Here is a 229,197-nt window from a genome sequence, read left to right as displayed (position 1 = left end):
CCTGCTCTGTCGAGGATTCAAAAGAAATACAGTCCACCCCAGATTAAGATCCTTTGTTCCTCTGCGCCGATCCTCCTCCAGATTCTGTGGTTATTTTAGCAGCTAAAAAAACACCATTCTACTTCTCAGTCTTCGCCATTTCCTCCTAATAAAGGAAAGCAAGAAGCTGGACTAGACAGGCCACAAAGTCTGCAACCCTAATACAGCATTAATGAAGGCAGCCAGTGCTATGGCTCGCTTGGACAAATATGACAGCCGTCTGGGACTCCAACATTTTGTTGAACATCTTACCAAGATTTCATGGAGATGGTCAACAAGGGCGCAATGGTCTCCAATCAAAGAAGTGCAGCAGCAGATTCTTCCCTCTTAGCTGCACATGAATATTGTCACAAAGTGACCTTACGAAGACACTCATGGCTTCGCTTAACATTGCTAAAACCGGAGTCTATGCAATGGTTCCAGAATCTGCTATTCTCAAATTCCACTCTTTTTGGAAGTAACACCAGTATGAAAATGGAAATGGAAACCCTTGAAGTGGTGGGTCTGGAGAGAGCAGAGAAAATCGTTCAGACCCTACCAAGGCCGTTTTTACCATCAGAGGGTTCAAACCCCTCATTGGTACTCAGGGTAATTTCAGAGACAAAACTAAAGACCCTACCAGGAACTACAAAAGAAGACAAGAGGTCACTCGAACCAGCAACCTGCTCAAGGTAGTAAACAAACAGCAACAACGAAACCACGGGTCCTAATTCCCCCTCTTCCTTTACCCACTCCAGTAGGGGGAAGCTTTTTCTCATTACCTGGCAGAGTGGCAAAACATTGCGCAAAGAAGCCCGAGTCCTGAAAATTTTGCAAAATGGTTATCTCCTGGTTAACTAGCCTACCACCGTCCATACCTCAAACTGTCCAATTGCCATCTCCCATTGCTACAGTCAGAAGCCAACATCCTCTTACAAAAGAAGGCGGTGGAAGCCGTTCCTCACAAACAATGGGGCAAAGGCATTTACTCCAGGTACTTCCGGATGAAAAAGAAAGACGAGAACTAATGCAGCCCCATACTCTACCTTAAAGTAGCCAACTGAATTTGGCGAGAAAAGTTCAAAATGCTGGCTTTACATCAAATCTATCCCTAACTCCACCAGGAAGATTGACTTTGCTCCATCGACCTTCAAGACACATACTTTCATATTCCCATCACCAGAAAAGTTGTTGCGGTTTATTGTGGGGCAGGACAATTACCAGTACAGAGTACTTCCATTTGGCCTAAAGTCAGCGCCCAGAACATTCTCAAAGTGCGTGCCAGTTGTGGCTGCCCATCTCAGGATGCACCTAATCTTCACCTCCCCCATATCTGACAATTCGCTCATGAAGGCGTCAACTTCTCAAAAAGCCCAGTGTCATTTCAACTAGACCTGCGTCGTCCTACAATGATTGGGTCTCCATGTAAACCATAACAACTCCACTTACACTCCTGTTCAGACTTTACATTACTTGGGAGCCTCCATGAATACCATTGAGGCAAAAGTGTCTTTTGGGGGAGGAACACATCAGTCCTTCAGAAGTGTAACTCTCTCATGAAGGTGTCTCATCCAACAGTGACAGCAGTGTCCTCTCTTGGTTTTATGGCCTCCTGCATCTTCCTCACTCCAAATGCTCAACTCCACATGCAGCCTCTCCAAAAATGCCTCGAGGAGCAGTGGGACCAGCTGACAGGCAGTTGGGAGAACAAGATCAAGCTGTCTCCTCATGCCAAACAGTCCCTGAAATGGTGGTGCTCTCAATACAATCTCCAGAATGGGATGCAGTTCCACCAACAGGTCACCTCTCAAACCATAGCGATGGATGCATTCTTACTAGGCTAGGGAGCTCACATGGATCACCTCCGGATTCAAGGCACGTGGTCTCGGAGAGATGACCTAAAACATGAATCTCCCTGAGCACAGCGCAGTTCAGATAATGCTCAAGGCCTTTCACCCGTCAGTCACGGCCCGGACCCTGCTTGTTCAGACAGACAATACAACTATCATGTTCTTCGTCCACAAGCAGAGGTGTACGAGGTCCAGGCCCTTGTCACGAGGCACAGGCACTTTGGAAATGGCTCTTAGCCAGGAACTTCAACCTCACAGCAAGTGTCCAAATGATTAGGCAGATGCTCTCAGCAGAGTTCTGGAAGAAAATCACAAATGGGTCTTCCATGACGACATCGTACAAAACATCTTTCAACTTTGGGGCACTCCAACCATTGACTTGTTCGCCACCGCAGAAAACAATGCTGCGACTTCGCCTCAAGGTACTTTCAACCAGGGACACTTCAGAATGCCCTACGTATTGACTGGTCTAACAAATTTATTTCCGCCAATTCCCCCGATGCCAGCAGTCCCCATCAAGCTGTCCAACTTGCGAGCCAATATGATTCTCATAGCTCCAGAGTGGCCACGTCAATGAAGGTTAATGAACCTGCTTCACAGGTCAGAGCTTCTGCATCTCAATCTGCCATGCAGACCAGATCCTCTAACAAAATTGTGAGGCCAGATGGTTGACCCCAATCTCTACTCCTCTACTGGTTGCATGGCTCTTGAGCTAGTGCAATATGGACAAATAAACCTGCCACAAGACTACATGGAGATTCTCGAGGAGGCTAAACGGCCTTCTGCCTGTTCTGCATATAGCTTCAAGTGGAAGAGATTTTGAATTTGGTGTTCCTCCAAGAACGTGGACCCTAGAACCTGCCAAGATGTCATTCTTCCATACCTGCTACACTTGGCTAAATCTGGCTTTCAATTCTCTTCCATTAAAGTACACCTAACAGCTCTTACTGCTTACAGAAAATGTCCTTCACAAACCTCATTTTTCAAAGTCCCTGTAAAAAAAAAAAAGGATTTTCTAGAAGGGTTGAAAAGGGGTTTTCCCCTGTTAGGTGGCCTTCACCTCCCTGGGAGCTTATTGTAGTCCTTTCTCGACTGATGTAGGAACATTTTGAACCAATTCACAAGGTTTCCCTGCAGCATCTTTCTTGGAAAATGGCTTTCCTAGTAATGATACCTTCAGCCCGCAGGGTTAGCTAGATCCGGGCACTATGCTGTCAAACCATACACAGTGGTTATGAGAATTCCTCTGAAGTTCCTTGCTTGGATTTCCATATCAAACAGACCATCTCCTTACCAACATTCTTTCAGAATCCTTCTACTCCAGCCAAGAGGTCGTTTCATTCCCTGGATGTGAGAAGAGTTTTGAAATTCTACATCGATAACATACGTGACATCTGAAGATCAACTTAACTATTTTTCAACTGAGTCAGTACAGGGTTAACCACATCTAAACAGTCCATCCCCCAGTGGATAGTTTCCTGTGTCCTACTGTGCTATCAAAAAGCTAAACCGGTAGACCTAAAGCTCACTCCACAAGAGGTAAAACAGCTACTGTGGCTTTAATGAGAAATGTCCCCATAGCGGATATTTGCAAAGCAGCCACATAGAGATCTGTTCACACATTCACCAAAAACTACAGCTGGAACTCGGATTCTAGAGCAGATGCTCAAGTAGGTCAGGCCTTACTCAGAAATTTGTTTGCTTAAATTGGGATATCCATCTCATTCCTCCGTATTCTCCACTGCTTTGACTATCAATGGAGATCCCCTATGAGAAAAGGAAGTTTCTTACCTGTAACTCCAGTTCTCTTGTAGGGGTATCTCCACTGAAGTTATAAGCAGCCCACCCTCTTTGTTGGAGTGGACAGAGGTACATATAGCCCATACATACATTCTACTATCTCATCAAAAAAACTGAAGCAACTGTCACCTGAACATGATAGGATTTTGGTGGCCTCAGAGTCCTTTAGGGGCACCGTTTCCTATTTAACTAATATAATGACAGCCTATGGTGCTACACTGCCCTACTTTACTTCATCCCTCTACTACTTCAAAAAAGGGTTTGTAAAAACCTTTATGCTGTTTTACCAAAACAGCATGACATTATATACATATTTAATTCTCCTGGCCCCTTTTTGGATTCTAAGATGAAGATTCGGGCCATTGTATCCTACTCCTATTGGCTGCATTTGTATTTGCCCTCAAGTGACAATGCAGGCCTACCCTAAGAAAGGCGAACATTGCACTTAAGAAGCTATATTTTGAAGAAATGCTCCGGGATCACAGCATGTGTGAAAAACTATTCAGTGCTTGTTACTCTGATGGAGAGTTCCCAATGAGAGAACTGGAGTTCCTGGTAAAACAACTGCTCCTTCTCACCTTTAAATCATGCTTTTATGTTAAGGTTGTGAAAAAGATTGATTCTCTGATCTACCTCGAGTCCTCTGTTTGCTCATCTTGATGTTGTGGCACAAAATGATTACAGAGCAGTTGAAATGTCAGCCACCTGGGAATAAAGGACAACCTGGCTAACAGAGTTTAGGTGACAACTGACTGGTGATGTTTAAAGTGAAGGGTGCCTCAGGTTGGTGATGTGCTTTCTGCGAGGATAAAATAGTCCAGGTAATGCAGAAATAGGGAGGTCCAGACATTGGTGATATGTTCCACTGTGAAAATGAACTAGTCCAGATTAAGGAGGAATGGAAGTTCGAGACATCTTCTGAGATTATGCTTTGACTTTATGGAATAGGAGTTGTGTAAAATGTGCACCCTGTTGCATGGTGTGGTGTTTCTTTCTGAAATGTTCTATTTAGTACACATTAACATCCACCTACAATTCACATCTGCATGGCTGACCTTCCTTCCTAGCTCTCAAGGGAGACATTTTATTTTGAATTGTAGTCTGAGAAACTCTTAGCATGTGTAGTGGTATGCTCTGCGTACTACTGCCATCTGGTGTTGGGCTTGGATTGGATGTTGCAATTTGTTTCTTAAAAAAAAAAAAAAAAGAAACTTAAAGTCTAGGTATGTGCTGTGACTCCTCCAGTAGTCCACAGTACACATGTGCACAGCCTACACTTTAGATATTTTTTTTTTCCTCTGCTATTGGGTTTGGATGTGTTCAGCAATTACTCTGAGCAGCTCTACCTTCGCAGCCCTTCAGGGGTAACTGCTTCACTTTTTTAAGAGGCATGACTTGAAAATCAATAACTATAATCAATGGCTGTTTGTTTCTGTCGGGAGATCATTCTAATTTTACTGACTTTCAGTGTCTGGCAACTAGTGCTCAGGTCTTTGAATTGGTTGATTCTCCTGCACGTCCTGAGGAGGATGTCGCAAAGAATGCAGACAGATAGGTGGAGATTGAATGCACACCCTTGCAATTTTGCCCAAAGAGTTATAGAATTACCACCCTTACTGGGAGGAAATTGCCTCAGACCAATAAGTAATTGCATTAGTTCAACAGGGCCACTGCTTATAATTCTACACCATACCGACAGATCCTCAGACAAGACCACCTCACTCTCTTAAAAGGAGGGGTTCAAATGCTCCTCCTTAAAAGTGCCATACAGCTCATGTTCTGACCCTAGTATGGTGTAAAGGCATGTTTGTGTCACGTGCAGATGCAGATACACATGCTCTGCATACTCCCATTAACTAGTGTAGGGCTCAGGCGTGTGCAACTTGATTTTCTGTGAAGAAGTCTTTCGAGTCCAGAGGAATTATGACTACTATTAATGGAAATGTGTATTAGCATCAGCTCCATTGGTAGATTGTTTATCTGGTAAAGACTTCTATCTGCAGATTCCTTACCTTTAAATTCTCCCTAGGCGTCAGACTGGATCCAGAAGATTTTTCGGGAACAGTACCCATGCCTGTCGGTAGGTGGTGGTCGATGGGCTCTGTCGGTCGTATGCATCGTCAACACCGGAAGTGACATCTCTGTGCCTATATAGGCACCATCGAGGCGGACTGGCATCAGTTCTTTTCTTTCTGTGCCCACCAGTGTTTAATCGAGGGAAAAGTTACCCCTCCGTCAGTTTTTAAATGGACTATTTCGAGTTTGTCAACAATTTTTGATGTTTTACCTCCTCGTGTTTTGAGCCTGCCATCACGGAAGATGGGTTTTAAGCCTGTAGAGCCTGTCACCGGTCAGTGTCGGTGACAGAGCCACACCTAGTCTGTCTTTTTGGAGTGACCACAACCCAAATTCGTACTTTGATTACTGGGCCATGGATCCAAAGGCTTTGAGGAGCAGATGGTGGCCTGGCATGCGATTCTCGCAGGTCGGGGTCCCAGACTAGGGGAAGGTCCCTGGAGGTCATCTTTGTCCCATTACAAATCCTCAGGACGATCAGGTAAGTGGAGGCACAAAAAGAAGTTGAAGCGGTCTTTGACTTCTCGTCTGTCTGGCGATGTGGAAATCCCTGACTCTGCCAGAGAGTCCCCTGCCCAACTTAAGGAGTTCTTTGAGGCCATGCGCCTCATCTTTGGGTAGTTCGACCCCCGACGGCTTCAGCCACAGCATTGATGAGGCCCCAAGGATCCAGTCCTGGATATGTACTGGTGCCAGTCATACTGTCTTAATCTTTCCTGGTGCCAGTGCCAATGCTCTTGGCACCTACTGATGGCACTATCCCCAACACAGAGCTGGATGGGTGGTGTTTGATGCCAGCAGGAGCCTTGTCTCTAAGATCCGAGCCTGAGCCCTATTCCATTGGGCTAGGCCTTGCGGAAGACTGGGAGGTGTCGCTGGACCCTTTAGAATACCAGCCCTATGATGAAGAAATGGACCAGCATGAGGATCTGGGTGAAGCCAGTGGACTGGATACCTCTCCAGATACTGGTATGCTTTCTCCTCCTCCCACGACAACGGAGGTGGGAGCAACTAAAGCAATGGTGGTGTGTAAGGCAGTTGAGGTATTAGACCTTCAGCTACACTTAGTGGCAGTCAAGACTAATCTCTTGACAGAAGTGCTGCAACCAGGAGTCTCCACATCTGAACCCCTGCTCCCTTTCAATGATGTCCTCACAGATGTCCTATTGGTTCAAACCCAGCACAGGGCTTCCTGTGACTAGGGCTGCCCACTGCCATCCTCCTGTCCCAGGGGGCCCAACCTTCCTCACGCAATACTCTACCACTGAGAGCTTGGTGGTCCAAGCCTCAACTTCTCACTGCGCTTCCCTATGGCTACCCTGGATATGGACTCAAAGAGACTGGATTCATTTGGGGGGGGAAAGATGTTTTCTTTTGCCAGCCTGGTCCTGAAGTCCGTTAACATTGCACGCCAAGGATATCTGCCTTTTCATGGAATGTCCATGCTTGCCGTATGGACATACCATTCAAGGGTGCCTGTCTCTCTGGAGACCAGGCAGATTCAGCTCTCTCGAGCGCTTCAAGGACTCTCTGGCTATGACCAGGTCTTTGAGCCTGGCAGCAGCCCTCAGTCCCCTCAATCTGTCTTTCTCTCCTTTTGTGACTATCAAAGGGGCTTCCAGCTGTGCCAATTTCCGCCCAGTCACTCTGACGTGCATGCTTCCCAGCCTCTGCATTGATGAGGGCGCTGTACCAAAAGACCTTGTGGGTTAGGTATCTGCCACTGCCCCCTCCTCCCCACACCCCCCCCAACCGCAGCAGTGTTCAAAACCTCCTAGTCTGCCCCCTTTTCTTCCATGGGCACCTAGTTGCGGCAGGATCCGCCATCACCCACCCACCCCACTGGCAGTCCATAACATCGGACAGGTGGGTTTTGCAGATTGTCCAAAGGGGCTACTCCCGCCCCTTCATAACTACCCCTCTCCCCATGCCACCATCTCACTTCTAACTGATGGATGATCATTTGTGTCTTTTCCCTGCAAGGATGTCGTGGCTCTCTTGGCCAAGGGAGCTAGAGGGAGGTTTAGGGTGCCAGAAGTAGGCTTTGGTTGTTATTCAAACTGCTTTCTGGTTTACAAAAGGACAAAGGTCTTTGCCCTATTTTAGATCTATGAGCCCTCAATCTCTTCATCAAGAAGGAGAATTTCAAAATGCTTACTTTGGCTCGGGTCTTGCCTGCCCTGGATGCAGGAGACTGGATGGTAGCGTCAGACTTCCAGGACACTTAGTTCCACATTTGTGTCCTGCCTGCCCAAAGACGTTACCTGTAGTTTACGGTAGGCCTTAAGCACTTTCAGTTCACTGTGCTTCCCTTTGATCTGAGCAGCGCCCCTTGGGTGTTCACCAAGGTGATGTCGGTGGTTGCACCTCATCTGCAGAGATCAGGGTGCCAGTCTTCCCCTATCTCGACGACTGGCTGTTGAAGACGGGCTCCCCCCAGGCTTTTGTCTCCCACCTCCAGACAATGGTAGACCTCCGGCATTCGCTGGGGTTCACTATCAACTTGGCGAAGTCACACCGGTTTCTCTCTCAGATGCTCAGTTTCATCTGAGCTGTTCTGGATATGGTGCAGTTTCAGGCTTATTCTCCTGATCGGAAAACCCTTGATTTTCAGGCTATGATACTGATGTTTCATCCTCTATTCTGCATTTCATTGAGACTGACTCTGAGATTGTTGCCACTCATGGCTTCTTGCATCCTGCTGGTGACACATGCCAGATGGTATATGTGGGCTCTGCAGTGGGACCTGAAGTTTCAATGGGCTCAACAACAAGGGAATCTCTCCGACATGCTCATATCTTGGAGGGAACTGAAAGATCTGAAGCTAACGAACCCTGAGTGGGTTTGGGATAGACACTTCTTCCTTTCCCAACCAGATCTGACAGTAGTAACAGATGCGTCGTGCCTGGGATGGGGCAGCCATCTGGGAGAGGTGGAGATCAGAGGACTCTGGTCTCTGGCGGAATCTGGACTCTACATCAATCTGCTGTAGCTGCAGGCTATCAGACTGGCATTGAAAGCCCTTCTACCCTCCATCAAGGAAAGGCTACTGCAGGTGCTCACTGACAGCACCACCGCCCTGTCCTATTGCAACATACGGCAGGTGGGGTTGGGGATCCTTTGTCAGGAAGCTCTGCGTCTCTGGACATGGTTAGAACAGCAGGGCATATCCCTGGTGGTGCAGCACCTGGCAGGCTCTGAACCCCAGGGCTGACAACTCAGCTGAAGATGCCTAACCGATCATGACTAGCGTCTCGACCCACAGGTGGCACAAGGTCTCTTTTAGCAGTGGGGAGAACCATGGGTAGATCTGTTTGCTTCCATCAAACTGTTTAGCAGTTTTGTGCTCTGAGGTTTCCAAAGCAGCTTTCACTCGGAGACGCTTTTCGTCTCAAGTGGAACTCAGGCCTTCTGTACGCCTTTCCACCCATACCATTTCTCTTTAGAATTCCCGAGAAGATAAGGAACTTTCGGGCTCAAGTCATCCTTGTTGCTCTGGACTCCACATGGAGAGTCTGGTAACCCGAACTGTTGAGCATGTCCATTGATCTTCTGATCAGAGCGCCCCTTCGGAGGATCTTTGCCTGTTTGGTCCTCGAGGGTTTCCTTGTTTGAAATTGGTTCACAGACCCACCTCCAGGGATGGTATTGCTTGTGTTTCTATTCAAATTTAAGGAATCTGCAGCTAGAAGTCTCGGTCAGATGAGCAAGTTAGTTACCTTTGGTAACAACTTATCTAGCAGAGACTATTTAGCTGCAGATTCCTTACTGATCCACCCTGATCTGCGAAAGGATTTCTCAGGACAGGAATTAACCTTTCAGGGTGCTCGTTTTGACACAGCAGTGATTGGTGTTCTTCATGGTTTCTGGCATGGAAACTGGCACCAGTGTGCCTTGGTGGTGCTTGTATAGGTACTGCTTTGTCACTTGTGGCGCAGACGGATGTGGAACCGTTCAACACCACCTGCTGGCGTGGAGAGGTACTACTCATAAAAAAATCCTCCTGATCCAGTCTGACACCTGGGGATAATTCAAAGGGAAGGAATCTGCAGATGGATATAGTCTCTACCAGCTGAGGCTTTACTGAAGGTAAGTACTTGATCTCATCCTCCGTGTTGGTTCGGATGGGTCTCCACTGAGCTCTGGGTCGATGCCTGGCTGTAGTTATTGGGCCAGCTTGGTTTTTCCCGATCCACTGATTTAATAAACAGTGCCCAGTACTCCCTTCCATATCATTAGTTTTTTGTCTGGATTTATCTACTCAGCACCCCTCCTGGTGACCTCGCCCTTCAGGGATACTTCCTTGTTGTCTTCTCTGAGAAAATTTGACTTGTGATGAAAGGATTCCATTCCGGTACTGCCCATTGTGTCAAGCTAAACGCCCCTGTACAGACCATCACCAGCTTTGCAACCCCTGCCTGTCCAAGAGAACGACAAGGTGTCCTATCTGCCTGCCTCAACTTTTGCTGAAAGAAAACTGTGTTATCCTCACTACTGATGCCTAGCTCGACAACCCATGGTGCAGCGGCAGGAAGACAACACTCCCAACCTATTCAGGGATCAGCACGTTGAGGAGCCACAGCCGGGGACTTCCATTGAGGAGCCTCTTGTCTTCAATCCCAACCCGGAGTCCGAGACTGAGGAACGGCAGGTCTTCCAGTCCAAGACAATGAGTGTGAGTAAGACGTCCATCCCCCCTCCCTGTCGCCGAGGTAGAGGACCACTCTTAATTGAGTCTGGCATCAAGCCCTGAATCCCAACATCAGGCTTCTGATTCACCACTACCCGAGGACCATTGTCCACACGGAAAACAAGTTTCAGGTCCGATGCTGAGCCAACTACCAGCACTGATGATCCGGCTTCTGGTACCAATGAACCCTTTATCACCGGCATCGAAGTTGCCCTCCAGGCCATCTTCAGCTCTGAAGTGTCCATTGGAGCCCAGTTCCTCGGTGCGGACGAGCCAGAAATCTCCATCTTCCTCAACATCTGAGGACCAGGAGCAGCCCATCCTGGAGAGCCTTCAGCATTAGCTTGATACCTGACAGTAGCAGATCCTCATCCACCCAAAGACTGGAAGAATCCTCACTGAGCCTCTGCCAAAGCCTCAAGCCCCCATCCCTCAAAAAAGGAAATTGAGTTTTGAGAAGGCTTTTGGCTCAGAGTCCAAGCCTCCCACCAAGAACAAGAGGGACTGGGGGCACTTGCCCCATTCCTACTAGATTCTGTCCTGTACCTCCCTCTTCTCCTCTATTATCGCCCCTCCTAGCATTATCTAAGCTACAAAGGGCCACTGTGTCTGAGTCACTAGAGGGTTCCCCACGCCCCATTGTGGGGGATAGACCACATTACCTGCTTGACCTCTATGATGCTTAATATGATCCTATTGCACAGGATGACCCATGGGACGATTATGATGTCGACCCACCTGGAGATACTGACCCTGATCTGTACCGAGCCAAACCAGTCCCTCCAGATAACACTACCTCAGACCTTGAGGTTTTGCATCTGGCTGCTGCCTTTCACAAGGTGGAGTTGTGGAGATGCTGTCCTCCATCCAGCACTCACTACAATTCCATCCTACCAAAAAACGCTCCAGAGGTATTTCAGGAGACCGTCAAAGCCAGGGTGATCACCCCTACAGTGGAAAAAAAATAAAATACAAGCCCTCACACTCAAACCCTTGCATACATCAAGGGCCAGCTCCCTCCAGACTCCCTGAAGGCCCTAACAGCTTATAAATGTGTAAATGCCCAGGGCAATGAGGACTCACTCCCTACCAGATACGGAGAGAAGGAGGAAGATAAATGCGGTGGGTAAGCAAACTGTTGTTCAGTCTGCAACCCATTGAAGCATCACCAACTCTTTTGGCCTGTACTCCATTTTCAGTGCAGTACATTGGGATGAAATGGAGGAGCTTCTCGAATAACTCCTAGACCAGTACAAAAAGTGGGCTCATGAGTTAGTTTCTTAGGGGAATCTGAGATCCAACACCGCCATTTGGTGTGCCTTTAAAGCTGCTGACACAGGCCCTCTGTATAAATTCTGGTGTCCTCATTTGCAGCAATGCCCGACAGTGTGTGAGGTAGAGCAGCATGTGCTCAACCTGCCCTTTGAGAGGGAGCACCTCTTTGTCACACATGTTGACCAGATGCTGGGGAAAAAAAAGAAAAAAAACAAGGACACTGATACTACGAAGGCTATAGGTGCTCTCTAAAAGCCTTTACCTGGGGTTCATTTTGGAGGTCCCAGTACCGAGGAGGGGCCAAGCCCACCTCGTCCAAAGCCACCACCTCCTTTCAGAGGTTGCAGCAACCACAGACACTTTCACTGGAAACTCCAGAGGAGGTTATCATAGGTAGAACAGCTCTTGAGGTAGAGAGAAAGGCTGAATGGCTAACAGCTGCCTCTGCCAAGCAGTGACTCATTTTCCACTCCCCTCATTCACAACACACCTGTTGGAGGGAAAACTTCAGGGATTTCTAGCACAGTAGCAGGAAATCACCTCAGACCAGTGGGTCCTCTCCACCATAGAGCAGGATTACTGCATAGAACTCACTGCAACCTCACCAAAGATCAGTCACCACAAACACACTATCTCCCCAGAACATCAGCGCCTCCTCCAAGAAGTGAAGGTGCTCATTCAAACGGTGGCATAGAGCCTGTGCCACTTCTCCAGCACGGCAGCGGAGTGTACTCCCAGGTGAAAAGAAAGGAAAGATCAGTACGCCCTACACTGAACCTCAGGCCCCTCAACTAATACATCCCTTTAGAGCACTTCCACATGGTCACGCTTCAGGATATCATGCCTCTACTGCAGCAAGGTGACTTCCATGACTGCGCTCTACTTGAAAGATACCTACTTAAACATTCCTTTCCACAATGCACATCAATGGTACCACATGGGCAGCATTCTTGGTTAAAACTGCTTCTGCTAGAAAAGGGGTTTCTAGTTGGCTAGGGCAGGCACCTAAGCCTTGATAGAGGGCCCCCTGCCCACTATTGTCTAAAGGCTGCCGGGGTACTCCACTGCACTTATCTGCGTCCATAATCCCAGCCTAGGCAGAGGCCCACAGCAACAAGAATAACTAGCGCTTTCATCACACACCCTCTGATTAAAACAGTGCTCCTCTCGTGCTGTGTGAGACTTCTGGCAAAGGGCGCACACAGTGCTCAGCAGATGCTGGAGAAGAGAAAACTGGAGGGCTCACCATGCGCTTGCTTCAAGCCAGAGCCAACTCATTGGGGGGGGGGGGGGGGGGGGATTGGAAATCCTCTCTGGGTCCCCCTAGACTCCAGCTTCCAAATAAACAGATAGGGGAAGCAGCCCATCAGCCCCTGGGGAACACTGGGGGGGTCACCATGCAGGATGGAGTCAGGCAGACAAAGCCAGGACCAAGGTCCGATGAACAAAAGTGACAGTCCTTGGTGACCAAGGATGCCACAGGCTAGCACATGAACCCCAAGGGTGGTTCCTGGCAAGTACTTCCAGCACCTGGTGTCCATTTCACAGAGTGTAGGACTTCTCACTACCATCCCAAACATGGCCACGCTACTCCTCATAGAGCAGAAAATACCACTTGGACATTAGCAAGGGCAGTCCTGATGCAAATCTATGAGAGGGGCAGCACTCACAACAGTGAGAAACCAAATAGGTTATTTGTCACTACCAGGACATGCCATACAATAAAGGCAGGTGAGATACATTTTACCTAGACAGCACCCTGTCCATAGGGCTACCTAGGGCCTACCTTAGGGGTGACCTACATACAGTAAAAGGGGAGTTCCAGGCCTGGCAAGTAACTTTGGATGCCAAGCCAATGTGGCAGTAAACTTTGCATGCAGGCCTTGCACTGGCAGGCCTAAGACAGGTTTGAAAGGCTACTTCTGTGGGTGGTGCAAGCTGTGCTGCAGGTCCACTAGTAGCAGGTAATGTACAGGCCTGGGGATATGGGATACCACTGTACAATGGACTTACAGGTAAGTTAAATGTGCCAATCCTACCAAGTTATAAAGGGAGAGCACATGCACTTTAGCACTGATCAGCAGTAATAAAGTGCCCAGTGCCAAAAGAAAAAGGGTCAGAAAAACAGAAGGAAGAAGGCAAAAAGTTTGGGGATGACCCTGCAAAAAGGGCCAAGTCGAACAGCTACCCTTCGGGGGTCATCACAGCCCCAAGGGTATTCACAAAATGTCTTTCCATGGTAGCCATTCATCTCAGAACCAGCATTCACATGTTGCCTTACTGGGATGGCTGTCTGATCAAGAATGCAAATGAACAACAGTGCCTGGGCCATACTCGGGCCAACCTAGACATACTGCCCTATCTAGGGTTGACCATCAACAAAATGAGGGTGCACATGCAGGCCCTTCAGATTAACCCCTTTTCAGGGGGCAGTCCTCAACCAAGCTCTGGAAAAGTATACCCCAGCCAAGCAAGGGTCCTCACTTTTCAGTCGGTACTGCCTCTTTTTCAGCTAGATCGCCAACTAATGGAAAGTACGGTTATTCACCTCCAAGGCATGATGGCCTCCTGTATTGCCATAGTTCCTCATGCCCAGTTACACATGTGCCCATTTCAGGAGGGCCTGGCTGCACAGTGATCCCAAGCAGAGGGTCACTGGGAGGATCTAGTATTGTTTGGGGCCAGCACCCATTACTGTCTGCAGTGGTGGAACAGCTACTCCTATTGCAAGACCGGCCCTTTCTCGACTAAGTACTGCAGGTGGCCATCACAACGAAAAGTTTGTCTGGATTTACACATTGGAAGACATTTATTAGAATTTATACGCTGAGCAGTATGATAGTTTGCTCTATATGGTGTTTCTGTAATGCCTTAAAGTATACCTTTTCCCACTGCATTGAAATAGGGTCATGCAGTGGATGAATATTCTTCCACAGTAGTTCTTGAAAACTGACTTCTGTGTTGCTGTGCCCAGTTAATGACCTGTAAGGGAACTGAGGCACAGCAGGGTTAGACATTTTCCCGGGATCACATATGTCCGCTAAGTTATGTCTCCAAGTCCCACTCACCAAAAACCCTGCTTGCTGTACGACTCCTGCACTTGCCTCCACTGCCCTTTGCACATGAGCTCAGGCATAAGTCAACATTTACTCAGGCACTTTCTGAACTGGCTGTGCCACAGCACTACGGACAGTGTAGAGATGCCTGCAGAGGAGCACCTTTAAGATGAGATGGGATGAGGAAAGCTTATGAATATGTGCTTGCTCTGATGAAACAGCGAATACAAAGTAATTTGTATGAATTAATATCCGCCGCTGGTATTTACTCAGGCTCCCTTCCAAGACATCAGATTTTGCCCACCAAGTCACCTCAGACAAGGACCAGCCATCCACAAATCGGCCTTGGTCCTAGTGCTATATGAACGGTATATTCTAGCCCAAACTGCCAGACTAGCATAGCAACGCAGTCAGATTTCTGCCCCTTTGGTTTTATCAAAACAGTGCGACTTGAGTCCTATGACACAGTGAGCACTGCATCCCATCTGGGTGTACCAGTTGCACTTAGGCTGGTTCCCTGGGGGGAAGGTGATAATCAGAATCTTTGAATTAATACTACGTGAATATGCCACGTGATTCAAGCTGTACAACGCTCACGAGGCCTAGATAGGCTGAAACAGGTTATGGTTGCTCGTGTTTCTGTGTGGAGGTGAATTGGCCTGACATTTTGGGTCGGACCTGCCCGAACAGGACAAATACTGATTTTCATATGGCAGGTCTCGGTCTAGACTGGCATCGTGGGTGCTTAATATTGAACTAAAATGTTTCAGAGTGACCGCCATTGGCCAAGATTAGACAAAGCATTATTTCCACTACTTTGTCCCTTGTACAGATGAAACTGCCCCTTCGCAAATAAACCAGTACATGGGCTTTTTTTGTCAATATTTATGGGCGCACTGGGCATTTGGGGCTGTGCCTGAGAATATGGGGTTTATACCTGAGGATTTTACTCTGTTTGACAAGTGGGATTTTTATATGTATCTGAAAATGTATCTAACATCGTTTGTGCAATGGCTTTGGAGGGTGCGCTTCAAGAGTTGATGGTTGTGCCTGGATATATGGCGACTGTGCATTTGAGGCAGTAGTTGGGCATTTCAAGTTGGCTTTGGCCATAACATGTTTACCTTTGATATGACTGCACCTGTGTATGTGATAGCAGATTATCTGGCATAGCACAACTGAACTCTTGGCATCTCGTGCAGAATTACAGTTTATTTGTGGGTAGTAATGAAAATAATTAACTGCTCTAGTATCAATTTAGTAATCCCGCAAATACCGCAGATTTACTTCAGTAGTTTCATTTTCTCAGATGTTGTCAATGTTGATATCTTTGACACTGACAACATTGACATCTTTGAACCTGTAATGTCATCAAGGTCAAAGGCCTGATGGTAGCATTCCTGTGATGTCATTAGAGTGTCAATAGGCGTGCAGTGTCCCTTCTACCCCCCAAGCTCATTTGGTGAATTTATTTCCTTGAGCCTTGACTAGATATTCACCATCGCTCAGTTGAAATTTTCTAGGATACGCTCAGACATCTATCCGACTATTAGAGGCTGCCCTTTTCGGGAAAGAATCTGTACCCTCAGACTGGTTTCTGCAAATATGATTTTTTTAAAGAGAAACATGTATTTGAGGTTTGCTCTCCATCTTTTTATTGGCAGACCTACAATAAAGGAGGCTCTACCTTAGTAAACACAAGAAAAGAATCTTTCATGTGCTTGGATTTAGACGGAAGTTGGCATTACTATTTATGTATGTCAGAAGTGGCTCTTAGAAACATGTGATTTTCATTTCATACATCTTTTGTGAATAACTAGGTTCAGAGACCACACGACCCAAATGAAGTGATTAGGCTATTAATCACTTCGCTCAAATTAACTTCCTGGAGCTCCAGAACAAACAATAACATGGAGAAACCACACTTAAGAACTTCTCACTTCGTGCCAGCAATGGAATCCTGTTTGTTGTTTTTGTTATCTGCAATGTTGGACCAGTAGATCTTGAGGAAATGTGAAAAAAATATTCTGACTAACTTCTAACTGTGGATTCCTCACCTTGTGAATATTCCCAGGCACCAGACTGGTTACGAAAACTAAAAAAAAAGCAGTACTCTGTTGTGCTAATAGATGGCACTGTAGAAAACCACAACTACTTCCTTCCAGTGCGGAGGTGACTAGCAGAGCTGCATTTAAGTGACACTCATACACACTGACATCAGTTCCTTTCTTTCCACACCTTCAGACGCGGAGCCAGAGCTCTGCTTCTGTTCTTCATACCTTGAAGAAATGTTGTGTTTTTTTTTGTTTTTTTTTTTATTCTCTTGCATTTTTTCTTTAAACTTTGTTTTATTGTTCTTTTATTTTTTCCTTTTGCTCAAAGGAGAACAAGCACAAAGATTAAAACAGCACAACATCACGGTATCATCAGAGATAGTACAAAGTGGTAGGTTCATCCACACTACGTATTGACATTATTATCTTCTGTCAAGCATTGCAGCAGGTCGAGCCCGTACCTGTTTCACACTCTGAGGTCAGTCTAGTCCTTTAGCGTGTGTTAAGACTAGGTTCGGTTCCGGGGTAATGTCATGTACAGTATCTATTATTTCACATTGTGTTGCTGGCATCAGTCTCAGTTATGAATAAAGCCACAAACAATAAACATAAAAAATAAAACATAGCGCCTAAAGAGTAGCTCCCTGTGAAGGTGTATGGTAGTGTCGATTTCGGGATGGGGGTTCCCAGTGGATGGAGCCGCTGATTCTGAGTCATATGGTCTCTAGCAGCAGGGGGAGCGCGAACCATTTAGGAAGGGCATGGGGTCAGCAGTTTCGTTCTGCCTTGGTCCTCGTCATAGCAATATGCTACCATCCTATTCTACACTTCCACTTCTGTTGGTGCCTGCGTGGGCCTATATCGGCACAGTGCCCGCTGGTGCCACCCCCTCCCCTGTGTTCCCTGCCCTCAGAGGTAAAGTGGCTCCCAATCAAACTGCCTGCAACCTGTTCCCCGTTGCCTGTACGCTCTCCCGGTCCTGCGGCTTCCATGTCTGCGATATTTCTGACCATAGGGGGGGCGGGGGGGCAATGAGGTGCACTTGCACTCCGCGTGCCTCCTCCCTCTTCAACTCACTCAGCTCTGCCCATGCCCCCATCTCTTTACATCTTGCTTCCAGCCAATCAGGGTCTGGCCTATAGGGGACTTCCAGGTTATAGCTATTCTGCGTCTAGCAAGGACCAAGGCTAAATCCAAGAATCTATTACCAACCTCCCCAGTAACCAGTCTGGGAAATAGGCCCAACAGACACAGAGCAGGGCTCGGCTTTAGAGGCAGGTCCACAACTCCCCACCCCCAACCCTCCACAGTACTCCAGGTCTGGTTCCAGAACTGCTGCACCCTGGGGCATTCCCACGTCATGTGGTCAAAGTCTAGGTCCTCTGAATTACATCTGGGGCACCCCCTTGGTCCCTGCCATAAATTGCTCTAAGTCTATGTGGGGTTAGGTATGTTCTATGGACATAATTATATTGAGTGTATTTGAACCGGGTGTTGCTTGATACCTTGTGGGGGGGGGAGGCCAGTGCTTTCTGCCATTCCGTGTCTTCAACCTTCCTTCCCAGCATCACCTCCTATTTGGTTCTTAGCGGCTGCAGTGTCTTCTGAGTCACCTTGTTGAAGGCTATATAGAGCCAGGTGACCAAATGAGTACCCTTTCCTATTGTCAGCAAGAGCTGAAGGAGTTTGTGCGCATCCAGCTCTGCGTTCACAGTATCCCATAAGCTTCTTACAGCACCAGTTAGCACTCTGTGGGTAAGAAACTACCCGAGGGGTACTCTGGTCTCCGCAGCAAGGTCTTTGAATGGGATTAGTATGCCATTCTGAAAGCAGTCTCCCACTGACCTCACTCCTGCCTCCTTCCAAGATCGCCCTTGTCGTGCCGTAAAGGAGTTGGTTGGGGCCCCAAGGGGTAAGTGCGTCAAGGGAAGCTCTGGGGTGTATGGCACCTTCACATCCATGCACTTCAGGCTCCGGCGCCAACAGGCCAGGGATGTTGTTAGGAGGACATGCTGGGCCAGTAGGGGCACCTTGGGGTCGAGCATCTTGACCAATAACAGGTCCTTGCTAATCCTCACATGGAATGTCTCTAGGTCTAGGCAGCTCCCGCAAGCCATTTTGCAGCTGACAAGCCAGGTAGTATAACTCGAAATCAGGCACTTCGAGCCCTCCTTCGCCGGGAGGTCAGCAGAGTGTGGAGAGGGTGGTCCGCTGTCTGCCCCTGTCGCATAGGAGTTCCCTAAGAAGGGTGTCAAAATTCCTGAACCAGCGGGTTGATATGTTTACTGGAAGATTAATAAAGAAGTATAATAGGTGCTGTAGCATAATCATTTCGGATAGTGACATTTGTGCGTTCTTGGGGATTCTGAGGGAGCACCAGAATGTGACACAGGAATGCAGGGATCGGAGCGCCCCTCCCAGGTTTCCATCGCTAAGGTCTTGGAATATTTTTATCCCCAGATATTTGAACATACAGAGAGATCAGGGGATGTCAGAGGGACAAGTGGGGGGAGGCTTGTCGTACCCGCATGCAGTGGGAACAGGTTTTTTTCCTATTCATTTTAAGGCCTGAGGGGCCTGCAAATTCCTCAAGTATGTTTAAAGCCCATGGGATCCCAGTTGTGCTGTCTCGCACATAAATTAAGAGGTCATCTGCATACAATTAAATAATGTGATTCGAGGTGCCCCATTGCACTCTTTTGTCCCTTCTCTGCATACGGAATTGAGTTGCTAAGGGCAAACAGCAGGAGGGAGAGGGTACAACCCTGTCTGGTTCCTCGGAATATTCTGTAGGCGTTCGATATGTTCCTACCCGTCTTAACTCTTGCAATCAGGGAGCTATATAATAGCTACACCCATTTCACCCAGTGCTCACCCAGTCCCATTCTGATCATCACTGCCCTCAAGTAATCTCATCTCAGAGAGTCAAATGCTCTCTCCAAATCAATGGAGATCAGCATAGCCTTGGGGTGTTGCATGTCGTGTGGGAATTGTAACAATGAGTACAGGCACCTTAGGTTCAGGGAGGCATTATGCGTGGGTATGAAACCGTTTTGATCTTGTATGAGGTGGGAAACGTGGGAGAGTAGTCGATTGGACATGACTACTCAATATCTAAAGTCACAGTTCAGCATGGATAATGAACGGAAGTCGGTCACCAGGGCCTCCTTGGCCTTGGGCAGGGGGGGATCACCAGCGCTTCCTTCATTGTCGTTGGAAGGATACCTTTTTCATACACCTCCGAGTATAGTTGAACCAGTTGGGGCACCAGGATCTCTGTGTATGTCTTATAGAACTCCATAGGGAGTCCATCTGTATCCGGCGTTTTGCCTGCTGCCAATTGTTTAATGGCAGTCTTAACCTCCTTTAGTGTTATTGGATTACCCAGGGGGCCCCTGTCTGCCTGCTCGAGTGTTGGCAGTGGCAAGCTCTGCAAGTGGCCAATGGCAGTCCATCTACGGGCTGTCTATTTAGGGAATTATAGTAGCTTTAAATGCATCATTTATACCTTCAGGGGAATATATACATATCCCGTCTGCCGTGTGGAGACTTGTGATCGGGATATCCACATTCCTAGGGTGCACCAACCAGACTAGCATTCTACCAGATCTACCCTCCTCCTCATGGGCTGAAGCCAGGTATCTCTGGTAGCTATGGCAGCTCAGCTTTGCTAACGTCTCGTTATATGCCTCACGTGCACAGGTTAGATGCTGTTGTGCCCCCCCCTGGCTTGCGCCTATGTCATTACTTCAGTCATGTATTTCCTGCTCTAAGCAATCCAGATCTCTCTCTAGGCTTCGTTGGATCCCTACTGATTGGCCCCTACAGTGTCCCCACCGTCAGGGTCTCTCATTCAACGCTTCGGGCAAAGGAGGACCCCTTATTAGCGGTAATGTATTAAATTAAGTCTGTAGGGAGTCTCTATAAGTCACGTCTTCTAACACCAGAGGCTGTAGTCTCCACGTAGGGACTGGGGGTCTATCCCTTGTGCACCGTCATGTAAGTAACAGTGGGCTATGGTCAGACAGGGTTCACCCTAGGTATTTAGTGTGCGCAATCTTGGGGCAGAGTGTCTTAGTGCACACCACTCGGTCTATTCTGGTACGTAGGCGGTGCAGGCCCGAATAATCTGAGTAGTCTCTGTCTTGTGGGTGCTGAGTCCGCCAGATATCTTCCGCTGCTTAATCGGTTGCCCAGTCATTCAGTCCCTTTGCCGCCTTGTGGGCCACAGCCCCAGGTAATGGAGGGTGAGAGTGGTCTAGGTCTGTGTCTAGGGTACAGTTACCTCCCACCAGTAGTTGTCCCCCCGATAGCCTAGCACATCGGCCTGAGAGGGTGTGTAAAGAACGGGATCTGGTCCTGGTTGGGTGCATAAATGTATCTCAGGGTAATATGTCTCCCGTGTAACCTCCCCTCCACCAATACATAAAGGCCATCCCGATCGATGTCGGTGGATGTGACCTCGAAAGGAACTCCAGCCCTCACCCATATCAGAGCGCCCCGTACAAATGTGGTTGTGTGTATCTGCCCTCTCCATCTTCGTCGCAGCCAATTGGGTCGTCAGTTCCTGGTGTGACGGTTGTAGGTCCGTGAGCGTGGTCTCAGTGTTCCGGACCCTGTCGACAAGTTTCAGGAGATCTGCCCTCAATAAGCCCAAATCGATAGATACCTGGCCTATCTCGCGCTGGAGAGTTATTTAGTGTCCTTGATGGCCCCAGCATTTTGTCCAGGGTGGCTTGTATTGGGGGGGGAGGGGGGAACAAAGTCCAACTTGTCCGGTTGTGCCATTCCACTTGTCCGCTACTGACCTCGCAACTGGGCTCTGCGTCTGCCCTTAGTAGTCATCTGCAATTCAAACCAGGAGTCTTCAGGTGAGGGACCCAGTACATTGAACTCTCAGGTGTCTTTGAGCCCCCTAGGTCCTTGACTGCAGCCGGAGCCCACATGGCGCGTAGCAGGGTGAAGCGCTCATACCGCTGATGGTCCACCAAGAAGGGACGCAGTCCAGACCCTAGTCCCAGCCACAAGAGAACCCCCATTCACCGATTGGGGCAGAGGGCAGGGTCAGGGCAATCACCAGCTGCCTCACACACCAATTCCAGGAGGATGGCAACTAGCAAAAGGCAGCACTTTAATTGGTGGCTATCTCCTATCACCCTGCAGCGATGCAAGATGGGGCATCCTGGGGGGCCCCCCACTGCCGCAATCGCTCACTCCACACCATTCCTGGCGGGAACTTCAACTTTGGGCCCCCACCTACCTCTACTCAGCGGACACTCCCCCTCGCTCTGGGGGGGGATCAGGCAGTTTGTCACCTTGGCACCACTGCGGGTCCACGGGGCACTCTTGTGTGCCGGGCCGCCAGAGTGCTCTCAGCTGCGTCACTTCACGTGGACGTTCAGCTAGCGGCCCGAGGCGACAGGAGGCAGTCCTGTACACCGCCTGTTGCAGGCCTCCTTGGTCGTTGCTCCTCCACTAGGTCAGCGTGCCAGTTACACTCAGAAGGGGGACAGGCCCAGCTCCTCACCTCTGGTCGCGCCCCCGTCCAGTGCAGTCCACACTATGAGCCATTCACCCAGCTCCAGTCGATGTGCAGGTTAGACCCGCCGGCTCCTTTCAGTATGCATCTTCCGGGCCCCAGCTTTCAGGTCCCCACCTCAGCGCCTCTGCGCCAGACCAGCATGGCAGCCGCCCTTGCAGTCCGGGGCCTCCCAGCGACCCCTCCGGCATTCAATTAATTGCAGCCAGCGATCCACTTCTCAGTGGTCTAGGACCAAACAAGGCACACACCCCGTCTCCCCACCTCCTCTTGGACTTCTCAGGGCATATTCCAGGCCCGATGGGGTGGTTGTTGCAGGATATTCATCGGGCTGGCACAGAGTGTTCGATTCAGGCGTCCGCCATTTTGGCCACGCCCCCTTATATTCTCTTGCATGTAAGGGAACATATACCCTAAGACTACAAGGTTTTATACCTTTTAGGGACTGTCGCAGTCAGACGTTTGAGACAGATACCCATGAGGTGTGCCTCTGGCATTTGGGTTCAGCGCACGACTCAAAGGCCTGCAACCCAGATCAATCCAAAAGACATCTGAGAACATGAAGCAAAGCTCTACGTGGTAAAACACTTCCTGACTCCATGCAGTGTTGTGTAGCCATTTTAGTTACAGCTCCATGCACGTTATTTTAACACACTAGGCCGCTGTGCACTTTAACCTAGATATGTTTTATTCAGCTTCACATTATTATTATAACAATAACCATTTTTTTGCTCTTGTTTTATTTTCATCTATCGAACTGTTTTGCCTAGGCCAACACTGTTCTCAAACAAGACATTCTTGATCACGCTGTGCTTCATTCAAGGCTACAGTTCGGTACATTGCCGGTGAACATGGTAGAAGTTTAGTCTCCAACATTTGAAGAAAATACACATCCTTACGTAGAGACATTTTCTCAGAACATCAGCTGTGTTATTATATAAACACATCCTTGTCCCTTACACGTTAGAGGGAGATTCCAGCCAGGGAACCACAACTGTATGCTGATTGCTGAATGCTTCGCTACAGATGCTAACGCAAACCACAGGCCTTTGCTCAGGTATAGGGGTTGATGTCTTCCCAGGGGAACCTGAAAGGCAGAACTAGAGCTTAACATGCTATGCTCAAATTACAATCTAGATAGGAAATAGTCCATCGATCATAGTGACAATATGATAGCGTTGTTTTTATGCTTCACTCTTCTCGTCACAATTTTAATATTGTCATGTTGTGTTGTCCTGGTTATTGCAGTTCACACTTTGCTATCTAAGATGCTGTCGTTTTATTAAACTCATTATTGAAACATATACTGCCTCTGTTTGTCGTTTATATATGAGACTGAATTATAAATGAGAGAACCGGATGCGACCTGAGTGACCACGACTTCCCTGAGAAGCCTAGTATGTCATGCGCTCGGCTTCCTAATCATCACTACCCTTTGGTAGAGATGAGGCACTGCTAGTTAGCCGAAGCAAAACCCGGATTAGAGCGACAGGCGTCACCCGCAGTGGGTTAGACTCAGTCTCCCACACCGCCGACGATTCTACTGCTCAAAATCCAGTAGTCTCATTGGAATAATGAGAGCCAACGGGACAGCAGATCCCACTACATTTTGAAGTTGAGAGAGTGGACTCACTCCTGCTCCCAGGGTCGTTTCCACAGCACATCTTCATGAGTGAAGCCTTTGGGCAAGTCCATAAAGGAACATAGGAAAGTGCCAGCAAAGGTCACCCCCTTCCTGCCACTCTATCTCCAGAGAGGGAGGCATGGTGATATGGTCACACCAGATCTCGCTCACGGTCCAGCAAGGAGCCAACTGCAATCTTAGTCCTAATGCACCCTGAGTTCCATTGGTGATTTGCAGCACATTGAAACCCTTAGAAAGGCCATGCTGTACATCTTCAGCACACTTCTGGCTTCCTCTAGCAGACCTGTGGGCCCATAAGGTCCGCAGCTGCATCCATTTGAGCTACAGCTAGCAGATCCATTCTTGGTGTAGTCTGTGCCTCTTTTTCCAGCATTGGGTTTGTGCGAGTTCGGGTATGGCACCAAAATCTGCATCGGTCCCTTGGATACCAACACCCATCATTCCTCTGGTCAGGGAATCCAAACATACAGAAACTTTTGGGAAAAGGCTGTGTTGATCAGCCAGCCTTTTAATCAGTTAGCGCCAGTTGTCTACACCATGCACTCTGAGACATGGTTGGTGAGATCTTACCAATGGTTCCAGAAGACTTATGTGCTTCTTTGGTCCACACCATTCAGGATAGCCAGGATGCAGGTAAGTTTAGCATCTGATCATGCCAAGACACCACTGATTGTCTAGGAAGTACTACTGGGACAAGCATGGTGCTTTGGCACCACACGTGGATGAGATCCACAGGCTTCTCTGTGTACATCCAGGCATCCCTAATTGGCATGTCTTTTAATGGTTCTCACCTGTTCTGGTGTTGGAGTGCTTTAAAGAAAACAGAGGCAAGCGCAGTCTTTGGACCTTTTGCCAACTGCCCCCTAGCAGTTTTGCCCTTTTCGGGTAAATGCCAGAGGCTTGGTGTGTCTGCAATGTCAAGCTCTGCCTCCCAGTCCTTTCAAGATCATAGCCCTCAGGAGCATTTACCCTGTATAAGGTAGGTGCAACCACTACCTTCAGGGGAGGCAGAGGATTGCATCTAAAAGATGGGTCCTTCAAACTGTCCAATGCAGCTGTACCATGCCATTGCTTTTGACCCACCGCACCTGATACCTAAATCAGAGCAGCTTTCTTAGGATCATCTATCAGTTTTGGGTGAGGAGGTGCAGGCTTTTTTTTGGCAAAAGGAGCCATAGAGGACGTACCACCCTCATAAGTGGGGGCTTGATGTTATTCCCAATGCTTCTTTGTGCAGAGAATGGAAGGAGGTCTTTGTCCCGTTTTGGATTTTTGCCCTCTCAAAGCCTTCCTGCAAAAAGGACAAATTCAAGATAATCAAACTGGCTCAGATTCTACCTGCTGTGGAGATTGGACTGGCAGAACACCTGATTCCACATCCCTGTCATGCACACTCACAGGCACTATCTGCGATTCAAGGTGGGCCACGAGCACTTCCGGTTTACAAAGCTCCCTTTCGGCCTCTCCTGTGCCGCTCAGGTGTTCACAAGGGTAATGGTGGTGATTGCTGCCCATCTTTGGAGGTTCAGGGTACCAGTCTTTCCTTACCTCATGAGTGGCTATTGAAGGTGGGCTCACCCCAACCAGTTGTGGACCACCTGCAGAGGACAGCAAACCTCCTGACATCACCGGAGTTCCCAGTCAATCTGCCAAAGTTGCACCAGACTTCTTCTCAGAGGCTTCCTTTCAATGGAGCTCTCCTAGATACAATGAGCTTTTAGGCCTTTTCACTAGATCAACGAATACAGGACATTAGAGCTGCAATATTGATGCTTCAGCATGTGTCCTAGGTTTCCATGAGGATTGCTCTGAGGCCTCTTGGCTTACTGGCCTCCTGTATCTTGCTCGCCACCCATGCCAGAAGGCACATTCAAGCTCAACAGTGAGATCTGAAGTCTCAGTGTGCTCAGCACTAGGGGAACCTATCTGACTCCTTTCAGGTTTTGGAGGAGACTGCAGAAGTTCTGTAGTGGTGGCTGTTCAACTGCAAATGGAGCAGCGGCACACCCCTGTCCCCAAACATCCAGAGATGACAGTGGTGACTGATGCATCACTACTGGGTGGGGGGGGGCTATTAGGGAAAGTTAAAGATCAAGGGACCCTAGTCTCTGGGAGAGACTCACTTCCACATCAATTTGCTTGGTGTTGAAGGCCTGCCTGCAAACTAACAAAAGGAGGTTCTCATTGACAACACCACTATGTAGTACTGCAACAAGCATGCCAGGATGTGGTCCTAGGTCCTGTGCCAGGAGGCTTTGCTCTTTGCCCCTAGAACTGTCTGAGCCGTTAGGGCATCTCCCTGGTAGTGAACACCTGGCAGGATCTTAAAACACTAGGGTAGATGAGCTCAGCCGGTAGGACACAGCAGATCACAAATGGCAACTGCATCTGGAGGTCGGGCAGAGCATTTTAAAAGCCCTGATTTGATCTCTTTGCCATCGCCAAGAATGTGCAGTGTCAACACTTTTGTGTGTTGGCATTCCGAAGGCTGTCTCTCAGAGACTCATTCCATCTACAGAAGAGAACGGGGCTCCTGTTTGCATTCTCAACACTATCTCTCCTGCCCAGAGTTCTCAGGAAGATCAAGAACAACAAGGAGGCCTAATTCATCTTGATAGCTTTGTATTTGACCAGGAAAGTATGGTAACCAAAGGTCTGGGCCTGAGCATCTATCCTCTAATCAGGCTGCTGCTTTGTGAGGATTTCTGCTACAGCAGCAGGGCAGTCTCAGACCTGGGCCTGAACAATCTGCACCTCAGTATGTGGAGTCTGAGCACCAGAAGTTGATATCATTTGATCACCCTTTGGAAGTTGGTTATGTAATTCTGACAGCCGGGAGTTCTTCCAGAACCGGTTTTGCACTAGTTAAGGATCATCAGCCAGGCATAGCATTTTTCCAGTGACATTTTTCATGTGACGTCTGGGCATACCCGTCCCACTTAGGACGATCCAAAAAAGTAATGCATGGAATGCTTAAATTAATCTCAGCCACAGGTAATCACTTTGGTCGCATGCCAAGCCATCATTATTTTGCAAACAATGCCACTCGAACAAAGATATAGCTGGCTGATGAGCCTTAATAAGGGGAAAATCAGTCCTGGGTTGCTTGTGTTCCTGTTCAGGGAGGACCTGGCCTGGCAATTCAGTCTGGACTATTCCCATTGGAGCAGGGTCAAGAATAATTTACATACTCAGCCACGTATAAGACAATCAACAATAATACGCCTGACAACCTAGGCCGGCTGAGAGAGAGGTGGCACAAGGATGTGGGGGAATGTGAAGATAAAGATTGGGAGGCAACACGGATGCACCCATGCAAAGTGGCCATTAAATCACGTTTGGGCTTGATACAGTTTAAAATGCTGCACAAGGTATATATGATTGCAACAATCTTCACAAAATGGGAAGGGCACTGACACCAGAGTGTTGGCGTTGTGAGGCAGATTCCTGGGCCTTTATTCACAAACTTAAGGGAATGCCCACACATACGAAGTTACTGGACCACAATTCTTAAGTAGCTTTTGGCCATCTTAGGAGTTTCACTCACGATGGAAACCCAATTTACTTTGCTGGGGATCCCAAGTGACATAGACATCCCGCGCTTCGAATTCCTTTTCTGTTCACTAGCCCCGGTGGTGGCCAAGACAGACATAGCTAAATATTGGGGAGAGAAAGAAGTGCCTCATTACGGGAACGGCAGTGGGGAATGGACTGCTATATGGTGGCAGAAAAGGTGACATACCACAGTAGGGGCTCTCCCTGAAAGTTCCAAAAGATGTGGGGTTGGTTAAGAACCTACCATGGGTTAGATTTATTGGGAGAGATGATGTTAAAGTCCCCAACCAGACCCCACTGCCAGAGATGAGGGGAAATCGCTTGATCTGCCTTATTATCTATTTAAATGTTCCTCATATACAAGGTGCCCAAATGTCCTGCAAAGATCTGGTATCTCTGTGTGTTACTGATTGATGTATATACTGATCTGGTGGTTAAAGCCTTAATATACAACCATATTATTACTATTGATATTAATGCTTCTAAGAAAACGTCAATAAAAATATTTAAAAAAAATAATAATTTACATACGGCTGGAGACAAACTGAGGTGGCATGGTGGGTGAAAAATAAAGGATTGGGATGACGCTCCAAGCAGTTGCCAGTGGCTGAGATTAATTCCATCCATCACTTTGTTTTTGATGCTCTAAGTGTGATGGGTATGCCGAGACGTAGGTCCTGTGCTCACTGTGCCACTGAAACTAAGATATACCTGGCTGACAAGCCCTAATAAGGGTTGCTTATCTTCCTGTTAAAGACGGACGTGGCCTGGCAGTTTGGGCAGGACTGTTCACACTGGAGAAGGGTCAAGACTGATTTATATACTTCATCCACAGTGAGATTCATCCAAAATCCCTGTGCCATGATTTTAACTTCTCAGAATCTATGGATTAAACTATTGGATGTCAGAAAACAGCACACACTGGAGAAGAGGCTTGTGCTTCCACCTAGTAAGAAAACTGTCTCACACTACTATGCCTGTTCACCTGGGATCCAGCCATGTGGAGGTTAGTCTCACTGACTCCACCAAAGTGGTGCTAATTACCCTGTGGCTGCAAGACAGTTTTTTATCTCCCATTATCAGCCTTGTTTCAACTAGACTCTGTTATCATAGTGGAGAGAGGAAACAAAAAGCACCTTTGTGGAAAAAACTCAACAGCTCCAGAATACATTTTTTTCTAGCTTACGGGTCAAGAATTTTCAATTCTATTAATGACACAGAAGCGAGGATTATGCTTTCTCTTTCTTTATGGAGAGAACACAGCAGCCAATAAACGTTTAGATAAATCAAAAACTACAAAACCCACCATTTCCAGTATTCCATTCGGACCAATCCCTGGTCAACCGCCCATATAAATGTCGTTGTGCCTTAAATCTTTCCTCTTTCTTTGCAACAACATAGCAAACAACTTGAAGAATCAAAACTTGAATCCAACCAGAAACTCCTTGTATGGCTCCAACCGACCACAATCCAAAGTGTTGATCATTGAAACATCAAATCCTTAGACATTCTTGTTATCCAAACCTAATAAATAAAAAACAGATTGGTAGTGCCATATACAGACAGTCTAAAAAGAGGGGAAAATCTTGTTAAATACAGATATCAATTATGCATCACCAATTTTGATACATTATAAATAAACTAAATATTAAACATATTAGTTAAATACATATCACAAAGGGTGGGATAATCCTCGCCTCTGTGTCATTAATAGAATTGAAAATTCTTGACCGGTAAAATAGATTTTTTAAAAAATTCTATGTCAGGACCATAGGCTTCGGATTATGCTAGTTCAAAGTAGATACACCACAACAGAAGCTACATCTACAACAGTCTTATGGTAAAACACTTTAAATGTAGTATCAGAAGACCAGTTAGCCGCATTCATTATGTCTTCCACGTGGGAACCAACTCCAAAGGTCTTAGAGGCCATAGCCCCTGTCACGGAATGAGACCCAAAAGGGGAGACATCAATTCCAGCTTCATTCAACAACCATTTGACCCATCTAGCTAAAGTGGCTGAGGATACTGGGGAAAAAGTTACCTGTAAGGAAATAAGTAATTGACCTCGAACAGCCCTGCGAAATTCTCAAGTACAATCTTCATATGCCTTTATACATTGAACAACACATAACTAAGGATGATGTGGAAAAGCTGAAAAAGATATACATTTTGAAACAGTCTTAGTATGCCTTGAAATGGAAAAGAAAACCCCTGAAGGAGTAAATACTCTACCTGCTAAATCAAGTGCTCTTACATCTGAAACCCTTCTGCATGTAATAAGACATACTAAAATCGTAAGTTTAGCTGACAATTGTTTACGTAATAAATCTTCATTACATGGCCTTTTTTTTTTTTTTTTTTATGAAAAAGAAGTACGATGTCAACATCCTATAGCACTGAATATTTAGGCTGATGGGGATTAACCATCCTGATGCCCCTTAAAAGCTTGCAAACTAAGGGGTGTTCACCCACTGGTTTGCCATCAACATGAGGCTGTCCCGCTGAAAGCGCTGATCTGAAATTATTGATCATCCTATAGGCTAACCCCTGCGTAGTTAACTCTAATAGGAAATTAATAATCATGCTAATGTGGGCCCCCAGGGGATCAATACTCCGTTCACTGCACCAACCCACCCATTGCTTCCAGGAAGCTTCATACTTTCTATGAGAGGAAGGTGCCCAGGACTGGGACAAAAAGAAGGTAGCCTCTCTCGAAACATTTGGCATTTGCCACTGTCCCCTGAAAGTTCCCATGCCATAAGGGACAACAGGCCCTGCAGTACTAGAGGATGAGGGAGGAGTCCCGGATCCAGAAGTAATAAGGGGAAAGGTGGCAGACGGATCGGACACGCACAAGACAGTATCATTGCCACCGGGAACCAAGATTGAGTTCTCCACAGAGGTGTTAGCAAAATGATCTCTGCCCCTGTCTCCGAACCTGAGAGAGTACTCTGAATCATGGAGAAGGGTGGGGGAAGGCATACGATAGAGAGGTCGTCCAGACCTGAAGGAAAGCATCTGTCGCGAGTGCTAACGGATCCGGCATCCAGCTGTAAAACAGAGGGAGCTGCAAATTGAGGCGAGACTCAAAAAGGTCTATCGCACACTGGTGCAGCTCCAATTGATGCCGTCCCTCAAAAACCGAGAGTTCCAGTCCGCTATCACATTGGATCGCCCCAGAATGTATTCTGCCATCACTGAAATCTGATGATGAAGGCAAAAGTGTCAAAACTCCTTGACAATCTCTGCCTGTATTCAGGACCTGGTTCCGTCTAAACGATTGATATAGCGCACGGCCAAGATGTTATCCATATGTAACAGTATGCAACAACTGGCTTTGTGGGGAGATTGACAGTGAATTGCAAAAGCTGCCGCCAGAAGTTCCAAACAATTGATGTGGAGAGTTCATTTGGAGACCACCTGCCCCCCGTCTCTACTGTCCCACATCGTTCACCCAAGCCCCATTGACTGGCATCCGATTCTATTACTATCTTTGCCCTTTCGTTCCCAGCATCCATGTGCTCCAACCACCAGAAAATTTCTGCTCGAGCCTCCTCTGTCAAAGAAATCTGCTCCACATAACCGAGACCCTTGAGTAGATGCAAAATCTTTAGTCATTGAAGGGCTCTGTAATGTAAGGGGCTTGGAAATATTGCTTGAATAGATTAAGCTAGAAGGCCTACCTACCTCGCTGGAGTCCTCAAGAATATATTCGGAGTGGAAGGGGCTCTCCGTAGCTCTTTCTTGATCATAGCTTCGCAAGAGGATGTCGCAACTGTGCCTTGACAGAATCGACCTGGAAGCCTAAGAATTCTATACATTGGGAGTGGATGATGATGGATTTGTCTGAATGTATCAGAAACCCCACATTCTGCAATATTTGGATAGTCCAATTTAGATGGACAAGAACTAACTCTCTTGTTTGCGCCATAATTAGAATGTCGTCTAGATAAAAAATTAGACATACACCCCTTTCTCGAAGAAATTGGACTACCGGGCGTAGGAACTTGGTGAAACACCAAGGAGCTGAAGACAGACCGAAGGGAAGGACTGCGAATTCGAACCATAGGTTTCGCCAACAAAACTGCAGGAATCTACGATGTGGCTCGAAAATCGGCCTTGTCAAATAAGCGTCTTTGAGATCCAGGCGGACCAGCCAATTCCCTTCTAACAACAGATCTCTTAAAAGATGAATGCCTTCCACCTTTAAATGGCGATTGATTATGAAGGAATTGAATTCCCTTAGATTGAGAACCAACCAATACCCTCCTCCTTTCCTTTGCACGAGAAAGATTGTGCTAAAGAATCCTGAAGGGTGCTATTCTGTGGATACTATTGCGTGTTTCTGAAGTAGCAAGGCCACTTCAACATCTATGAATTGCTCTCTACTTGGGAAAAACGTAGCGGAGAAGGAATGACTGTCTGGGAGGGGAGTAAAACTCTGACTGATAACCCATCACAGTTTGAAGGATCCATGGATCCTGAGATATCTGTCTCCAAGCTTGTAAATGTTCTCTTAGTCTGCCCCCCAAATGAATTTCGGAAAAGGGCATTATTCTCACCTGTTGCTGCCAAGTCAGGTGGGAGGGGTAGAAACCGGAAGAGGCTTGATAGGAACCACGGCCTCTGTGTGCATAAGTGGCAGAGGCCTGATAAGATCTACGGCCTGGCGCTCGGCCTCTATAGCGTCCGGCCCTGAGAAAAAGGCCACCACTGAACATCTTCTTCATAGAGTACTAAGCCTTGTCCAGGGCGGAAAAGGTGGATACATACTTCCCAAGCTCCTTAACAATTTTATCTCGAAAATTCACCAGAGAACTGGGTTCGGAAGAAGCTAACTCTACCAGCTTGGAGTCTATCCTCATCAAGAAGGAATTACGTCGCTCCGTGGACATGGCGCAGTTGGCATTACCGAGGCAAACGGCTCTTTGCGCCCACTCCAGAACTGCCTCAGGATCTAAAGGTGAATTATTTACGTTGCCCTGAACTGCCAACTCAAGGATTTTTGTGAGAGGACCAGAAGTATCCAGAAGCTTATCTTGACAGCATCTCCAGGCTCGGTCTAATAATTTTTAAGGATTATGAATCTCTTAAGAAACGTGGCCTTACTAGGATCTAATTCTGGTGTATCTGCCACCTTGCCCAACAATGAAGGACGGGGGCACTTGGAACAGAGTGTTGCATACATCCTTGTCAAATCCTTTTCGTAACCTGTCTTGGGTGTAGTGCGTCACTTTCACAGAGGGGATCCACTCAGTGGACCTCAGGTGAATAATACTCTTCGGATCAAAAAATAGGTTCCTCTGAACCGATGTCTCATCAGAAGAATGATGTGATTTACGTTTCCTCTTACCTGACATTTTGGGTTCATCTCGAGACCTCTCCGAATCAGGGGTGTGAGCAGCGGAAGACTGAGAGTCCTCTTGACCCAGTACATCTTGAGAGTGTAATCCACTAGGGATCTCATATATATCCTGCTCATATTCATGGTCCCTAAGGACCGAAGAAGCCATCTGAGATAAGATCTCGGCTGAGAATTTAGGTCCCCCAGAACCCTTCTGGGTCCGACTCATATCTCCAGTCATAGTATCGGGCACTCTAGCACAAGAGGGTCCACTCATCAATTCTCTCTGTCCAAAACTCACCAAAGGTTGCGTAAAGGGCTTTAAAACTTTAATAAGGGCTTGATTGACAGAGTCCTGTACGTGGTGACCCAGGGCCTGTACCAATCTTTCCTCCATCTGATTATCATAGGGCTCCTCGGCTTCTTGCTGATAAAAATCATCCTCTTCTGCATAATGAGCCATCTCAAATATGCATAGTAAAGAAGGAGTTCAATAAAGGGGGGAAGGGGCCCCAGCGAGTATCGCAAATGGAGAAAAAACTCGAATGAACAGGAAAGAAAACACTCAAAATGGCCCAATAAGAAGTGGAGGGAGCACCTGCCAAACTTCCCTAAGGCAGAGCCTTTTGATCGTAATTACCGCCCCGTCAGGCGTTCTTTATGGGAATATGCTATTTCCTTGACAAACGCTGCACCGCCGAAGAGATCCAATGAGAAAAACTGCGGAACTCGTCAGCGCGAGCGCGCATCGTGGAAATAGAGAGAGGACTAGCCTCTCTGGAAAACAATACCAGCACTTCCTCGGCTATAAAAGAGCCGCGGTTAACCCGCCTGAGGTCAGGGAAAGCCCAGACGGGATCCCCAAGCTCGGTTGGCGTCTCTGTCGCCTCCGCGCTCACTGCACGCAAGCGACCCAAACGAAATAAAATTATACAGAGTGTGAGCGCGGACGGCGAAAACCTCCAAATTGGAGTTCACAAGTGCTGTTCACCCCTGCTCCCGCTCCACGGCCATGCACGCATTAAGAATTCTCACAAAACAAAAACAGTTATATAAAAAGAACAAGACAATCACTTAACTATGGCTGCAGCAGCAAAGAAAGAGGAAGGACTTAAGGCACAAGGACATTTATATGGGCTGTTGACCAGGGATTGGTCGGAATGGACTACTGGAAATGTTGGGTTTTGTAGTTTTTGATTTATCTAAATGTTTATTGGCTGCTGTGTTCTTTCAGTAAAGAAAGAGAAAGCATAATCGGAAACCTCCTGTCCTGACACAGAATTTCAATTGTTTCATAAAATTGAGCACGCTTCTTGTCTGGTCACTGAGAACCCCTGGTACCATTACGCTGAAGGATTAAACCAGTCTATTGACTAGGTGTGGTGCATGGAGCATATTGTTCCTTGCTGGCGTCTGCCTCCTACCTTGGAATGATTCAGATGACATTGGCTCAATTTGATCTGGGCAGCTCAATTGGGGATTCCAATTGAGAACCGTTTGTGGGCTGTGTTACAGTTTCATAATAATCTGGTATTCGTATCTTCCGACATCCTTCAGCCCCTGTATTTGAGTCAAAGCAGGTTAGAGTAGACGCCACCTGCATCTTCTCGCCATCAAAGCAACCAGCCTCAACGGAGCACGGCTACTAGGAGAGAAACAAGTCAAACTTGACTTGCCAAAATTGCCATCGGGCCCGTAAAATCCATAACTAAAGGGTATCTCACATAAGATCAACACTGGGAGCAATATAAACAAGCACCCTTAAATTTCCTAAGGCTTTGTGGATCATAGTACCTCGCTGGAAGGTCATCCTCTAGGAGAAGCAGTAAAATAAACAGTGGAAAATGAGAACATCTAGGAGAGAGGTAAGGAAAATAAAATAACTATCACTATCTCATGCATTTTACATTTGTAATTCATCATCTAATGCCGATATGTAAATGCTACGTGGCTGAATGCAATGCCAAAAAACAAAACGACTGGCAGTTTAGACTTGGTGATAGCTAGAACATGAGAAATGGTCAGGCTTTTTATTTTTTATTTTAAAGCAAAACCTCTTGGGATGAATGTTTGATGGGTAGTGGAGGCTGACTAGAATGTGTTATGAAGTGGATTTGAGAACTGAGACCAGACTAGTGAATCTGGCTATTTTAATCTGGAATATTTAAATTTAAACTTTAGCATGGTGATGGAGAGATTAGTGACTGGTTTAGAAAGAAGCTGGATGTTTGTAGTCATGTTTAACAAGGCATGTTCAGAGTGTAAATGACTTATTGCAGAGGGAAGTGAAATCTGCGAGGAGACCAGGATTTCCATGAGTGTGTCAGGGTCATGTGTATACTAATGAGTAATCCAAAAGTTGATCTAGAACTGTTAGTTTTCTAAATTAGGGTTTAGGTGCTTGAGAACAATGCAGAGTGGCAGATGGAAGGAGAGAATGTAGCCTATTGTTAACGTCCCCGAAGAAAGAGATCTAAGATCACCAGGAGGGTTATAGATGGCTCCCATATAGTTGTATGACAGAATTTGATGCAGTATCCTGCTGTACGGATTAGCCCGCCCTCCCAAAGTGAGTTTCTGTGGAAACTGCAGCATCTAGTTGAGGCCTTGTATGCACAACAAAAGTTGGGCAGAAGAAGCACAAAGGCCAAAGACAATAGTTAGTAATTCCATGAAAGCCGAACTGACAAATTTAAAATACGGTGACCGCGTAAATCTAAAGTTCTCTAAAAGGCCCCGGCAGAAGTCAACCACCAGACAAACAAATACATTTCCATGGACAGGGCTAAACGAACTCTGGCAGGAAAATGTGGTCGGGCAGGACAAGGAGAGCCCCTGGTCCAGGCAAGAAGAGCGCAAAAAGAGAATAAGAACTCCAAGACAAACTGCCCTGGTATGTTTAGAGGATGAAGGGAAAATAGAAACGGTGACAAAAAAACTGAAATTAACATCAGGGAGGGACACAGAGCTACAGATGTGGACAAAAGGTGATGGCTATGGAATAACATATTTTCTTTTAAAAAGACAAACCCTGAGAGGTCAACCGCTATCGACAGAGAGAGCTCAGCAAGACCCCATTGGGGCCCAATTTACACACAGTAAACCAAGCTTAGGTCAAGGATAAAAGGATCCTTCTATCCAGCTCAAATGCAAATGTATGTCCATTGTGGAACAGGCTCAAGTGCACAATGCCAGCCAACCAGCTTTAGTGTCCCTCCTAAACCTCTCCGCCCTAAGTTATTGGAAGCAATCAAACCTTTTGTGCGAACACAGCGCAGGGGGAAGGGAGCAGCAGGATCAATTATTAATGATTGGAGGAAACCATCCCAGTCGCTAGTGATGCACAAAGTGAAGATGTAAACGTAGCAATCAATTGTTCCTCCTCAGTAGCAATAGGGAAGGAGACGAGGCATGATATCATGGTCAGTTCGAGCCTGCTTCGGAGTTCAAGTACAGGTCCCAACGAGAGATGTATTAACAAGGGTAACTTCCTCATAAGTCCAATCAACTTGGTGCCACCCCCAGTGGACACCAACGAACTGGAAGGCGCTAAAAAGAACACAATTGAGACCATGAGAGCCAGCGAAATAGAGCTAATAGTAATGGCCAAGGTTCAAAAAGGCAGTAGGGCAAAAAACCTGTTGAAGGTAGCCCAGGAGACAGATGCTGTTATTACAGGTCAGAATCGGGTAGTATGGATAGGCCACAGCGAGGCCCTGGAAAGCACTTGGTCCCTGCTTCTACATACAATGGAGGCTATCTCAATGGCTATCCTATTCCGAGCAGATAAACAGGAAATTCAGGTTGACCGGAATAAACAAAAAATTACAAACACAGAATGAGCTTATTTTGAGAGCTCAAGCACAAAACTACATGCAACAAGCTCTCTGTCAATGCGCCACATTCCTGGACATAATGCAGGCACTTCCAACGATACTTAATGACATTTTACAGGAGGTAAAAATGCAATCAACCAGAACTGAGAGGAAATCTGAAGTCGCAGAACTAGAAGAGAAGGACAAAAATATGGTCCCACTGAGTACCTATCATCCCAAACGTGTAATAACGGAATGGGGGTTACTAGAGAAAGCATTAATAACTCAGAGCTCCTGGGATTAGCAGGAAACATCAACGAGGCCTGCCTGAAGGGCACGAACACAGAGCAAGAAAGCATAGAACGGTCCGAAGCAGAATGTAAGTCAAGTAAACCGAGCTTAACCAAAAGGGAATGGAAAAGATACAGCCAGGTTCTTCAGAACAGTACTCAGAAGCTGGCTGGCTAACATAAGGAAACACTTACCAACATACTTACCGATGAAAGAAACAAAGTGACCAACCAAAAGGAGGCAAGAAATCAAACCCCCAAAAAAGTTGATCAAAAGGAGGGAAAGACTCAACCCCCAGGAAAAAGTGGAAAAATTGGAAACATTCTGGACCTAAAAGAGAACATACAGTTAGAGTATGTAATTGGCAACAAGGTAAGCAAGAATATACCGTTACAACAAAGCAGGGGCAATGATGAAGCCCTGCCTGGGCTGCAATTTAACCCTGAAGTGCCACTATTACAGCAGGCCATTTTTCCCTCAGGAGACCAGAAAAGCTAGAGAAGCCTCCAACAAACATTCAGGGATAATGCCCCAGGAGGAAGCCCGGGAAGAACAAACAAGGAAAATCAAGGGTCAATTCTGAAACTAGTAAAAGAAATACAGGCATTGGAACACATCACATCCGCACATCTACTAGCAATTGAACTTAATCCTCATCCACTGCAAAGGAACAGAGAGGCAACATTTAACTACCTGGGTTTAGTACGAAGTAGTACGACAGGTGCTGGACAAACGGGAAACATTCACTGAATAGTGGTTCAATCTACAACAGGCAGAGCTAGCACGATACCCAGGTCCTTTACTGCCTAACCCGAAGTGTAGTACAGCTCTAAGAGGAGCAAGGGGAGCAGAAATCCTGCTAAGTAACTTGCAAAAATTAATAATCACGTAATCCCCGGCCAGCAGATGCCGCAGTCAGGCCCAGTTAGGTGCAGCAGCAGAACTAAATCAGGAGTGGGATTGGATTCCTAAAGCCTTAGGTCTAAATCGCTCATGATGTTGACAAGACATTGAGAAAGTGTGATAACTTCATCATTTGCTCTTGGAACGTTCATGGCTTTGGGAAGATGCCGCAGGATACTGATACAATGGAGTTTTTTCAAAAGTTTGACCTACTGTTATTACAGGAAACCTGGAGTTTAAACCCAACACCAATAGTTGGTTATATCGAATGGCACATACCGGGCGAAACAAAATTAAAGTATGGACACCCAAAGGGGGTCTATCCACATACATTTCAATCAGTTATCAGTGGTTGCACGAAAGGATTGAATCAGGGGTTAATTACATGTGGTCAAGCTTGAGAGCAAAAGGCTGAAGTTTGAAGCAACAGTAATTTTAACTATAAATGTTTACATACATCCATGGAAAGGAAACAAGAAAAGATGCCAACTCTGATAACCTTGATAAAGTCTTTGCAGAAACTATTGCAGCATGCAAACTTCATCTCACAAGATTTTAATACAAACTTTAGTGAAAGAGCAAAGATCATGGTCATCAATTAAACCTGCAAACATTAGAATGTTTAGGAAACAACTGGAGGAAAGTGGCTTAATGCTTCTGAATGACAACATAAAAGAGGATGTCCTGGCAGCAGTGACCTTCATGTGCAGCAGAACTAGATAAACAATCTAGTATACAGTAATAAGTGAAGATATAAGCTCCCAGGTGAACTCCTTTCAAATTCTCCCACGTCCAGAAAGTGACCACTTTCCTCAAATGCTCTGCTTAGACAGTAGCTATCCTAAAATAAGTATAGCAAACAATTTAGTATCAAAACCAGCAGCTTAGAATTTCAAGAGGCCAAAATGTTACGGAGGGGATGGGATCAGGTAACGCCAGTGATTCACCTCCACGCAGGAAAGCAAGATGCACATAACAAAGGGGAAACCTCATTACGACTCTTCAGACAAAATTTCCATCTAAACCCATATAGTACGAGTTAATGGAAGAAAAAACTGTTGCAGGGGGTGTGAGTAGGGAACCCTGCTATACCAAAGGGCGGGATATGAAGAAACTAATAGTTAAAGAAATGAGAAGATTAGCTGTGGAAGTAAAGAACTGGAAGAAACCAGATAATTTGCAGCTGAAAACCATGAGGTCATTATACCATAAAGAATGCTGGAAGGCCAAAAAGCGACACAATGAGGAAATCTAGAATATGCTCCTATGGTATAGCAAACACCCAAATAGCAATGAATTTTGGGGCAAGATAAATAAATTGGTCGAGGGGCAGGTTCGACATCAAAATGCAGGGATTTCAGAGGAAAACTGGAAAGGGCATAGCAGAGAATTGTATGCCCAGCCTGCTAACTGTAGTAAGAACACAGGTCAGCGAAATCGTAAGCCATCGACGTTAGAGGCCAGCAGGGGAGTATTAATGATACACAGCAAGGAGGTTTAAATTCACCCTCGGAGTCGGGGAACATCAGAAGCCTACTAATCTAACTCAATCACTCAATCAATCAATCAAATTTATTAAGCGCGATACTCACCCGGTAGGGTATCAAGGTGGGAGGAGGGGGTTATTGCTCAAAAAGCCAAGTTTTGAGGTGCTTTCTGAAAGTTAGGAGGTCCTGGGTCTTGCGTAGGTTGGTGGGGAGGGAGTTCCAGGTCTTGGCGGCGAGGTGGGAGAAGGATCTGCTGCCAGAGGTGATGCTTTGGATGCAGGGGACTGTCGCGAGGGCGAGGTCGGCAGAGCGGAGTTGTCGAGTTGGGTTGTGGAAGTTGATTCGTTCATTGAGGTAGGCCGGTCCAGTGTCGTGGAGAGCTTTGTGAGCGTGGATTAGGATTTTGAAGATGATCCTTTTGTTGATGTGCAGCCAATGTAGGGATCTGAGGTGGGCGGAGATATGTTTGTGGCGAGGGAGGTTGAGGTTGAGCCCTGCGGCTGCGTTCTGGATGCGCTGGAGTTTTCTCTGAAGTTTGGCAGTGGTCCCTGAGTAGAGGGCGTTGCCATAGTCCAATCTGCTGCTTATGAGGGCGTGGGTGACCGTTCTTTTTGTTTCTAGTGGAATCCATTTGAAAGTCCTGCGTAGCATGCGGAGGGTGTTGAAGCAGGAGGATGATAATGGCGTTGATTTGCTGAGTCATGGATAGAGAGGAGTCCAGTATGATGCTGAGGATGGGTGCGTGGGTGGTGGGTGTTCGGGGAGGTCCTAGGATGGTGAGCCACCATGAGTCGTTCCATGCTGTCTTGTTGGGACCGAAGATGATCGCATTTTTTTCTGAGTTTAATTTGAGGTGTCTTGCTTTCATCCAGTTGGCGATGGAGAGGAGTCCGGCGTGTAGGTTATTCTTGGCGGTGGATGGGTTCCTCGTGAGGGAGATAATGGGCTGGGTGTCGTGAGCGTATGAAATGATGTTGAGGCCGTGGGGGCGGATGATGCTGGCGAGCGGAGCCATGTAGATATTGAAAAGGGTGGGGCTGAGGGAGGATCCTTGGGGGACCCCACAGATGGTCTTGGTGGCAGTAGACCGGAAAGGAGGGAGGCGGACTCTTTGGGTTCTTTCGGAGAGAACAGAGGTGAGCCAGTCCAGGGCTTTGTGGCGAATTCCGGCATTGAAGAGGCGTGTGCAAAGGGTTTGGTGGCATTCGGTGTCGAAAGCTGCAGAGAGGTCTAGGAGGTTGAGGGTGACGGTTTCGCCAATCTGGTCCTGATGTCGCCTGTGCAGGCGATGAGGGCGGTCTCGGTGCTGTGTTTTTTGCGGAATCCAGACTGGGAGATGTTGATTATGTTGTTTTCCTCCAGGAAGTGAGACAGTTGATTGTTAACTATCTTCTCTATGTCCTCCACGGGGAAGGGGAGTAGAGAGATAGGACGGTAGTTTGTGAGGTCTTCAGGGTCTGCTTTGGGTTTTTTGAGTAGAGCGCTGACTTCGGCTTGTTTCCAAATATCCAGGAAGGTTGACGTCTCGAAGGAGCTGTTGATAACAGCCCGGAGCTGGGGAGCGATGGTTTCGTTGGCTTTGTTGAGGATGTGGTGGGGGCATGGGTCTGTAGGGGAGTCTGAGTGGATAGCGCACATGGTTTTGCAGGTTCTTCATCGTTGTTGGGGGTCCAGGAGTTAAGTACGTTGGTGTGGCAGGGTGCTGTGAAGTTGGTTGTGTCGATGGTGGTGATGGTGGGAGACACTGATGTGAAGCTTTCGTGTATGTCTACGATCTTGCAGTGGAAGTAGTTGGAGAGGGAGTTGCAGAGGTCTTGGGAGTGTGGAGGGTCGGTGGCGCAGGATCTGGGTTTAGTGAGTCCTTTAATGATGGCAAAAAGTTCCTTGCTGTTGTACTCGTTGTCGTCTATGCGTTCTTTGTAGAAGGATCGTTTGGTGGTCCGGATGAGGTGGTGATGTTTGCGCATGGCTGATTTGAGTTAGGAGAAGTTGCTCACTGAAGATTCTTGGTGCCAGGCTTTCTCAATTTTCCGGCATCCTCGTTTGGAAGATTGAAGTTCTGCGGTGAACCAAGGGGCTGTCTTGTTGGTGCGGGTGTTGTAGGGTTTTTTGAGTGGGGCGAGGGAGTCTGCACATGCTTCTAGCCATCGAGTGAGATTGAGGGTGGCGGTGTTGGGGTCGTTGGTATTGGGAGGTGGGGCTTGGGCGAGGTTGGAGATCAGTTGTTCCTTGGAGATCTTGTTCCACTTGTGGTAGGGTATCGGATGTTGTTGGTAGTGGGTGGTGGGCTTCAGGAAGGAAAAGTGGACACAGTGGTGGTCAGTCCAGTGGAGTTTGGTGGTGTGAGTAAAGGTGATGTGGTTGTTGGAGAAAAAAATGGCATCTAGCGTGTGGCCGGCTGAGTGGGTGGGTGAGATGACTAGTTGCTTGAGGCCGAGGTTTGCGAGGTTGTCCAGCAGGGCAGTGGAGTTGCAGTCATTGGTGCTCTCCAGGTGAAAGTTTAGGTCACCGAGGAGTAGGTAGTTTGTGGCAGCGAGTTCGTGGGAGCTGATAACGTTGGCGATAGTGTCACAGAATGGGGGGCGGGGTCAGGGTGGTCTGTAAATGAGGTTAACTCTTAGGGTGGTGTTGGCATTGATGCGTACCTGAAAGTGCAGGTGCTCTGCGGTGTCTAGGGTGTTGTTGGTGTTGGTGGATATTTTGATGGAGTTTTTGTGTATTATGGCGAGGCTTGTTGATACGGTCTCTACGGGTGATTTTGTATCCTTCTGGGATGGCTATGGCTATGGCTATGGCGATGTCGGGTTCTGATGAGGAGTTCATCCATGTTTCAGTGAGGAAGGCGATGTCGGGAGTGTTTGTCGTTAGTAGGTCCCAGAGCTCAATGGTGTGCTTGTGGATGGAGTGGGTGTTGAGGAGGATGCAGGTGAGGTGATTGGGGTGTTTGGTGTTGTTGTGGTGCTTGTTGGAGTGAATGCAGGAGAAGTGGCATGAGCAGCATGTGAAAGGTCCATGGGTGTGTCTGGGATTGGCCAGGGCGCAGGTGGTGTGCCGGCCGTGGTTGAGAGCAAGGAGCTCTGTGGAGGAGGAGTAGTGGTGTTTGGGGGAGACTGAGGAGCGTGGACTAGGGGGATGGGCGCTGGGCGTGGTCCAGGCGCGGACGGGCGCAGAAGGGCTTGCCTCTGGTGCGCCAGCTGCACGGCTGCCATTAAGAAGGGGAGGTGGGTGGGAGGAGCAGCTGGAAGGTGGGAGGATGTGGCCAATAGTGGCGTGATGGGGGCGGGCCGCGTGGGACGCAGCGGCAGGGACAAGGAAACCGGCAAAAGCCGGATTAGAAAATAGGCAAAAACACAGCATCAAAAAAACGAAGCGGGCAGAAAAAGAGCACAAATACAGTGAACAACAGTGCAAAAAACGAAATGCAAAGTACAAAAAACGAAATACAAAATACAGAGCACGCTAGATATGCCTACCACGAGGAACCGGGGATGAGGCGCAGGTGGGTGTCTGCTGGTGAAGGAGGGCTTCGAACTTCCTTCAAGCAGTAAGGCAGCAGTACAGGCTGGTCAGGGGCACGGAGGCAGGCTGTTGGAGTTGTCGGCCGTGTCTAGTGTATTCCTGGCCCTAAGGCAGGTCAGGGGTCACCCCAAAGCCAAAAGCGACCCAAAGGGACTAGGGCCAATCATAAAGAAATTGAAGTTAGAAGGAGCAGCCTGTCTGAACGGACTGTGTTTTTTTGGGCCAAGTACCTAGTTCCCCTTTTCAATCAGTTTTGCCTGAGGAATGTCATACCACCATCATGGAGGGTAAACATATTCCATCCAATTTACAAAAAGGTAGTCTTTCTTCACTAAGTAATTACAGGTTAATAGCGCTGATGGATGTGGAAGCCAAACTATACACATCCTGCATCCTACAATGCCTGCCAGCTTGGGCTAATAGGAAAAGTCATATTCCAAATTAACAGATGGGGTTTCGGCCAGGTATGGGAACAACAACTTATTTATTGGGACTCACCATCCTGACCGAAAAGGCCTTAGGTAGTAAAACACGCTTTGCTTCATTGACCCAAAATCAGCCTTTGATCATGTACTTCGCAACCAACTCTGAGCCAGGCTGGAAGACCGGGGCATATGTTAAATGTGATAACAGCTCTCTACATTGATACTTGGGCACAGGTCAAACTAGGAGATGGTAGTAGGGTCACTTCAAGAATTTACACTATGAACAGCCAAAGACAGGGGTGTGTTCTGGCACCGTGCTTGTTCAAATTATACTTGGCCGACCGAAACAACTATGAGTCAAGTGAACTGCCATCCACCAATCTTTGAAGCAGAAAAAATAGCGTGCTAACAGTATGCAGATGATACAGTGGTATTCAGCCAAACGCTCATCGGCCTGCAGAGATCCATCCAATGTGCTAGCCACCTATATTGAGCATCAAGGACTGAAGCTGAATCTAGATAAAACAAAAGTAGTGCGCTAGGTGGAATTCAAGTTTAAGTCATTCTCCTGGGAAATGAGAGGAAGGCAGGTGGAGGAAGTCCACGATTACAAGTACCTGGGCATCCACATAGGGCATCTGCTCTCCTTCAATAAACATCTAGCCACATTGCAAGCAAAAGCTCATTCATTAACCTTTGCATTTAAACTCTTGAAAAAGAAAAGGAACTGTCCCTCATATGGTCACCTACTGAAGGTAATGGAAGCACAATGTATTCCAACAGTGGCATGTGGTCTGGATATTTTGCACAGTAAGGAAGCAGATTTCCTAAATCAGCTTCAATCAAATGTTTACAAATTGCTCTTCACCTTGCCCAAATCAACCTCTTCTGCTCAAGTGCGGCTTGAATTTGGGCTATAAAATCAAAAGCTACAAAAAAGAACATTTTTATTAAATTGGGCCATAAACTCCAGTCAACTGAGAGTAGGGCCCTGAAAAATGTATGCTGGCGAGAGATAGTGGCACAAACAAGGGATAAACAAGCAAATTCTTGGGGTGAATATTTCAATAAGGCCCTAGAAGAATTAAGCCTTCAGGACATATGGGACAGCAACATTGAAAAAGCAGGTTTTGGTTCGAAAAACAAACTCTTCAGTTAAACACCTCTCATTTGTACAAGACAAGAATCTCCTTGCAAAGAGGTGGCAAACCTGGACAGTGATCAATTCATATAGCAGGCTAAAACCACAGGTGTACATGTCTGACCTATTTTTCTGCTGTATTAAAAAGATCCTTTAAGCTGTACCGATTCGTGCACTGGGAGATTAAATAACTCACCCCAACATGGAAGGCTAGTCATACAGATTTAGGCTGTCGGCTATGCGGATATAAAATATAATCGATATTGCATATTCTATGTACATGCCCAGCAGTTTCGGAAGCCAGGAAGAATCTACTCAAAACCATATATCGGAAACTCCATATCTGCTCTTGTAGGCAAGTGGTCACTACGTGGCTGTGTGGAGACTCGATTATCCTGGCTTGCTTAGGCACTACATTTTTAGACCTGGTGAAGAAACTATTAAGCATTACCTAGATCATCCCTGGAAAGGAATAAGAACAAGACCCCACACTTCCAGTATAACATCAAGGCACCCCAGAGGCCAAGTTGAATGCGCAAAACTGTGAATCATAGTCTGGTAGTGCCTACAGTGTTTGCACAGCCGAATGACATATTAGGCTCACACAAAGTTAGAGTTGCCTACTATCAGAAATATCTGGGGACTGGCGATTATTGCACTGTTGTGTTTCATGCAGTAGGGCTAAAGTTATACAGAGATCAAGATCAACAAGGAAGTACGACAGGTTTTATATACATGCATTTATGGTTAATTTTGCACAAAGTCAAGCCCTCAAGAGATTAGATAGTATTTAGAAAGTGTTAGTTTTATGGATAGGTAGACCCTTAGGCGCGGAAAGCTGAGGGGGTACATTGTGATTTTATTTCCATGCAATGGTGTTAATTAACTAAATCAATAAAAATTTAACTTTATCTTGACAGACTTTGATGCAAGGTTTCTGTGATGGGTGAAAATTGAGGGGTCCAAGAGAGAAAGTCACAATTGTCTGTTAAAGTATTCTTTTATTATACATGGAACTTGCATTCTTTGTACAGAATGAAAAAGGGAAGTTGAAGGATTGATAGTTTTAGTGTTGGGTGGATAATTAACTATGCAAAGGAGATTACGTTTCTTAGGATTGATTTATTATGTAAACATTAATTACATGGTATACATTCAGTCATTATTATGTTCCCCAGAACCATCTGGGCCCAGTACATACTCACCCTGATGTTGATTATTTAGACCTAGCTTGCAATCTGGAAAGCGTTTACAAGCTGTAATAAAAGTAGGGTGCCTCTGATTCCCTTGTTGTTTATAATCAGTGTTTTAGTAATTAGCATGCCAATTACTTTATGAAGTTTAACAGGTGTGGCAGGCAGAGCTGATGGTTTGCCCACTGCATAGCTAGTTCAGTGAGTTTGTTAACTGGAGTTGGAGACCCATGTTATCCATCTATTGACCTGTCTGGGTCAGAGTTCTGTTTTACATTGTATGTGTTGTAATCACAATAACACCTAACTAAATGGCAGAGCTGTGCTTTATTTATATGTGTGTGATAGGTTCCGTCTATTGTGATGTATGCTTTGTGTGACAGAAAAACATACAAGACAACCAATTAGCATGCAGCTAATCAAGATCTTGAGTGAATGAAACTTGGAAATAAAGATAAAATATTTTCCTTCTGTTTTCAATAACCAAACCTACACCAATATGGATTATGTTTACTAGTGGAAGCTTGTCCCCCATTTGCCCAAAACACATGAATTGTCAACATGTCCCTGTGAATACTGAAGTAGCACTGAGATCCAGGAAACAGTTGTCCAGAATTTGGAGGAGTAGATCTTCAGAGAGGCTTGCCTGGGCATGTGGATCAGTTGATCTCCAAGGAGCAGCATCCCAGGATATGGAGTAGTAGTGTTTCTTTACTAAAAGACTCTGTACATCGTATGAGTGGGGAATACAAGATCACAGAATGGAAAGTGGGAATTGTCCATTCTCCTACTGCCTTTCTTTATAAAACATCAGTGCAAAAACCGGTTTTAGTAGATTATAAACATGTAAGAAAAATTAACACAATACAATAAATATTGGAATCCAGCACAGGAAGGCACTCTGTGAAGTGGAGTAAAACTTCATTATGAAATGAAAAACATAGCATTGACTCCTGTGGGTACTGTTCAAACTGAAAGCATAATTGATCCGTAGCTCAACTTCCTTCCCTTCACAGTCTGTAAACTGAATGCCTACTCACCCACACACAGGTGGTGAAGCCAGATCAAGGGCACCTTTCAAGGCGCCTTCAAATCCAAATAGAAATGTATTCATTAAGATATTATTTTACCATTTTTGTTCCCACAACTAAAATGTATCCTGCTTTAGTGGTATTATGGCGAGCTTCCAGTCTGTTGCACTTTAGCACCTTAATGACTCAGCTAAAGAACCTTATGCTGAGATCAACTTGTGAATTCTGCATTAGTTTCAGCCATTTCGAACTGTTTGATGGAAAAAAAACACCTTTTAAGCGATTTTAAAATAAGCATTGGCAACAGATGAAATAGTTCAACTTAACCACACATAGTTGTCATTTCTCGTATGACTTTACCTATGGCTGTGTAGTGTATAACATTGTTTTTGCTTGTTATGTTTATGTTTCTGTCACTATAACTAAATGGAATACTTATAAGTGTGCTATGTTCTGTGGAGCATTGAGCTGGTTGCTAGGTGGGAGGCAGTTTCCCTGACTCATCACTAAAGCAGTTCTGGCCGTGGGTCCCTCCTTTTGGACTACTGCAATAAAGGCTTACAAGTATTTTCTACTTCTGCCTACTGTGTCAGTCATTTTGCCAGACCCCAATACTACATTGGTACCAGGAGTCGGGTCAACGATTTTCATGATCTTCAAAACTTACCTGCTCAAGCTGTTGACCTGTTGGACCCACAGGCAGCACATTTGATTTCCTAAGGACTTTTTTCTACTGATTCTTGTCAGGTGTGTCGCGCCCTGCCCCTTTTTGTTTTTGACACTTTCTCTGGTTTTGTTTCTCGGAATCGGCTGCACACCCATCACACCATTTGAATCTTTCCTCTCTGCAACCCACCTTGTTTGCTGTAGCCCAGCAACAACTCTTCTACTACAGTTCTGTGCATTTGGCAGACTGAAAGCACGAGGCTGCTTGGTTACCGGTGTCTTGCTCCAGTCACACATTCACCTCTGCGTTCGCCTGCCTCACATTCAAGAGATGCTAGCCAACATAGGAGAAGCCAGGTACTTTTCTACTATTGACTTACACTCTGCCTACCATTAGATAGCCTTAATTACTGCCTTTCACCTGCACAACAATTGATTTCCTGAGCTCTTTCTACTACTGCTTCTTCTCAGGTGTGTTGGGCCCTGCGCCCTTTTGTTGTTGACATTTTCTCTGGTTTCGCCATTTGCGCGTTCCTCACTCATTTGGGGCCATATTTATACTTTTTGACGCAAAACTGCGCTAACGCAGTTTTGCGTCCAAAAATTTAGCGCCGTCTAACGCCATTCTGTCCTGCTCCAGTCATACATGCACCTCTGCACTCGCCTGGCTGTGGGAGCTCAAGGTTGCACTCTGAAGCAGTATCTCGCTCCAGCCGGGCACGTACCAAAAGAAGCGTACGCTCTGACGTGCGCTTCCTGGCAACTTGAAGAGCATTCTTGCATCATATGCACAACGGCCATCATTAAATGGTCAGAGTCCATTGAATTTACCAATTTCTCGGAATTGGCTGCACACCCATCACACCATTTGAATCTTCCCTCTCTGCAACCCACCTTGTTTGCTGTAGCCCAGCAACAACTCTTCTGCTACAGTTCTGTGCATTTGGCAGACTGTGGAAGCACGAGGCTGCTTGGTTACCGGTGTCTTGCTCCAGTCACACATTCCCCTCTGCATTCGCCTGCCTGTGGGAGCTCGAGGCTGCACTCTGCAGTGATATCTCACTCCCACTGGGTGCAGATTCTGGGTTCCCCCATTACAGTTTTGTCAGATAACACTTTCCATTCTTTATGGCCTTCTAGTGTTGAACTGGAAGCCCCAGATATATGTCCAAAAACATTTGGGGACAAAGATATCAATTTACTAGTTTTTTTCCATCCTGTAATAAGCATTCTAGGAAGAAGAATTTGCACCAAGGTTTATGTGGCTGTTAAAGGAGAAATATTTGGTGGGTTGGATGGATCTAGCCAGATTAGGTATTTATTTAAAGCATGGCCACAAAACCCTATTGTTTTTTGTGAAATGCCCCTTTTTTCAACTGAAACTGATTTTGACATTTTGCCCAATATGTTTTCTAAATTTCGTAAAGTTTTTAAGGATAAAATAGGAACCATTCAGGGATTTGAACATAAAATAAGATTAGAAAGCCATGCCACCCCTGTGGTTCACAAAGGGAGACCTGTTCCTATCAGTGTTCGCTCTGAACTCAAGAACATTCTACACAAACGTACAGAAGAAGGCATAATAAATTACTCCTACTGATTCCTCAGAATGGGTTTCACTCATTGTCCTTGTATCAAAGAAATCTGGAGGAAATACGACTCTGTGTGGATTTGAGGTCACTCAATAACAACATACTAATTGATTGCCACACATTCAAGAGATGCTAGCCAACATAGGAGAAGCCAGGTACTTTTCTACTATTGACTTACACTCTGCCTACCATCAGATAGACTTAATTACTGCCTTTCACCTGCACAATTGATTTCCTGAGCTCTTTCTACTACTGCTTCTTCTCAGGTGTGTTGGGCCCAGCGCCCTTTTGTTGCTGACATTTTCTCTGGTTTCGCCATTTGCGTGTTCCTCACTCATTTAGTTTCTGGGAATCGGCTGCACGCCCATCGCGCCATTTGAATCTTCTCTCCATGTGACTCACCTTGTTTGCTGTTGCCCAGCAACAACTCTTCGGCTCCAGTTCTGTGCGTTCGGCAGACTGTGGGAGCACGAGGTTGCTTGGTTACCAGTGTCCTTCTCCAGTCACACATGCACCTCTGCACTCGCCTGGCTGTGGGAGCTCAAGGTTGCACTCTGAAGCAGTATCTCGCTCCAGCCGGGCATGTACCAAAAGAAGCGTACGCTCTGACGTGCGCTTCCTGGCAACTTGAAGAGCATTCTTGCATCATATGCACGACGCCATTATTAAATGGTCAGAGTCCATTGAATTTACCAAATACTGCTTTCTTTGCATGGCAGCCATTTTAAATGGTCATACTCTTCTGAATTGACCAAATATTGCTTCTTTTTACCATTTTAGTATGCTGATACACTCTCAGGCTGAATATTCAACTTTTACGGTTTGACAGAAATGAACAATTGATTATTCCAAATTTAACCTTGTTGTGTTTTTTAAATATTATTTTTACTCTTGTTTTACCCTGGTGTGTTTTGAACTATCGTAAATTCCACATTTAGACATGGCCACTGCACAAAATGTTCTTCATCCTCCTCCATTGTTACAAAAAACAGGTAAACCTGAAATTAAATGGAAACAGTGGATTAGAATTTTTGAAAATTATTTATCTGCTATTGATGGTCTTGATTATACTCCCTCTAGGAAATCTGCTTTGCTATTTAATTTGTTGGAATTTGCTGGCCAGAATATTTTTGAAAATCTTCCCCATCGTACCCTCTTCTAGTGGTGATACTGTATGGAACATGTACATGGAGGCCAGAGAGAGACTTAAAAAACAGTTCTCTGAAGAGGCTAGGGTGCTTTTAGAAAGGCACAGCTTTTTCAAACGTAAACAAGCTTGTGATGAATCAGTCAAAGCGTACATTGCAGTTTTACATGTTTTAGCTTTGTCTTGTGAGTTTGAAAACTCTGTTGATATTTATATCAGAGACCAATTTGTGTTTAACTGTTAGTCAAAAAAATGCAAGAAAGACTCCTCACTTGCAGGAATCCATCCCTTACTTCAACTGAGATAATACATTTCCACCCAGAAAAAATATGGACTCAGGACTGTAGCATTTACAACCGGTTCTTTAATGTTGTTGAATGCTTCACTGGTTTCCGAATCCCAAACAAATTTGGCACCTTCTTTTAGCAAGTTCCTTAATGGTTGGAGGTACAGTCTTGTATGAAATGGGCATAGTATTCGCAGGGACCTAAAAAGAATCTTAAGGCAGCCCTATCATTTGGTGGAGGTGCCTTAGGGATGGCGTCAATGTGACAAAACATGGGTTTGATGCCATTAGCAGTTATGCTGTGACCTAGATAATCAATTTGTTGGACTAAAAATTTACATTTCTCTGGTTTGACGGTAAGCAATTTTTGAAAATTGTAGCATAATTCAGTAAACAGCATTGAGTTTCATTGTAGTTTATTCATCTATGAAAGCATGCCAACACTAGTGTCTGCCTGTCCTCCACCCTGGTTAGCTCCAACTGCCCCCAACTCCCAATTCTTCATATTCTCCCCATTCCATTCTTTCAACTACAAACATTCCACTAACTCTACATTCTAAATAAGAACATTACATAACACATCTTCCCCCTTTGGAAAATATACAATCAGTAAAACATAAGGAAGAAAAGGAATACAAAGTAAACTAATTTACAATACAATTCCTAACTTACAATGTACTCCTTTAAATGCAAAGGTTTCTTAATCATTCTCCCTAATTTGCTCCTGTAGGTTACATTCCTTCCAAGATTGTCCGGATGGTCCTTGGGCACTTCCACTTCTTGTGCTGGGGTGTTATAATTGTCCATAACATCTTCTGACACAGATTCAGTTCCCAGGATGATCGGAGCTCCAGAGGAAGTGTCTTCATCAACAGAGTCTAGCCACAAATAATTCTTTATAGGTACCGTAGAAGTATTCCCATTCGCCTCAATAGCATCACCCGTTAATTTCGCACAACGACTCATATGCCACACACGCCCATCACTTAATTTGGCAGAGTTTTTGTAAACTTCAAGAACTGTTTTGGGCTCTGAAAACTTAGTATCACCTTTCTTAATTTTACCTGGTAGTTTAACTCTAACAACATCACCTTTCTTCAATCCAACGTTTTTTGCCCCTTTTTTTTTTTAAATCCACATAGGTTTTATACAACTCCTGTGCTTTCTGAATATTCTCCTTAATTTCAGCAGGTGACCATTCTTTTACTCTAGATTTGCTTAACCAACCCTGATTATCCTTTGTAAATGGAATTCTACCCCTCATGACTGTAAATGGAGTGTGGCCTGTTACTGTCGGGGTGGTTCTGTACATCCAGATCATTTTTATTTTTTTTATTTACAAAAGTAGGAAAGAGGTCTCTAAAAAAAAAAAAAAAAGTACATCCAATATGGCCGCCAAAAAGACACCTCCAAGAGTTCTAGTGTCCAAGATAACGTAGAACTTAGTACACGCCCTGATCACACAACCGAGACCACAGTGAGTACGAAGGAGCGAGCGGGTGAAGTTCACGAAGGTAAAGCGGACACTAGGGCTTCTTGCCTAGTTATTTCTGCAGAGCTTTGTTGTGGACTTGAGCGCTTATAGAAGACCTCGCGCCCCTCTTTTATTGCCTGGGCCCAAGTGTTGTCTGATCGCGTGTGCGGCGGTACGAACGGTGGGAGCCGCGCACTCCTTTATCAAACACCTCGTGCCCTTCACCGTAGCTTGGGGGATAGCGCTGTATGAGCGCGAGTGCAGCGATGCGCGCTCACTTCAGCACCACGCGCTCCTCTACACAGCCGCAGCGCACAAGAGCAACAGTTGATGCCTCGTAGCGTTGAAACAGCACAGCACTGGTCGGCTCGTCCAACAAACAAAAATGTAAAAAAATAACTTGAGGTGCAGCGCAGCAGTAAAAGCGGGCTATGCTGCTGACTATTCTGCTTTTGGGACTCCCATTTACAGAAAGCGGGAGGTGTTGGCGTGCTACTCACTCCATGTGTCCGAAAAGACGGAGAAGAATGAGCGAGGGTTCCAGTCTTCCAATGTAGTTGAAGCCTTCGTCGCCAAATTCTTGTAGCATAATTCCGTAAACAGCATTGAGTTTCATTGTAGTTTATTCATCTATGAAAGCACGCCAACATCAGTGTCTGCCTGTCCTCCACCCTGGTTAGCTCCAACTGCCCCCAACTCCCAATTCTTCTCATTCTCCCCATTCCATTCTTTCAACTACAAACATTCCACTAACTCTACATTCTAAATAAGAACAACATTACATAACACAAATATCTGCCTATTACTCTCCATCACATTCCACCACACGTTTCACCCCTTTTGAATTGTTAAGAGGGAAAAAGTGTAGATCAAACGTTATCCCTAGTTGGTTGATCAGCCTCAAACTAAGGAAAACAACCGATTTTTAGAGAAGAGAGTGCAAATAAAACAGGAAAAACAGAAAGAGTATTATGATACCTCCAAAACTACTTCAGGGACAGAATTCATTATAGACAACTCAGTTCTCATTAGGAAACCTTTCAAAGTGAAAAAAAGAAGAATCTGTTTTCCCTTCTCCTTTTAAGACTGTGCTTGTGGGAAGGAATGTTGTATTATTACAGTGAAAGGGTTGGAGGAACAAAATCAGACTGGGTACCCATTACTAATTCTCAATTGAAGATTTGTACTGCTCCTGATGAAAACTCGTCTTTTATGGGGCTCATACTATCAAAAATGTTGACATGTCACAAGTACTGATAAAGAAATATCATCAGGTGGTCCTAGAACATGGGATGTTGGTTATTCTCACATAACCAGTTTGATAATATGCTTGTGTCAGATAACTAAACTTTCACCCATGTGCAGGAACCAGCAACTACTAAGAGGATTTCCAAGTTACAAGTACTGTGCGTAACACAACGGCTTTCGCTTGCGCGTCTTTGTAGAATGATACACGATGAAATACAGAAGTAATCCTTCGCAGACGAGGTTAAGTTGTTCTCCAAGAAAGAGGTTTATTAAGGATCCACGGCAGGCATTTACATGACTGAACAGGATGAAGGTCAATCAGCAACTGCCCACAACCAGGAATCCAGAACCTCAGAAGAAAGGTTCTACTAATGTAACGGTGTGGAACTAACTAATTTAAATAACAATAAATAAGTGGAGAATGAACCAGGTAAGAACAAATATTCATAGGTAAATCAAATAAACGAGACACATAATAAGCACAGGCAAATACAAGTAAAACCAAGATACATATGCTACATCATCTTCCTCCTCCCAAAACGAAAGAAAACAAATAAGCACAGGCAAATACAAGTAAAACCAAGATACATATGCTCAAAATACAAATGCTAATAAAAACAATAATCATTGTATTTTGAAGGAAGTTTAACAATCCTATGACTGCGTGTACACAATAGTTCTGAAGCTGGGTCAATCGACGAGGAAAGGTCAGGAACATCCGCTCTTTCCGGATGATAGGGAATGGAGGATTGACCCCTGGAATTACTTTGCCTGAGGTTGGACATTTTATCTTCACTATTGGTAGGTCTGTCAATAAATGTGGCACTAGAACTGGTCTCCTCCTCACGTCCGGCATAAACCTGTTTGAAAATGTCAGCTTGTGAAGAAGAAATTGGATTCATAGAGTTTTTATTCCACCACCCCTTACCTTCGAGTAATACAGCAGATTTAGAAACTCTTAAAACCTTTACAGGTAAGGAATATGCCGAAACTCCCTTGGGTACTTTACAAGGCTTCTTAATCAGGACCCAGTCATTCACATTAACAATCACCTCACTCACATTTTTACGAGAATCATAATCGCGTTTTTGAACGAATTGTTTCTCAGAGACTTTCTGTTTCAACTCTTTAACATCCACCTTCACGTCCTTATGAGGGGGGGGGCCATCCATGAAGGTGTTAACTTAGATCTAGATTCCCTCCCTCTGAGCAACACGAAGGGCGAAAAACCAGTAGTGGAATGGGGCGTATTGAGATATGCCCACAATTTTTCATTTAAAAATTCTTTCACATTGCAGTTGGTAGCAACGGCCGTTTGAATCCCTTCTTTGAGAATACGATTAGCTCTCTCCACCAGTCCATTGGAAGAAAGACTGTACAGAGCTACACATGAATGTTTAACATTGAACTTGAACAAGAAGTTTTCTATCTTACTGGAAATGAATTGAACCCCATTGTCAGTAACAATGTTGGACGGTGGGCCTTCTAAATAAAACAGAGATGACCGAAATGAAATAACAGATTCCGTGTCAGTATGTTCCACAAAGTCGTAATATATCCATTTTGAAAAGTAATCAATGGCAACAATCATGTACCTCATGTTTCTAGGCAGGATGGTAAAAGGGCCAGAGAAATCTACAGCAATACTTTCCCAAGCACCATTGGGAACCGGAATATTATGCAATGGTTTAACGTGGCACTTCCAATGTTTGTCAGAAACCACACAAAAGGTACACTGATCTACAAAATCCGACACTTGTTTATCGAGGCATGGCCACCAGTATTTTTCTTTTAACCTTCTGCAAGTGGCTGATATGCCTAGGTGTCCTTCATGAGCAGCCTTTATAAACAAGGGCCTTAAATCAAAGGGAGGAATGTAAAGAGGACCTCTCATGCACACACCGTTCTCACTCGATAACTCAGCAGCTAGTTGACGATAAGTGTTGAGCTCCCCGCAGAATTTCTGATTTTTGGGCAAACCATGAATAATATGAAACATCACTTCTGAGAGAACTGAATCGCTTGACATCGCAGAAATCCAATCTTGCTCTGAAAATAAACCTTCAGAAGTTGAAACTACATCCAACGCACCAATCTCACACTCTGTATCCTCCTGTTCAGTATCAAGTTAGAGGTAAAGGCAATCCGCCCTAACATTTTTCCCTCCAGGAAGATATTTCACATCTAGATTGAATTCTTGTAACTTGGACAACAGTCTTACCAACCTTGAAGAGGCTTTACCTAATCCATTCCCATCCATCAAAAATACCAGTGGCTTGTGATCCGTGTAGAGAGTACAGGCCATACCCCAAATATAGGTCTTAAACTTATGTACTGCCCAGACACAGGCTAAGGCCTCTCTCTCAATGGTGCTGTAATTGACTTCAGTATCTGAGAGGGATCTTGACGCAAATGCAATTGTGTGTTCACGACCATCCACCCATTGGCCAAATACCGCCCCCAAACCTTTCATGCTAGCATCCACCGCTACAAAAGATTTAGCAGATGGTATAAATGGCTTCAAGGCCGGAGCAGACAATACGAGTTCTTTAATGGCGTTAAATGCCCCCATCACTTGTTCATCCCATTCAAACTTACTACCCTTCTTCAACAGATTTCTAAGGGGTTGTACTATCATCGCACAACCGTCAACAAACTAGAGTAATATTCGTATAGGCCAAAAAATGAACGAAGCTCATCTTTGTTTGATGGGCAGGGCGCATTAAAGATGGCATCCAGGTTTCCTTGTTTGGGCTTAATGCCATCAGCAGAAATAGAATGACCTAAGTACTCTACACTCTGGGCCAAAAATTTACATTTCTCCTTTTTAATTGTGATACCATAGTCTCTGAGAATAGAAAACACTTTGTCTAGCAAAATAGAATGTTCTTCCATGTCTTTAGTGTGGATTAAAATGTCGTCCTGAAAGGCACATACATTGTCAAAATCACCAAATAAAGAATCCATTAATTTCTGGAAAACGCTCGCCACAGAGGCTAGTCCGAAAGGAAGTCTGAGATACTTGTATGCCCCAAAAGGAGTCACGAAAGTAGTAAGTTCTTGAGAATCTACACTAAGAGCAATCTGATGATATGCAGAGTGCAAGTCAATGGTGGAGAAAAATTTTGAAGTGCCCAAAATAGCAATCATCTCTTGTATACGAGGAAGAGGATGGCAATCAACAATTATGTTTTTATTAGGTGATCTTAGGTCCACACATAACCTCAAGTCCCCATTTTTTTTTTTTTTTTTAGTAAGAACAATGGGCGAAACCCATTCAGAAGAGTCTGGGGGGGGTTATAATACCGTCAACAACCAGTTTATCCAAAAGATCTTTGAGTTGCCCTTTTACAGTGATAGGAATGGGTCTTACTTTATGGGCCACAGGAATAACTCCATTTTTTAGTCTGATGCAGTGTTCAAAACCTTTCACTACACCAATTTCATCAGCAAACACTTCAGGGTATTTCATTGTAAAAGATTCTGAGATGTTGGTAGCAGGTAAGCTAATTTTTGACACTTCTAGGGGCATTTCTCCTAAGACTATGGGATTGTTAAAACCAGGACGTAGTATAATGCCTAGCTTCGCAAGATCTTTCCACCCTATTATATCTCTGCCATCCACTGCTACGTAAATTTTGGTCACTGTGCTCCTGCCCAAAATAGATAAAGTAGATGAAAAATACCCTAAAAGTTCAATGTCACGGTCCCCAAAGGCTTTGGGACTAATGTCAGCATCAAACAAAACCTTAAAAGAGGGCCAGAACCTGCGGTAAGTAATCTCTGCAATAATGGTGATGGGTGAACCGGAATCAGCCATGACAGAAATTTCAACAGAATCGATGATTGCCTGACATACAGGGCCCTTGATATTTCTAACTGTGGTAACATCCACTGTTAGAACAACATTAGAAAAGTTAGTAGTACAGTCATTCACGCCATCATCCGCCTGTTCACTTTTGGAGTACACATTACTAACTCTCACGCTATTGCTAGTGGGTTTGTAAGTACGGTTAGGCTGCCTGCAAACAACCTGAAAGTGGCCAAGTTTCTGACATTTCAAGCATTCCTTGCCCAATGCTGGGCACAACTGGCTGTTACTCAAGTGATTGCGTGAACCACAGCGGTATACTTTTGTTCAATTTTGTGTTTCTTTCCTTAATATAATTGACCTCAGAGTCTCCTAACAGTTGATTGACTCCTAGACCTTCTATGTGTCCAGACACCACTTTAGAGGTAACAATTGATCTCTCAACAGCTTTAGCTATGTCTAATGTTTCCTCTAAAGTAGGGTTATGACATGCTAACAAAGGTTCTTGAATTTTTTTGGAATAACAATGGAACAATACTGATCCCTAATATGCATGTCTACTTGAGCACCAAAATCACATCTCGCAGCTAACACACGTAAATTAGCCACAAACTCCTCCACTGACTCATCCACAGATTGCTTGTGCATAGCAAAATTGAATCTTTCCAATAATACATTGTACTCATCTGAGAACTGCTTCCCAATCCTCTCTTTTGCTTCAATATAAACATTCCACATTACATTATCACCACCGCTTCCATCAGGTGGAGAAATTATAGGCAGGTTGTCAAATACACGCTGCCCGGCCACACCTAAGTGATTAAACAGTAGGGCTAACTTCCTTGAGGGAGAAAAGTCATTGGCATCAATTGCTACTAAGTAATTTTCAAAAATTCTAATCCATTCTCTCCACTTAATGTCCGGTTTACCAGTTTTGACTAAAAAAAGGTGGAGGTTGTACTACCAGGTTATTAGAAGCCATGAAGAGATAACAAAATTAGTTTTGAAAATATAGATTAAGTGTATTTGTCCTGTTGATGACATGTCAATGTTCCTAATAAAAGGTTGATTAAAAGTAGAGGAAACACTGTGTCCGTTTAAAGCAACCTTCTTTGATGCCCTTTTCTTTTTTTTTCTTTTTTTTATAATTACAGTGCATGTGACTTAACAGTTTGACTTCTTTCGCAAGCGTAGAAATGCACACACGCGTCCGTAAAAATTTGACTCTCAACTCTTTCTTTTAATAGTGCAGCTGAACGCAAACGCGTCTGTCTCCTAGGCAACTACTTAACAGTAACAGGGTACACTGTTCCATGTATCTAGGGGGACATTTAAGAGTTCAGGAGCAAGAGCCCTCACACACCCAGATGGATGTCATGCTTCATCATCAGGAAGCTCCTCGTCAGACCGGCGGTGCAATATCTGACGGGCTCCCCTTGCTGGGGCTCTTTACCGGAGATCTTTTTGGTGGCTGCCGTAACAATAGTAAAGGTCAGACACTTGTTAAAGCAAAAGAGTAGATAGAATTAAAATTGATTAGCATCCCCAAAAGGAAAATTTGACTTTAATCAGTATATCAAGGGGTTGCGATCAAGATTAAAAACAAAGAGAAAAGTGGATAATGAGGTCAATGCTCAACCACTTAGAAATGCCTGGCGATCTGGGAAATTATCACCGGACCCCTAGGGTCTGGTCAACATGTTTCGCGTAGTGTGGTCGTAAAAGATCCGTTAACGCTTCATCAGGACCTATAATCAACTGAACTTCTCCTGGCTGTATTGAGAAATCAAAGAAAATCTATCTATTAAGTGTATAGAAATAGGTAATAGTCACTTACACTTGTAAGAACTGTCTCGTCAAAAAAATGGAATCAAAAAAGGTCGCCCGTCCCTCTTCAAGTCGGGGGCCCCTTAGGGAATGGCACGGTCCAGCCAGTCACATATTTGGACGTGGCGCTAACAGTTAAAGTAACCTACCCGCGGCGTGCTTTCCCTGTAATACGATCGCAACCCCGCGATATACTGATTAAAGTCAAATTTTCCTTTTGGGGATGCTAATCAATTTTAATTCTATCTACTCTCCTGCATTAACGAATGTCTGACCTTTACTATTGTTACGGCAGCCACCAAAAAGATCTCCGGTAAAGAGCCCCCGCAAGGGGAGCCCGTCAGATATTGCACCGCCGGTCTGACGAGGAGCTTCCCGATGACGAAGCATGACATTCATCTGGGTGTGTGAGGGCTCTTGCTCCTGAACTCTTAAATGTCCCCCTAGATACATGGAACAGTGTACCCTGTTACTGTTAATTAGTCTTACTGGGAGAACGTACACTGGACCTTTAACCTCCCAATCCCTTTCTTTGTTGATATCCTAGGCAACTACGTCACTAACAGTGCGCGTTCTGAGTTCCTTCAGCACAGGACGGCTGTCAGAGCTCGAGACACACAGCGCGCGGTGACTCGAAACACAACAAGTCTTAACAGCACAAGGAAAGGTAAGCGCCAAAATTGAACAACAAAGTACAAGGAGTGCGATGCGCACACGTTACCAGTGCGAATATTTGGCTATGTGCCGGTCGGTGGATCCCTCGAGAAGGTATAGGCTCCGAAATAAAACTGCTCCGTAGTTTTTTTCTTAAACGCGATGTATCTTCAAATCTTCTTCCAGCCCCACTCCTGGTACCAAAATATGTAGAATGATACACGATGAAACACAGAAGTAATCCTTCGCAGCCGAGGTTAAGTTGTTCTCCAAGAAAGAGGTTTATTAAGGATCCACGGCAGGCATTCACATAACTGAACAGGATGAAGGTCAATCAGCAACTGCCCACAACCAGGAATCCAGAACCTCAGAAGAAAGGTTCTACTAACGTAACAGTGTGGAACTAACTAATTTAAATAACAATAAATAAGTGGAGAATGAACCAGGTAAGAACAAATAAGCGTAGGTAAATCAAATAAACGAGACACATAATAAGCACAGGCAAATACAAGTAAAACCAAGATACATATGCTACAGTCTTCCCTACAACATAGCGTGCGTGGCTTAAGGCTTGCAGGAAGAAGAAGCAAGGGGAAGAAAAAGAAAATTGTGCCCCTACTCCTCACCGACCGCCGACAAACTGTACGACTGTATCCGAAAAAAAATGCATCTAGATGATATGCATCATCTTCCTCCTCATGCTCCGCCAGCACTTTTGGGATGAAGCGATGGAATTGAGTGACGCCGCCAAATTGAAGTGGCCACACTCCAACGACACCAATAAGGATGCAGATTGTAGTATTTCATTCCTCTCTATTTAGGATACAAGCTAACAGGAAACAGGTCCAAAGACGACCACAGCGAGGCCCAACTGACATGAATAGGCTCCACACGTCATAGACGTAATAGAATCTACTCATGTCATAATGCCTCAACACTCTACATCTACCTAAGCACACACAACAGCACTTTCTAAATAGCCTCTTACCCTGCACATGGATCTCAACTCCTGCCTCCCAACTAAGTCATAACGTTCTAGCCGGTGTTCTAACCGGTGAGAGGGGGCTCTGCACTGGTGGCTGATCCAGTCCAGGACCGGTCTCGGCGTCATCCTGCCGCCCGCATCCGCTGCTCTGTCGTCCTCATCCACCTTCCCGCCTGCCCTTGCTGCTCCGATGCTTCTCATCCCACTCGTCCATTTATGCCCTAGTAGCGAGTGCGGGCGGGAGGACGCCGCAGAGGAGAGCCTTCTGGGTGAGAGGGGGGCTTCTGCATTGGTGGTGGATCCAGTCCATGACCCTGCCACTGCCTCATCCTCCCGCCCACACCAGCTACGCTACAAAAATGAAGAAAATGCCTACTGCGGTTGCGCACAATGATACGCTGCGCACACGAGACAGTAAGTAGTTCACAAAGACTGGGGTGATGACGAAAATGCATACTGGATACATAATGCGTACGATGGTGCGCCTGCGCAGACGAGTCGATATGCCTTAGACGGGGAGCAGCTGAGACCGACGGAACACCGGAAGTGTTCATAATACTGTCACATGACATTTGTCAAAAGATCAACAACCGAAGGCGAGTTTAGGCTGCATTCATGGAAGGTCCGTGTAAGTTTTAGTTTTCATTGCTTGAACGGAAAGCGATTATTGTTTGCACATTTTTTTGTTGTTGGTGTAAAACGATCCTATTCCAAACTCATAGGGTCTATCCAACTTAAGTAAATCCTGCCCTTACCCAGCAGCTATTAGTCAGTCCGATTTGTACAAACGATACGTGATATAAGGTCGCTATATGACTCCATCGCTTTGGAGGGCCAGTTCGTTTACTGCTATTGGGTGAAATAAGCGAGTCAACGAGTCGGTATATCGCTATTGACCGATAGGAACAGCTTTTAAAAAAAAACAAATTTAGTACGGAATTTATTACTAAATAATCCAAGTCACTGTAGAATAAACACGTAAATAAGTAGTTTCCGAGCTTCACTTGAGTAACTCACACAGCAAGCTTTTTTCCGTCTCTGATTTGTAGACTTCTTTATTCAATTAGAATGCGCGACTACAGGTCTCAGAATGCAACGTAAAATACTGAACTGGGTGAAGTACCCTGGCGCTCTAGTGTACTAGACACATTGGTGTCACACCTGTAGGGACATTGATACCGTATCAATATCCCTGTAGATCGCCTATAGGGATATTGATAAACAGCTGAGGCAAGGACAGGCCTTACATGCCAGTTAGCTCCCTGGAGGTCAACACGTATCATATTAGGCCATACCAGCCCCATCCCATTCCTCCTCCTTACTCGATCCCACGTGTCAGGTTTATCTAATTGACTTCCGAGTAAGTAGTGGACCAAGAGGACTCCTTATACATTTAGACATATAGTGTACCGCAACCAGAACTGACTATCCCCTTTAAATTCTCAACCTCCGGTCCTCTTTAATCCTAACATATCAACTGCTTATATTCAATTTAGTTGCAAAAAAATAGCTTTGTAGATGATGCTCATTTTTTTTACTATGGTTTTACAAATGTCTAAATGTTGTGATCAATTACCATCACCTGTTGCTTTTATCCTATTATTGTAATGTGTTTATTAACTGTGCAAATAATGATTCATATTAACTACTTATATTCATTGCCGGGGGCAGTAAAATAATTTAATAACACCATGTAACTGCTCAACACTACCCAACAGCGACCAGCTAGGCTGATGTTGCCATTTCTGTACGACAGTACGCACAGATGAAATCACGGGGCCACTTTACATTCAGACGGTTACACTTCAACCCCTGCAAGTGTCAGACAAGCTTAGAATGTTAGCACACTTGATAACAAACCATACGTGTTCTCTTGATTCTAGTTGATACCCTAATCCGGTGTTATAATTGCAGGTTTGAACTCCCGATGCTTAACTATTTTTGACTGAATGCCGCGACCACGCCCAGTTAGTTAATTATTATGGTAGTGGTTTGGTGAGTCTATAGGTTATTGTGTTTCTTGACCTAAACTGCGCCCCAGGGCAGCAGTAGGCGGGGTGGAAACTGGAAGATCTAAATTACTATTGTAACTCCAGTCCTAGAACAGTTAGGAAAAGAGCAACTTTCCTCAAAATATTCCAGGAGGCTTATTTATTATTCCAGCTACAGTCCTGGAATGTTGTGGGAAAGTTGTAAATTCCCCAGGTATTTTTAGGTATGGTGAAAAGTAGTCATTTTTAATGACAGAATGTGCTGTTCTGAGGGCTCAGCTCACGGGGGGAAAAAAACAGAACACCGTTATTTCGGGAGGGTGTTAAGGATTCCAGTACAGAGAGATGTGTTTAACATTTTCAGTGCATGGGAAGGGTTCTGGTATTATCTATGGCAAGAGATATGCCTGTAAATGGATGGACGTCCTGAGCACCGTGCATAGGCGGACCTACAGCCCGGATTAAGTAAAATGTATCGTAATATCTAATGTCATCTGTTAGAGTGACATTATAAAATATGGTTTTGAGAGAGCCTGAGTGTCCCTTCCTGCTCTTCGGAGGACAAAGCTGCCTGAGGCAATTCACAGTGGAGAATCTTTCCAGTCTCTGCTGTGCCGGTTTGGAGTATTCGAGAGAGTGGCTAGCGAAGGCATCCTCTTCAGAGTGTAGCGTTTGCTTGCTTTGCTTTTCTGACAGTAGAGTTAGACAGTTGAACTAGATCTTCAGAGTTAGGCTGATGACAGACCATTTGAGAGTTGGAGTATTTTTTTTTTATTTCAGAACTACAGCTTGTTTACCCACCCTTAACCCTGTATAGGCTAGTTTTGCACCCTTACCTTTGATTTTATTTTTTCTGATTTTCTGTCTGGAAAAGTGCACATTGTTTTTATTGGTCTAAAAGCTGGACGCAGAGAAGATGGCTCTCCCACATTGAACCATCAAAGGTATAGGGATGTTCCGAAGACCAGTTAGCTGAACTGTGGTCCATACATCAGCCTCTCTGAATAGAGTTTTTTTCTTCATTTGCAGCAGAAGCAAGTATGTAGTTCAAGTGCAACCTCAAAGGAGTTTTCCATATTTTTATCCTCAGTTTAGGTACTATTAACTTGAACTATCCATTAGCTAGGTATTAGGTATTTGACCCGGACAGAGGAATAGTTACTTATATTGTTTCTAATATGTGTTAGCAATGTTTATTTCATTCTAAATAAATTAATGTCATGTGGACCCAATGTAGTATTTGAAAATTCTTCTTGCTTTCCCTTAATGCTCAAACAACAGAGAGGAGGTATTTTTTTCATAGATGCTGTTGTGTGGTGTTCCTACTTACTTATTGGAGTTATCCAACGACAGTTCAGGAGTTTGTGGATGTTTCTTTATTGAGGAGGGAATGTTTGTTCCTTTACATATTTTCCATTCCGTAGTAGCAAAAGTGGGACACATGGGGTAGAAAAATGACAAGCCCACCATCAAAAGATGGGCTACTTTCAAAGTATGGACATGCAAAAAAGTTGGTCAATAGGTCTCTCCTGCTTGAATGTTAGGATGAATCTCCAGATATTTAGTTGAGTCCATCCATTCAGCCTAATTTTTGCTCAATCTTCTAATATGCCTTCAGCCCTTCTAAATTATCCCCTTGCCAATCCATTGTAAATCAGAAGGACTTCCACCTATTCCCCACCACACTCCCCCACACCTTTCAGAATACACAAAGTTTCCTTTCAGTATAGTATACAAGGCCATCCATAACTTAACATTATTGGCCACTCAAGGGGGGCGTGGCCGGAAAGATGGCAGATTGGAAGCACTAGACGAGTGCTCTCGGCCCCGGCATCTTACTCCTTGATCATCCTGCTGCCGCCGGCCCCCGCGGACCCAGCAGAATGGCTGGTGGAGGCTTTGAGGTGGGGGTGTAGAGTGCAGAGAACATCGCCGCGATCATGCTGTGGGGAGCGCCTGTGGAGTGCGGCTGACCCCAAGATGGCAGCTGCGCGAACGGCAATTGACTGGGCTGACGGATCCTGAGCGCCACACCCATTCAGAGGCACCCGAGAGAGTGTGCGCCCAGCCAGAGATCTCCTGCAGCGAGAAGCTGACACGGTTTCTAGACTGCGCCCCCTGACATAGAGCGAGCAGTGCTGGCGGTGGGCTCCCGGGCTGGTAAGCCCACATTTGAGGCCTAGAGACAGTAGGTGAGCAGCTTGGCAGCGGCAAAGATGCCCCTGGCGTGAGACCGGCCCTGTACCGGATAGTGCGACAAGGAGAGTGGGGACATGCCTGCCTTGTCGATTGTCTGCGGAGGACAGCGCCTTGGCCGTGGGATTCTGGTGACTGTGGAGTCCCCCAGAGGTTCAGGGGCAGTTTAGGTAATATGAATGCGCTTTCCTGACTGTGACCCCCCTGGCTGGATAAACCCTTGTTGATCGCCCCATTGGGAGCGGGACTGGCCAGCTGAGACACCAGCAGTCTGAGACACATAGACCACCAGTTACTGAGCTGCTGCCAGCATTTTACACCCCAGTACCGGTGAATTTGATAGTGGCTGTCACTTCACACACCATGTACAACGTGGGCAAGGACAGGTCAAGCATGGGAGCGCAGCAAACCCGGATGGACCAATACATGGCCCAGAAAGCAGGAGGCAGTCTGCAAAAAGATTCCCCAGGTCCAGCGGAAACGGGAGCTGAGCCCACTGGAGCACAAATCCTGGCTGCCATTGAGGCTTCTGGTCAAGCGATGCAAACACAAATTGAGGCCATAGTGGTCAATGTCAATTTATTGAGAGCTGACCTGAGGGTAGTGGCAGAACGCTCGGTGGCTACTGAGAAACAGGTAACATGTATACATTCTGATATGGATGCGCTAAAAGCCTCAGTGGCCACCTTCGAAGTTAAAGCACGCAAATTGGAAGCAAGAGTCGAAGATGCGGAAGATTGGGCAAGAAGATTAACCTCCGCATTGTGGGCTTCACCAAGGCATGGAAGGGGCGAACGTCGAGACCTTTTTAGAGGACTGGATTCACAAAATGCTGCCTACCGTCCCCTTATCATCTGTGTTCATAGTGGAGCGTTGGTCCCGCCACTGCAAATGGGAGCCCCTCCACGAACGATTATAGCCAAGAATCTCAACTATAGGGACCGTGACGTTATCTTACAGGAGGTACGCAAACATGGATACTCTACCTATGAGAATCACACCATTCGCTTTTTTCCCGACTACACCAGAGCGGTGCAACTCCAAAGACAATCATATGCAGGTGTTAAGTGAAAATTGAAAGAACTGGGTTACACCTATATACTGCTGTATCTCGGCCAAGTTGAAGTTTCTTAATGCGGGCTGCACCCATTTCTTTCAGTCTCCTGAAGCAGTTTGGGATTGGTTGGAACGGAGCGATGGGACAGGAACCCTGGAATCCCCACACGGGGAAAGCAGCAGTAGAAATCGAGGAGCGGCGGAGGTGCAGACCACTACACGCAGAAATAACAGGAGCACAAATGTGTATAGCTGAATGGTCTCATAAGTCTGGAGCCTTTCTGGTTTTTTAATTACTTTTATTTGTCTATGTTGTTTTTCTTGTCAACAGCAACTTGATTGAAAATGTTTGAGCCTTTATAAAGGTGGAATGCTTCACAAAGCACGTGTTGGTTGTTACATGATTAGGATATAATTGTACAGGAACTTATGATTTAAATAATTTAATTTTTTTGAGAATGGTGTATTGAAATGTTCGAAAAATGAAGATGACCTTTAATAAGCTACATGTTCTTTGAATGTAGTTGTGATGTTTGTGATGTGCATTGGATACAAGATAGTATTTATAAAACAGCGTATGCATTTTGTACTCCCTTCCACCCGAGAGTTTGTGTGAGGTGATCATGTTCTAACCAGAAGCATACCAGGTTAAGCGTGGGTTGTAGCCCCGCAGGGCTCCTTTTCATTTCAAATTACCCATTGTAGTATTTATCTAATCTGCTCAGTTAAAAAGAGGCAAATTATTAGAAGTGTTTATTTGCTGTTATGTAACATTATCTTGTTTTGAAAACTGCATTTTCATGGAAACTACCAAATAGCAAGTAGAATAATAATAGAAAAGGACAGAAGAGTATTTATGTTGTGTATGAATTTAAATACTGCAACACAGTCAAGAATAGTTCTCAGTTGCTGCATTTGATCTAAACAACCATATTCTTCTCACCTATAGGAAAAGGGCATGTATCTGACAGCTCCTGGGTTTACAGCCTCTCATTTTCATGCTTTATAAGATGCCACTTTTTAGGTCTTAGCTATAGGCAGTTTTATCTGTGTCACAAACTAGCTGTTTCAGTATATTACATATGCTTAGAGTGGGCTTTTGGTCAGCATCTTGCATATGATTGGATGGCTTTATTGTCTATCTCAAATCTCAGCTCATGATTGAACAGACTTCTCCCCTATTCTTGTGTTTGTCCTTCCTGGAGCATTTCAGTTTTATAGTTTAGAGTTGTAGCCTTCTACTGCTGACTGAAGAAGACTCCTTTTGTGGTCTGGCCTGTCAGTGCAGCTGTCGCAAGCCATAATGTGATCAACCTAAAAAAGAAGCTTTCTGGAGTACTACTGAGAGAGGGGTTTTGGCCCCACCCACATATTGGTAGTCAGGAGTACTTGTTTTCATTGGGCAGAAATTGTGTGTATTTTCAAAGGAAAAAAGTGCTTTCCCACAACACAGCTATGAATATTTTGTTTGTTTATCCAACAGCCTGAACTGGCAGCAGTATGGAGGCAAGATTTTGAACTTTAGGGGGCACACAGACGGAATGATAATGCCATTAAATTATCTTGATAGGTAATTTACCGTGAGTTTCTTTCTGTGGCAGCTGCACAAATGTGTGGAATGCAGTCCTAAGAAATGTATTTCAGTTCTAGAACCATTCCTTTCCAAACTTAACTTTAGACTTGAGAGTGCAGTTTTGTATTTGAGAGCAGTATGGGATGCCCAGGGTTACACTAATTTACATTGACTTTTTGGTCTGGTTTGATAGTGCAACAGTCTTTTACCTTATATGTCCAATAAAAAGAGCTTTCAGAGTACTACTGAAAGAGGGTCTTGAGCTCCACCCACATGTTGGTTCTCCTGAGAACAGTATTTGATTGGGCAGAATTTGAGTGCTTCCACTGAAAAGACTGCCTGTTTTTAGGGCGAACCTGGGCAGCGCACATGCGCTTTCTTGGAGACATGCTGTATTCATAGTATGGGCTCACATCCCGCCCATCGTTGTTGATTTGTTTGTGTGCTGTTAAAAAAAAAAAACTTGCAAATGTATGTAGCTAATATGAAGTTGTTGTTCCTCCTTTTGTTGTTTTGTTTACTCCTACAGAGTAGTGTCCTAGTATGTGTCTTCTTGCACTTTTGCATATTTAAGTTGGGGTGCAGACTTTTTTTTTTTTTTAGTTGCTTTCCGATCAGCCTGTGTTTTCGGAATGTTTCATTTTGTTCCTTTTTATTTTCCATGCGCATGTTGTTTTGTTTACAATCTAAGTTTGAGTTTGTACCGAAAAACAAACAGTCAACGTGAACTTTTCAAAGTGGATTATAAATTATGCTTATTTGAAAAAAAGTCACTTTTTGGGGTTAACAAGGCTTTCGCTTGTTATGGGGCACTACATTTTTTGTTAGTTTCAGTGCCTCTAAAATAGCCTTGGGATCGATGGACTTGCCCTCTCTTTCCGGCTTACTTGTGCAAGCAGACCCGTGCACGGCTGGCTTTAGCTGGGCCAGTGCGGGAGCTACTGCGTAGAACTAACAAGGGCAGAGACTTCCAAAAGGGAACAGAGACTTCGGGTTTGGGCATCGTTACTCCCAGTGATAGACTGAATGAAGCCAGGCGCACACAGTGCGTCACCATGACACTGCTGAGGTAAGAAGATCCCATAATAACTTGAATTTACTTCATGTTTTTTTGTTTGTTAATCTCACATGCGTCGTTATGTACCTAGGAAAAGCATGCTGCAGCATGCCTAATTTTTGTCTCCTACAACCTTTTTTCTCTATGTTGTTGGTTGTTGTTTGTTAATCTCATATGCGTCGTGCTAGATGAGCGCCCTCCCCACGCAGTCCCCCTCATGCCTTTCTAAAAGGCACAAAGACTGAACAGACATTGGCCGATTGTGGCCACGCAAGGGCGCATGGAAGAGGAGGGGCTTCATTGTGTAAACAGGAGAAACATGCTGCAGCATGCCTAATGTTTGTCTCCTACAACCTTTCTTCTCTGTTGTCACTTGTAGTCTTTGGGCATCAGTGGAGAAATGCGCAGAGTCTAAATTAAAAAAGCACTTATGATTGACTTTCTCACAAGGCTTAGTATTTTATTAGTCAGTTTAAACCTCAACATGTCTTGAACCTGGATCTGATATTTCGGGATATTTTAGATGGCTGCACTCATAACTACTTTTCACCAAGCACAAGGAGTGCTCCTTCAAAATCCCTGTGATTTGCATCACTGAGTGGGCCGGATGCAAGGACTTATTTGATGTTCTCCGAGACCCCTGCTCCCTAAAACATAGTATTTTGAAGGTAATTAGGGAGTTGGTATGCTTAAATCTCAAAGGCTGTATTTGTTGGATTTTATTGCACGCCTACTTTGTCCTTGGTTGCTTTGAGTCACATGATCCCATGTTCACTGTACAATAGAGTAGCTACTTTGTTTGTCGGATCTTTTTAAACATATTAGGTATTGCTCAAGAAAATATTTCTTTCCTTCAGAACTGTTAGTTGATGAATCCTAAAGCAGTGTTTCTTAGTCATTTTTGTTTTAGGCACAGAAAGATTAAATGATGTGCTCAGAATTTACAGTATGTTGAGCTAAGGCAGAGTTTCAAACCTGGTTCCTCAGTTCCAACATTGACAGCTTTGGCCGTTGCGCCACATTTTCTTTCAAGGATAGATTGTCATTGCACTGTGTTAAAGCATGTAAGCAGGAATTTTGTTAAATAGAATCTCACATATTGCTGAAGTAGGTGAAAGGTTTGGTGTTGGTGATCTGCCTGCACAAGTTGTGGAGATGCAAGGTATGCACTACAATAATCCTTGTTGGACTCTCTTAACATATATCATATTTTGCTTTGCCACCTGTAATGTTGTATTTTTGATGCTCTCCCTGTGGAAATCTTACGCTCAGTACAGTAGGCTTGATTTGATTATAGTGACAATCTCAAGTTAAAGGCTATATATAGCCTGATTGTTTATTTTGAAATGTGGGCTGTATACCTGAAATATTGTTTGTGAAAAGCATATATTAAAGTCAATAGGCATTTAAGGGTGAACTTTCAGGTACATTTTTGTTTTTTTTTGTTTACATGCAATCTTATAGATTAGTTTAGTTTATAGATTTGTAGAGCGCATGGCTACCCGGGGGCATCCCAGCGCTAAACAGTTGACAAGGGTTTTGGTGTTAGTTATGCCCTCTGACAAACCATGAGTATAGAAGATTTGCACTGTGAGAATCCTTGCTAAGCCCTGTTTTCCAACATTAATTTTGTATACATTTGCAATTTTTTGACTTTATCCCTGATAGCTGCCTTGTGGGAAACCTTATGCTTAAGTAAGTAGGCCTGTGCTGGTTCTGTTGAAAATCCAGTGATAGCAGCAATAGGCTTGATTGGTGTGTTTGAAATATTATGCCAGATTCCGTAGGCCTGGCCTGTTTATTATGAAAACATATGACAAAGGCAGTAAACCAAGTTAGTTTATAGCAAAAAGCATAAGTTAACGTCTGTAGGCCTCTAACAGTGGATTGTTATCATATGATGTTACAGGCTGTAGAAGGGGACATGGTTAGATGCAATCTTACAGGTTATCATAGTAGAGAAGGGTATTGGTCTTTGTTACCCTATCTGACAAACCCTGGTAGTAGATTTTCACTGTGATGATTCTTGTTAGGCCCTATTGAGCGGGGTTGTAAATTGTTTTGCTAACTGTAATTTTGTACATATTTTTAATTTTATAAATGTATGCCTGATGGTTGTCAGCTCTTGCGCCCTTTATTAGGCATGCTTTGTATACATTGTCAAGGCATTCGTAAAGGCTAGAGGCCTTATTGGTTCACTGGGAAAAGTTATGTAACATTCCTTAGGTGTGATCTCTTTATGATGAAATGTTATGACATAGTAAGTAGGCCTTATTTACTAATTGTGAAAAAGATGTGTTAAGGGCAATTACCTTTTAAGAGTGGATTGTTCTTACACTGTGCTACACCTTATTTTCTTACAAGAAATCCTGCAGATTACCATTATAGGCAAGGTTTATTTTGGAGTTGATGTCCCACCTGAACAAACCATTGAGTAGACGATTTGCACTATGGAAATCTTTATTAGCTGAATTAGTAGGTTTTTAAAATTGTTTTGACAGCTATATTTTACAGATTTGTATATTTTTTTTCGGTATGCCTGATGGTTGCCTTGTGGGAAGGCGTATGGTCAACACAGTAGGTCTGAGGTGGGTATGGTGACCAACCAGTGACAAAGGTTACAATCTTGATTGTTTATAATAAAATGTTATGATAAAGGCATTAGGTATACCTAAATCTAAGTTAAAGTAAATAGGCATTTAAGGGTAACTTTCAAATAGTCTATTACATAGTCCCATCCTCAGTTTTCTTTCTTTATATGTAATACATATATACTCCAAGAAGACTCGCCAGTATGTCTGATGTATGTTTTCAAATGTAAAATCTTTAATTATTCTATTTGATGGATCCTTATAACATGCACAACAGGCAACACGTTTTGTTCTTTCAAAGATGGCACTTCCTCATGGCACAAAAATATTTAATCGGAAAATCCTGTCTTGAAAATATTTTTGTGCATAATCATGCTGTTCTGGTCTTTTATCGACCAAAGGAGTCACTTGTGCAATAGTGTTAGCAGAATCCATAGTTAGAAGGAAACCAATCTCCTTGTATGCAATGAATCCTTGTTTGGCCATCATAGGAACACAGTTTGCTTTACTAACTGTAATTTTATATACTATGTAATTTTATGACTGAATGCCTAATGATTGCCTGGGCAGAAAGATCCTGCTTAACATAGTTGGTTATGGTGACAAGCCAATGATAGCAGCCAGAAGTATGATTGTTTCAGTAGGAAAAATATTTCTGATGCCATAGGTCTAATCTGTTTAGTATAAAAAGTTTTGAAAAACACCGTAGGCCAGGCATATTTATTGTGAAAAGCACACTTTAAAGTCAATAGACAGTTAAGGGTGAGTTGTTATTCCCTGTATTATTAAACTTTATGGATAGATATTTTGTTACCTGAAATGTCACAAATTACCTTTAAAGGGAAGGATTTGGGTGTTGGTCAAAGCCTCTAACAATCCCTAGAGGTAGAAGATTCAATATTTCTTGATAGAATTTCTGCTCAGCTATATGCCATGATCTTTCTATAATATAGATCAAATACCATATACTTCCATATATGTGAATATATATCCATGTAGATACATAGAGGGCCCTTGGGTCTGTTGTGTTCTGCTTTTTGTGCGTCTGAGTATCATTTACACACTGCTTCCATCAATGACAGCATAATGCATGGGATAATATGTTTTGTTTGGTTTTGTTTTGTTAATGAGAGCCCAGCAGCTTCAAAGTGCTACTGGGTAACTTGCTAACATTTTCACACTACTGCATGGTGTTTTTTTCATTTTGTATTTTTTTACTTTCAGTTTACCGGTCTGGAATGGCCATCAGCTAATTTGGAATGGTAATTAGAAATGGCTGCTTGGGTATCACAGCACACTTAAAAGTGTATGTTACAGTGTTGCTTCCACATATGTATGCATTGTTGCCCACCTTTGAATAGCTTCACGCATAAGCATGCATCATGACCATACATGATTCATGACGTTTGTACATAAATGTGTATGTATCGGTGGCCATCTTGGAATGGCTCTTCTTTGTTAGGAATCTATTCCAATATGGCGCCTATGCATGCATATACAATGTGTTGCATATTTTCGTATTAACAGAGACACACTGTCAGCTATTTTTGAATGAGTACTGCATATAAGTAGTGGCAAAGTTACTAGGCCAGCCTTTTTTCTGCCGAGATCTACTGCCTTTCCCAAATCTTTTTATTGCTTGAAAGACAAACAGAATAATTGTGTTCTTGAATCAAAGGATATAAAGTGCACATTTTCCTAATTGGCCCTTAAAACCTAAGCAAGTTGGAATATTCAGTAATATAACAAATATTTTGTCTGTTGCTTTGCCACACTGCATGGGACATCTTGCTCTTCAAGCCACACGTATGTAGACTGTTTGGACAAGAATATCCCATGTGTGTCTTCGGGCATGTCCCCCCCTGCTCTATGAACCCAACAACGAATATATCTGGTAGCCTGACTTTTATTTTGGCCCTTGTCTCACACTAATCTAAGCTTGTTCGCAGAGTTCGGGACCTGTTCATGACTATGAGAGGTCCTGGAGGGGATCATCAAGCTTTCCCTCTGTAGTGACAGTGGGCTTCGCATAGTCATGGTGGCAGTGTTTCATAGTTAAAAGAAAATCAATAGTTTGACCAGACGTTTTTATCTGAGTCACTCAAAACGCGGCCTAGTGTCCCACCTCTGTAAAGTTCCGCTTTTGTGGTAATACTCCGACCTTGTGCTGACATTTGTCTGTGTGTTAAGCGTGTTTTTGTGTATAGCAATTGGTACACTTTCCTTGCGTTTGCGAGGAAGAGTAATGGAGGTTGTGTGGCTCATTCTTAGTACTTCTGTCTGATTGAAATGCTTTATTTCTGACAAAAACAAAGACTGAGATGGACATCAACTTTATTGTGTTTATTGTTGAATGCTTAGATCGAGCACAAACACGCTGCCTCTCTGAGAATCATGTGAGTGCTCATCCTCACAACCCAGATAATATAATGTGGGATGACTTGTTCTTAGTCTGTTTGCAGAGCTATAGTACCATGGGCTTTGGACATCCGTGGCTAATTACCTCAGCCCCCCGGTTGAGGCCTAGTCACACTCCACCGAATGGGCTCAGACAAATACCCTGTACACACCCCTATTCATTTCTCCTCAGACATTGCTTGTCCTCCATTCAAAGTAGTGTTGGACCAATATATGTCAGTCCACAAAAAGATTCATTGATTATTGAAGCTTTAAATTCTAAAGTTGTTTGAGAATTCCTGTAGCCCTGGTCAATTAAGTCTCCTGTGCTTTTATTATTTATTTCTTTTACTCTGTGTATTTTGACATTTGTAATGAGTTCTGTTTTCTTTTAGGAATTTGGAGAAGGTGATCCTGACTGGTCTTATGTACCATGAATGCTATTGTTGCTCTATGTCACTTCTGTGAGCTACATGGACCTCGTACACTCTTTTGCACAGAGGCTTTGCATTCACCTCTGCCTCAAGGTGCTGGCAGCAGCGACAGCCCTGGACAGGGCGAACCGGGAGAAGATGAGGAAGGCGGCATCCAGATGAGCAGCAGAATTCGCTCCAACAGTCCGGCAGATGGTGTGAGCGCAGATTCTAGCAGCCCAGGGCCCAAAAAGTCAGACATGTGTGAAGTAAGTATACTTACATTATTGAACTTGCATATGTATTCAGAATCGTGATGCAGGATGGCCCTCGGTAATTTTAAATTGAGAATTTTAACATACCTCTGAAAGCAAATTTATAATGTGGGTACATTAAATAAAAAAATTATCTTGGCAGTGCACATGGGTCAGTGTTGACACAGTTGATTCATGACATGGTAACAGTAGACCATCAGCAGACCAGTTTATTGGTCCTCTTCAGTTTTGTCACAAAAGTTTACATATACACATACATACATTTAAGTAGACAAGCATATCGTTACTGCTAATAAAATGTAACATTTCTGGCAGCTGTTTGACTTGTCTTTTCAGTGTTCTCCTACAATGAAACCTAGGTTTTATTCTTCACTTTTGCATGTAAAGTCTTTTCCCTCGTTGGCCAGCCTACGCTATCTCTGCTTCTTGAACAGTAGAGAAGAATAAGCTTCTCAGGTTATTTTTCACCCTGTAACATTGCATGCAGTGCCCGTTCTCTATAGGTGTTCTCTTCTGTTTGTGCCAACGTATGTTGATTTACAGTTTGCACCATTAAGCTTGAATCTGATAAGCACTGTCTGTGTTTGGTTCTTATGACACAGTCATGTCAGTTTGTTGGGCTTTAGTTTCTTATAACAGTCCAGCTTTGTGTCTATGTCTAGCTGTCTTTACAAGTGGTCTGTGCTTGATTTATTTAGTATTTAAAATCTGGATTCCTGTGCGTTGGGGTAGTGATGTCTTACTTGCCCTATGGTGTATCTCTTTATTTCTAAAAACTGTGCCTGATATCCTTTAAGCCTGCCTTGGCTCGCCTATTAAACATTCATTACAGGGGAGAACTACTGGCACCCAGTAAGGCAGGTTTCTATTGAGCAGCTAGTGGGGCCTACGTCCTTTTACCATCCCACGGGCTCTGGAGCACTGCTAGACGGGAAACATCCTGAACAACTAGGTCTAAACCACTACTTGCCTGAACCACTACTGCTAAACAACTAAAAAGTCTCTACAACTAAGTACTGAACAACTACTGTCTGAACAACTACTGTGTCTGAATTACAATTGCCTGAACAACTAATTTTAAGGTAAGGTTTTCCTTTTGATTTTTATGGTTTATTAGTTGTTTAGAATATATATATATATTAGTTGTTCAGGCAATTGTTATTCAGACACAGTAGTTGTTCAGACAGTAGTTGTTCAGTACTTAGTTGTAGAGACTTTTTAGTTGTTTAGCAGTAGTGGTTTAGGCCATAGTTGTTTAGAACCTAGTTGTTCTGTCACATATTCCTGCTAGACTGCCACAACTACTGCTGTGTAAGTATGGTGGGACACTACAGTACTGATAATAGGATATATGTTGTCAGTGTTACCCCGGAGAGGTGTTCGGTGTCCGTGGGGCCTTTATAAGGTGATGCACACTTGCACAGAGCAGATTGGACCAATGGTGTCAGTCTCCCTGAGGATGTCTCCTAGCTTGAGAGGCAGGGCAATGGCTAGAGAAGTGCTGGCATCTGAAAATCATGGCCTAGGTGAGACCTAGAAAACAGAGGTTGGCGGTACTGCTGGAGCTACAGATCCTTGAGCTAGGATCGAGGCTGGGAGGGGATAAGCTGGATGGGCCTTGTTGACCCAAGGTTGGCTGGCACGTACCTTTCGATCACCAAAGGTTGGAAGGCCCACTGAGATCGACAAGTTGGATCACCTGTCCTGCCCACGGACTACACTTCCCGCTTGTGTATATTTTGGGGCACTTTTGGATTTTCAGTTTCTGCAGCACTGCGGGTGAGTAAAGAGGTAAGGAGAACTTTCTCAAAATAAATGGGACCACTACAAAAACAGCAAAAAGGGATATAGCACAGGAGGCGATGGAAGGACTCCAATTATATGTAGTAATGCTGGCCATCCAGCACCCTGATCTGGGTTACAAGATCGCCACAGTTGGTATTCTGTGAGAAGTGTAGAGGAAAAGCTGGAGAATATGTCAAGCAGGATGATGACTGTTGCACTCACAATGGAGTCTGTGGAGTGCAGGGAGTTTGAGAATGAGGTACGAAAGGCTTGATCCTTCAATGAGAAGGCCACTTCAGCCTTGTTACATCTGGAAAAGCAGATTCAATAACTTGCAGCGGTGCACAGCTGCATGTTCTGGGTTACCCACCAGAGTTGCCTTCTGAATCTTTGCAAACCACATTGGGAGGTGAGTTTACATACTTATAGGGTATCACACTTAAGCAAGTGAATGCAGTGGCAAAAAGGGCATGTAGGTTCATACCAAACGTGAAGAAACAAAGTTTTGGCTCTGTTGGTACTGGAATCATGGTGTTGAGCACTGTGGAGTGGAGGAATCGTTTTTGTTTAAGAAGCCATCAGGAATACATAAGTGACACCTCAAACAGGTCAGGCAGTATCTGATGCAATTTAGAAGCATGGGGCTCCCTTCAAGGGCTGGAGGTCTGCTGATGGAAGTGGGATCCTCCCCGCCCAAACACTGAATGGCATACAGGTGACACAGAGTTGGGAGGCCCCTCACCCGCAGCTAAGAGAGGGGCTACCTGTGGGTGCTTAGTGTGCTTGTTGAAGGTCTAAACATCACTACCACTGAGATACATTTTTTTCTCTCAGAAACAGAGGTTGGTGTGGACTAATGAATTGGTGCCTCCATCTTGAAGGACAAAGGGACACTGGGGTTGGGAACAGTAGCCAAGTGTAGAAGTTAGACAGGGTCCTATAGGCCACACTTGGTAACAAGCAGGAACACAGTCAGTGCCATAAAAATGACATAAAAATTATCTTTGTGTTGTCAATCACTGAAAATCGAAAGTAGGCTCTGTGAAGAGGTTGCCACACCAAAGCGCAATCTGCAGAATTGGGGGCCCCCCTTACATGCCATACATAATTCTAGGAAACTGAGGTTGAGTCCCAGGAGCAGGACTGGCAATAATGTATATCATGGCTAAAGATAAAGGAGGAATAGTAACCACACTCCAATCAACAGATCCCCAAACCTCTCAACACTCATGGAAAATATTTGTTGATGAAATCTCTGAAGGGGAACTAATGTAGAGATCCTGTAGGCTATTTATGACAGGTTCACTGTAGGGTAGACATGAGTCTGCTGCTGTGCTACATTCCAAAAGTCTCCGTGAGAGGCAGCAAAGCAGAAGAAAGAGTGTCTATTCTGGTAGACACTGACAAAGATCTCAAGTCTGTGGCTTAGTTGGGTGGCCAAATGGAGTTTTTGGAAGGCCAGTGGGAATTCAAGAAGATGTAATAGTCAAGTGGTGGGATTTCCCGATAGTATGAAGGGATATGTATGTGTTTTAGTGAAACTTGATGGAAATATGGTTCCAGAAACTGAAAGATCTCTCCACGTCCTTCATAATGGAAAGAGGGCATAGGGTTCTTTGATGGGGACCTCTCCTGAGGCCCTGCCTAGAGCAGTTATAGGTACATCTTGGAGCTTCACTGATCGCAGTGCTGGTTTACATGTAGTACAAAGAGGCAATGCAGAAGTTTAAAGTTACCTGAGTTACCCCTGGGCAGTCAAGCCCTGCATTTGATGTAGTGGCAAAAAAACTGTTTGACCGTAAATATATGATGGAATTTCTTCTAATGGCAATTTCAGAGGAAAGCAAGCCAGTAAAAGGGGATGGACACTGAAAATGGTAGCAGGCAGACCATGATTGGCCCTACTGCGCCAGGGTAGAGAGAATTGGGCCAGATTAAAAGTGTCGGAAAACAATAGTGTTTGGAGGGTCTTAGCTCAGAAAAGCTTTCAAGAGGAAGTGTTTTTCACAGGAGACCAGATGGATAGTATATGATGTAGGGGTGGAGAAGAAGTCCATTAAGTGGAGCCTCTTAAATGGGATGCATTTCCTGGAATGCCTCCTAATCTATAGGGTGAGCCATCTTGGGGAGGGCTTGGTTTAGGCCTGCGGGTGGTGGAGGTGGAATCGGACAGCAGTAGCTATTTCACATCACAGATGACTGGCAATTGAAGGCTCCTATTAGTGGGTGTGGGAGATATGTGAAACAGTTGATTAGGGAAAAGGGGGAGATCTTGCTTATGTTATTGCTGACAGTTGCAGTAAGAGTATGATGGAGGATATACTAGGTTCCTTTAATGCTGTTAAGCAAAGGCATTGCTGCTCAGGGCGTTGAGATGGATTTGCCAGCTGGAAATCCAACTATGGCATCGTACAGGTGTCAGTGTTAAAGGGATTTAGGCATTTCGAAAGTTGGTGATGTTTGAGAGGTGGTCAACCTTAAATCAATTGAAATTCTACACACCTTACAATAAGATAGAGAGGATTTAACTTCTCCCCTGGACTTTATACTGCTGGAGGCTAAGGTTACATAGCACATCTCAAATATATCCGCTATCTGACTGTAAACACACTGGACAAGTGTGTAGCGTGTAGTAAGTGAGGGAGAGAAGTATTGGACCACAGGAAGACTGGTAGTGGGCAGAAGCTAGTTGGTTCAGTATGTCTGAGGTTGATTTATATCATATTCCTCAATGGATTCAATTATCCTCAAACAAACTTTGGAAAATGGGGGAACTACTTGTTGTGGGGTGGGTTATGGGGATTGGTTTCACGTCGTCTGTAAATGCTGAACGATTCTTAACTTTTGGTACAGGTAGAGGTATAGAGTCCTGGCTGAACCCGTTGATATCTCTCAAACGGTGTGCTAATAGGGTATAATAGTGGAGTGGAATTGCTACTTTAGGCGCACACCCAGGTGGGGCTGGGCTGCCTCATTGTTAAGAGGGATATATTAAGGAATTTGAAGCCAGCGAGTGCTTCTGCACATGCAAACTGGGTGAGTTATATGGACGTCTGTGTGATTGCTATGAATGAGGTCTGCCGACATAAAGGGTTCCTGAAGAAACACAAGGTTTGAGGACCCTGATCGAACTACTTCACCCTGTATACAAATTAAAACAGATGTGAGGGAATACATGTGGGCATGCCTGGATTGCATGACTGGCTGCCTTACATGGATTTCTCTGTGATTGCTGTGAATTAGGTCTGCCAGCATATATACGGTGCCTGAAGAAACACTGAAAGGTTTGGGTCTCCTGATCGAACTACTTTAGCTTGGATACAAAAAGAAACAGGTGTGGGGGAATACATGTGGACATGCCTGGATTGCCTAACTGTACATTTTACCTGGGACTTTAGTGTGGTACTGTCAAATTTATATATGAACCTGTGAGATGGACTTTGCCATATTCAAAATTAGTAACAGTTGTTTATAAACAAGCACTTACAGCAGTGTAGATGGGTTCTGTGATAAGATTAAAAGAGTAGCAGTGTCCCAATTACTAAAGAACCATACACTGGAAGTTGCGCTTTTACTGTAGACAGTCTTTGCAGGACAATCTATGATATGTTGAAAGTAACAGGGTAGGAAAAAAGATGGTTCTAAAGGAGGTTAAGAGAGTTGCAGTTCTCCTTAGAAAACCGTTCTTTTTGCAGCATAGCAGTGTGTTTCGAGACCCAAGAGTGAGATAGCCTGTTTTATTTTATGAGGAGTACATGTTCGAGATAAACAAACAGTGCACTCCCACCTCCCTTATCCATGGATCCAATTGAAGAGTCAGAACTTACTGCTAATGGGGAAAGGATGGGTTTTAATGAAGCTTTGAATCAAGCTAAGAAAAAGCCTGGGTAATGAGATATGGTAGGAGGGCAGTTACGAATGTCATAGCCTTCAGAAAAGTAGTTGGTCTTGTGGACACACTGCTCTGAGACCTGATTGCTAAATGTCAAATATTTCTCTCTGGAACACCCATACTCTATTATGTTATCGTGCCATGGATGGATAAGTTAAGTTTTCGTTCTGCCAAAGGGCATCGCTGACTATTCTTAGTATGGATTAAGAGCAGAACAGCTCAACAGGGTCTTGCTGCTAGTCCCAGAATTTCACAAATAGTTAGGAGCCATGACTGAGGAATACTTTACAGTCAGTGAAGGCTAGGTCGATAAAAAGGACCAGTTGTAAGAGGTTTACAAGGTAATCGTATGGAGAAAGCTATGCCTTTCTTAAAGCTAAAGGCAGCTATGTTAAAAGAACAAAAGTGAATACAGAGTGTAGGAGGCTGGCATGGTTTGTAGTGGGTACCTAAGGTACTTACACCTTATACCAGGTCCAGTTATCCCTTATTAGTGAAATGTAGGCAGTGTTCTAGCAGCTTTGGCTGTCTAGAGGTAGCAGAAGCAGAGCAGCTTAGGCTGAACTAGAAGACATGCAAAGCTCCTGCAATACCATTATAGTTACACAGTACTTATACACAATAAAAGACATGCGTGGTGGAGGAGATGTCCCACGTCTAGAAGTTGGATGCAGGCTGTTTGTGTCACTGGATTAGTCCAACAAGCCTAGGTTCAAGCAAGGTCGCAGTTTGCGTCAAAATGGCGCTGCCTGGACCCAGGAGGGACCTGGGGGCCTCAACTCGGACTGATGAGGCAGAGGGGGCTCCCAAAACTGGAGAGAGCCCACAGATGGCTAGTCAGCACCCACAGGAGTCCCAGGACACGGGGACAAAGAAGATGCAAATTGCGGTTGGTGCAACACAACAAAAGAAGGTCCTACGCCGCCGGAGAACAACTCAGCGAGTTGTGCGTCGCAGGATGGAGTGCTGGGCTTCACTGTGCATGAAGGATTTTTGGAAGAAGTGCACAGAAGCCCAAGGAGCTAGAGATGACGCATGGCAGAGGGGTAATGTCGTAAACCGGGAAGGCAAGTTCTTACCTCCTCCAAATTTGGACAGCTGGACCTTAGGACAGTCTGGGTCGTGGTGGTCCACCACCTGTGTTCCATGGAGCACGCTCAACATCAGCAGAGAAGTCCCAGAGAACCGGTTGTCGTCTTGGAAGGTGTCTGCAGGAGCAGGGAAGTGACTCTGCCACTTCACTGGAGATTCCGTCTGTTCTTCTGGTGCATGGTGAAGACAGGGAGTCCTCAGAGTGTGGACACCGTGGAAACTGTTGCAAATGCTAGCTGGAGCTGAAGTTGCAGGTTACAGGAGTCGTCCTGGATACTTTGTTGCAGTTACATCGGTTCCTGGAGCAGTCTGCGGTTGATCCCACGATCAGAAGCTGAAGCAGAGGATGCAGAGGGTTCCTGGAGGGGTCTTGCAAGCTGAATCTAAAGAGGAACCCACAGGAGAGACCCCAAATAACCCTGAGAGGGGGATTGGCTACCTACCCAGGTGTGCACCTATCAGGAGGGGTCTCTGACGACACCTGCTGGCACTGGCCACTCGGAGATCTCCAGAGTGTCCCCACACCTTGGAAAACAAGATGGCTAATGCCAGGGACACACTGGAGGAGCTCTGGGCACCACCCCTGGGGTGGTGATGGACAGGGGAGTGGTCACTCCCCTTTCCTTTGTCCAGTTTCGCCCCAGAGCAGGGACTGGGGGTCCCTGAACCGGTGTAGACTGGCTTATGCAAGGAGGGCACCATCTGTGCCCTTCAAAGCATTTCCAGAGGTTCTGGGAGGCTACCCCTTCCAAGCCTGTAACACCTATTTCCAAAGGGAGAGGGTGTAACACCCTCCTCCCAAAGGAAATGCATTGTTCTGCCTTCCTGGGACTGAGCTGCTCAGACCCCAGGAGGGCAGAACCCTGTCTGTGAGGTGGCAGCAGCTGTAGCTGCAGTACAAGCCTCAGAGAGCTGGTGTGGCAGTATTGGGGGTCCATGGTGGAGCCCCCAGAATGCATTGGTTTTGGCCCTCCAATACCATATTTGGAATGGGGGGAGCAATCCCTTGATCTTAAAAACCTTACATGGCCATATTTGGAGTTACCATTGTGAAGCTACATATAGGTATTGACCTATATGTAGTGCACGTGCGTAATGATATCCCCGCACTCACAATGGCCCTGGACAGCGTGGGGGCACCTTTACTAGTGCAAGGGTGCCCTCACACTTAGTAACTTTGCATCTAGCCTTCAGTAAATGAAGGCTTAGAAATATAGGTGACTTATAAGTTACTTAAGTGCAGTGAAAATGGTTGTGAAATGGTGTATGCACTATTTCATGCAGGCTGCAGTGGCAGTCCTGAAGAAGGGTTTGTCTGAGCTCCTTATGGGTGGCAAAAGAAATGCTGCAGCCCATAAGGATCTCCTGGAACCCCAATGCCCTGGGTACCTAGGTAGCATATACTAGGGACTTATAAGGGGGGTCCAGTGTGCCAATTGGAATTGGAATATGAAATCACTAAACTATAGTCACTAATTTGGAAGCAGAGAGAGCATAAGCACTGGATTTCTGGTTAGCAGAACTTCAGTGACACAGTTAAGCACTACTGACAACACACACATTAGGCCACAAACTATGAGCACTGGGGTCCTGACCAGCAGGATCCCAGTGAGACAGTCAAAACATACTGACAAACAGGCAGAAATTGGGGGTAACATGCCAAGAAAGATGGTACTTTCCTACACAGAGGAGCTGGAATTCAATGAAGGTGTGCATCTGTGGAGAAGATTCTCCAGTACAAAGGACTGCTACACCTTTCAACAGTAAGTAATAACTCTTGAATCCATATTGGCTTAAGCATTGCAACTGGCTGGTGCAGGCACATATGTATGAGTACAAGAGGCAAGACAAGAAATCTCACGACCTGTCAGGCCATAAAGAACAAGGGACTACAGTTTACTTTCAGGATGTGCTGACACAGGAGGACTAAATCATCGTACATAGAGACCCTGAGCAATAATGTTGTTGGATGCTGATAACGCTTTTGACTTTATAGAGCATTTTTTCTCTTTGGCATTTTCAGAAAAAATAGACTTGACCCTCGTTTTATATTCTGGGCAGTCTGTTGTTCTTATCACAAGCATCCAGCGCAATAGTGAAATCTTGCTTTGTGGAACCAAACAGGTCTGTATCCCCACTCCTGTTCTCCCAGACATCGAAGCCCTTGGGTTTAATGCAATGAGATCTAGTACTGAAAAAATAGGAATGGCAATAGGGCTCTGTTGCTAAAATATGGTTTTGGGTGACTGATAGGTAGGTTAGGGCAGGAGTGCTCCCTCTTAGTGCCCAAATATTTGCATAATAAGTTGCCTGCAGATGCTTGTGCAGTTCATGTCTAGGTGCAACTAAAAGGTTCACTACAATGCAGGTTTAATAAACAGCCCCCCCCCCCAGTATCTTGGAATGGAACCTCCTCAGTATGTGTGATATCGAAAACAATATTAATGATCCATAAGTGTAAATGGGACTAAACTTGTTTTTAATCATCCTGTGGCAAAAAGTAGATACATTCATTAGCAGAAGTCTTTTGCCAGTACATAGGTTAATCATCACCTTTTCCAGATATATTGGTTAGTTGCTATAATTGTTCAGATACATAAGTTAATAGCCAGTCTGACTCCTTTCCCATCTTATGCATTCGGCTTATTTCGAGATTGAGTAATTTATTTTAAATCATGTGACGTTGTTATATATATGTTTATTTGGACGGACAATGTTGCAGCCCCAGGATGTCCATTGCAGTCGATCTATATTAGTTTGCTACAATATTGTTCTAGTCAAATGATATTCTGAACTATCTGGGGCCAAACTCACAGGATTTGGACTGAAATGGCAGTGGTATAATTATAGAAGATGCTATACAAAGTGGCCTTGTGGTATTGGGGATGATTGTGAATGGGGAACCCAATCCAGTCCCATCAGATTTATCAAGCGCGGCTTATCACTTGGGTTGGTATCCAGGCACTGAGTGTCAAGCTGCTTGAGGTGGGATCAGTTGAACAGCCAGGACTAGAGTGCCTTTCGGAATTGTGGAAGATTGGTAACGGTTACGGTGTTGCAGGGGGAGGATCTTTCAGGATTTTGCTGGGAGGTAGGTAAAGGAGCGTCCTACACTGTTGCTTTGGCGAATACGGGAAATGTGAGCGAGGGAGAGAGAAGTGGAGCAAAGGGAGGGCTGGTGGAAGGCGAGGAGGTGGTTGATGTGGGCTGGTCCTTGGTTGTGCAGGGCCTTGTAGACATGGGCCAAGGCAAGCAGTAGCTACTCCACATTGATCAGTATGGGAGGTGTAATTTCAAGAAATATTACTGGGCAGCACATTTGATGGAATTCCTGCACGTTAAATGCAGTAGATGAATCTTGGTAAAAGTTAAGTGTTCATGGAGGAAGGGACCTTTATATTTATTGTATGGGGAAGGCATATGCAGAACCCCTATGGCTAAAAAGATGGTTGTCTTGGCCGCGGGCTCCTGTCATACTTGTGCAGTAGACACAGGAGAGAATGGGAGTGGCCATTGCTCCTCTATAATGAAGTGTTTTCTTTACTGACAACACCACTGACATGTAACAAAAACGGCTTGGTTTCACCTCTTTGGTATAACATATGTGCCATGGCTCCCAAAAAAGGGATGGCAATCCATATTGAGAGCCAAATAGCCAACCCACAAACCCCGACAAAAGACGTGCCCGCCTACTTCCAAGCAGACCGAAAGCAATAAAGAGCACTCAACAGACTCTAACATGCACATCACGCTGCTGCTGGCGAGCGTCATTGGAGCGGAGTCTTGGCCACCTCTTCAATTCAAAACCTGATCAGGAAAGAAGGCAGAAAAGGGTCCAATCTCGATATAGGTTCCCTCGAGTCTCGGTCAAACCCACGCTATTCCTATATAAAAGGCCTCCTCCTCTCAGTCCTTAGGAAGCAGAGGATGTGACTGGCCATAGCATGACTGAAACCTTCTCTGCGGCAGGTAAATGGGACTTGAAGGAAACTACTAAACAGTGGAACTGGGAGGTCTTGGAGAATAAGGTGAAGCAGAACCCTTGTGTAGCCCTACCCTGACTGAATCCATTCCTGATTTTGTTTTGGCTTATACATAGCCCATTTCTATTCGTATTTGTCCCTGTTATTGCTTTATTGCCATCTGGTGTTTTCTTGTGATGGCCATTGGCTTTCAGGAAGACATTCTGTTCTCATGCTCAGCCCTGAGTGAGTGTGGTTTTAGTGCCTTGCATATCGACCTTCGCCGTGACTCTCAGCTGCAATCAAAGAACCATTAAGATTGTCAAGTTATCTTTCTTACCCTTTTGCCTCTTTCCTCCTAACCGGGACCTTCTACAGTAGACACTCGACAACATTCACATGCATATTGAAGTGGAGGGTGGCACTGTAGTTACAGGCAGACATCTCCCTTTCCTCAGGCAGTTGAGAAGGAAACTAGTGAAAACGTCTTTGCCAGTACTTGACACCCATCTGAAACGTTTGTTTCTCTGGAATATGTGACAGAACAACTAGGTCCTAAACAACTATAGCCTAAACCACTACTGCTAAACAACGAAACAGTCTCTACAACTAAGTACTGAACAACTACTGTCTAAAGAACAATTGTGTCTGAATAACAATTGCCTGAACAACTAATTTTGATATATATTCTAAACAACTAATAAACCATAAAAACCAAAAAGAAAACCTTACCTTAAAATTAGTTGTTCAGGCAATTGTTATTCAGGCACAATTGTTGTTTAGACAGTAGTTGTTCAGTAATTACTAGTAGAGACTTTTTAGTTGTTTAGCAGTAGTGGTTCAGGCAAGTAGTGGTTTAGACCTAGTTGTTCAGGATGTTTCCCGTTTCTCTGGGCAGCTGAGAGAAATATGACAAGGAATTGATAAAGAGATGCTGATTCCACCGAAGTGTCCAGAGAGTTGACGCCAGCATTTTAAACTTCTAGAAGCCCCATTCAGACCTCGAGAGTGTCAGGCAGAGATCACTTTTGGTGCAAAGGAACTGCTGCTGGTTTGCAGAGATCATGGATTCTCATGAGAACCAGTGGATGCTCTAATATACACTGCCTAAACTATGTCCACTGCACACTTGGAGTAGGCTGGGTGAGACAGAGGACCCAAACTGGAGGAGAACAGATACATTCTTCCCAGGAGGACTAGGAGCAATGAACGGCACAACGGGGACTTGCCAACAGTGCAGTCTGCCATCTAGAGTGCAGCCCACAGGTCTACAATGTGTGATAAAAGGATTTCTTCCAGCCTGAAAAAGAAAAGAAGAAAGTTGCAAACAAATCTGAGGGGGCAGACTTTACAATTGGTGACAATCAGAGGCGCAGAAATGAGTAATTGGAACACTTTACAATATTTCAAAAGATTAAACTAGTAGAAAAAGTATTCTGCAGTTTACACTCACCTGTCAAAAATGGAACAGTGTCAGAATAAGAAGTTTCTTTGAAAAACATGGGTTAGAGGTGCCCCAGAAGGACACAGGTAGTGCAGCACCTAAGAGATAGGCTGAGGATAGTGGCCTGGTTTGGGAGATAGTTCTGGCTTTAGTCAGCTGAGTGTATGTACTGCAAACATGAGGCCAGCTAGGCACATCTTGGTTCTGGAATTCCCAGCATATAAGCCCATGAGGCCTCAGTGCAGAAGTCACTAAGGCATTAATTATGGAGCACCTAAGCCCCCTACCCATACTTGGTGATGACAACAGTGGCATGTTTGTGAGTTAAGCCTGTATCCACACCACCAGGAAAACTGCCTCGCCAGAGGATACAAATTGAAATACTAACATTATGGCTCTTATGGGCTTGACCTGTCTGATTTTATTCTGCGAAATATAGCTTTCAATAACGAGAATCTGCAGGCATAGTGTAGGAAAGTACCATCTTGCCTGGCATGTTACCCCCATTTTTCACTGTATATATGTTGTTTTAGTTGTATGTGTCACTGGGACCCTGGTAACCCAGGGCCCCAGTGCTCATAAGTGTGCCTGTATGTGTTACCTGTGTAGTGACTAACTGTCTCACTGAGGCTCTGCTAATCAGAACCTCAGTGGTTATGCTCTCTCATTTCTTTCCAAATTGTCACTGACAGGCTAGTGACCATTTTTACCAATTTACATTGGCTTACTGGAACACCCTTATAATCCCCTAGTATATGGTACTGAGGTACCCAGGGTATTGGGGTTCCAGGAGATCCCTATGGGCTGCAGCATTTCTTTTGCCACCCATAGGGAGCTCTGACAATTCTTACACAGGCCTGCCACTGCAGCCTAAGTGAAATAACGTCCACGTTATTTCACAGCCATTTTACACTGCACTTAAGTAACTTATAAGTCACCTATATGTCTAACCTTTACCTGGTAAAGTTTAGGTGCAAAGTTACTTAGTGTGAGGGCACCCTGGCACTAGCCAAGGTGCCCCCACATTGTTCAGAGCCAATTCACTGAACTTTGTGAGTACGGGGACACCATTACACGCGTGCACTACATATAGGTCACTACCTATATGTAGCTTCACCATGGTAACTCCGAATATGGCCATGTAACATGTCTATGATCATGGAATTGCCCCCTCTATGCCCCCTCTATGCATTGTTGGTACAATTCCATAATCCCAGTGGTCTGTAGCACAGACCCTGGTACTGCCAGACTGCCCTTCCTGGGGTTTCTCTGCAGCTGCTGCTGCTGCCAACCCCTCAGACAGGCATCTGCCCTCCTGGGGTCCAGCCAGGCCTGGCCCAGGATGGCAGAACAAAGAACTTCCTCTGAGAGAGGGTGTGACACCCTCTCCCTTTGGAAAATGGTGTGAAGGCAGGAGAGGAGTAGCCTCCCCCAGCCTCTGGAAATGCTTTGTTGGGCACAGAGGTGCCCAATTCTGCATAAGCCAGTCTACACCGGTTCAGGGACCCCTTAGCCCCTGCTCTGGCGCGAAACTGGACAAAGGAAAGGGGAGTGACCACTCCCCTGACCTGCACCTCCCCTGGGAGGTGTCCAGAGCTCCTCCAGTGTGCTCCAGACCTCTGCCATCTTGGAAACAGAGGTGCTGCTGGCACACTGGACTGCTCTGAGTGGCCAGTGCCACCAGGTGACGTCAGAGACTCCTTGTGATAGGCTCCTTCAGGTGTTAGTAGCCTTTCCTCTCTCCTAGGTAGCCAAACCCTCTTTTCTGGCTATTTAGGGTCTCTGTCTCTGGGGAAACTTTAGATAACGAATGCATGAGCTCAGCCGAGTTCCTCTGCATCTCCCTCTTCACCTTCTGATAAGGAATCGACCGCTGACCGCGCTGGAAGCCTGCAAACCTGCAACATAGTAGCAAAGACGACTACTGCAACTCTGTAACGCTGATCCTGCCGCCTTCTCGACTGTTTTCCTGCTTGTGCATGCTGTGGGGGTAGTCTGCCTCCTCTCTGCACCAGAAGCTCCGAAGAAATCTCCCGTGGGTCGACGGAATCTTCCCCCTGCAACCGCAGGCACCAAAAAGCTGCATCTCCGGTCCCTTGGGTCTCCTCTCAGCACGACGAACGAGGTCCCTCGAATCCAGCGACACCGTCCAAGTGACCCCCACAGTCCAGTGACTCTTCAGCCCAAGTTTGGTGGAGGTAAGTCCTTGCCTCACCTCGCTGGGCTGCATTGCTGGGAACCGCGACTTTGCAAGCTTCTCCGGCCCCTGTGCACTTCCGGCGGAAATCCTTCGTGCACAGCCAAGCCTGGGTCCACGGCACTCTAACCTGCATTGCACGACTTTCTAAGTTGGTCTCCGGCGACGTGGGACTCCTTTGTGCAACTTCGGCGAGCACCGTTTCACGCATCCTCGTAGTGCCTGTTTCTGGCACTTCTCCGGGTGCTACCTGCTTCAGTGAGGGCTCCTTGTCTTGCTCGACGTCCCCTCTCTCTGCAGGTCCAATTTGCGACCTCCTGGTCCCTCCTGGGCCCCAGCAGCGTCCAAAAACGCCAAACGCACGATTTGCGTGTAGCAAGGCTTGTTGGCGTCCATCCGGCGGGAAAACACTTCTGCACGACTCTCCAAGGCGTGGGGGATCCATCCTCCAAAGGGGAAGTCTCTAGCCCTTGTCGTTCCTGCAGTATTCACAGTTCTTCAGCCTAGTAAGAGCTTCTTTGCACCAACCGCTGGCATTTCTTGGGCATCTGCCCATCTCCGAGCTGCTTGTGACTTTTGGACTTGGTCCCCTTGTTCCACAGGTACCTTCAGACAGGAATCCATCGTTGTTGCATTGCTGATTTGTGTTTTCCTTGCATTCTCCCTCTAACACGACTATTTTGTCCTTAGGGGAACTTTGGTGCACTTTGCACTCACTTTTCAGGGTCTTGGGGAGGGTTATTTTTCTAACTCTCACTATTTTCTAATAGTCCCAGCGACCCTCTACAAGGTCACATAGGTTTGGGGTCCATTCGTGGTTCACATTCCACTTTTGGAGTATATGGTTTGTGTTGCCCCTATCCCTATGTTTCCCCATTGCATTCTATTGTAATTATACATTGTTTGCACTGTTTTCTAAGACTATACTGCATATTTTTGCTATTGTGTATATATATCTTGTGTATATTTCCTATCCTCTTACTGAGGGTACACTCTAAGATACTTTGGCATATTGTCATAAAAATAAAGTACCTTTATTTTTAGTATAACTGTGTATTGTGTTTTCTTATGATATTGTGCATATGACACTAAGTGGTACTGTAGTAGCTTCACACGTCTCCTAGTTCAGCCTGAGCTGCTTTGCTAAGCTACCATTATCTATCAGCCTAAGCTGCTAGACACCCTATACACTAATAAGGGATAACTGGGCCTGGTGCAAGGTGCAAGTACCCCTTGGTACTCACTACAAGCCAGTCCAGCCTCCTACATTGGTTGTGCAGTGGTGGGATAAGTGCTTTGAGACTACTTACCACTCTTGTCATTGTACTTTTCATAAGAGAAAAATATACAAAACAAGGTCAGTGTATATACACATAGCCAAAAAGTTTAGCATTTCCTCTTTTCACTCTTTTCTAAGTGCTGAAAAGTACTTCTAAACTTTCAAAAAGTTCTTAAAAGTTTAAAAAGTTTTTTTCTGTCTTTCCAAAAAGTTCTGAAAACTTTTTTCTCTTTGTCTATCACTTTAACTCTCTCTAAAAAATGTCTGGCACAGGCCAAAAAGTTGAACTGTCCAAACTTGCATATGATCACCTTAGCTGGAAAGGAGCAAGGAGTCTCTGCATAGAGAGAGGTTTGAGTGTAGGGAAGAATCCTTCTTTAGAACTGTTAATTAATATGCTTAGAGTACAGGATAAGGCCATAAGTGCCCAATCTGTAGAAAAAGTAGCTAATGGTTCTCAATCTGATCCAGGGACTCCCCCAGGAAAAGGTTCAGGAAAGAAACTTCTCAGCCTGCCCATTACTAGACAGTCTAGCATAGTTGGTACAGAGGTTGAATCACATCATACTGATGATGTGCTCTCACATTATACTGGTAGCCAAGCTGTTAGGGTGCCCTCTGTAAGGGACAGGTCTCCTTCTGTTCATTCCCATCATACCTCTGTATCTAGAAATGTCCCTCCCACCCACCCTGATGACAGATTGTTGGAAAGGGAGCTCAATAGATTGAGAGTGGAGCAAACCAGACTGAAGCTCAAGAAGCAACAGCTGGATTTGGATAGACAGTCTTTAGAAATAGAGAGGGAAAGACAGAAAATGGGTTTAGATACCCATGGTGGCAGCAGCAGTATTCCCCATAGTCATCCTGCAAAAGAGCATGATTCCAGGAATCTGCATAAGATAGTTCCCCCTTACAAGGAGGGGGATGACATTAACAAGTGGTTTGCTGCACTTGAGAGGGCCTGTGCTGTACAGGATGTCCCTCAAAGGCAGTGGGCTGCTATCCTATGGCTATCATTTACTGGAAAAGGTAGGGATAGGCTCCTTACTGTAAAAGAAAATGATGCTAACAATTTCCAAGTTCTTAAGAATGCACTCCTGGATGGTTATGGCTTAACCACTGAACAGTACAGGATCAAGTTCAGAGATACCAAAAAGGAGTCTTCACAAGACTGGGTTGATTTCATTGACCAGGCAGTGAAGGCCTTGGAGGGGTGGTTACATGGCAGTAAAGTTACTGATTATGACAGCCTGTATAACTTAATCCTGAGAGAGCATATTCTTAATAATTGTGTGTCTGATTTGTTGCACCAGTACTTGGTGGACTCTGATCTGACCTCTCCCCAAGAATTGGGAAAGAAGGCAGACAAATGGGTCAGAACAAGAGTGAACAGAAAAGTTCATACAGGGGGTGACAAAGATGGCAACAAAAAGAAGGATGGTAAGTCTTCTGACAAGGGTGGGGACAAATCTAAAAATGAGTCTTCATCAGGCCCACAAAAACACTCTGGTGGGGGTGGTGGGCCCAAACCCTCCTCTAATCAGAACAAGGAAAAGAAACCATGGTGCTATTTATGTAAGATAAAAGGCCATTGGACAACAGATCCCAGTTGTCCAAAGAAAGGCACCACAGCTCCTACCACTACAACCCCTACTGCTACACCTAGTGTCCCTACTAATAGCAGTGGTGGTGGGAGCAAACCTACTAATAGCCAATCCAAGGGAGTAGCTGGGCTCACTTTTGGTAATTTAGTTGGGGTTGGTCTGATTAGGGAGACCACAGAGGCTACTTTAGTCTCTGAAGGGGCTATTGACTTAGCCACTTTGGTTGCTTGCCCCCATAACTTGGAGAAGTACAAGCAACTAACCCTAATAAATGGTGTTGAGGTCCAGGCCTACAGGGACACAGGTGCCAGTGTCACAATGGTGATTGAGAAACTGGTGCACCCTGAACAACACATACTTGGACACCAGTACCAAGTAACCGATGCTCACAACATAACACAAAGCCACCCCATGGCTGTTGTAAATCTCAACTGGGGGGGGGGTATCTGGTCCAAAGAAAGTTGTGGTAGCTTCAGATTTACCTGTAGACTGTCTATTAGGGAACGATTTGGAGACATCAGCTTGGTCAGATGTGGAGTTGGAGGCCCATGCAGCAATGCTGGGCATCCCAGGGCATATTTTTGCTTTGACAAGGGCTCAGGCCAAAAAGCAAAAAGGACAGGGAAGCTTGGATCCTGGAACAATGGACCAAGTGCTCCCTAAAGCTAGGGCTAGTAGAAGCAAACCACTTCCTACTATCCCTCCCTCTACAGTGGATTCTAATTCTGAGGAAGAAGAATTCCCTCCCTGTGCAGAACCTACACCAGAGGAGCTGGAAGCAGACACTGCTGAGCTTTTGGGTGAAGGGGGGCCTGCCAGAGAGGAGCTGAGTGTGGCACAGCAAACCTGTCCCACATTAGAGGGTCTCAGACAGCAAGCTGTCAAACAGGCTAATGGGGATGTCAGTGACTCACACAGAGTTTACTGGGAGGACAACCTCTTGTACACTGAGCATAGGGATCCTAAACCTGGAGCTGCCAGGAGATTAGTGATTCCTCAGGAGTACAGAAAGTTCCTCCTAACACTGGCACATGACATTCCCTTAGCTGGGCACCTGGGTCAAATGAAAACTTGGGACAGATTGGTACCACTGTTTCATTGGCCTAGGATGTCTGAGGACACAAAAGAATTTTGTAAGTCCTGTGAAACCTGTCAAGCCAGTGGCAAGACAGGTGGCACTCCAAAGGCACCCCTTATCCCACTGCCTGTGGTTGGGGTTCCCTTTGAAAGGGTAGGGGTTGACATAGTTGGCCCCCTTGACCCTCCTACTGCTTCAGGCAATAGGTTTATCTTAGTGGTAGTGGACCATGCCACAAGGTATCCTGAAGCAATTCCTTTAAGGACCACTACAGCTCCTGCAGTGGCAAAGGCCCTCCTGGGAATATTTTCCAGGGTGGGCTTCCCAAAGGAAGTAGTATCAGACAGAGGAAGCAATTTCATGTCTGCATACTTAAAGGCCATGTGGAAGGAGTGTGGTGTAACTTACAAGTTCACAACACCCTATCATCCACAAACAAATGGACTGGTGGAGAGATTTAATAAAACTCTCAAAGGCATGATTATGGGACTCCCTGAAAAACTCTGCAGGAGATGGGATATCCTTCTACCATGCCTCCTTTTTGCCTACAGGGAGGTACCCCAGAAAGGAGTGGGCTTCAGCCCCTTTGAACTTCTTTTTGGACACCCTGTTAGGGGTCCACTCACACTTGTAAAGGAGGGTTGGGAACAACCTTTAAAAGCTCCTAAGCAGGATATTGTGGACTATGTACTTGGCCTCAGATCAAGGATGGCTGAGTACATGAAAAAGGCCAGTAAAAACCTTCAGGCCAGCCAAGAGCTCCAGAAGCAATGGCATGATCAGAAGGCTGTTTTGGTTCAGTACCAACCAGGGCAGAAAGTGTGGGTCTTGGAGCCTGTGGCCCCAAGAGCACTCCAAGATAAATGGAGTGGTCCACACACAATTGTTGAAAAGAAGGGTGAAGTCACCTACTTGGTTGACTTAGGCACTGCCAGGAGTCCCCTTAGGGTGCTCCATGTCAACCGCCTGAAACCCTACTATGACAGGGCTGATCTCACCCTGCTCATGGCAACAGATGAGGGACAGGAAGAAGACAGTGATCCTCTACCTGATCTCTTCTCTTCCACAGAACAAGATGCTCTTGTGGAAGGGGTAGTTTTGGCTGATTGTCTTACTGCTGAGCAGAAAGATAATTGCATAAATCTCCTAGGACAATTTTCAGAACTCTTCTCCATTGTGCCAGGCACCACTTCTTGGTGTGAGCACACTATAGATACTGGAGACAGTTTACCTGTCAAAAGTAAGATCTATAGGCAGCCTGACCATGTCAGGGACTGCATAAAGCAAGAAGTTCAGAAGATGTTGGAACTAGGAGTGGTTGAGCACTCTGACAGTCCATGGGCTTCTCCTGTGGTACTGGTACCAAAACCCAATTCTAAAGATGGAAAGAAGGAAATGAGGTTTTGTGTAGACTATAGAGGTCTCAACTTGGTAACCAAAACAGATGCTCACCCTATACCCAGGGCAGATGAGCTAATAGATACACTGGCATCTGCCAAGTATCTAAGCACTTTTGATTTGACTGCAGGGTATTGGCAGATCAAAATGTCAGAAGATGCTAAACCTAAGACTGCATTTTCTACCATTGGAGGACATTACCAGTTTACTGTAATGCCTTTTGGTTTGAAAAATGCACCTGCCACTTTTCAGAGGTTGGTGAACACAGTCCTGCAAGGGCTGGAAGCTTTCAGTGCAGCATATTTGGATGATATAGCTGTCTTTAGCTCCAGCTGGGATGATCACCTGGTCCACCTTTGGAAAGTTTTGGAGGCCCTGCAAAAGGCAGGCCTCACTATCAAGGCTTCAAAGTGCCAGATAGGGCAGGGTAAGGTGGTTTATCTGGGACACCTTGTTGGTGGGGAACAGATTGCACCACTTCAGGGGAAAATCCAAACTATTATTGATTGGATTCCCCCTACCACTCAGACTCAGGTGAGAGCCTTCCTAGGCCTCACTGGGTATTACAGGAGGTTCATTAAGAACTATGGCTCCATTGCAGCCCCTCTTAATGACCTCACATCCAAGAAAATGCCTAAAAAGGTATTATGGACAGCAAACTGTCAGAAAGCTTTTGAGGAGCTGAAGCAGGCCATGTGCTCTGCACCTGTCCTGAAAAGCCCTTGTTACTCTAAAAAATTCTATGTCCAAACTGATGCATCAGAATTAGGAGTAGGGGCAGTCCTATCACAACTTAATTCTGAGGGCCAGGATCAACCTGTTGCTTTTATTAGTAGAAGGTTGACCCCTAGAGAAAAGCGTTGGTCTGCCATTGAGAGGGAGGCCTTTGCTGTGGTCTGGGCTCTGAAGAAGTTGAGGCCATACCTGTTTGGCACTCACTTCATTGTTCAGACAGACCACAAACCTCTACTTTGGCTAAAACAAATGAAAGGTGAAAATCCTAAATTGTTGAGGTGGTCCATATCCCTACAGGGAATGGACTATACAGTGGAACATAGACCTGGGAGTAGCCACTCCAATGCAGATGGACTCTCCAGATATTTCCACTTAGACAATGAAGACTCATCAGGTAATGGCTAGTCTTATTGTCCTTCGTTTGGGGGGGGGTTGTGTAGGAAAGTACCATCTTGCCTGGCATGTTACCCCCATTTTTCACTGTATATATGTTGTTTTAGTTGTATGTGTCACTGGGACCCTGGTAACCCAGGGCCCCAGTGCTCATAAGTGTGCCTGTATGTGTTACCTGTGTAGTGACTAACTGTCTCACTGAGGCTCTGCTAATCAGAACCTCAGTGGTTATGCTCTCTCATTTCTTTCCAAATTGTCACTGACAGGCTAGTGACCATTTTTACCAATTTACATTGGCTTACTGGAACACCCTTATAATCCCCTAGTATATGGTACTGAGGTACCCAGGGTATTGGGGTTCCAGGAGATCCCTATGGGCTGCAGCATTTCTTTTGCCACCCATAGGGAGCTCTGACAATTCTTACACAGGCCTGCCACTGCAGCCTAAGTGAAATAACGTCCACGTTATTTCACAGCCATTTTACACTGCACTTAAGTAACTTATAAGTCACCTATATGTCTAACCTTTACCTGGTAAAGGTTAGGTGCAAAGTTACTTAGTGTGAGGGCACCCTGGCACTAGCCAAGGTGCCCCCACATTGTTCAGAGCCAATTCACTGAACTTTGTGAGTACGGGGACACCATTACACGCGTGCACTACATATAGGTCACTACCTATATGTAGCTTCACCATGGTAACTCCGAATATGGCCATGTAACATGTCTATGATCATGGAATTGCCCCCTCTATGCCATCCTGGCATTGTTGGTACAATTCCATAATCCCAGTGGTCTGTAGCACAGACCCTGGTACTGCCAGACTGCCCTTCCTGGGGTTTCTCTGCAGCTGCTGCTGCTGCCAACCCCTCAGACAGGCATCTGCCCTCCTGGGGTCCAGCCAGGCCTGGCCCAGGATGGCAGAACAAAGAACTTCCTCTGAGAGAGGGTGTGACACCCTCTCCCTTTGGAAAATGGTGTGAAGGCAGGAGAGGAGTAGCCTCCCCCAGCCTCTGGAAATGCTTTGTTGGGCACAGAGGTGCCCAATTCTGCATAAGCCAGTCTACACCGGTTCAGGGACCCCTTAGCCCCTGCTCTGGCGCGAAACTGGACAAAGGAAAGGGGAGTGACCACTCCCCTGACCTGCACCTCCCCTGGGAGGTGTCCAGAGCTCCTCCAGTGTGCTCCAGACCTCTGCCATCTTGGAAACAGAGGTGCTGCTGGCACACTGGACTGCTCTGAGTGGCCAGTGCCACCAGGTGACGTCAGAGACTCCTTGTGATAGGCTCCTTCAGGTGTTAGTAGCCTTTCCTCTCTCCTAGGTAGCCAAACCCTCTTTTCTGGCTATTTAGGGTCTCTGTCTCTGGGGAAACTTTAGATAACGAATGCATGAGCTCAGCCGAGTTCCTCTGCATCTCCCTCTTCACCTTCTGATAAGGAATCGACCGCTGACCGCGCTGGAAGCCTGCAAACCTGCAACATAGTAGCAAAGACGACTACTGCAACTCTGTAACGCTGATCCTGCCGCCTTCTCGACTGTTTTCCTGCTTGTGCATGCTGTGGGGGTAGTCTGCCTCCTCTCTGCACCAGAAGCTCCGAAGAAATCTCCCGTGGGTCGACGGAATCTTCCCCCTGCAACCGCAGGCACCAAAAAGCTGCATCTCCGGTCCCTTGGGTCTCCTCTCAGCACGACGAACGAGGTCCCTCGAATCCAGCGACACCGTCCAAGTGACCCCCACAGTCCAGTGACTCTTCAGCCCAAGTTTGGTGGAGGTAAGTCCTTGCCTCACCTCGCTGGGCTGCATTGCTGGGAACCGCGACTTTGCAAGCTTCTCCGGCCCCTGTGCACTTCCGGCGGAAATCCTTCGTGCACAGCCAAGCCTGGGTCCACGGCACTCTAACCTGCATTGCACGACTTTCTAAGTTGGTCTCCGGCGACGTGGGACTCCTTTGTGCAACTTCGGCGAGCACCGTTTCACGCATCCTCGTAGTGCCTGTTTCTGGCACTTCTCCGGGTGCTACCTGCTTCAGTGAGGGCTCCTTGTCTTGCTCGACGTCCCCTCTCTCTGCAGGTCCAATTTGCGACCTCCTGGTCCCTCCTGGGCCCCAGCAGCGTCCAAAAACGCCAAACGCACGATTTGCGTGTAGCAAGGCTTGTTGGCGTCCATCCGGCGGGAAAACACTTCTGCACGACTCTCCAAGGCGTGGGGGATCCATCCTCCAAAGGGGAAGTCTCTAGCCCTTGTCGTTCCTGCAGTATTCACAGTTCTTCAGCCTAGTAAGAGCTTCTTTGCACCAACCGCTGGCATTTCTTGGGCATCTGCCCATCTCCGAGCTGCTTGTGACTTTTGGACTTGGTCCCCTTGTTCCACAGGTACCTTCAGACAGGAATCCATCGTTGTTGCATTGCTGATTTGTGTTTTCCTTGCATTCTCCCTCTAACACGACTATTTTGTCCTTAGGGGAACTTTGGTGCACTTTGCACTCACTTTTCAGGGTCTTGGGGAGGGTTATTTTTCTAACTCTCACTATTTTCTAATAGTCCCAGCGACCCTCTACAAGGTCACATAGGTTTGGGGTCCATTCGTGGTTCACATTCCACTTTTGGAGTATATGGTTTGTGTTGCCCCTATCCCTATGTTTCCCCATTGCATCCTATTGTAATTATACATTGTTTGCACTGTTTTCTAAGACTATACTGCATATTTTTGCTATTGTGTATATATATCTTGTGTATATTTCCTATCCTCTTACTGAGGGTACACTCTAAGATACTTTGGCATATTGTCATAAAAATAAAGTACCTTTATTTTTAGTATAACTGTGTATTGTGTTTTCTTATGATATTGTGCATATGACACTAAGTGGTACTGTAGTAGCTTCACACGTCTCCTAGTTCAGCCTGAGCTGCTTTGCTAAGCTACCATTATCTATCAGCCTAAGCTGCTAGACACCCTATACACTAATAAGGGATAACTGGGCCTGGTGCAAGGTGCAAGTACCCCTTGGTACTCACTACAAGCCAGTCCAGCCTCCTACACATAGTTAAAGCTGAATCTCCTTTTCCCTAACCTTAGTCTGACAACACAGTCTCAGTGGAAAGAACTACCGATTGTGCAACATGAACATTTTATCTGAAGTGCCCATCTCTTCTATTACCTGGCATCCTTGAACTTGGTGAGAAGTGACAAGCCTTTTATGTTTTGTCCAAGACAGAGGTAGCACGTTCGTTTTTGGAAGAGGGAAGAAAAGCAGCAGTCTATGCTAACATGAAGGAGTGAGGTGTTCTTCCTTGCTGCAAGAGGGGGTAGATAGTGCTGACCAATTTCTTCCAGTGGCCAAAGTTTCTTTTGGGAGGTTCTTGGTGTCCAGGGTTGGCTATGAAATTATCTTTGAGGAAATGTGGGACTCTTTGTAAAGTGCCTCCTGTGCCCCGCCTTTAAGCTCTGTTCCATTTCCCTTCTTCCCCTTTTCATTTCCCCTACTTCCTAATGCACCCCTGCTCTATATCACGTATTTTCCCACTTAAATCATCTCCTCGTGTTCCATAGGAAGCTCTATACAGATAGGTTATTGTTTGCAGTTTGTTATTCTGATACAATGCTAGGCAGTTATCCTTTTTTTTTTAAAGACCAAATTTTAATTGTTGAGTTGGTTACGTGAATTTGCTAGAGATGCTTTTGAAAATGACTGGAAGTGTATTTAATGTATTTATTCCATTCAATTTCAGGATGTAGATAAAAATGATTGCAACCAAAATGGTTGGGGAATTCTGGGTTAGAATACATAGCTTGTTTGTGAATTGAAGGGCTAAATATATTATTTGAACCAAAACTGATTGTTTTGGATATTGTGTCAGGCAGCCATAAGCTTTGGTTTTAAGCTTTACTCCTAGTAGCATTTATGGAAGTGGAAAGCTGAATTCTGACTCCCAAAGTTACAGAAGAAGAATGGTATGGATTAATGTCTGAACCCGATGAAAGTGATACATCAGAATAAGGACTGCCCATGGAAATTCATCAGGTTGTGCAGATCGTGAGTGGAAGAGCTTTAATTGTCTGGGACAGGGGTGTTGAGGGAATGGTGAATGAGGTGGCTGCCATAAGATCTATTCTAGTGGGGATATGTGGGAAGAACATTTGCTGGTACAAAAGTTAATCTATTTGGTGGTTCGCACAACCTAAGTGGGTTTAATGGTCCATTTTCTAACATGCATGGTAGAGAAATGTACATTTCCGATGTGGCTCTCGGAAGTGTTATCTGTCTCTCTCTTTCTTTCTGTCCTCCACTGTTTAGTTGTGTAATACATTGTTTAATATCACGAAAATATAATAAAATAAAAAATATATAAAGTGAACACCAACAGTCTGACTATAGTTTTATATTTCACACACAAGAAGCTTAATGCCCCAAATCGTCCATCCACTCACATTATGTGCATATATTTCTGCTACAATAGTCTACCAGTTGGTAGAGCCACACATAGTTAGTCGCCATTCATGGAGGAACATTTCGGCATAATAAGAAAATGAGACATGAAGTGCCTTCCATTGGTGCACAACCCTCAATGTTTAGCTGGCTACACAATTGGTGTGCCTGGTTCTCTGAGGGCTTGCTTCACATCAGCAAATCTCTTTAACCTACTACAGAGATGGGCTAAAAACAGTATATACAAAGATTTACAACCCTGCGTGCAGTATTATTACTTTTTGTCCCTTTTTGCTAGCTTTTACATTTTGAAAAGGGACATTTTAGGAGTAAGTGAACCACATTTGTCGCACAATTTTATTTCACTGTTTTGAAAATAAAAGCAAAAGTTTTAAGTGTTTTATTTCTTCCATTTTTGAGAAACCAATCAGCAGATAGATATGGAATAAATAAATAAATATGAACAAATAAATAAATATTTGTTTAAAAAATAAATAAATAAATAGCTAAATATGGAACATCATATAGATGCATTTTACTTTTTTATACATAAAATAATGTCACCTTTAATGTGCACTATATTTTGTGGGACAAATGAGCAGGCCATTTCTGCTAATTGAATGTGAACCTAAGCCTTTTTCACATACATTGCAGCTATTTTGTCAACTCAGTCACTTGCCATTCAACATGCTTAGGCTGCATCTCAAGTCAGTAAGGAAGATAAAATTATTTTTTGATTTAAACTAAAGGATTGTGTGAATGTCATAGTAGATAGTGGTTTCTGCCTTCTTTGTGACCAAAAACGTTCTCAATTCTTTTCTACCTCAGGGCTGTCGATCACTGGCAATAGGACACCCTGGTTACATCAGCCATGATAAAGAGACCTCCATAAAATACGTCAGTCATCAGCAGCCGAACCATCCGCAGCTCTTCACCATTGTGCGGCAGGCCTGTGTCAGGAGCCTGAGTTGTGAGGTATGAAGCATTTTCTACCATAATGTATCATTTTAATTGTGAATATCTGTTCAATTGTGAATGCTAGTGGACAGTTGGCTAGTACACTATTCAATTATGTGCAGTTTCAATATGCTAAGCTTATCTTTGATTTATTCTGTTCTTGACAACCCTATGTTTTGTATAGTGCTCAATTATACTATTCAATAATGATTTCCTTTAATGAAAGAACAACGCTCTAGTTGTAACACCACCTATTTCGACACAGCACTTGCAAAATGGGATTCCATTCATTTTAGGTTTTAGCTCTTTCGTTTTACATGCTTTGGTGGAAGTGTTGAAAACACTTTAGGTCTCTCTCACCAGACAGCTTTTAGCTGTCAATAGGCAAAAGCCTATTTTGAAACATACCAAAAAAATGACCCATTACTTGTCATTTGTTGGCTTTATTGTCAATCTCATTTGCTTGCTTCTTATTCGATGACTTGCCTTCTGCTTTTGTTTGTACTACCATTGAGCATAGCCTCTTTGCGGTTCTTTTGAGTGGTTAGCTTATATTCTTCCACTGCTCAAATTTTGGAAACTACCTTTTTCTTTTTCATTAAGCATTCCATGAATGCTTGTCTTCTTGCTTTCTCACGTGCTGCATATACGTCAAATACCTGCCTCCGTTGCTTTCCCTTCTCCCTTACCACCTCATTTATTGACACCCTATCTCTTGCCATCCCTGAAGTAAATGTTTTATTTTTTTTGTTTGTTTACTTTTATTTGGAGGCCTAGAAGCTACTGGGCTGCTCTGCATTCTGAAAAGTGCATATGGGTACCTCAGTTACTCCACCCACTCCCCGTTGTTCTCACCCACACACATTTTTGTTCGGTCATCCCTTGAAGTCATTTTAATATTTTGTTTTCTATTATAATTTCTTTAATAATCTGCTGCCATTTGCTGCTTGACTACATCACTTTTTGAAAAGTGCTTTAGTGCAAATAAAACTACAGTTTTTAGGCCTCTGCCTTTTGAGACATGTTATATACTTTGTGGGCTTCAGGCCACCCATAGGCTTCCCATTTGCTGGCTCCATCGTTGCTCTCATAGTCTTTCTTTCCATTTGTCTTTGGCATGCATCCATCATGCCTCTTCCTGTGTTTAGCCCTCCTTGAGAGTATAGACCTGGTACTAATATCCATCCCCAGCTCCCATTTTAGGACCTGTTATCTGAAGTACTTACTTCTTTAATTTGGAATACTTGAAACGAACGCTTGTGGTTTACCGAGCTCTGCTGTAAACAGGTCTGTAAATCTTGTTCTTATCTTGTCACAAATGCTGCTGCTCCTGTGAGTCGATATGTGCGATACAATGCTGAGCTTGAGGGCACTTTGTGCACACCCTACTGCTCCGTCCATAGTCCTTAAAACACTTTTCCTCCACACCGTATTATTGTATTATTATGCTGTGGCTTTAACAGTTGCTATCCAACAGGCACGCACTGGTTTCGATCTCGGTTATAATACCCTTTACCATGTGATCTGGTAAGAGGCGAATGCTGAAAAGAAACTGAAACTTTGACACTTGCTCAAAAACAGCTCCAGTGGAACCATTTATCGAGATCAGTCTTGAGGCGGACTGATTTATAGAAGTCTGTATAATGTTCAGTGCACTTTATGCGACAACCGTTTAACTCACTAAGCCACCCTGCTGGCAGTATAACAGTAATGACCAGAACCCACAGATTACAGCTTTGTCCCTGGAATCTGGGATCACCGTTCTAGTCACGGTCTAAGGATGGTGAGTTTTCAGTCACTCCGAGCTCTGTTGTAAACAGGGCTGTAAATCTTGTCCTTATCTCAACACAAATGCTGCTGCTCCTGGGAGTTGATATGTGCGATACAATACTGAGGTCGGGGGGAATGTGCGCGTGCCCTACTGCTCTGCCCATAGCACTTAAATCGCTCTCCCCCTAAATGTTTCTTGTTTTATAGGGTGCTGTCTGAGTTCCATAAACAACTTTTTCTTACTGTGTCAGCATCCTATATAGACAACACGTTAGGGTTTTTTTCTATTTATTTTTTATTTAGGACAGTGCCCCCTTATATCAAATATATAAGCCCACTGACTTTCATCATATCACTTGTATAGTATAGTGCTACATGTTTGCGACTTTGTCCTGTATCTCTTTTGTCATGGTTAATAGAGTGTTTTGTTTGAGAGGAACACAAATGGACAGTTGATTTTTAAAACCTGCCCTCCTTGGTTGTCATCAGTGTGCAGTGTAATGTCGCCCTGACATATTGGTGGTTTGCATTGCATGTTCAGGAGAAGGCAACATGCATATAATTTTGAGTAAATGTCCGTTTGTCATCGCACGCAGTTTGTGCGTTGTGGCGTATGTTTGTTGTGAATATTTTTTAAGGGGTCTCTCTGCTGACTGCTGGGGAGGGTTGTTTCCAGCTGCCATTTGCACCCAGCACGGGCTGCCTCTCCATCAAGCCTGAAGTTATCACGTACTCCAGGCCCAAAGCCCCCTCCCCCTTTGAGCCAGGCCATTTGTTTTTTTAATTATTCAGAAGGACCTGCCATTTTTCACCCCGATTTCCAAGTTTACATTTCAATGATGAGATAACACAGATCCCTTTGTGTATGTGTATGCCCCCAGGGAGTCAAACTGCTTAAAAAAAAATAATAAAAAAAAGTTATGTATTTACTGTGTGCTTTTTGTGTTTGGGTGGGAAGGTGGTTGTAATTCTGTGACAGTAATTACATACCAAAAATCGTTTTTATTGCGGTGTGAACGCTGTTGTGTGCTATTCAAAATCTGCAGAAGCTGTTTGGTTTCAGATCCCAACCGCAATTTCTGTGGGCATTTATTTGTTTAGTGGCTTCTCAAACTTTGCTATACTTAATCATAGAATAGTTATGTTTGCATGTTCCTATGACGTAGGGTTGAGGGCACACCTACCAAGCGTCGTGGTTCAGTCCAAAGCTACAACATTCAAATAAATGCATTCTGGGAATCTTAGTCTTGGTGAGCTTCCGTCCATCAAATGAAACATTATGTCCTGCTAACTTGCAGTTATTCAGCAGTCATAAAAAAGTGCTGTTTCTGCCCAGCTCAGCAGTACTCACTCCAAACTTCTCAACAGAATAAAAGGTTATGTTCCACTAACTTATGGGGGAGCACAGATCTCCGCAGCAGTTACACAACCCACTAAACTACTAGGTGAGTTTTAGAAATGGGGTCTTTGGTTAGCAGTCAGGTTACCCCCTGTCCAAGCAAGGACCCTCTCTCTAGTCAGGGTAAGTCACACACAATCCAAATTATCCTGTGCCCACCCTCTGGTAGCTTGGCTCTGAGCAGTCAGGCTTAACTTGGAAGGCAATGTTTAAAGTATTTGTGCAATAAATCATGCAATAACCCAGTATAAACACCACAAAAATACACCATACAGGTTTAGAAAAATATAGAATATTTATCTGATTAAATGCAGGTCAAAACGATCAATATTTGATAAGTACACGTTGAAATATCACTATAGGAAATTATAAAAAGAGTCTTAAGTTCTTAAAAAGCAATAAGTGTCTCTTGCAAGCACAGAGTACCTGGTTAGCGTCTAAATTATCTGCAAGGGGCCGCAGAGGAGGAGATGCGTGAAAAACAGGGAGGTGTGCGTCGGCTTCTCCGGGTGCACACAGACAATGCCTCGATGTTTTTCCACGCAGTAAAGGCTTTGTGTCGATTTCCGGCGCAGGCTTGGATCCTCTTCGGGTTGCAGGGTATTTGGACGCCCCAGGGATGAGGCAGAGAAATCCTGGGCATGTAGGACTAAGTCACGAGAGCTGCGTCGATCTGGTGGGCGATGCAGGGAGATTTCTGTTGCACAGCAGGCGCTGCGTCGATTTCTCTTAGCAGGAAGTCTGGCGTTTCCCAGTCCGAAGGGTGGAAGGCTTACATTTAGTAAATGCCACTACTAAACATGGCTAAAAGACAATAACATTTACAACGCCAATAGCTCTGAGATTGCCTTGTGTGTTTTGCAAGTTTCAAATAATTACTTACATATCCACAGTGCTATCTGTCATAGGCTGTGACCTCGTAGCACTAAAAATACACATGCTGCTATGCAACATTGCTAAAAGACATTGACATTGCCAATACCTCAGGGATTGCTGAAACCTGTTTGGCTTTGCCAGTGCTTGTTTAATTTACTGCCCTAAATGGTGTCTGCATCTTAGATCGGCAAATTTAAAAAAACAGAAAAGAGAATTATGCCACATCATTTCATAGATAAATATATGTGGTGAGGTGCACACATATGGGCACCTACAAATGTCGCAGTCAGCAGCAGTGGCCTTGTCATCACACTTTTGTTTCCTGACAGTGCAGCATGGCATTAGCAAAAAAAGCATTACAAGCTAATAGGTCAACAAGTAGAGACCTTTCTGCATTGCCAATGTGTATTATGTATTGTGACGTTTCTCTTGCTGCATTAATCAAAACCCATATTATGTTCCTATGTACAATTGCATGAATAAGAGAAAGACTGTTGTGTTCAGCTTTAGTCTGGTGTTATTTTTGTGCTGTTTGCCTTGTTGTAATCACTTTCTCTTTTTCAAAGGTGTGTCCTGGACGAGAAGGACCAATCTTTTTTGGCGATGAGCAGCATGGGTTTGTCTTTAGTCACACCTTCTTTATTAAGGATAGCTTGGCCCGTGGCTTCCAGCGCTGGTACAGCATCATAGTCATCATGATGGACAGGATCTACCTCATTAATTCCTGGCCCTTCCTTCTGGCAAAGATCCGAGGCATTCTGGATGAGCTGCAGGGGAAAGCTCTGAAGGTTGGTGAACACTGGAATAGCCAGGAAGGGAAGAAGAATCAGCCGGACTCCAGGGCATTATCGTAGGTGGCATCAAACGGTCCCCATAGTGCACCAGTGATGTTATTAAGGTTTAGCGAGCATAGGAAAGGTTTTCATTGGTCCCATTCTTCATATTATGAGCATCCCTCTAATTTAGTGCCTCCACCTACTTATCTCACAACTCAAAATCCATACATCCCTCATTTTGCTTGAATTTCAAACCTTTCTTCTGACAACATCAGAGAACTTCTGTAAAAAAGATAGATTTTTCATGTGTTATGGCATGTGCGACCTGACACCACCAGTTGGAAATGCTTTCTCATAGTTTTCACATTTTAAAGATGGTAAATGCTTTTAATGAACATACACTGAAGTTTAAGACAGCTGGCAGCATTATAAGCATATATACGGTGCAACAAACTAGTAAATTGTACTTTTTAAGTTTCAATTGGTTTTAATTTAAACCTCCTTGCAGATTTAGTTCTATCCCCTAAGATTTCAGATAAAGGATTCCTCAGAGTATGATATCATGTGCTGACAAGGTAGCTTAGTACAATGATCAAAATGTGAGGCACTACCAATGCGAGTCAGAGCTCATGCTGTCATGTGTTGGAAAATGTCCAAGAATAAATATCCCAAAAAAATGAGAGACACACCAATTTAGTTTTTTTTTAAATCCCTCTGTGTATGAGAAGTCAAGGGAAAGTTTCTTTGCGGGTTCACTCAGCCTTTCATCCTTCTGAGGTCGATAAGTAGCATTGAGTTGGGTAACAATAATCATCTGTTATTCAGCACCAAGATACCCTTCTGGGTGAACGTACATTTTACAAATACACGTTATATTAATATAGCCTCTTTTTTCTTTTACTTAGGTTTTTGAAGCTGAGCAGTTTGGCTGTCCACAGCGGCCTCTGAGGATTAACACAGCTTTCACACCTTTTCTGCATCAGAGAAATGGAAATGCTGCAAGGTCGCTGACATCACTGACCAATGATGAGAACCTTTGGGCCTGCTTGCATACCTCATTTGCCTGGTAACTTTTGCCTCCAGCTTGTATCGAATCTTACCCTATACACATCCCACACTTTGGGATGATTTATTTAGTTAATTGTTTTATACAGGTCAAAATTTCTCTATCTTCGAGGAAATGACTAATGTACTTGTCATAATCTCTGTGCATGCCACTGTTGCCGTGATCTTTTCTCTTGAATACCGTAGTCATCATGAGTATCAGCATGAGGTGTTCATAAAACTAGCAATATTTAAAGTAAAAGGGAAAAATAACCTACAACGAAAAGTCAATAGATAAACATACTAGATAAAATACATAATTATTATAAACAATACTTATAGAATATATTTTACTCCCAAACAAATATAAAAGTATATTCTAGTGCATAAATTGGATACTGAATGACTTATCAAGGACCAACATTCCCTTATTATGTTATCCCACTATCTCATTCAGTTGCCCACAAACAGAACAGTTACTAAAAGCTCAGTGATAAATTAGCTTATCAACAGTAACCTTCACTTACGTGACTGTGCTCTAAATACAAATTTTCCTTACAAAACTGCATAATAAAATTTTCAGTTTAAAAAAAATAAATATATATGGCATCATTCCTTGATCTCATCTTAAAACCTTTTAGCACAGGTTACTTTATTACTGTAACATAACAGTGAGATTGTGCATCTCATTCTCACATTGACCCAAATTACATAACTAACAGTGGCGGCTGCCACAGATATCAAGGGGTGGACTGGGGGTGCGGGGGAGGGTGACGGGGCCGACTGGAAGGGAGGGAAGGAGGGGAATACATTTAAAAAAAACAAAAAAAAAACTTCCCGTTCGTTGCCGCCGTCCTCTCCTGCCACCTTGTTTCATGTTCTGGTGTCCCAGCATTTGCTGGGACACCAGAAGAGGCTCCCCAGCAATCCTGGTGCTGCTTACATGCTAAACATAGCATGTAAGCAGCATCAGGATTGGTTTAAGCAGCAGTGACTGCCACTCAGGCACAACCCTGGGGCATGTGCACGTTCTCCAAGACGGTTGTGACCACAGCCGGGCTAGAGAAACCTAAGTGCACGTGTGTTTGAACAGCCGTCTTAGGCCGTCCAAACACACATGCGCAGTTAGTGCACCCGAGGCCCAGCCCCGCCCCTCCCTGCACCTAATGGCTGAGGCAGAAGCCGAAAAATAAAACGAATTTCAAATATTATTTAATTTTCTGCTGCTGGCTCTTCCAGTGGAGTGACACTGTTCCGCCATTGCGGATTAGCCGCCCCTGATAACTAATACTTCTAATTGTCCGGACATCACATAGACATAAAGCTAAATAAACAATGAAGGGACAAAATTTAATATAAAGATTCCTCATATGTGGCAATATCATTTGTCACAAACCTTTCTCTCTTCCCTGATTAGTCTTGTGAGAAAGCTAGTTTGGATTTAAGGAGGTCCTAAATTTAACATTCATGTCTTCACATAGCTTTATATTCCATAATCGTGATTTGATAGTTGTTTAATTGCCTAACTTAAATTACTCAGTCGAACCAAACTTCACTCAGCCCTCATCTAGTAAAATGTTATATACATGGCCTACGTAATGGAGTGTTAAAGCATCCTCACAGTTTTAATGCTCATTTAAGCTATGACCATATAAGGAAATGTGAGTGTATGTCCGTAGTGTGGCTCAAAACAATATTTAAGGCACTGTGAATAATATGTGCACACCTACCTGCATCTGCAGCACAGTTAGGGTGGTGGATTTAAAGAATAGTTATAGTTAAAGAACTATTAACTAATATTCACCCTAGGGCCTCTAACCTTTCAAAGTATTTAATAAAATCATCCTGTGTCCCATATCTACTAATATAAGCACTGTCAATAATATTTGTCATACCTAATTCCATGGACAGCATATTTATGGGAGTAGATTACGGAAGATTACACCAACCTAAACAAGCTACTTTTTTGGAAGCGACAAAGAGTGCAAATTTGAGTCACCATAAATGTCAGAATCATAAAGTGCCTAAGCCTCCATCATTGGCGTTTAGGCTTCAAGTGGGACAGTTAACGGGTTCTTACCTAAATTTTAGGTAGGTCTGCAATAACATTCAAAGGTGTAGTACCAGAATATCAAGGACTAAATGTCATGCTATACAAATATTATAGAGCAAATTTAGATAGGCTAAATATCGATATGGTAGGTATAGGTTTACCTATATTGAACTCCACATCTGCACATTATGACCAGTAAAGTTATATTTACCAATAGATATTTACCTCCTCGATATTTTGGTTGTCGATACTTTTCCTACTATATATGTGTGGCACAGTATTTCTTTAGTTGGTAATGTGATACACAGCCCATGGCAATTATTCGATAAAGTCTTCACACTCTTCATTAATGGAGTCTCCCATTTACCATTTGTGCTAAATCTAAGCCCCAAGTAATTTTAGGAACCTTTTTTAATTAGAATTACATGTGCATATTAAAATGAATCCGACTTCACCAATGAGGGTGAAGGAAGTTCCATTAGTACTCTCCAGTGCCAATTCAGTGCTGGTTTGACCTCAGCCACGGGTGTGCGCGATTCAGCTCAAGGCTGCACCCCTTCAGTTACCACCTCCACAAGGAAGAACACACACTATGAATTCCCTTTTCAGACAATGAATATAACCTGGGTGACAATTTTGCTCATCCCTTGCAGGATGATCCTACAAATACTTACAGGAGACTAGTGGTCTCAATACCTCCTTGGAAATGGCCCTGCTCTCACTCCTGGAATGGCCACAGAGGAATCCGCTTCCTATGTCATCATTTTACATAGGGCAGCCGAAGTACTCGACCTCCAGCTCCCTACCTTGGACGTTAAAACCAATGTATTGTCAGAAGTCCTCCAACTGGGGCAGACATCATCCGAGCCCCTTCTTCCATTTAATGAAGTACTGATGGATACCGTATTGGAGGCTTTGGCCAAATTTAGTTCTGGCCACCCAGTCAATTGCCAAATTAACATAGGCCATCGTCTTGCTCCAGGTGACCCTGTTTTCTCTTGCAGGACCTCTCCTCTGAATGAATGGTGATGCTGTCCCCCACAAACAGGTCTAACCCCAAAACCTTCCCTACCACTCCCTCCAGCCGGGGATCTAAGCAGGGGAAAATGTTTGGGAAACAAATATTTTTCTCTACCAGTTTGGCACTCCAATCAGTTAATGCCAGCTGCTTGCTGGGACGCTATTCCCACGGCCTTTGGGACTTCCTGGTGCAAATCCTCACTGGTGTACCCAAGGATCTCTGATCTGTTCTCACTCAGGTGATTCTAGACGGTTGTTTTGCAGCCAGGCTTATGATACGTTGCAATGCGCCACCATGCATGGCTGCTATCAACTGGGTTCTCAAGCGATATCCAGTTGATGGACATGCCTCTCCTATTTGGGGACAAAGCTGATTCAGCTCTAGAGCATTTTAAAAAGAGCATGGCTAATGCATGCTCTCTGTGCCTGTCTATCCTACTTCGCCAGCTCCTTTGCGGATTTGGCCAAGGTGCCCCATACCAGCAGCCTGTCCAGCCACAACAGGGAACCCAGCAGTTTCGCAGTCAAGGCCATGATGCCCCTGCAACCAAGGTCATCGTGCTGCACAGTCTACCATTCCCCTTGCTGCCCTACCTGCCAAACCTCTTTAGCGTGTCCTTACAGGAGAACAGCCACCCAGTGGGAGGGCAGACTCCATTGATTCTTCCCAGGTTGGCTCTCAATAACAATGGACAAGTGGGCCCTGCGGTCATTCGCAGGGGCTGCGCCTTCCCCTTCTTTTCTTCCCTAGTGATTCTTCCAGTGTCAGTCCAGGCAGGAAGTTCAAGCCCTTCTGGCCAAAGGGGCTGTCAAGAGGGTGCCAGCTCCAGAAGTAGGATGTGGTTGTTATTCCAGCTACTTTCTGGTGCCAATGAAGATGGAATCCTGTGAGGTATTTTAGACCTCCGCACTGTCAACACCTTCCTTCAGAAGGAGAAATTCAAAATGCTCACCTTAGCCCAGGTCTTATCTGCCCTCTACCGTGGAGACTGGATGGTGCGTTGGTCCTATTCCCATACTCCTGTCCTTCAGGCCCACTGGAGATATCTGCGGTTTGTAGTGGGACAGAAGCATTTTCAGTTTCTGGTGCTCCTCTTTAGGCTCACCAGGGCCCCTGTGGTGTTTACGAAAGTGAGGGTGGTGGTGGTGGCAGCACACCTTTTGAGGTCAGGAGTGCCAGCCTTCCCCTAACTTAACGACTGGTTGTTGAAGGTGGGCTTGCCCCAGGCAGTCATCAGCCAGCTCCAGACTACAGAATACCTCCTTCATCCTTGCCAAAGTCACACCTGACTCTTTCCCAGACACTCCTTTTCATTGGAGCCATTCTGGACATGGTTCGGTTTCATGCCTCCCCCCAGGAAAGAGCGTCCAGGACTTTCAGGCTATGGTCCCAATCTTTCAGTCTCAGTCTTAGATGTAATTGAGGTTGACTCTGAGGTTACGGGGGGTGCTGGCATCCTGCTGGTCTAGCATCCAAATGGCATATGCGTGCTCTGCAGTGGGATCTGAAGTCCCAGTGGGCCCAGCATCAAGGGAATGTCTCTGACCAAATTCAGATTTCTGAGCAGGCTGCAAACGATCTGCAGTGGTGGTGAGCCCCGATTGGCCCAGCGGCAGACCCCTACCCCATCCAGAACTGTCAGTGGGGACCGATGCATTGTTTCTGGGTTGGGGAAGTCATCTGGGAGAGCAGGAGATCAGAGGCTTCTGGTCTCCGGTGAAGCCCCAGCTCCGCATCAACCGCCTGAGCTGAGTGCCATCCATTTGGCAAGGAAAGCCTTCCTCCAGTCAATCAAGGGGAGGTAGGTTCAGGTGCTTACTGACACCATCACTGTCATGTATTGCCACAAACAGGGCGGAGTGGGATCTCTGTTCCTATACCAAGGAGCGCTGTGCCTCTGGAAATGTCTGGACTGTTGGGGAATTGTCCTGATGGTGAACGCTCTTTGAACCCCAGGGTGGATAAACTCAGCCATCAGCGCCTGGCTGATCATAAGTGTTGATTGCACCTAGAGCTGGGCCAAGGCCTTTTCTACGAGTGGGGAAGGTCTTGGCTCAATCAATCTATTTGCCACTGCCAAGATCGCGCTTCTGCATGTTGGAGTTTCCAAGGTGTACCTTCCTCAGAGATGCGTTCCTTCTCAAGTAGAACTCTGGATTCCTGTATGCCTTTCCGCCAGTACTACTCCTGCCCTGAGTTCTCAAGAAGGCCAGGACCAACTGGGACCATGTCATTCTAGTGGCTCTGGATTGAGTAGGAGAGTATGGTATCTAGAACTCCTGTACTTGAGCCTATGTCCTCCGCTCAGGTTGCCCTTCCGGGTAGACCTGCTGTCACTGTAACACAGCAAGGTTCCCACACTCAGGCCTGCGCAATCACCACCTTCATGCTTGGAGACTAAGTGGCGGCAGCTCCACACCTTCGACTTCCACCAAAGGAGGTTCACATCATCTTGGTGTCACTCAACGGAAACTGTATACACCTGTTGTTAGTGTGAATTTGCTATGGCACACTCCTAATTGACCCCCTCCTGCCAAGTTATGCCCGGCAAAGCTTTGCTTATCTTTTGGCCCTTTCAGCCTTCTTACAGTTGCCAGATCAACCCTCCTTGTTTAAGTCACCAGTGGTGATGCGATTTTTGAAATGACAATGTGTTTCTCCCTTATTCTTTTGTAATGCCACAATTTGACCTTAATCTGGTCATCACTTATTTGGTGTGCACTTCGTATCTGCTCCTTACTGCTCCTCACATCGGCATTGCATGTTAGTAAACTTCAGGCTCTTTGTGTTAATCCACCATACACTACCTTCTTCTCAGACAAACTGGTACTGCAAACCCAAGAATCCGTACTACCAAAAGTTGTAACTCCATTCCACGTCGGACAAACTATCACCCTGCTGGCATTCTATGCTCCACCTCACCCTCTGAGGAGGGGAGGCTCCATTGTTTGCATCCTAAAAGAATGCTCAGCTTTTACATTGATTGTACCAAGGAACACTGGGTGGATGATCAGCTTATTGTGGGGTTCTCTAGAGTGAAAAAAGGCAAGGCATTGCTGAAAAGGACCATCTGCCACTGGCTAGTAACCTGCATTAAGATTTGCTACGCATTAGCCAAAAAGCAGCCTCCAGAAAATGGTATGTTCATTCTTTGTCTAGACAGTCAGGTTTGCCGGGAGGGGCATGTTGCCTGCTCATTCCTGCTGGACTTTCTAGTTTGAGTCCTTTCACAGACCCAAATCCAAAAAAGCACTGCTGTGGTATGTTTTCAAAAGGTTAGGAATATGCATCTAGAACCCTGGTTTGACTATCACCTCTTTGTGGGGTTCTCTAAACCGAAAACAAAGGCAAGGCAGTGCAGTTGAGGATGATCTGCCACTGGATAGTACTCTGCATTAGGATCTGCTATGTATTAGCCCAAAAGGAGCCTCCAGAAGACTGCATGTTCATTCTACCAGGGTCAAAGCTGTTACCACTGCATTAAGCTGCGGAGTCTGTGCTCTGGACATATGCCAGGGAGCTACTTGGGCATCTAAAGCACTATTGTCTAGAGCGTCTGGTTTGCCATGAGGGGCATGTTGCCTGCTCAGTCCTGCAGGACTTTCTGGTTTGAGTCATTTCATAGACTCATCTCCAAATAAGTACTGCTTTGGTATGTATTCAAGGAATACACAGCTAGTCTCCACCAGAAAAAGGATTACCTAAGGTAAGTAACTTGCTCAATTGAAATATTAACAAGGTAAAGTTATTCCAGTGACCTAATAGTAATAGAGAAAGGATAAGTGAAAAACATATGTAGGAATGTCGGGACCACCAATATTAGTGTGGGTGGACCAGTAGGACAGTCACATCATCGTTAACACAAGGGAAAGAAAACAGGGGTTAGTAGTAGAAAATCCCACTGTGGAAGAGATGTTAAGAAATATCATAGAGGTATTTGAAGGGAGGATAGATAGGCTTAGATAATATGTGCACAGAAGGTGTGCTAAATGAATGAGTACACCCACTGAAGTACAAATCAAGAAGGACACCCTTCGGAGAAGATGTCAGAAAAATGTAGGAAGACATGGTCAAGGTTGTTGTTGTGACTGAACCAGTAGTCAGCTCAGTGGGTTTCGCCTGTAGTAATCACTTAAAAGGCTGATAGGAATTTGCTTAACAGTTTGGTGGACACCTTTACCTTACTCAAAATGGGAAATTACGTTGATGCTAAATGATGCCAGGCACTTTTTTAGTTAGATCTTAGAAACTCATACCACCAAATTATGCTACATCCTGAGAAATCGCTGATGGCCTTTGGTACAATGGAGTGTGTTCATCAATTTAATTGTCTGTCCCTTGGTTCTTGCTTCAACAGTAGGCATCTTCTACTGTAAGATGGCAGATGTGTTTTTGTTAAGTTCGGGGCCTGGTTGTGTTTTTCCGGGATGACAGTCTTGTTTTTAGTAAGACTGTGAGTAATATACCTTTGTCTTGAAGCAAGTTCTAAAGAAGTTGTCTCAGGATTGATACTGCAAAAAACATGTCGTTTTCTTCAAAACAAGATTAAATATTTAGGGTACAGCATTTTTGCTGAGGATGCCAGATCAAAAAGGGATTTAGTAAGAGAGATAACGGATGCCCCAAAACCATGTGATAAAAATGAGATTCGGTCACTCATGGATTTAGTACAATACTATGCCAAATTTGAAAAGACTTTCTGTAAGACTCAAATCCATGAGGGTATTTGTTACATAAGAGGAAGTCATTCAATTGGCCTGAGGAGCAGAAAAGAAGCACTTGAAAATGTGAGTTGAGAGGTAGTTATTGCAACAATTCTTTCATCTTTTGATATAAAGAAAAAACACCATTATTGTAATGGATGCAAGTGTGGTAGAAGTAAGAGTGGTGTTATTGTAGGTGCAAAATGGTTCAGAAAAAACAGTATCTTTGTGCCACATGTTGTTCTTTCACAATTTCTGAGTTATTACTCAGTCATTGAACGAGAGGTTGTTGCATGGGCTATTGATTTCTCCTGAATCTACATGTTGGATTTGAGCCTAGTGATGCACATAGATCACAAACATTGCAACCTGAGGCAACAAATAATATTTTAACATGATTAACTAGATTGGTAGCCTGACTCCAGGGCCACACGTTTTGTGTAGAATACATTCCATGGTGGAATAATAAGTAGACCGACTGCCTTTCTCACCTGATTCTGCCTGATGTTGATTATGGAGGAGATGTGACCACATAAGGAGTTGTAGCATGTGTGAAGGTTGTGTTGTAAGTGTGTGTTATGGCTCTATCTAAGGATGAATGGAGAGTGGCACAGGATAGTAACACAAAAGGATGATGGACGGAGTGTTGAAGCTTTTCAAACACTCACCCCCAGTCACAGATGTGGGTTTAATCCATCGTTCTTTTGCTCACCATGCCACCACAGTTTGCACCCAGCCATATGCATATCTGTCTTGACCCTGTTCCCCATGGGAACAGTCCAGCCCGAACTGCCAAGCCAGGTCCTCCCTGGACCGGAACCAAGCATCCTAGGACCGGTTTCATGGTATCACCCTTCATCAGCTATGCTAGCTTAAATCCAGTGGCACAGTGAGCAAGGGGCCCACGTCTGGGCATACCCTTCCCACTTAGGGCAACTTTAGCAACACAAAAGGATGATGGACGAAGTGTTGAAACTTTTCAAACACTCACCCCCAGTCAAAGATCTGGGTTTAATCCACTGGTCTTTTGCCCACCATGCCACCCCAGTTTGGACCCAGCCATATGCAAATCAGTCTTGACCCTGTTCCCCATGGGAACAGTCCAGCCCGAACTGCCAAGCCAGGTCCTCCCTGGACCAGAAACAAGCATCCTATGACCGGTTTCAGGGTATCACCCTTTATCAGCTAGGCTAGCTTGAATCCAGTGGCACAGTGAAAAGTTTCAACACTCCGTCCATCATTTTATTTGGTTTTGTGATGTTGAGTGGCACAGAATAACATTTTAGAAGACTTATCAAATGTATTGAGAAAGGGAGTACACAGAGAAAGTCGAATCATTGTTGGTGCAAAACTGTATTAGTGCTTTCTGTATTGACAGTTGAGGGTGAAGGTCTGTTGATGCGGGGTGAGAGACTTCTTTCACCTAGCAACTTAAGGACGTGAGAGTGCGAACTTGGTCATGAGGGACAAGTAGGACAAACCTTGCCAATCAGGTGGGTGAAAGAATACGTTTTGTGGCCAGGGAGTTATCAACAAGCGACTAAGGGCCTAATCATGAGTTTGGTGGCCTCCCCACGGGACCGCCAAGTTCACAGACAGTGCACATTCCAACGGTGCTGAGTAGGGGGCCCCTGCACTGCCCATGCATGGGCCACGCTGTAGCCCCCAGCACTGGTTTACTGCCAGATTTTCCATGGCCTTTGCACTGCCTTTGGTAAGTGGGGTTATAATCAGCCAGGCAGTGCTGAGTCCAACCCTGACTACCGTCATCACATTAGGAATGGTGATCCTGGCGGGGACAGCAGTCTTTAGGCGGGTCCGTCCGCCAGGATCGTAATGTAGCATTTGAACCGCCTGGAGTGCGGCAGCCTGACCGTCACTGCGAGTGTTGAGAACCTCGTATTGAGGGTCTAAATGTGGTGGTGGAGTATTCACTATACCACAGTTCCAGGGAACCATTGATGAGATACTGTTTTGATTTCATGGGACCCATTAACTGTTTACCACACAATTTACGGTTTGCTTAGTTCTTGGTTGAAATCCATACCAGATAGTTAGAAGTTGAGTTCATAAGTGAAATAACTAAAAGAAGAATAAGGGTTCACAGAAAGATATTAGCAAGGGAAGAAATTCATGGAATAGAAAGTATCCATTTATCTAAGAGATGGCTTTAGTATGGATGGTGTCACAGACGTGGATAATGACAAAGGGTGCAAAAGTGCCATGATAATGACAAATAAGGAATTTGTGAGTGGGTTAAGAATGGAAGTGCAGAGTGAAATCCCTGAGAGGTCTTGAGATGGAAGGGTTTTTTGTTGGATGCAGCTGATGAGAGACATGCAAGAACAGAAAGCTATGGATGGGCAAGGCGAGCGAACCATGGAGCAGGAGTCAGAAAAATACCTGTTTGATCAACCACTGTGTAGTAACATTCTTTTTTTTTCTTTGCTGTTTTCTTGTTTGATAGGTCTACTCAAGAAATTACATTGTATCTAGGAATGCATTATGTTCTTAATATTTTCAGTTATTTACTATGTGAAAATATATGCATTGTGTTAATTATAAAAGGAGAAGGGATTTTCTATAAACTTCATATACCCTCACCGACCCCTCCCCTTGAGATTTGCGGCGGCCACCGCTGCACATAGGCATTGCTGCGCGTTCTCTAGTGTGTCGTATTCACGCCTGCACAATTTGTGTGGCAAGAAAAGTGCAGTTATCAATTTTTTTGTTGTTGCTGCTTTTAATATGGAGAGTGATGACTCCTGACGTGCACGTGCCAAGCTCTGCCTGGCTGCCGGCTGCTAGCTTCCTCCAGGGCCTCTACCGACCCTTGTTCCAGGTAAGTGCGGCCTGGAATAGTCATAAGAGTTAGCAGGGATGTAGGTGTGAGCGATTTCTCGGGTTCTCTTACTCCTTGCCCGGCAGTCTGCTGCAAAGCGGCCCGCTCACCAAGGGTTGTGAGCACCTACCTGAATCATTGGATATATTTGGGTGTGCAAATGGGCGCCTGGGGGGTCCTAATTCCATGTTCTGATTCATAGACCTGAGATAATCAGATTTTTACCATCACAAATTGCTCTCCTCGAGAAGAAAATTTCGGAGTTTGGCAGATTTGTTGCTATGACTGCACAGCGTCTCCTCCGCCCCCTGCTCTTCTGCCGAGCTCACATTTTGCTCAGTGACGTCTCAGTAGTGCTTTGAGTGTGCAAGTTACAATCCTTGTAATAAAACTGAGAGGGACACATACCTGCTGCAGAAATATGCATCTCATTTGCATGGTTCCAATCCCAGTGAGAACTTTGTGCAATAATATATTTATTTATTTTGGGTCATGCTAACCTAAAAGCCATAGGTGTCTATCTGAGTGAGATACCTCAGTGGGTTTATGTGTCTACTGTAGAGATCAATGAGGCGTTTGCAGGGAACAGGCTTAACTCTCCCGCAGATACGCCACCAGTTTAATGTGTCCGCCTCAAAAATGTGTTTGTAACCTGCACACAGACTGCAATCTCTGTGTGACTGCTCAGAAAGGAACTCATCTATTAAAGGATTGTGGGCACACCCTTCAGCCCACAGCTCCTGCTGAGGTGGCTAAGGTGGTTATGCACTTGCTAAATAATCTTTGTTTAACCAGCAGGTTGCAATCCCTACAGTGTCTGCTAAGCTTTGACCCTTCAGAGGGTGGGTGATTCGAGTCCCCCGGATTTTGGGAATACTAGTTACTAATGACTGAAGCCCAAAATCTGTTTAGGGTGTGTGCCCTACAAAACTAGTAACACATACAGGTTAGTAAGCCACAAAGCGGTTTATGAGCCTGTTTCAAAGAGCAGCCCGTGCACTACGGATGACACACCCTTTCACTTACTGTAAATTGATTCAAGTTGTACTGTGACACATACTAGTACAGGGGAAGACATAAGAACAGGCTGCTGCCTCTGAAAGATTAGGGGAGATAGCGCAGAGGCAGATATGTGTTTCCATCAGCTTTTCATCCATCAACACAAATGCTGATGCAGACACACACATGCGCACACACAAAAGAGTGAAAGTAACATCACATCAGCAGTATGTCCATACTTAGGGCAACATGCAGCTCACAGCCATAATCCGGAAACGTGCATCGGTAGCGTGAGAAGTATGCTCCCATTTAATCTCGGATGATCATGCTTTGTTTCTTGTGTACACAGAACAATGTTCCTAGCTCTGCAACCCACACAAGTCACACAGACGTAGCTGCATCGGAATCATGCAGCCCTCTGTGACAACCCCCCTCTCGCCGTCCCCGCATCAGCAGCATTAACGTGTCGGAGGTTTGAAGAAAACACAGTGGATTCAATTCACAGCACCTTTTGAAAAGTCTGTCCTACTCCTGAACATTTTCTCTACAGTTGGGAGGAAATGATCAACTTTTATAAGACATACTAAAATCCGAAAGCACTGGAAATCCAGGCCATTCGGATTCTCATCCTCGTCCGCACTTAAAGCAGAATGCCTACAGCATGGCGGAAAAGTGCACATTTCTGTTTTTTTCCTTTGCAAAAAGTTCTCACTGTGGTAAACCCCACTTACCCTACAATACCTCGGGAAAAACGGTTACCCTCAAACCCCTGCCACACTTATTTTACAAGGCTTTCCTGGATCGCCATGTAGAATGCCTCTGAATGCCCTCAGAACTACATCTATGAGTGTCTGATGCATTTTGTGTTTGCAGTCCCTCTGGCCCACCTTCCCTTTCCCCGCTGCTACCTCTGAACCTAAAACAGGAGAGAATCCCCTTACACAGAGCTCTGCAGTAAGAGGTGGGTGCACACATGTTAACTGCACTACCCCTTCTCCGAACAACGACCACACTCCTGGCAAGGGCACGAAACCAGCATCACACTTCTACAGCAAGCACACTACCTCTCTTGGCAAAAACACAGATCACACTCCTGCCAAAGGACCATCAAACTTCTGTCAAAGGCATAACTCTTGTATGAAACCGGCAGAGAATATACAGATATGAGGTTCCATGCTATTGGTTTTGACAAGGTTGGTTTCAGTCCTTGGAACCTTATAAACTGCCAGTGCGAACATTTTGGTTTTGCCAATACATTTTGCCGATATTCTGCTACATCGGTAAAAAAAAAAAAAATGGAAAGAAAAAGCTAGGATGTTTATTTACGCATACGTCATGATACTGCGACGTCCCAGCACAATGATGTATGTACTCATGTACGTCACCATTCATGACTGTGCGTGTGGCATGATGTGGCCACCATTTTCTTTATTTACCGTTCAACAGTGTCTTTTTAAGTGCTCTCGTGGATGGAACTTTTGTTTTACAGCTGAGAGTAGTTTGACTTTTAAGGGCCTTGTTTGTAATATCATTGTTATAGACCTGCTACCCCTGAACATGTGTAATACACTACCCCCTCTAGGGGCTAAGTATATGGTTACACAGCATTATTTAATGCCATTTTATTTTTTTGTGGTTATGCTCTCGGGGGGTTAACTATATAGCTATATGACCTTGTTTCTTATAAATGCTACTTTCATTGTGGTGTCCTCCAGGGACTGTTCTGAGCATTACAGTCATAGCAACATATAAAAATATTTGCGGCACACGGGAACTTGCCCATAATGCTTTGCAGAGCATTACATTGACAAAACATTTTTTGCTTATAACTCAGCTTGTGGTGGTTCTAGGACAATCGAACCACCGCCAAAACGTGCAGCACAACATGCTCTTTCTATCTGCATCAATTCTGGGACCCTACACTATGTTAGTGGGGACTCCAAAATAATTTTCTCCTGCTTTTTTCATGGTGTTATGCCCTTTAGGGGCTAACCATATGATCACATGACCATGTTTCTTAGATATGAAATTATTGTTATGGTGTTTTATGCATTATAGTTTAATGCCAAAAGTTTATATCTAATAAATGTTTATATGATAATTGTATATGTTTTAATAATTACAATTATGACCATGATTCAGGCCAACTTAACATCTTTATTACACTATGACTGATTGAACAGTCTTGATATGTTTGGGTGACCCTTCCAGTTTATTTCTCCTCTGTGTCTGTCTTGTGTCTGTTTTGGGAGAATTGTGTTAGCCAGCCAGTAACTCTGATGGTGGGGTGGTGATAGCGGTATTTTTTATTTTTGCTTCATATAGAGGAAGAAGGTCAATGGAAGTGCTTTAGTTATATGCAGAGCCACTAAAATTATATGGCAGGAAAAAATGAAATTACGAGGCAGGGTTGACCACTTTATGTGGCAAGAAAAGTCCAGTTATTTATTTACAATGCCAATGGCTCTAATTCAACAAAATGCGCTACCTATTGCATTGCAAATGCTTGTTTACAATGTGTTTACATTAGTTTCCACAGTTTTTCTTTTTAAACACTTTTAAAGACCCGGATTAATTATTTGTTGTGTTTTTAAAAGGCTGTTGAAAGCATGTGGGTGCAGGCTCACAGAGAAGTTGCTGGAGGGTGCACCGACAGAGGACACATTGGTTCAGAAGGAAAAGATGGCAGGTAAGCTACTGGCCAAATAGCCAAAATACTCTTTGAACTGCCTCCTGAAATTCAGTGATTTGCTTCCACTGGTCCATGCATATGTCTGCAGGCCAGAGAGCACTCATCTCAGCCACATTGTTAAGGGTCAAAGATATGACCGTTTGAGTGAACAATACTGGTGGAAAATCATGCAAGGGAGAAAAATGTTTTGCATTTTGTACCAGTCAAAAATCAATAATATTAATTTTGCCAAATATAAAAAGTAAATAATGGGGATTCCTATAATTGGCTCTGATTTAGTGATGAAGAAAATAAAATCCTGCTTATGGATGGTGTCTGCCCTTCTCCCTTAGCTTTAACGTAGTCTAAAATATTAGGATGCCCACCAAACGGAATTCTTAAAGCTTGTACCAAGGAAGTAGTCTCTGATGATGCTTCAACTGTCACTCTTCAATACAACAAGCATGCCAAATCTACTTTCCGGTGCCTTTGTATACTAAATGTGGTCCAGCTGTTGCTCTGCCTTTATCAGACACTCTCTTAAAAACTTGCCCTAGTGATTTCCTCCCTTGGATACTGCTACCACTGAAAACCCTACCACCTCAACACATTTTTCTCAAATCTCGAATATGTTCAACTCTATGCAGCCTTCTTTTTGTTCATTTTGAAATAACAGGACTACATCACTTCCGATCTTGCACTCCCTGTGTGATCTCAAATCACTAAAAATTGAACATTCACAGTTCTCCATCCTTCACGGCCAATTACCAAAAATCCTCACAAAACTGTTCGCCCCAAAGGATACAACCGGAACCCTTAGGTCTGCTAATATGCACCTAACTAACCAAATACAAGGGATTTGGTAGTCAGCTATTTGATGTTCTGGGCTCCTTCCTGTATATGTAAATATAAAACCTGAATGTAGCTTTGCCAAGTTCAGAACACCCTGAAAGACCAGTGTGTCCTCTCTTGCATTTTTACTATCCCTTTTCAAAACATTGCTCCGCAGTCGGTCATCATGGCCCTGGCTTGCTAGATGCCTAAGCTTTATATGCCTCCTTCACTTGCCTTTCAAAACTCAAAACTCTGTTCTTTTAAGGCTGTGCCATTTTCTATAATATTTTATGAGAGGAGGCCTCGAAATATCCTACTGTTATGTGACAAAAACACAAATTTCTAAGTCCCCATGTATGCAAAGTAGCATCCCAGCATCTGGAAATCTTTTCTATAAAACTATTACAAAGTGGTCTAAGGCTACCAGAGGTTGGTTAGTGTGCCTTACAAAAAGACATAAGTAATTACAGTGGAATTGATTAAATATGGAGTTGAAAACCTACTGTTCTTTAGCTACCTGTAAATGAGACCACTCAATAATGATTACCCTCCACACTCTAGAGTGGTTTCTAAAAGATGGCTCAGAAGTTAAACAGTCATGGCGTTTTGTTAGATGTACTTATGTAGCACAGGTTTTGCCATTAGTATGGCCTTGCTGTGTTGAGTGTGGTACCTTCTCGCCCTGATTTAAGGATTCCATCACAGACTGGAGTGTGAGCTGCAACATCAGTAGTACATTTGTGGTGTATTGCCTATTGCTGTTAGGTACCTACAAATATGCTGCCACTTTAAGAGCTATGTGGTATGGCATATGCATGTCTATCACATCCTCCAATATTAAATGAAGTAGAACCGGTGGTCTGGGTTTATCACCTAATGTTTGTCTTTAGTGACACATGCTCCCTGCCCATCATAAAAGCATGAAGCACCACATGAAGTTCGGAAATACTTTAAAGACTTACATTTTCTAGATCTGCTTTTGCCTGTCTTGTACGCTAGTGTGTGAACTCGATCTTTAGGTAGCGCTTTATAAATCACCATAAATGATTATATTGTTTACAATAGTTATATTTAAACAAGAGATAGGGCCCTAGATAATGAAGCTAGATGGGTGCTGAGTGAGGTCTTGCTAACGCATTTAGGTACCGTTGCAATTGTTTGACCTGCATGTTGCCCAGCAAGTTGTGCTGGTAGTGAGTTAACTTTAGTCAGTGGTGATGTTTGTGGTCTTTGATATCTATCTAATTACCTATTTGGTGCATGTGTAATGTCTGTTAGGTGTTCTGTGTAACATGTTCTGTTGTTGATTGGTCTGCGGTGTATCAGGTCAGGCGTACGCTAGGATGAGCTTTGCTGGATGTGCGTGAGGTTGTGTATCTAATGCGTTGTAGTGGATGTCTTCCTGTGTGTTGTTTTGTAGCAGTCGCTGCTGCTTTGAGCACATTAATACCCAACTGTATTTCACATTTCTGTTGTGTTGGATGTTTGTAAATTATTCCTTCCAGTGTGCTCTGTCGGATGCTGGGTTGTAGTTAAGTGTTTGGGGCGCACGGTAATGATCACCTACATAGCATATGCGTGTTGGATGTGTTTGATTTGTTCTGTACAGCGTGTTCTGTTAGATGTTGATTGGGCTTATGGGAACGTGTAAATAGTGATATGCTCACAATTCTAGGTGAAAGCACAAATAGCAGTAATTTAATTCAGCAACAGATAAGTGAGAGGGTGTGTTACTGGCCCATTCACCTGAGGAAAGGCATGATGAGATGATGGCTGACTTCATAAACTAGGACACTCTGCCGTGGCCAATTGTCTTTGTAAAGTGTGGTTCGGATCAGGAGATACCGTTTTGTCTCAGATTGTCAAGCCTCTGCATCCAACTCAGGAGGCGAGCCATCTATTTTCCGATCGGAGGACATAGCCTGCTACCTCTGGAGGGTGTGGGGCTTTTGAGTTGCTCACCGGCGAGGGATGACTTGAGTTCGTAAGGGTAAAGGGAGGTGGGTAGGCGGCGGCAGCTTCTTTTTTGTTTTGACATTACTCTACCTCTCCGGTGTGCAGGTTCCCAACAGGCCCAACGAATTTGCTAACATCTCTTCCTAAAAAGTGGGTGTCCGGGAGTAAATTATTCCAGCCAGAAGTCTAACATGATAATGTGCCTGTGGTAATGCAAGGCATCTAAATCAGTAACCAGCATCACTGCAACCACTGTGAAAGTATAGCGCTGAATCAGCTTCACAGCAGGAACTGGTGTTTTAAGCACCTTTTTGATTTTTGTACAAGAATCTAAAACCTTTTACCGCCTTAAAATATCCACGGAACAAACTTATGGTCAGATGTTTAAGTGTAATGCAAGAACACATATTAGCATAGTAGTCGACTGCCTGGTATTGTTTTTGTATGAGAGGAATCAAGAATCACCATATTGTAAACAACATCACAAAGAAGTACACAGTGCTTTGGTTCCAGGACTGCAACAAGTGCTGCGAGTAACGACTGATTACCTGAGCCATGTGACTTACAGTTCACGGACCTGCAGAATATAAATGCAGTCAAATTAAAAAGGGTGGGGACACAGGCAAACACTTTTAGCAATAAAGAGGAGCTCTGGGTTGTCTCTAAAATGCTAAGAGGCGAGTGATATTGGTAAGCCAAACAAGATGTTCACGTAATCACATTTCATATTTGTACTTAGTACGCCTATACCCATGGAAGTAATTTCCAGGGCGACCCCTGGCATTGCCTTTGCGACCCCTAGCTTCAGAGGTGGCAAAGTCAGTGCCAGGAACACACTGGCAGCTTAATTGTGCTCCCCTCTCTTTTTCTTCTGTCATTTCTTATTACACTAATCGTGAATTATAACACATTATTCACTAATAGACTACTAAAAATGTGGTACGGTTAGCTGGAATATGCCCTTCCACGGCAGTTGAGGTACATAAACAAGTGTATGTTGTGTGCGTGGTTGCTGGTGAGAGGTTGTTTATGTGAGAGTGTGTGTAAGTGTCTATGTGTGTGTGTGAGTGAAAGTGGAGGTCAAAGGGCATGTGATGTCACTTCCGCTACCCCTGGCATTTTGGTTAATTGATGTTCATGACTATACTATACTGTTTCAGAAGCCAGCAGGCTATTAAATTCCCTTAAACATCCACCCCATCTGGGCCTTGCACCACCTTCTCACTTTGGAATGGCACCCACAGCACCACTTCTACCGACCAGGCATGGACCCTTGTCCAGAACCAACAGAAGGGGACTGAGACCACGGGTCGCATCGAGGTTTCAGGTGATTGTTAAGACCACGAGGAGAAGGCAGAGAGACCCTGGAATCGGGTATTGTTAAATATCCTGCCACCTGATGTTGTGCTGCTGTCATAAGACGAGGGATGAGCCATCTTGGAACTCAGGGCCATTAACCAGCGACCCCAGGTGAGTGAATCCTGTGGCTCGGCGTGATGGCTTCCTCCTCACTTCATAGAATACACTGCCCTGGTCTTCCAAGTCAGAGAGACGAAATCCCTCTAAACAGTGTGAGCTAAATGAGTGGTGGCTTCATTATTATACATATTTACTGTAAAAAATGTGAATTAGGTGAAGATGAATCAAAATGAACAAACTACAATAATCAGTGTTCCAACAATATCAGTTGTTTGTCCAGAGCCGTGACACCACAGTACAGAAATGGATACCATTGCAATTATTATTAATAGATAAAGGTGAGATTATTGCTGACACTTTTGATCCATGGACCTTCGCTAGTTGAACATAACACAAAGACCTACAAGATGTTCTACTCTTGCTTGAATAAGGGTCCTTGGACGGTTTCAGTAGCCTTTCCTTAGACGGATTATGTAAGTCAGAGCAGTTGCTTTGCTGACACAACTCTGCTGTCCCTAGTAACTCTATTATTTTATCAAATGCATTGCGTCAGAAAAAGGTGACCGTTCAGCCCTTTAACCACTGCCGAGTTGACAAAACCTTTGCGCCCTCAGTGAGGCACTGTAAGTATTTTACACAATATTTATTGAAAAATCTGAGTGCACAGCGTGCTGATAACAGTAACACATGAAGCTAAAATAGCTTCAGCTTAAAGTACACTTCTTGTACGGATATCAGAATTGATGCTACTTGAATTAGATGAGTGGCAAAGGTGCTCAGAGTTGCAAGCAGAATACAGTTTCTGCCTCTAGTGGTCTTTAAATTAGCCCCCCGGGCTTCACCTCCTCTCGGGCTAGGGTTTTGGAAGCCAGCACCGCCTCTCTTGATCTGTACTAGTTCCAGTTGTTCTAGCTGACAAGCACATGCACTGATCGACTACTGGTTCCTGCTCCCCTTCCCGTCATGCACCTGTGCTCCCTTGACCTGCAGGGCCAATGGAATACACTCACGGCTAGGAGGCAGCTTTCTTTCGCTGACAGAGGCTAGGTTCTGTAGCATCCCACCCGTGCCTTTCCCTCGATACAAAGCTTACTTCCCCATATCCTTGAACAAGCTCTTTATACCTGGTTATCCTGCAGATGTGGGACGGTGCATGCTCTGGTGCCTATAGCATGACAACAAAGCTTCTCCCAGAGTTTCTGAAGGGGTTTGGAGTCTCCTGTTTTCTCCAGGTCAGACTGAAGAATGTGGAGATAAGGTACAAGATGGCCCATGCTTGCACGCGCATCCTCTGTTCCACTTGCTACAAATCAAAACCCTGCTCGGCGTCTTAACTTGCACATTTTTGCAGTTTGTTACAGGCAAGTGACCTTTTGAATTTGAATAAAACTGATGATTTGCACTCCATAAAAGTGCAACAGGTACTGGAAAGGATAGTAACGAGAGGAGTATAAGGAAAACAAGGACCATGACTTACACTTGGCTTTGGCAAACATACTCTGAACTGCAGTCATAACAAATGAACAAATTAAGTGCAAGTCTACAAAAATATCGATCAAACTGCATCATAGAGTCTGTAAAACAGTAATGATCGTGAGTCTCTTTGGTCAGTTTTGTCAACCATACCAAAAACGAATCATACATGTCTCCTTGTGTACAATAGCAAGTCATCTAATTTCTAGATGGAAAAAAATGAGACAGGTGTGTTTTTTGTAACTTATACACGTATTGATTAAACTGGAAAGCATACCTGGAATATAGAGATTGCCCACCTTAGAAACTCATTACGTATGTGCCTCAAACACATGCTTACGTGCTGTTTGTGATGCTGGGCTGCAAGCTCAGCGGCACCTCCGCTAGACATTAGAGGAGATTTTTCTTTACAGACAGACAAAGTAGAGATGGCAATGTATGTATACTCTTTATAAAACACACGGCCATCGTCTTAATACTAGCCCGGTCATATAGTGTTTGCCTATGTGCATGACAAGGTTTCCTGCACCCAGCTTGTTCCTGCAATCTTCAAATGCAGCATTGCAGGTTCAGACGTAATGTTATGTAGCATGGAACTATAGACTATCTGGCTGTGTACAGCAAGAACAGCAAATGCATACCTATAGATGTGGTAGGCAATAAAGGTCTTAACTGATGTACCCAGGTCACCAAATCAGAAGTGCTTTGTTTCCCTACCTTAGGCTCTTCACTTCCACTCATGCACCTGCAGTCTCTAAAGCTAAGTTTAGTGTCGCGGAACACATTACTAAGATGAGTATTTTTATTTATTTTTATATACAAATGAACCGAACATTTTTTCCTTTTCTTTTTTTACCAAAATCTAAAAGTGACATTGCAAATTGGCAGTTCACAAACATTTTACAGTATATTTCGAAAGTGGGCAAAATGACAACGTAAGCTTCTGTTCAGCGGCACTTTGGCTCCAAGCCTCGGGACTGAACGTGCGATCCGAGGTAGCACAGCTCATGCAGCAGACTCTCCGTTCATCTTTCTGTGAAGCTAGGATCCCCGAGCACCTAGCTGTGCCACGTTTTTGCTGTCTCGTGGTTGGAATGTGACACTACCCAACATTTCTAGGGGGCAGTTTTCTAAGAAACATCAAGGCTTTCATATGTGTGAAATACTCTTATTTCGTTAAAGGAAGTTAGAAAATGACTATTCTTGACTGTACATTCTGTATTTACCACACATTTGTCCCTTGTGCTAGGAAATCCTAGGACATTAACAAATTATAATCAGTTTCCCCTTGGAGGAGGAGACCATCATTGAAGAACTTCCTTTAAGTCTGCAGTTGGTGACTTTCAACCATCAGAGAAATATAGCAGGTCTCTACTACACCGAAGGGAACTCGGTCAGCCGTGTTGTGGAGGTTGCACAGGAAAAAATTTAAGAAGCACAATAACCCCAGTCAAGATAGAAATACGTTGTAAGAAAGAGATGTCAGAGACATTAGTTGTCAGTGAAGCATTTCAACCTTAAATACAAGAAGATAATGTATTCCTTTTCCAATTAGTTCACATTCATTGAATCCTAAAACCTCTAGGGCAGTGGTTCCCAACCTGTAGTCCGGGGACCCCTCTGGGTCTGTGAAGCCTCCACATGGGGTCCGTGGCTTCTTAGAAAATTAATATTAATAAAGTGTACATAGATAAAGTGGCTAAATGTGCAATTCAACATTTAAAACGTACTGTAAACGTCAAGGAATTGGAGGCTAAAAATGAAAGTAGTATCCTCAGATTGATTGTGCAAGTGCCTCAAACAATATAGTATCGACAACGTGTGGCTTCAGTTGAATTTAGAAAAGCTCCAACCTCCCTATTAAAATAAACATTTGTATTTTTTTATTTTGTTTTCAAACTAAATAACATGTTTTATTATTTGTGTATGTATTTGATGGACTGTTTCTTTATTTTTTTTGTATTGTCTTGCGGTTCAAATCATCAACAATATTTAGGTCTGGGTCCCTGGCTTTCAGTAATGACTCAGTGGTGGGTCCCAGGATTCCAATGATAATTTGGGGGGGGTCCCTGGGTTCCAGTAATGATAAAGTGTGAGTCCCCAGAAGTCAAAAGGTTGGTATCCACTGCTCTAGGGATAATCTGTCAAAATCCTAAAATTTAAGTTTATTCCTCACCTCAAGATGCTTCTGTATTTAATCTCAGTCAAAAAACCATCCGGTGGAAAAGAATTAATGCACAACAACAACTCGTAGAATGTATCCAACAACAAGAATGTCAGGGACCCCAGTGATAGAGACGGTGATAATAGCTCCCCAGAAATAATCAGCAGTAAAACACCATCCAGAGAGATTTATCTGCCAAATAAAATACTACTAGATCTACACCACAGCTGAGGACGGATATTCAAGGTCAATGAAGATGCATCAATAGCTGACTACAGATAAAGTTTTGGGGCCCTCTTGGGGTATGTCATACGCCTTTTGGAGGGCCACTGGGAAAGCAGAAGCTACTGGACCTCAATTGTGAGAGCATCTGTTGTCCCAGGTCCATCCTGCTATGGCTCACAAACTGGGCCATGGTCAACCCCATCAGCACTTGACTCTGAGTGGTAGCAACGATAAGCAGTCACAACAGGCATAGGCTTCCAAGGGAAATAGTATGTTAGAATGTTATTGTAAGTATGCCACAGTGGAATACTGTACACTCAATATTTCCATGGTACAAGTTAGTGTCCTGCGCGCTGTGGTTTTTCTGAGCTACTATCTTCTATTGCCCCCCACCTGCCTTTCTCCTCCTCTGTGGTCTGTGCAGCTTTTCCCTAAGATTAAATCAATAGGGCTATTATCGCTCAGATATAGACTAACCCTGTTTTGTAAATTATACTTTCGGGTGGCTAGTTGGGTTCATCTAATGCTGCTGCTCCTTCCTGCTTCTGGGTGGGATAACGTGTCAACCAGCACCTCTTTCTGGGTCTCATTGTTGGCTGCAGGTACTTGCCAAGGTAGACATGTCCTCAGTGATGCTGCTGCTGCATGTCTCTGATGACTGGCTGGCAATTGCAAAGCTTCATTGGTGGTCCCTATAAAAGATTGGATTACAGATTAAACAGCTGGACATATGCTCTTGTCAATGCAGCCCGCTTGAGCAGATCTCCTGGCATTGTGGCTACGCACTTGATGATCTCCGAATATCGATGTGGCCACGCACAGCTCAATCTCTGACTGCAATGTGGCCATGTACTACTGATCTCCTCTGGACAGCAAGTCACCACACTGGCCTAACCTCTGGGCAGTGCGACTTAGTTCAGGCCATGTTTCTTAGGTACTACAGCTTAGTCCAGGCCACGCTTCTTCTGGTACTATGAAAAAGTACTGGCCAGGCTGGGCACGGATCACAGCCCGAAAAGGATTGGGCAATCTTCAGGTCGAATTTTCATGGTCCCAGGAATCGCTGTTGGAGAAACTGTAACCCCTCAACATGGAGGGTCACAGCTCTTTCTATATCCTCCTTTACTTGAAGCCCTACCAGATCAGAGGTCACATTGCACCTCTGTTCTACTAGACAGTTCCTGTTTCTGCCGGGTTGCCAGGCTTCGTCCCTCCCTTTGCAGGCAGGCTGACCTTTAGACACTTCTGATCAGGAATACAGTTCTTCCAGCAAAGAGTAAACTCTGGTAATGTCCTCTCACCTCTGGGAAACTGGCCTTCAGGCAGACACCAACTTTGGTTGCATAGCAGCCCTTTGAGTATTTTGTGGAACACTCCTTTCCTTGGTTGTAGAGAACTTGGAAATAGACTATCAAGTGAAGTCTCACTTTCATAGAGTAAAAGCAAACAGGAGACGTGTTTGCTTCAGTTTTCTAGCAAGTTGCTCCTCAAACAGAGTCTTTGTGTAGAATTATGCTTCTCATTCCAGGGTTGTTTTTAGCTTGGAGCAAAATCACAAGGGGTGTGAACTTTCAGTACTGGTCTGTTATCAGTCAAACTGAAAGAAAGACCAGAGAAAGACACGTCAAGGTCTCTCCTAAGGGTTCAACACCACCTTGCACAACAGAAGCTGCAGTCTCACACTTCACCCTAGCCAATACCCACCAAATGGCAGTGCTTCAGGAAGGCTGGATAGCAGCACCTGGCTCTTGTAAAATGCCTAATTGAATTCCTAAAGCAGCCCTGTCTCCTTTTCTCTCATTGCTTGTGTCTAGGCCCCCCGCCAGCTTCAGGGATTTCAGCAACACACGTCCACAGTCTGGGAGAAACACCTGAGCTCCATCTTGTCCAAAGTCAAATCCAAAATGGACCCCCTGGCCCTCCATTTGTGTGCTCGCTCACACACACACACACACGATGTACATGTACCACACAGACTACATATACACATACACTTGAGAAATTACCGCTTGGATTGGCACAGATAAAATGGTCTGGTCACAACAGTGTTTTGACAAAACAAGGTGCTCCACCATTGCTCTATAGTAATGGTAACTATATATGTGTGTATATATATATATATATATATATATAAATATATATATATATATAATATTATATATATATATATATAACATATATATAACATAACATATATATATATATATATATATATATATAATGGTAACTCTATAGTAACGGATATTAGTTCAATGAGGATGCACCATTCCTGCTCACAGGACAGGTTCAGGATCTTCCTCAAAACAAGACACAGACCTAGGACTCTAATCACACTGTACATTATTGAGACTACAGGGCCAAAAGCAAAACCCAGTATACTAGATACAGGCAGACACCCACTCTAAGCAGCGGAGCACAACCGTACATCATGAAGGGGACATTCCTCGCCTAACAGGGTACATACTCGCCCACAATAGCATAGAGTTCACCAGATTTCACTACCTCAGTAGATAACATCTTGACATAGTGGAGGTCCTTGCCAAGGGGTATAGTTTTATGTTTTTATTTCTTCATTAGACTGCAGTGACCTTTGTGTAAAAAGTAGCATGCATAATAAAAAAAAATAAGGAAGATGGAGCTATGCAGTAGTATACAGGTATGATTTGTGCTCTCTTGTTTACTGTTAATTGAATATGTTTTATAATGAATGAATGGGCATCCTCATGATTGGTAAAGTGTCTTGTGATGAACAGGTGTACAGTGAGCCACTGTTCTGTGATATTTACTCATATATATATATATATATTTGTAAGTATGAATGTGTAGGCTTGTGTGTATATCTGTATATGTATGTTTGTTCACTGTGCAAACCACTGAAACTCACCAGTTATGGTTTACGGAGAACGCCATAACTTGCACCACCAATCATGTTTTGGTCTTTTGGTCAGTAATTTTATACTGTGCCGTTTTGAAATGAGTGTTTTGTTTTGTGTTTGCTGTACAGAGGGCAATGTAAGTTATGGCACGCGTTGCATAGAGTACCTTGTAAGTTTCAGTGGTTTTGGATGTTTGAACCAGAACCACTGGTTGTTTTTCAGTGAACTTCATGTTTCGTAACTCACTTAATTTCAACCCGGCTGCGCCAGGCCAGGATTTTGGCCTCCAGACATTCCACCCACAAGGGTTACACCATTAGCATCTGTAATGTCTGGTGAAGGAGGTGCACTTGTTTCAAATCAAACAAGCAAGATTGAGTCCAGAGGTTTCAAAAGAAGAAATGCATGTCCTCCCTATATTTGTGCTGTGGATTTTAGGTCAGTTCTGGACCTGAACGATTGCAAGTACTTCTATGCTCAAGTCCACCCAAAGTCATCATGGTGCTTAAGCTCCAAATAGACACAGAGGGCGAGAGGTAAGTGGCCAAATGAGGCACCGGAACAGAGAAGGCCCTTCTTTCTAAACAAGTTCTCCTGTGGCGAGTGACCGTTATTTTAAACAGAGCTCCTGTTTTGAAAAGATCTGAGTGCAGAAATACACGTTCTGTACGTTAGCGGTACAGGAACTGGGCATATGTCACATACACACGAGATGCACATTTTGCCATCATAGCCACACAAAAATACTACACCAAGAATTCTTAGATTGTTTTGTCAGTCAGGAATGTTTTTGGTTCAATGTGCAACCATTGGATCTTCTCAGATGTGCAAGTGTCAGAAGAAACCATATCCTTGAACATTTATATCTGGAAGACCGCCTCTGGAAGTCAGTTCAAAGAACCTCGTTTACAGGACTTCCATCCAGCAATAGCAGTCACATGGAAACTAAACTTCCACCTGAATTAGGACAAGTTGAAAAGCATGATGGTCCAAAAGGTCTGTGACTTGAGAGCAGGGGTGAATATAATGCAAGCAACTGTATCATGTTATCAGTAAAGAGCAATAATATGGTTAGAGTCATGGTTTCTCAATGTAAGGCCATAGTCGAGTCTCAATAGCTGTGATCTACATCACTGCAGCTGGGCACTTAAGCACCAAGGAAAACCTAGTTATACTCAGTGGCCAATGCAATAATATAGCTGCTTAAACAACCATTTTGCAACATCTGGATGTAAGGAATTGTTGGGTGACACGCTCTATCTTATAATACTGGCTAGATGTAAATGATAGACCGTGTCACGCAACACCTCCTGCCAACGGAAGTGCAGTTGTACCAACTTACCACAGTTCTGAGTGGGTAAAAAGGACAGGGTGTGCCGGACAAAACTTCAGTTTACTGACACAGTGAAAGTTCATGTTACGGACATAAAATGAACTGTTGGGGAGACAGATATTTACGCCGGTTTCCTACACCCTTTCTCCAAAGAGAGAACACACACGCAATCTGAGCTGGTGTCACTGATGGTTTTATTAGTAACTGTTCTAGTGAAGAGTCTATGCAAAAGTATACAACAGATATGAAAAGAAGCGTGGCGATTAGAAGTGAACGGAGAGTAAATAATATAAAAGAAGGTAGCATAGTATAGGAATTCCCATCAGTATTGCCAAATTGGGTTATTTCCCACACAAACGGGTGATATTTTTCCCCATTGTGCGTGAGGAAAAAAAATCAACTGTTGTGGAGCCTTTTTGGGCTTATTTGAGCCCTGTAGCAGGACTTTTTTATGCTGAGACGACGCTCCCTTATTTTATCCACAGTATTGCAATCAAAGGACTCATGCATTGACTCACTGAGCAACTGCAAGCTGATAGGTGCATGACCGCACTGCATGGTGCCCCTGTCTCAGTCACTGCTCTGCTTTACTCAAATGGCCTGTCCTCTAGCCCCTCATTCTTTACAACCCCTCTCCCATACCCTCACGCAGGCCCTTGTGGCTGAGTGGCTAAAGGCATGCTTGTCATTTTTGATTTTCTCTGTCTGTGATCAACTGCAGCTTGTCACTGGCTCGGCCACTACTCCGAAAGGGCCTCTATTGAGAGGACCTCAACTCAGTCTGGACCCACCACTGGCTCTGCTGCCTGTGTGTGTTCGGTGCACATTACAGGTGGTCGCTGCTGGTCAAACCAAGCCAGATTGTGCTCAACCCTTGCACCCGCCCTTACGGCAGCCACAACCCACCACCGCCTATCACTCATGACTTAACTGGGTCGTGATTCCACCGAACAGTGCTTATTTTGTAAAAATAAATAAGTGGCAGGGCCCACGGCAGGAGACTATGGCAGCTTGCGCCACCCCTTGCCCCTGCAAGCACTGCAAGTGACAGTACTAACACAACTACTAACCATTGCATTTCTATAAGAGTGACATTTCAGACTGTTTCGGGGCACCAGTGGTATTAGTCGTTTTTAATGTATATGTAATTAACAATTGTTGTTCCCATATCTTAATTAGACAAACAGCGCCACCATGTGGCAGACTGTCATAATTGCCTGCGAGGACAATTAAGTGCTGGTGTCTTGCACTGGAAACCATTGGCTCAAATTAAGCACTGCACCTGACCCACCAATGGTATCAGCACGAAGGTGCCGCAAAGCAGCGTTGTCCAAAGGGGGCCACCTGTGAGGCACCACACTTTCCTACTTCAGTTTCCTGGGTTGGCTTACTTGATTGTTCTCAAAGACGCTGCATTCTGCTATATCTCAAAGAATTAAAGGTATCCTCTTCATAAAGTAGAAAAGAGTTAACATGCCTGCTAAAATGCACAACATGTAGTAGGCAGATCACTTATTTCTGTTTAATGTGGATAGCTCAGCGGGTTACTTCTTTTGCCACACAGATCGTTTTGTTGCTTACAGATTATAAATTACAACTCAAGACAGCACAGTGTGCTGTGAACCGGTATCAAGGAATTGCGTGCAGTCTGCAAGACATAGGTTTAGAACATCATTGTTTTTTTCTCAGTCAGTTGCTATAAAGGATTCCTTTGAGGAGTAGTAAAGTCTTATCAGTACAGACAACTGCATTACATTTTAAAATCTAACTTTTCGTTTCTTCAGATCAAGCACACAACCTATAATGCATGCCAATATGGGTGATATATTTGCCGCACATTGATTCACACTTTTGTATGATTCATTGTCTTTGTGTCTGATATGAAGCGTCCATAACGTAGAGATGACTAGTGCTATGAAATACATTAAATGTAAAAATAGATTTGTTAGTGCTATTTAAATCGGTGTTAATGTAAATACTCCAATCTATACATCTGAAATTCTCACAGTGCCAGCAAATCTATTCCAAACGAGTTGAACAAAGTCAAAAATCTGCCTCTAAATCATTGTTTCTCTTAAACCCAAGGGTGACGTGGCGGGTCTGGGGCGCATTGACCCACCTCATACACTGTCCCTTAGAGACTCATGGTTAAAAATACTATCTTCCCCTGCCAGATATTACGTAGGAGGATTGTGGCAGGGCCCCTCCATGCTGTTCATAGTCTAGGAGGTAGGAGAGACAATGGCAAAGTCTGGCATAGTCTCCTAGCGCCCTCCTGCCCCATGGCTTATCCCCTCCTGCTCCATTCCCTGTATCCTCCTTACCTCTGCCTTGTACCCTCCTTACCCCATACCTTAAGGTTTCCTATTTCGACTGGCCCTACCCTCTCACCATTTTGCCTGTACCCTCCTGACCTTTGGCTTACATCTTTCTGCCCCCACTTTCCATACTCTCCTGCCTCATGGTTTGCACCCTCCTGCCCTGTGCCTTGCACCCGCCTCCCAATCGCTTAGACCTTCCTGCTCCATAGCTTATACACTCCTGCCCCATGGCTTGCACTCTCCTTCTATACAAGAAAAGAGAATGAGCTACAACTAATGCTCACTGTTGTCTACAATGTAAAACAACCCAACAATCAAGATAACAGAAATATGAAAAAATGATATTTATTACATATGTATGTACAACAACATGAAAAAACGCAATAATCAAAGTTAGATATAAAAATATTTACATATTCACAAAGAAGGACACAAAACACTCATATATAATGAATAGACAGAGACAAAATGTTAAACACGACACGACACAACAGATAATAGAAACATAACATTAACAAAAGAAAATCCAAATTGTCCAAGATACAATAAGATATAAATTGAGTATACACTTTCTCTTTCTAAAGCCTTAGTAATATTTGTACTAATAACATGTTATAACTCCAAACAAAGTAGCGTCTCCACCTAATTCATGACGAGAAATTAAGTACTTGGATCTTAAGGTTCATAAACCATTATAACAACTGTAGGAACTATCCTTCTGCTTGGTCTTTCCTGTCCTATCCTGTGGCTTACTTCCTCTTGCTCTGTGCTTTAAACCCCTCCTACCCTACCGCCTCTCCCCTCCTGGTCAATGGTCAGCACCATCCTGCCCACCCCCTCCTGTCATCCTGCCCTGTGGACTGTACCCTGCTTTCCCTTGGCCTGCATCCTCCAGCTCCACTGCTCCCACCCTCCTATCACTGGTCTGCACACTCCTACTTTATTGCCCTACCCAGCTGTCCAATATCCAGTATAGGGTGACCATCCATTTTCCATTTTGCAGGTTGTGTCCTTTTCCTGAGCTGGATTTACATTTAATGGCGGCGTGTACTCCAGTTTCAGCAGTATAATACGAGGCTTGCATGAAGTACTTTTGTTGGAACTGTATGAATGGCACTTTTCACTACGAGGAAAGGGGACCCCGTGTCTGTTTTTAGCTTGTCAAAGCGTTAAACATAAAAGAATTAACCTATGAGATCAAATGATTAAAAGATGCCTATAAAGTGGCAAAAGTGGACAATGTAAAACAAGGATCATGAAAACAGCCCTGGATTCCTTACTCGACCAAATTGTGAGATCTTAGGCATAATATGTTATTTCTCTATGCCTCATTTTCCTTCATCAGGTTGGAGAGCACTTGCAAATATGATTATAATTATTTCAGAAATGCTTCCTGAAATCTGTTTTTGCAGAATTTTAGAATTGCAACTTTGGACTGATTTTAACTGATAATGTTCTTCATTGGACTGAATTTGAGTTTTCACTTGGACAGCTTGGACTTGGGACAAATCTCAAAATCTGGCATCACTGATTCCCATCTTACTGAATACTGTCTATGTATCATTTGTGCGCAAAGCTCCCTCATCGTGAGAGGCGCATCACATTTGAAAGCGAAGGGGCAGTTAACAGTTGCGCACAAGCATACGTTTATTTATTATAATGGAATGTTGTCTAAGTTAGCTTCTTTGGTGAAGATACAACGTTCCCTGGAAGCCAAAATACACATCTGTCCTTGAGACAGCCAATTATGATTTTTTATAGTAATTCTAACAGTAGTCCTGAGAATATGCCCCCCCCCGATTAGTGCGGTAATGTGAGGAAAAACCTGTGTAATTTGTGTATAATTTTATATATGATGGTCCACCTAGTTCAGTAATAAATTAGTTACAATAATACAGTAACTAAACACACTATGAGAACAAAGATGCTTACAACATATTGTCATACAATAAAAAGAATGAATGCAGAAAAATAATCATCAATTGCAAATAAGAACCTACATATTAGTCCCTTAAGCCAGTGGTTCCCAACCTGTGGTCCGGGGACCCCTGGGGGTCCACGAAGCCGCGTAAGGAGGTCCGTGACTGCTTAGAAAATTAAGTATTATTAACAGATTAGGTCCCCAACTTTCAGTAATGACTCAGTGGAGGGGTCCCTGGATTCCAATAATTATTCAGTGGGGGTCCCTGAGTTCCAGTAATGATAAAGTGGGGGACCACAGAAGTCAAAAGGTTGGGAACTACTGCCTTAAGCTATAGAAGAATGGTAGAAGGGGTGCAGAATAAAGCGCTATCCTACTAAAATTGTGCAAAGACGCAGGTGTTTCTGGAGGGTTTTCAGACATAAAACGCTGGTGGCTGCTAACTTGTTAACTTGAGTTTTCAAAGAAGGATGACTATCAATTGTAATTGTTTTTATATAGTGCTTACTACTCCTTACGAGGCGTCAAAGCACTTTTCGGTGAGTAGCCGGCACTACCAAGGGCCGGCTCCATGGCGGTGCCTCCAGAGCAGCTGCACCTGGTGCTGAGCTCTGAAGTGAATGTGTTTAGTAATAACCTAAGGGTTTGAAATCACCTGCTGCAAAGTTCCTCATGTGTCCAGCAGTTTTCAGGCAGCAATAAAAATGTCAAGATAACGCTGGCGATTAATGTCCTGCTGAAGAGCGATTGGGATTTTGTTTAGTGGCAATTTTGACGCATTGTAAAATAGTACAGTGGGTAATATGCCTGCTCAAATAACGTGTACAATGCAGATTGCAGCACTGTATCTTATTTGGCTACCTCAGTGGGTTACTACTTTTGTCACAAAGATGCTTTTGTTACTTGCAGTTCAAAAATTACAATACCAATATAGCACAGTGATTTATGAACTGCCTTCAAAGAGCTGTACGGAAAGTGCATTATGTAGGTTAGAATGTTGTTTTTTAAGGTTGAAGCTGGTTTGCTAACGACATCTTGGGGACATTTGGAAAACTTCCCTGGGAAGGTATTCCGCCCATTGCTTACAATTGGCTTTGAGTTTTGTAACTCGCATGTGCTTGCTTTCCATTTTCTTGTCTTTTTTTTTTAGGCTGTCCATTTTGAGTTTGTCCCTTTCATGGCCCATACCCTATTTGCTGTTTTCTTCCATCAATACTCACGTTCTGTAAGCAGGTCTTTAAATCGTGTTCTTATCTTGTCACATTTGCTGTGCAGTCAAAGACTGAGGTCAAATATCAGGCTCTGTCTTCTGAGGGAGCTTGGTGTTTACTTTTCTGACTTCAAAGTGAGAGGATTTATGGGACAAGCATACTGTTTACGTAGATGTGCTCGAGGAAGGGTGTTGGTGTACAATGTTATTTTATTTCTATCACACAACAACATTTAAGTTTCTGTTATTGAACTGTTCAGATATTTCATAATATATCGGAACTGGGAAAGCACAAATGAAGCACATATTTTGGTAATTCTGAAGTGTGGCGGCAACAAATAGTTTATTACAACCAAAGCAAATCAGTACACTAGGTGGTGACATTTTCACACAAGATAGTTTATGCGTTATATACTTTTATCAATACAAGTGTATGCTTGTGCAAATGTGATGGTTCTTTCAATTGAAGATGTGTTATCTGTAATGGCAGTGAGCTACCATACTGTGCATGCTCCACTTTACTCTGTGCCACTCCATGCCACTGCACTATACTGTGCAGCACTCCACACTACGACGCTCCACTCTATGCCACACTGCATCACTGCACTCTACTCTGCACCACTCCTCTCTACACCACTTCACTCTATGCCTCTCTACACCACTCTACTCTGTGCCAATGCACTCTACCGCACTCTGCAATACTGCACTTTTTGCCACTGCACTCTAGACCACTCTAGTCTAAGACCCTCCACTCTAATCTGCACCACTCCACTCTAATCTGCACCACTCCACTCTATGCCACTCCATTTTGCAAAACTGCACTCTATGCCACTTCACTCTACATTGTGCCACTCTACGCCAGTGCACTCTGGCAATCCACTCTATGCACTCTACTCTACTATGCACCACGCTACTCTACACCACTTTACTCTACCCCACTGTACTCTGCTGCTCCACTTTACCCTGCACTACTCCACTCTATCATGCATCACTCCATGCCATTTCACTCTACTCTGGCACCTTCTACTCTGCAACGCTCCACTCTGCACTCTGAACTCCACTGTAGTCTATGCTCCTCCACTCCACTGTGCCACCCTTTTCTGTATCACTCTACGCCAATGCACTCTACTCCACTTTACCCAGAACCAATGCACTCTGTGCCACTGCGGTGTACTCCCATCTACTCTGCACCAATGCACACTATGCCACTGTACTCTACTCTGCAACACTTTATGCCCCTCTACTCTACACCATTGTACTCTACATCACTCCACTTTATGCTGCACCACTCTGCCACTGCACTCTACACCACTCTATTATACACCATCCACTCTGCCCCACTCTATGCCACTCTACTCTGCAAGACTTCACTCTATGCCACTGTACTCTACTCTCCACAACTCAACTATATGGCACTCTGCGCCACTCTCCTCTCCATCACTCCACTCTTTGCCATGCACTCTACATCACTGAACTTTATTCCTCTGCACTGTACCCTGCACCATTTCGCTCTACTCTGAAATAATCTACTCTGGCACTACACTCTTCACCACTCCGCTCTGCACCACTCAACTGGGTGCCACTGAAATCTATACTGCGCCACGCCACTATGCCACTCTACTCTGCACCACCCTGCTGTACGCCACTGCACTCTACACCAGTGCACACTACTTTTTACTCAAACCCATCACGCTCTGTGTACTGCACTCTGGATGAATCTGCTTTTCACCACTATACTTACGCCACTTCACTCTAGGCCACACTACTACACTCTACAACACTACACTCCACTCTACAAAACTACAATACTCCACTCTACAAAACTACAATACTCCACTCTATAATGCCCTAATCCATCAAACCTTTACTCCACTCAATGACACTATACTTCACTCTTTGGCACTCCACGCTACAAACTCTATTGCTTCACTCTACAACACTTTATGTCTCTCCATTCTATAACACTCTGCTCTACTTAGACACTCTACAACACCACTCCACTCTGTGATGCTCTAAGCAACTCCCTCCATGCCATTCCATGCCACTTTACTCCACTCTATTCTACATCGTGCTACTCTACTCCTGCCACTCAACGCTATGCCACTCTGTGACACTTCACTTTATATACTCCACTCTACGGCATTCTGCTCCACTCTTCGGAACTCCATTCTGCAATTCTCTACTCCAGTCTATACCTTTTTCACTTTACTACACTGCTTCACTCAATGTTACTTCACTCCATGACATTGTACTCCACTTTATCTACTCCACTCTCATACTCTACTCCACTCATCTTTACAACACTCTACTCCCCCCATGACACTCTGCAACTCCACTGCACTCCATGACATTCCACTCTATTACACAACAATCCACTTTACAACACTCCACTCCACGCCACTTCCCTGTGCACTGCTACTGTTTAGCCATGCTGTTGGACAACATGACTAAAACATATTGGCAAAGCCAATTGCTCTTGCATAGGCAAGACCTACTAGCTCTCCTGGGCTTGTTTTCCCCAGTCTTACATTATCCTAATGTTGTTCAAAAGAGTTCGTGGGGAGAAATACATTTGTCTTAGTAAAGACACCTCTAGCTACTGTGGTACGTTTTAAATCCTAAGTTTATGCTTCTCCAGACCAAACGCAGTTAAATATATACTTCCTACAAGTATGAATGACATATGATTCCTATCCCTGCTAATCCTCATTGTCTCACGTAACATTTCCTATAGACTGACATAAACGTATAATTGTCTCTGTATAATGTGTATGATGTAAAGTGCTCTCACACCCTACACTGGTAGGTTAGTGCTATAAAACAAATTAAATGTATGTGAGGGAGGGGCTTTGGAGCAAATCCATGGTGAAGATCGTAATTTGAGTAGGGTCGAGAAAAGATTAGTGCACCTGGGACTACCAGCACTAAAGCCGCCCCCTTCAGTGCCCATGGTAGCTGGCAACCAAGTTTCGGATCTTAGAGAGGTATTTACAGCCAGAATAATCTTTTTCTGTGTTTAATTTGAGTGAATTTCAATTCATCCACTCGACAAACTCAGTTAGACAATTCTAAAAATAGTCTTTAGTGGTGGCTGTCTCGGTCAAACTGAATAAGAATGTGTGAATTATTGACGTAACATTAAACCTAGAAAGCGAAGGATTTGATCATGTTAACCAGCGGGTTACTTAGATAGTACAATAGAGTAGCCAGCAATATTACATAGATAGTACAATGTACTGGACTCGGAGCAGAACATTGAAGGCCTTCATATAAGAGTCCCTTTTTTTCCTGCTAAATGGTTAAGTCAGATAAGCACATACTTGCAGCCAGCCCAGGGAACAGCAACAGTCCCTAACTTGAATATCCTGCAAGATGCTGCAGTAGAATGGATTGGAGCTGACAGCTTATCCAAAGTTTAGACGGCCTTGACCCTCATTCAGTGTGATTCACAGAACGTAGCGGACCATGGTGAGCATAGACTCCATTCTATGAGCTAGGCAAAATTGCAGATGGCCAGAGATGGAGAAGAAAGTAATGCTGTTTGAAGGAATAAAGGTTTTGATTGAACATGCTTTCCATTTTTTGGGCTGGAATGGAGAGTGCGGAGATTGGCGAATAAACATAAAAAAAAAACAGATTCAGAATCAGATGGAGTTTTTTTAGTAGGCGACTTACTTTGGCCAGCTTGGAAACAGAAGACACTGTGACCGAATCAGTGCAACAATGAGGGTGGCAATATTTGCTGTTTTTATGGGATATGGATCTAAAGGATAACATGTATAATTATGAAAAATGTATTAAATGTAAAGGTGATAGCAAGGGGCTGAAAATCCTCCCAGGTTTGTCTGGAGGGAGCAAAGCGAACCTGCCAAGCTGGAAAGGACACAAAGGAGTCCCTTAGGTTTTACGTTTTGGTAAAGGAATTGGAGCAAAAATGGAAATGGCTGTTGAGTCACATGAAAGAATGTTTAACTTTGGAAGTCTTCATGGGATGAGCTAGAGAGAGAGGTGTTACCATTATACATTGGTTCTGCTCTGGAAGTCTTCTTAATGACTGCCTTTTTGATGTCTCAGGTTTTAAAATAAAGAGCTTTCTGGCCGAGTGTGATTTTTTTAATGACTAATCCAGGCTTTCTTTGCTTTGGAGGTGCCCTTTGTGTTCCATGGCACGTGAGGACAAGTGCATAATTGTACCAATGGTTCCAGGTTAGCCATTGTGCTAAAGGCAGCTGAGATACAGATATGAGAGCGCAAAAGACTTCATAATCCAAGAGGAAGATTGGATGCAAGTTCAGCAGGAACAGAAGAACCCCATAGAAAGATATCATTTGTGGCACCTGCAAACAGAGCAGTCAAGAGACTGCACCAATTCATTGAACTCCTTGGGAATTCCAAAATAGAAAACTGTTGGGCCTGGCCTTTTTCGCAGGGTCATGCGCAAACCTTTTGCCTCCTTCCTCCTATTTTTTCTGACCTGTTTTTATTGGCTTTAGGACTCTGGGCACTTTACTACTGCAAACCAGTGCTAAAGGGCATGTGCTTTCTGTCTGTCTAAATTGTATTGGTGATTGGTTTATTCATGACTGGCATATTTGATTTACCAGTAAGTCCCTAGTAAAGGGCATCAGAGGTGCCCTGGGCCTGTAAATCAAATGCTACTAGTGTGCCTGCCGCACTGAATGTGCCACCCACTTGAGTAGCCCTGTAAGAATGTCTCAGACCCGCCACTAGGGTGTCTGTGTGGGCAGTTTGGAACTGCCAGTTCGGCCTGGCAAGTATACCCACTTGCCAGGCCCAACCTTCTCTTTTACTACATATACGTAGCCCCTAAGGTAGGCCCTAGGCAGCCCCATGGGCAGGGTGCAGTGTATTTAAAAAGTAGGACATATACTAGTGTGTTTTACACATCCTGATAGTGAAATACTGCTAAATTTATTTTTCACTATTGCTAAGTTAACATGGGGATTGCCTTGAAATATCTTTTAAGTATAATTACCCATTGGGAGCAGACAGAGAGATGGAGTTTGGGTCTCTGAACTCCCAACGTAAAAATACATCTTTTAGTGAAGGTGGTTTTTAAATTGCGTGTTTGAAAATGCCACTTTTAGAAAGTGGGCGTTTTCTTGCTTAACCATACTGTGCCTCTGCCAGCCTGCTGGAATACACGCCTGAGTCTGGATGACAGTTGGGCTGTTTGTGAATTTACTGTAGATAGTAACACAAAGAGAGCTGAGGTGTGCCCTGCATATCCTAATGCGTCTTCCTTGGCTAGGGAGGTGGGAGGAGCTGGCACGTGCCTTTAAAAAGGGCTGTGTCTGTCTTTCACAATACAGTCTCCAACCCCCAGAGTGTGTCTGGGACCAGGGCAGGAAAGGCAGGGTCTTGTGCACTATTTCAAAGGCAGAAATGAGTATAAGTATTGGACTGCTGACCCCACAATTTCAGAACACTTCTGGATCAAGAGGAGACTCTGCCAAGGAGAAGAGCTGTGAGGAGGAGTACTGCCCCTTTGCTGTGTGTGCTTTGCTGAGTTGGCACTTCTGCTTTGGAGAGGACAAAGACTGGACTTCTCTGTGTATCCTGCTTGTGAAGTTTCTCCAAGGGCTTGCACTGAGCTTGCCTCCTGTTAAGAAGTCTCAGGGACATCAAAGACTTTGCCTGCCAGCCTCTGGGTTCTCTTGCTGAGGACCGTAACTCGCCAGGTGGTGCCCACTCCAGTTCCTGGGCCACTGGGAGTGACACCTGGCCTAAGAGTCAAGAAGAACCAGGCACATCGACTCCGGATGGCTCCAGAACCTGCGCCACCGCCAGACTCTGCGCTGCTGCCTGCATCCAAAGCCACGGTCCCGGCTGAAGTGCAACGACCATGACCGGCGCCGCAGAAGTGGTGCCGCTGGCCCGAAGCTGCAGAGGCCTACGAAATCTGTGACATCATGAGCCCCCAGTACCGTGTCACCATCGTCCGAGACACCCGACTCCACCATGGCGCCAGTGACCCCATGGTGTGACTGCAACCCTGAGAGGTTGTCCCCATTGTGTCTTGACCCGCCGGCTTCGTCGACCCTGCCGGATCGTAAGGAACTGACGCCTCGCCACCAATACCGCATTACCTCCCCTGCAACCGTAAGGAACCGACACCTCAGTAGCAGTAAAGGAACCAACGCCGTATTGGCTCTAGCGACTCCTTACATCCTCAGCTCCATGCAACGTCTCTGTTTCATCATTATCAAAGGTACTGTACCTGGGGTCCGTGCGACTCCATGACCGGTGCCGCACTGCCTCACAAGTCTCATCGGACTGTTGGGAACAACTCCGTCAACGACGTTGTTATAGCCCCAGTTGGAGCTATTGTATTTCAAAGCGCTTCATTGGGAGATTTAATCCTTAAAAATGTGTATCTTTGCTTTTTGTTAGTTTGGTCTTGTTTTACTTAGATAAATATTGGCTACTTTTCTAAACTGGTGTGGTGTCCATTTGTAGTGGTTTCACTGTTTTACTGTGTGTGGGTACAAATACTTAACACATTGCCTCTGAGATAAGCCTGACTGCTCATGTCAAGCTACCAAGAAGGTGAGCAGGGGTTATCTTAGGAGTGTGACTTCCTTATCCTGACTAGTGAGGGTCGCTACTTTGACAGGGTGTAAACTGCCTGCCAACTAGAGACCCCCATTTCTAACAGAAACTCATTAAGAAAAAGGGGACGTTTCCTTCTATGGGGCAATGTGACATATATTTAGAATGTTATAGACACAGGGAGCTGGCAACTCTGATCCAGAACACAAATTTTTTGATGAAATTCTCTCCTAACACTGGCCACAACTCTCTGTGAGAGTGTGAAAAGATCGGGACAGGTGATTTGGGAGGGCATTATTGTGAGGGGAAACAAAGGGACAGAAGAGCTGGAGTTAAGTATCAGTTAAAGTAGCACAAACAAAGAGACATCAATCAAAGAATAGAAAAGTCAGTGACCCTGTAAGCAATCTTTATTCTACTTCACGGGAAAGTTATTGCGACTGTTACCATGGGTAGGTTAAACACAGTGATACTAATTACTTAGGACAGAGAAACACGGAAAATCTACTTTATTAGCCTTTTTTTAAATAGCTATTTCTAATTTTTAATACAATAACAATATTGACATTTATTTGAAGCTCAGTCATTTAAAACCAGTGCATACAATCACATAGGGTAATTCATTCACATGAAACCTGTTCGCAATATACGGAAATAAACTTCAGCCATTAAAACGGGTTTAATTATAATGTGCAAAATTGGGTGATATTTCTTAAGAGAAAGTAATTTGAATTCCAGCATGATGTAGGAGAGGAGACTGACATTTCCAATCATCGTGTTAGTATCATAAAATACTGGCAAGGTAATTGTCCAAATATTAGCTTAACATGGTATTGCGTCCGGTATAGACAAGTTCAACCTATTGAGTGGAAAGCTGCTTTGCCGCGCAGTCGAGAAATTTTACAAAGCGTGCAGTTAATGTATGGTCAGTTGCTTGCAGGGTCTCGTTCTCAGCGCTTCTGTATGTGTGTACAGCATACAATGAAGATGGATTTTAGCCAGTACCTGTGTTTGATTTGCAGGGCAAGTGAATGTTATATGGTCAATTGACTTTCGTTGGTTGTCCTAACACCAACACCACCGAGTTTGGTTATAGCGCACAGTGAAACACTACATTTCCATCACCAACCTTATCAACCATTAACTTCTGTCTGCTGTGACCTTGTTGGCGCAAATGATGGAATGATTGAGCGGTCACTCAAATATCACCTTACAAAGGCTGGAAGGATGCACAAATGTATAGTTTTATTAAATACAGAGAAAAATGTCTGATGGCTTGACAATGCATAAATAATGGCCTCCCACTCAAGATAAGTCAGTGTCTATTACACTGCTTACTGAGACAGCTAGGGTAAATGATGAATATGTATTGTTGTATTGTTTTGGATGTGTTTGTATAGTCTACTATTATAGCGGACTTATTAGTTTTATTTTACCTTAGACTTGGAGGAAGAATCTGAGGCTTGGGAAGTCCAAGAAGGAGATGAAGGAAAACCTTGTGCTGTACCAGATGTAGTGGAAGGGAGAGAACTTACTAAATCCCCGACTGATGCCTCGCTTCTCTCTGACTGCAGCTGGAATGTCACACCAAGGAGACAGGCAGTGTTCAGGTCACTGCGGCACATGAGACAGGTAGGACAGTAAGTCTTAAAGTCTGTGGGCAGTATTGGCTTCCCAGAGAACACTTAGAATATACTTCATTTTAATTTAAATTGAATTGTGTCCGGTTTTTTAAAAATAAATAAATGTTACCTCAGAATAAAAATGCTTCTCTAACTGTAAACAAGTTAAGTTACTAGGAAAAGGTTAAACATGTTGTGAGGACAAGAGGATGATAGGACAGATGGAATAAATGAGTATTTAAGAGCTGAAAAATAGGAGGAGTAAATGAACACTAAAATTGAGTGGGTGAAGTAGTAAAAATGGGGTAGAAATCGAGGAAGGAAGGAATAAGGAAGGATAAGGAAGATCGCTTTTTTTCTTGAAAAAAAAAAGATTAACAGGCGTAAAAAAATAATAGGAGGAAGAAGGTCAGGACCAGCCATTCCGCATAAATAAGTAACTATTTATAATATAAGAAAAAAATGTTTTAAATCAATAAAACAATTACCTCACTATAAAAAAGAGTTCTCTAACATGGACATCTTCTGTAGAGTCACAGAATGTCTTGAATGCCACATGGAGGATTAGACATTCTTCATAGCCTTGTACGATATCTCATCACTTTAGTTGTCCCTTTTTCTAAGGTAACATCTTGCTTTTCTTCTCATGAAAGGGTGAAATATTCCCCCCAAACATCAAAGAAGGCGAGGCACGTGATTCTAAGAGAGAGAGAGAAATCCTCATGAACCAACATGGTAGCCAAGATACTTGCTGGCGTTGGATCTTAGGAGTTTGTGCTTCAAGAGATTTCTGAGAGCCGTGCCAGAGATCTGAGCTAAAGCCCTTAGAAGCGCATACAAGAAACTTAGACTGATCTCTATGTATCTGCTTTATGTTTTAAAGTTAAAGAACCTTTACTCAAAACAGATAGTGCAGAGGAGTCATAACACAGATGTACTCAGCCCTGCAAGCCGTCTTCCGAAAATCCCGTACTAAATTGAGAGTGAAATGGGAGGCAGACAATGATCAAATGTTCACTGACAACCAGTGGGTCGAAACCCTGGCATTGATTCACATAATCACTAGCAAAGATGGAATCGATTAATGCAGTTAAATGTTATTCACCGGACATATGTTACTCCTACAATTATACGTAAGATACCCCCCCCCCACTCCCCCCACAGAGTCCCAGAAGTGCCCAAAATGTCACTGGATGGCTGCTACATAGATCCAATTGAAACTGGATCGCCTGCTGGTTCACACATACTGAATGCATATAGTTGACTGTAATTGGGCAGGGTTCCCCTTAGACTTGCACAACAGTCCACTTATTTGCCTTCTGGGAACGGTTGCGAGTAAACTAAAAATAAAAGGAAGCAGAAATGCATACATTTTACACTCATGTGAGTGAGGAGGCATTTGGCAAGTCACTGGCTGAGACTTCAATCCCTACTATCACCAGCTGGAGAAAAGACATAGGGGAATGGTGTGTAGCAGAGTAGCTCAGAATGAAAATGATAAGGCAGGATGAAAAACTTGAAGAAGATTTAGAACTCTGGCAACTGCTATCTAAAAACAATTGCAAATCCCAGCAGGCAAGCGTCTCCCTTGAATACTGTACCACCCTTAGAATGTACTGTGTATATACGCTGCAGGCTGATAAAGCTTCAGTTGTGTGGGGAAAATTGTCTAGCAGGCTTGTCTTTTCCTTCTTTACATGCTTGCATTTGGAGTACCCTGGGTGCTGTATAGCTGCACACCAGCAATGCCAGAGATGGCTTGTTCATTGTCTTCTATCATCCTTTTTGAGATATTGCTTCCCCATGAGTGTGTATAAGTTTATTGAATCATGTGACATGTAATATGTTGTAAGAACAAACCCAATGAAAACATTGTTAAAAAAAGTTAAAGGCCCCTGGTCCATCCAACTGAAAACAGTGATGCCTTGACAGTGCAGTCTATGGAGAAATGAGCTTTTTTTTTCATTTGAAAAACAAATGGAAAACAGCACTTCCACATTGTGGCAGTCATTATATGATGCATATGTTAGTGTTCCCATTACAGAACCAATAAAGCTGCTAAGGCCATTCCTCCCTTCTTCCCCATTTACTGTCATCCACCATGATCCAACCACAGAGCTCATATCTTCTGATATTTAAGTGGACATTCATGGGCCTTGTAAACTATTTACTCAGCCTGGCACAGATGTCCATCGCACTCAACCAACTGGTCAGAGGGATCAGGACCAATCTAATGTCTAGTGATGTCTTCCTTTCTAACCACTAAGCCCATCACCACCAGCCGGCGAGCCCACATGGTGTCCGCTCGCTCATGTTCGATGGCTGGAATTGCATGTGTAGTGACGGGGGTAGCATACAACTTCACTGAGCTTAGTTTGAACAGTAGAGCAATAGCAAACAATTTGAGGCATATCCTGTTTGAGAAATACTTATGCCACTTATGGCATTTGGAAAACAATTCTAAAAATGAAAACTTACACAGTGAAATAATTCTTGAGTACTTCATGCATGAGCATCCCTGGGATGTGTGACATCTACCCCTTACTCATGCAGCACCATGCAGTTGCTCTTTTTCTACTGCTAAATAGTACTCCGGGATTTGCCTCCTCATTGTGGCAGTACTGCTTCATTCTTTTTGTGTCCAATTCCTGATGATGGCATTTTTTTTTATTAAATAAGATTACAGTTATAGTTAGTTCAGACAAACTTGCCTCTCTTGGCCAGCAGTTTGTGGCTTCAAGCAGTGCAATAAGTTTGGTATGCAGGTCCAGGCAAAGCCTCTGTGTCTGGTCTGGGGGAGAAAAGCATCCATTGAGTTTTTGTTTTCTGCACTGGAATGTATCCTGTTTACTGAGAAACTGTCTTTATTCAATGTCCAGAAAGGGAATGGTACCAAAGGAGGCCTGGAAGTTGTAGAGGGACGGAAACTGTTGTGTGCAGGTGAGAGAGATGTGTTCTGTGCGTAGTCACAGAGTTTGCCACACCTGTCAGTGGCTGTGTCCCTTTCACTTAAGTGGCCCTCTGCTGCTTTTTCAAGAGTGGCATCCTCTAAGCATTGAACTATCTCTGAAAGGGAAAGAAAAGACGCGCAGGTGAACATCAGGCACTGGTTTGGATTATTTTCAAGCCATTAGCTGTGGAGAACGTATATTGGAGACTGTCACTTAACATTTCGTACATTCCAACTGAAAGGGAAATAATATTTTCTGTGAAGACAAGTTTCATTAAACATTCTACTTTGCTGCACTTTCTGATTTGTGGTAGGCAAAGCAAAAGGAGACATCACTTCTCATGTTTTTTCTTTTTCTGGAGATTTACAGTTCCTTTGTTTGGGTCATTGACCTTCATCCATTGGATGGGATCTTCTTTCTTCACCCAGTTTTAGCCAGACTTCACCTGTCGTTTTATCTATCATGCAGGTCCTCAATCATTTGCTATTAATGTTTACCACCACTGTGACAATATCTACATTGTAGCATTTTTGATTCTCATGTTGCTTTCTCTTGCCCTTTGGTGATGGGATGTAGCTAGCTCTCCAATATCTTTGTTTGACATGAAAGCAGTTAACCTTTTTCATTCTCCTGATGTTGCATTTCAGAAGTGCTTATGCAGCCTGTATTTACTAACCAGTCCTTCAGTGATTTGGTATTTTGCATATAGAAAAAAATTCAAGTGCCAGTACAAGACACTCCTGTTGTTCCTAGTCCTGCGGGGCAAATCCTTTACTCGATAATATTCTGTTAATTTTTTGCGTTATTCTCCACCTTAAAAGCAGAAAGCTGACAGTTATCTCAATTGGATAACGATTAGAATCAATTAGATCCCACTAAGCTTTTTCATAGTGTGATGTCCAGTGCTATCTGCTGTTGATAGACAAATGTTAAAGAAGCGTACAATTGGCATTGCCCTTGCAAAATTTCAGTGCCTTACAAATGTGCACAGGCAGGGCTCTAATGGACTTTCACAGGCTTTCAAAGCCTTTGAAGCCAGGCAGCAATCCAAAGGAAACATTCTGCAAAAAGAAGTGTAGCTTCTGATCTAAAAACCCATTCACGCGATCTGAATTCGCTTTAGCATAAATGGATCATTGTTTGAAGCTGCCTGATGCATCCAACCGTATTTGGCTTTTGATGCTTATAGGAATCTGACTTTTTATTTTGTGGACCAAAAAGAGGTACATTGTGTACAGAATCCAAGCACAACCCAGAGAAATTACAGAGGCAGAAATGACACCCCAGATGCTATCTTTCGTGGTAGTGTGGGCGAGCAGTTAGGCATTTCAGTGTGTACTGCTAAGCATGTAATGCACACACAGAGGTATTAAGCGAGACACACACTGGAACCAGATGAGTACTTTCCGAGTTATGAATTTTGACAGTTTTCAAAAGTTGACAGTGTATATTTCTTAAGCTGCAATGTTACCCTATAGGAAGGAAAACATATACGTCAAACAGGTACTCCACAGCAACTTGCAGGACTGTTCTCCAGGACTTGAGGCAACTATGGAGCAAGGTCCAAGGCCACAACAATAGGTCACCTGGGGAGGCTCTGGGGTGTCTGGGTGCAGAGGTGTGTTAAGGTGTCAGGTGTCCCATTCCCTCAAACGGGGAACAGTCTGGTTACAAAGATGCTGCAGGTAGGGACTGGGGGTCCAGTCTGGGTCAACCAACAAGCAGGGGCGGGCTGGATGCTCAGGGTTGTAGAGACACCAGTGATCCTTTTCTCCTTGGTCCCGGGAGGCGGGTGTAAAGGTGTCTTGGACTATCGGGTTTCTATCACTAGTGGTGGTTGTGGTAGATGGGGCCTACAGAAAGAGGCCACAGGCATGGACTGGTCGTCTCAACTGACCAAACCAGCAAGTGGTTTCACGAGGTTCAGGGATAGGGGTACCACTGTTCCTCTTCTCTCCGGTCAGGGCAGCCGGGAGCAGAGGTGAAGTGGACCGGTGGGTTGCCATCACCGGAGGCAGTTGCAGTAGGGGGGGCTGCAGAAAGAGGCTGCAGATGACATCAGGAAGCCCATAGTGGGTGAACTCAAGGTGGGCTTCATTTCTGGAGCGCCTGGGAATCATGCCAACACCACTGGCCCACTTCAGTTCGGGCTGGAAGGCACAGGTAAAGTGGTGCTGTCCACTGTCAGGTTGTGCGGGTCCTGGGTCTTCTCTGGTTGTCTTGGGTGGTCTGCAGATGCAGGGAAGCAGCTCCTCTGCCCCAAGGGAGGTTCATCTGACGATTGGCGAAGCACTGGCATCTCTCTGGGTTCCTTGGAGTTCGCACAGCAGCAGTACAGGACAGTTGCTCCACAGCGGTTGGATGCAGGAGGAAGGCTGACAGGGTTGGCACCAAGTCAGTTGTGCTCCTCGGTTCTTCGTTCGGAAGCTTTCTTTGTCCACTCCTTCCTTTATGTCCAGTGAAGATCTGAAGTCCTGGTATCAGGGGGACCCTTAGGTACTCAATTTAGGGGCATTAAGGAGAGTGAGGGGTAGTAGCCAATGGGCTACTTACTTCTGGGGTCACTATGCCCCTTAGATGAGCACTTCCTTTGGGGAGTGGCCATCACCCTCTCCCAGAATTCCTAATTCAACCACACACAAGATGGCGGAATTCCTAATTTTGTGTTCACTTCAGGCTGGCCACCCTAGAGGTGTGTCCAGCCTGCAAGTGCAGCACATCTCCTTCATAGATAATTTTCAATCCTGTCCAGGTGCCAGTTGGGCCCTGGGTAAGGGGTGGGGTCAATATCTCTTCAACTCTGTGGGAAACCAGATCTGCATACCAAAGGTGGTGGGGCTTTTGAAACTACGATGTCTTGGAATGCAGATTTGCAGGTCATCCTGTTGGGATGGGTGTGTAACACCCCTGCCAGAGCAGGCTTTGTTCCGGACAAGCAGAGGCTTTCACCCTGTGGGGTCAGAAACCTGTCTGTTGGTGGCAGACTAGTGGAAATCAGTCAGTCATCACATCAGTAGTTGGTAGTTTTTTCAGGGGGCACCTCTTCTAAGGTGCCCTCTGGATGCGTGTATTGATAAAACCATCTCTGGAATTTGTGAGGGTGTGTACATACGAGATGTTTGATACCAGACATCCCTAATTTCAGTGTAGCCATCATGTAGCTGGGGAACTCGTATTGACCAGTGTCTAGGTACATGCACTTAAAATGGCTTCCTTGATTACTTGCTATGTCCAAGAATCGACAAAGATATAGCAGGGGAATATCTGCTCATGCAGATATGTCCTCACCTGTAATATATAGCGACCTGCTGTAGGGTTGTAAGGCATGCTGTAGGGGTGACTTACAAATATTACAGGTAGTGTTCGGGGCCATGGCACACAAGTGTGGGTCATTTCTTTTTTTCACTTTTTGGAGCACCTTGTTATGCAGCCTGCAGTGGTGTTGGGTGCTGGGTCCCTTAGAGTGGCACAAATTATACTGCAGTTCTTTTGGGACCCCCTTTAATACTTTTGCTCTAGGCGCCAGAGGTTCCACTTACTAGGGACTTTAAGGGTTCTAAAGGCCTAGTCACTTGGGGATCAAGTGACTTGTTGTTTTGTTTTTGGGTTCGGAACACTGGCACTGGGGGCCTAGTTAGCAGGAACTTAGTGCACTTCAGTCAAAGTTGCATCAAATACCAGGCAAAAAGTGTGGTGGGATACTGCAACCAAAGCCCAGTTTCCTACACTGCTATATCAAACTGCATGTAAAGATTTTTTGCATTCCTTACGTAGCACACATTTCCTGCAATAAAGCCCCATTGTGGTACGTCTTTCTCAACAAGGGCTTGAATTCAAGATGCAGTATCTCTTGTGCCTGTCAACTCGCCACTTCATCTCTTTGAGCTCCTAATTTCAAATGAATTTAGTAGACAAAATCTTGTCTTCCAGTTTTTATTGATCACTAGTGGATTTCTGAGTGCTGAACTTACGGCCCCACTGCTCAGTGTCTCAAATCAACTTCACCCAAAAAACTCCATGTGTGAGGTACTTGTTTAAGTGTTTTGCTTTGCCTCCACATCAGTCAAGTTATCATTCTCCCCTAAATCTCCATCATCTGGAGTATTCATGTCATAAAACCTCTCCTCATCAAGCTTATCCTATGAAGTACCATCATATCTTCTCGTTTTAGCCACCTTATTGTCCACCTTTTCTTCAAAAGTGTTTATGTGTTTGGCGTACACAAGGAGTATGGGGTGTTTAGGGTACCAAGCGCAAAGGAGTTGCCCTGTAACCTTTGTATATCTCGAACTACAAGGTTTGTTTGTGTGCTGAGTGTAGCTCTCTGGAGGGGAATGACTCCTTAAGGACTAGGTGGTCTCACACACTATATAGTGTCATGCTTCATCATGTGACCACCTAGCCCCATCCAGGTAGGACAGTACCACCTGGAAGGACTCAACCTCAACCAAAAAAAGTACTGGGAGGGAGTGCAGAGATGAAGGTTCTCTGGATAGAAATGGGATCCAGTTGTTACTACAGAAAGAATAAAAACACCTAATCAGTCACCAGTGTTCTGATACACCTTTATTGGTGGTGACTGCTGGTGAGGTTAAAAACAATCGGTGGGACACCTATTGAGGGTAATGACTCGAAGGGTCACCTACTCTTCACTGGCCAACATGTTTTTGCCCACTACGAAGAGCCAAAGGAGGTCTGGGGGCATTCGTCAGGGCCTAGGATCCTTAGGTTCGAGCACTAGCGATCTGAGTGCGAAGGGAAAGAGCGGCTACCTCGGTAGGAGGTGGCCCAATAGTGGTAATAGAAACAAGGGCCTACCTGTGGAACACTTGACCACGGAAGCCTATACATAAAAAAGGACAGGTGTTTATTTAAAATATACCAACCAGGTGCTACACAGCAAACCACTGCACACGAAGACGTGAGAAAACATGCTCAAACAAACAAGTAGTCATGCAACACTTTTACAAATAATCACACTGGATATGGAATATAATGTCCTGGAATGCATGGGGGAGGAGGAAATGATTTCTCTTACCCTATCACTGCAGGGCAACTTGCCCCGGGTCTAGAGGAGGGGGGAGTGTCCCCTTTTAGTCACACACTGTAAACAGGAGAAATGCCAAGGTGGAGAATTAGCCCATAGTTAGGAGACTAATTAGCGCCAATACAGCAAGCAGGGGAAGGCAGCACTATATCTAGGAACAAAATAAATGCCATAACTAATGCCGACATGAAACATAAAACGTGAGACAGACAGTATCATGAGCGGTTAATGTCTATAGAGGCTCATATTTTCAATAAAGCTCTGTGCTTGGCACCAGTCTTAAAGGGATCTTTTCTCTTTGAAAACCAAGGTACATCTGCTTTTTAGTCTTACTTCTAGTCAATCTAGATTTTCATGTTGTATTCTTTTTAAGTCACTTTACTTGCACGTACATTATACACCCATTTTCTGAGCCACATCCTTAGACCTGTCAGCCTCCAACAGTTCTGTGTCTGTATATGAGCAATGGTAACCCTTTATCAGCAGGACCTGTTTCATTTAGAATTGTTTTATTTTGTCGTAAAAGGTTACTTGCTTTCCCTGACTTGTTCATCTCCCCCATATAGTTCTGTACCCCCATCTTGTATAATCCTCTTAACCTACTCCCCCAAAAGTATCTGGAGGCTAGTCACATTTTTGCAGCCTGCTCTCCAGAAAGTATCCCATCCCCTTTTTTTGAACGTCACTAATTGGCATAATTCTCTCTGCCAATAAAAATGCCAAATATTAGATGAAGACAAAACCAAAACTATCTTAATTGGAAGGACCTTTAAATGTGAACCACACCTGGAGTTGCCACCCTGTTCCTGAGGAAATTAAAATCCCACATATGCCTTAGTAAATGGCTCCCAAGATATTGCAGGGTCTCAGCAGGCTGTAGAAAGCTATATAAATAGTACAGTAATGCTAACACAGGACATCATGGCACTTTTCAAGATCTTAAATGGGTGTGTTTAGGCCAGGGCACACAAGCCTAGCATGAGATGAGCAAACAGGACTCTCCCCGGAGACTGAATATATTCCATTCCAGAAGGCGGCCTGCACAGTACAGATTCTTGCTGTGGTTCATTGTCAGCTGTTCTATGCCATTGTCTCCAATTTTGCCATCCTTTGGTGGTCCTACATTAGGGCCAAAGGGGGATGTGTCATGATATTGTTTGGGCTTGAAGTTACATGCAAGGAATATTTGGAATGGTTCCATCTGACCTCCCACATATTTTCTTCTGACAGTTTTGAAGAAGAATACTTTTAACAACTGAAATATGGAAAGGGAACCACTTTATGACCAGCCCTGACAGCAGGGACAGTCCCTGCTGGCAAATCGGTGCAACACATATTATAAAGAAGTTTGGACAAGATAATACATGTTGCTGCTTACATTTCTTCAAGGTCCTAGGATCCTCTGCATTCCGAATATTGGCATGGCACGTGCTGATGGGAAATCAAGTCATTTGGAAAGGGCAAGACCGAGATTTGATTCAGTCAGCCTTCCAGGTCCTGCAGGTAAGTCTTTTTTATTTAAAACTATTGTAATGGCGAGTACACATTTAATGGTGATCTGGAAAAAAAAATGGGTCATTGGTTTTAAGGTGCTGTATTATTCAAAGATTAATAACTGTGGTTGTGAATGACTAAAAAAACAGAATCGTAGGAAACCCATTAATATTGACCAAGAACAATGGTTATAATGGTTCATAGTGTTCGCTGTGACCTATAAGTTAACCTGGTGCTGAGGTAAGTGCCAAATCTAGAACAAAAAGGAGTGAAAGAATGAGAAATGAATTAAGCCTGGTATTTAAGACTTTCCTGAATAGAAATAGATTATGTGCCTTGTAGAAGGAAAGGAGCAGCGAATTCCAAAGAGGAGTAGCTCTGACAGACAATGACCTCGCCCACATCTCACTTATACTTTGGGTATGGTGACTAGAAGAGCACATCTTGTTCTCAAAAGTATAATAAGTATATATTTGCTAAGATGGCAGAGTCCCTTTTCATAGAACATGCTATGTAAAACCTTAACAAACAAGCGTAGCCATGATAAATAATCCGAGCAGCAAATAAAACCAGAAAACCCCATTGTAAATATAGAGAGTATAATTTAAAGTGCCCAATTGAGAGCAGTATTTAAAAGAAAAAAGAAAACGTATATCATAACAATTGGCGGGATATCCTGGAATTGCTTAAGATATTGTCGATTGTCATTCGCAGATTGCATTATACAGTATCAAAAAGAGTTGACTTTTAAGTTGATTCAGTCGCTGTCACAATGTGCTCCGTATAGAATGATTTAGGGACTACAATCCTGCATGGATAGTCCTAATGTTTGAACATGTATGCCAGAGTTATTATGACATGCATTTGTGATGCGCTAAAAAGAAAAGTTCAGTGTGCGAAGGACAATAAAGGAATATGCCCTAGTTACGGCGCATAACAAGAGTGACAGCAATATTGCAACATTCATTTTGAGCGCCCATGAAAAAAAAGTGTGATGTGCAATGAGCAAAAAAGCAGAATCTCAGAAATGCCTTGTATGTTCTCTTTGGGCATTCTACAAAGTGCAATGTAAAAGGTACAGAAAGTGCTAGTGGAAGCAGCAAGTTGCCCGAAGGTGAAGTGGCAGCTGGCCAAAGATGTGCCACGCAGGGATCTACTCGGGGCCTAGCAGATACAGAGCGGCGGCCGTGGAGTACTCAAAAGGTGTCTCGGATGTTGTGCAGTAGCAGAAGAACAGAACTGTAGTTCTGTCTTATCTGCATTCAATTTCAAGAAGTTTAAGTCTGCCAGAAGGTTACAGCTAGCATACAGTTGTGGAATACTGCACAGGGGGTTAGACAACATGTTGTCCACAGAAATTAACAATTCAGATTTGTCAGCTAGTTTTATAATTTCAACCACATATCATTGTATACGCAAGGCCAGAGGGTCGATATATATAAGTTAAAGAGAGTGGCTCTCAATGAATAGACATGCAGAACATCCTACATCCTTAACTCCAAACGAATTGGGAGGAGATGAACAGCTGGCCATCTGCTGTCCAAACAGGACCTTAACCCTTTGAAGTGCTGAGTCTCAAATGTCTGCCTCAGCCAGCTTTAAAAGCAGTTGTTATGCGATACCGTATCAAAAGTATACATATGCGTAATTTGAGTAATCTGCTTGAATGTATTTAAAGCAAAATTACGTGACATGAGATGGAACTACTCAAGGAGCATAACTTTATATGTAGCACTATTTTCCTAGCATGAAATGCAGCCTCAAATCCAAAATGGATCTGAGATGCATGTTGCTTTAAGAAAATAGTGATAAATGCAACAAAACACGAACAGCAGCAGCCAGCTGCCTCTCGCACTCAGTTCTAGTATTTGTTTCCTCAAATTACCCTATATTACATGGCCAGGCATGAACCAGTATTTTTCTGTAATTTTGCGTCACAAGGGTTACACCGGTGTAATTAAATTTTTGCCCAAGCCTAATCGAAAGTAGCAGGCAGATCAACCCTTACTAAGACCCACAAGTTGCCATTGTCTGCTGACATTTGAAGGTCATTCAGGATAGATATGAAAACTGTTTCTGTTCCAGCTGCAGGGCAACAGCATGATTGTATGGGGTCTTAGATTTTATGCTATTCCACTAACTCAAAATCAAATCAAATCAGGGTTTCTAGAGCACAACTACTCACCCATAAGGGTCTCAAGGCGCTAAGGGAATTTGTCCTCTGAGCTTCAGTTGAAGAGCCAGGTTTTAAGGTCCTTCCTGAATTGACGTAGCGATGGAGACTGCCTGAGTCTTTGCTGCGAGGTAGGCGAAGGATCTTCCACCCGCCGAGGTCTTCTGTATGCGGGGTACGGAGGCTAGTGCTTGTTCAGTGGAGTGTAGAAGTCTGGTGGGGGAGTAGAAGGTGATGCAGTGGTTGAGGTAGGTGGGCCCTAGGTTGTGGAGGGCCTTGTATGCGTGGACAAGGAGTTTGAAATTAAATCTTTTCTCGAGAGGAAGCCAGTGGAGGTCTCTTAGGTGATTGGAGATGAGTTTGCGGCAGAAAATGTTCAGGATGAGTCTCTCTGATCGTTTTGGATGTGCTATAGTTTCTTCAGGTTTTTCTGGGTGGTGCAGGCATAGAGGGCGTTGCCTTAGTTGAGTCTGCTGGTAACCAGGGCATGGGTTACGGTTTTGCAGCAGTCCTTTGGGATCCATTTGTAGGTCTTCTGGAGAAGTCAGAGTGTGTGAAAGCTGGAGAATGTGACAGAGTTGACTTGGTATGGTGAGCAATGAGTCCAGGATGAAGCAGAGGTTGCATGTGTGGTTTGTTGGGGTGGGGGGTGAGGGTGGATGGCCACGAGGAGTAGTCTCAGGTTGATGTGGATAGTCCCAGGAGGAGGATCTCGGTCTTGTCAGAGTTGAGCTTGAGGCAGCTGTCCTTCATCCAGTTCGGATAGCTTCCATCCTGTTGAGGAAATTCTTCTTGGCAGTAGTGAGGTTTTCGGTCAGTGAGATGATCAGCTGGGTATCGTCGGCATAGGAGACAATGTTCAGTCTGTGGTTCCTTACGATAGATGCGAGCGTGGCCATGTAGATGTTGAAGAGTTTGGGACTCAGGGAGGAACCCTGTGGTACTCCGCAGCTGATCTCTGTAGGTTCTGACAGGTAAGGCAGTAGTCTGACTTTCTGTGTTCTGCCAGACAGGAATGAGCATATCCATTCCAGGGTCTTTCTGTGGATGCCAGCTGTGTGGAGTCTGGAGCAGAGGGTGAGGTGCAAGACCGTGTCGAATGCGGACAATTTGCCCAGTAGGATGATGCTGTATGGCTGCGGTCGAGGAGTGAGCGGATGTCATCTGTGGTGGCAAGGAGGGCAATCTCCCTGCTGTGGCTGCTCCTGGAACCTGATTGGGAGGTGTCCAGAATGTCATTGTCCTCGATGTGCCTATGGAGCTATGCGTTGATGGCCTTCTCAATTACTCTGGCTGGGAAAGGCAGAAGAGAGATGAGGCAGTAATTATTGAGGTCCGGGGGGGGGTCGGCCGTAGGTTTCTTCAGGAGAGGGCGGATCTCTGCATGATTCCAGTCCTCTGGGAAGGTGATTGTCTCTATGGGACACTTGAGGGTGTGGTGGAGCTTGGGTGCGATGGAGGTGTTTGCTTTATTGAAAATGTCATGAGGACAGGGGCCCATAGGGCCTCTGGAGTGGATGCTGTCCATGATGGTGCAGGTCTCATCTGTGGTGAGGATGGTCCAGTGGTGCAGGATCTGTGATGGTTTGGTGTGTTGGAGTTGGGAGGTAGTTGGAGGGCTCGGAGTGTCTTGGGATCTGAAGCTGTCGCATACGTCTTTGATTTTCCGGTGAAAGAAGTTGGCTAGTCTGTTGCAGAGAACTTGAAATGGAGGGATGTTTGCCGTTTCTGATTGGTTTTTGGCAAATTCTTTGACCATGACAGAGAGCTCTTTAGTGTTGTGAGAGGTGGCATTGATACTGTTCTGCAGGGCGGCTTTTCTGGTGACTCTGATGAGGTGGTGGTGGGATTTGGTGGCAGCTTTGATGGGCTCGAAGTCCTCCAGGGACTTGCTTTCATCTTTTCTCTAACTGTCTGCAGGTGTGCCTGGAGTCCTGGAGTGTGGGGGAGAACCAGCTGGCCTTCTTGAGTTGGTGTTTAGATGACTTCTTACGGAGAGGTAATAAGGTGTTCGCGCATCAGAGATCCATTGGTGGAAGTTTCGTTCTGAGATGTTGGTGTCTGCGGTGAGGGGCTGGGGAGACTTGCTGAGGGTGTTAGAGAGCTGTTCCTCTGTGATCTGGTTCCATTTTCTGCTTGATGGTCGGTGAGATGATAGTGAAATAGATGCAGTGTAGGTCAGTCCAGTGAAGTGTGGAGGTGTTGTCGATGATGTTGTTGTTGCTGGTGGAAAAGATGGCGTTGACTGTGTCTCCATCGATGTGTGTTGGTAAGATGACCAGTTGCTTTAGTCCTGTTGTTGTGAGGTTATCAAGTAGGGAAGCTGTGTTGGTGTCATTGCTGTTGTCAATGTGGTAGTTGAGATTGCCAAAGAGGAAGTAGTTCGAGGAGACGATGGAGTCTCTGAAGGCTGGTAGGGGCCACGTAAGGTTGACTTGGGTGGGGGCGGAAGGAGGATTTGTATATGATGACAGACCGCCTGCATGGGTGAGAAGGCCAGTCTTTGCCGAGCAGTTTGTAGTCACTGAGGATGTTGTTGGCAATGCCCGAAGTGGAAGCTGGGTTTGTCCATGTTTCGGTTAAAAAGGCAGGGAGTGAATGTTGAGGAGGATGCAGCTGAGGCTCTCTTGGTTAGTGTTCGATGGCTCATTGGCGGGAGGGTCTGGTGATTGGTGTAGGGTGAGGGGGCAGTAGCAGTAGAGGCAGGAGAACGGTCCATGGGTGCCTCTGGGTGATACGAGATGGCAAGTAGCGCAGCGTCCTGTGTTCAGCGCATGGAGGGCCTCCTTATTGTAGCAATGGAAGGTCGTCGGACTAGGGTTCGTGGACCTGTGTGTGGTCCAGGTGCAGACGGGCCCTTTGGTGCGCCAGCAGCAACACAGCCGCCATTAACAGAGGGGAGGGAGGCTGGGGAGGCAGGGGATCCGGTCAGCTGGGAGGCAGGAGGGGCGGGGAAGCGCTTCTCAGGGAGGGAGGGAGGGGCAGGCCTCAGGGGCAGCAGCAGCCGGGAATGGAATGCGGGAAAAGCTGGGAGAGTGAAAGGCTGAAGGAGAGAGAAAGAGACCAGAAAGAAAAGAAAAAATAAAGATGACACAAAAAAAAGCAAAAGTAAAAAGAGACAGCAAGATACTTACATGCAGATGGCCACTACGCCACCAGGGATGAGGTGCAGGTGGGAGCCTGTGGAAGGAGGTGGGCCTCGAACTGAGATTCAGGCAGGCTTTCAGTTTGAAATGCTGAAGAGGCAGCAGCAACAGGTTGAGCTGCGCAGAGGAGAGTTAGCAGACGCTGACTAGGAGGTCAGAACAGTCTCCCTCTCAGTGCGCAGCAGCTGCCATTTAGAAGGGGAGGGAGGCGGGGGGTCCGGTCAGCTGGTAGGTGGGGGGGGGGGGGAGTGCTTTGCAGGGAGGGAGGAAGGGGGCTGGCCGCTGAGGCAGCAGCGGTGGGGAATTGAACTCAGGAAGAGTGAAATGCTGAAGGGGAGAGAAAGAGACCACCAGTGATGAGGCGCAGGCAGGGGTGTGCAAGTGGAGGTGGGCCTCGAACTGAGAGTCAGGCAGGTGGAGTTGCAGAGAGGAGAGCAGCTAACAAATGGTGACCAGAAGGTCAGAGGTGTTGCTCACTAACTGATAAATTTGCATATTGATGAACTTCTAAAAACCTTTTACAGAAAAAAGCAGCAGCTATATAGGGCAAAAATGCTTACGTGGCAGGGTCAGCATTGGCCTACTTCACCAGTGGCACAACCAAGGCTTTTTTCCACTGCTGTCACATTCAAGATGGATTTATTACAGATGTTTAAAAGAAGATTTCCCAAACGGGGAGCTTCCACTTTCCAGGCCGCTAGAAGAATCGGGACCAGACGAAATCCAAATGTGACTGAATTCAATAAATCCATAAGCACCTCAAGGGTTAACTGTGCATACTTGGAAAGCAATCATCCCAGCTTCACAATGCAGACTAGACAATGCATCAGTCACTCGCATTGATGACATAACTATTAGGCAGGGTTTACAGACTCTCACAGATCTTATAAATGCTCTCCACAATGAAGTTGGATAATTCAACGCATCACTGCTGTAATAGGTTCTTTATCTCTGGGTGGAAGAGATATTGGAATAACTAGATAGGCGCCGGTTTGAGGGGATAAGTGATTTATTTAGACTCAATTAAGGTTGAATTTTATCCTTTCTTTTTCCACAGGGTAACTTCCTGTTATGTTCGTTCAGCTCCTTGTTCTCTCTTTCAGGGTTCTTATCGCGGTCCCGCTGTGGTCTGATCTTGATTTGGAAGAGGTCCGGTCTTCCCCGTGTGGATGTCGCCCACGTTCCCCAAACTGTAGAGGCCACGCCCCTCCGGGGACGTGGCCGGCTGTTCCGCGGTCTCCCGACTTCACTTCGTTAGGGGCGGGAGGGGCCCTGTGGTTTCTCTCCTTCTCTTGCGTTTCTGCTCTCGCGTCAGACTTGGTTCCGGCGGCCTCGGCTCCTGGTTTCCGTCTTCGCTGCTCCGCGTCTCTCCCGTCTCTCTGCTCTCTCCTTTCACTGGTCCGTCATTCTTTTCTCTTTTCGCCAAGACGCCTTCTGCGTCTGACGTCATACCTCCGAGGCTCTCTCGAGTGCCCCGGGGATATGTCATTACGGCCCCTGTAGCCGTACTTGGTCCGGCGTCGAGGGACGTCCGGCTACACATCCGTTTGTAGGTGGAACGGAAGATCAAACTCAGGACACTTTAAAACTGGTTGGGTAGTAAGACACCTCTGTAAGGTATGGTAACTATGGGACTGTGCTGGGTTGAGACTCGTAATATTTTTGGGCTGACCTTTCTTCAGGAGATCTGTCAGGGGAGCGGCCAAGGTGGAATAGTGCGGTATAAATATAGTACCCTACTAGGCCTAAAAACGAACGGATCTCTTTTTTCGTAGTGGGTGTTTTTATGCGTAGAATGGCCTCTACTTTATTCATTTGGGGTTTAATGATACCTCTCCCTATATAATATCCCAGGTAGGAGATTTCATTAAACGCTAGTCGGCTTTTGGAGGGATTGGCTGTCAGCCCTGCCTTTTGTAGGACTGTAAGTATATTGGTTAAATGAGACAAATGGTCATCCCAAGTTTCGCTATAAATAACGATGTCATCCAGATAGGCGGCTGCATATCTGGTATGATGTCGTAGGATGGTATCTGTGAGACGTTGGAAGGTGGCGGCTGCCCCATGTAACCCAAAAGGGAGAACATTAAAATGATACAGGCCTGAAGGAGTAGAGAAGGCAGTTTTTTCTTTATCTTCTTGTGCTAAAGGAATCTGCCAGTACCCTTTGGTCAAATCTAGGGTAGACATGTATTTAGCTTTTCCCAATTTCTCTAGGAATTCGTCTACCTTGGAAGGGGATACGTATCAAATTGGGATACCGTATTGACTTGTCTGAAATCAATACAAAAACGTATTGACCCATCCGGCTTTGGCACTAATACCACCGGAGAACACCAGGGACTTTGGGAAGGCTCTATAATACCCAGGTCTAACATCTTCTCTATTTCATTTTCTACCAGAACCTTCCCAGCTTCGGGGATATGATAGGGCCGGAACCGGACTATCTTACCAGGTTGAGTTATGATTTGATGTTGTACCAACTTGGTTCTACCCGGTATCGGGGAAAACACATGGGTATGACCGTTGAGGAGTTGGGCTAACTGCTCTGTTGAAACGTGATTTCTTTATTTATATGGGGTACCTCGGTTTCGGCAGGGTGGTCAGTGGGACACCATCCTATTTCTAGTTCCTTAACCGTATTAACTAAACATCGAATGGTCTGGCCTCCCATAGGTTCTTCCCATTTTTTCAGCAGATTGACATGAAAGATCTGAGATCTTTTGGGATTAGCCGTGAGTTGGACATTGTAGGTAACAGGAGTTACCACTCCTATCACTTTATATGGTCCCTGCCATTTCGCCAACAGTTTGTTGTCGGAACTGGGGAGAAGCACTAACACCCTGTCTCCTTCTGTAAAGGTTCGCATTTGAGTATTCCTATCGTAATATCGCTTTTGCTTATCCTGGGCCCTCTCCATATGTTCCCTTACGTTTTCCCATACAGTTTGTAAGCTGGATTTTAAGTCACTGGTATATTCCAAGAGGGATTTTTCCCCATCCTCCTCCTCCTCCCATAATTCTGCTGCCATGTCTAATAATGTCCTAGGCTGTCGGCCGAACAACAATTCAAATGGACTATGGCCCGTAGAGGCTTGTTCATGTGTCCTGATGGCGTATAACACTAACGGGAGTTTCCTATCCCAGTCCTTACCTGACTCTGAAATCGATTTCTTTAAGAGAGTTTTCAGGGTGCGGTTATATCTCTCCACCAACCCATCCGTTTGTGGATGATAAACCTCAGTCCTCAATTGTTTAATCCCCAGAAGTTGACAAATCTGCGCCATTAAATTGGACATGAACTGGGTACCTTGGTCTGTTAAAATTTCTCGGGGAAAACCTATTCTGGAAAAGAATCCTATCATGGCATTGGCAACACTCTTGGTGTTAATACTGGTGATGGGGATGGCCTCGGGGTATCTGGTGGCGTAATCTACCAATACTAGTATATAACGGTAGCCTTTAGAAGAAGGTAGGAGAGGACCTACAATGTCCATTCCTATCCTTGAAAAAGGTATGTCAATAATGGGAAGGGGCTGCAGTGTGGCTCTTTTCTTTGGGCCAGGATCGATTAATTGACAGTTAGGGCATTGCTGACAGAATTTTCTAATCTGAGAAAAGACCCCGGGCCAGTAGAATTTCCTTAACAGGTACTCTTCCGTTTTCTCCCTCCCATAGTGACAACCCCCCTGCTGACTGTGGGCCAGGTGTAGTACCTGCTGCCTATAAGGTTCGGGAGCTAGTAGCTGTTTCTTTTCTTGCATGTTATTGCCAGTGATTCGATATAATAGATTTTTAACTATCGTAAAAGACGGGCCCTTATCGTTGAGGGTTCGGGGTCGGGCAGTTTTTTCAGGCATTGATCAAACTTGGATCTTCTCTTTGACAACTGCGGAAGGGGGGAAGACCAGTAAGGGTATGGACCCGTGTAATTACCAGATTGTGGTTCGAGGGTCCTTGCACATAGGATTTCCTTGCTTCTCGTTTTTCCTTTCTAGTAGGTTTGTATCGAACAACCGGAGGTTGTATTTGTAGGTTAGAGAAGGGAGCGCTCCTCCATCAGGCACTCATGTCCTCTTTGTTCCTTGTACTATCCAAAAGTATCAAAGTCTTTGAAATCTGTTCCTATGATGGCTTCTTCAACCAGTCGTTCAACCACACCGATCCTTATGGGGGTCTCCTTTCCTTCCCATGAAAGGGTAGCCCAAATTAGGGGATATTCTCTTGTTTCCCCATGTATACAACAAATGGATACAGTAAGTCCCGGAGTGAAGGTATGGCTGTCTATTAAATCTGCCCTAATTACGGACTGACTGCATCCTGAGTCGATGAGGGCCACCGTTAACCTCCCATTGATGAAAAGTTCCTTCTTGTATTGGGTTTCTTTTCCCCCGTAAAGAAGACTCTCCCCCTAGTAACTCCTATTTCCATAGGTTCTGGTTTCTCAGATTTCAGGGGACAAACCCGGGCGATATGGCCCCACTCCCCACAACTAAAACATTGGGGTTGTTCTATATATGGTCTCTCAGCCCCTCGTGGTTTTCCGGGGTCCTCTGCCGTTCTTCGCCCCAGGGACGAGGGTTGTCCGAGGTTCTGTCTGATGGGGTGAGGCGGTGTGCGTAAGAGGGGTGTCTTGAACTCGAGGGAGCGGTGAAAGGCACAGGCTAACTCAATGGTAGTGTTCGTATCAGGGCTCGGGTGTTGTTTGATCCAGTTGCGGGTATTGGTGGGTAGGGCGTCTAGATATTGCTCCAAGAGGACAACTTCAATAATATCTTCCCTATTAGTCCCAATGGGTCCTAGCCATTTGAGACCCAAATCTTTAATCCGAAAGTATAACGCCCTGGGATTCTCGGAGGGTCCCCACTTGGCTTTCCTAAATCTGACCCGGTAATGTTCTGTGTCAAAGCCCACCTGTCCAGGATACTCTTTTTAATGTCCTGATAGGGTGTTTTGCCACCCGGGTTTACCACTTGATAAGCTGCTTGGAGAGTCCCCGTTAATAAAGGAGCGATATACTGGCCCCATCTATCCTGAGGCCAGGTGGCGGAAGTGGCAACGCGCTCAAAGTTGGTAAAAAAGGCGTCCGGATCTTCGCCTTCCTGATACCGCTGTAAGACTGAGCTGGGTACATTCGGATGTACCCGGGTGGCCGCAATAGTATCTGTGAGGGTTTTTAATGCATTCTCATGTACCAACTGATTGCTGGCCATGATAGTGGCCTGACTTTTGAGGGTGCTTTGAAGTGCCTCCCTCTCCACTTTTGCTTCTTTCTGCTGTTCCTCCCATACGATCTGCAGGTGTCTTTGTCCCTCAGCTAATTGCTGCATCATGTCCGCTTTTGTGGGAGTACCCTCCATGGTCTCAATCTAGTTTAGCGCCTATTCCAATATCCCACTTCTGACACCACTGTAATAGGTTCTTTATCTCCGGGTGGAAGAGATATTGGAATAACTAGATAGGCGCCGGTTTGAGGGGATAAGTGATTTATTTAGACTCAATTAAGGTTGAATTTTATCCTTTCTTTTTCCACAGGGTAACTTCCTGTTATGTTCGTTCAGCTCCTTGTTCTCTCTTTCAGGGTTCTTATCGCGGTCCCACTGTGGTCTGATCTTGATTTGGAAGAGGTCCGGTCTTCCCCGTGTCGATGTCGCCCAGGTTCCCCAAACTGTAGAGGCCATGCCCCTCCGGGGACGTGGCCGGCTGTTCCGCGGTCTCCCGACTTCACTTTGCTAGGGGCGGGAGGCACCCTGTGGTTTCTCTCCTTCTCTTGCGTTTCTGCTCTCGCGTCGGACTTGGTTCCGGCGGTCCTTGGCTCCTGGTTTCCGTCTTCGCTGCTCCGCGTCTCTCCCGTCTCTCTGCTCTCTCCTTTCACTGGTCCGTCGTTCTTTTCTCTTTTCGCCAAGACGCCTTCTGCGTCTGACATCATACCTCCGAGGCTCTCTCGAGTGCCCCGGGGGTATGTCATTACGGCCCCTGTAGCCGTACTTGGTCCGGTGTCGATGGACGTCCGGCTACAACTGCTCTTTATGCTTAAAAGTCTGGTCAGTTCATGAGGACGATGACGGGGAGTGTACAGCTGAGAAAATCTCCTTGGAAGTGGTACAGCCTTCCAAAATCCTTTTTGCTAAAAAATTGTCCATGGCAGTTTGTACCAACTTTTTGTAACTTTTAATGCCAATTGAATGTCAGATCGAGCCTCAAGGGTATAGGTGGTTCACCAAAATCTTTGTAGCTTTTTACAGTCAATTGTGTCTTTTCTCAGCGACTCTTTATACCAGATGAAAATGGACGTGCCCGCTTGTGCTGTGGGCAAAGTAGAAAGGAGCACAGTAATTCTGCTATTCTTGCACACTAATTTCTTACTAACAGCTGTGCATCTGTGCACACAATATTAAGGTTCCTTAAATTCTGTCTTTTAATATAAGTAGAGGAAGAGACTCATTAAAAGAAGCATAAATAAGGTTAGAAAACGTCCGGCAGTAGATACCCTGTGAGACTGATCTGGTATATGCTCATAAATAATATGTGGAAATCTGAATAGCGTATTAGTGCCCATTAACATAAAACAAAAAAGGTGTTCTTTTAGTCCCTTTGTTCATTGTCCAGTGTTAAGAGAAACATTAGTTTTGAGTTGTGATTGGCAATTGTGTTTCCTTCTGTCCTCCTTGCACAGATAACCTATAACTCTGCCCTTCCTTTTCTTAGGCTTTAACATTTAGGGGCCAGTTACAAGTTGGCTGGATCATCTACACAGTTCCAAATCTAATAACTGACCCTTTTCCACTTTTGTTAATTTGGGAGCTGGAGTATGCTTTTGGGCATGATGTGGGATAGCGACCAGTACCCAAAAAGGATGTTGCCTTGCATGGCTATGCCCATGGAGCATTAGGCCCATCGAATGCGGGCAGATCTGTGCCAGTGCCTGCAACCCCTGCTCCGTAGCGTATTTTACTGTTAAAACTGGGACTAGTGTCCACGCACCCTGGAATTGCAGGTGCAGGAACACCATAACAGTTGTGCCAATAGCATCCTTCAACAATCACTCTTGAGCCATCTGTCATAGCTCTAATGTGACATACAATGAACATGGGTAAATATTGCATTCGTGATGAGAGAAATATTTATTTATTTATTTTTTAGCTGTGGCTGACATAGCTGAGTAGTGATTGAAATAAATAGCTACCTAGTGTGTTTTACAGTGGCCTTTGAAACAGTTATAAGCTTACAGCCCATTTTTAATTGAACAAGTGTTCAAGTTCCAAAAACAGTGGCTTTAATTTTCAGTAAATCTCAGTATTACTGGAGAATACTATGAGTGAAAGCCTGAAGATTCTAATTACCCTCAATTGAGATAAGCAGGGTTGATGCCTTCTGGTATGCCGCTTGGGTAAACTTATAATATTCTACGTCTGTCACCATTCTTGAGAAGTAAGATTCATGGGCTACTTTCATCCCCTTCAAGATCGTGAGCGATATTTTGGTAAAATTTAAGAAATGACATGGCACAAGAGGTGTTTGAAATTGTGTCTCTACTTGGTAGAGGTATGCACCCTGTCCAAGTAGGGACCGAAATCCTGGTCAGGGCAAAGCAATGACAGGACATAAATTAGCCAGTGATGACCCTCTGTCAGGTTGGCGTAAAGCAGGCTGGCCTAACTTAGACAACAATATGTAAAGTGCTTGTGTAACACACTCACAATAACCACAGGAGGTACACCACAAAGGGACTCCACAAGGAAGAATTAAAATAAAGCTTGTTTATCTGGTTAATGTAAGATCAGCAGGATACAGATCCAATTCATGAATGGTTACATATTTGCTTTGCTGACTCAAAATAGAACAAGGTTGATTTCCAGTGATGCGATCAAAGTGGTAGTGCCGGGGACTCCTCGGCACAAGTGCACAATGATTTTCTAGACTACTGTACTGTCCTAGTTGCGCTCCTCTCGGGGAGCAGATCAGTGATTTCTGGGTGCGGTCACTAGTTAAGCAGGAGGGAACTGCAGGAGAACGGTGCAGTGACCAGGTTGAGCAGAGCCGCTCCAGGTGCAAAGAGAGCACAGGCATCGACAGCTACCGAGGCCACACCAGGGGATCAAAACTGCACGCTGCCTAGTTGGATAAGGCTGCTCAGGTTGATTGAAGTGACGAGTGGCAAAGACTCAGCAGGGCCGCTCTCGGTGTTCGTAGATGCAAGTGACAGAGTTTGGCAAAGCCGCTTGGGGGTGATTGAAGCCACGAGCAGCAAATGTTCAGCAAGGGCGCTCTGGCTGATCAAAAGGTTGCAAGCAGCAGAGTTTGGCAAAGCCGTTCTGTGGTGATTGAAGCCTGAGTAGCAAAGATTTAGCAGGGCCACTCCGAGAGATCAAAGTTGCGGAGTTTGGCAAAGCTGCACGGGGTGATTAAAGTAACGAGTGGCAAAGATTCCGAAAAAAGCAGCTCATTGGCCACTCTGGGTTTGGTGAATGAGTCTTGGGCTATTAGGCAGCGATCAGAAGGCAGCAGGGTGGCTCAGTAAAGCAGGGAAGCAGTTCCTGGGAGCAGTCAATCCTGGCAGAGTGGCAGTCTTGGTGCACAGCAGTCTTTACTCCAGGGGCCTTTCCTTGAGTCCAGAAGTGTACTGATTTAGTGGGTCAGTGTACTTATACTAGAAAGTGCCTTTGAAGTGGGGATTACAATAAAGAGTTCTTGTGAAGTGAACAGGTCCCTCTTTTAGGTCAGCCTCGGCTCCAGACTATCAGTGGTAGGTAATCAGCCCCTCTATGTGGACTCTGGTTTCCACCCTTTGAGGTGTAAGAGTGAGCCTTCCCAACCTCCTCCCCAAGAAGATCCATCAGTGTGCAGCTGAGTATATGTTGTGGGACTCTGAAGGGAATGCTTATGTGTAGCTGTCACGTAGCCCAAGCCAGATGTGTATTGGAGACAGGCTATAGGCATACCAGGCAGTGAGTGGAGAGAAATGCCCACTTTCTAGAAGTGGCATTTCCAAAATAGTAATAAAATAATAAATCCTACTGTCGCATGGGCTCTCATTATCCTAAATGAGACTACTGGATTTCTAGGCAGCAGGATCGATAACGGTGTGGGGGACTGAGTCTGACCCACGTGTAAGGAACTCTGTCACCCTAAATCCGGTTTTTGCTCCGGCTAACTAGCAGTGCCTCATTTCTCCCACGGGGAAGAAATGATTAGGCAGCCGAGCGCATGACATCTTTGGAACTTCTCAGGGAAGTCGTGGTCACTCAGATCCAAACCAACTCTCTCATTTACAATATGATCTCATATACAAATGACAAAGACAGTATAAGTTTTATATAATGTTTTAATAAAACGACTGTATTTTAGATAATAGGGCGTGAGCCGCAATAACCAGAACAATACAACACAGTAGGATTGAAATAGTCACCAGGAGAGTAAAACATAAGAACAAAGCTATCATAGTGCCTAACAGTTTCTACTCTCCCTCTGCTTGTTCTATTTAGAGCACAGCATGTTAAGCTTCTAGCTTGCCTTTCCGAATCACTGGGGAGACATCAGCCCTCATACCTGAGCAAAGGCCTGTGATCTGGTTCAGCATCTGCAACGAGGCAGTCAGCGTCTAGTTGTGGTTCCCTGGTCGGAATCTCCCTCTTGCGTGTATTGGGACAAGGAAGTGATTTTATAACGAACATGTCAGTGTGATCACAAAATGTCCCTACGCAGGAATGCCAAGTCTAAATTCCTACCACGTCTATCGGCAATGTACCAGACTGTATCCTTGACTGAAGCACAGAGTGAATGTGTTATGGAGAACTCCAGTGCTGAAGTAGGCAAAACAGTGTGATATGAATAAAAAACAAAACCGTAGAACTGGCTATTTGAAAAATAACAATACGAAGCCTAATAAAAAGCATTTAGGGCAAAGTGCACAGAGGCCTAAAGCCTGAAGCGAACGCGCAAAGGATACGTAAAACCAACCACACTACACCCTCCCCTTGTCGGTAGCAAGTGGTTCCAATAATATAAAAATATGCCCCAGATATAAACAATACCTAAAATTATATACATATTTCGACAAGGTCAGAAGACAACAAAGTCATAAATTTAGAAAACATGTGACAATATAGCCAAATCCAATATAATGACAATTTTGCAGGAGAGGAAAAAAAAATCCAATTGTTAAACAGAAGCAATAGAGAGTAGGAGCTCCTCCACTTCGATATATATGTCAATATCGGAAGATCCACGCCACAAAGTACCATGGAGCAGGTGTGTTCCAAAGCCCCAAAACCATTCAGGGCGGCACCCCGTGCAGGGCCTATGAATGAGACAAAACCCATCTTCCTCCAGGAAGGGAATCTCATAAACTGCCTCACGAAGCAAACGCAACCGTATTGCACAAGTCTGGGAATCGGGAACATCAACAGATCAGGATCGACCACTGGAGGGCGCCGCAGTGAGAGACAGAGAGCCAGTGCATGTTCAAACGAGCACCAAACACGGGTTGCACACAATCCAAAACTGGTCGGAATGATAGAGACCAGTCACACTCCAAATGTCCCAGGAGTGTTGCTCCAAAATGCTGCATCATGCATTCACGACACAGCTGCGCTGACGGGAGCAGCAATATAGGATCTCGTTGTGGCGGGACAGCCATTGCGAAAAAATAGCAACAATAGCAAAACTCCAGCCAACAAAGCCAAAGTAATCGGGAAACCCCCAAAAATGCTTCCGAAAATAGAGTGTATAGCCGAAGGTATCAAACCGAATATGGAAGAGAAGGTGTGAGCAAAACCAACACCAACGGCTTTGAAAAAATGTGCAATACCAGCAGTGCTGGATGCATTAAATATACGTCCCACAAGTTCACTGAAGTGACTCGGAAAGTTAGTATTCAAAAGGGACTGTATCTCCGCCGATAACCTTGCCACCTGAAGTGCGTAGGTCTCGCTAGCAGATGTAAGGGCCACATGCTTTTGAAACAATAAAGCTTTTAGCCGACTCAGCTTGTTGAAATTAACCTTGGAAGTAGCAATATGAGGCCAGATGTCCGCTACCTCCCTAATTTGAGTGGGGGGAAATAACACATTCCCGCAGCACGTAACGGCCTTGTTGACAACGACAACATAAACTATTCCAGCACGCATGCCACAGCAGCGTTCGCTGTTAAGAACAATGTAACTGCCGTTAGAAAGCACCTGGAAAGTGTTTTTAATAACCGGGACTGGAACTCCCTTCAGATAACAAGCTAAGTTAGCAATCGAAGCGTTACACGCCCCGTGCAAGGACAGCTGTTTACAAACCATGGAATGGCTGACAGAAGCTTCGCATTCGCTACCGCTAAGAAAAACCTCCCTCAAACCATTAACACATCTGTATTGAAAGGGAAGCTCCCACACCTCGTGTATGTAACTGTCTCCCAATAGTTCATATCTACCCACCGGAATGTGCTTCAAACAAGAAGTAAATTGCAGAGTGGAGGTAGGCAAATTAATAACCCCATGAATCAACCACTCAGCTGACGGAATCTCAGCCACCGTGAAAGGCAGTTTCTCCAATTTCTCAATATTCAACTTAACATATGTCGCTTCCTTTTTAGCCATCAGCTGTTGCTGACGAGTCAAATTAAAGGACACAAAGATCTCTCTGGCAACAATGTGCTGCCATGGAACGCGACCTGCCTTCAAGGTCTGAAGAGTCCAACCCAGCTGCATGATGGACCGCGTCTGACTCTGCCCATGATATAAAGAAGACATGTCCGATTTAATAATGTCAATAGCAGAGGAAACAATGCTGTCAATCGTGTAAACACGGTCAGAAAGGGTATGCATGCCATTATCAACAACAGACAAAGTCTGCATCAGGTTTTCCTGGTCAATATGCCTCAACCGGGCTGCAGCCTCCTGTTGTGAAAGCTTCCAAATCTCATTATAAACTTCCTATAAGAACCTTTTCTTCCGTGGTACCTTGGGACCCGACAAAAAATCTTGTAAATCAGTATCATTAGACAGTAACGTGAGATGTGACTTAACTGCATCCAGCGTGGATGACCTCAACCATTGCTGACAAAGCTTCCCCACGCTGTATGTAGTTATAATATCAGCATGTTCTGGTGAAATGTAATGAGGGTCTGCCCTACTAGTCCTGAACCCCCCTGAAGAGGTGACAAAACGTTGATGACACTTATTAGTGTCTATAGGCCGTAATAACCACCCGCCCGGATGTATCGATGAAGTGTTAAGCGTACCATTCTGGACCCAATGTGTAAATTCACTAAAACTAGCATTCACATAGTGCTGCCAGTTGTTTAATTTGGAAGGGACAGGTATACTAGGCAAATTTAACTCTCTAATTGTCGCCAAGCCCAAACAGCTAGTCTGTTGTACTGTGTCATTGAGGAAAATCATCTGCACAGGGATAATACATGCTCTAAATAATGTGTCCCTGCCTTGCATCTGCCAATTTTTCGTACCCCAAACACTTTTCAAGTCAACAGTCTTAAACTAGTATTCATACCCCTCGACTGAAAGTTTAGATACAAACAGATTTGAATACAGTAATTTAGTATCGGTCAATAACATTTGCTTATTAGAATACGGAGTAACTTTAAAATAGTAAGACCTAGCATTTCGTTGATTATGCCCAGAAAAATATGCAAATTTATCATAATACGTTTTCGAACTCCCTTGTGGAGGAGTCGAGCAATGTTCCCATTGCACATAATTAAATATGGACTTAGGGCTACTAGCTTTATGAATAAAGTGGTGTCCATAATAGTTGTAGCAAAACATGTCACCATGATTATCTCTAAATTGGTAAGCATCTTCATCGTCATAGACAGTATAATATTGCAAATCTGTTAGCAAAGAATCTACTGTCTTCACATCCCAATCATCAGAAACAATGCCTGGTATAACAATATCATTCATTGATAACTTGAGGACATACGGTATTTGAAACAATTCAGTGGGACCATATATATCAAACATTACTTTATCCCACACAATCCCATCCGGAATCGGTATTGCAGAAATGTTTACATTGGACAAGTCTCTTCGAACCATATGAGACGAAAAATGTGGTTTTAACACAGTCTCCACGTGCTCAATGTCAGATCGATCAGGAAGAAAATGACCATGTATTACTAGAAAAAAAGTAACCACAAATCCCAACCATAAAAAAAGAGTCATTACAGCCATAAAAAGCCACAAATAGTTCCAAGGAAAAACAAAATATGTGCGTTTAAGCCAACCCAGCAGCTTACATGGACCTCGGACAGAAGATATCGAGGACGAGGAGCTGGACACTGCATCATCAGCATCGTTGAAGCAGCCAGAGGCAGTTCTTGCAAAAGGTGCAATTGTGAACAAAGAAGCAGATGGAGGCTCTCGCCTAGGCACGCTATAAACCACATGTTCAGAAACATCAGTAGAACGTACAGCAACTTGATCAAAAGATTCCATATTAATAGTCGTCTGTGGAACAATCGCAAGATCATCATCCACCCTCCCCAAGCTCTGAGAGGAAACAGCGTCGGTTTAAATCACCTGCAACGGGACTTCTTCCCCAGTAGTGAGAGGGATTCCGGAACTACTGGGTGTCCCTCTTGGTCTGCTGTGCAGAATCGGCCACATGTTGTAACTTGACATTATCAATGGAAACAAAGCGATTTCCTTTGGCCCCTTGCAGCGGCGGTAAAATCACAGTTCTCGTGCCGCTAACCCTTAACACAGGGACAGGTGCTCGATAAGAAGGACCAAATTCTTTCTTTACTGTGACCTTTTCACGCACTAGATCCCCAATCCTGGGTATCCAACCAGTAGGAGTTACTGGCTCATCCTTAATTCCTGAGGAGGCAGCACTTGCAGAAGAGTTATCTTCACTGAATTGTTGTAAATCCTGCAAAACAGTGACACGATCATTTATGTCAAAGGGCGTAACTGCCGCCTCCACACCAGGACCATCTAGATCAGGAACATACATTTGTGTTCCAAACAGGCACTCATATGAAGTACGACCCCCCAGTGACCTTCTAGGCAAGTTATTAAGTGCTCTCTGTACTCTATACAGGTGGGCTAGCCAACCACGACCCGTACCTATAACTCTGGCCGTTAAGGATTGCTTTAAATCACAATTTAAACGCTCCACAACAGAATTTCCCTCGGGATGAAATGGAGACGAGAATTGGAGTTGGACCCCCAACGAAGCCATGGTGTCCCTGAATGCCTTAGAGGCAAAAGCAGGGCCCTGGTCCGAATGAAAAGCCGCAACTGCAAATGTATCGACAAAGATGCCCAAATCTTTAATAACAGTTCGAGCGTCAGCCGAGCGTTGTGGCCATACCCACACAAATCTGGAGCACGAATCTACAGCAACCAATATATATTTGTATGCACTATCTGGTGTCAGCGGACCACAATGATCCAAGTACACACACTGTAAAGGTTTATTTGAAATCAGAAGGGGCGTCTGCTGCGGGCGTCTAGCCGACAAAGCTTTAATTTGTTGACAAACGTCACAACAAAGGACATACTGCTTTGTCTCTTTATAGCGACCAGGCCACCAGTAACGAGCCTGTAAAAGTGAAATCGTGGCAGCCACACCAGCATGTGCAGATGCCACCCCCTCATGTGCTGCAGAAATTAATCGAGGTCTCTCAATTTTATTGGGTAGTTCACGTACACCAATGCCTGGAATATTAACAACAGCATTTAGCGCACTACTCAAGCAGTAACCATATTTAGAAGGAAATCCTTTAGGAAATGGCGTGCCATCAGCCGTAGCTTTTATGGCAGCCGAAATCTCTGTGTCTGGTTTGGAACTCGAACGAGTCACTGCAGCCACAGTGGCTACAGCCACTGCCGAATTTGCGGCTTCATCAGCCAAAGTATTCCCAGCAACGTGTATTCCAACGCGCTGGTGTCCAAGTGTATGCACAACATGGACCTTAGGAAGCGTTTCTTTCAGATCCGCAACCTTTTATGTTTAATGGTGTTGCCTTTAGAATCTCTGAACCCATTCATCTTCCAATAGTGCAGATATTCATTAAAAGACTGAACACAGTAGTAGGAGTCACAGACCAGCAAGGTCAAAATCGCCGGATCCACGTGCTCCAACGCTAACAATAGAGCTTTGAGCTCAGCCAGCTGTGCTGTGCAATCCCCCAAGGTTTTAGTGTAAGTATGTCGGGGGCAGAACACTTCCCCCTCCATAGTGCCGCTTACCACCGCACATGCAGCAGAATACTGTTGTTTAGTCCCAACCGCTGTTTGCGCAGAGCCATCGGTATACATGACCACCTGATATTGGTCAATAGGCAATGTGCCAGCAGGAACTGGGTACTCTATTTCATATTGAAGAAATTCTTGATTCTGCAGTTTCGGGTCAAATATATAATCGACATCAGTGGCTGTCAAAGACGTTGCCCATTGTATCCATCGCGGGTGTAAAGCTTTCGAATTAGGAACACTCGCTTTTGTAACTGTCTCTAGGGCCGGAATCGGGGAAACGACAATGATGCGTTGGCCCTGGGCAAGCAGTCTTTCTTTAATCACAGCCATCTGTACTGCAGTGAGTATTTTCTCAGTCTGTGCAAATCGTTGTTCTGCAGCAGAATACAAGTGGGACTTGTATGCAATCGGGACTGTCTCACCCTCATTAAAGGTGACATACGTAAACCCAACAGCCCCAGGTAGCACCCTGATGACTAAATGTGTCTTATTGTCCCGTGTGTGTAGGTGTTTTACTGCTAAGAGATCAGTCTGTAACTCTCGTAGTATGTGTGTATGCTCAATCGTCCAAAATCTACTCGAAAAATTCAGGCGAATCAATTCGTATAATGGTTTTATACGCGTAGCATAATCAGGAATGTAAGTTCTGCCAAAATTCAGAAACCCCAACAATGACTGGAGCTTCCGAACCGTACTAGGAGGCTGCAATAAAGCACATTTCTCCAAAAATTGTGGCACTAAGCTCTTGCCCTCACTCGACAACTCATATCCCAGGAAAATGATGCTGAGGAAGGCAATCTTTGATTTCTTAAAATTAAACTTATAGCCAAACCCCACAACAATGCGCGATACACGCCTTAGATGTTGCAGAATCTCATCGTCTGTCAGATATATATCATCAACATATGATAACGCTTCAGGGTCCAACTCGTGCAGCATTTCAGTTACACGAGCCGAAAACAGTCCTGGGCTATTCTTATACCCCTGAGGCAAACGACAAAACTTTTTCTGAGAGCCAAACGCACTGAAACTGGTATAGTCCCGACTTTCGGGCGCTATATTTTGGCAGAAAAATCCATTCGAGATATCCAACGTTGTTTTGTACTTCTTACGTACTATATTATTCATAAGCGCTGCGCTATGTGAATTCTGTATTGCATATGTGCGTGTATGACTATTCAAATGTCTGTAATCCACCACTATCCTATATGAATGGTCCGGTTTAGCAACCGGAAATAAGGGATTATTCATCGGCGAGACACAGGGCTCAATTACACCCTGGTACTCCAATTGTGTAAGAAGTTTCCTAACCGATGCCCTTGCCTCAAATTTAATAGGATACTGCGGCTGTGGCTGAGGTGTGCCCTTTATTGGAATTACATGATAAGGTGATTGTCTATCCCACCCCACGTTATTTCTATATAGGGCGGGAGCCTGTGCTAGAGCCCATGTTTTACTATAGGACTCCGCTAGCTCTCTCGGAACAAGTGGTGAGAAGGAAGGTGTAATAACATCCTCCCCAACCGGACAGTCGCGAACAAAGTCAGGTGGCCAATCCTGTTCGGCCAACAGAACATCATATGATTTTACCACATGGTCCCAAAAGATGGCGTGTACAATGCGGTCAATGTCCCCTTCTAATCGTAGAGTCACTTGATATACTCTATCAGGACCAGAGACTCGCATGTCCGCCTTTTCGACTTGTATGAAGTCATCAGTTGCTTTCACCTCCAGATGCTCTAGAAGACTCCGGCGAACTATTGTGACCTCTGCCGCGCTGTCTAACAGTGCTAACGCCCATGTCTTGTTCGTCAAGAGAACTCTTCTTGAGCGGCATGTCTAACTGAGACTGCTGCCACTTTCTTATTTTTAAATTGCTGTTTTTGTTGCAGCGGTTTCTCTTCCTGTTTAATAGAAACCTCCGCCGAGCGTTGTGAATCCTGTCTCGGTTTCACGTACTCCGTCCTCCGCTCTGACCGCCCACCTCTATCACTTCTCTTCTCTGAGGAGTCCTGAAAGGAACGAGATTGGCGTGTATCAGTATTTTGATATCTATCAGGCGTCTTCAAATTATCCCTATTCCTGAAATTATACCTATTCTGTGGGGTCTCCGGTTGCGGAGACTGTCCCCCATCTTTCTTTGGTGTTTGCTGTTTCTTTTCCCAGCGTTTTTTAGTACCTTCAGGTTGCTGTTGTTTAGCATTATCTTTATTATTTTTACCCTGCAATTGGGGTTTTTGCGGTCTAGCCCCTAGGCTATCGCGACCAATACTAGAATAGGTTTCTGCTATTATTCTCGGAAGTTCCCGCTCCTGATCAATCTGCGGAACGTCCCGAAGACGCATTCGCACTGCTAGTGCTACTGCCTCTCCCTTGAGATTACTCAAAATAATAGAAGAAACTGTGGCAAAATTGCCCATTAACTGCATGCCCAAATCTAAGGCAGGGGCAGCCCCATATTCATCTTGAATTTGTTTAAGCACTTCCGGTAAATTAGCTAATGTCGGTGTACTGTGTGCTGTAGTGTAGAGCGTGGCAAACACCGTGCCCCAGGTATTACAAAGGTCCACCGGAGGAACCATCCCATACGGCAAACACATCGTCAATATTCTATGTTTATCCTGAGGTCCCGTATGGGGAAATACTGCTTCCAGCGTATTAATTTTTTGTGCCAGCCAAAATGGAGTCTCCTCACGTTTAGCCGGTACCTTACCCATAACTGAGTGTACAGTGGCCGGATTGATTCCCGGAACCACTGCTTGTGGGTGCGCCGGAGCAGCACGCGCTGCATTAGTATTTAATGCCTGCATTACAAACTGAACCAATCTTCTGTATGTAGTTGCTAAGTCTATATATAAACGACGCACGTCAGCCACTGCCAAATTTGCAACTGCAGGATATGGTGTATAAGTAGCCAATAAAGGCCAGGTCGGACCATCATTACTCATGGACCTAACCTCACTTGTGCTACTGTATGTGGGAGGGCGCCATCAAGCCAATTATGGTGTTCTTGATAAGATAGAGGTATCTCTAAGTAAGCGTAAGCCCTGTATTGTCCAGGGACATTCGCAACAGTGTATTCGTGAAAAGTATTTGTACCCCCATCAACTGCCGGAAATACGACCCAAGAATAAAAAAGTTCTGTTCTATAGGCTGCATGGGCGTCCACCACAAAAGTGACCGGACCCCCCTGGACCGTCAGTCCATGTGCTACCAGATGTCCTGTGAGCGGGTGACGCATATTGATTGCTATATTCACTACATTAGGATTCGCCATTTGTTTAAAAAAAATAATAGCTCTAGGTCAGAGAAGGCACACCAATATCGGGGTTTTTCCTTTCAAAGTTCAAGCTTGAACAACCAACCACTAAGCAATAGGATGTACCTATCCCGTGGTGGCGGAAACCCTCAGCCCCACGGACGTCTCCGCGTACGGAACCGGAGAGTCAAAATATATATGAGACCGAGAGAGTCAGCCGGACCTAAATATTAGAGCCAGACCAATCGTTGGCGGCGTCATGTCGCGTGGGCTCTCATTATCCTAAATGAGACTACTGGATTTCTAGGCAGCAGGATCGATAACGGTGTGGGGGACTGAGTCTGACCCACGTGTAAGGAACTCTGTCACCCTAAATCCGGTTTTTGCTCCGGCTAACTAGCAGTGCCTCATTTCTCCCACGGGGAAGAAATGATTAGGCAGCCGAGCGCATGACATCTTTGGAACTTCTCAGGGAAGTCGTAGTCACTCAGATCCAAACCAACTCTCTCATTTACAATATGATCTCATATACAAATGACAAAGACAGTATAAGTTTTATATAATGTTTTAATAAAACAACTGTATTTTAGATAATAAGGCGTGAGCCGCAATAACCAGAACAATACAACACAGTAGGATTGAAATAGTCACCAGGAGAGTAAAACATAAGAACAAAGCTATCATAGTGCCTAACAGTTTCTACTCTCTCTCTGCTTGTTCTATTTAGAGCACAGCATGTTAAGCTTCTAGCTTGCCTTTCCGAATCACTGGGGAGACATCAGCCCTCATACCTGAGCAAAGGCCTGTGATCTGGTTCAGCATCTGCAACGAGTCAGTCAGCGTCTAGTTGTGGTTCCCTGGTCGGAATCTCCCTCTTGCGTGTATTGGGACAAGGAAGTGATTTTATAACTAACATGTCAGTGTGATCACAAAATGTCCCTACGCAGGAATGCCAAGTCTAAATTCCTACCACGTCTATCGGCAATGTACCAGACTGTATCCTTGACTGAAGCACAGAGTGAATGTGTTATGGAGAACTCCAGTGCTGAAGTAGGCAAAACAGTGTGATATGAATAAAAAACAAAACCGTAGAACTGGCTATTTGAAAAATAACAATACGAAGCCTAATAAAAAGCATTTAGGGCAAAGTGCACAGAGGCCTAAAGCCTGAAGCGAACGCGCAAAGGATACGTAAAACCAACCACACTACACTACTTTACCAGTAATGAGGATTTAGTACTGCCATTCAGCATTACAGCTCAAAGGTATTATAAGGAGTTCCCAATGCTGGCCTATGAGGGGGCAGCCCTAACAGTAATGAAAAACGACTTTGGGAGCTTTTCATTACCAGGACATGAAAACATAAAAGTATTTGTCCTGCCTCTTACTTACATGGCATCCTGTCCTATAGGCTGGCAACCTAGGGCCTACTTTAGGGGTGACTTCAATGCAAGAAGAGGGGAGTTTAAGGGCTTCGCAAGAGATTTTAAATGGAGAGTCAGGGTGGCAGTGAGACTGCACACACAGCATTTGCAGTGGCAGGCCTGAGCCATATTCACAAAGCCACTCAGGTGGGTGGCACAATCAGTCCTGCAGGCCTATGAGTAGTATTTGATTTTACATGCCCGGGGTATATGGGATGCCACTTTACAAGTGACTTAATGGTAAATTAAATATGCCAATTGTGGTTACACCAATTTTACCATGTTTTAGGGGAGAACACATGCGCACTTTAGGATTGATCAGCAGTGATGAGGTGCTCACTCTCCTAAGGACTACAAAAAGATACAGCAACAAAACAGGAGGTAAAGGGGTGAGATCACCCTAAGGATGCCAGGTCAAACAAGAGGTAAATAAGTAAATGTGCTGGGTGAATTTTGGGGAGGAATTGTTATCAAAAGGGCCTTGAGTCGTGCTTTGAGGAGTTGTTGATTACAAGCCAGAAGATTATGCCTTTCTACTGGAGATGGTAAACTGCATTCAGTGTTCTTTGCAGTTGATAGTACCATAGTTTTGATCAGTTTATATTTACCATTTTTGTGTCGCACCCAACAAACTACCAGGAATGCTGTCAGACCATACAGGCTAAATTTTTGCAAAAAGTGTTGGTTGGCATCTGTTAGACAAAGTTGAAGCATGGTAGACATCATGACATTTATATTCACCCCTTGATTTCGAATTGGTTGCATTTATGTATTGGAAATTGGGTGACCATGGGCTAATCCATAATTATGTTAATTGACATGAAACTAAGACAAGTGCGCCTAAGATGGTCGCCTCATAGTTCTGCCCTGGAGATGAGCACTCTATTAATCTCTCTCTTCTCCTATATCTTTATTAATGCTACTTTTGTATCTTATTTTTTTTTAATGTGAAGCTTTCACTCTACTGATGACAGTTTAGTGTTTTGCACTGTCCATACGCGAAATGCTTGCAACTAAGAAAAAAAGTGCCTTGGGTTTGCAATGGCGAAATCTTTAAGCTGGAAATTTACTTTAGTTTCTTTTTAGTTAGCAAAATGGAAGAAATGTCAGTCGGAGTTTGCGAATATTGCCTATTCAAAGCGTCTTTATTATTTATCATTCATCATTGAGAGCTACTGCAATTGTATGGTTTGAGCTTCTTGGGCTTATATTATTTTAATATGACATGTTTGACAGTGGAAGATGGAAACATGATTATACATGGTTTGTTTTGAAAGTTGAAAAGTCAATAAATAGGATGTTTTGAAGGGTATTTGTAGCTTGCCTGAAATGTCCATTTGTGTCTTCTTCCCTAGGCCATGTTGCCTGTTGGATGTGTGCGCACTATCCCCTACAGTGAGCAGTACGAGGAGACGTATCGCTGCAACTTCCTGGGGCTCAGCCAACATGTGCAGATCCCACCTCACATACTGGCGTCTGGTAATAGTGTCATGTTTGTTAGAGACTGCTCATTTGCCACCATCTTACATCCTCTTATCACAGTTCTCTTTGCTTGCTGACTTCACTTCTACCCAAAGCATGACTTGAATGATAGCAACTACATATGCCACGTTCTTCACAGATTTCCATAATCTCCTCTCATCTGTGTGAGAGCATTCATCCAAAGTAAGGCCTCACCCACCTGCGCTCAGTCCCATCATGCTTTTTTCCTGGCAACTCCCCTTCACTGTCAGTGTTTGGACAAGCCATGTAGAGAACATCTGGCATTCTGAGTTTCGAATGAAACAAATGCCTCTTTCTTAATAGTACTGAGATTTAACACATTTTAAGGTATTTGCTGGTGGTAAGAAGTTTGAGTGACTGCACTCAAATTTTCCCCATCATAAATAGGCTGAGTTTGGATATCTTGATTCGAAAATGCGAGAGGACAATTTTAGGCAAGCCAAGAATATTCAGTTTTCCATTTTAATTTTTAACATGTTTATCTATATCTCCCAGACTTGATCACTAAAGGTTTTTAGTGGAGATTAAAAAACAGAACATGCTTCAGTGATTCAAACTAAATGCAGACAGTGTTTTTCATATACATTTTTTCTCTTGTGATTTATTTGTTCATACATGTTGCCGATTGGCCATATTTGTTTTCAGTTTTATGTTGCATAATTTTTTATTTATTTATTTCTTTTTGCTGCTGCGTTTTTTTTTTCTTAACAACTGAACTGAATCAACAAATGAAAGTTTAATTTGGATTTTTGACCTGGCTCGGGGCCAAAAATTCTAGATGCAAGTAGATTACGTTCCTTCCAAATAAGATGAAAATAAACAATTAGCATGACTCATTTAATAGGTGTATACTGTCGGTACCTGTTGTTCCTAGAGGACCATGTAAGAGAGAGACGTCAGAGTTTATGTGATTAAAAAATAACTGGAGGATCTTTGATGCTCCCACTGAATAAATACCTGTTTCATAAATTTGCAAATTTTGTGACGCAAAATATAAAACACAAACATGGCTCATTGCAGGTCTCATATGCCATTGCATCCTATTTCAGAATTATTCTTAAACGTAAAAGCTTTCTAAGTAAATGCAGCTACGGTTATGTGTGTTTTATAAACCGTACCTCCCTATTTAACTGCTCACATGAAGCTAGTTGATTGGAACTTGAGTAGTTATCTGAACGAGATGCATTTTTGTTTCCAAGAGCTAATTATTAGCAAGCAGCAGCAGTAACCTGTTTTAATAAGACCAGAAAATAGTAGTTCTTCTAGATAGCCTTTTTCCCTCCTAAAGCGCATTATTACAAACTGCTGCAAAAAAAGATTGTTATATATTAATAGTTCTAAAATAAAAAATTATAGACTTTTTAGAGCAAAATATGCAGTATCTTTGTTTGGGGAGTAAATCTATCAGAACCCAGTGTAGGATAATAACACTTGAAAGGAGTGCTATTTTCTTCTACAACACACAGTCTTCCCCAGACCAAGCCCTAGAACGATTATTTTGGTTGCTGGATTATTCCTCCCATCTACATAGCTGTGCTGTTGTTGAAAGCCCTTCACTTATGGATATTCTTGCAGTTAAATACTAGTTACTGCAGTAGGGGTTAAGGCATTGTAGATTTCCAGTGTGACTCGTCATCATAATCAAGACCATTGGAATGTTTCAGGGTGACCAAGGAAATCCCGGGAAATACTTTTAAAATGAAAGGTTAGGATCCAAATTTGTGGAAAACAAATAGATCAAATGTTTTGTCATTTTAGAGCAAAACCAGATTAGCAGCATGTGTTCTAGTAATTCCTGCTTTTCCTCTTTATCAGATGGTTATGAAATGCTGGCACTTTACTTCACAAACGAGAACCTTCTCTTTTGGAATTGATGATTGTCACTAGAACCTTTGCGTATAGCTAATAGGATACCATATAAGAACTGTAGACGATCACCTTGAACGAGTCCTATGCTTAGTCTGAGAGGGCAACGTGCTCACAAATATTTCATTACTTTAAGATTTAGGTTGAGGAAAAAATTATGCTGTCTGCACCTACATACAATCATATCTTACCTGCAGTCATCAAGTCCCATTAAATTGCCATGGCCCGCTTTCGTTTAGAAATTATTGTGGCATTTAGCTGTCCAGCAAATAAATGAATGAGCCTCTAGGTATTTCTGAATCATTAGTTAATGAACTTCACAGCACTCCATTGTAGGAACCTTACGTTTTTCTGTCAGGGTAACCTTGAGGGTCTCTCATCTCACTTCAATAAAAAAATAATGGATGCTACCTAAGGGAGCATAGATCTTCATCTAAATAATGGGCCATTGAACAGAGTCAGTAGGCTGATCATTAAATAGATAGAGATAATTGCCTTCAATCCTAGGAAATGCCAAATATCCAATTACTTTGCTGTGTATCGATGTGGTAAGGGATAAGAGTCTACTTTCTGAAGACTAAAGCCTTGTTTTTGTTGGGACCGGTTCTGTCAAGATGCTGTTTTTTGTGAGCATCTAGCATGGATTTTTCTTCTGTGCAAAGAGGCTGTTCTAATGCCCAGGTTGTTGTCAATACCGATTACACATTGGTTGCAAAATTACTTTTGGAGATTGAATCCTGGCACATAATATTTCTCTTCCATGCGGTAACTAATCTTTAGTCATTGGCAAAGGAGCTTTTCCAGAATTTAGACACCTTAGAAACGACCTCTTGCATGGTGCAAGCCCTGACTCAGTCATCAGTTATGATACCAACCTGACCCAGCAGGATTGCTCTTGTGAGAGCTTTCCAGCACCATGTTTTCTCCCTGCTCGTATAACAACAAACACTTAGGTACACAGACAGAATCAAACAGTCAATGTTACTTCTCTAAATTCCATATTTTGGGCCTTATGGATGATACTTTTTTTGTTTACCTTGTATGGGATTTCCTTTGCAATGTGGCAGGTTTGCAAGGGTGAAACGAAAAATACAATGTATCAATGGCATTGGGAATCACAAATGTCTTTGCCACTCACAGTAGCAACATTGTGATTCCTTGCAAAAAGAAAGAGGCACAAGAACGTGTCCTCTCCCCCTGCAAATAGAAAATGTATAAATGACTGATTGCTGTTGTCAGTCAGTAAACATTTAAGTCCGAGCTGTCCAAGACAACTGCTGTGGGGTGGCAGCTGTGAGCATCAGTGGGTGGGATGTGAACAATGAAGAGGGATGGGAAGGCAGTCAGCTGTCCACGGGCTATTCCAACTCCACTCACTATCTCTTTTACACTGTTTTTAGGGTTGAGTGCTGAAGCGCTCTGGCCCCTGTTGTAATCTCTCTGTGGGCCTTTCACCACACCCATATCACGCCCATCACTTTGGTTGGTTCGTGGGCTTGCCTTTTAAAATCCGCTTGATTTCATTAGTGAAAGGCATGTATATGTCATACCTTTTCTAGTGTTTAGGCCTCCTCAAGCGCAATGGCCAACTACTGAAAACATACGAGGCTCTGGGTTTTCTGAATGGCTTGTGGACTACTTTTTCTTTTTATTTGCTATGCAGCGCAATCCCACTGGGAAGTAGTTGAGCGCTTTGCATGACATTAACCCTGTTACATGGATAATTGCACTTTTGACGGTTACATGGATAATTGCACTTTTGCCAGTTACATGGATAATTGCCCTTTTGCAAACTTCCTTCCTTTTTGTGTGACTCCTTCACGCTCATGGTGGCCTTCAGCTCGCTTATGTGAACCTGTTTTACTTTTCATTTTCAGTTTATGTGGCAAGTCAAGTTCAGTTAGGAGTTTACAACACTAATAGCTCTAACATGAGCAAATGCGAGACCCATTGCATTGCAAATGCTTGTTTTATATCTCAACCTCTATCGCCGTAGGGATTGAGTGGCTATACCAGCAAATTGTGAATATGAACGCGGTAACAAATGTCGCTGCCCTGTGTAGCCCACAGTCGCTGTATTCACATCCATTTGCAAGCATCAGCAGAATACAACCTAGCTTGTGAATAGTAATGAGGTAGACTTTATGTAACTGCTTTCAGATTATCCCCTTACCACTGCACCAGATTGATACATCCGGCCCACTGGAAAGATCTGTAAGTGTTGCATCACCGTCAGTGCACAGTTACTTCAAAGTGTCTTTGAAATGACTTGCTCAATGACATATATGGGTCTGTGTGCTATAAAACGAGTCAAAATACATGAAATGTTTACAGATTTTATAGTTTCTGTGACTAAAATCTACACGTTCCGTGACAAATCCTAAAAACAAAAATTAAATAATTGCAATTATACACTCCTACATAATGTAGGATTTCAGTAATGTAGGTTATTCTAGTGTTCCCTGAAACCACGTGTTAATGGAAAACAAAACTAAATGAACAAAAACAAGGAGAGTTTATCCTTTCACATACAGTTGGTCATGAACTGAAACTGCAGAATAACGCACAAGGTAATCTTCTTATGTCTCTTCTCAACTGCATAACAGTTCCCAATAGGAAGCTCAAACCCACTTAACAGACACACTTTTTCAGTACCAGTTAACTGTTGTCAACCCTTGATATTCAGTGAGATAAGTATTAGGGCTTTACTCCTGTTCAAAAGTAAGAACACCACTGTTGCTGTTCACACATTGCAGAAACTCCACATTGTTACCAGGAGAAGAAGCCCAGGAATTGTGTATAGAGTCGTTTTTAATTATTAAACATTTCTATTTTGTATCATCACTGCTAATCTTGTCATAAGCTAGTAGTCCATTAGACTATCATGACCAAACTGTTGATTTTGTTTTTTGTGTTCACCAGTGTTATGACAAAGCAATCCTATTGTGAATCCAAACAAAAGTAACTATCCACTGGATTTCAAGCCCCATTACCCCAATTTTAAATGTGTAGCCTTAAAATAAGGTTTGTCTAATGAGACCTGTGCTGGCTGCTTTTTTTTTTTTGTTCTCCCGTTTCCTGGCTTTTGGTTTTATAAGCAGCCTAAGATTGAACACTATTCAGTGACAACTCTGCTGCTGTCTCAAAGTAAACTTTCTGGAGTGGCTCAACTGACCCACCCGAAGGTTTCCATCAAAACTCAGAATTGCTTGTAAAGACGGTAGGATATCCTGTTTTGCAGCTTAATAGGGTTATCTTTTCTGATTTACTCATAGAAGTCCGCATGAGTCCCAGATATTTCAATTTTAAGCTCTGATCCTCCAAAACATTGCACATCTTGGTAATACTTGGATGTACAAAAAGTTGCATCTGCCACTGGGAATTACAGATCTGATTCACAGCCTCAGGAGCTGTAGATTTATTTTTTCATTTATTTCCGCACATGAGTTTTTATGAAGTAGAAAATCCGCTTGGGTGAGTTAGGAATAGGGGAATGGCAGATGTTGCCCAATGAAAATGTTCAGAAAATCCATAAAGGTGTTGGTTAACATTTAGAATACATTTCCCACCTAAATGTTCTTGTAAGGTCAAAAGCTAGGCATACATGGTGCAGTTAGACAGGGGAAAAGCAAGTAACACTCCCATTTATATGAGAGTGTATAGATTGGGATTCTTAGTATACATTTCATGCATACACAGAACTAGATCAGGAGGGAAGGGCACCTTCATTTATGTTGTTGTGTTAATAAGGTACTTGTTCATATGGATGGACAAATATTTCCCATGTTATCTTGAGATGGGGATGTTCCTTGGGAGGATTACCATGCTAACCTCAAATGATTCTGACCTAGAGACCTCTTTTTAGGGCTCCCCAACAGATGACATCACTGACTACCATGCAATTGTATAGAGGGTAATGTAGCACCACAATTTTATCCCCATGTGGTTGAGAAGTAGGGCATCTTTTTAATCACCGAGGTCAGTCCGGTACTTGACCATTAATAGTAATTGTATTTATATAGTGCTGACTACCCTTGATGATGCGTCAAAACGCTTTTTGACGAGTAGCACACTACTCCAGAACCCAAAAGGATTAGTGGTGGGTTAGGAAAGGGAAATATAAGTTAATTTGAGTGGTGGACAGGTGAGTCTGTTAGTTATATTGAATGTTAGTGCCTCTTTAAAGCATCTGTTCAGAACATTATCTAGTATTTTTTACATCAGAAAAAGTGTGGTTAGCATACACCTACATTCACTAATGTTTAGCTACAGTATCTGCCTTCATTCTAATAGAAAATGTTTATTTCTCTTTAAAATACCTGTTTTCAAGGCCCTCATTTTGGGCCTTAAAATGGCAATTCCTTCAAGAACTCCTCCAGTGCCCATCTTGGAATTTGAACATAGCTCTGTAAAGACTGCGTCCTTTTTTTGAGCCACTGGAAGGTATCTTTCTTGTTGTTATGACCCCTCTTAGGATAATCGGGGAAATGCAAGCACTAATTGCAGAGGAAGCCTTTATTCGGGTATATAGTGCTTGAACGTTTTTAAGAACAAACCCAACATTTTTTGCAAAGGTTTTGTCTCCATTTCATGTAAACCAGACAGTTGAAATTGCCTATCTTCTTCCCACACCCATAAGCAGTGTCTGCCCTCTGAAGTCGAGAGCACTTATTTACTTCATTGACAGAACTAAATCTGTGCATAAGAGAAAGGAACTCTTTGTTACATTTGCAAAACATCATACCGCCAATCCTATCTCTATGAGTGATATTGTAAGATGGATTGTTAGATGTATAAAAACAAATATGCTAATGCTAAGCCACTGAAAAGAAGGACACTCCTATGGCCTTGTTAAGGGACATTTCCATGGCAAACAAATGATATCTGCTCAATACCATACATATTTACCAAAAAGTATTGTGTGAACATTCAAACTCGCAAAGAGATACGTTAGTTGGCCAAACAGTTGTAAAATTCTTGTTTCAAACATCTATGTCACACACTGTCTAGCTACTGTTATTGGAGATACTGCTTTACAGTAACACATGCTACAAACAGCAACTTTAACAACATCCTACATTAACACTGACATTAACAATCAAATAACAGGGTAAGTAATATTTCTTTCAAATGTCCTTAGAAAGGTATTTTTGTTATTGTAGTTTATATTTGCCATTTTGCAGAACTGACTGCACAATATAAATAATGTTCCTCCTTTGTGGTCCTCCGGGCTAGTATTGTCACAACTGACCTGCAGTGGGGTCCCTCTAAACTGCTGAGCTAAATACACACCCCATGTTAAAAAGATTTGCTTTGCAATATTAACTGTAAATGAAGGATCGTTACCATGCAGAGAAAGGGAAAAGGGCTCTTCCATTTGTCTTGCAGTTCGTAGCATGGGGTGGAGAAAAGAAGAATCCCTCTGCCACAGTATACAATTCCCTACAGGTGCCTACTTTTAAAACAAAGTCCCCTGTTCACCCCATCCACCTAGGCTTTTATTTCTTTTACAGGTTTACTTTACTACCTTTTTCTTTAGCATTTTCTTAGTTTTGCAGTACACCCTGTTAGAAAGGGGGCCTTCTCAGTGAGGAAGGAGCAGCTGGGCTCCAGTTATCCTTTTATTTATTCTCCGCACTTTACATTTTAGATGTGATCATGTCCCACGCCAAGTCACACCCTATATGCATGGCTGGCTTTATCTACATGACGAGAGCGTGTTAGAGCTAGTCTTTACTGGATTAGAGGATCGACTCTTGGTGGAACTTAAACTGTTACTCAAATGTGCAAACTTTCAGTGGCAATTTTACGCCCTACCTTTAGTTGCGTTGTGTAACTGTAGCTCTCATAGAGGTGTCTAACTCAATTTTTGTAACTTGATCACCATCTCAGTGTAGTGCTCAACAGGTTTTATTTCTTTTATGGGTTTAATGTTCTCATTTTTACATTATTTGTTTTTGGCTTCCCAGTACACTTCACTACAAGAGGAACTTTCTCAGTGAGAGCAGCCTGACTCTAGTTATCTTTTTATTTATTCCACCCCTTTTACTTTTTAGGTGTAGTTGTGTTTGATTCTAAGCCACGCCCCTCACAGGTGGCTTTATCTACACAAGAGTGCATCTTTGCCCCTGGTGCACTAAAGAAATGCCAACGGCAAGCCCATCTGGGCACACTGCCCTCATCGCGCCACAAATTCTACACATCACACTGTTTATACTCTGGACTTCTTCACAGACTAGTTTTCAGGTCGGTCAAGTGCACACCTAATGCACCCATTTAGATTTATGTTCATCTGGTACTGGTTTGGGCAATACATGCATCCTGCATATTGTAGACCTTGAGCACTCCCCCACCAGCTGCTCTGTCACAATCTGCACCCTCTCAACAACCTGGAATTTCAGACATAAATGTCCCCCTACCTCAGGGTCCGGATACTTGATCCATGTGAGGTCTTTTCGTAAAAACAATATTTAAATGTTTTAATTTGTTATATTATAAGTTAAGTTTTTTTATATGGCTAACAGTTACCTAGCCCTGATATTGCAGACCCTATTCTTCACAACTATATAATTGCACGTAGAGACTGTGGCAATAAATCCAGAGGTGACTTTGCAGTACCTCATCATACATCTATTGCCATGGATAACATTGTTCCCAAGCAGCACAATCAGCTTAAAATGTTGAGTCTCACTGCCCCTTGATGTTCATACTCTTCCATCAGCCAAACAACACTGCAAGCATCTGGAGCAAAAGAGAGCAGTGACTAAGGGCCTGACAGAGATCTTGGCAGATGAGATACTCTGTCACAATGGTGACAGATATCCAGTATGCCAAAATATAAATCCCATAGGATATAATGGGATGTATATTTTGGCAGATGAGACATCCGTCACTGTTGTGATGGAGTAACTCCTCCACCAAGTTCTCAATCAGGCTCTAAGACCTTTGCTCCAAACTTGAATATAGGACCCAACGTTAGGGAATTAAAAGTAAAGGGAGTAAAGAAGCGAAAGCATCTTACTAAGCATCTAAAATAGCGGAAAATCCTACATGGAACCTCATGGGAAACTGTCAATAATACCACCACCCCTCTCAGACACTGTTATGAATTAGCCTAATTTTTTAAAGAGAAAATCTATTCAAACTTGCTTACCCCGACGTCAAACACATGTTCCATTTCAGATAAACCAGACATCTATAAATCTGTGACATCTTTGTATGAGTTTGTCTTGCTATCTGAAGGCCGGGCAGAAATGTCCTATGAGAAACCGTGTCTGGTTCATTGCTTGACCCCTGTATCCCACACATTCTTCAGTTAGCATTGACACCGCTTCACCTTAGCCGTCCTGCTTTATATAATCAATAAATGAACTCTACAATAATATGATTTTAATGGAAAAATGATATGGTAGTTCGTATCTTTAATAAATCCACTACATACCTATGACCTTACTAACTATAGACCATTCTCTTTATTAATTTCTTACTTTTGCCATCCAAATTCTTGACAAAGCCGTAAATGTCCAGCTCTCTGCATATCAAATCTTGAACCTAACAATGAGAAGATATATCGCAGTCTAGCTGTAGGCCAACTTTTAATACTGTACTCACAGCTGTAAGTGATGGTTCATGGATGATCAGTTGCCCTCATTTTTCATGTTCTTCTGTGGAGTGTAACACTTAGAGCCATACAGTGCTTCCATCATATCTAACCGTCTTTGCTGTTGGTAAAATGGCGCTGCAATGGGTTCAGTCTTTTCTGAGTGACAGTAGACAGACTGTCACTTGTTCCTCCCCTTTCAGTCTCAAGATTTTTCTATACAGAATGGAGTGTGTCTGGGTTCTTCCACAAGCCCCAAGCTACTGGACACTTGCTCCTCACCATTGGCAATGTCAGGTTCTTTGGTTTCCGTATGTTCTCTTATGCAGATAATACACAGATAATCATCTCCATTATAAAATATTTTGCTTCTAAATAGTATATCCACCCCATCCCACTCCATGTATAACGTCTCTGGCTAGAATGCAAAAAAGTGTCTTAAATTGGATGGGTACAATGCAGAGGTCTTGATGTTTGGCAAGCCCTCTTTATTCTGGTATCCCAGTTGTTGGCTAGCAGTACTAGGGCCCATTCCCACCCCCGTAACTACCGCTAGAAATAGGGGCATCATTCACTCAAAAGCTCTCCTTTTTGGCCGAAATTGCCATGGTCATGGCAACATTCTTTCACGTTTCATGGTTTCTTTACAAAATCTTTTCAATTCTTTCACTTGCTTACCCCCAAACTATTGTTCAGGCCCTCATGGCTAGACTATTGGAATTCTCTGTGTACTTGCACTCTCATACTTTTTTGTAAAACGTCTCCAGATTGTGCAAAATGCGGCAGTGAGGCGGCTTGTTATTATCCCTTCCCATTTATCTGTTCACGGTCATCTACAGACTCTACACTGGCTTCCATTATAGAATACATTATATATGGAATGACTTGTGTATTGCTCGCTAAGCCTTGAACAACAAGGGGTGCTTTGTAATTGAAACAAAGATTTTCCTGGTATCAAGATCTCGTTCATTCTGCTCTCCCATCCATTTCCATGTTCAGTACCCTAATCAGTGGCGTAGCGAAACTTGAGGGGGCCACCCTACAAAGTACATGGAGGGGCCCCCTTCCAAAATCCCTCAGGAGCTTGCAGGCCAGGGTATTGGGCTGAGGGCCCCCCTGGAGCTCAGGCCCCCCCTCACTGTGGAACCTGCAGGGGCCTTTGTTACACCACTGACCCAGAGCTGCCTCCGCAAGAGCCTGGAACAAGGTTGCAAGACAAATTATAAACATATCTAATCAATCGCTGTTAAAAATAAAAAACTATACCCGGTTATTCCAAAATTAGTAATCCGCCAGAGAGCTGTGAGACCTCCTTGGGTATTTGTTCCATGTGCAAATCTCATTTCATTCACCTATCTGGCAGCGTGCATGGGCAACTCACTGTGGCATCGCCATCTCGTCCAACAGTTAGTTCTGCCACTGCTGCGGGTCTTCGCTCTCCTCATTGACAGCGCTTGGATGCCTGGCTTCACCCTGGGGGTGCTCAGGAGTGGGCGCCTCACAGGGAAAAGCCAGGAGGGGTTCCATAGCGGTATGAGTACAGCGCCTTGAGACCCTAACGGGTGAGTAGGGCGCTATACAAGTGCTAATTTACATTTTTACATTTACACCTTCACTGTGGCAGGCAATGGGTGGCTGGTGACCAGGTCAGACTTCCAGTGTGGAGGAAGTGAACCACCAACCTTGCCTCCTACAAGTCGATCTTTCAGTGACAGGATAGACTCAGCGCTTTAGGGAGATATAGATGAAAGCGATTCTGCTGATGCCGGTAGTTGGCGAGTAGTTTGGACAAGTGTGACAATACTGAATTTGTAAAAGCTCGTTTCAGAAGTGCATCGGTTACACCATTTCACACAAATGCACAAAACACGCTAGTAACATGCACACACCTTTAATTGGATTGTTCAGAGACAAAGACGACCTTCCACATCTTCCATTTATTTCTGTATATGACAGCGAGATGTTTATGATTTGAAATGTTCGGGAAAAGATCTGAAAAAGTTTTAATTTTTTGGTCATATTTTATCAATTATGGAAGCTAGTTTTTTCAGGTATTCTTCATCACATTCATATATTTTGGTGAGGGCCGGTGGACTTCTGCATTCGGTTGTTCCACTTTTTGAAGACTTTCAGCATAACGTAAACTGGAACTTCATTGAAAATGCCTAACAGACTTTAGCTGCATTCACAGTAGTTCGTTTTTTTTTTCTGTGACTCCATGAAGAAAGCAAATGTAATACTGGAAGAGAGAGGGTCTGATAAAATATTAAATGCAAGCTCGTCCTTGCACAAACTTACACTATTTCATGTAGGAAAACAAAGAATTACAGTCTGACAATCCTGCTCTTCATTTTTAGACTTGTCTTTTGGCCCACTTCTATTTGTAGGGCTGGCTCTGAGACAGCTCTTTTCCGTCATCCTCATGCTGGCACGAAGTGAACAACAATAAACTAGTTCACTTCTTACCAAGGCTGTATGTCAATGTCTACTTTAACACCTACTTTCCTTTTATGTTTTTTCCCTTTTTGTAAATGCTCATTTTTAGAACTTTTTTTCAAGCTTATGCCTGTACCTTTAAAGTTACAACATTTTTACTTTGTTGTACTATTGCATTTTTAATGTCTACTGCATATCTTTGTAACAAAAAAACAATAATAATAACAAGATTGCCGTAGCCAGAACTGAAGCCCTTTATTTGATGTCAGTGTTGATGTTCAAGTTTTATTACCACTTTTTAGCCTTAGCCTCAGGATACTAATAATTTCATATATTATTAGTTACATGGAAAGCTGTTGGAAGAGTCTTAATCTTATTTTATTTTGTGTTACTGTAGAATTTGCGGTTATTGTTGATGTCCGTGGGGCCACCTGCTCCAACCTGTATCCTGTGTTGTTCGTGGATGATGAGCCCCTCAGCAAGTACGAATTTGTGGTCAATAGTGGCAGCCCTGTGGCAACTGACCGAGGTGAGAAGCCATGTGAAACCATTTTATTTCTACAACATCCTGAATTTTGCAAGGGTGTCAGATTTTGACCTTTCAGCAATGGTTATACTTGCACACACAGTAAAAAATACCCCTATTCAAGTGGAGATACTGGATTTCATAAATGTGACGGAGTCATAGGGTGAGTGTATGGACTTGCGAATTGTGCTGTACTGAGTACTCCTTCTCAAATAGAGCTGGGTAATCTACCCAGAAACTGGTCCCAACCCTTTTGAAGGTCACCCTTACTGGCTATAAGCAACTGATTGGAACATTTATAGAAAAGGTGAAAGTACTTCTTCTACCTACCCCGCCCTGCCACCCCCCCACGAGTACCTGACCACCTGTTCTATCCAGGTCCAATTAGCCGTCCTGGAGGTCACGGGTAGTGCACCGCGACGGACCTTATTCTCTGGCAGCATAGCGCGGTCCACTGACTAACACTAAGAGGCCCAAACACAACTGAAGTGGGGTCGGATTTCCTCTGCCTTCTGTACCACAAGAGGTATAGTTGCCACTACACAATTAGTATAGGTATTAATGGTCACAGGTAACTTGCTTTCCAATCAGGTGTAGTTTCGGTGTCATACTTGGTCCTCACTAATTACCTAACATCTGGTTGGGACACATAAGGCAAGAAACATGTTGACCCTTATTCACCTTTTGTGAAGTGTGAGGATTCTTGTCTCCTGGCGCGACCACTACATGATTTTAATCATGTCAAGGGGACTGTCACTCTAAATTACAGAGCATTACCCCTAGACATTCCCTCACTTGTGTTCATCAGTTCGGCAATTTCTCCCTGAAGCTCTTCAGCAAAGAACTAACCACAAGGGGCCCGTCGGCACTGCAATGCCAGCCTGCCGAGGAGCAGCCCAATGATAATGCATGACACCCATTTGGGTGAGAGAGGACCCTTACTTCTCATCCATCAGATCTGCTTTATTGATCTCCCCTCTGACTGACAGCCTCCTTTGATTTTCCACTCCTTCCTCCCTTTAGGAACATCACTCTTATTTTGTTAAATTACCACTTTTATACAGTACAAGAGGCAACATTGCAGCATATATCAAAACTATGCTAAAGATTTGACCTTGCCAAACCCTGATTGGCAGAGAGAACCCTGAAGAAAAAGAGACCTGCCAGATTATATCTCCAAGCATGCACTGTACTGGCAGTTGGCCTCACACTGTTTATTCCCACTTTTTTGCAGAGTGGATCTCTGAAAGCGTTTGTGTGTTTTCCCACTTTTATTTTGAGGTTAGTCTCCTCTGGTCTGAGTTTAAACTTGCTTCATTCAATGTCTTAAAGATTTCCCTTCATTATTTTGTCATCTTTGATGTGATTTTTCACCTCAAATGCTTTCATTTTTTTCAAGTGTCACTCGTGTGGAAACAAAGTCTCTGACCCAAACTTTGTGTTGTCTGCTTACCGTCCTCCTACTTGGTCAAATGATGTGTATTGTGTCAGAAAATGTTAAAAAGAGCATTAAAAGACAGCAGAGGGATTTGCTTGAGAGATAATCTAGATGATCTTGGGGGTAGAGGAAGAGTAACAGAAATACTACAGGTCGGCCTGAGACTGCCTCCAGATGTTCTCCAAAAAAGGAATCCCAGTGAGGGGGCTCTCCGGAGAAGTGGCATAACCATCGTCATCACTGTGGACCCTCCCAACTCTCCTGAGATCACAGATCAATATGTCTCAACATTAAAGCATGAATGCACATCACCAAAAACCAGCTCAGCTGCAGGTAGGACGTCGAGACTGAGGGGAAACCATACACTGAAAAAGTGTTCCACCAAGGTTCCAATTTACCCAACATCAGAGCAGTTGCCAAAGATGCCACAGCTCTCGCTGTTTGTCTGCTCAAAATCAAGCTTCACAGTGTCAAAACATTGAGTTGAGGCACTCCTCACAGACCATCTTAAGATCAACATTGAGGCACATCAAATCAAAAAAATCGACTATTGAGGCAGTCAACTGTGTCTTCCTTTTATTTCCAACTCTTCTTCAGGACACTTTTCTTTCTCTGGCTTACTGTGGATGTCATTGTTACCAGGAGCTCCACTTACATAGGTAATTCCAACAGAAGATCCTCTGCCAATTGCACCCTTGGATCTTTCGCCTAGACCAACAGTGATTCCTAGGAGCACTTCTATTTCAGCCATCAAGAAGTGGGCTCTGGTCCTACCACATCCATCATCCCCCAGCTGCAGCCCTGAATTGTGCCATCTCTCCTCAGGCAGCCTCTCCTAGAAGGCATTAGAGGAGATTTCCATCAATTCCTCCTTCTAAACATTATTTTCCCCACTTCTTTTGCATGTCTACACTCCCATATCTTCCGCCTGTTCACCATCAAGATAATGGAGAATATCTCCATTCTCCGTCTTGTGCTTTTAAGGGAAGCAGCAAAACTCACTACACAGGCTGAGGGCCTCAGTCCACAGTCTCAGTCATTATGGAGATGTTGCAGACTATCTGCTTCAAGGCCCGTCTTGTCTTTGGTCACTGACTTTTCAGAAATTTCTCTTCCCTGTCACAACGAAGATGGTGAACCCGAGACTACTGAAGAAGTACAGACCCTTTTAATCCAGATACGGTAGCCTTACGTCTAGAACCTAAACAGTAGTCTCTCACAGTGTTGATGGTTGCAGGAAACAGCCTCTGTTTTCATGATCACCCTGCCCCTAAGTCTTTGGATTGATGCTGCTGATTTCTCAACTTCAAGTGCATTGGTCCCTACCATCCAGGCTCCAGTGCATGTGCTTTGACCCCCCAAAGTATGTGTACAATTGGCAAATACCTGATTGGTTTGTTTAAATTACATATAAGTCCCTAGTACATTGTTCAAAAGGTACCCAGGGCTGTTATGCGGTTCCTACTCAGATAATAGTTAAGGACGGCAGAGCGGTCCATCCACACCATTAGTAACTGTCAGCCTAACTCCTGGCTAGCTCACACTGCCTCAACCAAACCTACTGTGGTAAAAGGTGATCATAATACTCTGACTCCGCAGGGAAGCTGTGGAAACAGATCTTACCATTTTCGTATTGTTATTCATGTATGCAAAGCAGAGACACAGAAGCGAGAGAAGGTTTCAGTACATTTATTGAAACAATTGCAATCTGGCATACAGAGAGTGAGCTGCAATAATTAGGCAGATGAAACAAAGCAAGATGATCAGCATTACGATCATGTTAAAGAAGATAAACCATCCAACCATGATATACATAGTTATAGATGTTCCTACCTACCCTGTGTCTATGCTGAGAGCATAGCGGGTATGCCCGTCGTTGATGTAGATGGCAATCCCCTCAGGAGGGTGGTAGATCAGATGCAAAAAGAACAAGTGATAAATGGAATGCTGAACAATGTCAAACATTCACCCCCAGAACAGAGATCTGGGCCTAAATCCTTTGTTTTGCTTTGCTACCCGTGCCATTCCAGTTTGGACCCAGCTATATGCAAATCAGTCTTGACCCTGTTCCCCAAGGGAACAGTCCAGCCCGAACTGCCAAGCCAGGTCCTCCCTGGACTGGAAATCCGCATCCTGGGACCGGTTTCAGGGTATCACCCTTCATCAGCCAGGCTAGCTTGACTCCAGTGGCATGGGGAGCAAGGGACCCACGTCTGGGCATACCCTTCCCACTTGGGGCAACAAATGTAAAAAGAACAAGTGATGGACGGAATGTGGAACAATGTAAAACATTCACCCACAGGACAGAGATCTGGGCCTAAATCCATCCTTTTTTTGCCACCCATGCCATTCCAGTTTGGACCCAGCTATATGCAAATCATTCTTGACCCTGTTTCCCATGGGAACAGTCCAGCCCGAACTGCCAAGCCAGGTCCTCCCTGGACTGGAAACAAGCATCCTAGGACTGGTTTAAGGGTATCACCCTTCATCAGCCAAGCTAGCTTGACTCCAGTGGCATCGGGAGAAAAGGACCCACATCTGGGCATACCCTCCCCAGTTGGGACAACAAATGCAAAAAGAACAAGTGATGGACGGATCAGAGCCAGCCGAGCTGTATGTCTCAAAGCATGTGTCCCTGCATAGTAGTGGCCGGAATGCCCTCTGCCCCCTTTGGGTCAGTGCACCGTTTATATAATAAACCATTCTGTATTGAATGTGCCATTCTGATGCAATGCTGTGTCTAGGTCTTAGAAGCTGTCTCCTAAGTGGGCTGCACAACCAGCATATCATTTACAGAGTTCATTAGCCTTGGCCAGAAAGTACTGTTGATATGTTGTGCAGAGGCTAACTAAACAAGCAGCTTGTTCCGCGTTTTCCTATAATAAAAGCAAACTGATAAAAGTATGTAAAATCATTGCTAAAAGCAGCCTTACTAAAAATGAATAAAATATGAACTGTAAAACGAAGCTAAAACAGGGGCAACCAACTTGGTTGTAGACGTCCTTACAACACCCTCCCTTTGCCAGCTAAAAAAGACAGATTCTACTAATCCATCAAACGCGCTAAAACAATAAACAATAAAATGTCTAAAATCCTAAAGGCAATACAATGCTCACACCTACGAGCAGAGCAAACAGCTAAAGTGAGCCAATTAAAAATTAATTTGTGTAAAACAAAGGTCAAATTTAAAAGTCATTGAAGACAGCCACGATGTCATCCAAAACATCAGTGAAAAGGGAGTCCAGGGAGGATCCCGCATCCGCAAACAATAGAAGCATCAAAGCCTCAGTCACCAAATCGAAGGACATATACGATGCAGAGCCTCAGCCTCCGTCGAGTAAGTACCATCCTGCGCAATGTCCGCAGTTGTTGAACCAGATGAAAACATAATTGGAGTCGTAGTGTCCATATAAATGTAGGATGTCTCATAAAACTCATCTTGAAGCACCCGTAGTCTCATAGGACAACTCCAGAAATGGACACTCAATGGAAATATCACAAGATCCATGTCTGTAGATAACATCAATTGCTGTTTAAGACACACATCCATTGCACACTCAAAAGGGCACCAAAGATGGCAATACACAGGCTGCACACAGAAGAACCATACTGGTCGAAAAAACAACAGTTGTCATTTAGTTCCTCTAACAAAGATACTCCAAAGTGCTGTATCATGCGTTCACGACACAACTTGATGTGAGGTACTTCCACCACCATTCAGCTTTGTAATGGGACATCCATTGGAGAGAAAAACAGTCATAGTGAAATACCGCCAATAATACCAATACAAGTGGTATGCCTCCAAAAACACTTGAACACAGGGAGTATATAAAGGATGGAATTACTCCAAAGACATTCTGAAAAGTGCTGACAAAACCAGGCCCAATCACTTTAAAAAAGTGCACAACACTTAATTTGAAACATAAAAAATGTGGTTCACCGAAGTGCCTTGGAAAGTTTGTATTTAAAAACGACTTTATCTCGGCGAATGCCCTCGCCACTTGTAATTGGAACATTTCACGGGAACATGTAAGCGCTGCAAGAATAGGGCTTCTAGTCTGCTCAGCTTGTCGAATTTGACATCAAAGGTAGGAATGAAAGGCCAAAAACGTGCTACCCTAATCTAATGCATGGGGGGGGGGGAATAACACGTTACAACAGCAGATCACTATTTGAGAAACAGAAATTGCCTAGGGGACATCTCCTCCCATCCCTCAGCAGCCTTGATCACTCAACATTAAGAGACTTCCATTCGAAAGTAACTGAAACAATGGTCAAATGGAGGGGATCGGAACTCGTTAAATTAGCCACTGATGCATAACATATGTCCTTCAGTGTCACCTGTTTACAAATCATTGAGTGCCTTACAGAAGTTTCACGATCACTACCACTGAGAGAGACTTTTCTTTTTTTTCCCCTGCTCAGTCATTTGTAATCGAAAGGCAATTACCACATCTCATGTAAAAAAACTCTCCCCCCAAGGCTTCAAATCTGCCTACAGGAAAATGTTTCCAACACGATGTGAACTGAAATGTGGAGATTGGCAAGGAGAAAACTCCATGTACTAACCACACTGCTATTGGAGTCTCAGCCACTGTGAAAGGCAACTTTTTCTGTATTAAGTTTTGTATATGTTGCATCCTTCTTTGCTATTATCTGTTGCTTCGCGTGTTAAATTGAAGGAAAGAATAACTCTTGCAAGTTCACATGCTTCCAGGGCTCGCGGTTCAGCTTTAGAACCTGTAATATCCAAACCAGCTGCATTATGGGTCTAAGCATTCTCTGACCATGTTGTAAAAATGGCATGTCATTTTGTCTAATATCAATTGATGAGAACACAATGCTGTTTAGTGCATAAATGCGAGTGGACAATGTATTCATCCCATTATCAATAATGGTTAATGCGTCCTGTAAATTTGAAAGATCTAATTGCCTTAAATAAGTAGGTCTTTCGGAGCATGGCGCTTTAGGACCTAACAAGAAATCTTGCCAATCCATGTCACCAGAGAGCTGAGAGAAGTGTTCTTTTCCAGCTGTCAAAGAGGAATGTTGCAACCATTGCTGACATAACTTCTCTAGGCTGTATTTAGTGACAATCCATGAATGTTTTATCAGGATATAACAAGGGTCCAGTCTGCTTGCTTTAAAACTCTGTGTCGAGTTTATAAAACATGCATGACAGGGACTTGTGTCCACTGGCCGCAATCACCACCCGTTGGGACCTGAAAGTGTTTAATTAAATGCACAATTTCTGACCATACCACTGAGCTGATATTCTGTGTAATTTACCAGACTATGCCAACTGTCAGGGTTTGCAATGGAAGTTATTTTGGGCACTTTCATGTTTTTAATTTTTGCTAAACCTAGGCAAGTTGTCTGCTGATCAGTGTAATTAAGAAAAATAATCTGTAGTAGAATCAGGCATGCTTTAAATAAGGTATCTGTGCACTGTACATGCCAATCTATTGTTCCCCTAACCAATCTTAAATCAATTGTGTCTACAATATTAATAACCCTTAATGGCTAGCTGGGAAACAAATGAATTTGAATAAATTAGTCTAGTTCCTGTCATCATGTGTTTCCTCGCTTAAGTTGAAGTGAATTTGAAGTAATAAGATACTGATTAAGTAGCATCATGCCTCAAAAAGGTATCTAAATTTATCTCAAAATGTTTTAGAACTCTCCACTTGTGAAGTTGGACAAGGTTCCCATTGTGTATAATTAAAAACTGTACAAGACTTACTAGATCTGTGTGGGTAATGGTGAGAAGTAGTTGAAGACTGTAGACTTACATCTGGTGCATTTCTGGTACTTTTAGCAGTAATAAAGTTCATTCTCTGCCCTCCCCAGCCTAGGGGAAATAATTTCAGCATTAATGCTTGAAAAGGTATTTCCTGTTTGGTAGGGAGAGGGGCTAGGGAACTACTCGGGAACCCTCGAGGCCTACTGCGTAGGATAGGCCGCATGGTGTAATTTAAGTTGATCAATGGAGATAAAGCGTTTTTCTTTATAACCAGCAAGCGGTGACAAGATGACAGTTCTGGTACCTTGAATTCCAAGGACGGTCACTGATGCATGGTATGATGGGACAAATTATTTTCTCTCTGCAGGCTTTTCTCGGACTAGATCCCAATTTTCGGAATTCAACCTGTAGCTGCTGGTGTATCCCTTATTCCCACAGCAGCGGCATGTGCAGTAAGTAGGATGCTCATCTCAGAAGTCTTAGCATTCGTGTAAGACAGTGAGATGTTCATATGTCAAAAGGAGTTTCTGCTGCCACTGTGCCAGGACCATCAAGATCTGGGACATACATCCGGATGCAAAACAGGACTTCATATGGAGTACGACCACCCATAGATCTAGTAGACAGATTATTTAATGCTCCCTGGACCCCATAAAGGTGATGGATCCAACTACGACCTGAACCTAATAGTCTAACTATTAAGGATTGCTTTAAGTCTGGGTTCTTCTGTCCACTGTCAAATTTTCCTCGGGATGATAAAGGGAAGAAAAATTCACTGCTACACCCAGGGTTCCCATGGTATCCCTGTATGCTTTGGAGGCAAATGCAGCGTCCTGGCCTGAGTGGAATGCAGCTACCACATATGTCCTGACATAGGCTTGCAAATCTTTAATAACAGTGCGAATGTTGGTCAATTTGTTGTGGTCACAACCAAAGAAATCTGGAGCAAGAATCTACAGCAAGTAGAATGTATTTGCATGCACCATCAGAATTTAAGGGTCCTCAGTGGGCCAGGTACACACACTGCATAGACTCGTTGGACACTAAGATGGGTGTCTGCTGTAGGTGCTTAACAGTGGAGCCTTTAATTTGCTGGCAGATGTCACTACTAAGGACATACTCTTTTGTCTTTTTGAACAGACCATGCTACCAATAGTGTTTCTGTAACAGGGACATTGTAGCTGCCACACCAGCATGGGCAGAAGCATCACCCTCATGCGCTGCTGGAAATAGTTCTAGCCTATAGTCTTAGTTAGGGATCACACAATCACCCACCCCTCGAATAGTTACGTAAGGAATGTGTTGAGCACTTAAATGGTAGGAATATTTTGCTGGATATGCTTTTGGTAAAGGGGTGCTGTCAGTCAAAGTGTTCAAGGCAGCCAGTATTTCTTCATCCACCCTCGTAGGGAAACCAGAAGTTGCAGTCATGACTTTAGATTTGGCTGCTTCATCAGCAAGTGAATTCCCTACACCACGTATTGCAACACGTTGATGGCCCAGTGTATGTCTTACATGAGCCCCGTGGCAATTTGTTTTTCAGTTCTGCCACTTTTCCGCAAAGCACTTTATGCAGAGTTTTTTTAAGGGTCTTTGAATCCATTGAGGCACCAGTGATGCATATTTTCATTGAAAGATTGGAGGCAGTAGTATGAATCACACACGATTAGTGTCAGGAATTCAGGATTTGTATGTTCCAGAGCCAAAATTAATTCTTTTAGCTCAGCTAGTTGTGCAGTGCAATCCCCAAAGGACTGCATAAAGGTTTGTTGAGGGTGGAACTCTCCTTCCCCTCATCACTCTGTAAACATCTGCGCACGCTGCGGAGCATTGATGTTTGGTACCTACAGCAGGTTGAGCTGAGCATAGGAGAGATTCACTTGTTGTGTTAGAGTATTGTTCCCTGGGATGCTCTCATTATCAAATCAGGGTCCCCTTACGTGTTTCACTCTAGTGGGTATGGGGTACTCCAGTTTATATTGGAGAAACTCTTGAGTTTGCAATCTAGTGTCCAATACATAGGGCGTGATATAGATCTTTGTGGTGATATCCTGTCTGCCGAATTACGATCCTCATAGGTTATTATGGGATTGTAATATGGCGGACAGGTTATGTCACGTTTGTGACAGAGTATTCCCCTTCTGCTGAGACCTAAATCAGGCCCTTCGTGTACATCAGTGGCAGTCAAGGAAAGTGACCCATTGTATCCATCGACTATGTTAGGCTTTTGCATTTGGAACGGTAGTCTTTATGACCGCCTCTAAGGTTGGATCTTTGGTGAGGACAATAATGCGTTTTCCCTGAGCCAGTGGTCTTTCCCTAATGATTGTCCCTGTCAGCATTTTTTCATTGGATGTAAAACACATTTCAGCATTGGAGTATAAATGTGATTTATATGAAATTGGCAGTTTGTCCCCTTCATTGAATGTGACATAAAGCAAATGGCACCCTGAATTATCTGGATGACCATATTTGTTTTGTTTTCACTTGTGTGTAGGTGTTTTTCTTCAAGCATGTCAGTCTGTCATGATCTGAGTATTTATGTGTGTTCTGGTATCCAATGTTTGTTTAAAAAATCTGGGCAGATTAAATCATAAAGTGGTTTTATGCATTGTGGTATAATCTGGTATGTACATTCTTCCATTAGTATAATATGGTATGTATATTCTGCCAAAACAAAAGAATCCTAGCAAGGATTGTAGTTTTTGATGGTGTTTAGTGGCTGTAATTGTGCACACTTCTCTAGGAAGTGTGGTGCCATTCTCTTCCCATTATTTGAAAGCTCATATCCCAAACATAGGACACAGAAAATTAGAGTTTTTGTTTTCTTAAAGTTGACTTTGTAGTCATGTTCACAAATCCCAAAACAATGCGATTTACCCTGACTGAATATGACATCTGTAAGGGATATGTCATCGACATAGGACAATGCCTTCTGGATCAATATCATGCAATTTTGATGTTACACGGGCAGAGAGAACAGCCCTGGACTATTGTTATACCCTTGACAAAGTGAGCACAATCGGTGCTGGGAGCTGAGTGCAGAAAAAGCGGTTAGATCCCTGCTTTCAGGTGCTGTGTTTTGGCAGAAAAACCTGTTGGAAATATCCAAGGTTGTTTTCTATTTTTTTATGATAAAATTGCTCATTTATACTGTACTGTGTGAGTTTTGTTTTGCAAATGTGCATGTGTGACTGTTTATATGTCTATAATCTAAGATTATTCTATAGGAGTGATCTGGGAACAAAGGGTTGTTCATTGGAGATATGCAGGGTTCAGGTACTCCCTGGTACTCTAGTTGTGAGAGAATCTCTCTCTTGAGCTTCTGCTTCATCTTTTATGGGGTGTAGTGGTTGCACTTGCGGGTTGGACCTTATGCGTATTACATGATAAGGATGGTCCCTATCCCAGCCCACATGGTTGCATTATAGTGCCGGGGCTTGTGCAAGAGGCCTGTTTGCAGCATCCTCTTGCCTTATGTGCTCTGGAACAAGGACTGAGCAGACTGTAAAATCATGTCTTCCCTTTGTGGGAGAGTTCTAACAAACACGGTGACCTAGTTACCTATTCATTTCATCCCCAAATCTAGGGCAGGGGCAGCCCTGTATTAATTTTGTATTTATTTTAACACTTCCGGTAAAACCACAAGCAATGGTGTAGAGTGCATTATGGTACATATTGCAGCAAAAACTGTGCGTCAAGAAGCACAATCATCGATAGACTGTACCATCCCAAGTGGCAAGCCCATTGGAAGAATTCTATATTTACCTTGGTGTCCCGTCTAGGGAAACACTGCTTCTCGCTCATTTGTTTTTTGTGCAATCCAAAACTGAATTTCCCCCGTTTGGTGGGTACTTTACCCATAATAGCATTAATAGTGAGTTAATACCCGGTGTAGCCAATTGTTGTTGGACAGCTGGAGCAGCCCTTGCTGGGGTAGCGTTCAGTGTTCGCATTACAAATTGTGTTATGCATCCATATAATCTAAGTAGATTATTGTATAATGGACGCAGATCGGCTGCTGCTAAGTATTGTATATCTGGATAGTGTGTGTAGGCAGCTAGAACTGGCCATGTGGCCCTGTCATAACTGAGGGGACCCAATCTAACATATTCAAAAACCTGGGGTAGGACGCCTTGGAACCAATTTTAATGTTCCTTATATGTCAGCGGTATTTCTAAATAATTGTATGCTCTATATAGTTGCGGAGCGTTTGCTACTGTGTATGTATGAAATGTATTTGTATTAGCATTTGACTGCAGGAAGATTTACCCATGAGTAAAATGTTTCAGTTTTGTACGCATTGTGTGCCTCTACCACAAATGTAACATCTCCACCCCCATTAGGTAGCCCATTTTGACATAAATATTGTGTTGCTGCATGTCTACAATTTACTGGATTAACTACGGAATTTGCATTTCAAAATGAAATTCAGAGAAGGAAACTCTAAGTGGGGTATTGTTTTAAATGTTCAGGTTTGAACAACATCCAGACAAATATAGTTGCTACCCATACCGCTGAGGAGGATATTTCCTAACACCATGGACGTCTCCGTATAAAGGTGAATAGGGCACCTATTAAGTACCTGACCTTGATACGTTGGTGGTGCCATGTTATGCCGTTTCTACTCAGATAACAGGACTGCATGTCTAGGACAGCAGAGCATCAGAGTGTGGGAGACTGAATCCATCCACACCATTAGTAACTGTCTGCCTAACTCCTGGCTAGGTCACAGTGCCTCACCCAAACCCCAAGCCTTCCTGGGTAAAAGGTGATTGTGACAACATGAACATGACACTCTGACTCCACAGGAATACCGTGGAATCAGATCTTAACCCTTTTCATATTGTTACTCGTGCATGCCAAGGCGAGACACAAAAGAGCAAGTTAAGTTTTCAATACATTTACTGAAACAATGCAATTGGGTATTTAGAGAGTGAGCTGCAATAATTAGGCAGATGAAACAAAGCATTATGAACATGGTAAAGAAGATAAACAATCCAATCATGATGTATATAGTTCTAGATGCTCTAGATGTTCCTACCTACTCAATGCTTATGCTGAGAGCATAGTGGGTGTATCCTTCTGCCTGGCCCGATCTAAGAGGTTAGACCTAGTAACATACATGGAAACAGTCTCGGAGTTAGTGATGTAGATTGCAATCCTCTCAGTAGGCTGGTAGATCAGTGCCAGTCGAGCTGTATGTAGTACAGCATGCGTCCCAGTACAGCCATGGGTGGAATGCCCTCTACCCCCTCTGGGTCAATGCACCGTTTATGTAATAAACCATACCATATTGAATAGGCAGTTAAGATGCAATGCTGTTACCAGGTGTTGAAGAAGCTGTCTCCTAAATGGGCAACACAACCACCATATTGTGTACAGAGTTGATTAGCCTTTGACAGAAAGTTGCGCAGAGGCTATCCAAACAAGCAGGTTGTTCCTTGTTTTCCTAGATAAAAGCAAGCTGATGAAACTATGTAAAATCATCGCTGAAAGCAGCCATACTAAAATGAATAAATTATAAACTGTAAAACAAAGCTAAAACAGGGGTAACCAGTTCTAGTCACAACAGGGCTTGTAAGTTAAATGTCACTAGTGGACTGTCAAATTTAATTGTGATCCCATTAGCTGACATTGAGTTTCATTAGCCACCACGCTAAATGCTAACTTCTGTTTGGTACCACCAAAGATATTATTCAAAGGTAGCAGATTAATTGTTACATTAAACAAGACTCTTTGCTGATATTTGATTTAGGTTAACTTTTAATAGAAAGGTGACTTTAGAAAGTCAACACTTTGTTCGCCAGACCTCCAGCAGCCTTTCCTTTCTATCCTCAGCAGTTAACACCCAAAACATCATGTTGCCCCCACTTCTCAAACAGCTAGGTAGTGTGAAGTGCTCCCAGGAACATGGAACAGAGAGAATTACTGGTGGAGGAGGTCTGACCTCCTCCAGCAGGATGACCACGGGGCTGTTGCCACAGATGACCCAGCTATAAAGAGGCTACTGCCTCAGTGAAGCAAATGGTGATAACACCTTTGCCCGCTCCTTTATGTCAGATGACAGCTGACATCTCCAGAGAGGGATAACCCGTTGTAGAATAGGTTTTACAGGAGGAGTGGCCAGTTATGCTGGGTACACTCCAGGGGTGTGCACAGGACTCCTTACAGGGGAAGAATGCTTGTGCCATATTGGATTCAGGTATAGAAAGATACCATGGGATTGTTTGGTGGCCAAACCCCTATGAAGTGCTGTGAAGTGGTACGGGTTGCCTCGTGGGGGCTATTGCTCCATTGGCTAGTGAGACTTCCCCTCCTATAAAGGAGAAGATAGCATAAAAGTGCCACAGTAGAGACCCACAGTCCTCAGATCACCACTGCACTGGAAAGACAGAAGAAGGACTGCCCTACTGCTCCCTGGACTGGGCAAAGAGAGGATGCACCAAAGACTGAACTCCACCTGCTGCACCCAAGGAACCCACAAAGAGGATTTTGCCTGTTGTGCCCACTCTTGGAAAAAGAGACACACTTGTGCCAGGATGGAAGAAGTCACTTCGAGAGCTAATAGGCTAGTCTTCTATTAAGCATCAGGTCCACAAAAAGCTATGGAACCCTGCACTTCTTAAGGGCCCAGGAATGCCTGCCCGCAGCTGGATGCTGAAGTGCCAGCTGGGTGACCGAATCCTGACCTTTCTGAGGTGTCCCTAAGACCGTGGGACCCGTAACCGACATTGAAGTGCACTCTGATACCCAGAGAGAAATGAACTGCTTACCTAGAAGCAACGGTGGGCCTGCTGTAATCGTGAGACCAGTTGACCAGTGGCAACTATACTTGCACTGGACTCTCCAATGCACCGTGTCAGATTGAGCCCTGAGGCCATAAAACACCCCTGAAGTTGCTAGTCAACATGGTGGCCCCAGGGAAACTCACTCCATCACTTCTGTGTCTTCATTATCTTCAGAATCTTCCGCAAAACAGGACCCTGCATCCCCAGCATCAGAAACTCTTGTGGGCTGGTTCGTGTTAAAGGTAAAAAAAACAAATACACGGCAGACCCAGGACTGCTGAAAGTGACACGTAACTGTCCTCTAGACCTGAGTGGCCCCTGTGACTAGCCTTCACCCCGTTATTGCCAAGTTAAGAGAAATACATGCACTAGCCAGTTGACTGGGAACTACTCAACTGATCACAAAGATTTTTTTAAACAAATTTTATACAGCTATCCGGTAAGCAGATTACATAACAATCTGTTTTGCTATACACTATTTCCCCCAAATCCACCCTCCCCTCCCTCCCCCCACACCCTATGCCATGCTCCCCATGAATATCGGTATGTGCCGAACATAGTACATTGGTGTGGTCTGGGTCCCTGCCGATCTTAATATGTAAGTGCATGGACATGTTTCGGTGGAGGCTGCAGGCGGTGTGCCTATGGCATGTCACTTGTGAGGGTCAGCCTTGAGTTTAGTGCTGTGGGGCAATTGGTGAGGCTTTGGGGGTGTTCTCCAGTGATGGTTGGGCAGTGTCCTTCAGGCAATCTACCAGCTGTTCCCAGGCCCTAGCTAGGTCATGAGATCCCGTGCCCTTTTTTGCCTCCTGGATCAGCTCCGTACCTTCGTAGCCCGCCTATCTGTCTAATTCCTTTTTCCAGCAAGGGGTTTTGGGACTCCCTGGCATTTTCCAGTTTCTATCTATCTCTCTGTTTGCTAATATGTATTCCAGGTCTTGTAATATACTTGTCGCTCTTTTCTTAGGAGTGTGGGGGAACCACTGTAGGAGACAATGCCCCGAGTGCAGGAGTAACATCGGCCAGTAAGGTGGTCATGCCTTCCCAGTAGTCAGTCAGAGTTGGGCAGGTCCAGAACATATGCAGGAATTCAGCAGTTTCTTCCCCACATATTGGACATGTTTCAGCTACATTCAAATGTTTGCGAAGGCATCCAGGGTGAAATAGGCGCTGTGCAATATATAAAAATTTATTAATTTAAATCGGGCGTTCCTGAACACTTTTGGTGTCCTCTCTAGTATCATCTCCCAGTCCCTCTCTGGTATTTGGATTCTGAGGTCCTTCTCCCACCTAGCTCGTAAAGTCTCAAGGGGCTGTAATATATCGGTTCGTCATGCCCTGCACAGACAAATTACTGCCTTGAAAGTGCCAGCTGGTAAAACTACGTATAGGCAAGCCGCATGAGATTGTGGTTCGAGTTGTCCGGTGCGGCAGTGTTTCCGAACTGTCAATGTGACCACTCAGTGTAGGAGAATGTGTTCCTGCGGGAGTTTGAACTCCTGTTGGAACTCAGCAAAGGGCAGTAGCCCCGTTCTCTATGTAAGTCTCCCATCCTTGTCGCACATGCTTCAATCCAGTCCATTATGCCCCCATTGTGAGGCAGAGATGTAAGCATAGTCATAGGTATGTAAGGGGAGCAGTGTATTCTAGTATGTGTTGTTTGAAGGCATCTATGCCAGCATTTTTGTATAACCTGAAACTCTGAGGTGTCTGGTAACAGGGTAGTTAGTTTTCAGTAAGATGCCTGTTAGTTGAGGAAGAGCTGGGACAAACAAGCTTATTTCTTTATTCTTTGTTGTCAGGTCCACTATCCATTGAGTAAACCACTGCAGCTGTGCCGCCAAGTAGTACAATTCAAAGGCAGGGACCATCAGCCCACCTCACACACTCAGTCGCTTCAGAGTTGCAAGCGCTACTCAGCGATGTCCCAAGCCCCACAGGAATGCAGTTATCAGGGAGTCTAATTCACAAAAGATTGTAGTGGGAATCCAGAGTGGAAGGACTGTGAAGTAATACAATAACCTCTGGAGGGCCACCATCTTAAGTAATGGTACTCTTCCTGCCACAGACAATGGGATCGTCCTCCAAAAGTCTAGATTAGTCTTCTGCGCTCTGATTGCTTGGCCTAGATTTCCCTCTTGAAGGTCAGCCCAGGAGTGTTAGACTTTTACTCCTAGATAGGATAGGCACCGAGGCTCCCACGGGATGAAGTCCAGGTCCGCTGGTGGCTCCCAGACAACTGTCATTGTGAATAATTGCGATTTCTGCCAATTAACCTGCAGGCCCGATATGGAGCCAAACCGCGCTAGGGGCATCCTGGCTCCTCTCAGGCCCGATGACTTATTCCAGAGGAACATCAGCAGATCATCTGCATAGAGTGCTAATGGTAGGAAGTATCCCCGGGTGTTAGCCCTTGGTAGCAGTTACCTGTTTGTGCCTGGCAGGCCAAGGGTCCCGTGACTAGTGCGAACAGCAAGGAAGAGAGGGGACACCCTTGTCTTGTCCCCCTTTCCACTCTATGCATTTCAGAAATCATGCAACCGGTTGGTACTCTTGCTCTAGGATCAGCATAAAGTAGTTTTTTCCATTCCAGAAAACCGTTGCCCAGCCCAAGTGTTCCATCACCTCATGGAGGTAGTTCCAATCAAACTGGACCGTTCGTTTCTTTGAATGTGAGCTTCAAGTAGGGTGAGGAGGCGCCTGATATCTTGGGCCATGTTTCGTTTCGGTATGAATCCTGCTTGGTCAGGGTGGACCATGAAAGACAGAAGCTTTGTAGCTAGAATTTGACTGTGTATTTTATAATTAGTATTAAGCATTGGTAAAGGTCAGTATGCTTTACTGTCGTGCTTTGTTCTGCTGGGCTTCAGCAGAGGGACTATCAATGCTTCCCGAGTTGTTTCAGGCAAGTATTCCCGGTCCCATGCCACATTATATAGGTTTACGAGTTTAGGAGCCAACTCATCCAGATATGTAGCATAAAATTTGATGGGTAAGCCATCCGTACCCTGGGTTTTCCCCTAGCTAAGCTCTTTATGGCAAACCTAATTTCAGGCAACTTGATGTCCTGACTTAGTGTCTGTATTTCGTCACTGGTAAAGTTTGGTGGTGTTAAGGGTTCCAGAAAGGCCTGTATGTCAGCCTCCGTACACTGTATGTTGCAGAAGTAGAGGTTAGTATAATAGCTATGGCAGTTAATCACCTCTTGTCTGTACATTTGCTGCCCCCCCGTTGGTTTTAATCTCCATTATTGGTGATCCCCTTTTTGTTGTGTTTGCTAACCATGCTAGTAGGGTTCCCGATTTATCTCTTTCGGCATGCGCCCTCACCATATAGTTGTTGTAATCGAAGCAGCAGAGTCTCTCAGTGTGATCCGCTACTCGTTCTTTTGCTTCAAGCACAACTCGCTGCTACTCAGGGTGGCTTGGCCTTCTTTTTTAAATGTCCCATAACTCGTGTTCTGCATTTGCGATCTCGTGGAGCAGCGTGCCCCGGATTCCCATAGAATCAACTATACATCTACCGCCTATCACTGTTTTAAAGCCATTGTATAGTATCTGGGGGAGGAGGCTGTGTCTACGTTCTCTGTGAAATATTGCTGGATTGGGCCCCCTATCGTCTCACAATAGGTCAGGTCTTCTAATGACTCGGGTTTCAGTTGCCAAGTCGGTATGCAGGGTCTAGCACGTTCCCAATGTAAATTTTAGTAAGACAGGGTTATGATCAGAAATTGTCCTGGTGAGGTATTCCACAGAGGATGTACCTCTGGGGTACAGAGGAATGTGTCTAGATGTATGTGAAGTTCATGAATGTTGGGAAAAAAAGGTATAGTCTTGTGCTTGTGGATAGAGGTAGCACCATGAGTCTGAGTTCACATTGGTTCTGCCAGTCCATGACGGCACGGCACAGGTTGTGCGGTGAACCAGGGATTCCCGAAAGGGGGGTTGATCTGTTGTTGTTGGGATCTGTGATGCAGTTAAAGTTCCCTCCCACCAGCACAGAATGGGGTAAGTAAGGGGCAAGTGTTCCTGAGAGTGTCGCTAGGAACGTTCCCTACTCTGTATTTGGTGCATATATACAATTCGGGCTATATTCTGACCTTCCAGTCCTCCTGTTACAGACACAAAGCAGCCTTCTATGACCTCCCCAGTGTTTTGGAATGGGACACCTTCCCTAACTCATATGAGGGTTCCCTGAGCACAAGCAGAGTAGGCAGTGTAATATGTCTGGCCTCTCTGTTGTTTCTGTAAAGTTGCTCCCTCCTTGGCAGTCATATGTGTTTCCTGCAACATTACTATATGGGTCCCTCTTCATTGCAGGTTGAACACTTTCTAGCGTTTTGACATTGTATGCATACCCCTAATGTTCCATGATATGATCTTGTAATTCATGGGATCCACCATCTGACTTATCTATCCTGTTCTCGGCGCCAACGCCACACACGCACTCTACCCATTCCCCCCACACACACCACAATTGTGCTGTTATTCGGGGAGTGCGGCATTGTAACCCAAGTTTAACAAACAAACAACAGTTGCTCCAACTGCCCAGGACAAGTAGGTATCTTCCTGTCATCCAAATTATTGGTCAAACTAAGAACACTTGTGGAGTCCCACAGGGTCAAATGAAGCAAGGTGGGCAGCTGTGTAAGGTCCCCCACCCGGTACCCCCATCCAGTCAAGTTGAGACAGGATAATAACTGATTACAAAGATTTATTGCATCTTGACAGAAATAATTTACTTTTGAAAAGTAATTTCTCAGGTTTCCTTGGATAGATTTTTGTAATTTTGGTGTCTATTTTAAGATAAAAATTTACTTTATTTATATTAATTGGTGTCAGATTTTTATTGCGTTGTGTTTCTTACTTACTAATTGTTCTTAACTGTTCTGGTACTTCTAAATGCTTTACACTTGTTCCATTTGTTTAAGCCTGACTGCACTGTGCCACAGCTACCTAGGACTGAGCTAAGGGTTTATTAAAGAAACCTAACTGGATCTGATAAAGATTGTGACGTTAATACAAGGTGAGATCTCACACCCACATCACTTAATAATTCACTTTCCTGCAGTGTTCAAGAAGAAACATGCATCAGCCCCAGAGACCTTGATGCCTCCTTACATGGAGAGATAACATATAGCTGCAGCAGGCTTTAAAGTTGTTGTTTTGGATCAGCTGCAACCACATTTAAGACGGCTAGTGCCACAGCCCTACTAGAGTGATCTGAGTTCTTTGAGAATCACATGCTGCATTTGCACATGAGCTCCATAGAGAATGAGGACAATGTAATTCAGGAGAAGTTAAGCTTATTTCTCCCTGCTAAACAATCTCAAGTGGTCACAGTTGCATCTTTGATGGGTCGGGAAGCTCACCCGCAAGATCAGCACATATTTTTGAAAGGAAATAAATAATACATACCAGAACAGGAATTCAAACAAACCACACAGACCCTTGTTTTACCTAGCCTGGCTATGGCAAGTCAGATCTTGCAGGATTATGTAAAAAAACCTGTCATCCATCAAAACAACTCTGCATTGTGCCGCCAGACCTGTCGTGGGCACCAGAAAATCTGATCATATCAAATCCACCCTGCTCGCTGTAACTGCATCCTATCATGGCTAGATTAATTTTTTTATTTGCCTGCATCACTTGCAGAGCTCTATACAAACGTTTCCCCAGTGACCCTGCTAGGAACAACAACTAAGGAGCATGCCTACCCTCCTACTCGAAATTCCTAAGATGAGAACATCCAAGACTATGGAAGAACCTTTCTCTGTGAACGCACCTAGATTATGGAATTCCATTCCACAGAGATTAGAGCTATTACCTCCTACTAAGAGCTATTCAAGAATAAACTAAAATAGTGTATGTTCAAACACTACCTGTCTATGTAGAGTGGTCACAATCCCTTTCTCAACAGAAACTGCAGAAAGTACTAATTCATTGAATTATAGACTATTTATACAACCTCCGCATCCCAAATTTGTATATAAAAAACCTAGTTCCCTCCTGGCTATCTACCCAGTACTACCATGTCAGTTTAATTTCAACAGTATGCTCCTTGGCAAATATGACTCCCCTCCATCAATCAGCATCTGTCTGTTACCTTGGATCAGAGAGCTTATCTTGATAACCAGACTGTTTATCTCAATCCATTTGCACTCTAAGTTATTCTCTGTCCATTCTTGGTTCAAAGTTTCTATAATCTTTTGTATTTGTTGACTTGTATATGTAAACCTCACTGATATCCTGGGTATGATTTGCGCTATATAAAACTAAATAAGTAAATAAATCTGTTAGTGTAGGGCTTGTGGTTGGAAAAACAACAACACTTGTACATTGATTTTTTGGCAATGAAGGCATTCCATCTGACTCTGAAGTCCTTTCTACTCTCCTTCTTATCAAACAGCGTCCTGATCCACGGGGCAACACAACCACAATGCACTAAAAACATGGTGACACCAGATCCAAAATTCTATTTCTGGAAGCCCAAATGATCCAGCTCTGGCACTGGTAAGGAACATAGCCATTCAGGCTGTGCAGTTGTCCAGACTTCAAACCTAGTGAGCAGATACTATTAAGAAAACCATGAGTCATGAACGGGTTCTTCACAGCGATGCCTTTCAGTACATATTCCATGACTGTGGAATAGATTTGCTTGCCCCTGACCAAACTGCTAAAAAGCCCAAACTTCAGCTCCAAAGTTTGGGAACTAGCATTGATTGATTGTCAATGCCCTTTGATGAATTGGTCCAACAAATTTCTCCACACCTTTCCACTGGTCCCACTCATTGCCCAGGAGTGGCTGAGGCAGTTGTGGTCTCCAGTGCTTCTACACTTGTTCTTGAGACCTCACGGGAATCTGCCGTGCAGACCAAGCCTGTTGTTCAGGTTGCAAAGGAAATTACATCAGTCCAATATGACATTCTTGAATTTGGCAGCACAGGTTCTGAGATTGTGCAGTGTCTATCCAAATGTACTCCAGGAAGATATGAACATACTTGAAGCGAGCATTTACTAGAAAATGATAAGTTTTCAAATGGAAAAGCTTTGTGGTTGGGTGCATTGAAATTAGTAACGATGACCACACATCTTGTTGAGAGGATGTGCCATTCCTAACTTCCTTCACTTGGCAAAGTCAGACCTTCCACTTTGCTTCTATAAATGTTTTCTTGTCTGCCATGTCAGCTTACAGATGAGACAATCTGGAGGGTCATAAAAAGATACTTTCTCTGAGACAGGTGGCTTATTTCCTTAAGGAGATTGCTTTGGTCCTTTTTTCATTATAGCACCTTATTTGAGGTAGATTTCTTATTAGTTATTTAATCAGCTAGGAGGGTTAGCGAGCTTCAAACTGTTTTTGCAGTAGAACCTTAAACAATATTTCAGCCCAAAAAATGGTTTTAATGAGACACACTTCTTTCTTCTCAAAGGTTGTATTCAACATTCACATCAACCAAACAATCTCTCTTTTGATTTTCTACAGTAATCCCTTTCTCCAGCAGAAAAGTCCCTTCATTCACTTGATATCAGTGGAGACTTTACATTTTATCTAGATGGGAGCAAAATCTTACATAAAACTAACCAATAGTTTGTCAGTTGTGGTCCTCTCTGTATCGGCATTGCTTCTTCCAAACAATTCTTTACTAGATGGATATGTCTGTGTAGTGAATTTCCATTATCATATTGACGACAGGCCCGTTCCTGGCTTTACCTACAGCTCACTGTACTCAAGGAAAGGTAATTGTGACAGCTTAGTTAAGGAATATCCCAATAGCAGGGATATGTAAGACAGCCACCAGGAAGGCTAGACACACTTTTACTAAACCCTACTATTCAGTTGACTCAAGAGCTGACACTTTAGTTGGCTAAGCCGCTGTGAAGAGTCTCTTCCCATAAGTTATAATTGTCATCAAACGATACAGGGTTGTCTTTTAGCTGTTGATGATTGTCAACTGCATGTTGTGGGATGAGCTCACAATTTGATTCTGTGTTTGTGACTATCAGTGAAATTCCTGTGATGCATATGTGATGCATAACGCAACATCTAATCCTAGTACTGCGTCATAGGTATGTTCACTGAAGAAGTACACAACCCTCTCTTCCCTGGTTGTCCATTGTTTTAACATCAGATGAGACATCTGTCAAGTAGAAATTCCAGTATCTCCTTCAAAAAGAACCAAGGCTGTGAGGCAAACTGTCAGTACAATGCATGCTGCAAGATAGAACCCACTGGCTCCTCAAAGCAGCTATGCCTGTTTTTCATCCTTATGCACTTTTAAACTGTCAGAGCCTCTTGTCTTTCACGTTTCCTTCTGTCATATTGAGGTTTGCAAGTTCAAATCTAACTCTTCAGCATGGTTTTGCCATATGCTGCAATATTATCCTTTTTTATTGCATAACATTAGTTATTACCCAAGAGGCTTTTTCAGAAAAAGCTGGCTTGTTTCTTCTGTGGAGGTGTGACTTGCAGTTTGGAAAGTGGCATGTTTAACCTGCAATCAAAGGCATAAATTATATTTACTTTATTAAAAAAAGGAGTGTTTGGGGTCCCCGCACACAGGCATTATTATTCTGCTTTTATGACTTCAGTGAAGATACCCAGGGTACTAAACTAAGATTGCAAGTAAGTACCATTTCCTTACTTGGCCTGGTAACAAGCTTTGTAAAGGTATGTATATCTTACAAAAGGAGAAGTACAAATTAAGCCTGTGGAAGATCTTCAGCATGTGTTTGCCCAGAATGGTGCACAATATTATATAAGTTGGTACCAGAGAAGTATACAATGCATTTTTCGCTAATTGATAAAAAGTGATTAAAGGATTGCATTATTTGGTGCAATCAAGTATAGGTGTGCGTTACTAAACACTAGTTGGTAAGAATAGGGGATATTAACATACTTTCCTGTTGTTAAAGATGTGTTGACAAGATGGGTCCTTGTGTCATTCCTTTTTAACTCCTTCATTAACAATCTAGAACTATTGTGTGAATGGGTAATGGGTAACTGATGTTTATTGATGTAGCTGAGATTTCATTTTTGTTCCTTGATGGTAACCCACATGCCAGTGACAACTGAAAAAAGCATTTTCAATGCAACGGGGCTCGCATTTGCTCGAGTTGGAGTTATTTGTGTTGTAAACTGCTAACCTAACTTTTCTTGCCACACAAATTAAAAGAAAAAAAACACAGCGCGATCACGCTATGTAAAATGCAGCGTGAACGCGCTGCAGGGAAAATTAACAGATAAAGTAGTCCAGACCCCAGGCTCAAAACATCGAGCCTCGTATGTTTTTGGTAGTTTACCAGTGCTGTGTAGGCAGGCTAAACACCGGAAAAGGCATGACGTATGCATGCCTTTCACAAATGAAAGCAAGCAGATTTTAAAGAGCAAGCCCAGGAACCAATGAAAGAGACTGACGTGACCTGGGCGTGGTTTCAAGCCCAAAGAGAGATTACTTTATGGACGGTGCGCCTTGCGCTCACCCATAAAAAGTATCTCAGTGTTGTGCAAGACATTCCAATGTTACTGTCTGGGTAACTCTTTATGCTTAGCTTATTGACCTCTGCATTTGAGTTTACAATAAACCTTAATGAACATTATAAAAGTAAACAAAAATAAGGAATTAAAAGGGAAAATAATTGTCAATTAAACTCAGCCATTTTTTAAAATTATTAAGAAACACCACATCTGATTTACATATGCGTAGCTTTTTGGGATTCATAAAATAGGTTTTCAGAGATTCCTGGTTATAGTTTGCCCTAGCCCGGAGGCGTGGTTGTAGACGTCTATTTCACTATGCCTTCATACTTTACTAAAAAAACATGTGAGTGTTCAAAAAATCTGGAATGGCACAGATCATTAGACGTCATCTGCCCATTATTTCTAAGGTGAGGAAGAGATTCAGTCTCAGCTCCATCCTCATCTTGCCTCTAAATTTTGCCAAAACTGCATTCATTTCTTTGGTAAAGAAAACAATCTGAGAAACAAATGTTGCCTTAAGGTCAAAGAAACAGCTACAGAATTAATTATTATTATCTTGTTGTTGGGTTCATTTACAACGAAAGTTGGATGGCACAACTGGAAAAGAATGCAACACCTTTAAAACAATGTGCTGCCCTTGTAAGGTTTATTACAGGTTTTGGAGGTCAATCATTGCAAGCTATATAGTCAGTATATGGAACTTAAGCATTGACGACGGCAATGGTGTATGTGGTCTCTACCTCTGGGGAAATGGCAATTGTACATCTCTTATGCCCTACAAAGTAATACCTTTGCATCCAAATAGTCTCCTTGCTCTGCCAGACCTATTAATAATAAAGTACATTTGTACCACACATGAGAGAATACTCTGTGTAAGTGTTATGCAGCTGTGAATCTGGATGGCAGTATGCTTTAGCAGATTATCTGTGTTAAACAATGATAATAATAAGTCTTTGTTAAACAAGATTAGCTCAAATTGTATTGATTTCCAGAAGAGTTCTGTGTGCTAAAATAATTCAGAAACATAACTAAGGTTTCCTTATTGGGTTTCTCAGTACTAGGAAGATTACACAAAATGGGCTGCACATAGACCTTAAGAAAAGTGTAACCGCTTACCTTTTTGTTAATGATTTGTTGGGGGATGGAAAGTGCCAAATCAGAATCAAGAATCACTGCTTTTTAAATCTTTCCCTGCATTAAAATAGGTGCCATGCTTATATTGTACAGGCAGAAGAGTGTGCAGATGTGCAAGTTTAATGAGCTCCATTCAGCACTTGTTGATGATGTTGATTTGTTTCAATATTAGAAGTGCCTTTCTAATATGTTACTTTTCTTTACTTTGTGTTGTCTTCCAGTCGGTCCGACCATCCTAAATAAAATTGAAGCTGCTCTCAGGAACGAGAACCTAGCAGTGGAGGTTGTGGATCAGTGCTTAGTCTGCCTCAAAGAAGAGTGGATGAAGTAAGAGGTTCATTTGTATTATTCTTGTGACTTCTGTGTCTCAAAACTACAATGGTTTCAACCTGTCGGAGATGCACACTGTTATGCACAGCTCTTCTTCAGGCTACTACGGGATTGAAGTATATGATTTTTATTTGCTGTAAACACAACACATCTGCGGTCTTTTTTTGATTTGCAGATATCTCCAAGGCTGATCCATAATCGTTATTTTTTGCTAAAAAGGGATATTCACAAATTTTGGGCCTGATGGTTCATAGGGCTAATGCATTCTTTGTAAGCGCCTGTGTTTAACTTCAAGTCATAGGTTCATATCACCACTTAGCCTTTCATCCTGCAGAGGTCTCTAAAATTAGTTCAAATTTGCCTTATTGAAATGGATAATAAACATTGTTTTTTCAGCACCAAGATACCCTTCTGGGTTAACATGTGCTTTATAAATAATCATGATGTTACATTATATTATTAAAGTCTTCCATAAGACCATTAACGACTTGTCAGCCACTTCGAAGGAAACTAGTTATTTATTTGCCCTAGTATTTATTCATTTTATACACTCCTATAAGGGCAGTCTGAAATCTTAATCTTAATTTTCTATGCCACAAACCTACAGAAGTAAAATGAAAAGGTAGTGTCCTCTTTTCAATGCACAAATTCTCCTAAAAAGAGGTCCTAAAAGACTTTAGCGTTAATCAAATTTCAAATAACTTTGTTACTTGTTGAGTATAGAGGAAATATATGTACCAATATGTACCATCAACATCAGTTATTCTTCTGCTGTATTAATTCCACTTATGTTATTTTAAATCTGAGGTACAACATACATTTTCATAAAATCTCACAAATGTCAGCTCATTGTTTTAATATTATAATAATGTAATCCTAATCATAACAATTATGGTCTTATCATAATAGTTCCAGTCATTGTTGACAAACTAAGCGTGATGTTGTAATCTCCACAGGTAGTGTCACACCTCACAGCAGTGTTTAAAATCAGCAGTGGGTATCACTTCTCACTATAGGCTTTCAAAACAGCTGACAGGTATTTCACAAGTTACCTTGCTTGTCTTGTCTTTTTTTATCTTGAATCCAGTGACATTTACGCTTAATGATAGTGACAAAGAACATCTGACTCACTTAGGTTTATACTAGTTTTGCTACATTCTTAATATTATTTTCAAAAGAGAAAAAGTTCCTTTGCTTAGGTCAAGTATCAAAGACTTACCCTTAATCAGACAATTGATTAGGTCAGCTTAGTGACTCCAGAGCTGCAGCATTTCAATTCTTGAGCAATGCACAGAAGTATTATGATTACTCAAATTTCATATAAGTGGTTCATGCTCCTGCCTGCGTTTTATGGAGTTTCCTTTAATTTCACATTGCGGTGCCACTAAATTGTACAAAAAGAGGACTCTGCATGCAACTGGGATAAGAAGGCAATTAGTTTACATACATAATATGCTAACAATATGTCCCTGAAAGTCTGTAAGCATATTTCATGGAGTGTTGAACTGCGCTAGTGATTGCCTAATGGCAGAAAACAGAGAGTGCTGCTAAATGGAAATAACCTTCAGGGGAGCTAATGATCAGCAAGTAGCCCAATTATCAATTCATGGCCAAATCTGCACAGACCCTTTGTTAGTGTGATAGTGGATGAGTAGAAAGCAATGTTCGATCCAAAGGAAATTATAGCTAAGAGAGAATTAAAGAAACAGTTGTTTGAAATACCTTGGAGTAGTTATCATGGAGGTGGAAAACACTGTGGAGAATCTTGTGGTGGTGGATCAAGGACTGGAATTCATCAAACTCAAGATGGTTCCAATCTTTATTGCCTCAAATGAGTTTTCAAATCACGAGCCAAACAGTAAAGACTGCCCGGAAAGTGGTATAGTGGCTAAAGAAAGTGTGTCTCTTTAGTACATCACAACAAGCATTTACAATGCAATAGGTCTTGCATTTGCTTGAGTTAGAGCTATTGGTGTTGTAAATGTGTAACTGTACTTTTCTTGCCATATAAATCGGTCAACCCTGCCGCATAATTTGGTCCTCTACCACATAATTCCAGTGGCCCTGCATATAACTAAAGGCCAGAAGAAAAATGGAGAGCAGGCTGTGGCTCAGCCTTTACATTTGGTAAGCGCGTCTGGAGGATGAGGGGCTTTCCTTGCGAGCATGCACTGCATAAAAACAGATTGCAAATGTAAGAACCACAAGAAATGTCTTGAGCACTATAAAGGCACATTCCATTAATATCTGCAGCACCGTCAATGAAGAGGCATTACACTACACCTGGTTAAGCTTAGGGTGCACTCCTTGTACATAGTTTTGAGGGTTGCCTTTAGCACAACTACTACAGCTACTACACAGCCTGGTGTGTTTCAAGACTAGCAGTTTTTCTCTCATGAGTCATAGCCCCTAGACACAGAATACTAATAGCATATGAACTCTACATCTCAAAATCAATACACCTGAAGAAGGTGAAAATACGGCTCAGGAAAACGTATTCTTTCGTTCATGGGCACTATTAAACAAAGTCCTGCATTGATTACTACATCGCAATGCTGAAAGACCGCCATGGAGACATATATTACAGCAAAAGTTGAGAATTTCCTGCGCCACAAACTGCACGTTTCAATGTATTTGCAGGAAAAAATTAGCTTATTTATGAGATGAATGTCACTGTACGTAGTTGCCACTGTTCTGATGAAAGATCTGTTTTTTACATCTGTACAGAGCCACTGCATAAACCTCAAGTGCAAAGTAGAGTAACATTCAGTGAGCGCAAAGATTCACCCCTTGGGCCAAGTTGAAGCTGAAGACAATAAAACAAACTGAAATAAACAGCAAGTAGGGTAGGATTAACAAAGTGACAATATTAAAAGATTAAGTAAATGTAAATAAATTTAGAAGGTGCTAATCCCCATGCAGGTACACTAGGAGTAATATGCTACTCACTACAAGTCAAGGACTATTCATATTATACTCGAAACATCTGTAATGACCGTCCATTGTTCAACGCTGGACCATAACTACGCAAACCTCGGTAGGACTTTGGTCAGTACGGTTATTAGATTGGTATAATAGTCAACACAATCATTCTGCATCTATCACTTATACATAAAAACATTCAGCAGACATTCCTAGCCCACCAATACAAAAACTTGAAACAAGGGCTTGTTGCTTGGCAACAAAAACTAGAAGGAGGACTGGCCAGTATAGACCAAGAAGAAAATGCACATGAACAACAAAGAAAATGCTAGAGGTGAAAAGAGCCACAGATTCCTGGACAGAGCATGCAGTGGAGCACGTAATATTTCCCCATTCACCTTGACCTCATTAAGCATCTGTGCAAATGACCAATTATCAAATACAACTCTTTAAAGAAAAGCTTTAATTGATAAATGCTGGAGTAACCATGTCATAACTTCAGCCAAGCCCCATGTAAGGGAGCTTCGCAAACCTAAAAGATCAGGGGGACAAGAGCACAAGTAAGCATGGCAAAAGCACCCTGGAAGGAAGGCAGGGACTGGTCTGTGGTGTTATTTCCATCTCGAACACAAATGAAAATCTTCAGAAGTGGCTGTTGACTGAAACATAGAGAACTCGCAGGCTAGTTCAATGGTCTTTACTCCATTTACTCACCAAAGTGTAGTGATAATATTTGCACTCTTTGCCCTGCAGTGAGCTTTGATAAACAACACTAAATGGAAGAAGAAAAAAAAAGCATTTGCAATGCAATAGGTCTTGCATTAGTTTGAGTTAGAGCTATTGGCATTGTAAATTCATAAGAGGACTTTCCTTGCCACATAAATTTGTCAATCCTGCCTCATAATTTCCTCTTTTCCTGCCATATAATTCGAGTGGTCCTGCATATAACTAAAGCACTTCCATGAACTGAGATCGAGAAGAAAGACTTCAGTCAGTCAGTCAAAGAACTTTATTCGGCAATTGCCATAAAAGTACAAATAAAAATCAGATTTCAAGCAATCAGAGAAGAAGTAAAACACATCTTACATATGTTACCAAGAAAAAAGGATGGCAGAATGATCTTATCCAAGTTCCTCTTTCACAGATATTCCAATGTTCCTATCAAATCGTTACTAGTTTTGTGCAATGTAATACTAAAAACTATTTAAATACCCTAAAATATAATAAAAACCTTTCTTCCTCTGGAATAAAACCTATAATAAAGCACATATATAAGGTATAAAATTTTGAACATAAGAATAAAATGTAAAAGTCAGCATGAAATAAGATTAATAAATTACAGGATATTAATACCGGTTCCTAATAGCAATAGATGATCTAATAAAATTTAAAACCTGAAAACAAATTTTGTCATTTAGTAATTTCTGAAAATATATCAAAGCTTCCTTATAATGGATTGGTCTTAAAGTGCGTAAAATAGGTAACATGAAAGTATTTCTAGTGGAGGCATAAAGAGAGCAAAAGAGAAAAAAATGAGAAGTGCTTTGCTTTGAGCTGGCATCGCAAGGGCAGGGTGGTAAATCTTTTTGCCAAATACGCTGCTTGGGAAAGGCCACCTTAAAATGAATCCAATTTAGTCTAAAAAGAATTAAAAGAGAATGTATTTTTGGGCATGAAAACCAAGTCAAATAAGGTTCAATATGTAAAGCCGTAGCAATCTGAGTATAAGAATCTAAAGACTTCAAGTTAAAACAGCTATGAAGTCTTAAGTCCATAGTATGCTCAGAGTGACGTGCTTTCAACAGGGGCTTTGCAGTTGTAGTTAGCATTTGCGGTTCTTCATACATATACCTAAGACCCAGCTTATCAAAAGATGATCGCAAGTACGAAAGCCAGGGGATCCTGTTCGAATTAGCCAACTGTGTGCATTCAGTAATACATTCCTGCACAAGACTTGCCGCTGGGTTCGTCCAACATCTAATCCACAGCAAAAGGGGGGCAATAGAGACCGTGTCCTCTAAAAAGCATTGGCCCACCTCCTCGTGGATAATGATGTTTGCTATACACTTAGGTACCATCAATAGTCTGCACATAAATTTAATCTCAATACGTTGGAGAGTGGGTATTTTAATGTAGCCCCAAACTCCGGCCCCATATAGGGCTGCTGAGACACACTTGGAGTTATATAGCGACATAATCTGAGAAGACGGTCTGTGGCCCAGTTTATGGGTAAAACGAAAAATCGCTTCAGTATTCCTTGACGTTTGCTGAGTCTTAAATTTAAGGTGAGTATGCCAAAGCATAGAAGAGCTTATATGCATACCTAGATAACAGAAATCCCTCACCTTATTAATAATATTGCCCCCCATAGTAAATGTTTTAGATTTTGTGTTTCGGGGGCCACATGTCATAACATATGTCTTAGATTAATTAACTTTTAAATATAAGTCCAACATAAAATCCAAAAAAAGATCCAACAGGCCTTGTAAACCATTTGCAGTGCGTGCAATAAGTACAGCATCATCTGCATATAGTAAAACTGGGAGCAATCGCTGACCCATCTTTGGCACATCCTTCCCATTTTTTATCAAAAAATCATAAAGCCCATTAATATATATCAAAAAGAGAAAGGGGGCCAAAATACATCCCTGTCGCACTCCCCTAAAAGAGGAAATGGGGGCGGTTCTCTGTCCCAATGGGCCAAACTGAACTGACACCTTTAAATCCATATGAAGGCGCTTTATGAGATCCAGTAGAGTCACACTGCATCCCAGAGTTTCCATAATTTGCCACAACTTCTCCCTGTTTACCAAGTCAAAGGCGCTGGATAAATCAATAAAAGCCATATGAATTGGCTCCCTTTTGGCAATTACATATTTGTTAAGAATGAGATGTAAGTTTAATACTTGCTCAACTATACCCAAAGCAGATCAAAAACCAAATTGAATTGGAGATAAAATCTGTGTCTGTAGCACCCAATCCTCCAAGCGAGATAAAATCACACTACCCAGAATCTTTGCTGTGGAGTCAATCAGAGATATAGGTCTGTAGCAGGAAGGGTCTTGCCTATTGCCCTTTTTAAAAATAGGGATAATAATTGCCAATTTCCAAGAAGGGAGTATATTAGTTTCAACAACACTTCTTAAAACGTTTGTTACTAGAGGGCCCCAAAGATTAGGCATAGATTTAAAAATGTCAATGGGAACACCGTCAGGGCCGGGGGCCTTCCCTTGTTTTGAGCGATATATGGCTCCAAGGATCTCATGTAGATCAAAAGAAATATCTAAGGAGTTTATATTGGGGTCTATATTAATCCGATTGTTGACGTTATCCTCCCTGGTCTGGAGATCATTTTCTGGATCAAATACTTTCCTAAAGTGGTTCAACCACACTTCTTCTACAATAAAACAATCATCAACCTTGGTATTACTATCCGTAAAATAGGACTAATTGACCACTTTCCAGAATTTTGAGTAATCCTTCAGATCGGACGCGACCTGAAGCTCTTCCCATGCCTTGGACCTTATCTCTGATTTCCTTTTTTCCAAGGTGGCCTTATACTCGGCCCTGACAGATTTAATTAAGTGACGGGAAGAAGATACTGATTTAAGGGTATCTTTGAATTTTTTGTGAGCAATGGAACATGCAGAGTCAAACCATTTATGACCGGGCAAAGACTTACATTAAGAAGTCCAAGTTTCACATCAATGTGTTTTAAAAAAAATATCTGTGACTATTCTCAGGTATGATGTAAAGAAATGCAGGAGTAGCAAAGAGGACAGATTTCAAAAAGATTGTTGGGGGTTTCCCTTTAACAATTTATGTCCTTCTTAGTAGTGGCATAAATATGCCTTGAGCCTCGCAGCATAATCTTTGGGGGAAAAAGTACATTAGTTATTCTGAGATGGTGGTGTTCAACATGTTATGAACAAGGTCTACAAAATTTCTCCAGCAGCGGTTCTTTTTTAGCTTTACATGCTTGAATTATTCCCTGTTTTCGGGTTTGTAACCTCAACATCAACCTTTCAACCTCAATAGTCCAACAGCAATGTTGCAATACACTCACTAAACACGTGCATGCTACAGTCTTATCTAGTTTTTTTAGGCTGTCCCTAAATCTTCTGGCAACAACAAAAATAACAAAGCTGTAAATGGTTTACTCTATTTATGATTGCTACTACTACTACAGAATTGTTCTTTTTGAGACATGTGTCTTATTTTTAAGTGCCTGAAGTATGCTTTTGAAATTAAATTGCTTTCATTACTTTTTCATTTGTTGACATATTTAATATTTATTTCTTTAATAGCAAGGTGAAGGTCCTCTTTAAATTCACTAAAGTAGATGGCCGGCCCAAGGAGGAGACGCAGAAGCTGCTGAGCATCTTGGGAGCCTCAGAGGAGGACAATGTCAAGCTCCTGAAGTTCTGGATGACTGGGCTAAGCAAAACCTACAAATCCCACCTTATGTCTACTGTTCGCAGCCCTACATGCTCGGAGTCTCGGAACTGATTGAGATCCAAGATATTTCAAGCCATATAACATATGAGGAACTAGAGACAAATAAAGTCCTCTGCTTTACAAAATGAGCAGATCATCTGAGGAATTTCTGCACACAGACTAGTAATGCGCAACATGTTTATTTATTTACAGTCACTGTATTGCTGAAAAGCCATACTGAAGTTTTGCTAGATTTATGTTCCTCAGATTAAAATTCTCATTAAACTGGTCAAATACATCACTTCCACAACTGTCTAATGTACACTTTCTTCCTATCTATATTGCACACAAGATCTACTAATTATTAGTCAAAGCTTAGGCATGGTGTATTCCCTAAATCCATTTCAGTACTGTGGTCTTTCGGTCAACATTTAACAATTGCTATGCTTTGTCTCCTTTTAGTATATCACTGCCAAGGCAAAAACTTGTTTATACTAAAGATTGAATGTGAAATCAGAATACTGTAGACTGCTGTAAAAAGTTATTTTTAATAATCAAGAAAAGAATGCTGTCTTCATGGCTATCAGAAAAAATGTCCTTTTGTGCTGGTCGCCAACTGCTACACTCAAGCCTCAATTGTGGGCATGCATCGATTGACCGGGTCACACAGGGGCAAATAACATTGTAAATTTGAATGGGACTCAATTTTAAACATTTGGATTAAACACCATAATTGCTGTTTTTGAACATTATTAGCTTTAGCTGAGCTATTTTATTTGTTATGCAGTAATTGTGAGCATTTTGTTTGGCAAACATCCCCAGTACTCATTATTGCCTCTCCTGGGATTATTCTTAAAGACTTTGACATATTTATAAGTAAAATAGAATTAGACTCATGTACACAATTAGTGCTGCCGACCATTTGAAAGATCATGCTACGTATGCAGCTTTAGTGATCCTAGACCAGTGGTCTCCAAACATTTTAATGTTGTGCCCCCTCAGTTGAAAAATAAAAATCATTGGGCCCCACCTCAGAATTTTCCACAATTGTTTTATAAAGATAGCAATGTTTAAATATGCCTAGACCTATTTAAACATTGCAGTTAAGTACTGTTACCTTTTAAAAAATGCAATAACATGCTTCTGCTTGAAACAAAGGCATGTTATCTGTATAATGCTTCTTTTGGTCAGTGTCTGGTGCCCCCCCCCCGCCCCCGGGAACACTTGAGGCCCACCTAAGGGGGCCCGCCCCCCAGTTTGAAGACCTCTGTCCTAGACCTTTCTTTATTTGTCTTACTAAAATGTTGACACTGAGGGGAAAATCTGGTGGTCTAACAGTATTAATAGTAGAAATGAGGCTAGCTGAAAAGCAGTCTATGATAAAAGTTAGAAGTATTTTTCCCCCAACCATTCCGACAATTGCATTTTCAATCTAAGTCTAAGCGTTTGTGTAGTGCTGCATGTTTTGACTTTGTTTTCTTTACTTCAAAAGCACTATTACAAAATCTTGTTTCAGTATAAGAATTTCAATCCACCACATCCAAAAGAATTGTCATGGACCTCAACCAACACCCCATTACAATGTGGCTTTTGGAAGTGTCCCAGGCACCTTCTCTACAAACAGAAAACTTGAAGGGGCCATGGTTCTCCATCACCAGCATCAAACATCTGATGTATGCGGTGTGATTTATGACTGCTTCAACATACTCCTCATTGGATTTCATTCTGTGGCGTGTTACCTGAAAAATTAAAATGTTAGATATTTTGGTAAAGTCAAACGATTTTGTGTATTCCATCCGTTGTTGAAAGAATATACTTTATTGATTTGATCTTCAAAATGTATACTGTGACAGATCTTAATCTTGTTGCCGCTGGCTAGATTTATATGTGCCTGTGCACCTTTTAGGAACAAAAGGCATGCTGGGCATTCTTGAGCAATATTTTTAACAAGTTTAGGAGTTTGAAATATGTGATCTAACATTATAAACATTACAGTTGCACTCTGGTCGTGAAGA

The 229,197-nt window shown here is 43.9% G+C and overlaps 1 protein-coding gene across 2 annotated transcripts; it reads left to right on the top strand.

The window, feature by feature from the left end:
• Positions 1 to 60,894: 60,894 nt before the first annotated feature.
• FLCN (folliculin) lies at positions 60,895 to 228,960 on the top strand. Of its 2 annotated transcripts, none has more exons than XM_069210059.1 (12): positions 60,895 to 61,028; positions 73,657 to 73,943; positions 100,062 to 100,208; positions 104,802 to 105,023; positions 105,917 to 106,077; positions 120,271 to 120,362; positions 146,091 to 146,281; positions 155,659 to 155,772; positions 182,332 to 182,455; positions 194,779 to 194,910; positions 219,715 to 219,820; positions 227,053 to 228,960. In XM_069210059.1, the coding sequence occupies exons 2-12, from the start codon at positions 73,695 to 73,697 to the stop codon at positions 227,252 to 227,254; spliced, it is 1,740 nt and encodes a 579-aa protein (XP_069066160.1). In that variant the 5' UTR covers positions 60,895 to 61,028; positions 73,657 to 73,694; the 3' UTR covers positions 227,255 to 228,960. The 2 variants fall into 2 exon arrangements, with proteins under 2 accessions (XP_069066160.1, XP_069066161.1); XM_069210060.1 differs by having other exon boundaries at positions 60,898 to 61,022.
• Positions 228,961 to 229,197: the final 237 nt, after the last annotated feature.

The sequence above is a fragment of the Pleurodeles waltl genome, chromosome 10 (genome assembly GCF_031143425.1).
Source record: "Pleurodeles waltl isolate 20211129_DDA chromosome 10, aPleWal1.hap1.20221129, whole genome shotgun sequence".
In the NCBI taxonomy this organism is placed as follows: domain Eukaryota; kingdom Metazoa; phylum Chordata; class Amphibia; order Caudata; family Salamandridae; genus Pleurodeles; species Pleurodeles waltl.
This window is presented reverse-complemented; position numbering and strand designations above follow the sequence as displayed.

What these genes read in the sequence shown, in the direction of transcription:
- FLCN (XM_069210059.1), top strand. Translation starts at nt 73,695, where the DNA reads ATGAATGCTATTGTTGCTCTATGTCACTTCTGTGAGCTACATGGACCT. An exon ending in TGCAGGGGAAAGCTCTGAAG is followed by an intron (nt 105,024 to 105,916) that starts GTTGGTGAACAC and finishes TCTTTTACTTAG; the next exon opens with GTTTTTGAAGCTGAGCAGTT. An exon ending in TTGCATACCTCATTTGCCTG is followed by an intron (nt 106,078 to 120,270) that starts GTAACTTTTGCC and finishes TGTTTTTAAAAG; the next exon opens with GCTGTTGAAAGCATGTGGGT.